Source organism: Copadichromis virginalis, linkage group LG5, assembly GCF_057382275.1.
Source record: "Copadichromis virginalis isolate Kocher_CV1m ecotype Utaka linkage group LG5, C_Virginalis_male_GT1.1, whole genome shotgun sequence".
Classification (NCBI taxonomy): Eukaryota; Metazoa; Chordata; class Actinopteri; order Cichliformes; family Cichlidae; genus Copadichromis; species Copadichromis virginalis.
This window is the reverse complement of record NC_140622.1, coordinates 39,545,113-39,786,325: the sequence shown is the minus strand read 5'-3', so window position 1 is coordinate 39,786,325 and position 241,213 is coordinate 39,545,113. Positions and strand designations below refer to the sequence as shown.

The window sequence follows — 241,213 nt, the reverse complement described above, 5'->3', positions numbered from 1 at the left end:
TACAGATTTAAAGACTGGATGTTTTTAACTGGATGGATTTAGGCCAGCCTTCTTCTTATTGGCTGCTCCTGTCAAACAGATGGGTTGAACAGCAGGTGGGCGGGGCTTCTGTTCTCACAGGACTGTGTGCTCGAGCAGTACTGAAAGGCACTTCGTGTGTCAGGGTTCAGTTTGATTGTCCTGGTAAAAACTAACTGCAGAGTTGGAGGACCGAGGAAGCAGCAGAGACAGACAGGAGCAACGACCAGCAGCTTGTACTGGACCAGCAGGAAAAGCCTGGTTTAAAGAGGGTTGTCGAGGATTCCTAGTCCTTTAAGTTTGGATCTCACTGAAGAGCGGAGCAGTGAGAAGCCGGGAGGGGAAAACAGAGGCCTGAAGATTTGGGGTAAGAGCCTCCCGATGGCTCTGGGTCAAAGAGAAGGACAATTGCTGGAAGCTGAGGCGAGAGCGGCCACCACAGCTGACCAGCCAACTTCAGGTGCTGTGGTTGAAGTTGAATCTGTATGATGGTTGGAGGAAAGCACCTCAGAGGATTTAATTCCCACACAAATGATCTCTAAAGGTGGTTGAAGCGTTGGAGGTGAATCCCGGTGAGGTTTAAGTCATTGCTGATGTGGAGGAATGAGCCCAACCTTTGGAGGGAACAGAAGGATTGCTGATGTGTGTCTATTGAAAACATCACTTTCCTGACAGCTTACAGGTGAGGATCATGTAGACCTCACACAGTTCATTAGAGTATAATTTAGATAATAACTTCCTCTACAGTCTTACTTTCATAGATCTTGAGATACTTCAGTAGTTAAAGGGCAGCAGAAACATCTGTAGGCACTTTTTCACTGTTCTCTGCCAACCACAGCAGCAGGTCATAAATCGAGTCACAGCAGCTGTTTCAGGCACAAACCAGAGCACGCTTTCTGCTCGGTGTTCAGGAGTGGACGAGTTAGGAATCCAGACGTGGTCGGGCACATGAAATAAAGCCTGCTGGCTGCAGACGCACAGAGTACACGCCCACCAAGCTCTTTATTTTCAAATCACATGACTAATCTTTTAAATTAATCTTTCTTTGTTTGAACATGCAGCGAGACTTTTAAAAAAAAGATTTTCCAAGTTCGAGTGATGCTAAACAATCACCTGTTGATGAGGGAGAGATGCTGTGGTTTCTGCAGAGCCGTGAGTCCAGACGAGCGTTTCTCCTCGGCTGTGTTACTTTCAGGTCTCTGTGGACAGCAGCGTGTTGAAGTGAGTTCTTATTCGTGGGGAAACGTCGCTCGCTGTCAGTCTCCTCTCTCCGTCCTGTTTCCTCCTCTTCTCAGTTTCATCTGTTCCTCCTTTTTTCCCGGCAGCGAGCTGACCCTGCCTGCGCCGACGCCTCCAGCATTCTGATTTGTTCTCTGAATGTTTTAAATCCTTTCATTCCGATCTTGAATGTGACATTGTGCATATATTGCCGGTGGGCTGTGGAACAAATAGTTGAATCATAAAGAGTCGAGCGTGGTCATCAGAGACAGAAAAACATGAAAGAGATGCAGGACTCAGGAAAACTGCTACAGCACTAGACGGTGAGGAATCCCATTCACAGGGCAGTTTTCTTTCAGTTAACGGATCATTTTTACTCCCACAGTATGTTTTGATAGTTTGTATAACCGGTGTGCCTTCTGTGGGAACATTATTATTCCTGCCAGACACACAGAGGTTGAGTGGAAACCATGGAGGGGGTGATATCAGGATATTTCATCTCCGAGTCTGAAAACTACAAATGTGAGCCTCTGTTTCTCTGGATTGGAAGAGCTGTCACGTCGTGAACACTTACGGGGACACATTAAGCTAATGGGTTCGTCTCGCTGGAGTCCACACGTGGAAATTAAATCTTCATTTTAAATATTTTTTGCATCCCATTCTCGTCCACAGGTGTAAAGTGTGGCAGCAAACAGAAATAATGTTGCCATGGATGCGCTGGGTTTAGTTGGGCTGCAACTTCTGTTTTTAACTTTTTATTGTTCATATTCTGTAAATATAAGTACGCTGAAAATACCGCCTACAGCTCTGCTTAGTTTGAGTCTGTGTGTACCACAAATTACTTTGAAACTGAAGAAAACCTTAAACGCTGATTCTCAGTGCAGCTTCTGAGTGCTTTAGTAGACGTCATCAGTCACTCTGTCCTCTGGTCATTTAAATTATCACCTCCTTTTAGCCACCAAGTTTACAAAAATTAGCCTAAATTTAATGCAAAATCCCCCAATTTGGAAACCTGAAGGTGTTGGTTAATACTGGCAGGTCCAGCTTGTTCTCTGTGAGCTTCAGACTGCATTATATCTGTAAGATACACCAAGACATAAAGATATTTATTGAAATCATAATATTTGACTAATTTTTTTCTAATCATGTGCTCTATTCAATTCGATTTAAATTTGGAAGTCGATTATCACAACAACAGTCGCCTCAAGGTGCTTTATATTGTGCAGTAGACCCTACAATAATAGATACAGAGAAAAACCCAACAATCATATGACCCCCTATGATCAAGCACTTTGGTGACAGTGGGAAGGAAAAACTCCCTTTTAACAGGAAGAAACCTCCGGCTCGGTGAGGGGAGGAAGACAAAAGACACGCTGTGGTAGAGAGGTAATTTTAAATGCAGAATTTCAACAAACATCAGCAAACACACAAACTGTTTGTGTGTTTGTCTCACAGTGTGTTGCAGCTAAAACTCCAGCTGCTTATTTCACCGGGAGAGAAAAGACAGAGAGCTAAGTTCACTCAGAGATGGAGAAAGATAAGAAAGACAGGAGAGGAGAGGAAGAAGAGAGCTTAGATTTAAAAGGAAGGGCTGCTCATTTAAAGCTCATATGTAAGTCCCCATGTTTTTAAATCTGTGCATGTGATATGTTTTTCATACTGTGAAACCTGCTGTAAATCAAAGTGAGGCAGTTTTTTAAAGGCTGCATGAGAATCTGCAGGATAAACAGCTTAGTTTGCTGCACTGTGATGGATTTGCAGTAAAGAACAGTGTGTGACTGGTGCACAGTGGCTGTGCTTCATGCTCACAGCTTATAGCAGAGATTCATATGAATGTTAGCTGATGATGCTGATATTCATTCACTGAATCTCACCTTCATACCAACTTTATAGTATCTAATGTAAAGACAGCATCAACAGTGTACTGTCAGTGCAGAGGATGGGCATCAGCCAGGACAACTCATAAAACATCTGCTCACATCTGGCTGAATTCAGGCATGTACACCCACAAAAGCAGCAGGTCAGCTGATCACAGCCTGTACACTAAGAACATCTACTGGAGCTCTCAGTAGAAGTTATTGTGAGTTATGATTGTTTTCCCCACACTGAGCCATTACAACCAGTTTAGTGTCCCCCCACCGGCTGCATCCACGTTAGCCCCTGACTGCTCACATTTTCCTGTTCAGAGGCAAAGTCACCCTCTACATTCTCTGCTCATGAGATTCAAGATGAGAATATTTATTAGAATTAAAGTTTAAACTGAAGTAAAGTTTGTATTGTCATCTGCTAATATTATTTAATTATTACAGTAATAAAGCACAAGGCTCAGTTAGCTTTGCATAAAATTAGCTGGTAGTAACGTCCTCCAAAGAACTACTTTTACTTTCTTACTTTGAGTACTTTTCAGAGGCGAAGTTGAATCAGTACTTCAACTTTGACTGTAGTATTTTTCAACACTAGTACTTCTTTTTAAGTACAGAATATCTGTACTTTGGCCACCTCTGATTGTTATGAGCAGTGCACTATATTACCCCCCCTCGTAGATGGGTCGTTGACTATGATGAAGACAAATAAAAAATATAAATATTTATTGTGAAAATCTGCTCATAAGAAAAGGAAAATTAAAATGCTTTAAGGTTTCTTTCTCAACGCTGTGTCATATCACCATATTTGTGACACAGCTGTCACAGCGCGTGCTGCTCTGAAGTGTCCACGCGGGGGCGCAGCACGCGCAACAAACGCGCGTGGAGCTGCTGAGCTGCAGACGGCTGTCATTAGCGGCTGTACACGCGTGTCAGTGACAGCACGACCGAGGCTGTGTCACGGTGCTGTAAAGTGATGTCACGGCCGGTGTGTGCGCGCGTGCGCGATACTGCACATGCTCAGAGTAATTCTAAGTGAGTTTATATATTATATATATATTTGCGTCTTTTATTCCCACTCGTGGTCTGAGGGGTCAGCCGCCGTAGGCTCCTGTGCGCGTGCAGGCTGTGCAGACCAAACGAGCCCCCCCCCCCCTCCTGACCACCTCAGCCGCGCTCCACCCTGATCCTCTTAAACTGACGGAGGCTTCCCCGCTGCTGCGCACGGCTCGCACGCAGACAGGACTGAGCTTTTTCTTCATCTGCTCACGACAAGTTCAGCAGCTGCGACGGAAGGAAGCGAGGTTCAGACGCATGGTTCAAAGACACAAGAGCACCAGAAGCTTCGCTCTGGAGGGATGCTCACTGAGTGAGGACAGGATTCCCGAGCCCGGACAGAACTTGACGGGAAACACGAGTGATCGTGGGATTTTCCTGAATGGGAAAGTCTCGCGCTCTAATGAAATCCTCATAAATCATAGTTCATCTGCTCCGGCCGCCTTTTTGCTTAACCAAATGCCACTCTAATGCCCACAGGTGGGGTTAAAAGCCCCCTGTTTGGCTTGAAATCGCCTTGACGCCCCTGTGGAGGATTTCTCTGGCGGTTCGTTCCCGAGGAGCGCAGCACAGCCGCTGAGATGGACCGACACACTGCGCCATGCGTCACCGCCAACCTGACAGGATACTAACCGTCATTTATTTAAGACAACTTTCACATTTTCAGAGTGGTTTAAGGTTGTTTTTTTCCCCCGTAGCCATTTTCAGTAAACTTTTGCTCCGCGGTCCTCCTCGTCTTTCTCGTCGTCACTCGGATTTCCATGAAGCGACCCATCGGGTGATTATAGCTACTTTCTTTAGAGGATTTTGCTGTGGGTGCAGCAGGACATCATGTGGACGCCGACAGAGGATGAGAAAATTGGAGTGGGTGAGTAAATCAGTGATGTTTGTCTGATGATGTCCTGGTACACAGCTTTGTTTTTTACGCAGAGGATGGTGCCAAACGCATCACCTCCAGAAACCGCAGTTAATGTTTGCGCACTTTATTTTCGTATAAAAGCATTACAGACATTCAGCTGCTCCTGCGCCTTCGATGTCTAAATCAGGTTGTAAAGTGAAAATCTGTAATCTGTGAAATGAAAGGGGTCATCTCACTGGAATCTGTTCCAAAGAAGCGCCTGTGGGTATGAGGAACTGTGCAGAGACTACAGGTTCTTATCTGCACACCATCTACAGTATTCCCTTTGAGATGTGTCTGCGGCACCTGAGGCGCTGGAGGCTGGAAATGGTGTTTTGTTTTATCTGTTCTGTCAAGTCCTGTCTCCGGTCTGCGCGCCTGGTCTGTGGTCCTTGTCGTCTGTTCTGGTGTGGTAGAACAGATCAGAGCCTTACAGCAGTCCTGTGTAAGTGTGACGGGTGCGGGATGAGAGAGGGGCTGTGTCGTCGCTTCTGGTGTGGGTTTATAGTGCGTGAATGTGGAAAGTGGGTGAAGTGAAACTGAAGCAAGGACAGGAACAGGATGCGGTGATAATGGGCAGTGCAGGTAACTGAGACTTGACAGCAGTGATTGATTACGCAGCGTGCTGTGGCAGCACGATGACGGTGAATGTTTTCAGATGAGAGCTGGTGCTTTGGGCCCGTTAGCCAAAGATCCACAGTCCAATTATTCTCACTCCCCATTTATCTCCCGTTTATCTGCTGCACGTCTTTCAGGCAGCCACACCTAAAGGCCTGTTTGGAAAAACACTGCTGACCCAAAATCGACTTTCTTACCTCCACCAAAGAGATCATGTGATCCAAAAAGTTATAGAGTTGCATCAATGGTGTGGCTATCTGGGAAGTGACGAACGTCTGGAGTCAGCAAGGATCCAGGAACGACTCTAAACATTGTGAGATATGGTTAAATCATGTTGCCACAAGTACACATGACATTAAAGAGAAACGCTGAGTGACATCATCTTGATGTTCTCATGAAAATATCACAAACTCATCAACGTCCTGGAAGGATATTTTAGTGTGTGTGGAGTATTGTTCTTGGTCTTGTGCTCCTGCTGTGTTGGTGCTTTTTAAATGTTTGTTGCGAATGTTGCTGGATCTCTAAAGATTTTTTTTTTGTGTGCAGTCTTGTCACTAAAACTTCAGCCATGAACTCTTTACTGTCATTTTCAGGCCTGCTTATACAATAAAATGATTGGTTATGGAGGACGGTCTCTGCCTATTCCCAGGCCTACTCTGTCCTACATGTCACGTTGATCAAGGAACAAAATCTTAATTTAATTTTATAAGAATTTTATTGACACTCTAATCAACGTATATTTATGAATGCAGCATAAAATCTCCTTAATAATAATTACTGCTCCCGGCTGCAGAAGTACCAATTATAACCTTTATTTTACTTTCTAATGGCACTGGCAGCATGCCTGTATCTAATGTGGATTGCTCAAATCTGATTGGTGCATGAGCATTTCCGGTACCAGTACCGCAGGTTGCACTGCCTCTTGGACCATCCTGCTTTATTTTACAGCTGTTCTTTACCTTCCCCTCAGCACTGCTATCTTTGTGGTACAGGTCATGTTCAAGGAGCTCTTCCTCTGATGGTTATACTAACTTTCAGTTTCTTGATTCTTTCATTGTGTCAATACCCTGAGAAGATTATTTTCATGCTTATTGTATACTTTAGTGAGATTTTGAGTATTTCATGACCCCCCCCCCCCCCCCCTCTCGTTGTCTCTCTCTCAAACGATTAAACATTTCCTCACTAATTGGCCCCGAGACCACCCATGCAGGTGGAACACTGTGTACTCAGTGATCTTAACTTGGACAGTTCAAGAAAATTAGCATAGGTATTTCACATGAGGTGCCAGACTTCCTGTCCCCGATGGGCAGAGGTATCGACTGACAGCTGCCAGGATCTTTCCGAGCGACCAATCCGGTGAAATGCCACACAATGTCTGCAGCGTGAGGGAGCTAGGCCTCTGCTGACAGGAAGTCAATTTGGGCAGTCATGACTCTGCCAATCTGTTAATTGGAAAGAGACATTAGCTGAATTTAAATGAGAGGCTGTGGGTGTTTTTCCTGCTTCCTGATACCTTCAGTAGACTCCAGCTGAGGATGCGTGCTGCGGCTGTTTGATTTACTCTGCTAGAAGCCTCTTAGCATCGAAATCAGAATTGTGCCACATCTTACAAGCCTTCACATCGCCCGCTGGTAGACTCCATAAAAGGAAAACGGCACCATAATCTGACAGTGCAGGAGTGTGGAAAGCAATCGTGAATATCACCCTTCAAAGACTCCATCACACAGAACATTAGGTGTTCGCTTAAAGTGCCACACATTTCACTCTGCAGGGTGGTGACACTGCTGGAAAAAGAGATCCACACGATAATGACATCGTAAGAGGAGCACAGGTGCAGTCGTCACCGCCCACATGTTCACAGTAAATCTGACAGCTTAGTTATCTTTTAGGAGAATCGTAAGAAAAGACATTCGGGAAATGGACTCTAAAGTTCTGTAAAAGTCCATCACGAAAACAACTTTGTTATTAAAATGATAATTGTCATAAATTTTCTATAAAGTTATGGAAAAGTCACCTGATTTGGATGTTACCCTCACACTGATTGATCATTATCAGTTATCTATCAGACCCCCACGAGCAGAACATGGCAACTGTGGGGAGGAAGAACTCCCTTTTAACAGAAAGAGATCTCTAACACCTGTTGTCAGAGACCTCTAGTGGCCATGTGAAAAAATGCTTGAGACATTTCCTGATGTGGTAAAATAAGAAAATGGAGCTTTGGGTTGGGAAAAAGATGATACTTACCAAGTACTAACGCAAACTAAACAGTGTAAAAAACTACATTGAATATTTTAATGAAAGCTCAGTCCAGAAATCCAGAGTCAAGTGGACCAAGCCTCCACTGCCGTCCTCTCTCTCTTCAGCAGTGTGGAGTCACCATCACGAGTGAGGTGATGGCTGCCGTGTAGAGGGTAGAGGAGGAAATAAGTATGGGACCGATAACATCTGATAACGGCCGTTTGGTGCGCTGACAATACGGAAACGTGGAAAAAATGATGTGTAACTGTGACTGACTGAGAGCTGAAAAAAGGAAAAGAAAGAGGAAATTCTTTATTTGCCACTGGATAGAGGGAAGAACGCAGAAATCCTAAAAACACCGTCCTTTGAAACTACAGAGTCGCGTATCCCTTCAATGTTTCCATGTAAGTATGCTTTGTGTGCCCTTTGTTAATCCAGCCATTTGTGTTTTTGCTGCATAATGCTTTGCATACCAAGGCAGGGAGAGTGGTAACTCATAGAGCCCTTCCAATGGAGTTGGGATGACTAGTGCCTGGTTGTAGAAAACAGCTATTCAGCTGCATGAATGCAGCTTTGTGGCACCCATAGAGGTTCCTGAATGCAGCTTCACCTCCCCCAGGGCTGCACAGCACAGCACTCAGTTCTCACACTCAGATAACACAGAACGCACACAGACAGACAGACAGGCAGAGAGGAAGACAGATGGACAAATGAACAGACGTTCCAGACAGCCTCCTTATGAAATGCACCTGCTGAAGATGAGAACTCTCTCTGTTAGCCACAGAAAAGTTTGCAAATCAGTCAGTGTGTGTTTAAAATTGCAAGAGCACTGAAGCTGTATGTGAAGGGTTTACATTCTGGGCCTTAGAAGTGATACTTATTCAGAAGTTTTTTCTAATGGCCAGCAGGGGGCGTTCCTCTGATTTCAAAGGTAATTCTGACGGTGTAGAAATCTACGAGGAAAAAGTTCCACAGTTCACCTGAGCTGTCCACACTTTGTTAGGGAGTTCATGAGCCCAGTCGCTAGTTTGAAGTCTTATTTAATATGAAGTTATGTTATGTTTGTAAATCGTGATTCCAATTAGAGCCAAAAAGACGGATAAAGGAAGGCACGATTTAGGGCGGAGCTATGTTTTTATTAAGTCACAATTCTATGAGCACTCTGTGTCCAGTCTCAAGACATCAAGACAGTGTGGGGCAAATACCCTGCTAACAGGAACGCACTGTTCAGTCTGAGACGTCGTGGTAGCTACGTCCATCTTTTATGTACAGTCTATAATTCCTAGCAAATTCAACTGTAAATCATCAGGTTTCCTGATATCCAAACATCCTCCTACATAAAACACACAGATGGTTCATTGTTGTTTAGACACACTGAAATCAGAAAGAACTGACACACACAACACACAGGTGGGCAGGTGACTTTAACACAGACATGTCGTACAGCATCACATTCGTCACACCTCCAGCAGGCGTGCAGCAGCGTACACGGCGCTAAAACGGTAACACTGTGAAGGTGACAGAGGTGTGAAGGAGCGCGGCACCTTGTTTGTCTCTCTTTGTCTTCACTCTGACTTATTTATTCTGGACCAGCTTTTCATTTTGCCGCCGTCGCCTGTGCTCATCTGTCACTGCTGTGAACCGGAGGGTGGGGGGCTGGAGAGGGCTTCTAGTGTCAGACTTTATAAACCAACTTTAATGAATTCTTATGTCATTTGTTTTCCTCGCCTTTGAGTCAGACTCGGCCTATTTGTCAGATGTCATAGCTTCATCGTAAAAAACGTATCTTGACAAGACTTTGAAGGATGATGCGTCACTGGGCTATATCCGGTGTGAATAAGCGGCTTGATGGCGGTCAGAACATTGGAGAACAAGCTTAAGGATGTGAGAAACTTTTATTATCGTCAGAGGACATTTTTTGTACTTCTGATAAGTTTTGGAGGAAATCACCTCTTTTTGTGGCTGTTGGAGGAACTTGGAGGATAAAAGTCATCACAATTATGCTTTCAGGATCTTTATTTTTTGGAACGTTGAGCCTATTTTCATTCTGGGTGGTCAATTAATGCCATTTCGTCAAAGCGCTGAGTGGCTCCTTGATGTACTAAGTGTCCTCTGGCAGTGAAGTTCTGTCATTAATGAAACAAGTCTGTCATTTTTCTTTACTGACTGCTTGTGTGGATACCGCCCACGTGGACTTTGTACAACTCTAAAACCTTACAGTGGTCAGTTCTGCTGCGGCTGGTGTGTCAAAGCCCTGAAACCAAAGTGAAGCTTTAGGCATAACAGGGCGAGGCCGACACCTTTTGGAAAAAGATGATGCTGCATCTGCACAGGCGAGTCACCAAGTCTGTTTCTTCTGAAAGAGCCTTTTAACTCTTATTTAAATACACTTTACACATTTCTGCCTTCAGAAAAATCCAACTCCCTAAAGATAAAATCTTCATGTTCTTTAGAAATATTTGATGCATTTTTCCATAAACTAAAAATGGTTTTTGTGATGTGAAAAATAAACTTTCCTACATTCACATTATAAATGAATCCTTCAGCAAGTCATTAATTTACTGCCTGAAAAATCTGCTTCTGTGAATGTGATAAAGTACAGTTCCATAAAAGAAAACATTATATCTGCTTTTATGTCCTTTTATGAGACGATACTTTTAATGTGGTTTGTGCCCAACAATGATTTGTACATCTGAAGTTTGTCTTTGAGGAAATACGTTCACTCTCTCTTCTGTCATGACTCTGCCACTCATGAACCATTAGGCGAGAAGAACTCAAGTTGGACACGATGAATTATCACCACTGCCTGTGGAAACTGATAGCAAGTCCGTCCATCCATTCATCCATCCAGGTCCATCACTCCTTCAGTCCGTCTTTTAATCCCACGTCAAAGCAACGAGTTAACAAAGACACAGATTGTCCTTATTAATATGGTCCTTTCTTAAAGGGCTTGTGTACTGTATCATAAGGTAAAGACAGTCCTTTTCTGTGTCTCTTGCTCTGACTTTTGGAAAGTTTTAGTAAGTTTCTCAGATACGATTCAAGCACGATTGTTACTGTGCTGAAGGGACCTTAGGAACACACCCCTGTTCAGCTGCTCAACGTACCCAGTCCATCTAATTTCTCCACTGCTTATCCTGTTTGCGTCTCACAGGGTTAAAGCCTCTCAGAGCATTGGTCAAGAGGTTTATCTCAAAGAATAAGATTATTTCTGCAGACCCTGTTTTATAAATGCAAGCTTAATCTGTATTAGGAGGCCATTTTTCTGATTGCTTTGACCTGAAAACCAGCCTGTTGTCTGTTAGTGTTTTGGTGCCGGTGCTGATGTTTTGACAAAGCTGTGAACATCTCAAAGATACGCCCAAACTATTCCTCACTGATGTGGACGAGGTGATGAATGACATCAGTGCAACAGTAGGATGGGTTGCTCAGTTCGTCACATTTATGCTCTTGTAAGGGAACCCTTGGTGACACATTCTGACACACTGTGTTTGTCCTGTTTTTCATAATTTTCCATTGTGAAGATGTGCATTTGAAGTCAAACGTGGCTAAAGTCAAAAAGATACAAAATCCCAAATGGGACACAGGTGAGAAACCCGCAGCTTCCATCAGAAAAACAATATTTCACACCCTAGAATGAGAACACGTGGAGAAACACCAACGCCTGCTACATGATCATCGAACTGTGCTGCTCGTGAGCTTTGGAAGCGTCAAACAGTTGCACACTTATCAGCATTCACATGTTTGTGACCCAGATTTATAGCTTTGGTCATATGGCTTCTATAACATAAGTCTCAGAGGACAGAAGCATCAAACTGGTAGGAAGTCTCACGTGGTTTGCAGGATACTGAAACGTAAGCAGGTCAGGCTTCTCCGGGGCTAACTGCTGACAGTTTTAAGAGCCTATAGATGATCTCAAAGGCTTTCTATGGAATACCAAGCTGCTGGTGCACATGAGACGTTCGCCAAACATCAGTAGGTCTCATGGCTTTCAATGTGCGTAGCTTGTTTACCTACAGCGCACTGATAACTGGTCACTATGCACGTGTACTTGATTAATAAAAGTACCTGCTCTCACCTGTTCACGTCATCTGGTGATGGGGCGGGACTTTGTGTAGATCACAGTGTTTACACTGAATAAAGCAGTTTGTGTTGTTTGTTCCTGATCTGTTCTCTGCATGAAAATGTTGCGCTGGGAAAAGATTATGCAGCACAGTGGTATAAATACACACAATAAATAAATGTATTCTATTGCAATCAGTTCAGCTTAATTAGTTAATGGCATCCCGTAGCAAACCCCAGCAGCACTTTGCAACTGCATAAAAGATAAGTAACTAATTACACCAAATGAATACCGACTAACTTCATGGGTTAGAAAGAGGCAGAGAAAGAGAACACAGGCAGAGGGGAGTCAGAGCGGAGATACGGTGAGGTAATCAGACTGAGAGGGAGACGCTGAGCTGGTAATGTTGTGTTGTTTCCAGCTGACAACTAGTCGGCTAAACAGAAGGTGAAGTCATCACCGCAGTCCCCGACTGGCACACACCCAGCGCTCAGCAAGGTGCTTATTACTGTGTGTGTGTGTAACAAGTAACACTCAAAGAACTAATACTTATAAAACAAAGGTCATTTGATTACAAAGTTCTTTGCAGTTCTTAAAAATGATTGCCAGCATCTAAAGTGCACATTACATCAGCCTTGTGTTCTGGTTTTGCATTGATTGTAACTGCGTCTTTAGTGGGTAACATTTTCATAAAAGGTGCAGCACAGACGCTTTTATTCAGTCCTGTCATTCTGCATATAAGCAGGTCATTAATTTGCTTTTATGTTTTTAATTTTAATCAGAACGACTACAACTATAATCAAGAGCAGATTCTTTTTTTCTTCCAAGGCCCATTAATGAAAACAGACACGACACCGGAGCAGCGTGAAGAGAACGCGTTGTTTTGGAGGTCGGTTGCTGGCTAAACCAACTAAGATTTATCAGATGGATAGGGTGTCATGGGATGTCAGCTGGCCTGAGATCAGCTGATCGTGGATGATCTAAACTAACAGAAATCAACAAAATACAAAAAGGAAGAAAGCCTTTGAGATCAATTTACTGGTTTTACAGGCTTTGATCTAACATGAGTGTTCAGGTTAAGCATGCCTAAACTGGTTAAATCAGTTACATTTGTTCACACGTACATTAAGAACAAAACACTGGTGTGTGTTTCATCAGGTAAAATGCTATCAGAGGACAAGTTTCCCTGGGAGGGGTGAAGTGAGCATGGCTGGATTCAATTGGCTGCTGCAGGGAGAGGCAGATGGCTTGATCTGCTAAGACACACTTCTCTGTGTAGGTGAAAATTGTGCTGGTCCAACCTTTTGTGAACTCTGGTGGGTGCTGTCCTTAGGCCTAAACATGACCAGTGCCAGTGTTAACACACAATACCGAGCGCTGCTCTGAGGTGGACTCAGTGCTGTTTCTGTTCTCAGCCTTCACACGCGATGTGAGGAGGCTGAAAGATTAAAGTATGATGAGGCTTGAGAGCAGCTGGCTGCTGTCCGTGGTGCTGAAACACACCCAGTCGAGCAGGGATGGGGGGTGGAGGAGATCCTCGCCTCCACCACGTACTTTCTCCCTCCTCTGGAGAAACAGAAAGTTAAGTCACGATAAAGAGGTTGCAGCGTTTTCGCACGTAGGCGGGGAAGTTCATCACACGCAGCAGTAAGCTCGTGTGTACGATATGAGTCGTGCTTCATACCCAAAATAAAAACCAAGGCGGCCCTTACAAACTTGAAAATGCATTTTGGTTTATACTGAACAGCAGTTGAAGAGAAGAAGCCAAAAGCAAAGAGCTCAGAGAGGGATTACTCAGAGCCCAGCAGCGTGTTTAACGTTTCCTGCGTCCCGGAGTCATTTTGAAATGATTTCTTCAAAATAAGGATATTTTACATCGCAGTGTGTGTTCGTGGATGCTTTGGGGATATGCTGATTTCTACTTATGTCCTCTGTGTATTTTATGTATTTGAACAAGTATGTATTTTTGTGTATTTCAGTGCAAGCGCACCTCTTTCCTTTTACAGTTTTACTTCCTGCTTAAAAGCCCAAACTCTCACACACACAGTGTTTAGTTCAGTCTGAGCCAAGATGGCGGATCTTCCAACGTAGTCCAGCAGAGGCGGTCTCTTCTGTCCTCATCCATGTCCATATGAACAAAACAAATGTTTTCCACTTTTAAAGGGTAAAAAGTGCATTTAGAGGCTGCAGGGTTGGAGGTGGTAATCCTTTACTAGTTATCATTAAAACTTGCTTAGTCAATAAAACTACTGTGTTAGGACTAGAAGACAATCCAGTGGTTTCTATTCTTGACAAAATACACCCATCAGACCCAAACAGAAATCCATAAGTTTCAGAGACAAACTTATAAAGAATTAGCATCAAAAACATGAATTCATAGACTGAGCTGAGGGCCTGTCGTCCGGCCTGAGTTTGATGGAAGCTTCCAGCCCTGCAGGCAGGCAGGTATCGCTCGTATGAAAGAAATCTGAAATTAAAATATAAACAAACAAATGAAAAAGAGGTGGACACACACCACACATTTTCATATTAAGGTTAACTTAAGAATTTGTGTTACACTTACTGACCTAAATTATCACGATTATGTTGCGTACAATAAAAAAGCATCCCTAGCTTTTCATGTGCTTCTGCTTTTCAGTCCAATAGATGTGTTAATGAAGCTCCCATTAAACATCCTCTGTATTCTAATGCCATCAGTGCGTGTTGATTCAGACTGAGCGTGTTGTGCCCACAGAAACACCCTGTGGATTTTTTTTAAACTCTCCTCTCAAATTCTCTTTAGACTTGAGACTTTAATCTCGGTGTCTGTCACCGTCATGCTGCCTCTCTGTATCTTTCCCCGTATCTCAGTCTGCTGCTTCCATCTGCAACCCCTCCTGTCTTTATTTGCTTTTATGTGAAAATTCACAATCTCCACATCTCTGTGTATCCCTTACACCCCCATACACACACGTCTATCTTCACTGGCCTCCACTCAAATCACAGTTGGAGCTGGAAACACGGGTGCACCGACTGCACCACAAAGTAAAATTAGAAGAAGGATTCTCAGTGTTGGTGGAGCGACTGTTACTGGAACACGTTAGCACACAATTTGTGACACACTTCTTGCCATCCTGAGATAACTGGAGCTGAGGAACGGCTTTGAAAGTTACCGGATAACGATCTCCCCCATCTCACCCCGCCCTTGTCTGCTCTGTACTCTTCTCCCCACTCTGCCTCACCCCCCGTGATTCTGGCTCTTGGGGAAGTGAGTTAGGTTGATGTCAAAGCACAGGCTTGTCGTCTAGTTTATATGCACAAAGAGGACAGCTCATCTTTTGAACTGGGATGGTAATTAAAAAAAAAAGAAAAGAAAAGTTTAAAAGAGAATAAAATCATAAAGTTTTAATTTGTGGTCCATGTGTCAGAAAACTCTGGATGTGGGCTGCATCTCCAGCTGGCAGTCAGGCAGTGTGTGTGTGTGTGTGTGTGTGTGTGTGTGTGTGTGTGTGTGTGTGTGTGTGTGTGTGTGTGTGTCTCAGGGGTTTTAAACACAGCAGCATTCTAGAGGAGAGTTCCGTTGTTGTTATGGTTACGTTCAGTTTCCGCGGACACCCTGGCAAGGCTGGTTTCTTATCGCCATAACAACGGTCCAACTTCCCAGCCTCCATCCAGAGAGGCGGACCACGAGCGGCTCCGATCACTGACAACATAAACATGTTGCTTCAGTAAAACCAGTTTCTCCGACACAGAAGCTCTGACAGTCACACACACTAACTTTTATCTAAAGTGCAAAGTTACGCAGCTACATCAGTGGGTCGTAGTTTTATCAGACTCTTTTGTCACTGATTGCTGGGTATGTTTACACGGTCACAAGCATCCCGGTGCACGTGTTGGCACATGTAAATATCATCTCCTGATTTAGAGAAAAGTTGCAGATGTTCATCTTTTCCAAAGCTGTAATGTTGCTGGTCAGAGAAAGGCCATAGACTTTATATACCAGATTTAGCTCCTGGGTCTTACAAACAGCATATGCTTGAAATCTGCACTTTATAAAACCAGCAGGATGTGAGTCCTCTGGCTGTAAAAAGAAGTTTATGTTTTATTAAAAGTTTGAGAAAATGTCCCTTGGCTTCCTTGATTCTTGCACTTTTCTGATGATTTTTATGAACTCAGTTCTTAGTTTAAATTCTTTTTTAAAAGGACTTATGTTCATTTTGGTCCCTATTAGAGTCAAAAAGTAGAATAAAGCCTGAGACATGGTTTTAAAAAACGAAGTGATCAGCTCGAGTCTACAAAAACAGGGCCTGCCAAACCAGCAGGTGATGTTATGCATCCCAAGCTCGGGGAGTCTTGGGCTGCTGTTCTTCATCATATCAGTTTCTATAACTTTCCTATCCTTTGACAGCCAAATTAAGCAGATCTCTAGACCTTGATTGTTCCATCTGCTATTCCCGTTTCCATTGGTGGAGTTCTGATTCCCACTCCGGAGCCAGTTCCATGCATTTCCATCATGACACCAGGTAACTAGACCGTGTCAAACTTTACAGATTTACTGTCATGAGCCGAATGCAGTTTATACATACGTACGGCCTCACTTACACAGTATTTCATAGTCGAGTCCTGCAGTGTAGCATATCTCCTCCTTTACAATCACTGTCATCTTAGTAGTTTAGGTAAAAAAGTGCAGCCTGCCCACGGTATCCACCTAAGGACCCAGGGTGATGAAGCTTTTCAGACGGTGGTTCCAGATGTGTGGACCTGAACTCACAAATCTGCTGAATTTTAGCGGTTCTGCTGGCACCAGGTCTGCGTGATGTTCTGTGTATCTGCTGTGCATTTGGTAATGCTTTGAATTTTTTGTATTTCTTTTGCTCTTAATTTTATTTTGGTTTGAATGTCATCATTGTGTGTGGGATTCCTTGCAACAACACATTGGCCAGCATGAGGAAAAGATTACAGCTTGGGTTAAAATGATTACTTTGCTAATATCAGGATATTTGATAAGTTTAAAGCACTTATGATGCTTAAAAACACTGCTGTTTGGAAATGGTCACATGATCTGTGGTTTACTGTGCTGACCCATCCATTCGACTCTAATAACATGACCTCAGTTACTACGCTGTCTGGAGTCACCTCCTGAGACTTTAAAAGGATGATTCTGTCATTCTTCTTGAGAATCACTGTCATCCATTTTGGGTGAAACATCCTTCAGTATTTTAGTATTTAGTATTTATTTATTTATTGTCATTGTCAAGAACAATGAAATTGCGTTTGGGGCTTCCATACAACCCAAAAAAAAAAAAAGAAGAAAATAATAAATACCCCTTAAAACCCAAGTGTACATATTTAACCCAGTGTGACTCCAATGCAATAAGACAATCCTTAGCAATAATGTTCGTAGAAATTCAGACAAAGACCTGAGAAACATGACAAAATACAACAATGCAACCCATTCAATATTATTGTACTGTGAGATATGATATCAGATATGATAGTTATCTATTTAAGAAAGAGGGGGGGGGGGGGGGGCAGGAGGGGGAAGAGAATAAAGATATGATGCACCAATGCAGACCAGTTCATTGCTATTAAGAAGTTGGATATGGTTATTGTCCGTGAGAGGGGGGCAGAGAGTTCAGGAGCCTCACAGCCTGTGGATACAGGCTGTTGGCCAGTCTGGATGTTCTGGCCTGTATAGACCTGTACCTTCTCCCTGAGGGCAGCAGATGGAAAAGGTGGCGCGCAGGGTGATGTTGGTCCCGCAGGATACTGTGCACCCTCCTCAGACAGCGAGTGGGGAAGATATTACTGATCTCTGGCAGACTTGTTCCAATAATTCTGCCAGCTTCTTTCACCACCCGCTGGAGTGCTTGCTGATCGGCCTTGGTGCAGCTGGGGAACCACACTAGAAATCCATACGTCAGAACGCTGCTGATGGCACAGTTGTAGAAGTTCAACATCAGAGATCTGGGAATGTGTGCGCTCCGCAGTCTCCTCAGGTAGTAGAGGCGCTGTTGGGCCTTCCGTGCAACTGAGGTGATATGGTTGCCCCAGGACAGGTCCTCGGTCACAGTTACCCCCAAGAATTTAAAACTGCTCACCCTCTCCACCGCCTCACTGCCAATGAAGAGAGGCAGATGGTTGTTATGAGCCCTCTTCCGGAAATCTACAATGATCTCCTTGGTCTTTTTGGTGTTTAAGACCAAGTTATTGTCGTGGCACCATGACTCTAGTTGTTGCACCTCTGTCCTATAGTTTGTCTCATCATTGTTGGATATAAGTCCGAGCACTGTAGTGTCATCTGCAAACTTAACAATGAGATTGGACGCGCAGGAGGAAATACAGTCATGGGTGAAGAGAGTGTATAGCAGAGGGCTCAGAACACACCCCTGAGGGGCACCGGTGTTGACCACAAGGGTGGAAGAGGTGTTCTTACCCACTCTGACACTCTGTCTACGGTTAGTGAGGAAGTCCACAATCCAGTTGCACAGAGAGGAGTTAAGTCCCAGTTGGTGGAGTTTGGGACGGAGTTTGTATGGCCGGATGGTATTAAAAGCCGAGCTGTAGTCTACAAAGAGGAGCCGTGCATAGGTGTTCCTGTGTTCCAAGTGCTTCAGTAATGTGTGCAGCACTGTGGCGATCGCATCCTCGGTTGACCGGGGATCCTTCAGGCTGGGCACATTCTTGTGATGCTGTTATTCTCTGTGCAGTCACATCTATCTCCTGTTCATCACTGAGGAGCTCCACTCAAGCAGTTTGTAAATGATTTGAGCGAGGGCTCCTGAGAGAGACAGAGAGGACTCTGTTTCTCTTTAGTTTCCATAGCTGGAATTTAAACTAGCAAACCTTCAGTGGATTTCCTCTGGCTCCTGGCTTTGGCTTCTTCTGCATGTCTCCCAAAAACCTGAAATTACAGAAGTTCTGTTTAACTATCTGTTCTCAATTTACCAACCAAATGAGTTATTCTGGTTTTCAAGGCTGTTTCATGGAATTTGTTTAAATGAAATTTTGTAAATAAGGGTCTTGAAGGTCCCATCCAGAAGCAGATGGCTGGACTTTCAGTGACACTTCAGAAAATCCTCAGATTTCTCTTGAGCTTCACAACTTATTGGTTTATTTTCAACCTTTCACTGTTTTTAGATTGATATACATTAATGGAGGACATTTTTAGAACCACTGTTTTAATAAAAGTTGCAAACAGCACGATGGAAACACTTCACTACACATAATTGTGTAGTGAAGTGTTATTGGCAAATTGTACATAAAATCAAAATAAACGTAATAATTCTTCAGAAAAATGTTCCACATAATTGTTTTTAGATTTTTATTACAGGTGTTGTAGGTTGATGTCTGACCTGAACATGTATTGCATCCTCATAGTTTGACTTTTAGAAGTTTCTTTCTTTCTTACTCTTTTCAGCCCTCCACACTTTCCCTTTCCCTTGATGTGAATAGAAAGAGGTTGTCAGCCATTCTGGACACAGTTTCTGGAAGTGCAACACCGGCCTGTCTGTCTCTGGATTTATTGATTAGTGCTTTTAAAAAAGGTCAATAGTTCTGCAGTCCTGCAGCTGGTCCAAAGTAAGTTCAACAGAGTTACACTTTTCACAATGTCAACAAATCCCTCCTCTTCAAGTTTATTGATTACATCTTAAGACTGGGCTGCTTGCAGAGTAGTTTTTATTTGACCTGTTGAGGCCAAGTCGATGAGTAATGAAAGAAAAATACAGCAGAACATGAAGTAAATGAGGGAATTTATTTTTAATCACACATCAGGGAGCAAGTGGGAAAAGCAGGCTTTTGTGTTGTTGTTTGGGTTTTCTAAAGCTTTTTAAACACGTATAAATAGTAGGAGTGCAACGATACTCGTATCGATATTGAACCGTTCGATACAGTGCTTTCGGTTCGGTACGCATATGTATCGAACAATACAACATTTTTAATTTATTTTATCAACTTTCCTTCTGACGATGCTGTCTGTGTTGAGCGCTCAGTGGATCTGTGCTCGACAGTGCAGCCTAGGCGGAGTAGTCGAACACAGATTTACTGAGCGCAGTGCAAGCTAGCAGACAGAAGCTAAGCTCCTTGCAACATGGCAAATTGGACCTCCCCCACCCTCATTCAGATCTGGCGTTTGGAACTATTTTGGTCTTCATGTGAAGTATGACCCTGAAGGTAAGCGCGTCATGGACTAAAGTAAAACAGGATGTCGGATGTGCCACGCAATGCTCAATTACATGGGTGGGAGCTAGTGCGTTAACGCAGTTAGCTCGTTAACGGAGATTTGCCGTGTTGTGGCGTTAACGTCATTTCAGATTAACGCTGACAGCACTAGTGGGAACACAACGAATATGACTGCACATTTACACCGACAGCATCCTAGTGCAAAGACAAGTGGAGGCAGAAAAAAAACAAGCAAGCATGCTACAAACTTTACCCGAGTCATTTAGACAGCCGTTAGCACAGGATTCTCCTTATGGGGACCTGATATGTTTAATATGCTGCTGAGAATATAGCCCAGAAGAAGCGGATAGTATAGCTTTTATTTTGGAAAGAGCCATTTCTCTGTAATAAACTCTCTTTTCCAAAGATGAGTGATTTCTCAATCAGATTTATTTATTATTTTATTACTTTGTTGTTTCAGCAACATTCAATTTAAAAACTGTACTTTTGAGTTAAAATATATATTTATAATTTTAATAAATGACAAATTAAAAAGGCATGAACATTTTTTTGTATCGAACAAATATCGAACCGTGAATTTTGTGTATCGTTGCACCCCTAATATATATATATCTTGTAGTTTTGATTGGATGATGGCTGCTTGTGTTGAACCTTCTTATTGTGTTTAACTTGTGGTCTGTGAGCTCCATGGATGAAACGAGAGAATCGAAATCAGAAGCTTCACTGAGCACAAAGTACATTTTTACAGCAAGTGAAAACATCACCACACAAAAAGCCTAAAAAGAAAGACAACAATTCAAAGTCAAAAAAGACAAATATAACTTTTATGAGTTTGCTTTTGATTTTATGAAAACTCCCTTTTGGACCCGGCTCCTACTGTACCACCCTGCATCCTCCGGCTTTCTGTGCAGTGATTCAGGCTCGACAGTGTCTCCACATACAAAGCCGGGGCTACTTTTTAATGAGGCCAGACCCCAAGGTGAGAAAAACAATTACTTATTCAGGCTACGAGGTGAAGAAAGTTTAACACCCCTCATTTATTCCATGTCCGTATTTACTCCTGAGTTGCTGAGGGAAGATTTCCTGTGTGTTTTGGTGATTTTCTGAGTGTGCTCTGCTCTGAGCGTCATTCCCCCTCTGCATGGAGAGGACACAAATGTTTGTGACACCACAGGCAGACGCCATGACCTAATTATCGGTTTCCTTTCAGTTTTCCAACATATTTTTTAGCTCTTCCAAAACGTCAGAGGTCTTACATCATTTCTTGCTCTCAGTCTCTGCAAACCTCTTATTTCTTCTAAACCTGTATTTTCCCCCCACCCCCTCCCTTCTATCCATCCATCTCCCACTTTGTCTAATGAATATTTCACATAGAAATGCTATTTTTAGATGTCATCGTTCCCGCGCTCCGTCCATCAGGCTCAGCTTTCTGATCTGCACAGTTTATTCAGCCGTTATCAGATTGGGGTTGAGTTTCATGTCACTTTCAATTAGCATCGATTCTTAGAACAAAGATGTTTTTTTTTCATTTCATTCATAAAGGATGGAAGGTTCACCCTAATTAATTTTAGTGTAGAGCGGCTTTTATTAGTGTTAAGAGGAAAAGTGCTTCTCCCAATTTTGACTGGATGTCCTTCATTTGGCTGCAGCTCTCACTGTAAGTAGGGTGACAGGTGGTCACACCTGAGAGGAAATTTGGTTTTTTTGTGTTGCTTTTATGGAAAAGCTGATCATAATTGGAGCCTTTAAATTGGAAGAATGAAATCACAGGTATGGCCTAATTTCATGTCAGTTAAGTTCCTAAAATTTTGTGCAGCTTGTCTTTTAATCGTCTCATATCTTAAAGTTATGAGACAGGCGTGATGTCATTGAGAGAAGATATCGCTGATGTGGTTACCTCAAGCCCGTCGCTGGGTGGAATGCCCAACAGATCCACACTTGTTTTATATTCAGACCAATCAGAAGAAAGTTGGCTTAAAGTGGGAGGAGCTAAGGGAGTGGATGAACTGAAGGGCTGCAGAGGCCAGGATAAGATGCATTTTAACAAATATGGCAACGAATCAAGCAGCGGTACTTTACTAGAGTTCAAGAATAAAGACATGGAGTTGAAAATAGAATAGAGTGAGTGAAGGCTCATAAATCATGCAAATACTGTAACTGGTTTTACATCCTAGTGTAGCTCGTGAGATTCCAGTACGCACAAGAAATAAAACATCCCCTTTATTATATTTAAAGAAAAATAAGATTGTTGTTGGATCTTGATGCAGTTTTACATTCTCGATTTTACAACAACTGTATCTTCCTCTATGCTTGCTTACTTTGTTCTCCCTGTGATACTAAAGATCTTTACTGTACGGCACATGTGTCAAAGTCAAGGCCCGCGGGCCACATCCGGCCCGGCGTACATTTATATCCGGCCCGCGAGATCATTTTATACAGATGTACTATTATTGTTATGCATGGCCAGCGCCAGTGGGTGACTGAATATATGTTTACAGACATGCTGGTAAAGCTGTGCATCTTATTAGTGGAGCTAATGTGGCTGTAATGAAGGAATTTAATATAAGACGGCACTACGAGACACAAAGTGAAGCTGTTGTGAAAGCAAGTTTTATTGTAGCAGAGGAGCCAAATGAGCCCGGTACCACTCTGAAGAGCTGCAGGATGAAGCTGTGCGACGTCTTGTGTCCAGACAAAACTTCATTGCATACTCTCTTGCTGTGGATGAAAGTACAGACATGATGGACATTGCACAGCTGACCATCTTCGTCTGTGGAGAGGAAATATTGGACATTAAATCGATGCACGGGACAACGACAGGAAAAGACATTTTTTAAAACGTATGTCAAAGTGTAACCGACATGAAACTGTCCTGGGACAAACTTGTTGGACTTACAACAGATGGAGCGCCGGAGTTGTGCGGTGAAAAAAGCGGACTAGTCCGCAGGATGCGAGTAAAGATGCAGGAGAACTGTACCGGTGAGTGAACAGCACATCACTGCATCACACACCAGGAAACGCTGTGTGGTGAAGTCCTAAAAATGGAGTGATCACTGTAAGGCAGACCGTACATTTTATCTGAGCTAAAAGTTTAAATCACCGTCAGTTTCAGTCTTTTATGTGGGAAATAGATTCAGAGTTTGTCGACATTCCTTCATGCAGAGCTCCGCTGGCTGAGTTGGGGAAAAGTTCTCAACAGAGTTTTTGAGCTCAGCAAGGAAACCTGTCAGTTCATGGACATGTATGATGCGGTGAAGGCGTTTCAAGTGAAGCTGTCACAAATGCACCAGTGCAGCCTGCCTCACTTCCCCTGCTGCCAAGTCATGTTGAACCAAGTCAGCTGAGCTGCACCTGTGCAGATTCAGATGGAGCTGCAGTGTAATGATGCACTCAGGGAAAGTACGACAGTGAATGGCCCGCACGGTTTATTAGCTCCACTCCTGCAGCAATGCACAGCTCCGTCTACATGCGGCTCCAACCTTGTGTTTGCTGTCATTTATTTTTTCTGGGGTTTTTGGCAGCATGTTCATATTTCTAACTTGCATAATTTTGACAGGATATATTTTTATCAGGAGCAAAATATTTAAAGTTAAAGTTTATTTTTTTAAGTTTATTTAATCTGGAATAATATTCCTGTCTGTTTTTATTCATATTTATGTTTAAAAAACATGTTTTAGTGTGTTCAATAAATATTTATCTTGTTTGGTCCTCGACCTAAAGTGTGCCTTGGGTTTTGGCCCCCTGTGCGATTGCGTTTGACACCCCTGCTGTACGGTATAAAGCACTTCTAGATGACAGTTGTTGTGAAGTGTTGCTATAAAATATTCACATCGCTGAGAAAAAAGGCAAAATAAAATGAATGGCTGACATGATGTTTTTGTATGAAGCGTTTCCTCCTCTGAAAGCTGTGAGCAGGAAATCTGAAAACCTCCCAGGCTTGGAGCTCTTTTCACTTTAACCCATTAAAGCTCATCCCCTCCCACCCCACTGCCTGCTCACTCAGTCACATGATTTGGATGCATGCTTGGCCATTCTTTGCTGTGTGAATTCGGGGTGAATGTGTTTGTGTTAGTGCGCAGACTGAGCATGCACGTAGCACGAGTGAGTGAGTGAGCATTTGCAGTGTTTGCCTCTGTGTTTGTTCAGCAGTAACAAAGACAGAATTGGACCTCAGAGACATCGCTGATGAAATCAAAAGAAACAGCAGCATATTTCAGCACATTTCTTATTGCACAGAACTGAAGACAAATATTGGCTTTGATTTGAGAAGGAAGCAGCACTGCAGTGGTTTCTTCACATCCTTCACAAACCTCTTTCTTCTTTCTAAAACTAACTCTTGTGATGTTTTTAAGGGTAATTATCCAGTATCACTGTCAAATACAAATGTTTGTATTATAAAATATGGTCTGGGTCCTTTTGTCACAACGTTACATTTTCTGTTGAATGAATTTCTCATCCATTGTGCATTTTTCAGCATCATAGAAGTCTGCAGGTCAAATGCTGGAGCGTGAAACAGAGATTGGCGTGACGTCAGCATGTTGGTCATTTCACCTACATTCCAGCCTCACATATGACCGGGAATTCTGGACAGCGTCCGAGTGAGGTTGAGGATACAGTGAGCTTGCTCCATAGGAAGACTGGGAGCTGATAAGTAATGTGTGAGGAGCACATCTGGAAAGATGTCTGTGCTCCTCTGCCGACTGCAGAGGCTGGGCATCTCATTTGGGCTGAGAACACTGGCATGGGTAAAAGGACGTCTGGGGAGCCCAACCCTCAGATAAGGGGAATAAAACGGCTGGATTCTAGTAATAAGCTTTGTTCTGTGCATATTGTGGAGAAATGGATTATTGTGAGAGTTCTGCTGCTCTGTGTTTGGTGCTCATTCGCAGGTTATTGGCTGTGCACATGTAGTCACACAGTGGTAGCAAAAAATGTGATTAGAAGCAAGTTGGCAAAGCAAAAGCAGGATCAAAACCAACTCATCAGATCATATCAAGGACAGGTTGGATCTTTTCCCTTTGAGAGAAGCTCAGTGGGTTTGGGTAAACTGTCCAAACCTGATTTGAATCTCCACCTTTTTTCCGATTTGGGAGTTTATTACAAAAAGAGTTCTGAAAGTGGGAATACGAGTCCAAATTTTCTGTCCTGCTAAACAATTGTCTTTACATCTGCTGCCCTTAGTCTAATTAATGTAAATATACCCCCACACTGCAGTCTCCATGCATGTGTAAACAGCCACAGCTGGAGGTTTGTGTTTGCCTTAATGTGCTTTTCTATGTGTGCCCTGCAGGCCACCACGCAGGCAGCATCCCATTGAATTACTATAATGGGCTGGTAATGGGCCTCACTGAGTGGTTGGGGGTGAGGAAAGGACTGGGAACAAGTCAGAGGTCAGGGTGCTGCTCTGGAGCCCACAGCTTTCACAGTGTGTGGGTTTAATGGGTTTATGTTAGATCGAGCCTGCTGGTGGACGGGCCGCTTAGAAACAAGATATTTTTATTAAACACATGGATGCAGCGAAAGTGACTTTTTGACCCAACAGCCAAAATAACCGTCACCCATCATCAACAGGCAAATAAGTCAAATTTCCTTTTGTGTGACATAAATTTGTCAAAGTACATTAAATTTGGATAATTATTACTTTGAATACAACCTTAAAAATGAGGAAATAAAACAGCGATCAGTGTTTAATCAGCTCAAACCGAAATACACCTCCACAAATGTTGGTATCAGAAATCAGCTGAACGTCTTTCAAACTAACTGCATGTGAAGATCAAACACTGAAGCAAATGTTAAAGGTTCTGTAAACCTGAGAAATGATTCATCATTTTTTCTTCCCCGTTTGATCTTCATAGTATTAAAACGACTTGTTTACAGTAAGCAGTAACCCTGCTTGTTGATAAATGATGAGGTGGGAGTGACCGATACCAGCTGACAGCCAGGCATCACAATAGACTGCATTATAGTCAGATGTTCACTTGGTTATACGTTTCTTAACTCGATTTCCCTCAGTGATGGGGTGAGGCACTACTTTAGGAGTGGTTCACAAAAAGGTCGTGGTTTGGATTAAAATATGACTCTTCTGGCCTGTATGCATAATCGTGCCGAGCGCCGTGTCCAAAAAGTAAAACACAGATGGGCAAACAGCAGCTGCTGGCTCTGTTTTATTGACTCGCAGTAATCTAACATCACCTCTCTGCTAATTGGCACTGAGATTATACATGCTGAACCAAGATGTGAGTGCATCTCCACGAGTAAAACTGGCATCCCAGAAATCAAAGCAGAATTATTTTCCCCCTCGTTCTGAACACGAGGCTAATGTGACGCTAATGCAGAGGGTCAGCAAACATGATTGATGGCGCCTCACTCGTCCCTCCAAAGTTGATGCACGTCTCACTCCTGAGTTGCAACAGATGGAGTTATCAGTGCAGAGCGTGTTGAGGAGAGCGTGAACGAGTGCGTAGGAGAGCAGCCTGCAAGACGGGGTCAGAATTAACATTAATTATCATAAATTATAGACCTCCATTTAAATGTTTTAACACTGTGTTCTTCAGCCTTTGCATAATTGCTTATTTCACTCTCACTCCATCTTAATTCTCCAGTCTGACCCACACTCCATCACTTTCTCTCCTGCTTTCTGACCCCATCACATTTTCCAACTCCCCCGTGTCCTCCTGCCCAATCCCCCCCCCCCCAGCCCCTCCCTAGCTGATGGACATTTACGTTGACCTGATTAGGCCGAGCACATCTGGCAGTGGTGTGTGTGTTTGTTTGTGTGGGGCTTACTGAGCGTTGTACTGAGAGTATGCGCACACACCCTCAGCATCTTTGTGTTGATGTGGGTGTGTTTGTGTTCTTATGCGTCTGATCACTGTCAGCTGCTTTTCTGGAGATTAACACACTTAAAGGCATCATTTGCTTTCCGCTGTGAGGCTCATCCTTTCCTCCACACTTTAAAACCCTTCTGCAAGATAACCTTTTTATTTTTAATGATACGTTTATTTTATGTTGGTATAACAGGATTAAAAAAGGCAAAAAAGCCAGGATTCATAAGAGAAATGCACTAATTAAGCTCAGGCAATATTGGTGACTCCTGCAGGCTGCAGAACTCTAACTTAATGTGTTTATCAAGACTTTTCCCCCCTGAAAAGATCTAAGGGCAGGTTCAGTGAACTGCAGTTTAATTTTAAAAATACTATGAACTGAGCTAAACATGCAGCAGCCTGGTGACTTTGTGCTTTTAGGCGTGCAGGATTCCAGCAGCGAGCAGGAAAAGTGACGTGCAGACACGACAGGATGAGTGCAAATCGCTTTGTAATGAAATGCAGCACAGCCATCATTTTCATCTCAATTATCTCGTTTCATAATTGTCTAAAGCTGAAATCATAATGAAAAATAACATTTCATCAACTTCTCATCTTTTATAACAAAAACATTCAGTTTATTATTATTGATTACGTTATTTAACCAGGAAATGAAACTCTTGATATTTCAACTCTCTTTGGCGAGTGTGTCTGCGTCACAGCGAATGCGTCCAGTGTGAACTCAGCTTCAGAGAGGTGGGTATTACAATACCGTGTCCACAGTATGAATGACATCACAGATTTAGCCACCCTGACATCACATGTTTAGCCACCCTGATGTTTTCCGATTGTGTGTTTTTAGTTCAGCTACTGTCATCATTATGCCTGTCTTTACTAGATGCTGTGAATATGTAGTACATGTGTGCCACATGTGTTATAGGCACAGTCTATGCTAGCATGAATAGATAATTCTTGCTAGTTTGAAAGTTGTGGTGGGTTGAGCTAACCCTCTAACCTGCGGTTAGGGCTGCCAAAAAACGATTATTTTGTTAGTCGACTAGTCACCGATCATTTTTGCGATTAGTCGACCAATCAGTACAGCTTATTGCACCAGCAGCATCTGCTCTTATATAACTATCATTATCTTACAGCTTTAAGTGTTTCAGGTCTGTGCTAACTAAAAATAAAGACAAGATGATAGTTTATTAAATTTTAATGAAATTTGCAGATTGTTTCGGTGAAGTTTAATAAACTCCTTGCTATCTAAAATATAACAGGACACCGGAGTAAATTCTGGAGCATCTCACACTTCTGATAATCAGCTGTCTGCTTGACGTTTATTCAGCTGTGTAAAAACTATAACTTTAATCTCAGACAAACCGATTTACTCAGGAACAAATGAAATACTAAAAAAAGACAAACAATAACATTGTTAAGTTATCTAAGTGACTCATATATCATGTTTAACCTGAGTAGCGAAAGACGGCGGTGGGTTTGAAAACGATTTGCGGGGAGTCCGGTGTTCTCACGGCTCTAGTGACCTAGCCCCCGGCTAGCTATCGAGCTAGTGGGTAACAGACGTCTCCGAAAACGTCGGAGCGCTTTTGAAAATATGTGGCGTCCTGATAAACTGAGCAGATATTTGAGGTTTACACAGCTACATTCTCGCCTGAAAATATGTTAAACGTTTATTTTGTGACCCAGAAAGAATAATAAGAGTAATATTAAAACTAACTAGCTGCCGCCATTGTTGGAAACTGAGCTGGGCCGCGCTATGAATTCTGGGACACAGCTTCTTCTTCTTCGGGGTTTAACGGCAGCTGGCATCCTTGTACATGCAGTGCTGCCATCTTCTGTTTCAGTCCGTTATTACACTCTTAAATCCTGCTACTTATTCCTGCGTCTTTTGGGATCTTACAAAGCTTCAAACGACGCGTCGACTATTAAATCAGTCGTCGACGATTTTGATAGTCTACGTAATCGTGACTAGTCGACCAATCGTGGCAGCCCTACCTGCGGTTTGTATTTGGTTGTAGGAGCTGAAGCGGGCAGGTCATTTACTTTGAGGCCTTTCTTTTTACCGACACAACGCAGGAACACAACGGTTACATAAACTCTTTAAAGTCTAATCACTGCTTTTATTTTGTTAATTAGTTTCATTTCCTGTCTTTGTCAGTTTCCCTCCTTGGCTGTCGTCTGTCCCGCCCTCATCACATTCTGCTCTTACTTAAGCTTTCCAACCATTCCACTGCAGTTAGGACTGTGCAGTGTAGACTGTGTACTTCATACTGTAAGACCAGCATTTCCTGTAAGTATTTTTTAAGTTTGCTTTGGGAGGGACCATGTTTCTATAAACGTGCCATTATTTTGTGGTGGCTGTAGCTCAGGAGGTAGAGCAGATCATCTTCTGATTGGAAGGTTAGCGGTTTGATCCTTGGACACGATACTAATCCCAAGTTGCTCCCCGATGTGGCGTGTGTGTGAATGTTAAAGCATGGAAAATGTATTTTTGTGTATGTGGCATGTTGTATAAAATGCTCCGTACTATTAGAAAAGCGCTATATATAAGAACCAGTCTATTAACCATATTCATTATATAATATAAAAATATGAATTCATGCTATAACAGAGTAAAAACACATTAAGTTTAACCTAGAAATCATTTTCAACACTGAAAGTCATTTAGTTCAGTGCTTCTCAAGCTCCAGTGTGGGTGCTGAAATAATTAGACATCATTAGAAAAGTAACTTGCATGATAAGCTGTGAGTGTTACCCAGCTGTTACTAATTGACTCCATATATCAGGCTTCCTTCCCTGCATGCTGGAAACACTGCGGTCAGATTAGCTGGAAAAGCTGCCAGTGCGGCGACAGAGGTGTTAAAAAAGCGTAGGATTATTTTCCAAATTCTCGTGTGAACAATTTGTACCTGCAGTAGTTAACATATTGTGTAAGCAGCACTGAAGATGAGATTTGACAGCATAGCCTATATTGCTGTAAATCCCTGAGATGATGATGCAGCTGCTCATTCTGAGAATTAAAATAGTTTTTTGTGTTTTGATAGCAGCGGTGACACGAGTCAAACTTTGCCTCAGTATCCATATCTGACTTCATCCCTGCTTCCTCTTGTTTCATGTTAACTGTTGATCTCGCCTATTAAAGAGGCAAAAGCTGAACAGAAACATTGACGGCACAGAGGAGGAAACTTTGATTTTCTTGTCAGTGTTTGCTTTGTGCCAGAACCCCAATGCTGGATTATTCGTCTCTGTTATCCCTATTCTGTATTTAGATCACACAACTGCACCTTGATCGTGCTGATGTGATGTTTCAGACGCACACAGCCACTGCTGCTCACAGATGTCCTCGCCGTCTCCATCGCGAGGTCGTCTAGGCTCGCGTGATGTTGGGAAGTGTGTCCACCTCTCCGTGCTCATTCAGAGGACAGCTGAGTCGCTCTGCGTCTGCTGCCTCGCTGCAGGCTGCGTGTTGCAGTACTCCGGCTTACTTTAATCTGAGCTACTGCATGTGTGTACAGAACATGCAATGTTATGTGCATGTTTGTCACGTCATGGGTTCATGTACGTAGATTGAAAACTGTGGGCCCGGTTCACTTTGTCCGTTGGGATCTTTTATTTTGAAAAATCATTCAATAATAATGTTAAAAAGTATGTTTACTGAAAGACGAAGCCCCGATCGTGGTCGTGCATCCGCTTTATGATTTGACTTTCTGCATTTATCATCAAGACTTCAGACACAAAATCTTTGTGTCCACCGGTTTGTGTTAAATCATCCTTTTGCCCAGTTACAACACCAAGGTTCTTCAGCTTGTGCAGGTATGTGAGTGCACGGCAGACACACAAAGATGATTCTGTAACTTCTTAAGAGGTGAACATCATCCCATCACAGTTTCTGGCTTTTTTCTTTAGCTCTGGTAGATTTTAATTTATTGAAAGGCAACTGCAGGAGCTATTTCCAAGCCGTCGCTGTGTTTGTATAGTTTTGGAAAATGTAACTCTCGGATTTAATTTCAGCACAATCTTTGAGGAATCAGTATTTCGCAGGCTTGTCCAAGAGCTTTCTCTGGGGAACTGCAGTTCCACAAAAGTATTTATTGGCGTCACTTTTCTGGCTCACTGGCCTTTCGAGCACTTTGAAATGTAATCAGACGAGTTACAAAACTTCCATATGGCAGCGATAAATTGAACTGCACTTTCCTTCAAACTTTACCAGCAGTTATGTTGCGAGTCACTTTGCCAGCGCGACGTAATTACAGCTGCGTCGGCCTCAGTTAGTGTGTGACATTCAAAACAACACAAGCAGTACAAGTTATCGAAAATAAGAACTTTCAGTGTTTATAGCATCATTTTCATTCTTTTAACTTAATGCTCCTCCAAAATCTTTATGGGCTGAAGGGGAAAAGGGCATTGTGAGTCAGATCCATTAAAGAGGAAAGCTCTTATCAAACAGCCTCGTGAAAGTCAGCTCGGTCTCTATTAAAGATAATGAAGGCGGTTACTGAGTCGATGTTTCGTGCTGCTGGTTTCAGACGTTCCCTAAAAATGTGGTTGATGAAATTACCTGTGAGTGTTTGCATTGTATCCTTTTCAGACGGCACTAAATGACTCCGTTTACATATCTGTGTGACTAAAGTCTGGAAAAAATATGCGTTTTCTTCCTTTTGGGCACAAAAAACCTGCAACAAGGAGGCATCCAAGACAGATGCCCAAACCACCTCATCTGAAAGGAGCAGTGGTCCTACGCTGAGCTCCTCTCACTGCCTCTTTCCTCTACATCTGTATTTTATTCCTCCCCACAGTTCAAGGGTGTTTGTGAGGGAACTAAATTGAATCGACAAGCAAACTGACAGCATCGCCTTCGGGCTCTTTTGTTTTTTTTAACCACTACAGACCTGCACAGCGTCTGTAGTGATGCACTCATCCACCTGTCAGTCACCCACCCCACCCTGGCCTCCACTCAACAAGACCTCGAGGTGATTGAACTTCTTCACCTGAACTCCACCTAACCCCTCGCATCCAAAAACACCCCTGTGGATACAGATTGAGACGGTCCTGGCATGTCTGAGCAAATCCATCGCAAACATAATCTGCTCGACAAAACAGCAGTGGCACGTGTTCTGTGACTGACAGCGACTATTATTAGCATGTTCTGATATTCCACGGATGTATGCAGTAACAAGCAGGGGATGCTTTACTGTACTGTGTTTGCTGAACATTCAAGCCCCCCTCTGCAGTCACAGTTTTTGGGCTGTAATGTATGTGTGAAACGGAAACGACCACAGATGTGGCGACTTCAGGGTGGAGCCAGTCAGACTTCATTCGGGATGAAAGAGGGACTGCTGCATGTTTTGACAGAAGCACTTTACCCTCAGTATTGATTCACAGGTCGCCATCCTTCTAAGATCAGGGACGCCAGTGTAAGAGGCTTCAGGTGAAAGGGCCGCTGTATTCATTAGACACAACCTAAAACACAGCTGTTAATAATTTATCACCGAGTGCTCCATGTCTTTTTAAAGCCTTAGCCTTTATTTTGAAGGGCCGTGCTCCTGGATGAGCGATGAGTCGCTGATCCAAACTGTTAGCTGACTCAACTGTGACCGCTAAGCTCACAATCAGTGAGATGTGCAACCTGACACCCATCCATTCCTGTAAGAGGCAGCGCGAGGCAACTGTGGCGCCAGGTGGAAACAAGGGCAAATGAAAGGTGACATCACTGATCTGAGCTGAGTAAGCTATTTTTTTCTTTCTAGGATGAGACGGTTTGGTAAGATGGCTCAAACCTGTAATATGCAACCGCCCGGCATGTGTAGATGAAGGACTTGACTTACGACCGAGGTCTCAGAGAGGCAAATGAACAGGGACAGCAGAGGAAAGTAGAGCAGGCTGACGCTCGCACGGGCTTTCAAAGATGAGTGCACACACACACGCAGAGGAAGAGCACTTATTTAAATACAACGTTGGATTCAGACAGTGCCTCACTGTGCTACTTCCTCCCTGGAGGATTTCACTATAGAAAATGGGAGAATAACAAGGAAGCTGTAGTTTTATAATGGTTTTTAAAATTAAAGTGTACCCATCTTATCCAGAGTATGCATCTGTAAGTGGGACTGCCATGAAATGAGTATGTCTTTATTGTAGCTGTATCAGATGGCATCCTCCTTACCTGACTGATGAACTGGGACTTTGTCTTTTTGATGGTGACACTGAGTCTAATTTACTCTCAACTTTTCCAAAACATGCGCTGAAAGAGGAAAGCAAAAATCTGTTCTCATGAGCACATTTTGTCTTCCTGATATCAGAAACACAACAAATTATGAAATTTTATGTGGTCGAATAACTACAGGAGAAACTATGAACTCATTCGTCCAATCACCAGGCGGCTCCTGGATTTTGAGCCTTCGGCGTTTCCTGACAAACTCGACGTTCACATGTGTTAAAAACAGTGACTGTGCTGCAAAAAGACAGGTTAGAGCTACACAGTGCCTCATTCAGGTCTGTGTTATCCACTGAATGAAGTGCCTTGCTCCCATTGGCTGCTTCTCACTGTCAGTCATACATCATCCTCTTCTTCTTTCAGCTCCCTTTAGGGTTCGCCACAGTGGATCATGTGACTTTGTCTTAACCTATCCTTGCTTCTTCCTTCACTACATCCATGAACCCCCCCTGAGGCCTTCATCTTTTCCTCCTCCTTGGCAGCTCCATCTTCATCCTCTATGCTCCTTCCTCTCCCTCCTCTGCACGTGTCCAAAACATCTCTGCCTTCCCTATCTAACTTTGTGCTGTCCCTCTGCTGTCCCCTAATCCTGTCCATCCTGCTCACTCACAGTGAAGATCTTAGCATCTCCAGCTTGGCCTCCTGTCGTTCTGTCGGTGTCACCGTCTCCAAACCGAGCATCACAGCAGGTCTCACTACCGTCTATGCTGCTGCTACAAATCCGCCCTGACACTTATCTCCACCCACTCCACCCTGCCCGCACTCTCTTCTTCACCTTTCTTGTCCACTGTCCGTGGCTTTGATGTTCACCTTTCCACCTGAGGTCTGATTTAAGGCTACAGAGACTGAAACAGACCACAAGTAACTGAACTCCAAACCAGGAATCATCGCCAGTCGTGATACAAAAATCCATCTTTCTGGTACTTTTTTATGAACATGCAAGACTAACAATAATGTGTTAAAGCTCCTATGATATAAGACAAGTCCGAGCTGACAATGTCCCACAGAGATGTTTGGTAATGACCTGTCATCATACTTCAGGCCACAGGATACCTCTTTAGTCGTTTTCTGATGTGCAGGCTCGTTTCAGTCGGTATTAGGAGACGGGAGAATCACAGGACTTTGACAGAGGACACAGGTCTCGTACAATGAAGTTGTAGACTTTCACCTTTTATTTCACGCTGGCTGATTGGGCAGATTTAGGCAGTGAAAATACTGACCGGTTTAAACGCGTCCTGTTTCAATGATAGCACGTGTTAAAGGGTGAAATTCCAACAGCGACAATAGCAGCAGGGAACATTTGGCTACAGCCTCACTCACTCTACAGGACATCTCTGCACACTGAAAATGTTGACACACTTTATTTTTGTACAGTTTTGGAAATTACTTCATGACAGAAACAGTAAAAAATGGTAAATCTATCCACTCACCCACAGCAGAGGCCCAGACCTCCCACTTCCCAACCAACTCCTCCAGTTCTTCCAGAGGGGACACCAAGGCATTCCCAGTAGTAGCTGAGAGACATAATCTCTCCAGCATGTCCGGGTCTGCTCTGCAGTTTCCTCCCAACTGAACGTGACCCAAACACCTCTGCTATGACACATCCCAGTCAGACACCCAAACTGGGCGCCTTTCAACATGGAGGAATAGCAGCTCTGCTCCAAGTCCCATGCAAATGACCGCCTGACCCTATCGCTAAAGATATCCGGGAGAGCCTAGACATCCTATAGAGGAAGCTCATTTCCACTCCCTGTATCCAGGATCTTATTGTTTTGGTCACTAGTTTGTGGCCAGAGGTGAGCGTATAAACCTAGATGGACATTTTCACATTCATGCATCAGACATTCATGTTTTCCAGGTTGCTCTATATGAAAATAATTTCTTACAGGCAGCTGAATCATTGCAACACAGGTGGAATTTCTGATCTTTGACTGTAAATAAATGCAGTAAGTCCAGTGCAACAAGCTGCAAGACCAGCGTTTATTTAGGGTCATGCTTCTGACCGCCGAGCGCTCACCCACACAAACAGCTGAGCGAGTACAATAGAAGCCCACGAGACAGCTGGGCACAGAAACAGGTGGTACACACTGAGTCATGGTTTGTGTGTAACCAGCAACGTGTTATTGCAGCTCTTTGTTCTGTGTGTGTGTCAGCAGATTACTGTGTACCCTGGGAAGTCTGAACTTGCTGTGTCAGGAAGATGATGAACGTTTGGATCTTATGCAGAAGCACTTGTGTTGCTCTCTGTCAAACTTTAAATTCCAGCTCACCTCATTTCAAAAATCACCATTTTTAGACTTTTTGCAGCCACGTTTCTCTACGGAAGACTCCGAAAAAAAGTGGGCACTGGCTTTTTGCCAGTAGAAATCCCAGCCAGTCAAACTAACAACAAATTTCTTATTTATATAAATCAGCAGCTAACTGCTGCAGCCGCCCACTACAGCACCACCCTCTCTTCGTGACAGGAAGTTATAAATGAGGACGCTGAAAAGTAAAAGGACGTCAGTCAATGCAGATCTGCAGTAATCTGATGTCAAAGTTCACCGCTGTGAGTAGGTGCGTCAGCGTAAAGTCATTTTCACCCAGGCTGCTCGTACTAGCGCCGCTAATGTTAGACGCACTTGGACAATCTGACGTCATGCGTGTGCACGATATCGTGTCACACAGTCAGCTTCAGTCTGAGCATCATTAGGGGTTTAAAAAGGCCTCTGAAATACATCTGCATGCGGATAAAGTTTAACCTCGTCCATTAGCGTGTGCTCAGTTTTAACCGTTTGAGTGTTTTTGCTGCTTTTAGATGCGTCGTTTTAATTTTCCTTCCATTTAATCGACTCGGAAATGAAATGCCAGGACGATTCCCAGTCACCAGTGATGTAAGGATACTGAACGAACAGAGTTATTGGGACTGGGATGGAGATGGTGGGCGGAGTCTTTTCATTTAAAGTGATCATGTCTTTGCTTGCCTGCCATCAACTTTAATGACCTTTTTAGAGCAGTTTCCTCTCCCGGCTTTCCTGATAAATAAGGACCTTTTTTGTGCTTTGCTACAAATGCATTGTGTGAGTCAGCGTGCAGGCCAGGCACCTGGGGTTTCCCAACACACACATTCAAACACACACACTCTCATTTAGTTGGATGGCAGATGAGGTTTGGCAGTGCCAGCAGCTCCTCGCTCTGCCAACAGTGCCCTCGGTGCAGAGCGGGTGTTTCCCCGCGGCAGCGCTCCTCCACTCTGACCTGCAGCTACGCTCATTAATGTGTTAATTGATGTGAGCTCTCGTAGACACGCTGCCAAGTCTGGATGGCTTCAGACGCTCGGTTAATAACTTAAAAACTTAAGTGCTGGGACTGAAGTCAACAGGGACGAGTCTTCCTTCGCTAAAGAGCTGCATTTAAATCGGCACAGCAGCAGTTTCCTGCTTCGCGATGACAGACTCAGCAAAGTAGTCCTGCCAGGAATTAAATATACTTCTGACTTTACAGGTTTCTCTCTAATCAAACATTGTTCATGGAAAAGTGGTGTCTGCCATTTAGCAGATTCGGAAGATGAAAAATTAATGAATGTAAGAAGCGATAAAGCAGTTTAAAGGTGGGTTCTTCCCTTTATGTACAACCATGTGTAAAGATGCTGCTGTTAATGCATTTATGCAGCAAAAATGCACGGCCTTGGTGCAGTAATAGTGTGTGGAAGCAGAGAGCAGTGCTAAGATTAGACACACACATGCATCCTGGTGGCTTCCTCTAAAAGCAGCAGTAATGCAGAGTGCTGTTGGGTGATTAGTGTGTTTTTAAGCCTGTATAATGGAAGCTTAGCCCAGTGCTCCACTTTCAGGGCAGAACAGCAAGCCCGGCCATCTGGACACTCGTCGACTCTGATGCTGGTACGAGGGCCGTACGAGGCCGCGGCACAGAACAAAGAGCCAGGCTAGAGCAGCAGCAGTGTCACTGTCGGAGAGAAAAGACGCGCTCGGTGGCTGTGGCACGCATTTCTTTACTGTCAGCGTGTTTGTTTGATTTTTCTCACCATCACACAGGCTTGAACAACAATACTCACTGTACATCGTACTTTAAGACTTTCAGGCAGCGGAGTTCTTTCACACAAGCATCGATGCTTTCTTATGCATGAGGGAACGTACAGTAGATGCACCTGGCCTAGGACACACACACACACACACACACACACACACACACACACACACACACACACACACACACTCCCCTCCCCCATGCCTCACGCTGTCTGATGATAATGTGGGGCAGGCAGATCAGCCAGATGTTTCTGGGTATAGTGTGTGTGTGTGTGTGTGTGTGTGTGAGTGCGTGTGTGTGTGTGCGCACACATGGAGATTTATTTCCTGACTTGAATTGCATCTCTTTTGGTTCCGGGTGCGATGTTCTCTGAACGATTCTTTCATTTTATTCAGTTTTCTAAAGTAAAGCTTAAGAGTTGCCACAGAACGGCACTAAATTTGTTGTTTTACCTTTTTTCTTCTCGCTGAGTGCTTTTCTGCTGTCTTGTGCCAACAGGGCGAGATCTGAAGTTGTGTCAGTTATATAAAGAAAATGATGTCATGGCCTTCCATGTAAGCCTCCGGGTGCAGCCCCGCAGATGCTCTGCTGTGAGAGGACACTCGGCTCCTTCAGCTTCACTGACAGTTGCTAAATCATAAGATGAGCACATGGTCTGCATACGTTCTACATCACACTCAGTTTCACATCTTCTTGTTCATCACTGCTGCATCTTTTCCTGACGTCAGGTCCTCTGTGTTCAAACTCGAGTATTCTTTCCCTTTATGATATCAGATCACTGTCATGCATTTACCTGATCTGATTGCTGCTCAGTGCCTCTCACACTGATGCCTGACACATTTAAAATATTCCACTAATGCATGTATTTTAAATAAAGTCACTGATAAAGTCCAGGCTTTACGAACAGTAACAATGATTGATTATTGACGGAGCTGAAGATGCTGCTGAGAGCTCGTTCAGTATTTTATTGGTCTGGATTGTTTTTGTCATTTCTCAGATAGGATGTGTGCGATCATAATGTCTGTACCATCTTGCTTTCCTTCCCTTGTTCCTTTTCAGGTAACCTATAGCATCATATAGCAGTGTAGACTCTATATGAAAGACGGATGGAGCCAGTGAGGAAGCTAAACTTCTTCTAACAACCACCACAGTTTATGATGCTAATCAAAGGAGCTTGCAAAGAAAAGCGTCTCATCACTACTTTTATGTCTTATTGAATTCAACATGATGCTTATTTTGCAAATTAAGGCCCCGCTGCAGCTGCATTTGTTTAATCACCTGCTCAAATTAACAGGGTCAAATTCATCCACTGCAGAAAGTGTGTTTGAAATCGTTTTGAGTATAAAAGATCTCCGTCTTCATGTGCGAACAGCCTTTTACCCGCCACAGCCTTCCAGCAGCACAGATAACCTTCACAGGAAGCAGCAGGAAACTCTGCTTGTTCTTCCCGCTGCTTGTTTCGGCCGTTGGCAGCTGTCGCGGATGCAACCCCGACCGTTCTCCCAGTTGCTCATTTCCACATAACGATGCCATTTGGACACACGAGCTAGTTTGCACAGTGGTAGCGACTGTCGAAGTTCCTCTCATGCATCTGGTTGTTTTATTCTTCCCGCTGAAACACACGCAGACACTCAGACATATGTTTTCTACCCACATTCTCTTTATTCGCCTTAACTCTGTGGTTTGAATGCATGCATAGTGCACAGTAGTTAGGTTGTTCAGTACAGATGCACTTTTGTACCTTTTCACTGGTTTGAATCAAAAAGGCTCCGTCTCTCTGGTTCAGTTACGACGATGAAGCATTTGGAAAAATAAACCTCACATGAAAAACATTTTCTGTCTTTGAATCTGAAGGATGTGAAGCAGCTGGTGTTGACTGACAGCAGCACTGATGTAAAGAGTGCTGGAGTAAAACACGACAGGTCCCACTGCAGTCCTGGAGAAGTCAAATAATATATTTAATGACCGTCTCCTCTCCCACGTCTCTCAGCTTTACGTATGGCGCGTTCCCTCTACACATGCCGGTCGTCTGTTACATTCACAGGAAAATTAAAAACACCATCACCAGTTTTCTGTCATATGGACATAATGTCATAACATCAGGATATCAGATCTGACCTCTTCTTCCATTCACTGGTGAAAATTCTTCTTCTTGTTCTTAGCGGGCGACCAGCGGCGGTGGTCTGCCGCGCAACCAGTACGCTGCTGTAGGTGCCGCAGGTTCTCTTGCTTGACCAACGATTATCTTCCACGCTTTTCGATCTAAGGCGATGGTTCTTGCCTGCTCGAGGTCAAGTCGAAGGGCCTTCAAATCATCCTGGATTTGTTTCATCCATGTCTTCTTTGGTGCATTTCGATGTACCCTCCAATCGGTGGGGCGGGTCAACCAGAGTAGGCCATGGGGGTAGCGGCTCGGGTCCATTCGACAAATGCGGCCAAACCAACGGAGTCGGCGGCGCTGGATTAGGTCGCCGATCGTCGGTTGGCTGCCGCAGCTGGTGAGGATGGTGTCATTCGAATGACGGTCGCGAAGGGAAACGCCGAGAATGCATCTAAGGCGACGCATTTGGAAAACTTCGAGCTTGCTCAGGTCGTGTTTGAGCATCGTCCACGTCTCTGCGCCGTAAAGTAGAATGGGCAGGATCAGGGTTCGGTAAAGGCGGATCTTTGTCGCCAATGAGATGTTGACTGGTGAAAATTAGAATCCAATAAAAAATTTACATTCGTCCGACAATCGGAACCTGCAGCTAAAGTCTAGGAAGGTATGTGTTGTTTTTAACCTGTATGTTGCGAACATCACAGGTGTTGATTTACCTTTATAACCAAGCTAAGCAGTGCTAGTGTTCACTCATAGCTACGACCTGCCCAACCCCCCCCCCCCCCCCCAAGCTTTTGAAGTTTTATTGTTAAACAAATTGGTGACATGCAAAGTTTTCAAGGGTTCAAAAGACTAGTCTGCAAGCCAGTTAGCGTCTCCGTGGCTACGCCCATCTTTTATATACAGTCAGTGTGTTTCATGTGTGGAGTGCCTACTGCAGCCAGCGTGGTTTGTGTGTCATTTACATGTCTGTGCACTGATGCATCAGGTTATGACATTAGAGAGGAATCTGTTTGCCCTAACTCGATCCTGGTATGAAGGGCGGTGCGTGTCTTTCCCTAAACTTCATCACGTATTTATTTCAAACCTGACCAGTGAGTGAAAGTGAAGATGAAAGGTGAGGGACCACCATCCCTGTCAGACCATGTTGTGTCAGAGCACAGAGTGTGCACGTGTGGGGAGACGCAGGAGGAAACGGGAAAAGTGGCATCAGATTACTCGGTCGCCGTGTCCACTGCTGCAAACCGACGTCACATTGCAAATAGCAGCAGGGAACCACCAGTGAATATACGCTACTGACATCTCCATCTCAATCTGTTCATCACACTGTGGACATAATTACAGCGACCTCAGTGTGAACAGCTTCACAGAGTTAGAATCACGACAAAGCATTTAAGGTTTCTCGCCTCGTGCGGTCGGTGAAAGTCTGCAGTGTTTTTCACAGTATATCTTTTCAGCATTTCCAGTATTATGGGTTGTCCTGCTGTTCATCACTCACAATCCTCCTTCCAGCCTGTAAGGGCTGCATCAGTTTGCAGTGTTGTTACCACTAAACTCCAGAGTTCCCTACTGATCTGTATCCATTTAAAATTCTTTGTACTTATGAGAGCACTCACTGATTTTATGCTGTGTTTGGTCCTGTGTGTTTTTAGCTCGGAGGCATATGCAACAGCTGTAACCCCTGCTGCTCGCTGCCTTTTTGGTGCCAATTACATTTCTCTGTAGCTTGGATGGGCTTGCTGGAAAACATGCTCTTCATCCCCTCGATGCTGCCTCATTTTCTGCATTGATTAATTTCACTCTGTTTCCGATTCCCTCGCTTTTATTTGTTTTCCTCGCTTTTCTTTTCCACGGACAGCGCACACAGTCACGCGTGCACATTTTCTCTGTGCCCCTGGTGCTCCAGATTTTATTATGAATTCACTTCAGCGATTTGTCTTGACAGCAGATTTGGTTAGGGGAGTCCCCTTGAGTTTACTACATTACCTCTGCATTAACAAGCCTGCGAGAGTGCGCCTGCGTGTGTGTTTGTTCGCGTGAGGGAGGGAGATGAAGAGCTAAAGCGACGCAGCGGTGCCCACACAGAGGAAGAAGGTGGGAGAGAAAATGAAGATGCATGAGCGCTGCATAAAGAAAATATCATCCTACTTCCCTCTCCTACATTAACTGATGTAATTTCTAATGGAGAGAAGTGCAGATACAAAAATGTCATGATTCAACCGGTTCACTTCTACTTTCTTTTAATTACTCATGTCTTCTGTTCCTCCCACTTCCATCTGCAGAAGCTAGAGCAATAAAAATCTGTTTGCCTATCTGAATGAATAACTATCTTACACTGAATCCAATATAGTTTAAAGGGAAGCAGCAGCTCGTCTTCTTCTGCTGTAGCTCTGTCATGGAGGAGCGTTCCCTCCAGCATCTTTTGTCCTGGGTTTGTATTTACATTTTGTTGGTCAGTAAGAAGCTGGAGGCTGCAGTTTGGTGTTTGCGCTAAACTGCATTGCATTAGAAGGAGAAGTGCTTCTGTTGGGGTGACAAAAAGAACAATAACCTGTCAGTTTGTAGGCCATGACTTGCTAAAGAGTGCAGAGGAACAGAGAGGTGCGCCATGCTTTCAGAACAGAGTTCTTATGTTAGAACGAGACCCTCGATCGTGATGTAGCTGAGGTCATTTTCACACACGCATGGAAGCTTTGAGTGCTTTTCAGGCTTAACAGATGCAGGCGCACGAGAGAATGCAAAATAAACCATCAGAGGGACGAGTTCACATCATGTCAGATTTTATAGAACGGCATATATAATGATGCAATCAAAGCCGGTAAGTGGGAGACACATGCTTCCCTTCAAGCCACGCCCCTCATCTACTCACCTGAAACCAAACTTCAGTTAAGCTGTGAAATGTAGAATGGAAGAGGCGGGTTAAAGAGGGAGCTGTGAGGTGTGGTCATGATATAACCTCTGGTGTTGCTCAGATTCCCAGAAATCTAAATGATGCACACGGAGCACGTTCATGTCTACAGTCTGCAGTCGGTCTTCACAGCAAAGCATGTTTTTAAAAAAAGATGCTCAGCACTATAATTACGTCCAGCTTTTCCTGGGTGGAGACGGTTTGGATGCACTCGCAGTGAGAGTGGATGACTTGCAGATTTTGTTATTCTTTCATTTAAATGTGAGTGCAGCAGAATCTGTTGGTGTATGATGGCACAGACGCTGCTGGATGCTTTTCATCATGGTGACGGCATGCGATGTAATCGTTCACCTAAAGATTTGTTCTGTCGTTAGAACTTGTACTACGGACAAAGGCGAGTGCTGCAACGCTACAGTGATACAACAGGTCTGCACGCCGAGAGGAGTGAGCAGCCAGAATGACTGGGATCATCCAGTTCTCTGGAATTTAACTGGAAGAGTGAACACAGTCCTTCCAAAAAAGATATTTAGTCATCTCAGGCAGTGCAGATGTGCCATCGATGGTCAGCTGGGGTGAGATCAGGTGATTGTGAAGGCCACAGAGTAAAATCCACATCATCTTCACTCTGATTAAACCACAGAGCGAGCCCTCGTGCCCTGTGGATGGCACCATGTTCATCCTGTCCGCTCCAACCAGGATACAACGCTTTCATCGCTCACAACAACTTTGTATTATTTGCATATTAACCCCTGGTAGAACCTGGGACCATTTATGGTCCCGAGGTTCACGAAAGGATGGGATTTTGAGGTTCTACCAGGGGTTAAGGCATTGCATGTTTCATTTGCTGACCATCTGTAAAGGAAGAGCAGGCAGGGAGGGAGAGACCAGTGAACGCTGCCTAACACACCTCTTTCCTCTTCTTTCAGTTGAACCATAATCATTTTGCAGCTCTCAGGTTGTCTGTGTCCTTGCATGATTTTGCCATAAGTTATTGACAGTTTGGAGAGAAACATTAATACCGCATCTCTTCTGATGGGTAGATTAATACAGGCGTATTATCAGAGGGAAACTTCCCTCAAAAACTCCAGTTTAGTTCCCACGTAAGATCCATGTTTAGAGGATGTGCAAAAATTGACCTTCAGTCAGCTTCTGCAGAGGAAAACGAGGCGTGCAGCACCTGCAACATCAGATATGTGCACCGTTTTTTACCCCTTCTCTCCGTTGTCCCTCCTAACTAACAAGCTTCTGTGGGCACTGCACATTTTTATAAAAGATTATAATTTTAGAGATTTTCATGGCATGTTTTGCTTGTTTTCCACATTGAAAAACAAAATCAGCTGATCTGTCTGCTTTGCTCATGAGGATGTTTTCAGTTTATACACAAGAAACATCTTCACACTGTCATGAACGACTTTTTTGGCTTCAGACTCGAGTGACCATTAGAGGAGCTGCACTTTTTGCCAGTTCTGTACTGGTGTCAGTTTTTCAAACCCAGAGTTCGTCATCCATCCTTTTCTTTTATGATCAGATCAAATCTTCTTATCTGTGGTTACGTTCTCTCTTCTGTAACTAACAGTTTGGGAATTAAAGGCGAGCTTTAAATATTGAATTACTAGATGTTTTCCCCGTGTTGCAGCCTCCCGCTTTTTCCAGAGCACGCACTGGAACAACGGCACAGTCACACGTGCACTAAACTCTGTCGTGCACTCGAGGGGCGGCGTATAATGTGAGTAGCTGTGTGTTCCAGTCAAGCAGAGTTTATCCAGGTCAGTAAGTTGATCTGATTAAGTCAGTTTAACAGTCGCCTGAGGGTCTCTCCCTGCTGCACGCTCCTTTTCCCTCGCTTCTCACCTCAAAGTGCTTTTCCCTCTTTCCCCCTTCATTGTGGGACTTTTGCAGTCTGTCCCACTCTCTCTTTCCCCCCCATCATTTAAAATCTCTGCTCATGTCTTTCTGTCTCTGTACGCCTGAGATCTGGCGGTGTGCTGCTAATTCCAGTTATTTAATTCCAGTAATGGTGGAGGGGGATGAATGTCACTGTGAGATCAGGGCTGAGATTGGTGCACATTTAAGGCTCAGTCTGGTATTGTAGCGTCGTCCCTTTAAAACCACTTTTGTCCTTTAACCTTTATTTCAGAAATCCTTAACTTTGCTTCAGGCCCTCTCATTTCTTTCCCTTCTTGATGGTTTATCTGCCTCTGCCATGTTTTTCCTTTTTTCGATTGTTTTTATTCTTTAATTCCTCTGGAATAACTGCTTTTTGTCGTCCCTCTCTCCCATGTTATTCTTCCATCTTTTTCTTCGTATTTCCTTGTTTTTCTAGCGCATTGCTTCTCCTGATTTTCCCTTTTTCTTTGGCATCCATCATCAGTTGTTGTAAAAATTAGAACTGAGGACCATTTATTCCAACAAGCTTCATTATCTGGATGAATTATTTCAGTTTAAATGAAGAGAGCATCGTAAGAAAGCTTTCTCAGAATTAAGGATGGAAAATAATTCCTACCCGGGTTTCTGAGATGGTCGAGTCGATAAAAGTAAAACTGGTGGTTTGGTTTGACTCCCAGGCTGATTAAGATGTTTAATAAAGAGCTACTCACTAATTGATTTCAAACAAAGATGAAGATGAAGGTTTATAGATGTTAGAAGAAGAAATAAGGTCGAGTGTTTTTCTGCAGTTTTTCATTGTTTTGCACAAAGAACTGAAGAAATTGTCAGTAAATCGTTTTTTTCCTTGTTTGATTCTTTTCAGCTCCGTGAGCTTCGTGCCATCTCACTGTGGCTGCAGATTTGTTTCAAGAAGGCTGAACTTCGACCAGATTGTGTTTTTATTGTGTTGTTACAGACTGAAATGTTGCAACAGAAGTCGGGTTTGTTGGCCAGAATGACTCAACATTTGGACGGCGAGATGGGGTGGAGCACCGGTCCCTCTGAGTCGCTTACGCACGACTTTCTGAGCACAGAAACACAGCTGATCGGTGACAGGACCGCACACAGAGCCATAAACACAGCCCTCTCAGCTGTGGGCTCCACCTGCTAGTTAGCACCAGTGCAGTGTTATTTTAATCAGGAGGGCGGAGCGGCGAGCCTGCGTAGAGGCATTTTTTTTCTTTTGCCTCCCGTCCATCAGAATTTCTTCTCGTTAATCCCGATTAATCCCGACTAATGCTTCTTTTGTCCAAAGACACGTCACCAGCAGGCCTCCTCCTTTTTCTGCCCGACTTCAAACAAATCAATTACTGCAGGACGAGATGGCTCTGTGCCGCCGGTGGAGCGTTTTTGCTGCTGTTAACAGCCACGGACGGATTAGGAAATCATAATTAATCCTGAAATGCTGAAGCACATATTTCATGTCGAGGTGTTTATATATACAGCACACGCGTGCATAGCGAGTGGTCTAGCTGAAATCCCGTGGCTTGCTTGGAGGACGTTGGGCTGCTGTCACCGACGTCTGCGTCCCGTCTCGGCCCATATGTACTCGCATCAGGCTGCATTTGATGTATAATTGTGCATCATTTCCCCAAAGTCAATTAGCGACGCTTCTGAGCCCCTTAGAGTGAGATTTATCAGAGCCCACTCCACCCAGAGCAACAAGATGACATCTGTCTGTAGCTCACTCCCCTCACCCACCCCCTCCCTCTAAATCTGTACTGGAAGGACTGGTAATTCTGGACCTGTTCAGCTGTTGTACCATTTGTTAATGAGAAATAATTAATAAGCAGAGCTGGTGTTGTCGTTCTTGTTGGACCATCTGCTTTCAGTGTCACCACACAAACTTCATCCTGGTCACCGCTTTGTGCCGATGAGCCAGATTCAAGCTGCAGAATTATTGTTTTCATTTTTCTTTGCTGCTACACTGCTGATCAACCTCATATTGATTGAAGCGCAGTTTGCACCGCCTGTTCTGGAGGTGAACACAAAAACATGAGACTTCATCATTCGACAGCTACGCCCACCTCAATAGTTTGATAGCACACTAGTGATGAAAGACTCATTGGGAGTTGTGTTGTTTTATACAGAATAATTTATACCACCCACTGAAATCCACCAAGGAGGCTAGCTAGCAGAAGGCCAGAGTTTCAGCTTACGCTTTAAGTTGTTGCCAATCCATTTTTAGCTGGTACAGCATCTGAAAGTGTGCAAAAGAGCTTCAGTGAGACGAGTGAAAATATCACTTCACTTCAAATCAAATCAAATCACTTTTATTGTCACATCACATGTGCAGGTACATTGGTACAGCACATGTGAGTGAAATTCTTGTGTGCGAGCTTCACAAGCAACAGAGTTGTGCAAAATACAATAATGTAAACAAGCAAAATACAAGAATGGCTACATCTGAAACTAATAAATATATGTACAATATATAATAGTATATGCATTTCTGGATGTGTATACTAAATATTTTCCTACGTGTGTGTGTGTGTGTGTGTGTGTGTACACACATATTTTACAAATTAAATAGAGTAAACAATAAATAAAATATCTAAAAATATACAGAGTTGAATATGTGCAAAACAGTGGCATTTATATACAGTATGGAGTGCATAATGTTAAAGTTCCAGTAGTGAAGCTGAGGTGTCTATGACGTGTTCAGCAGTCTGATGGCCTGATGGAAGAAGCTGTCTCTCAGTCTGCTGGTACGGGACTTCTACAATAACTGAAATATTTATTATGTATGATTTGATCCATCCAACATGTGCTGTTTATTCGGGTTCAGGTCGTGGGGCAGAGACACCTCAGACCTCCCGCTCATGTAGTTTCTCCAGTGTGACCTGCGTCTGCCTCGGGTGGGATACCCTCAGAGTATGCCGTTATTTTTGTGCCACTATTCTGAGCACATGTAAAAAAAGTTTGCAGGTGCAAGTGTGGTTATTTGAGGAGAAATTTATTTTGAGCGAAGAAAAGCTGAATTTGAGTGAAGAAAATTCATTCCTGCGTGCAAAAAATGTATTTGTGTTTGCTATTATCCTGAAATGGATTCTGGGATATTGCATTTCGTCATTTGATTGGAGACCAGAACAGCCAATCAGATGTTTTTGCATCCAAGTCTGTGATTGGCTGGTTTTGTGGCACAAATATAACGGTGTACAGAAAGAGTTGAGCGCGCACGAGCAACACATTGCGAGCGAGCGCAAATGCAAAAACTGAGCGAGAGGGGCTGCTGTTGTGTGTGTGTGTGTGTGTGTGTTTGTGTGTGTGGATAATAGCAAACACTGAAATACATTTTTTGCACGCAGCAATGAATTTTCTTCGCTCAAAATAAATTTCTCCTCAAAATGCAACACTTGCACCTGCAAACTTTTTTTTACGTGCGCTCAGAATAGTGGCACAAAGATAACGGCATATCAGAGCAGCTGACCGAGGAGGCGTCCTGATCTCTTTCATCACAGCTGACAGCTTGTGGACTGGATATAAAAGATGGTCGTACCCACAGAGCTTTCACACACTGGTTTACAAACCTCAGGTTGACACTTTGTTAGCAACATTGCTGCCGCTATGCTGGCTTTTCAGAGATAACGTAGAAATCATTTAGCAAAGAGCTAAATTTAATGTTAGTTTAGTTGTGTGGCTTCTGATGGTCCTTTGTGTTTGTGTGTGATTGTGTCTCACTGTTAAGATTGTAAATATGAACATGTGTGCTGTTTAAGCAGTCCATTATGCTTGAAATGCTTAAAATGAGCAGTGGGATGAAAATAGCTGGTTTATGGTCACGTACATGTTTTCCTGCTGCTTCAGCTTTGGATACAAACAGTGTTGAGTAAACTGCTGGAAAATACTGATAATGATAGAGGGAAATGACAAAAAAGAGACAAAGTTGCAGAAGTTTTGCTTACTTGGTAATTAAAGATAATGAGATGCCCTCGTGGAGAGAGAGTGAAGCAGAACTTACTGTAATTACTCAGTTTGAAACTTCTGTCTCTGACTGATGTCGCAGCTTTAAAGGTTTGAAATGGAGAAAACTCGACATAAAGCGTCTCTTTTCACTGTGATTCAGTCAGCGTTACAATCCAACGTTTTTACATCTGCATGCATGCCGTTATTGTACTTATTTATTGAAAAATGTTAAGAAAATAATATCAGTATTATTATTATTAGCTGATGTGTCTTTGAATTGGTTGAAAGGTGATGTTTGGTAATGATAAGCTCCTCCATCAGCACGTTCCTGTTATACCTGCTCTAGCAGGGGAAAAGGCAGAAAATGCTCCGAGTCAGGCTTTTACCGACCACAATGCAACTTAATGTTTTCTGTGTGTCGTCCCAAGGCCTCAGTCGGCTAATGCACTTATGCAACCATAGGAGCTCGACTCATCCTGCAGCACATCCTTCTTTTCCCATTTTCTCCCCTCTGTCTTTATATGTATGGATACTTTAGATAAATAGATGGCAGGACTCAGAATGACCCGAGGAGGGTGGAGCTAAACAATAAATCTAACTGTATTGCTCTTCCTCCCACCGCGACGCCTCAGGTTGCTCTCCTGGTGTAGAATTAGCCGCTCAGGGCTGGGCTTATGCAAGCGAGAGCTTCACTCTGACCCAAATGGAAAAGACAAAGCCTACAGCCGCTCTGCCACGGGTTACTGTAGCTCACAGATTTAGAAGTTGATGAATGATTCAATATAACACCAGAGGCTAGCAGCTGATCTCAACAGTTAGGATGAGCGATGATGTTTAGTCTGAGAGTATTTTTAACTAAACCACATCAGAAATCCTTCAGAGTTTGGTGGGTTTATCAAAACATGTCAGCGTACCTCACCAGGGTTTAAACCTTTCATGCAATGCAGCTCTGGAATTTAATGAAGACCCTTTTTGCTGTAGCAAGTATTAAATAGAAGTACAGATTTGTTTTTTTTCTATTTACTTTAATATTTCTAACGATAGGAAAATTCTCCACTACATCTGACTGCCACAGTATAAAACATCCAAGCTGTATAGATGAGGAGGGTGGAAGCAGTGGGAGAACTGAGAGAAAATCCAGGTTTTGTTTAGTCTCAGGGCAACTCTTCGATTTTTAGATTAACGAGCTTCCATCCAAACAAAGTTTCACTAGTTGGACAATCCCGGGATGTTTGATAACGAGAAAAATCAGCAGCTTTCCAGGATTGATCCTGATTTCCAGGATTATTTTTGGCAGTGGGAGAAACAGATGACTACCCACAGCCAGCGGCAGCTGCACACGGGCCGAGCTCTCTGTGAAAATCTTTTTCCACTTGAAATAGAAGATTAATATCATTATGATGGGAACAGTTTATTATTGATGAATGAATGAGGTGTTATTTTTCAGCTGGAATCACCAGCTGATGTGGTGATGTTTTATTGTGGTCAGTTTTCACTTCAGTATTAAAATCCCGAGTTTAAAACACCTTGAATGTTATATTTTAGATCAGATTAGACTTTGGAACCAATCAGACTTTGATCAGGAGACTCGGCCGTCAGCAGTGAGTCGAACTTTTTATTTTTGATGTTTGAAAAAACTGAAACTGACAGCAGTCAGAGGCTTCTGAGTTCCTCTGTAGCTACACTGTGTCCATCTACAAAGTATGTAAAAGACAGACGTGGCCTTCATGGCGCCCCCTGCTGGGCTGTGAGGTCCTCGGGCTGAGCAGTTGGTTAATGTTTTAAATGCAGATATGATGAGCGATGTGAGGGATGCACTCATCACAAGTCATCTGCTTTAATTTAAAAAGTAAAAATGAATATTAGTGTTGAACCGGTCACTGGTGGAGATCATAAACCCACCAGGGAAGGGTTTTTATTCAGGTCACAGATCTGTGGAATCGGGCCCATTTTTCCCGCAGGTGTCTTTTGGCAGACTGAGGAGTTTCTGCACTGAAACCAAAGTTTAGCTGGAATTTTAAGCTCACTTGGTTCAGATGACTTATTTGGAAACATCTAGCTGTTATATTCTGTCATGAATAGTAATAGGTGATCATTACTATAGGTGACTACTTTTAACACTTTAAGCAGGTTTTGCATGTCGTACTCGTGTACTTTTACTTTAAAGCGTGCATCTGATCGTATCATGACCATCCAGTCTCATCCCATCACTGACACGACTCCTCCAAGTAAACCTAAAATAAAAAGAGGTCCTGGGTAGATCAGCCTATTTTCAAGCACTTGAGCAGTGAGGTGTGTTACCATGTGCCCCATTTTCACTCTTCTCAGTGGTGTCATTTATCCAGCATCCTTTATCTCAGAATCTTACTGAGCCGTCACCTGAATGAAAGCGCTCTCTAAGCCAAAGTATTTATAGCACCTCACAGAGTACAGCCATTACAGCAAAATGGATCCATGGATGCTGACTTTAACGATAATGTGACGCCTTATTGATCCACTATAGGAAGTTTGCCTTGACCTTTAATGTAAAAGTCCAGTGGTCAAACTGATGAATCAGAATTACAGATTACAGCAGTTATTTATCAGGGATAAATAGATCCTGGATGGTTAAACTATACCGTAAACACAAATCCCTGAGGTGGCAGGACGCTCAGTTCAAAAGCAAAGAAAGCAGAAATGCTGCTGAGGGGAAGGTCTCCTCCTGCTCCCTCAGCAGCCTCGCTCTTCCATCCGAAGGACAGTAGATGAATCTGTAATGAGGAATTCTCCCTCTGACTCGTCAGTCATGAATCAGTGCAGAAATAAATTGCTTCATGACACAGATTATATACACGGCCCTTTCCCTTCTGGGCTAATTTAGAAACCAGCTGTCGGTGCAGATGTGATCTCCAGCGGCTCGTGTGGTCCGAGCGCGCCCTGTCACTCGTAACGTCAGTCGGGGAGGTGGCAGGGACTAAACACGATCACAGACTTTAGAGGGAAAACCAGCACACCGCAGACCACGGCCTCTCTGTGTGAGGATCTAAACGTATTCTACGCTAGATTCGACACGGCGAACACCATGAGACCGGACAGTGTGCGCACCGCGGATGACGTCAGTGCGCACACTGTGTCTGAGGAGGATGTGCGGAAGTGCTTCAGGAAGGTGAACGCACGCAAAGCTACTGGTCCGGACGGGATTCCCGGCCGCGTCCTCAGGTCATGCGCGGCTCAGCTGGCTGGAGTGTTCACGCACATCTTCAACCTTTCCCTCTCTCTGTCTGTAGTCCCAGCCTGCTTCAAAATGGCCACCATCGTCCCTGTACCCAAATCCTCCACCATCTCCTCATTGAACGACTGGCGACCTGTAGCCCTGACCCCCATCGTGAGCAAATGCTTCGAGAAGCTGGTCAGGGACTTCATCTGCTCTGCACTACCCGACTCACTGGACCCTCTACAGTTTGCATACCGCCACAACAGGTCCACTGATGATGCCATAGCCCTGACACTACACACTGCCCTGTCACACCTGGAGAAGAGAGACACGTATGTGAGGATGCTGTTTGTAGATTACAGCTCAGCATTCAATACCATCGTTCCCTCGAAGCTGGACAGGAAACGGCAGGATCTAGGACTGAGCAGCTCCCTCTGCAGCTGGATCCTGAGCTTCCTGTCTGACAGACGCCAAGTGGTCAGACTGGGCAGCATCACCTCATCCCCCATCACACTGAACACTGGTGCTCCACAGGGGTGTGTACTGAGCCCTCTCCTGTACTCACTCTACACCTACGACTGCACAGCCACTAACAACTCCAACATCATTGTGAAGTTTGCGGACGACACTACAGTGGTGGGTCTTATCACCAACGGTGATGAGACGGCTTACAGGGAGGAGGTCAGCGCCCTGACCCACTGGTGTCAAGACAACCATCTCACCCTCAACGTCGCAAAGACAAAGGAGCTGATAGTGGACTTCCGGAGGTGCAGAGAAGTACACACCCCCATCACCATCAACGGCGCTGCTGTGGAGAGAGTGAGCAGCTTCCGGTTCCTTGGCGTACACCTGGCTGAGGATCTTACGTGGTCAGTACACACAAACAAAACAGTGAAGAAGGCCCAGCAGCGCCTCTTCTTTCTCAGGAGACTGAAAAGATTCGGCATGAGCCCCCGCATCCTCAGGACCTTCTATCACTGTGCCATTGAGAGCATCCTCACTGGATGCATCACCACCTGGTATGGCAACAGCACCGCCTACAACTGCAAAGCTCTCCAGCGAGTAGTGCGGTGCGCTGAACGGATAATTGGAGGTGAGCTTCCCTCCCTCCAAGACATCTACAGGAAGCGCTGCCTGAGGAAAGCGGGGAGGATCATCAAGGACTCCAGTCACCCCAGCCATAAACTGTTCAGACTGCTTCCATCAGGAAGGAGGTTCTGCAGCATCCGGTCCCGTACCAGCAGACTGAGAGACAGCTTCTTCCACCAGGCCATCAGACTGCTGAACACGTCATAGACACCTCAGCTTCACTACTGGAACTTCAACATTATGCACTCCACACTGTATATAAATGCCACTTGTTTTGCACATATTCAACTCTGTATATTTTATATATTTTATTATTATTATTATTATTATTATTTTATTTTATTTTTTTACTATTTAATTTGTAAAAATGTGTATACACACACACACACACACACACACACACACACACACACACGTAGGAAAATATTTAGTATACACATCCAGAAATGCATACACTATTATATATTGTACATATATTTATTAGTTTCAGGTTGGCCATTCTTGTATTTTGCTCGTTTGTGTTGTTGTGTTTGCACATCTCTGTTGCTTGTGGGGCTCGCACACAAGAATTTCACTCGCATGTGCTGTGCCAGTGTGCCTGCACATGTGATGTGACAATAAAAAGTGATTTGATTTGATTTGATTTGATGGGATGATTAGCTTCCAGTCAAAACAGCACAGAAACCAATAAGTTGAGTTTAATACGAGCTGTCAGTGGTGCACACTCTGTATTACCTGGAACCCGATTCTATGAATATTTCAACCCCGTGCTTTGATGAATCTGGTGGAAAAAAGTCAAATATGAGCAGGTAGAAATGGAGACCACGCGATAAAGAAATATGAAGCAATTTTGAGGAGCGAGAGGTTGCGTGAAGTACTCATCCGTGTCACCGCGATCTTCAGAGGCTCCTCCAATCCCCACCCCACATGTTTTATTCACAGTGCTGAGTCAGCCGTCCAGTAGGGAAACACGGCCGTCACTGGTCCAAAGGTCTTTGCATTGAAGCAGCGTGCGCTCCAATAACATACTCCAGTATTCTGTATCGTGTAGAAAGAGCCTGCAGAGTCACTCAATATGAGACATTTGGAATATTAGATTATTATTAAATTAGCTGAAGTTTCCCGTTTTGTCAAGAGCTCACATTATATCCTCACAGATTCAGATTCTACTCGTGGCAGAGGCGACATGTATGTGCAATGAAAGAAATGAATTATTCGATTTACTTATGTGGTTTTCCTCTGCAAATATGCCCAGCTTTGATAAATAAATAAGAGCAGCATAATCAGCTGATTCTCCAGTGAGCGACTTTAACGGCACCGAGTGTAACTCATAAAACCTGTGGCTTGGTGTTGAGGTTATTTCATTAATGATAAGGTCTTGGATTTGTGAGGGTGAAAAGCTGGGAAAGAGGACAAAAATCACTAATATGAGGGGGAAAAATCATTTTCACACATCTGGAGAGGACAAAACAACAAGGAAGAGAGAGGGATGAATATTCAGGGTCACGATGCTCCGAAATTTGATCCTGGATTTCTGGATATCCAGTTTTGCTATCCCGGATCAGGCACTACAACTCAAACAGCCAGTTTTTCTTTTTTATCCTGGTGTTCAACAAAAACAAGAATGTTTAAGGTTCCTTTTGAATGTTCGGCAAAACCAGCTTGTTTTGTGAGGCAGTTTTGGGTTTGCTGTGTGTGGATACAGCTGATCTGTTCCTCTCTTAGACAAACATGTGTTTGCTTTTGTAAGAAACTGTTTGACTGGTTCTGAAGTGAAAAAAAGCCCGTTAGAAATAAGCAGATTTCTAAAAACACTGACAGCAGTTATTTTCACCTTATTGGATTTAAAGGTTGGCTGATATCTCTCATTGTACTTTATGTAATGACACAAGTCAAGTGGAAAATATAAATGTTGCTTTACAGCATAATGCAAGACTTTATGGGGTTTTGACCCATTTTCTTTGTTTATACGATTGATTCAGGCAATATTTCAGAATAAAAGTCATAATTTTTTTAATCACAGAAGAAAAAGAACAACCATTAAGATTTGATCAAATGTGATGAACTGAAATCTGAAAGACAAAAGATTTAAGCCCCAACAGCCAGAGAGAGGTCAGCCGATGGTTCACTCATGCTTGGATGAGGGAACCAGAGAACCTGCTGTTAGAGAGAGGTCCCTTTCAACAGGAACATACCTGTAGTACATCTAACAGGTTAATTGACATGACAGGACAGATGGTGGTTACAACCTGAATTCCCTTCATCACTCAGTGCATTTCCAGAGCAGAAGCAGCACTTCCATCACCAGCTGCAAGACTGGAGACCACCAGCACATCAGCCCAGTCAACGAACCGGCCGGATCCAGGTCTAACTGGTTAGCAGTGACTAAACCTTCAAAACAAAAGCAACATGGTTCACCAATAGTAAATCAATGGTAAATAATACATTTGACCTGCCCAAGTAAACTCTGAAGTAGGAATCTTAAACATGTGACATCAGTGCTTATAGTCGATTCTGTTCATCTGGACGTCGCGTTTTCAGTGGATCGAGACTTTATAGTTGTACGTTAAACCTGATTTTTCAGACTGATGTGAGCAGGGTTGGTTAGTTGAAGTTTAAAAAAGTATTCTTGTTGACTGTTAATTGGAGATCTGAATAAAAAAAGACTATTACAGTCTCTGTGTGGAACAGTAATTATTGTAAATTACAGGTTTTATGTTGAAAAAGATGTTCTGTGGTTGCACAAAAAGCTTCCACACCTCTGGAGATCGGAGCGAGAATAATAATGTTATTGGTAACTTCAAGGAAAAAGCTCTGGTTAAATCTCACCTATAATGATCGTGCAAACAGGAGATAATAGAAGTGTTTCATAACTGCTCAGTTACAGCCCAGGTACTTAATAACATGTTGCATAAATGCTTTGGTGATTATTTTCCCCATTTAATTACCTATAAATGTAATTAGAGGCTTATAGGGAGTTAAGCATGACAGGATGGGAGGACAAACCCTCAGAGCTCTTAGATAAGCAGTACAGATACAGGTAGCAATTATCTTTATTATCTGCTTCATTTTATACAAATATTATTTTTAACACTAGATATATAGATGATGGATTTAAATGATTAAATCATTAGTTGTGAGTCAAATAGTTGACATGATGAAAAGTGGGCTTTTTTATGTTTAATTCATCAATTAAGAATAAAATTACAGTTTTCTTTTTTTTTTTTAATTTTCTAATTTTTATTTTTAGGTGAACCTAAAATGAATGAATGCACATCGTTACGTCAGGTTAATCCTCCCGTGTAAGAGTGTAAGAGGGCAGAGAGTCTGTGGTAAGCTGGCCTTAAAAAGCCATCTGAACGTGTGAACCCGACACACTGTGTCAGTCTGTGGAAGCTGGTTCCACCAAAGAGAAAGGAAATGCCTGATAATATCGAGTACATGCTGTAATTAAATGCAGGTGCATAAATGCTAAAACCTGAGCTGACTGCTACGCTTCCACAAAGTACTTATTCATGTGAACAGATGATGGCACAGCAACAGTGCAGGCTGCTCCTGATGCAAATAAAAGTGTTTATTGAGACATTTCAATGGCATAAAGTTGTAAATGAAATGTCTCTGATCATTTTTAGACTGCATAAACTGACCTCAACACGTCTCCTGAGCAGAAATGATCCAACAGGCTGTTTTTCATCCGTAGTCCCTGGACAGATGTTACAGAGTTACCTTAAAGACAGCAAAACACACGATGTCAAGCATGCAGAACATCCATCCATTCTCTCCTGCTTATCATTTTCAGGGTCGCAGGAGCTGTCCCAGCTGTCTTAGGCCATGAGGCAGGCTACGGCCTGGACAGGCTGCCAGTCTAACACATAGAGACAGACAACCAGTCACAATTTAGAACGACCAATTAACCCCACTAACCCCACCAACTACCCCACGGACTGTGGGAGGAAGGGAGTACGCGGAAAGAACCCACACAAACACGGGAAGAACATGCAAACTCCACACACAAAGAGCCTGATGTGGAATTGACCTCAGGACCCTCTTGCTGTGAGGCAGCAGTGCTAACCACTGTGCCACTGCATGCAAATTTGAACTAAATAATCAAATATTTATTAGCAGTAGTGTAAATAAAACAAACAGAAATCAATGATATAAATAAAAGTAGGAAGTGAAAAAGTAGAAAAGTTGAAAATGCAAACATGTATTGGATTCAGAACACGTGACGATAAAGTTTTCTGTAGAATTTCTCCTGCTTTCCTCATCACTGACATTCATGTACAGGCTGATGCTTGTATCCATGGTAGTGGGCACTGGGTGTTTCCTGGTGGGTCACTGGTGCACACAGACGAACAGACTGGTTCTTTTAATTTTGTCTGTTCGGCTGACCTTAATGAAAATGGACATTAAAAATAAGGTCAGAGTTTCTGAACTACTTTCTCACTAAACGTTTGCCGGGATAATAGTCTGAGAAACCCTGCAAATACAATAGAAATATATTTGTAGTTAGCAGTACTCCCCCAGACTCATCTTTTTACTTTGTCTTTCCTGCTGTGACCCACAGCTCCCACTGTGCTGGGTTCAGGGAATACTCAGGGAAAGGGCTTTTCCTTCTGAAGGTGTATCCTAACCTTGATAACACGGATAAATTATGATATGACCGGTGGTGTATACTGCATATTACAGTCAGCCACAGCAACAACAAAAAGCATTGAGCCGCAGTAGTAATGACAGCTGTGAGCTAAAGTACAGCAAATCTAAGCTCTGAGGGGTCGGGGTTCAAACCCCAACAGGCCCCTTCTGCATGCAGCTTGCATGAGAAGTCTCAAGAGTTTCACTTTTTGGCAAATAAAGGTTTCAGGGAAAAATCTGTGATTGATCGTAGTTGTTGGTAGTAGTGTTTTTGCTTGCATCTGCGTGTGTGTGTGTGTGTGTCACTGTCTGTAAACATGGAAGCTCGAAAACTTTTGGATGAGTTGTGGTAAAACTTTGTAGGGGTGTAAGTGGGGTCATATTAACAATCCAATAACATTTGGCGTACATCCAGCGAGGTCTTCAAGGTCAGGCTAATGATTGGTCGAAATCTGACAGAGTCTAATAACGTGTGGTGGTGTGTGCAGAAAAGTACCATATAAAGGTTTAACATGTCTGACCTCTGACCTCTCCTTCAGGGTCAGTAGACTGGTCTGCAGAATAAAATAATAATAATGCTACATAGTAGCACTATGTAGCATTATGCTACATAGTGCTACTCTACTAACCCGGTAGAGTAGTTTGTAGTACATCTACATATTTACTTGGATAAAGGCTGGAAAACGTGAACGTGGTCACATAGAAACTGCTCAGGGTGATTAGAACTGTTGTCTCACAGAAAGAAGGTTTTGTGTTTGAATCCACCGTCTGGTCGGGACTGTGGAGCGTTTGCGTGTTCTCCCTGCGTCTGCGTGATTTCTCTTCTCTCTGGCTTCACATGCAGTGAAACTGCACAGTTAGTGGGGTGATTCTAGTCTTGGTTGTCTCGGCCTTGGGGCCGACTGGCCACCTATGCCGGGTGTATCCCACCTCAGCTGAAACAGGCTGCAGTCCCTCTGTGACTGTGAATTCAATAAGCGGAAGAGGATGGATGGAGAAGTAAAGAACAAGTGTTCATTTAGATCTACAGTCTTGTGTCTTTAACCAGTCTCAGTTTGGGAGGGCGTTGGTTTCCCTGACCATTAACTGGAGAACCAACAGCTGGGCGGTAGCGTTGGTTCTGTGTGGGCTGCTGAGTAGCTAATAGTCCTCTTTGCAGCCACTGGACCGAACACTTTAACTGAAAAACTGCTGTTTCATGTCAGGATGCCAGATGGCTCAGTGAGCTGACTGGAGGTCTGGATCCAGGCGAGCTGAATCTGAGAGCAAGTTCACTTCAGGTACTCCACCATGAAAAGCTTAAACTTAGACTTCAGCAGGTCTAAGAGTCCTGTGACAGATTTGACGTTAATGCCATGCGAGGTTGAACAGGGAGGGCGGCACATGCTAGTCCTGACATTTATTATGTCGATGAAATCCTTTTTCATCTCGTTTCAGTCACTTTGTTCTTCACTTTGCTCTCTCAGCTTCTTTGTACAGTTTCCTCCTCCCTCATTTACTTAATTTAGCCTCTTTTTCTCTTTCTTCCCTTCTTCATTTCTTTCCGTGGCTGCAGGTTTTATCAGTTCTCTCTGGCTTAAATTCATTTGATCTCATGTAGTTTCTCTCTCTTCCTTTCCATCCATCTCTCATGGGGTGAAAGGGCTGGAGCGGAGTTAAAAAATTCAATCCTCCGACTTTTATTTCCCAAAGTGGTCTTTGTGTAACGATATTGGCCCCGCTGTTCTTCCTCTCTTGTTTTCAGCCGGCCAAATTTCATTAGACCGGTTGTTGCCAACAAAGTGTGTGTGAATTGGGATTGACCCTGTGCTCTCCTGTCTTTGTCTGGCAGGGAGATTATGAAGCCATTTCATATTTCAACTTCACCCATCAAATCCCCAACGCTCAGCTGGATGAAGCTTTGCCTCTCGCTGATAGATGCGCTCTCATGCACACAGCACAGACACACAAAATCACCGAAGCTCCGACCTGCACAAATCTGCGGGGTTGTGGCCACAGTTTAGGGCTCACTCTATCACAGCACGCAGATCTCAGATCAGAACAGCCTACAGTCCCTCCTGGCATCAAATCAGCTGCATAGTATTTAATTTAAGGACTCGATGTACATGCGGTGGTCATTCAATGTTTGCTTCAGATTTGATGAAAGCTGCGGCAAACATGTAGCTTAGCATGCTTTCTCTGTCCAATAGGCCCAAATACATGAGCATACAATATTTAATCAAATGGCTAACAATAGGAAGAATATAAAAACATTGAAATTGTTATTGGGCACAGCTCATGCTTGCACTCCATGTCTGCAAATAGCTGTTAATGCTGGGAGGAGAAAGGAGGCAGTGAGGCATTGGAGAGGAGGCCAGTTCATTACCGTTGTGTGTTTGTCTATTCAGGTATGTTTTTACTGCACTGGCAGTGTGTTTGGATCATTGTCATGCTGAAAAATAAAACAGTTGCCAATCAGATGCTTTCCAAGATGGTATTTCATGGATGGATGAAAATCTGATGATACTCTGCGTTCATAATTTCATCAATTTTGACAAAGTTTCCAAAACCACTGGCTGAAGTACAGCCATTTTATTCCTGTCAAACTGTTCTCTTTGTCAGTTTTCATCAGTGTAAGTAAATAAAAGTGTCAAAAGTTAATGGACTCTCTGGGAGAGCTTGTGTTCATGCTGCCTCTGCTCCCAGAAGCAGCCAATAAACAGCCAGCAACAGGAAACTGACCAGGAACCTGGTTTAGCATTGATGCAAGCACAGTATCTGATCATCAATAATATCAGTTTTGACTGTTATTCTGTTAAAATGTGTTCATGTTCACAGTGACCGCTGAAATTGATGTCACGGTTCACTTCCCAGTCATTTAAACGAGTGGGAAGTGAGGCGTAAATGGGAATCGAATGGAGAAAATAACTCCCCAGACAGACGCTTGGAGAGTTTCTAAGGTGGCTGTGGAAGTTGTAAATCTTGCTTCTAAGAGCTTTTCTTAAATTTAACTACAACTGACACTTTAAGTGGACAAAGACAAATCAAACACTTCCGTCCGTGTTGCTGCAGCATATCTGTCTGTGGACATGGTTCCACTGTCAGACGTGTTGTCCTGGAAGATTTTTTGGCTACAGTCCTGAGGTGCAGTGATTATTTCCCCAAGTATTGAAGTTTCTGCTCTCACCGACTTTTCTGGACATCTGATATGAAATAAATCCTCTCAGCTCGCCCAGCTTGCCAGCAGTGTTCGAAGAAAGTTATCGATTACTTAATGCTCCTACTTTTTTTAGCCTATATCTCATACATTTAATCCCAGACGATGCCATTATTTATTTGTCCTTCTGCCGTTCTTGACCATGATTTATTTACTCTTACTCTCACTGTCTTTTTTAATATGCTGGTTTTAGAGGAGTAATCTAGCCCACATGTCCCACTGTGTAGTGAAATCTTCTTAGTGTCATTGTTAAAGGGGGGTAAAGGGGGTCGGGGTAGCACAAAGCCCTCCCTCAGTCCGGTCTGTGAAGGCCAGCCTGTGTTATGCTGGTAATGTGAATGTATAACAGACTGACAGGGCGCAGAGGGCTTACAGCACACAGCCTGATGTCCTCTAACCTACTTTTACACGCACTCACAGATTAACATGTTTCTGAGCTTTAGAAATAATGGCTCCTGTTATGGAAGAGAGGGAGGGGGGAGCTGTGGGAAAATTCAATTACAGCTGTAGAAATATCACCAGGACGAAGAATGGAAATAGACAGATTTACATTACAGCAGTCCTCCCACTGCGCCTCTTTCCTGTTTTATATGCGTGGATGTTATTTTATTACAGCAGACTGAGACATACAGACAAGCCTTGAACATAAAGATATTCATAGTACAGAACTGTTTGAAGCAAGGCTCAAATATGCAGGCACATTTTTATTACAAATCACAAAGGAAATAGACACAATGTGTGTATTCTGTTGTAATTGGAGCTAAAAATGTGCATTTGTCCATGAAAACAGACACAAATGTGACAGAAACATTGTCTGTCTCTCCCATCATGCAGACGGGTCACTGCAGCTACAACTGCTAAATATAACATACAGTAGTTTTTCCATACTGTTGTAGCTTGAGACGAACTGTAAACTGAGCTCGAGCCTCTGAACTTTTCTTCCCTTTGCTTTGTAAATGCTGACGGAAAGAAAGGAGACGGTGTCGTTTCCTGTAATTCATCACATTAGCTAAAGAAAGGCGCAGCATTGACCGGCGCGCAGCCTCCGTCTATGGAGATGTTGCTACAGGGAGCACCATACATCACAGACACAACTGATCGATAAAATCCGTTGCCAACTGTTGCTACGATCAATTTTAATTGATTAGTTGCTGCAACCCTATTCTGTTTGCTTGTCTCCTCTTCGTGCACACAGAAACTCTCTTGCAGCCCTGCATGCAGGAGTGAACACGTATGTGCTTAAATCCACACGTGGATGTGCAGATGCTGCCCGGTGTCACGCCACATTGTTTGTATACATGGACTCTGTTTATCCTGTGTTCACCCATCCACTCACCAAGTTTGGAGTTTCATGGACTTTATTTGATATTTTTGTCTTTATTTCATTGTTAAATTAGATTTCATGCATTTGTTTATTTCTGTTTGAGTTCTTATTAGAGTTTATTTAGTGGCTTATGGGTTTTTTTTCTAGCTTTCTCCCCATGTGTCGTTGTGTTTATGGTCATCTAGGTTGTGAGATCCTGTTTTGTAATGTGTGCTTTCTTCTGTCTCTTGTTCCTAGGTTTACTGTCCCTTTCTTGTTACCCTTAATTGGTTTTACCCATTTCTTCTTGCTTCTGTTAGACCTCAGTGTCTTCGTATTAATAGCTGTAGCTTTTCTTTAATCCTTTGTCGTATCATACTGTTTCCCTGCTGTCAGTTTCCACTGCGTTCCTCTGTATTCCCGAGATTTTTGTTACTTTGTGTCTTGGGCATAGTTTAGTTTTTTCTTTGGACTTTTTTCATCTGAAATAAGCAGCTCACTTTTTGTTTTTGGACTCTGTCTCCACAATCACAAATGAAAAGGCAGTTTAATGTAAAAGTAATCCCAGAGTTTACTGAGTTATTCCAGCAAAACATTCTCTTGTTTAAACATCAGTTCTGCAAACATAGCTATATGAGACAGATTTTACTTGAGGGATCTTTGAGGCTGACAGATGTTTTATTTACTTATTTTTTGGTCTTTAACTGTAAAAGAAACATAAATAAACAAGCTACATTTTGTGAGGCTTAGTGGACAGATAATCCGAGTTATTGATGGAAATATGCTGTTTTGTATCATTTTCCATTAAACTGATATGAGGTGAAGCCCCAGAGTCATCAGTTATTGATGAGGAAAGAAAAATGATGTGATGCTTCCAATATGTTTGACTCAGTGGATTCTTCACACCTACACCTATATTGCTCCTCTTTATCAAGTTTACCCCTCCCCTCATCATCGGCCCCTTCAGTGACCGTTTGAACCTTTAGCCTGAGACGTGTTTGCCAAACCCAGCTTCACTCGTATTTAATCACAGCCTAATCCCAACGATGTGACATACAGAATTTATTCCACACTGAGTGTTTTTCAATTTATTTTTTAAGCGCCTCTACAAACTTAAATAAAAGCTACTGATCGTTGTTCCACTCATAATCCATTTCTAAGCCGTCCCCTCCACTGACCCCACACATGACCCCAAACTCGTAACTTTTCATTAATCCCACGTCTTTCAGACTTTATGCAGATGAGGCTACAAAACAACACAAATTCAGATTTCTAGTGAGGCTGTGAAATAGCGTGAGTCACAGCCTCTATTGTTAGGCAGTGGAAAATGCAACAAGAATAAGCCTCACAGGCCTGGAGGAACATTTGAATGTTGTTTTATGGAAGTGAACAAGTTCATTAACAAGATCTGGCAGAGTTGGTGCTGGAAAGCAACACAATGACTCGTCATTATAGAGCCTCTAATGCAAGGCCACGTTGTCACAGCTCACTGACTGATGGTATGAGGTCGTTGTTGTGCTTAGCACTCGTCTCCCAGCAGGAACTGTGTCACTGTATGAATAGCAATTTTCGAGGTACTGAAAAGCAGCCTCCATCCGTCCGTCCGTCCATCCATCCTTCCATCCATCTGTCCATCCGTCCATCCATCCATCCACCTGTCCATCCATCCATCCATCTGTCCATCCATCCATCCTTCCATCCATCTGTCCATCCGTCCGTCCGTCCATCCATCCTTCCACCTGTCCATCCTTCCATCCATCTGTCCATCCGTCCGTCCGTCCATCCATCCTTCCATCCGTACATCCATCCATCCGTCCATCCATCCATCCATACATCCATCCATCCGTACATCCGTCCATCCATACTTCCTCAGGAGGCTGAGGTCTTTTAACATCTGCAGGAAGCTCCTGAGGATGTTTTACCAGTCAGTGGTTGCTGGAGTACTTTTCTATGCTGTGGTGTGCTGGGGGAGCAGCACAGCAAAGAAGGACTCATCCAGGCTGGAGAAACTGATCAGGAGGGCTAGCTCTGTGGTCGGCATGAAGCTGGACACTCTGGTGACAGTGGCAGAGAAAAGGACATTAAAGAAACTGATGGACATTATGGACAATGCTGGGCATCCTCTGCACACGGCCATAAACAACCAGAAGAGTCTGTTCAGTGACAGGTTGCTTCTCCCCAAGACAAGAACTAACAGACTTAAAAACTCCTTTGTCCCACACGCCATCAGACTGTTTAACTCCTCTCTGGAGGGGAGAGGGAGGGGAGACAGGAGGACAAAGGAGGGGGGAACAACTAAGCTGTAGTGCCTCTTCACCTCACTGTGCAATACCTTTTGTGCAATACTTTTGTAAATAGTCAACAGTGCAATAGACTCAATACTTGAAATGTGCAATTCACTTGTATTTTTATTTTTATTCCTATTTATTCTATTTATCCCCTTCGTATATTTTATTTATATTGTCTCTGTATTTATATATGTGTGTGTGTGTGTGTATATTATATATATATATATATATATATATATATATATATATATATATATATATATATATATATATATATATATATATATATAATATTCTGTAACTCTGTAACTTCTGTCGGTGCTGTGCTTTTTTGGAAATCGAATTTCCCAGAGGAACCCACCCGAGGGATTAATAAAGTTCTATCTAATCTAATCTAATCTAATCTAATCCATCCGTACGTCCATCCATCCATCCATCCATCCGTCCGTCCGTCCATCCATACATCCGTCCATCCATCCGTACGTCCATCCATCCGTACGTCCATCCATCCGTACATCCATCCATACATCCGTCCATCCATCCGTACGTCCATCCATCCGTACGTCCATCCATCCGTCCATCCATCCATACATCCATCCATCCGTACATCCATCCGTCCCTCCATCCATACATCCATCCATCCATCTATATACCTTTTGTTTATGTGAATGCTGACTGTGGATTTCACAGGTAACTCATTTACTCTGTTAAATGTTATTCTTTTGTTATTCTTCTGTCACATATTAGCTGGATGTCACAAGTTGGGGAGAAAGTCCCAGATTAAGCTCCTTTTCCTTAAAATCTACTTTATTCGTCCTTTTGAAGTTCTTCATTTTAACACTCGGGGATGTCCAAGGGCGAGAAAGATTATACCACCCTCTCGTCTCAGGGGTCTTTGACCTCAGCTGCATGCAGTCAGGTCTGACTTCTCTTGAAACGTCCAATTTGGTGTGTGTGAGATGACCGTTAGACAGGCTGCACAGTGACTCGTGAGGGAAAAATATCACTAGGATGATGTTTCTGAGGCCTGGAGCTCAGGCCATTTCAGCTATTGTTCTAACAAGTGGGAATATTTTCACCCCTGGGTGAGGCTTGGCATTTTAGTGGGAAGCTCTTTTGGCTGCCTGTTTACAGCTGAGAGGATTATCATATGGGCCATTTTGCCCGGTGGTGGCTGCTGAGAGGAGGGGGGGGCGTATAACAGCAGGGGGCAGCCTCAGTTGTCTGTTGTACTTTTTGTTCGTTGGCCACTGGTTTGGAACTGTACTGGGACTCTTTGTTTTAAGTGGCTGCCTGTTAACCTGTCGAGTATTAAAGAATATATTGTTTATTGAAAAAAACAATAAACAATATACCTCTCATGTGTACTATTGCAGTGGTGGAAGTTGATATTAAAAATACACCATCTGCCACCTCATAGCTATGTTTCTGTGGTTCCTAAAAACTTCCACTTTGCACTCTTACAGCTTACATTTAATCATGGACGACCAACAGTAGCATCCAATCACATCCTTTCAGTAATGTTGGTGAATGCAGACTGCATGGCTGGTGCTTGGTTTTATGTGTGACAATCAGACAGAAAAACACCTGAAACCAAAGAGTAAGAGCTTTAGTCCAATACTTTTATCTATGTAATGTATGAAGATGAGGGCCTGCATGAAGAACGATGGAGACAGGATTACAGAACCAAATGTGGGATTAAACAAAGCAAGAATCCAGCGAAGCATGAGGACAGACTGACAGACTGACAGGAGGGCTACAGTTTGAAAAATATCAAAAGACATCTCGAACTAAGACAGATCCACATAGGAGACATAAAAAAGGTGAAAATGAAGAAATGCAAACTCAAGGAAGGATATTAATTAAACAAGAGGAACCAAGAACCACCCACTCGTCTGTTCTTGGCTCTGTATGGTATAATAGAGAGAGTGTGCATCTATATAGACATCTCCAGCACACAGCTCTGGCTATGGCCACCGAAGCCCCACCCACTTGTTTTTAAACCTTCTATTTGTGAGCGGCAGCCATTCAGAAGGAAGGTGGCTTAAAGGGCTGGGGTCAGTTCACCCAGACTGTGTGGAACTGATAGCCAAGCATTTGTTGAAAAAGGTCAAACATGAAGTCCAAAAAGGTAAAAACCAATTAAACGCACTCTACGGCAAGGAGAGCAGAAACTGTGAGGACTATTGAGGACTAATGGGAGGACAGCAGTATATACACACAGAGAAGCAATCCAGGAAGTGGAACCAGCCGGGCGAACAAGACACAGCTAAACTAAATCGCAGAGAACAAGACAAGAGAAGCAAAAATAAAACGTAAAGCACAATAAACAAAAAGCTGGAAGTGAGATAAGTAAATATGGATCATCAGACACATGAATGAACCAAATGTAGTAGGACTGACACAAGAGGATGGGACACTGAGGGAGGCATAAACTCTAAAGCAGCAGAGACTAAACACACAGAGACAGAAGAATACATGAAGTAAATGTGAACATTAAACAAACCATCCATCCTGTTGACATGACTTGGGCAGGGTACACCTAGGACAGGTCACCAGTGTGTCTCAGGACTAACACAGAAAGATAAACAACCACCCACACTCACAGTTTAGAATCACAGTGAAACCTAACCCCACTAACTGCATGTCTTTGGACTGTGGGAGGAAGCCCACAGACATGGCGAACAGGAAAAGTCCACACAGAAAGGCCTCGGCCTGATGGTGGATTTGCACCGTGCTGCCCACTGTTATGATAACATATTATTATAATACTGGGCAAAACTTTGAAGTTTCAAAATCCACAAACACTGAGTCAAAGCACCAGCCACCGTGGCACGTGTTCAGGTAGTGGATGACCTGCAGGGCTGCACCACCACACATGATCAGATAAACAGGGATTATTTTGAACTGTGAATCAGCCCTCGCTTGTTTTCATGGGTTTGTTTAGCCTCACTTTCTTTTCTCCATCTGCTCTCTCTGCTTCCAGCCCTCCATCAGCGACCTTTCAGTTTGATTTTTTTAATCTTATACTCCCTCTGTGCTCTTCCACACACAGCCATGACATATAAGACCTTCAATTCTGATCTCTGGGACCTTCAATTAGTTCAATTATTTCAGCCAAAATTCACCCGTCTGCTCGCCTCCCCTCTTTGCTTGCCTCTTCGTGGCGTATCTCTCTCCTCTCTCCCTGCATCACTCGCTGAGCCGAAACGTTGGTGCCCGACAGCGGCTGTATTCTGCATCCTGAGTGACTTCTGCCAGAGAGCGCGGGGACGAGTGATGCGGTGCTCTCGGTGAGCAGAGATAAAAGCGTGGCTGCTGACCTTGTACAAGATAGGCGGAGGATAAATTTCTGAGATGAAAGCAGCAGCAGAGGGAACAGAAGTGTTCACAGCAGAATACTTCACTGCTTGCATCTCCTTTGGTCTCTTTTATCTTGTTATTTTCTTACCTGCCTTCTGACCAAATATAATTAAAGTAATCTTGGTTTTGATGCAGACTTTTAGTGTCCGAAGCTTTACCCTCCACGCTTTCCTTCTGTGTTTGTTGTCTCTTTATTTGTTGAGTCATTCCTTCAATGAGCATCCCTCCTCTGGTTTTCTTCCTTCTCCCCTTTAATTTCCCTCTCCTCTGATGACGCATTTTTCCTGATATATTCTCTCTTCCATCTTCTTCCTCTGCTCGCCATTGCTCACTCTCTCATCCCGATGGCATCTAATTCCCCGGCGTTATTGTCACTGTATATCAAGTTTCATGGGCTCGTTGCCCAGGCCTACACACACGTTTTATCCTAAAGTCTCCCATTAATTCATCACTCAGTCCTTGAATCCTGTATTTTCTTTTTTTTCACTGCCTGAAAATCTAAATCCTCAGTAGTTCGTCATGTTTTATAAAGTCCAGCCAAGGAAACATGACATTTCTCTCTTTAATCCAAAAGTCTCCTTTGTTTCCTCGCACACTGTTTCCTCTGCTGTGCACTACGAAAGGTGTGTTTAGACCAAATGCAAAAAAAAAAAGTGTGTGTTATTGTGTTTCAGTATTTTTGAACCAGTTCTCGTGCAACAAGATGTGAACAAACAATTGCTTAACAAGAAATCTGGCAGCTAGAATCCAGTAGGACAAATAAATGCTACGATTTCTTTTCTGTTTCTCTGAAACCTCTCAGGTTTTGCTCTCCATTTAACAGCACAGTTGAACTGTACAACTGTGGAGGGCGTGATTAGAATCCTCAGCCGAAGGCTTTTGTGACACAGCGTGAAGCTTTATTTTTGCCAAAGTTGAAACGATTCCAACGTATGAACACGTAATCCAGCCCGTCTCGTAAAAACATGCAAACTAGTCCAGAAAAAGCCAGTATTTGTTCATGGACACCAATTATTATGATTTTTGTGACAGTCACATGACTTCTTCACATCACAAGTTCACATCTGCAGCATGTAGTTCATCCAAACAAAGTGGTGATGTCAAAAAGGGAGCTTTAAAAGAAGTAGCAGCAGTTTTATTTTAAGACTAACCAAGTCGTGTTTTTACTTAATTGCCTATTAAAAATAACAGAAGTGTGAAAATCTGTGACTTGTGTGAGTCACTCCAGCACCACCCTCCCAATGTGGACTTTTTTGCCCTTTAACAAGGAGAATATTAAGTATGAGTCAGTTCATATAAAACTGCTGGAAAAACATATTGAGAAACAAAATCGAGTCAGTGGACGTCTGACTTTCATGGAGCTGCATTGTGTTCATGTTTAATCACGTTACCCACCATGCCCTGCTGTGCATTAACATCTAATCACAGACTTTGCTTTTAATTGTGAAACATAGAAACTTTGCTTCATGTTTGGTCTGAACATCGTCGTGTTTTTTCCAACTCGGTTTTTATCGCTTGTTTTTGGGTCTCGTCCGGTGTCACGTTGTACCAAGAAGCTGTTCCTTTGTAAATCCACGTTTTCTGTGAGTCACTGTATATTTAAGAAGAGTTAGTTTTCCTAAAGACACATCAGATCTCCCAGCGTGCTCTGTCCACGTCTCTCCTCCTGCGTTACACATTTCTGATCCATCTGCTGTTTGCTATCAGAAGTTTTATTTTTGTTCTTGGACGAGAGACAAACAAACTACAAGACTGTTTTGAATCAATCAGAAAATCTGTCTATCAAAACCCGATGTTGTTGTTTATATTCATGAATAATGGAGCTTGACGACCCCTCAGGACTGAAAAATAGTTCTTAAAATAAATTTGTGTCTCATTGTTTTTTCCCTTTTTTCATGGCGACTTATGACTTTGAGGAAAATGACCGCTGCGTGTGTGTGCGTGTGCGTGTGTGTGTGCGTGCGTGTGTGCGTGTGTGTGTGCGTGTGTGTGTGTGTGTGTGTGCGTGTGTGTGTGCGTGTGTGTGTGTGTGTGTGTGTGTGTGTGTGTGTGTGTGTGTGTGAGTGTGTGTGTGTGTTTTCAGTGCACACAGATTCAGGAAAAAGCAAAAATCGGATGCAGATACACAAAGACAGTTGCAAAACAAACAGACTGCAAAAAAAATTAATAAAATTATACATGAAGAAATTGAAAAGATATGCATGGACACACACACACACACACACACACACACACACACACACACACACACACACAGACACACACACACACACACAGTTGCTTTTTTATACAGAGTCAGAGGGCGGGAAAATAAAATACCCTGTGCAAATCTCTTGGACTGAACATTGAAGGCCTTTCCTCTGATGGCCACTTGAGGCAGTCTCCACACTCACAGTGTGAGGAAGCACAGCCTGGTGCAGTTGGGTTACGACTGTGGCTGCTGTTAATTGACAGCTGGATGCCAGCAGACAGCAGAGGCGGCTGTAGCTGCCATCTGTCTGCTATGCTTCATATCTCCTAATTGGAGTCCCTGAACTGGACCTCTCAACTCATTTGTGGTGATTGCAGCATTTGGACCATTTTAAATGGATTTATGTGGCAAACATGACTTTCTGTGCAGCTAAAGATCATCTAAGAAGGCTGTACTTCAGTTTTGTGAGAAAAATTCCACTGCCTTATTAGTCTGTGACTAACTGATGAAATGCTAGTTAGCAGGTCCACTGCATGGACGGGGAGCCCTACACATTACACCTGCTGAGCCACAGAAACTCCTCCCAGGAGGTTTCCAGTGACTTTTGGAAGTCTGCAGATAATGAGTCAGCAGAGTGTTGGTGACGCTCTGAAAGTTTATGTGGTCTGTGCTTCTTAAAACTCTCCCACTTTGCAATAAACACATTTATATTTCATGAGCACACTTGTTGCAACAGTGACATCCTATTACAGTGCTCGAAATCGGTGAGCGCTTTAGAGTGAGGCTGCATGACTGTGTTCGATTTTGCACACCTGTGGCAATCAGCTTGATAGTAAAAGCTTTCTGCCATTAACTGGTAACTGGCCACTTTGAGTTCCAAAAACCCAACATGCTGCCACAAATGTGCTAAATCTACAAAGCAGTGGACGACTTCAAAGTGGCTATGTCTACCTTTTATATACAGTGTGTGATAAATATGGACAGACATGCAGAGCGAGCGAAAATGAGCACAGAAACTAACAAAGGGAGAAGAGACAGTTTGTTCCTGTGTGTTTCGTCTGTCGGCACTGAGACATGCTATATTAATACTTACGTACATAGTCACAGCAGAAAACGCTGCTGCAGTCTTTGGGTGCAGTGATCCCAACGCTGAGCCTGCGATGACGTGTTACCGGGACTCGGCCTCCCTTTGGGCACGAAAAACAAAGCCGTAGGATGAATCATTAGATTTTAGGCTGAAGGCTTTGGGTTAGGGTTAGACAAGCTGTGATTATAGTAAGGGTAAACCTCCAGGAGATGAATGCGAGCCTGATGTCCTCTGAAATGATGAAACACAACTGTACTCGTGTGTTGCTTCATCAGTGTCATTCCCCGAAGCTCAGCAGCAGCCGCAGTGTCAGCGTGGGAGTGAGCAGTGTGTGTGTGTCTCTGCACAAATTAGTTGTATATAATAAAAACTGATGGGTATAATGATCATTTACATGTGAGCTGAGGCCTGGGGAGCTTCAATTTTCTGTTGTAAATTTTTAGAAACGAAACTCTAATGATGCACTCGTATCTAATTGTTTCATATTGCGATGCTGGAGTAGTTCGGCTCAATAAAGGTGCTGCATCTTTATACTGTGAACAAATTTTATGGGATTCATGTCGTATTTTCCACACTAAAATCCTTAAAATCCTTTAATTTTCACAGAAATCAACAGTGTGCCATATGTATGAACTCTGGTTGTGCTTATTGACCTCGAACCGATTTTATGTGCTACACAGCGCTCAAAAATCTGTCAAAAATGTAGTATGTAGTACGACTTTGCTAAGCTACGAAGCCGCACCGCTTGATGGATTGTTGGAGCGTTACAGCTACTGTAGTCAGGAGCCTCGCGGAGGAATCTGGGTCCTAAATTCCGTCATCTTCAGGTCCCAAAGTCAAACGGACACTGCGACATCACTGAGAGTTAAAAACTGTCTAAATTCTTTCATCTTTAATAAAATGATCAGCGTTGCTGCTTTACCAGGTGCGCCTTATGGTCCGAAATATATGGTACATAAAATCCTTTATGATACAATCCCATCTACATGCTTCTAGAAAACAAACGTGATTGTTTCTACTTGTAAACATCAGAGTTACGACCTGCACCAAACAGTGAAACTTTTGAGATTATGATTTAAACTGAAACATTTAGAGTAATTATCTTTTTTAGGAGGACTTGGATTTATATTTATTTATATCATTTTCTGATGTCTGAAGTGTGAATGTGGTAAAATATAACTGAATATAATCAGTTCTGATGCATAAAGATTGAATGAGAGACCAGTTTTAAGTAGCGACGTGCCCTCTGCACTGATTTAGAAACAAATACAAGCTTCTGTTTTTCAAATTGAAGAATTGTTTCTTGTGTGTGTGGGCTGAAGTGCTCTGCTGACTGTCAATCACCCTACAGACAAACACAAAGAGAGATAATTTTAGTTATCAGTTATAAGAGAATAGATGCAAACATGAGACCTCTTCCAAATACTGCAAACATCTGGGAGGGCTGAGGACAGGAAGTGTGCTCTTCTTCCTGGGCCGATTTTCCACATGAACCCGCACCGAGTGCAGCAGTGAGTGTGTGTGCTGCTGTTTTTGTTCGTGTGCTCTTTTTGTAGTGCTGCAGTCTGCTGTGAATTAGTGAAAGTGGCTGGGAGGATATCAGCACCTGTCTCTTGCAGCTAATTACTCGAAGTACAGACGAGATGGTGTGTACAGTAAAGGACTTCAAGAATACTACAGAGTCTGTTAATTATTCAGAGATGTCTGACCCACATCTACAGTCGTAAACTATCCCGAGCTTCTCCACAGATGTTAACATTTTTTAGCCACACTTAAGAAGAACTCCACCTTGCAATGACATCGTGCCTCAAACAGATGGCCTTTGCAAAAGTGATGGTTCGTCATAATTCAATCACACGCTGACAGTGTGGAGGAACATCCAGTGATGCTCATCGCCCATGTTTGACTGCACATGCTGTGGTATCTGCACCAACCTCAATATTAAATGCAAGGCAAAGATAGTCCTGATATAAACAAAACAAATTGTCAGAGTCAGAGTGGAGGTTAATGTTAGAAGATCCCAACATTTTCCAAAAATTCCCAGTTTAGGTTCCTTGTTCTTAAGTTAAAGTTAAAAATCCAACTCTATCTTGAAGTATACAAGGACAGCAGCCAGAAACTGACCAGTCTTTGAAGTGTAGTTCTACTGTGGGAGCCTGTTTCCGCCACTGCAAAAAAAAAAAGTATCCATAACTCTTTCTTGAAATTTAGACTTATTTTCTCACAATTTTGAGTTATTAATTTGAAATTCTGATTTATTAACTCAAACTCTTGAGAAAAGTAACTCAAAAATTCTAGTTAGCCCCGCCAATCAGTAATCTGCGTGGAATGTGCACTCAAAACCGGATCGCAACAAATTGGCGCTTTCTAGAGTACGTTTGCTGATAGTAACGCCATTCAGCGAGTAACACGAGGATTTCATCATTTGTGAAGCCACACTGAAAATAATCAGAAATTTGTGCATTTATGACTAGCTGTAATACTGGTAGCTTAGCTATAGCATTTGTAGCTGAGGGCTTCAGCTTCTGGGTAACAAGGAAATGACATCATTCACATAGATTACTGATTGGCAGCACAAACTCGAAATTTCGAGTTAGTAAGCCAAAATTTAGAGAAAGTGACTCGAAATTTCGAGTTATGGATACAGTGGAACCCCGATTTACAAAAAATTCAAGTTACGAAGGCGCTGAACGGCAATATTTTTGCCCGTGTTACGGCAAAAAGCTCAAGTAACGAAATCCGCTGGCTCTGATTGGCTGAGCCTACAATGCCCACAATGCCTTCCGAATCATGTGACAACCCCTTGGCTTCTGTACTTGCGCTTCGCTGTTCCACTCGAACGACGTATTGTTGTTCTAGTTAGCAATTAGCCTATATCCTATCGTTCAGCATCGCCTCAGTCAAAACGCGCGATGGGTGCTTCGACTTACGAAAATTTTCAACTTACGAAAGACCCTCGGGAACAAATTAATTTCGTAAGTCGGGGTTCCACTGTACTTTTTTTTTTTTTTTTGTTAGTGGCGGAAACTGCCTTCCATATTTCTACAGATCTGCCTGTGCTGCAAGCGCCCAACCTGGTAGACAAAGCCACTGCAGAAGTGTAAAGAAGTGCAGTTCCTCTCATGGCCACTTGGCTGCTTACAAAACCGAGTGCCCGTGTAAAAATGTACAACGTGGATCAAACATGTTTACAGTTTGCAAAAGGAAAAAAAAAGTCTACCAGAACTCTCTGTTTGCGACAACAAGACAAGGACCTCTTTCCTTGTCTCACCTCAGTGCCTGCATTCAGTCACTTCTTGCAGTGATCTTGTTTTAAACGGTGGTTTAAAAGAAGTCAAAAAAAGACATTTATCTAAGTTTAATAAATAAGTAAGAATGTGTAAACAATCCAACGCTCTTGGAGTGAACTTTAATGATCCCAGCTGTTCCGGTCAATAAGTCTCCCAGCTATTCCAGATTTAATTATCTGGCCCAGGAGGACACAGATGGATGGATGCAAATCAACCTTCAGACTACATCTTTCCTCATCACAAGAACAGCACAGCATATTACTGATATGTTATCATTGTGGCCAAATGGCAGAGGACAAGTTTTTGAGACGTTTAAAGAGGACTTGTCGGCGTGCCGTTTAACATTTAGGCAGGAATTGGTTTCTAAATGACTGATGGTTTGATATTTGCCTCTATAATCCCACCCTATCCTGGAATAACCTTCAGCCCAATAGCCATTATTATTATTATTATCACCACAATAATAGCCTGCTTTTGTTGTGTTGATTTCGCTGTGGGATGGAGTGAGCATGTCTCGGCTTCACACTGGACTAATAGCGGTCACATTCTCCTGGCATCGCCTCGGTGTATAAATAAACTCCTGGTATTTCTGTGAATTGACGCCGGCATTGTGGAGATAAGCGTGTCTGCTTGTGGCTTCATCGGTACGGAGCCTGACCTCAAAGGACATTAAGCCTTCGCCGGCTTTTTACAGAACGGAGCTCTGCAGTAACCCCGGGGGGAAGAAGAGGGGACGTGAACAGAAGGTCGAAGGTTTAGCAGTTTTGTCGCTGCTGGAGAAAAGCAGGGCAGGAAAATTAAAAGTAATGCTCCATCATCTGCTCCAGCAGAGCTACTCACAGTCATTATCTGAAGCCTTAGTCCTGGTACGGCTCCTCAATCTGGTGTTAATTTATATCCCAAATCTGGCTCCACTAATTAGCCAAAAACTTTAAAAGCAGGAGAAATGTATGGACCACCCGCCTGGACACTGCTGCACACTCATCTTCAGCAGGATAATGAGCTCACCCATATCTAGAAAACTGCTTAAAAACTCAAGAAATATGTTAAACTCACACAGGACAAATCATCATGTGACCCACAGGAACCCAGAGGACCTGCCAAACACCGCAGGAAACCCCGAGTGACCTTTTCCAGAGCTGTTTTGGTGGCATCAAGATCACCTCTGGTGGTTTACATGTTTCAGCTGATGGGTGCAAACTCTTCTCACATAACAGTGAGGCTTTAAACAAAAAATGAGCCTTTATTATGGCTGATTGACATGAACAAAAAACTAGAGCAAAGGCAAAACGGGAGCGACCACTAAACTGAAACCTAGACTGGGAAAACTAACAAACTATGAAAACTGAGACAAGAATGTGGAACTGTGAATCAACCGTGACGAGAGGAAAACAGACGACCTGACAATGAACAAAGGAAGACAAAGGACTTAAATACACAAAGGAGTTGATCTGGGGACATGGAAACACACGGGGAAAAAGCTGACACAAATGAACCTAAACACAGTGACAAAGACACACCAGAGTCGTTCAAATTGAACCAGGAAAGACTGAGAAAATACAACAATCAAAGAATAAAACTAGAATACACAAAACACTGCGTCACAGACCCAGTACAGTGACAGGTAGGCTGTAAAAACTGAGCAGTGTGGGAACATTTTCAAAGCACAGGACAAAAACCTGGACTTTCAGACAGCTGTACAGCATTTCTGGTCTGATTTTCAGGATTTAGAAGTGTGGCTCAAAAGACTTTGTAAATACTTGTTAGCAGCCAGAGTACTTTAACTTTTTCCTCCTTGTTTCGGCTGTGGGTGCATCATAACTTAATCAAGGTGATCTCCGCCTAGACGAGCTTAGATGTCTGCACTTGGAAAAACCCGGAACCTGTTCAAATGGTCATCAAACCACAACTTTACTCAGATGTCAAAACTTCAACCTTATGGGCAAATATATGGGAGGCCATCAGAGCACCATGAGGCCACTGTTGTTGTTACTTGGTGCTATATAAATAAAGTTAGTTGAATTGGATGTTATCTTTATGCGGGAAGAACCATTAAAAGTATCATAAGCTTTGTAGTTACTTCCTGGTTCTGCCATAATCTGTAGTTTTTCTCTTCCTGGTTTCATTTTTCTCTGAATAGTTTGTCCTTCTTTCAGTTCACTTCCTGTTTTATTTTGGAGCTTAGCTCCTTGAGCTTTGTGTGTGTGTGTGTGTGTGTGTGTGTGTGTGTGTGTGTGTGTGTGTGTGTGTGTTCGGTTGCAATCACATCAACTCCCTCTTATTTTGAAGCTTGTTTGATTTTTGATATAATAATAGGTTTCAGTTTAATGAGAGACGATAAATAAACTTGATTTTGAAGATTTTTAATTGTATTTATTTATTCTTATATATTTATTTATTTATTATTTTTGCTGTTCTGTAGATAATCAAGAAATCATCTGCAGGGAGAAAGAAAATGAAAGTAATTAGCTCTGTGTCTGGAATGAACCTCGGGGTTATATGGGACATCATTAAGTAGATGCACGCCGTTTTCCATTTCAGACGTGGTATAAAAGCAGGCTCTGATTATATCATATGTACATACCTAAGTGTCTAAAGAGGTCGTTAAAAGGTCCCGTGATGTTCCCCCGGTGTGTGTGGGACATTTGATTTCAGCACTTAGACTGTACTCTACTTCTCTAATCGCGTACACCAAAATTTGAAAGCCCCGATAACGACGTCCTTCCACTATCGCCAGACTTCGCTCCCCGAAGGCTCTTAATGGCTTGATTAAAGGCTGTTTCCTATAAGCCATTACCTCGATTAAACTTTCATCATGAGTGCGATAATGACTTCTGTTAGAAGATAAATGTGTGTAGGTGTTTGAGCTCTGCCTGCGGCTTCATCCAGTTAACCCTTTGCCTTTATCTTCAGAGGAATAATTGCAGTGACACGCTGACATTTTACATTTTAAATGTCCCTCCTTCTCTTCAGCTGGCCATTTTTCCAAACAGTGTAAATAACTAATGGGCGCCCTTAATGCATAAACACTGAATCTTTTTAATTCTCGAGTCAAAAACCTTCCACTTAATAAACGTTCTAGAAAATTGGCTGTAGGTTTGTGCAGTCATCATTTTTCTTGGCTTACTGTGTCCATCACAGAGTGTCCCAGCTGCATGGGGCTGCCAAAATAACAAATGACTCTTTTAATACTTCCAACAACTCTGAATGGGCTAAACGGTGAAGACAATGCCTTAAAAGTCAAGCTAGTTGTTATTTGATTCATTTGACTGGCATCCAGAAACCAGACCGCCGCCTCGGGAGCATCGAGAGGCAGCAGCTTTTTCAGTCAAGGACACTTTTCTCACTTCCTTACAAAAGATGAGTTTGTGAGATCATCACAAAGCCTTGAAAATGTGAGTAACCAGAGAGAATCTCATCTTGTGTCACTTTTAGAAATACTCAGTTTATTGGAAGATGCTAATAAACTGCGCAAAAGACACAAAATCCACTTTGTGTAAATTCTGTAAACTGGCACAGACGGTCATCACGTCCCTTTCATCGCGCCTCAGCTCTCTTCTCTTTCCTCTCACACACACCTGGTTGCAGTTATGCTGAAGGTTTCTTCCTGTTTAAAGGAAGGACTTTTGGCCATCGAACCGTTGGTTATAGAGACGTCTGTAGTAGATCGGTCGGGGAGAGCTGAGGGTAAAGTGCATCTGAGTAGTTTTCCTGTTTAGCCTATTAATAGCAGAGAACAGATCTCCAGGCTCAACAAGACATACTGAGATCCGTGTGCCATCTGTGCAGTACAGTTTAGCTCAGCTGTATGTGGGTTGGTGTGTACTGTCGCACTCACTACTGTCGGCCTAGTTCTGTTTGCTGCCACTGCTGTTGCTGAGAAAGACTTTTCTGTGCTCCGGTTTTACTCAAGCTGTTTCCTACATCACCCCCTAACACTTTGTTCGCTGCTTCTGTCTTACATTTCAGCTTGCTTTAGGTTGCAAAGCATGCATGCATGCAGACGCACAGTCACTGCACATGCAAATAATACAGGAACACATGCAACAAACCAGCACGATTCTCTGTCATCTCTATATTAGGCTCTTAGTGTCTTTACATTTATTCCAGCATCGTCAACCATACAGAGACCAGCACACACACACACACACACACACACACACACACACACACACACACACACACACACACACACATATAACCATATAAAATAATATTGCAATGTAAAAATATTCGTCTCGTTTCTTTCCACATGGAAACTTCTTGGCAGCAACATCTTTAGACATTTGACTATCTGCCCCTTTACTTTAAAATTGCCCTCTCTCTGGAGATCCCTTTCCCCCTCTTTCTCTTTTGCTTGCACACACAGTCTCCCTGTGGTTCGGTTCACACTTCAGACTATTCTGTCATGTGTTGTGTGCAGCAGGAGAGGAGGACCCAATGTGCAGACTCCAGGAGGTGAAAAGTACATTCCAACAACAGCTTTATTGCTGAGACCCAGCCTAACTAAACTGACTGGCAGGCTGGCACACAGTGTAACGTTGAGGACACACAGACCGAAGGAAACACAGGGCTTAAATCCACAGAGGGAGGAATCGGGGAATGGGAAACAGGAGGGAAACACAGCTGGGACAAATCAGGGCTAACGAGACAAGGGAAGCAAAACTGTGGAACAACTCTAACATAAACCACACGGAGAACCTAAACTTAGAACAATCCTATAACCCATTAGACAAAATGTTAGAATATAATGAAATAAACAAATTCAAAGAACCAAAAACACAAAACACTGTGTCGACGAACCGGGCGCTCAACATGTTCACATTGTTTATCTTTCATATCTGTGAACTGAAAGCACAGATGTGTAAATGTGTGATGCGTTCGTGGAGGATCGAGATGCAGAATACAACATTATTTGCATTCGACCGTTTACAGTGAAAGGAAAGTCCACTGGGACGCATATTGTTATTAATGTGGTTTAATCCCAGTATATGTGCCCACTTGGGGCCTGTGTCGGGCTGCAGACAGCACCCACTGCAGGGACCCCAAAGGTTCCCTCTCAAAATTCAAATTCAAATTTTATTTGTCACGTACACAGTCATACACAGTACGATATGTAGTGAAATGCTTGGACAACTGCTCGTGACCTAAAGAGAACAAAAAAGGAAAAGGCTATGAATAAGATAGGAAATAAATATGAAAAATTAAAAAGGGTAAATTTAACTAGGAAGGAATAAAATATAAATTAAGGTTAAAAATGAAATAACTGTACAACACAAATTAGAATGAAGGGTAAATTTAACTGGGAAGAATAAGATAAAATATATAAATTAAAGTTGAAAATAAAATAACTGTACAACAAAATACACAATATAGAACTATATAAGAATGTATGAAGAAATATAAATAAATATATACACAATAACAGCAGCGTGATTTAAGTGATGAAGTGAAACAAAGTCCAGAAAGTCCAGTGTGTGTGTAAGAACCATATGTGTGGGTCAGTACTGTGTGGTGGTGTGATTGTGATTGAGAGACCGTATCGCCTGCAGGAAGAAGCTCCTCCTCAGTCTCTCTGTGTTGGTCTTCAGGGAGCGGAATCGCTTTCCTGACCTCAGCAGAGAGAACAGTCTGTTGTTGGGATGGCTGAGGTCCTTCACGATCTTCCTGGCCTTGGTCCAGCACCGCCTGCTGTAGATTGAGTGCAGGTCAGGGAGCTCGGAGCGGATGGTGCGCTCAGCTGACCGCACAACGGTGTTGATGTGACAGGACCATGACAGGTCCTGCGTGATGTGAACTCCGAGGTATTTGAAGCTGTCCACTCTCTCCACTGGGCACTCGTTGATGACGGGGGTCTGGTAGTTCCTCTCCTGCTTAGTGCTGAAGTCCACTATCAGCTCCTTTGTCTTACTGATGTTTAGAAGGAGGTTGTTCCTCTGGCACCAGTTCTCCAGATTCCTAATCTCCTTCACGTAGGCCGTCTCGTTGTTATCAGAGATCAGGCCCACCACGACGGTGTCGTCAGCAAACTTGATGATGGTGGTGGAGCTGGTAGTGGCCACACAGTCATATGTGTACAAAGAGTACAGCAGGGGGCTCAGAACACACCCCTGGGGGGCTCCCTCTCAGTGGCTCAAAAGGGCAAAGATGTCTACGGGCCCACACGAGGCCCTCCTGGGTTTACTGAAACCTGTACACAGGCTCCAAAGGGCAAAACAGCTGTGGTCCCTGTATGGGAACATCTACTCAGGGCCAACGTGGGAAGTGTGAGTTTGCCCAGCTCACTTAGTTCACCCACAACTACCCACTGTGGGGCCGTGTGGGCACGTTTTCTGGGTAGTTCCACAGATAAAATGTGCATCTTTGAATTTCCAAGTTACAGAAGCTCTTACAGGCCTCAGCCTCGCTGCAGTTTCACCTTTAGGCTTTGATCTTTCTGAAAAGTTTCAACAAGATCCTGCAGCTTGGTTTTCTTTTTATATTTTAAACTCAGCAGGTGTCAACAGCTGTTAAAATACAGATCAGTTAATGAGAGGATCCCACTTTAAACTTTGTCATCAAACACTGCTCTAAGCTCATCTTTTAAAATCTTAGGAAAATGACTCCAAACAAGGCGAGTTTTTAAAGTTATGCCTTCTTTTTACATTCATTCAGAGCTTTCTCCAAATGATTTCATTAAACAGAATTCTATTTTTGCCATGTTGATCTTTAATCCTTCTACTTCTTGTCTATTGATGTAATACATGTACTTTGTATACATATTGTAAACTGAGGAAAGCGTCTTTCAGCTGTTACCTTCGTCTCAAGCTGTTTACATGTTTCTGTGCCAAACGCCTGGACTAACACCACCCCCGAGGAGTTTGTTTCTCCTCCTTGAGAGGAGTTTATCGGGCAAATTTATAACCAGCTACTCTGTGGAGCCACTATCTTTCTGAACTGAAGGAGAAATGGCTAAAAAGAAAAGCAAGCGCTCCTAAAAATGTCTGGAGGTCATCACAACACCTGTGTGATAAGATCATTTAAAAGCAGAGCTGCTTTGGTGAATGTTTAAAAGGTGGCAAAGAAACACTTCCTTGAAAAATGTGTTTTTCACACCAATTTCCAATTTTCCAGGCATATTGGCAGACGTGTGACCGGCCTCTGAGGGAATAACTGACTCGAAGGAGAAAACTGGAGTCGAGAAATGTGAATATAATAATGAATTCTGTGTAAGCAATGTGTTGTGAAAGTGATCCATGTCCTAATTAAGCAATCAGGGTCTCGTATAAAAAACTATTAAAAGGAAAAAAAGGAAATGATCACCTGAGGGGTGAACTTTTTATAATACCTGTGCGCCCTCCATGCAGTTGATTGGCTCAGCTGTTAGTGCTGTTAGCTCACAGGGATCAGAGGACCTTTATGTGATGAGTTTGCATAATCTTTGCACCAGTTTTCTTAAGTTTCTCCCACCATCCACAGACGCGCTCAGTTAATGTTGACCGTCTTCTCACTAAACAGATATTAAATCTCAAGAGTTTCACTTCCTTATATTAAAAAACTTTGTGCTGTATGTAATTAGCAAAACAATGAAACTGCAAAATAATTGCAGTGCTAAGCAAAGGCAGAATCGTCTCAACGCTGAACAGCACGACTTCACAGACCAGAGGCTGAATCAAATCCTATATGTTCGTCTTTTATCTACAGTCTATATGTTCTATGTGCGCAGTTTCAAATACAGCAGCAGTTTGAAACGGTGCTTTTTGTGGAGCTTATTGGAGAAACTGCAACTTAGTTGGATTTACTGTACTGCACACCGTTTCATCCAACTTTCATCTGATGGCCCAAAACATTTAAACATCAGGTGTGTGGAGCTCACACAGACGAGGTTTGTAGCACTACAAACCGAGACCAGAACAAAACTCCAGACACATGTAGACGATAAAAAAGGACTTTATCACTCCTGTGCTCCTGAGGTCCACAATTTTAAGGGAATACTTGTTCACACACGGACCCCCATGTGGCCACTGTAGCAGTAGAGATGACAGAAAAACCTCTGGGTGAGGCTTCTTCCTGTTAAAAGGGAGTTAAAAGTGCTTGTTGACATTGAGTCATATGATTGTTGGGTTTTCTCTGTATTATTGTCTTTACCTTACAATATAAAGCACCTTGAGACGACGGTTGTTGTTGTGGTGTTATATATAAACAAAATAGAATAGAATTGAATTATATACCAGCTGTAATCATTGCTGCTCTCTGCTTTAAAATCTCAAAGAGGGGGTGGCAAAGAGAAGATACCCCTAATTGAGACCCTACGGATTAGCTTTAATTGCTAAAAAACCCTCTCATGTCCTATATGTGCAAGTTTTTAAAAACAAATGTAATCTTTCTTGTATATTTCTACTTGTGGATGTTGAAATTCAAGTGTTTCAAAGTGTTTTCTCTGCATTTGGATCTGAAAACACGCAACGATGCTGCACTTAATAAAAGATGATAGGAGATGCGTTTGAACAAGTTTGCAGCATTTTCCAGCGCGAGCACTGAAGTGCAGTTTGTTGATTTCTTTTATCCTGTTCGAACTCTTTTTGTAGTTACTCATGAATCTTCAGTGTGGCACACGGCGCTCTGAGGTCCTTTACTTAAAAGCTTGTGCCAAATATGTTTTCTTCAAATGTACAACCTTTGTTCCACTGATGAGAAGAAAGTTCCTTCTTTAAATTATTCAGCGGTGAAATTTGTGTCATGTGTCTGGATCAGTTTGGATTTTGGTGGAATTCTTGAGCAGCAATTAAATATTGAAACAGAGCTTCCGCAGTCACACTCCAAATTGAATTATTCTGTTCACTAAACCATCTGAGAAGTGGCGTGTGCACAAACACACAGTTTCCTGCACGCACAGCTTTGTTTCCATCATTTGTTTTTTGGGACTTCCTTCATCCTCACAATCTCATTCATACACAAACACGCACAGACGTGGAAAGGCCACAGGCTAAGTGGTGTGACTGGCTTAACAGATGTGAGTCATTTGTCAGACTATTGACCCAATCCGCTGGATAATCTAAATGCCAATACGAGCCAGATAGAGCAATGCTAATCCCCGTGAGTGTTCGGTGTGTGTGCCTCTCCTCATCGTCTCTGCTCTGCCTCTTGTCTTCTCTGGAGAGCTCTTAGCTTTGTGGCAGCTTCCCCAGAGGCACAGAAAGGAAAAAACCCAAACGGACGTCTCACCAACAGGATGAACCAGCAGCTCCAAGAGTTTCAGTTCCACCTTTATTTGGGGATATTTGTCCCTAACTTACTGTTTTTCAGAATTTTTTAATTTACATAAAGTTTGTTTAATGAAAACATTGCTGTTCCTGTTTGAGTGGTGCCGTGGTCGAGTGGTTAACACGTTCACGCCCTGTGGTGTCTAAAGAATAGATGCATGGAACCACTGAAGACCATCTGAGTTTTCATTAGTAGGAATATTTAAAGTAAAGTCTTTCAGGGATTATTGGATGTTCCAGATCAACCTTCGGTCTGACTGGATAAAATAAACTTAATGTGTATATGAAGCACTTTCATTAATACTGACTCCCTGGGTCTCATCCATCATAATTTCCATCCACAGTCTTTTCCATCAGATTTCTATTTCTGATTCCAGGTTATGCAGAGTTCTGTGAATACAAGATGTATTGTGCATGACATCCACTGTTTGCAGTGTAAACTGAGGTCATCATGTGTTTCCTGCCAAGTTTTATGTTGTCTACAAGCCCCACCCAGAAAATGTTGTGACGCTATATAAACTGAAAAATAACTATGGTCTGCAAAGATTTGCAAACCCCATAAACTGACAGTTTCTCCACACAGAAACGCTGAAAACACGCGTTTAAATTGAGACATTTTACTATGCTATGAAAAATATGAGCTCATTTCAAATTTAAGGGTTGCCACATGTCTCAAGAAAGTTGCGATGGGGGCAACAACACGGACGTCTTCAGCACTAAAGAAGACGTCGACCATCAGGCTTATTATCAGCTAGAATGGGACAGCGTTCTTCTCCCAAAAGTCCGGCAGCTGCTCTGCTCGGGTCCCAGACGTTGATGAAGGCCTGTCTAACGTTTCTGACACATGTTGCTGCCATCAAACTCAAAATAAGCCTTTTTTCTTAAACCTGTACATTTTCTCATTTAATGTGTAGATTTGTAGATGATTCCATTCTATGTTTTTAGTTACATTTCAAACAGCTTGCAAACATTTTCAGTGTTGCGTCCGAGTCTTATCCTGATAAATAAGATGAGTGATTATTAAACATCTTTCCAGAAAGTTTCATCTTTCTTAAATTATTATAATCAGCACTAAATTTGCATGCTTTACTAAAAGGGTAATGAAATGATTAACTGATGTTAATTTCAAACTTCTGTGATGATCTGTGAGTTACAGCTCTCCTGTGTACATTACAGTAAGTGAGACGCATGCTGTTCTCTTTGGTGAGCCAGTTCTTATAATCTGCAGTCGTGAGCCAGAACAAAAGTCCTCTGATCACGATTACATACGTTTGGATAACAGGTGGGAGGAGGAGGAGGATGGAGTCACGCTCGAGCAGCGTTCAGAGAAGATGAGGTCAAGAACAGGGTCCATCAAAGCTAACAAGCTATTTACAAAGAGAGCGTGTAGCATGGGAACAATGGCAGCCGTCTGTGTCGAGAGAGACCGAACACTGGTCGCTGCTTCGGCCTCGGAGGGCTACAGCTCCGTCTCCTGGCGCGCTCTTCACTGTGCTTCAGTGTTTTTTCTTGTTGTTGTTTTAACACAGTCAAACTCCAGTTCTACTTGGAACATGACAACTAGAGGTTTGTGGGACATAAAAGGTAATTGAGCAGTGGTTGGTTGCATTTTACACTTGGTCAGGGCAAGACCGTGAGAGCATGACAGGGTCTCTGATGATGCCAGGGACTATGATGGACTGACGTTGAAAGTCACAGCCAACAAAGAGAGACACACGGGGATGAAGGGCTCGAGGGAGTTGAGATTGTCAGTGACACAATCCAAAATAGTGGAGACAGAGAGCATTACAGTGACACAGAGAGTGACAGCGACGGCAGAGAGCGAGAGTGACGCTGATGATACGGAGACAGATGGTGACAGCAACACAGAGACAAAGCCAGGCAGAGACAGATGCAACAGTCCCGTCGGTGTGAGCTGTGTGTCCTCGCTGCCACAGTACCAGACTGCAGTCGGCAGCTCAAACTACAGTTTGCTGTGTGCACAGTAGCTGATTTTTTAAGCATTTCCTTCAGATTACAATCTTCTAAAATGGTTATGTCGTCCAATGTCATCTTTGAACTGCAGCTGGTAATAGTCGTCCGTCTGTCCTGTTGGTCCACTGCTAGCTGGAGAGCCTCTCACACAGAACCTAGGACAGGCGGAGAGCTCGTTCATGAGCCGCTACGAGTGAGGCTGCAGAGTGGTGGCAACTTTTTTGCGAGCATCTGATTCATCAGCTGTTTGTCTCAAAGTATGGCAAAGAACAATAAACAATAAAAGGTGAATCAAATGGACCATTATGGCAAGGCTGGGATGGTCAATTTGGTAAAGTAAATCCGTTGGGCATCTTTCTTTGCCTTTAGACAATAATTCTGATGGCAAAAGAGCCAAACGGGACAGGCAAAAAAAAAAAAAAAAAAAAAAAAAAAAAAAGTATGGCAAAGAAGAAAAGCCTTTAAAATTTCCATATCTCCACCTAACAACAATACAAGGTACTGTGTTGTCTTTGGGAAACACAACAGTGATTATTGGACACATGAACAATAACCACATGACTGTACCCGCCACTAACACATGACCCTACGCTGTGTCACTGCAACATTTCATGTCTGGCACTGATCACCACCTGCACTCATGTATATATCTTTCTACGTAGCACTCATAATTCTTATTCTCATGTATATATCTCATGTATATCTCATGCACATATCTTTCTTTCTACATAGCACTTTAATTCTTATTGTCTGCACTGAAGCACCGCAGCAATTTCCTAATGTTGTAAACCTCAACATCTGGCAATAAACCCATTCTGATTCTGATTCTGATTCTGATTAGAAACCGACCTCCTGCCTGCACCCAGGTTTGACTAGAACAGCGTTACTTCAAAGTGAAAGGATTTGTGGGCATTAGCAGAAATGACTAATGCCTTGGACTCCTCTCTCGTCGTCTTTTTACAGGTGGCATCTAGTTTTCTTGAGACCTTTTTAAAGATTTGCTGAAATTTGAATTGCAGATGTGGCGCTGTGTTAATTCAGCTGTGTGTAAAAATTCAGTTTTCACTGTCTTTTTTTATGTGTTTGCTCCGAGGCAGCAACAGCTCTCAACCCTGCTGTGACATGAATAAGTTGGCAACATTATTACCATATCTGCAGCTTTTGACAGCTTTTTCATGCTTTCCATCATTTTGATATCTTGTGATTCTTTTTCTTAAAAAGTCCTAATTTAACAACATCAGGAACAAAATGACATGTGCAGCTAAGTGCGACGCCTGAGCCCTGCAGAGGAAAACAGCACTGACAGCGAGACCTGCAAACGGCATGCACAGATGACACGTTGCGTAAACACCCAGGGACTAAATTTGGAGACTAAGAGTGGGATTGGTGACAGAAAGCATGATTGTCCAGCGTGAGCACGACTTGGTCTTAAAGCTGTCTTTGTCTTCAAGGTCAGTTCACCACAGACTCAATGGGAAAGATGTACAGTCTTTAAAAACAAAGAGCCTTTATCAAAGCAGACAGTTAAACAGACAAAGACAGTTTTAAGATCTCGTCTTGTTCTGCGTTCAGACACACCTGTGGCCTCCTGTCTGAACACCTACACAGACGAGAGGACAGTATTGAGTCGCCTCGTGGTCGACGCTATCGCTCTTAGAGATGCATTGAAATTGATTTGAACTGTACCCATTTTTACCTCGTGACCTGGAGACTGTGCTCGCATCTTTTAGCATTACAGCTGCATTTGTGCCTTAACAATAGTTATATTCATAATAATGTCCGCTGCCCTCTTAGCCAGTTTACTCATGATTAAGACACCAGTGAGACTTTAACCTGCACGGTTAGATTTCCTGATGATCAATTTAACATTGCAGTCCTGTAACAGAACCGCTTGCACTGACTGCATCAGCAGGATGAGCTGTGAGGCCCGTTGTTTACTGGGTGTACTGGAGCAGTCATGAGGAATATGAACATCAACAGTGCCTGGTACAGCACGGTCTGGATGTGCTCAGTCAAGCTCTAATGTCTAACGTCACCCTGTTGTCATGGGACAGACACGCAGTGATGAAAGCAGACGAGGGCATTACTTTGTATTTATGTGCTTTGATAACATCCTTTGATCAGTGATGAAAATAAGCTGTTGCCGTCCAAAAGTTCAGACGCCGATCTTTCATGCCGTAACCTTTTTCTTGTATTGCGTGCATGTTCGACAAATGTCAGCGCGTCTGCAGCTGTTATCATTTTCTCTGTCTTCCTAGGATCTCATCTTTTCCCATCTCTCTCATTCTCTCCACAGTCATCTGCAACTTCCGAGGCTCAGTGACTCAGGGTTTGGCTCTGGAGGTGGGGGAGACTGTTCAGATCCTGGAGAAATGTGAAGGTAAGGCTTCTACCTGATTGATAGCTTCATGAGATGCTGCGGGGGCGGAAGTTTGATGCAGCGGTAATGTCATTGATCATCGTTACGACTGTAAGCATCAGTAAACATGGTAAATATCCCCCAGAGCGAGCATTTTCTTTGCATCTCGCTCTTCTGTTCAAAGGCGTTTGCATGCATATAGAATAGAAACGGTGAGAAGAGAAACAGTGCGTCTCCCGGCAGCACAGCAGCCAGCGCAGGAAGTCATAACTCTAATTTACAGTTATTTTCTGCAAAGATAAAACATGTATGTCATCGCTCAGGTAGATATTACATAATAAGTTATCAATTTATGTCCTGTTCCCTGCAACAAAGTTGTACAATCTCATTTCATACACGACTGGTTTGACTGCTGTAACCTGTAGTAACGCTAAACGTACCTTTCCAGGTCCTTATGAAACACTCTGGCTCCAGCCGTCCACTCCACTCCAGTCCTCACCGTAACCATAACCCTGTCACGCTTTCCACAGTGATTCAGGATCAGAACATAAAACACATTTACATGTATAGATTCATCCCAACCGGCTTTCAAGCCTCAAAACGCGTAACACAGATGATTCATCAGTATGTTGTAGGGGTGGGGGAAAAAATCGATACTGTGTAGCATCGTGATATTTTGTTTGCTAATAATGTATCGATACAGGGACAGCAGAAATCGATATTTTGTTACAAAAAAGGTTTTTGTGCTCTGACTTCAGAGCATGTTGATCCTTTTTCTGAGCAAGAATCCTGACATTCCTTCACTGTCCAAATGTGTTTAACTTTTTTTTTTGGCAGCAATAAACATGACAGTTTACTTATTTTAATTTAAGACATTTTATATTTTAATTAAGTTTAAAACTTTTTTATTTAATGTAAAATTATATTTTGTTTTAATTTACTTTCAAATTCTTCAGTTGCTGAATGGGCTGCATAGTTTTCATAAATTGCATAGTTCAGAATAGCTATAATTGTACCAGATGGTTGCATTCAGTTAAGTTGGACTAGACTGTAATACAAACCGTTCAGTTTGTCAACAATAAAACTGACTGAAATGAGAGAAAGACTGAGTGCGAGACTTTGATATTAGATAAAATGAATATTGATAAAGTTTACCTTCATGTACAGAATCTGAATATCGCAAAAATATTTTTAAAAATTGCGATAATATCGTATCATGCGTTAAGTATTGTGATAATATCGTATCGTGGGATGTATGGTGATTCCCACCTCTAGTATGTTGCTCGTTGCATGAGTCCATGCTGTTATAGTAATCAGTGTTATATGAACATAGCTACTAACAAGTGAATCATGCAAAAAACAAACTATTTAAAATCTTCTGGTTATGACAGCCAGTTCAATTTGACTCGTTTTGTTTCTACTTCCAGCCAATAAAGATAACACATGAAATCATCTTCTACTAGATTATTGTGCAAAAGCGACAGTGTTTTATTTATTACCTAAAAAATGAAATAAAGAGGAAGAAAAGGTCAGATGTATGTGTGATGTGGACAAAGTTATTCTTAGACAGATTTTTAGGGTTCTTATCAGGTAGCCAACTACGCCAAATTTCCAAGGCAAAGCCCGACATACGACATACAGACCTAGAAAAGCTCATTGATGCTCTCATTACTTCGAGATTGGACTATTGCAATTCTCTTTATCTAGGCCTCCAACTTTCCCTCATCCAACGCCTCCAACCAGTCCAAAATGCCGCAGCACGTCTTTTAAGCGGCACCAGAAGAATAGAATAGAATAGAATAGAATAGAATTCAACTTTATTGTCATTGCACATGCACATGCACAAGACATGATCATATCACACCTGTCTTAGCCAACCTTCACTGGCTCCCCGTCAAATCCTGTATCGTTTTAAAAATCCTTTTGTACACTTATAATTTTAAATAACTTGTCGCTCAGCTACTTAATCGACCTCCTTGACCTTTATATCCTCAAGAGAGCATTTAGATCCTCCAATCAATGGCTCTTAGTGCAACCAGTGTCCCGACGGAAGACTAGGGGGCATCGGGACGCGATTGCTGCACATAAACTTTGGAATAGCCTGCCGGTTGATATCCGTGTGTCGGAATCCATTCAATCCTTCAAATCATGTTTAAACCCACCTGTTTAAGCTATCCTTCAAAACAAATTTGATTTTAACTTCTACCCGGTCCGCGCTTCTTACCTGTAACTATTCTGTATTTTCTTTGTTCTTCTATTGTTGTAATCCTGCAATGCGGCACTCGTGTGACGCACTTTGGTGTACCTTGGTCTTTTAAATGTGCTATAGAAATAAAACTGAAACTGTAGGTTGTTCAAAGCATTTCAAGCAGCTCACCACCGTTAAAGTTTTGAGAACAACTCCAAGTCTGTTCCAGTTATTGTCTTTATACCGAAGCATATCGATCATTCACTGCAACTGAACATCTTTAACAGTGTAAATAACCTTCGTGGGTGTTTGTGTTTAAGCTACTGTTTTCACTGGTACTTAACTAGAGAATGTAACCTAATTTGTAGGATTCAGAGCCCCCTCTCTCCATCTTATTTCCCTAAATTTTGTAAAAAACCACTGAAAGGAGTCCACGCCCTTCTAAATATTCTTCACGCGGCCCTCCTTTTAGTCCCTGTTATCTGAAAAGAGAACACTCTTGTCATTTTTCCCACTAGTTTTTGGTTAAAAAAGCAGCATTCAGAGCTGCAGTGGTGCAGTCTGCTGTTTGCTTCAGTGAATCACAGTCGGTCCATTTCCCTCCAGATTTTTATGAGGCCACCACACAGAAAAGCTTTCACGTTAATGCTGCGGCAGCGGTGGCTGTGTCGCCACAAATGTGCACAGTAAAAACAAAGTGGCACTCATTGCTGCATTCATAGTTCCCTCAAATAATGAGTGTAAATAGCCTGTAATAGCCTCGTGCGGGCCTGGATGGGAGCCCAAGTTATTAGCTGCTGTTTCTCCCATTGTTATTTCTAGTTTGACTCACAGAAATTAACAACTCAAGCCAGGATGTGTGTGAAGCCAGAAAATGTTGTCTTTTGCAGATAATGAGTGAGTATGTGCTCCATTAGCCACAGCTGGGGAGGACGCTAGCATCGATCTAATGCCAGGGGCTGATTAGGCTTCTCTTTACCCCGAGGGGAAGATGTCCAGAGGAGGAGAGAGGAATAGACAGAGAAGGAAATATTCTGTTGATGGGTTCACTTTGTGCCTTCCTCACCCGCCTTGTTGTGAGGAACTACAATCTGCACTTGCCTTCATTTTCCTCCCGCTTCCTCTGAATTCCAGCATCCTTCCTTTACACTCCTCTGGTTTCTCTTACATACACTTCTCGTCTCTTGTCATCTATGCATATTGACCAGGCAGTCTCATATTCAAGGCTGAGCTAATTCCTTGGCATCCAATCGGCGTCTAATTTGATCGGGTTATGAAATGCAATCCTGCTGGCGAGGGACACGACTTATTATCCGAGCCCTTGTGGGAGAGACTGGCATCGCAGCTTCCCCTGTAGCACGCAGCGATTATCAGGGCAAACCAGGGCTAACTGTTGTCCAAGATCCCCGAGGAAATTTCAAGAACTCGCTCTGCAGCTTTGGTCATTAACTGAACGTGTAAATAGATTTGTAGAAAATACCCTCTAAACAAAGGGCTGCTACAGCAGGACCTACATTTATTAGAAGATGCACTAGTCTAACGTTTAGAGCGACAAACACAAAAGAACTGTTATTTATTATTTATCAGTTAATATTTTCATTTTTTATTGAGGTCAAAGTCCAGAAGTGATCCATCATTGCTAATTCTGCTGCTGCAGGAGGACTCGAGGTCTCGGTTAAAATTGGCTTCATCACAGTAGCCCCCCCCCCCAGACAGAAACTCAGGGGATATATTGACAAAGCCATGAAAGTGGCAGCCGAACTGTTGGAGTCCAATCCTCAGAGTCCACTCCACAGATTACAGTCACAGCACTTAAGAAAGCATTAGAGTTCGATTAGAGGGCCAGCAGCCATTTCAGGTATGTGATTTTATTCTCAATACTGTCAGCGCTGCTGAAGCGCCCATAGTCAGCTGAGTGCTAATTATGTTGGAGAGGCTCTTCAGCTGTAAGATTTCTCTTTTTTTGAAGCAAACTTCTGGCACTGTGCAGAGAGCAGCTGTCAGCAAATAGCAGCTAAGTATGAAGATAACCTGATGTTATAATGTGACACTCGTTTGAAGACGAGTCATTCTGTGTGTAAAATGTGGTGGTTAAAAAGTCCAAATCTAGCAAAGTAGGGTTTTACCAGATTTGATTAGCTGGAGGGAAGCTCAGCTTTGATTGGTTATTATGCCATTGGTTGTATCTGACCTCGCCTATCAGAGCAGTTAGAGGCAGACTAAACGTTAGGAAACACAGTCAATGAACAAAAAGTCATTCGCCATGAGAAAATATCCACATTGTGATTCATACATCAAAATATGGCAGTTTTATTCTCTCTCTCAATGTCACTGCTGTGAGGCTGCAGTAAATCCCTTCAGGCTGAACACTCAGGTTTAGTCTCAACACTCCACTGAGGTGGCAGGAAAACCATCAAAGGAACCCAAATACGAAAAGACAGAGTAAACAACAACAGACAGCGCGAGGAAGATCGAGGAAGAAAAACCCAAACTAAACCCAAACACCGGTGAGAGCGAACTCAACCAAGGTAAGTAGGGCAAGGAAAGGAAAAAAGGCAGCAGTTTGCCACATTTGAAACGAACCTTCAAAATAAAAGAGGATGTAAAGATGGTGAAAGCATAAACTCGCAGAGACACACAGCGAGACACAGATAGACGTGGCATCAGGATGTAACAGGGGACAGGCGGGCAGGCTGTGGGGCGACCCTAAGCGACCTGGTTTAAAGAGCTGGAGCAGCCTAAGACAAAGACAGGGCTCAACACAAGGGAAATGAAGAATTTTCCAGAAAACCATCTTGTTTTCTGAACACTTTGGAGAAAATCCAGAACACACTGAGGGGGGGCTTCTTTCACTTCTCTAAAGGCCAACACCACAGCCTTAGAAAGCCCCCTCCAGAGTGACCACTGGTGTCATTGTAAATACACTGAGGTGGTGACAGTCTGCATCAGTGAGCCAGGCAAGCATTAATAGATGTATATTTAAAAAAACAAAACACGTTTTTTGTAGGCTACTTTAAAAATGACCTGATTTCCACTGGTTATGCAGCACCTATCAGATGGTTGAGCATTTAAATGGAAAAATGGAAGGGTGTGTAAATGTAGACAAAGTTTTTTGTTGCCAATAAGTCAAACACAAAGTATTAAAACAGCCTTACAAAGACACGGCTCTTCCTGTTAAAAGGGAGTTCTTCCTTCCCACTGTCACCAAAGTGCTGCTCATAGGGGCTCATATGATTGTTGGGTTTTCTCTGTATGTATTATTCTAGGGTCTACCTTACAGCTTAAAGCACCTTGAGGTGATGGTTGTTGTGATTTGGCGCTGTGTAAATAAAACTGAATCAAAAATTGAATGTTAGAAGCACAGAAGAGCAGCCGTGCTGCTGCAGAAGCTCGAATCACCTCTAACGTTTGGATGCTGTTTTCAGAGCTTTTTCGAAATGCGGACTCATGACAGGGATGCTGTGGATCCTTTAAAAGTCCAAAATAAATGATCCTACATAAGGATCCAGACAGCAACTACTGTCCCCGGCTACAGAAAAGACAGTGGAGTTGGAGTAGAGATGAACAACCGTCACAGCAACGAGTGACTTTAGACATAAATGTTCATAGAAAAGGTGAAAAGTGACTTTTTTAAAGACCTTTAAAAATATGAGTACTGTAACTGTAACCATATATAACAAAAATATTAAGATGGGCAGGGTGATGGGTGACCACAGACACAACCACACAAATAATGAAACAAGCTCCGAGTCGTTTGATTTGATTCAGAATTTCAAGTTTTACTCTTTTTACTACTTGATTTTGCTCGTACCAAATTGCTTTCATAAAATTTACTGCAACTAAAGTCTAAATCGTGGACGTTCACCGTGGTCTTTCCTTGGAGCCTGCTGTCGAGGCTAAAACCATCCCAGAATCAACAAGTGCCACGATTAGTAGCAGAACTACAGGTGGAGCTGATAAGATTTGATCTGCAAGGCTATTAAGGTTACTTTTTATCAGGGTTAGCAGGAAAGACACCTGTAAGATTTAGAGGTAGTACGTACTGGGCGAGTCACCTTATCTCAAATCAAATCAAATCACTTTTATTGTCACATCACATGTGCAGGCACACTGGCACAGCACATGCGAGTGAATCGGCTCCAGAACTGTGCATTATCTATGGATCAGGGATTAGGACTTCTTTTTATCAGAGAACTGAAATCAACTTCCTGGTTTTGTGGGCCTACCAATCGACACCATCCATTGCAATGGAAGATCATTCTCCTATGGATTTACAGAAGGTTTGTGGAAACCTGAATTTCTCTGTGGACTCTGATCTCCAACTCAAAAAGCCTGATTGGTGCAAAGAACTGCGTAATCACAGAACAGCTTCAGGTCTCCAGATCTAGTGGCTAACAGAACAGACATCACGTTTCAGCCACTTCTCTGCTTCTTTTCAGTGAGTTTTTCCTGGGTGGGATAGCGCCAGTGTTGTATAAACTGAGGAGGCTGTGTTCCCATGGAGTGGATTGGTGGCTCAGCTGCAGCTCGCACTTCTATTGGATCCCTGTCAAAATTACAAAGAAAAACAGCCTCATGGGTGCTATTACTGCATCAACAAGCAACTTCTTTTTCATTAACTACCTTGAGGTGTGCTCTACAGGGTTACAGCAGCACTCAACACTCATATTTGACTGATTTTGTAGCTTGACGGAAACCTGCATCCACCGCGTAATGCAGTTTTGATAATGAGCGCAGACTGAACATGCATTAACTCGACAAAAGTGTTTTGCAGGGAATTTTATTGGTAATTATTTTGGTAACGGTGCAAAATGATTATTCTAATGACCACTTTGTGAGCTGTTTAGATGCAGGAGGCGAGACGATTGCTCTTCTTCAGAGTATGCTGTAATTTCAAATTACTGTATATGCACCTGCGTGTGCACCCATGTGCCACAGATAAACACCGGCTCTGTAGACGCTGTTTCCACCGCTATAATTCATCCAAATGTTTCCCCTTGTCACTCAAACCTCTTTCTTATCCCCTACAGATGTGGTAAATTTACTCTCTGTCTGTCACACACACACACACACACACACACACACACGCACACACACACACACACACACACACACACACACACGCACACACACGCACACACGCACACACTACGTCAGGTCTTACGAATGGGCCGAGGCGCTGCTGGCCCAGCCCATGACTGATTACCATATAGATGAGAGGTTGGGGAGTAAACACAGCCGTCATAATGAGGGTGATAAATGAATCTTGATTGGTTATTAATTACTCAGCCAATTAAGCCCTCCTCCATATTCAGATCAGATGATGGGAAGCTGCAGAGAAATGGATCTCATGATTTTACAAGGAGATGTGATGAAAGTTAAAGGGTCTGATGTGCTGGACAGCACTGGAACATTTCCGAGTATTTAGTAAATGCGTGCTGATGTTTCACTGCGAGGGTTTCATGATGAGTTCTGTTATTTCGTAGTCTTACAGGAAATTTCTCCTTTATTTTCTGAACTGTTGTTGAAAGTGTTTGTCTCGGAGACATGCTGGCGATTCAGGTGACGTCTGCTCTGATAAATGTACAAGGAATTGCCTTCCTAGCTGTGTGCATTTGGTAGTCTAAGAAGGTCAAAGTAATGATTTGCATCATTTTGATGTAAATAAATGCTTCTTTTGGTTCACTCTGTCACTGACAGACAGTCGCCACCCAACCCTCACATTTCCAACGGCCAGAGGCACAATCATTTTTATTTCCACTTGGCTGGAGACAAATGATGTCCCCACTGACTAAGAGGATGTCTGGGTGCTTCTCCTGCACATATTTAGTCCCTGGATACCAGCAATTTTAAGCTGTCAAGATTTTACTCCAAGTCGAGTCAACTTTCATGGCAGCTTTCTGCTCCGCAGAAGCATCTGATGAATGTCCATCCATGTGGAAAGAACGGCGGTGTGCTCTGAGCCCTGAAGAAGAAAGGGGTCCATCACTGTCACGCACGCGGGCATGTACTGTCCTGTAGGTCATACAGTGGTAAGAGAAGAAGTGTTGAACCGGTCTCTGAACCAGATCACGGACAGATATAGACCGAACTCTCTACTTCAAACACCTGAGCGAGCACCAGCCTCCCGTGCAGAAAAAACATGGTCACATAATGCTGGCTTCAAAAGTGAGACAGTCCCAGGACACTCGTGTTAAAATTTCATGATTGAAGTACTTGAAAAAAGGTTTTTAAAAACGTCCTCAAAACATTTTCAGTTTGAGAAACGCTTCGTCACTCATCCAGGTGACTTTGCATTATGACTCAAACTAGCACCGCTGAAGGTAAATGGCTGGGAGGTCAGCTACTTGATCATGAACGTTTCTCCCACTGAAAACGCTGCGTCCAGATGAACAGAATCAACTTTTGTGGATTTACTTACCTGGATTATTGAGCGTGCATCAAGACCTTTTACAAAAGTTGTTTTTAAATAATGCGGAGCCTACAATTAAATGCTGTCCTGCACACGTTCTCAGTCCCAAAGCGTAACATTTTACACTAGGTGACAAATCATCAACACATTACGTTTCCGGCTACCCACCACGTTCCTAAATGACGACCTCGGAAAAATGAGGAAATATGAGAACCGTCCGGACTCAATCTACACATGTTCACTCTTTTCCTTCAAATCGCTTCGAAACACGCTATTTAACGTCATTAAAGTCCTGGTTAAGGTCAGGAATAAGGTTAGGTTTAGGGCTACAATACAGGGCTGGAACGTCTATTACCGCGGGAGCGTCATTCCACTGGATTTCATTCATAACTCGGCGCGTACCATAACAACGCGGAAGGTCTCCTTCCGTGCTCCTCAGGAACGCCGCGGGACGTGACAAAACGTCACCCTGTTACGCCTCGGGAGTGAGAACGGGCTGATATAACATGAGATCTCATCCTGTACCAAATCTCCCCTTGTGGGACAATTAAAGGATTATTCTATTCTATTCTATTCTATTCTGTACATGAGATCTCATCCTGTACTTGGGATCTCGATTCTCCACATTAGATTTCCATCCAGTACAGCAGCGAAAGCCTTTTGCACCAAATCGCTCGGCCAGCATTTGCATTTTGCAGACAAAAAGGCTGAAATGACAGAGATACTGTATGGTTCTGATGTTATCATAGGGGTGCATCACTTTGCAGTGGAATTTTTATTTTAGAAGTTATGATCCGAGCACATTCACACCGGCTTAAGTTCATGGACGACATCAACAGTTAGCACGAATGACTCGAGGCCTTCAGGGGTAAAACTCGTTCAGTGTGAACAGGTTTTGTGTGTATAATAGATTCAGCAGATATTCGACTTTATTGTCAGAACTTTCAAGTTCTCATAAAAGTCCTTTCAAAGACTCAGCATACACATCCACACACACACACAGCTGAGCGCAGTGAACCACATCTGTCCTTCACAGCAGTCTGTCTGTCAGAGTCTCTGACTGACTGTCAGGAACCTTCAGAAGCATCAGCTGACGTCTGGACACATCAGCTGAAGACCTTCAGTCTGCACATTTGTGTCCGTGGCTACTGTTCTTTTTAAAGCAACCTGTCACTAAATCAAAATGTTCTGAACAGAAATCTGTGGAAAGATTTTTTCCCCCAAAAAGCCAATCATGTTGTTACGTTTGTAGTACAGAGGTTTAAATGTGCTGCAGGTAGACCTGTATTCTCTATGTGCTGCATGGCCTTTCCTCTTGATGATCATACTTACACTCTGTACTGAACCATGAATGAAGCCATCGGACAGAATAACATCGGGTACGGGAGGGTTGGGGGATTTTTTTGTGGTAAAGTTTTTCACGTATTTCTCAGTTATTTTGTAACTGGTTATGCTGGCCATGCAGTTAATGCCCCAGTAACAGTAAAGTTAATGTTATGGCTCTCTATGTGATGATGGCCCACAGGTACTGCCAAGATGGCAGCTGAATAACAAACCTGACTTTTGACTGAATGAGGACTTGAGATTTGCACGATCATTTTCCATCCATACTAAACCTGCAGAATCAAACTACAAGTTTGATTCTTGCTTTTCTTAAAATGTGCATTAACTGGAGGCCAATCTCTTTTATTGTTTTTGTGTGAAACGTTTGGATGTGTATGGGCGAATAGACCCACGTTATGGGCAATAACTACATATTACTACTATGTAATAAGTTCGTATCAAACCATGTGTGTTATGCTGTAGTGCTGAGAACCATAAACTGTTAATGGTGGAATTTCAAGTTTTACCATTACCTTCATTTTTTAGTTAGCTGTATATTTCCATTAAAACAGCTCCTGTAAGACAGAATTTCTTGAACAAAGATCTCTGTGTTGGAAAATGCTGAAGTCAAAGTCACTGCACGTTTCCTCCGGCTGCTGAGTCATGGCCACTTTTCACTCTTCACGATCTCCGTGTTTGTTCATCAGTCTTAGTCACTGCTGTTTGTGTTTTCTTTCAGGATGGTACCGAGGGTTCTCGACGAGGAAGCCAAATGTCAAGGTGAGCCAGGCTGACAGCTTTGGTTGTTCAAAGCTTTTCTCTCAGACCAACTTTTGCTCCTGATTTATTCATTTCTATTTATTTGATCAATGCTGAGAAAATTGCTGTTTATTTAGCTGCTGTCTGTAACTGCATGTGACGCAAACTTATGCAAATAAATACCAGATACATTTTTTCTGTTCATTTCTCCTTTTCAACATTTACTTTTCAGAATTTAAACTTCACTCTGGTAGATCGTGTTAGACACTCTGAAGATATATACTGATGAAGCTAATGTAACAAAATGCATAATTGATGAGAGTAGAGAGGTGAAATTATGGGAAACAAAGAGGTAAAAGTCGTGAGATGCTTTTATGGTTGGCACAGCTGCTGGTAATGTATTGAACTCACGTCTCACTCTCACCAGAACTCATATAGTGTAACGTGGAGATGAAGCCAGCCGCAGTGGTGTGCAGCTGGATAGCGAATGAGCGACTTCTAACTTTCCACAAGTACTCATTTATTTTAAATATCAAAAAAATAAAAGTGCCAGCTCTACTACACGTTACTTGAGAGCACACAGTCTGCGTACATAGGGAAGAATCCATTACAGAGACGCTACACAGTGAAGAAGAACAAAAAGGGCGTGACCTGCCAGTCACGAGTCAAGAGACGCCACCATGTGGTGCTACACTGCATTGCAACAGCAACTGTTATAAGTTTTTAAATATCTGATTAAATACACTTGGCTACTCATTTCTTTTCTTAAACATTAAACTATGGAGCCAGAAGCACAAAGCCATCTGTAGTAGATCTGCTAGTAGACTGAACCGTCTCTTACTTTGAAATTTCCGACAGTGCTAACTCCGCCTCTCCAGAAATCTGAGGCATGTTCTTATTCTACCAAGAACTTTTGTTTGCTGATCGCCATGGCATCAATCTCTGCTTCTGTCAGGCTTTCCATACAAACCTAATCTAACAACAAACATCTGTTTCACAAAGCAGGCAAGAAGAGTAACTTTGAGCAGCACTTACTATTAGACATGTTTTTCTTTTGAAACACATTTGATTGAAGGATTGTGTCTCATCCTTGGCTGCTGTACTCAGATGTTTAATCTCTAACCTTTGCTCTGACAGAGTGCTACTCTGGCTCTACTTTAAATTATCCTGCTAAAGGTCGCTAATATAACAGCTAGCTGCTGGTTGGACAGACCTTTGCTCATCTGTAGTACCTTCCTGCACTGAGAATATAAAGCCAACATGGCTACGGGACATTTTTTTTAGCTGAAACTTGTAACACCTGGTAGTTGGTTCAGACTGGGGTTGGATCACATTCACACCATAAATGAAGCGCCTCCTCCAAAGGGTCCCGGTGCAGTCCTTTGGGTCTCCCTCGATTACTGTGTTCATATCTGCACACATCAACCACACCGAGGGGGAAAATGGACCAGAGTTCAATTTAAACGGACTAAACACTGCAGGTGGGAAAACACCCGTAGTACTACTTAGTTTAAGTTTCTTTGTGGTAACTTTTAGGTTTCTTCAAATTTTTTGAAAACAAAAATCTAAACTGCTGGCAGGCATTCTTTGAAACTAGGACAAAGATTGTGTGTCAATATTTTGTCCTATCAATACAAAGTGTTTCTTTCTGATCCAGCATCACATTACAGGAATGTGTTCGTTGCAGCCAGACTCCACAGAGACAGCGTTTTATCAGAACATGTATGAAGACCATGACAGCATGCTGTACGGGGAATTTCACCGCATGTCTGCAGAGAAAGTGATTCAGTGTTTTCACCCATTCATCTCACAAATATCTGACAGAGCAAACTCACCTAATTGACCCTGCTGCCCACACAAGAAGCCTTACAGCTTAAGCTTTATTTGTGCCATTCACTGGTATATACAACTCAAAGCATGCTGTTCCACTTTAAGTCTGTTTACTCGCCTCTCGAGCACTTCTGTAACACAACTGACCTGCAGCCATGTTCGAAACTCTGAGGAACACCAGAGCTGCTGCTGCTGCTCCAGCTAAAGGCTGTGTTAAGACTCAAGGCAACCACAGACAGATAAACCACACCTGAAAAGCTCTCCTCCTAACAGGTTTGTTTGTCAGAGAGAAGAAGTCACAAACAACTAAGGATCTGGCTGAGATTAAGAAAAACATTTACCCGCATAGATCATTGGGAAAAAGATGTCAGTTTCCAAGTGAGAATAAAGATTTGGCTCTGGAGCGATGGATAAAGGTCAGGAGGTCTGAGTCCAGACTGACCCTGTAGCTGCATCAGCCAAGAAGAGAAGTAGATGAAGTGATGCACCCATCATGCCCAGTTAGTGCCCGTTGTACAAGCCTGTGTGAGTGTTATGATGTGAGGTTGCTTCAGTTGGTCAAGTCCAGGTTCAGGATATCAGCCGACCACCTAAATGCAGCATTTTCTGCTGAACCCCTGAGAATCTGTGGATGTGTTAGTGAAGACTTTTCATCGCGGTCAAACTGTCACATCTGTAAAATTTAACAAAGTTCTGGACAGAAACGAATGTTATGACCTTCTATGAGCTTGTTACATTATTACATTTATGCCAAATGCTCAATGTCATCAAAGCTAAAGGCAGTCCAGTGAAGCGCGTGTGTGTGTGTGTGTGTGTGTGTGTGTGTGTCTTTGCTGTTTTTCATGGCTGGCTTTTTACTGCAACGTGACATTTTGAAGAGCAAGAATTGTTTTCTACCAGAACAAAACATGATTTTGTTCTGATAGAGCCACAGATTTATTTTATCTTCCAGAAAAACGTCATCAGTTTCTGTAACATTCAGTCAGTGCTTGTTGCTGGCTCATGTTGAACGAGCAGCTTTCAATATAATGCTGCGTTCATGCTGTTACCTGAGAGCTTTGTGAGGTCATTTCTCTGCAAAATGAACGTGAGTCCGTAGAGATTATGTTTCATATGTATCTTTTTGAGGATATCTATTTAAAAATAAAAACAGAATGCAAAGATTTGCAAATCTCCTAAACCTTTAATTTATTCACACAGCACACAGTGGTGGAGTTCTGGGAGATCGATGCTGTCCCAAAATGATCTGCTCCACACTCCGGTTTGTCCCAGTCACACAAAAAGAAATTGGGAGACAGTTTTTTTTGTTTTTTTTACAAAGGTAAAACTCATATGTCAGCTTTTTATTATATTTTGTGGAATGAATTAAGCAGAGTGTTGACTGTTTAATCTAACAGATTTTACTGGAGCTGCTTCCCTGAGCCTGTGATTCACACCAAGAGCTTTGTTTCCATCGCTCTCCCTTTTTAAAATCACCATGTCTGGCTCACATGCTAACAGGCTTGTAGCTTTTTTAGCCGGTTGTGTGTTTGGTCCTGGTCTGTCCATTTCCCCTCCTGTTTCATTCTCGGTCCATAAGAGGCTTTACTGTTTATCTGCTGCCTGCTCTGTGCTGCAGATAGGTGGCATGAAAGAGATCAGCTATTGCTTTGTTCTTTATTTTGTCTTAATGATGAGGCGGTGCCAGAAATAAAACAAGCCGACCTTCAGTTTGGATTTCAGGTGGATTTGAATGTCTCAGGAGGGAACTGTGAAAAACAAATCCCACATTTAGTGTCTGCTCTCTGTGTCGTTCAGTAATTTATTGATACGACCTTATTTCTTGTAATATCTCTGGCTGTGTTGTAATGCAGTAATGCACTGAGCAGCGATTTGTCACTTCTAAAATGTAAAGGTGATTTTCACTGAATATCTCATCATGGGGAGTTTGACTTCTGCTACTTGAACCAATACTAATGAACTTAAAATCAGTTTAGATTCATTTAAATATTAAAAAATAGTCTGATTTTTTAAAAACATATTCATTTCACTTTATTTGACTTTCCCATCTCTGTCACAGTTTCCTCTTCTGTACTCGAGTTTCTCTTGCAGAAGAAAAGTTGATCTCTGTGATTTAATAACTGGTTAAACTGCACACAGATTTTTTCCTGCATTCCTCTTTTTATCTCTTCAGGTGCGCCGGAGTTAATCGAGCTGCTGTTTGTGTGAGAGGATGGGAAACTGAAATAAAGTACACTCTCTACCAGCATCACAGCTTTCATATACACCAGGATGCAATTGTTCTCAGCCAAGGTTGAAATGCGATGAGCTGCATTTTCCAACAAATATGAGTCACCGAGGCTCGCTGTTTTCATAACTGCAATTCAGTCAGACAACTCATGTTTGAAATGACTTATTACTGTAGCAGAGTACGTTTGCTTTGGCATCTATAAGCTCTCAGCCTATCACATCCTACAAACACGTCGTATAGAAAGTCGGGAGTGATGAGTAAATTATCCTGTACAGGTGGATGTTGGGATGGTGGAGGGAATGAAACGGCAGCAGCAGCACTCAATTGGGGGGGGAGAGAGAGAGAGAGCAGCAGTGCAGCTCGAGCTGACTGCAGTCTGTAGCTCCTGAGTTTTGCTTCATTTCAATAACATCCATTTCTTTTTCTTGTGTGACTCACTGGTGACATGAAGCTTGCTAAATAGTGGTAAATGTGATGTTTTAGATATTGGGAAAATATCTTCAAAGTATTTTACAGAGAAACTTCACTGAACTCATCAGAATGAACATTTTAGGAGCATTGATGCTAATGAGTCATTTCACTCATTCTTACTATTGATAAGCAGAGATAAGTGAGATTTCCATGAGAGCGTGTCATAAGTTAACAGTTATGTTATATCTATATAATCCTTCCTTACGGCAGACCAGTCTAGAGTGGGCTGTTGTGTGGTGCTTGATATACGACCGGGCACTGCGCTGTATTTCTGTGATGTCAGTCCCATGATGATCCCCAGCAGCTGATAAATGAAGCAGAAGGACCGTTCTTCTCTCTGCTGCAGATCTGGCTGTTAAACCACAGAGTGAGGTTTTAAAATCTCAGGTTTTCTTCACAGTGACTGTGTCGCAGTGCTCCGAGGATCCTATCGGTTTGTGGTTCCCCTTAAATAAGTCATACGTAGGGTAAGTTTTAAAAAGCTGTTCTTTAAAAAGCACCTCAGGTGCACATTAAATGTTATGGTTGAATCTGTGAAATAAGCCAGAGTGCCAGTAAAAATCAGGTCTTGTTGAGAGGTCGCATCTCCAGGGAAGCTTTGCCTTGACTTGCCGAGGACCAGTTTGGCTGTGGGCGATGCACCACCATTCAAATCTGTGGGTTGCAGCAAGGGCAATAGGATTCAGCACAGCAGGCATAATAAGAAAGAAAAAGTTGAAGCTCAGGCTTCCTCATGCAAATGTCAGTGATCTAGGGAGGCCTGCAGTAGAGCGCTGCTTATCAAAGACAGCTCGTCTCCAACCTGCATCTTTACACCGACTCTTAGTTTGGCTGCCACTGAAGCCAGGAAGAGCAAAATGGAATAAAACAGACGTGTCAGGATCCAGAACCCTGTTCTTTTAAATATTTGTTCATGTTTTTACTCAAACTCTGATGAATCGGAAGCTCCTGTAAAAGTATTTGATTTGACCCGTCATTCATAGCTAATCTGCAGACATGGTAGGTTAGCTGAACGGCTAACAGATTAGGTGCTTTGCAGCCCACCTCCACCACAGCTCCTTCCTTTCTTGCTGGGCGTAGTCGTAGCTGATGGCTGCTCCATCCTGCACGGAGCCCATGCTGCTGCTTTCCCACAACAGAACCAAACTAGCAGATGTTTCTGTTAACTGACGTGTGAATGCACTGCTAATGTTAAACAGCAGACATACTGCAGATGCATACGTTTGCATGTATGCATGTTTTTCAGTTATCAGACATCCAAAATGCTGCAGCAGACCACTCACAGCCTTACGCACATATTTGTTTATTACTTGCAATTAAACTGAGTGAAACGTAATATTCAGCGGCGCTGCCTTTAGCATGTTTGCAGCTTTTGTAGTGTACAGACTCCTTCAGTCAGTCAGAGTAGAAATGGGTGTCATGCTTAGTTAAACCTGAACCTCTGGCCTCTGGTTATGTCATCCTTGTGGTAGAAGAGTAGGTAGCTGGAGAAGAAGAAGTGATGGCACATTTGAGCAAACACTAGAAGTGAGAGAAAACATCCAGAGACAGCCTGTGGGCAGTCTAAGCAAGAAAGTTGGATTTTATATAACCTCAGTGTGGACAACTCCACACACATAAGTTAAAGATGATGGCTGTGCTGCGATTTAAGAGTAATTCGCTTTTTCTTACTTTTCTCTCTCACACACTGCTTCTGTCTGAGTGCAGCAGCTCAGACAGAAGCAGTGAAGAGCAAGGCCTCCCACTGTGATGCAGTAGTGTCCAGAGATTGTTCTGGGTGCTGGAAACAAATAAAAAGTTATTAAATGTGAGGAAGTTGCTACAATGGCAACATTAGATGAACTGAAGCCTGATGGTCACTGCTGTGAGTCTGAGCGATGTCAGACACAGTGATTGTATCAAAACAATAAAACCCATCAACTACGAAGTATTTGAATATTTCTGTACGCGTCTACTGAGAAACAGAAGCAGTTACAACGTTGCAGTCGTTGCCATCTGAGGTGCCGATTAGTCTGACTAAAAAACTGTCCGATGCACCTGAACAAGCCCCGCCCTTCAACCCAAAGCATCCACTCCCACCATCCCACTGCCAGACACTACAGATGGGTTTACACATTTTTGGGTGACACAATAGTGACTTACACTGGAATTTGGTTGATAGTTTGTCTGCTTTGATTGTAGTTAAACGCTACCAGTAGTAAAAGCTTTGGTTGTGTTAACAGTGTATGGAAAGTGTGTGGAAATTCATTATGTGTGAGTTTAGTGCAAATCTGTGTGACACGAGCTCAAAGAGCCAACGTGTGATTGAGCCCACTCGCGTGCATTCCCACCTTTGCGTGCCTTGTTGTGCTGTGTGATGGTTTCTGTGTGTGTGCACCGTCTCGTGTGTTTTCGCTCTCTCTCTCCCAGCAGAGAGGCATCAGCCCAATCCTGTTAGTTCCACTCTAATCACCTGGTTTCTCCACAATGGGCTTGCTGGTTGAAACGAATCGCTGTGTCTCCCGGAGGAAATGCCTTCCTGCTCAGAGTCTGCTCTAATTCAGCTGCACTGTAAAAACTTCACACGCTGAGGTTCATCAGCGTTCAGATTACCGCAGCCGTCGGGGCCACAGAGAGGGCAGCTCGCACTCAGTGAAAGCAGCGTTTCTCAAAGCTCTGATCTGAGAGCTGCTGTGGATCGCTCTTTGTAAAAAATGTCTGATTTTCTTTTATTTGTTGGCAACAGAGAAGGGCAGTAACGTGTTACTTGTAACGCATTACTGTAATCTGATTACTTTTTAAAAGTAACAAGTAAAGTAAGGGATTACTATTGCAAAAACGGTATTTAGATTACCGTTACTTTCACGTAGGAACGCTGCGTTACTGCGTTACTAAAACCATGATTTTTTTTGCGAGAATGTCTCATGACAGTGACGTAAGCGAGTGCGACGTTCGTGACAACAGCTGTGTGCAGATCAACAAAGGATAATATATGGAGTGCGGGAGAGAGTGTGAGCGTGCAGCGTTTAAAGCGTGGAAGTACTGACCTTACTTTGAGTTTGATTCCATAAAAAGTCACAAAAACATTAGTGTCCGCTGTGCGTGGGAAGAAAACTTCTTTTTACAGCGAAAAAAACCCCTAAACTTCCAACAAGCACCGAGTAGCTACGACGTAATGGGAAACTCACAGAGAAACTCGCGGATTCTTCCACTGACCGCGGCACACCTGCACCAGGGTAAACCTCCGCCTACCCCACTCCTGCTTTACAGGTGAAAATAGAGCAACAGGACCGCTGAGTCTTTGACTTTATTTATTTTCTGCTGTGTTTTACTTGCATCTATTTGAAAGATTGAGTGTAAACACACAAAATATTTTATTTTATGTGCTGGAATGTGCAGAAAATAGGTTTAAATGTTAAACTAATTTCTTCCAGTCAGAGAATGTTGCATATAATTAAATCTTTGCTTGATGCATAAAGTTAAAAGATTAAAACTAATAAAACAAGTTAAAAAAAAGAGACTTTTCCATTTGATTACATTTTGTATGATGGATTATGTAGAAAAAGTAGAATTGGGCTGAAAGATCTATCGCTTTATCACCTCTTCAGGTTGTAAATCGTGTTTTTAAAAAGTAACTAAGTAACTAAGTAATTAATTACTTTTGAAAATAAGTAATCAGTAAAGTAACGAGATTACTTTTTGGGGGAATTAATTAGTAATTAGTTACTGATTACTTTTTTCAAGTAACTTGACCAACACTGGTTGGCAATATGTTTAAATCTGCAGTATTTTAATCTAACAGAGATGTTGTTGGAAATCTAGTCTTTCTGTTGCTAAATTATTACAGTTTGGTGTATATGTTTTTGGACAATGACACTTTTCTTCCTCACTTTGCCTCTGAACACCACTGCAGGGGATTTCAGTCCAAATTCAGTCCCAACTTTCAGCTTTAATTCAAGGAGGGTTACAAAAGTACTGAATTCACCATTTAGGAATTACTGTACACCTGAGTCCCTCACACTCAGGACTCATTGATATGTGTCTGTGTGTGAGGGTGTATTCAGGGACCAATAATTGGAAGTTTACTGTACTTGTGGGGACCAAAACCCGTCCCCATGAGTTTGAAGCCATTTTTGAGACTCAAAATGTGGTTTTAGTGTCAGGGTTACAGTTAGGTTATGGTTAGGTTTAGGGTCAGGGGCTGGAGAAAGCATTCTGTCAATAAGATGTTGATATGAAACGATATGATGATATGAAAACACAGCGAGTGTGTGTGTGTCCGGTCACCCTTCACAGCAGAGATTAAACCAATCAAGATAGAGTTTCAGGGAAAAAAGAACCCAAACACACACTGACAGTGGGAGAGGCTTCTGGGCCTGCGCTCGCTGTGCATCAGTCTGGTCATGAATTTAAAAACAGCTCAGTTTGACTCTCTGCTCTCATGTTCTGCCCTCTGCTGCTCTCTGCAACAATCCAAAACGTGTCAATGAGGACAGTCGCGGTCATTGTACACTCTCATCTTCAAAATGTTGGTGAGCTTTGGAGCTTGTTTGGTTCGTCAGCATCCACTTCAAAGAGTGACAGCACTCTGTGTGCCAGACAAACATTTTAAATAAATCATATACAAATATATTTATAATATTCTTTAAGAAGTCTGAGCTGTGCTTGATATCTCCGATGCTTCTATACTCTGCTTTCAAGGCACACAGTTTAAAATAAATACATTTATGCATTTTTAATGCTGACAGCATTTTGACTTCTTTGGTTTTACACAGATTATCTCTTCAGTATGTGCAAGATTAAATATGATTCATAATTTGGAGATTTTTCAGTCAGCCAGTAGTTATTAGCATCAGTGCTCATCACAGTAAAAGTCACGGAAAGTGAAAAAGGATCCATAATATTAAAAACAAGAACTTCTGTAAATGTAATTCAGCCACACTTCAGTTCAGATACGATTCAAACATCAAGCAAAAGGAACAGAAAATCTAAACAGACTGCTCAGTCCATCAGAGGCATGATGGGAAACAGAGGCCGTCACTGCAGCCTGCACTTATTACACTACAGGACTGCTGAGTGAACCTGATGCAGTGTGTAACGTCTCACATGTCACGTGATCTTTTTGTCATACCAAACATGTAAAATATCACGGGAAGTTCTGTCAGTGTGGAAAAATGCAGTGACACCGCTGTCTTTAATATTTCTGTGATCTTTACACCACAGTGTTTTACACTGTATGCAGCAGGTGGGAACTCTGTGGGCCTCTGTGGATTTAGCTGACCTTTAATCTTCAGAGCATTAGGCCAGAGTTACTGAGCAGCTGCAGGATAAAAAACAGAGAGAAGAGGGAGATGCAGAGCTCCTCGCTGCAGCCGAAATCAGCAGACATAGAAGGATTCTCAGTGCGGGGAGATTACACCTGGCACAGTCCAAATATATATGCTCCTTCACTGTCTGGAGCTGCTGCTGGTCTCTGCTTGTGTTAGAGAGAAACAGTCAGAGTCATCTTTCAAGTGAAGTCAGAAAAACAACGAGAAACTGTGTCTGTGAACTCAGGACACATCTTTGTCCAGATGTTGACATTTGACCTGGTTTAAAAACCAAAGAATCTCAGGCTGGTGCTCACATTCATATTCAGTCACTCCTTTCAGCTTAATAAATTATTAAATTGACCTAAATTAAACCGTTTTTAAGGTCATCAAACTTTCCCTATTGGAAAAGTTTCATTGTGATGCTTTTAAATCGAGGGAAGAAGATTAAACATTAAATATCAGTAAAACACGTTGCACATCTTGCTCTCTCGTTCCTGCCACATGCATGATCATTTTCTGTCCTTTGTATCTCTGATAACTCTGAGCAAAGATGATGGCAGATGTTTTGGACTCAGTCACTCGTCATGATTGTTTCTCTCTGAGAGAGCGAAGTCGTTGCACACAGCGAGTCCTGAAAGTTTAAGGGTTCGGCTTTGTTGAAGCTTCATTGTCACGTGTTAAGTTCAAGAGTGCAGCGCACTGAAGACTGAACACACAGGCTGGCCCAGCACATCGTCCTCAACTACATCAGTTAGCATGGTTCAGCGGGAGACGCAGGAACAAGGAAGTGAACAGTCTTCATTTTTTTTTATTAAATAGAAGTTGAAGCCAAAAATCCAGAAAAAAAAAGCTATTAAATGCATTTTTTAAAAACAGCACCACAGCATGATGTGGACTCCAAAACAGTTGGGACAGGCGCAGAGATGCAGCACCGACAACAGCTCAGCCAGCAGGAAAACGCTGCTTTGGGAATTTATGCGCCTCGGAGCTGATCCCAGAGGCAGAGGGTGCCAGCTTTATTCGGCTTGTACGATTGGTACAAAATTAAGTCATAAATGTTGATGGAGCTGTTTTTATGACTGCACCAGTGCGAGCTGTTTCTGCTTTAATTCCTCTGTATCTCACTTCATACCGTAAAATGTGACATGGCAGCATTCGCCCTTATGAGAACAAACATAAAATTCCACTTTTCCTAAAATGAAATTTGCAAAGGAGGCAATGACACACAGGATTATCCGCCGTAAAAGCCCATCGTTTCACTAGCTGGGATCACATCCACGGTAACGATGGGCGATGAGGGACGAGGAAGTGTGAAATGGTGCTGCGGTTTGGGGGAAGCTCCCAGGCCGGCAGATCCTCATGTACTAACGAGAAATGAATGAAGGAAAGGAAAAGAGGAGAAGAGAAGAGAGGGGAAATGATCGGGAAGGGTGGGGCATGAAAATGAGAACAGGGGGGCTTTTATAGCTTGAGGCCGGCGGGGGCGTGAAGGAGGAGTGGTCCGCTCCTGAAATTCAGATGATATCTCCACACAGTGACGTCTGCCGGTGTGTGATTTCATAAAGGTTAAATGCAGTAAATGACTGTGCCAACGTGGCAAACTGCTCCTTACAACATATAGTCATATTTAGATTTAGCTGCAAAGATCTAATGAAGTGAGAGAAAAATATAAAGCAGCTGCTGTATACTGATGCAGTTTAAATCCTGCCTGCTGTGAAGGGATTCACTTAAAATGCATTATTTACTTTTTAGTTTAGCAGGTTGACTCGCCCGCGTAGTCTCAGATGGATTTTTCCACCAAAATACCAACAGCTTTGTGCCTCTTCATTTGAACCAACCTTGCACCTGTTTGGACTTCTCCTCCCAGCGCTGCACCCTGCCCTTCGTGCTGGGCACCAAAATACCACGCAGATGCTTAAGGCGGATTTCAAGGTCAGGAAAATATCAAACGGTCAGAGCTGTCTTTGCCGGCTCGCTGCACTGCAACAAAAACGGGCCCTGAAGCTGCAGCACCAACAACACTCCACACTCTCTGTGGAAGCCTGTGTTTACACCGGTACCTGTGAACGTGTAATCATCCAGTCGACGAACGTAAGACGAACCTGGTGTTATCCAATGACGATATCACAGGAGAGATGTAGAGTGTGAATAAATGAGCGCTCGGGCTGAGGGCGAGGCGAGCTGTTCCTCTTTCGTTACAGATGTGATGTTTTCTAATCAGCTTTGGTTTGTAGTTGATTGATCACACTGGGCCAGTTAATGTAATTTGCCCAGTGAATAGAAACAATCCTTGAAGAGCTCGTCTGAGTCAGAGTGGGCTGAGAGAAACATTGCCTGGAGACGTTTCAGTCAAAACGCAGCGACTCCAACTGAAATGTGATGAAAAGCAGCAGGAAGGTGGAAAACTGATGTGTTTGTTTATTGTCACTCAGACCTTGTGCTTCTTTTGGACTTTGCTGTCAGGTGACATAACCGCCAAGTAAAACTAGATGCGACCGTCTTCCTAAAATATCAACCGCGAGTCGGAATTTGAATCCAATCAGGACGACCTGCACGGTTTAAACAGTCTTACATAAAGAGAGAGAGAGCGAGAAACCTTTGTCTGCTCTCACCTTCCTGAAGCTCGTCGCACCGACTCGCTGCAGTGGAAATCTCTCCTCCTCAGAATATTTAGAAAGACATTCATTGTTCAAGAATCAAGTAACAACAATGGCGGTAGATGTACAGTTCTGCAATTGTGATGTAATCACTGTTATTTTATCATCCGAGCCTATCAGAGCTGCTGTGTGAAATTATAGACCAGCGTGCTTTATGATGCTGCACGGAGCTCAGTGTGGGAATTGCACCATCCTCCTTTTTTTCTCTTTTCCTCTTGGGATCTTGAAAAGGGGCCTGATGCAACACAGGGGCTCATAATAGGACTGAATATATGGGTGTGTTAGGGTTAAGTTTAGAAGATAAACTCGCTCAGGACAATAGAGGAGGCAGGAGAGTGAATCACAGCTGCAGAGTCTTTTCTAGCTTTCAGATTGTTGCAGAAATGATTGGAAGACAATGAAACGCGGATTATCCGAAGCTCATCGGCAGGTGTGATAAGAATGAAACAAAAGAGACTGTAATTGGTGTACAGCAGCAGAGCAGTGAGCTGGAAACAAAAGACAGAGAGTGTGTCCTGTATGATGGCACGAAAAGAACGAGGAAGAGAAAAATGTCCAAGAGAGCAAAGGACCGGCTGAGATGAAACAAAAAGAAGGATCTTAAAAAGTATTTTAACCGTGTAAAAACATTTCCTGTGCAACTGATGATCCAGGAGCATCGTCTCACCCACTGATGCTAAGAGGCCGTGTTGAGATGAGTGTGCTAAATGAGCTAAAAAGTTGAAACCGGTACATTAAGAATGCTACAGTGCTAATGTTTTCAGCTCCGACATGAACTTTTGCAGCGCTTCGTAGCGGCGCGCTCGGCTGACTGCGGTGCAAGTTCACAGGTGCTTCAAACTCAATATGTCGACTTTTAAAGTGTTTTATTAATATATGTTCACCACCCACTGCTCAGTTTGCACGGAGCAGTAAGGACTTTCTTTCGCTTCATGCTGCACTCATTCCTTTCACACTGAGTGCTTCAACCGCTGAACTACGAGTGTCTTCACGAGTGTCTCTCACATGTAGCTCTGACTTGTAGAAGCTCTTTCAGTGGGTGTTGTGTGCAGACTCTCAGATATCTGAGCTCATTTCAGGCTCTGTGGCTTCTTAAACCCATCAACACTGAGAGTAAATGTAACCTGATTAATGTGGAATATTTCAGCCTTCCTTTTAGTTACACTGAGTGAAGTTAATATATTTTGGAAATATTTTAATTTAGTATCAAGAGCTTTTTGACACGGAGAGCTAAAGCTTGGCATGTTTGTAAGAAAGAATATATATAAATATAACCTTAATAACCCAAACTGCATCGCCTTATATTATCATGTTGTTCTTATATGTCTCTGTGCTTGGACACAAACAGGGTCTGCAGTTTTCTTTGGTAGATATTTTGGGACCTTTGGTCTAACCGATGAAGCGCATTTTAATCACATTACAGTTACGTACAAATTGATGACGACATCATAATCAGACAGACCTACAGAAAGTCTGAAAAAATAAAAAACTGAAAAAAGAAACCTCATAAAAACAGTTTGCTGGTAAAAACACCTGAAACTGTAAATGTCAAACAGCTGTGAAGGCTGAAGTTTAGCTTCAGATAAACTTCAGCTGAGCCGGGCTGCTGCGTCATCATCAGGTGACGAGGAAGAGGCCCGACATGTCTGCCACCTCAGGATCAACCCTGAAAACAACGGTCAAAATTAAACTGTAACAATTTAACAGTCAGTAAAGTTTGTTCTCCGTGGTGTCGTAAAGTTACAATTTTGAAATGTCGGGAAGGACGAGCTTTACTTGTTTATGTCACGGCGGGAAACACAGATGTATTTATGGAACAGACCCAAACGCAGAGACAGGAGAAACCAACGAAGGTTTAACAATAAGTGAACCTTTATTGTGGCCGATACAAAAAACTGAAGAACAAGGTGAAGTGAAACAAGGGCGAAACTAAACTGAAACCTAAACTGGATAAAACTCTGACTATGAAGACAAGACCCTGTACGACCACAACAGACGACCCGACCAGGAACAGACGGACACAGAGGACTCAAATACACAGGAGGGGAAGGAGGGAAGTGGAAACACCTGGAGACACAAATGAACGTGAAGCCACAGGAGCGATGGAGACGCGAGCTGTGCGATTCTAATCTCACATAAAATGTTAGAGACTGTGTGAGAGTCAGAGTTATGATGACACAACAGACTGACCATGACTAAGATTACAACTACAATACAGAAAGTCTGTGATAGTCAGTACATTACAAGTTAATTAATTATCAGGATAATTAATTAATTATCTTTTATTTATACAAATATCTGATTAAAACATACAGAAAAAAGCCGAGAACAGCTCTCCATGCTATCCTCTATTTTCCTCCTACAGGTTTTACTTGTGTGTGATTTAACACTTACACCCCCGGAGAGCAGTCATTTCGGGGTAGTACCTTAGACCCCCGCGGAGTCATCATTTTGCGTTTCTACCTTTAAAAGCCGGAGAGCAGTCAAATGCTGGAAGTGGAAGCTAAATTGGCTAGTCATTCATATGTATATTGGGTCGTTACCTAGGAATTCTGGAGGGAGGGGATTGGGGGAGAAATCAACACACATGAGTCTAGGTCCTTTGTTGCTGACATTTATTGATAAAAACAGTAGTTTCATTTCATGTTATTTCCTTTTTCATTTCAAGCAAGGAAGTGGATGTAGTTAGTAAGTAAGATATTTCAGACATTATTCTGACACAGAGGAGGAGATACTGGAATTATAATTAGTATCTATGCATGCATTTGTGATTTTGTTTGACCTTCCCATTGCTCACAATTTGAATTTGTTCACACTGCAGATGAGTGTCTCAGTCCCCAAACAAGCTCTCTTTTTCGGTGGAGAAGCAGTCTCCTCATCCGCAGTGAGTGTGGAGAAATCAACACACATGAGTCTAGGTCCTTTGTTGCTGACATTTATTGATAAAAACAGTAGTTTCATTTCATGTTATTTCCTTTTTCATTTCAAGCAAGGAAGTGGATGTAGTTAGTAAGTAAGATATTTCAGACATTATTCTGACACAGAGGAGGAGATACTGGAATTATAATTAGTATCTATGCATGCATTTGTGATTTTGTTTGACCTTCCCATTGCTTACAGTACAAAAAACCAACCATTTGTACACATATGTACTAATAATAATAAAAAGTGAGTGCAACACTGCAACCCGTCACCCCGTCGTTCAGTGGTCGTTGATCAGTGGTCCATTGTGGCACCATTCAGAGCACTGGTACAATAGTACCAGCAAGATATGGGAAGACATTGCAAATGTACTTGGATTTTAGGTTGCAAGCCACCCAAAACTTGATCCCAAACTTGTCAGGTTTACTTGCAAACACTTGGAGTGTTTCAGTATGCCATCTTAGGGAGAACTCAACACACATGTAGGTCCTTTGTTGCTGACATTTATTGATGAAAATAGAAAAAAAACCAACCGTTTGTACACATGTTTACAAATAATAACAAAAATTGAGTGAGTACATTACAACATTTTCAGCAATCACTCACAATCCTGGCACTGCCACGGTATCTGTCGCCTGCATTTACCACATGTGTACCTGTAGCAGTGAACACATCGCACAGTGGCCTGATTTTTTTTGCATCTGTGTTTGACCTGACACGTGGCCCTTTTTCCAGGGCTCGGTGTGGAGGGTTGTGTCCGAAGCAACTGTTCTTTTCTTTCCTTCTTCGCAGCTACATGAGAGTGAGCCAATTCGGTTGCAAGGGCTACCAGGAAGTCCACCCGTCTTTCCTTCGTCCCGGTGCATTCTTGATACAGCACATGTGCATTCAGTGCTGCCATGTCAATCATGTTATAAAACACGGCAACTGGCCAGCGCCGTGTTCCTTTGCGGACAGTGTACTCCCGAACCATCTGGTCCATCACATCCACGCCACACTTTGTCTTGTTGTAAAGGGTGACAGTGTTTGGCTTCCTTTTGGTAGTGTTTTCGGTCTGAACCACGCTGTGCATGCTGCTAAGAATATATACTGTCTTCTTCCGTTTGGCCGCATACGCCGTCAGCGTGGCAGCAGAGGTTGAAAACACCTAAGAAATAAGATAAATTGTTAATTCCATAGCCCTTTTACACACAATGAAACACATAAACATAGAACCACAAAAGACCTGCAACATACCTGAGTGGTGAATTCATTGCGATCTGTCTGTCTAGTGGATTGAGGAATTTCCCTGCGAATCTTGTTGACTGTGCCGAGGATGGTGGTTTTCCGTCTAAGAAGTTTTTGCGCAAGTGAAAGCGATGTGAAAAAATTGTCAGTGGTAACATTTCTGCCCTTGTCCAGGAATGGTTCCATCAGCCTCATAACTACATTTTCGGAAAGTCTCTCCCCAGTGGGACGATTGGGGTCCTTGCCAAGATATGGGAAGACATTGCAAATGTACTTGGATTTTAGGTCGCAAGCCACCCAAAACTTGATCCCAAACTTGTCCGGTTTACTGGCAATATACTGCAGGAAACTGCACCGAGTTTTTGATGGGAAAAGCTGTTCATCAACGGTGATATGTAGACCAGGGTTGTAGCACGTGATGCAGTTGGTGACAAATGATCCCCACACACTGGAAATTGCTGCGAACTTATCAGTCTTTGCTCGATCACAGCGGGTGGACTTGTCATCAAAGCGTAGGTGTTGCATGATGTCTTGGAAGCGGTTTCGTGCCATAGTTCCAATTATCTGTGGGTTTCCCAGGTTTGCTGACCAGCAGTCATTTACAGATGGAACCCTGTAAACCCCCCGCAAGATGACAATAGCAATAAATGCCATTAGTTCAGGGAGGTCCATGAACCAACAAACATGCTCCGTTTGCTGTGCATGTTGAATAGTCCATTCTTGAATGCTACGAAGCATGTCAAGAGTGATGAAACACAGGAAGCTCTGAAGGCGACTCAAGATACTTCTCCTGGCCTTAGCCGTTGGCTCTCCATCTGCAGCGTACGGTTCTATAGGGGTGAAAGGGAGACGGGTCCCCACATGTTCTTCACGCCACACTGTGCCATCTTTCGCTGTCTCAGTCCCCAAACAAGCTCTCTTTTTCGGTGGAGAAGCAGTCTCCTCATCTGCAGTGTGAACAAATTCAAATTGTGAGCAATGGGAAGGTCAAACAAAATCACAAATGCATGCATAGATACTAATTATAATTCCAGTATCTCCTCCTCTGTGTCAGAATAATGTCTGAAATATCTTACTTACTAACTACATCCACTTCCTTGCTTGAAATGAAAAAGGAAATAACATGAAATGAAACTAACCGGAAGACTGATCAGACAGCTCTGAGTCCGAATCCGGCTGAACTTCTAGGTCTTCTCCATCCGAGTCACAAGGGTCGACTTCCGCCAGGATCATTTCCAACGCCTGCTGGGTGGTGAGTCTTCTCTGCATTTTCTTTCCTTGGAGAGGAGGTCCGTACACCACAGGATTCTTCAGGGCAATGAAGGGTTAGGCTAAGTGCAGTGAGATTGTATCATATATATACCCTTGATCACAATTGATCAGTGGGGTCAGGTCACACTGATCAGCGGGGTCACACCCCCGTCGTTCAGTGGTCGTTGATCAGTGGTGCCACAATGGACCACAGAACGACGGGGTGACGGGTTTCCTGCAGTATATTGCAAGTAAACCTGACAAGTTTGGGATCAAGTTTTGGGTGGCTTGCAACCTAAAATCCAAGTACATTTGCAATGTCTTCCCATATCTTGCTGGTACTATTGTACCAGTGCTCTGAATGGTGCCACAATGGACCACTGATCAACGACGGGGGTGTGACCACATAACAATGCAACCCGTCACCCCGTCGTTCAGTGGTCGTTGATCAGTGGTGCCACAATGGACCACAGAACGACGGGGTGACGGGTTTCCTGCAGTATATTGCAAGTAAACCTGACAAGTTTGGGATCAAGTTTTGGGTGGCTTGCAACCTAAAATCCAAGTACATTTGCAATGTCTTCCCATATCTTGCTGGTACTATTGTACCAGTGCTCTGAATGGTGCCACAATGGACCACTGATCAACGACGGGGGTGTGACCACATAACAATGCAACCCGTCACCCCGTCGTTCAGTGGTCGTTGATCAGTGGTGCCACAATGGACCACAGAACGACGGGGTGACGGGTTTCCTGCAGTATATTGCAAGTAAACCTGACAAGTTTGGGATCAAGTTTTGGGTGGCTTGCAACCTAAAATCCAAGTACATTTGCAATGTCTTCCCATATCTTGCTGGTACTATTGTACCAGTGCTCTGAATGGTGCCACAATGGACCACTGATCAACGACGGGGGTGTGACCACATAACAATGCAACCCGTCACCCCGTCGTTCAGTGGTCGTTGATCAGTGGTGCCACAATGGACCACAGAACGACGGGGTGACGGGTTTCCTGCAGTATATTGCAAGTAAACCTGACAAGTTTGGGATCAAGTTTTGGGTGGCTTGCAACCTAAAATCCAAGTACATTTGCAATGTCTTCCCATATCTTGCTGGTACTATTGTACCAGTGCTCTGAATGGTGCCACAATGGACCACTGATCAACGACCACTGAACGACGGGGTGATGGGTTGCAGTGTTGCACTCACTTTTTATTATTATTAGTACATATGTGTACAAATGGTTGGTTTTTTGTACTGTAAGCAATGGGAAGGTCAAACAAAATCACAAATGCATGCATAGATACTAATTATAATTCCAGTATCTCCTCCTCTGTGTCAGAATAATGTCTGAAATATCTTACTTACTAACTACATCCACTTCCTTGCTTGAAATGAAAAAGGAAATAACATGAAATGAAACTACTGTTTTTATCAATAAATGTCAGCAACAAAGGACCTAGACTCATGTGTGTTGATTTCTCCCCCAATCCCCTCCCTCCAGAATTCCTAGGTAACGACCCAATATACATATGAATGACTAGCCAATTTAGCTTCCACTTCCAGCATTTGACTGCTCTCCGGCTTTTAAAGGTAGAAACGCAAAATGATGACTCCGCGGGGGTCTCAGGTAGAAGCCTTCTTGACTTGACTGCTCTCCGGCTTTTAAAGGTAGAACGGTAGAAGCTGGGAATTCCAGTGTTAAGAAGGACCAACATTAAGAGTGTTAAGGCAGCGACGTTAGTGAATGAAACTGGTGATTCATCACTTTCTAACAGCTTGGCTGGAGCGTAGACACCAATATAGTGTGTTTCCATACTGCTGCGTCTCCACCTTCAGAGGTGAGCTGACCCTGAATGATCTTCACCTCTGACAGCTCCTTTGGCACAAATTGAAATTCCATTTATAAAGTCTGATTGTAGTAAAGACGTGTTGAACAGTTCGTCTGTTCCTCAGGTTGTCTCAGGATATTTTCACTCAATTTTCCTTAATGCGGACGCCACAAAGTAATCTCATCTCAGGCAGAGATGATGCGTCAGCATCTTTTTTGGGTGGGAAGCGAGGAAGAGGAGAGGGAGCTGCCTGCTTCCACACCTGCAGAATTAAAACATTTATGACCCAGAGCGCTTTCACCGCTGGTCAGCAGCACAGTTACAAAGACCATCAATTATTTAGTCTGGAGGGATAATGTTAGGCCCAGACTGTTTTATTAAGAGCAAACATCAGCAGAGGTCACTGCTGGGTACGGTCTGGGAGTTTGTACCAGTCTGTGCATTTGCTCCAACTCTTTTCAGCCTATGGATGTGTTAGTTTTAGTTTGGTGTAAAGTTGCTCATCCTTTGAGAAGCAACCTTTGATTAAAAGTTTTACAAGTCTGCTGTTTGTTGTTAGAAGTTTGCACCCCGAGGAGAATGAATGAGACTTTTCTTTGTGTGCTCTTTAAAGTTTGCACAGAAATATGGAAACAGAGCAGAAGTTTCTGGCACAACCAAGAGAATAAGGTCAGAAACATCTTTCAGTCTTTGTTGTTTTCTTGTTTTGTCCTGGACAGGTTTCGAGCTTCCATGATCCCAACTGTCTTGCAACTCTTCTGCAGCTTTTCTGAAGGTCTTGCAAAGTTTTCTTTGGACGTTGGCTGTTTTTCACTCATTTCTTTGTACCTGATCATTTTCAGAGGGATGCTTGTTTGAGTTTGTTCAGCCTCATCACCGAACCGATGATGTGTCTACACATAACAGGCAGTTTTAAATTGTATCTTTAGGCACGTTGTTACCATCAGCCGGTCACAAAAACATCATTTGTTCTAATTTCTTTGTTTGAATCTGTTAAAAATACTAAAGATTACACAGTTTGACATAAAATAATGTTTTTGCACTAACCAGGTGATTCCCAAAGAGCTGTTAGTTAACTGGGCACATCTCTGCATGCTGTGCAGCGGCTGCTTAAAACAATCTGAGGAAACTGGACAAGTGGTGGCATGTCAGGCCTAAAAACAGGACCTGAGACATACATCTGGACCTTCAGCTGATCCCTCTGCTGTTCACTCAAAAGAAGTGGTCTCACTGGAAGCCAAGCTCGAGGGAGAGAAAGAGGCCTACCTTCAAATCGTTTAGATGTAGAGAGGATATTACTTTCTAGCTCCTCTAGTCCACACAGCGTTTCAGTCGCTCACTTTAAACACATACACGGCTTAACAAGAGCATCCGTCAGTGTTCTGAGCAGAGAGCACGAAGGAGGTCCAAACTGTTTTACAATGAAAGTCTGAGAAGTCAGGCTGTCCATTAGGAAACGAGGATCGAGTGTTGTAGATGGCGAGATGCTGAATAATTTACAGCAGCAGTAAAAAGAAAAACCCATATTAAACTTTAGAGACACGACTGACTTCTGGTTCCCGTCTCTCTGACTTTATTTAAGCTTGATGTCTGCAGTCTCTGCTGTTTCCGACCTCGTGCAGACCTCGTTTCAGTTCAGAAGCACACGAAGAAACATGGAACTATAAATGTTTTGTGCACCTTTTTCTCATTTGTAAGAAGCTTTAAACGTGCTTTTCTTTAGTGGAGTAAATTTGTGTTAGCAGAAAGTTACAGTTTTTCTTGCCAAGTTAAAAAAAGAAGGGCTAAATCACACTGCTGTGAACCAGCTAAACTTTATGACACGAACGCTCACATGAGCTCTTTTTAAATCGTCAGTGAGATGGAAGCACTTGAGCAAGGCTAAATCATATATAAGTAACAAACCATGAAATTAAATGTGTCACATCCAAGTTATTTTTCACGCAGAACGTCTTGAGCTGCCTCGTAAATAAGCCTCGTTGTACACGCTTGTATAAATGGGGATATAAGCCAACATTGTTTGCATAAACATGCACATTTACACACAATTGCACACACAAATATGGACAATAGAGCACCGTGGTGCTTGTGCTGTTTAGGATAATCAACCATTATTTGTATTTGCTCGGATTTGTCTCCTGGACATCGGTGGGAAGCACAGAATTGGCTCCTGTGTGGCTGAGCAGTAAATATCTGTGAAGGAAGGTGATCATGTCTGATGTCTGCGCAGCCGTCCGCTGTTTCCCTTTGCTTTCAATTTCTTATACCTGATGTTTCAGATTCCTCGTGTCCTATTGGCCTCTGGAAGGCACTCAGAGCACGGGTTAACGCGAGGTGACGTACAGTATTTGGGCCGGAGGCGTGCTGTTATTTTTGAGAGGATGACATTTTTCCTGCAGCCTCGCTCGCCGTCCTTGCGTTCCCCCTGTTGCTCGTCTCTGTGCCTCCGTTTCCTTATTATCCTCTCGTCTCCCTCACTGATCGTCTGTCTTTGCATTCTCTTATTTTTAACACTTCTCGTCTCGTCTGTCTCTTTTTCTTTCTGTCTCTGTAACAAGATGACCTTTTTAAGTGGACCGGTGCTTCAGCGCCATCAGCTAAATTAAGGACAACACTTTGACACACACACACACACACACACACACACACACACACACACACACACACACACACACACAGAAAACCTTGTTGCTGTCTCTGCCTAGTTAGCTGTGACAGTGAATGGCTGTTAACAGGTCAGTGCCTTCAGAACACCTCAGGTTCTCCTCTGATGATACCGAGCTCGAAGGCCTCGTGTGAGTCCGTGTGTGCACGTGTGCTTCATCCTTCTTGATGCATGTCTGGTGTTTCCATCCCGCTGGTTTACTGTCACATCAAAGTGGGGCACAAACAGAGGAGTTTTCGGTTTAGCATCATGAGCGTTGTGCACTGAAAAAAATATGTTGTTGGATTTACTTAATTCAATGGTGGACATTTGTTGCACACAGATGTTTTGCTTTGTCAGCAACTTAAACAATTGAATTACATTAACACAATTTATTCATGTTCAATAAACTTGTGCAATTTGTGTTGATAAAATGTGACTTAAACATGTTTTGATGAAGTAATTTGAGCTCTTGGAATATTTTAATCCTTCACAATTTTCTCACGTTATCCCAACACCATTCAATAACTTTTACCCAATACTACTTGGTCACTTAAATACTACATGTTATTATATTCTAGTATCAAATACACAATTTTCAAATGGAGGCCTTATAACAGATTGTATTGTTCTCTTCCAAGATGGTTGCTGGCATCCACCAGTAACCTTTCAAAACAACATGTCTAATTTCACTGCAGTAGGTAAAGAATTAAACTGACATTACTCCTCTACTGAATCTATATAAATCAACAGTTAAATAATGTCAGTTCTTCCGTGTTCTCTGGAATCAATCACAGCAAAGAAATTGGACTGTTTCTTTTGAAAAATGTTGGGAAAGAACAATACAAAACATTCTATTTAAGGCCTCTGACGTCAAGATTCAGTTAAACAACAATTATAACTAAACAATTTGAGGTAATGTTAGTTTCCATTAACATTAAATTAGGTTACTGAATTGGCAAACACCTTCCTATTAACATTACCCATTTTACCCCAATAACTAAAGAAATTAGCACTTGCAGGTCAAAACCTTTATTCAAGAGACGCAAAAATAACATTGATACAGTGACTGTCAAAAATTACAGCACTGATCATACTGTGACATCTTGGTTCAAAACAGCACACTTAGAAATATTCAACGTTCTTTACTTCAACTGAATGAAACTGAAAATACCATTTCACACGACCCATATGGGATATTTAGACTGCATAACTGTTCATGCTACATCTCTTCACTAGTAAAAGAAAGAAAAAATACAAAGAGAAATTTAAAAATGCTGCCAAACAGACAAACAGAACTTGTACAGAGCAAAAGGAAAAACAAACAAGAACAAAAAACGGCTCGTCCTCATGGCAGTTGCAGAGTATATAAAAATGAACCCTGCGATCCGTTCCTGGAATTGAGCTTCAAAAATGCAGCAGAACAAGTGTGAGATTTAAATGTCTTCTCACCTAGAGCTGGTCACCTCACATGCATAACAGTGAGCTTCGTTGCAGGAGCAGTTTTGTCTTAGTTGTGAGCTTTTCTTGAGAGCTGAGTTGCATCCAACTCCATTACCACCCATTGAATCACCTCAAAAGTGTAGCAGAGTTGTGATGGGTAGCTCATGTTGAAGGAATAAAAAAGGTCCAAACAGCATGGCTACTGCAAAGGTCACGTTATCCAGATCTTGAAGAACAACATCAGAAAAGTCATTGCCTGCCGCATCCTCTGGAGACAGATGTTCATTGTGGTTTTCTCAATCTGTGCAGTGGCCTCAGTCAAGTCCTGGTTAAACACAAAACATTTCTTTAAGATTCCTTTTTAAACTCATCTCTTTTGAATCTACCAGTTCTAATGTTAGAGTAATTTAAACCAATGCAAGCAACATAGTAAATAGCTATAGCCAAAGAGTGGCCTGCCATGCTGCCATTCATGGTCTAACAGAGTTTCTAAGAGAGGGTGAAAAACATAATAATTTCAAATGCTTTACATTAGTTTTTGTTAGAAAGACACCGGCCCATCAGAAATCCAGGTTATGTCACTCAGAAGATGTTAGAATTTAGACTTTCAGCCCCACAATTTGGTTAGCTGTTGGTCAGTTGGTCATTTTTTCAAACAAAAGCTAATATAAATATTGGTGGGATTTTCCTTTGTTCATTAGAATGACAAATTTAAAGTTTTTTCACACTGATGTGACCCCTAATACAGGGGTGGGGATGGGGCCTCAAGGGCCGGCGGCCGAGTTCACTACCAGGCCTCATGTGAACTTCAAATTATTAAAGAGGACTACTGGTCCTAACCAGTCCAATGAGGATCAAGTGGATAACTAAATGCATTTTTAAATGTTGCAAAGCCACAATCTACTCATAAAACACTCACCATGAACTCCTGCACCAAGATGTTGCAATTGTCTTTCACACAGATGCGGAGCACTTTGATGAGGGACTCCGAGCATTAATGTCATCCTTGACTATTATGACAAAGAAAACAGAGATTTGTGAACTTTTCAGTAGCACAGAAGAAAATGATCCCAGACAAAAACTCTTGACTTTTTAAACCAGTCAACATGCAACACCAGCATCTACAAAGCAATATCAAAAGTTCCTGTTTGACATCAACTTTATGGATATATAGTTTCCAGAACATTTATTTTTAAAAAAAGATAATTTTTTCTCAGTGGGCCAGTAAATGCATGACGAAAATTATGGCATCCTTTTAGTGGAATCATTACTCACAGGTAATAGTTGACTGTTTCAATGGATGTAGCATAAAAATTTTACTGACCTAATGCAATACATATACACTTTGTAGTTAAAGAATTTTAAAGTTCTTACTGTCATAATGGCAGCTACATCCTTTAGCTTTGTGCCCTGTTCCCCTGATCACTTTGCAAACACTTTCAGCAGACTGTCAGAGAGAAACTCAGCTCCGTCAGAAACCTTGACTGTAAAGGCATGGTTGGGATGCACTGGAATGCTGCATTTTATCTGAAATGACATAAAATTATTTTGAAATAACAGCAGGCACTGTGCTTGGTTAATCAGTAATGTTTTGTTGAATAAAAACTGTGTTTCCAGATCTTATGGGATTAAAAAAAATCCAAAGATGTTTGTTTCTGATTTGCAACCCAACAACCCACAAGTTACAACCTCATTTCAGTTCAAGTGTGCATTAATGCGAGTCCAGTAATCACCTTTCTGGCAATACATACAGGTATAAGTTAAACCTATGGCAGATTTTGGATCTCTCAGTTGTATTAATAGGGTGAGTATGCATGCACCTAATAATTATAAAAAACCTATTATAATTAAGTTACAGAAACGAAAATAGAATATACTTTCTTACCATAACACCTTGAACCCACAATCCATCAGCTGACTCCTGGTGAAATGCAGAATAGAGGTCATCTCTCAATGTGCAGCAAAAAAAACAAAAACAAAAACAAAAGGACAGCAGGTGAGGCCAGGAGGGGTAGGGATGTAAGCTAGCATAATGCCGCTGATGATATTAGCTAAAGCTGTTCAATGTCCAAAATCTCACTAACACCACGGTGCAGTAAATACACAATGTAACTGAAGAGTCAGTTGACAAATCTATTCACACAGAAAACCAAATTATGTTATGAGTGCCTCGTAATTAGGTTTAATGTGATATTACGGCTCTTGTGCCAAAGACAAATTCAAATGAAAAAGCGCCAATTCTTTGACAACAGATAAAACAGCAAATAAGCTAACGGCTCTTTTTTAGCATGTTACATGGCGACACTCTAGACGTTTAACTACATTTGGCTGAAATATGGTAAAAATGAATTCAAAAAATCAAGACATACCAAAAACGTAGAGTTGGCTGCTCGACTTGACTGAGATGGATGCCTTTTTTAAACCACGATCCAAAGCCCGCGAGATGAAATCAGGCGTGGTTTCACGAGATTTAACGTTGCTATCTTATTGACTTACTTCACCTGAACATGATATGAACAATTTAATACACCCTTTCTGCATATCATGTAGTTTTTACACTATATAGTTACATTTAACTTTAAAACATGAGGCAATTGTGTTAAATGCATGCAAGATGCTTACATAAATCCAAGAGATGGCCAGTCCCTTTTTTTCAGTGTGTGAAGGTGAGACAGCGAACAGAGAGCGAGCGCTGACCTCAGCACAGGTGATGAAATGCTGCTGACGCTGGCAGAGGTCCACATCTGAGCGGGTTCAGTCAGTCGCTGTCACATTTTCTCCTTTATTACAAAGGATTTATTACATCAGGTTTCACATATAAACACACAAAGCAAAGCTTGAAAACAGCACAAAGACACTTTAGAGCAACACAAACTGAAATCAGCTGACTTTACCGTCAAGACGCAGAAAGAAATAATTATTTTTCTTTCTATCCGCCCGGCATGGAGGTAACTGAAGAACCTCTGTAATGACATAATTGTAGCTGTAATCTGATTACTGCATTCAGTACAGTAACACAGTATATATGACAGGAAATAAGGAAAACCTGAGCAGGTCTACTGTAACTCATGTTCAAATACAGAATGTGCAATACTTGTGTAAATGTTATCCAAAGGTTAAAGCGATGAATCACCTTAAACAGCGCGGTGACAGCAGCTACCGAGTGCTGTGGCTTTTAAATGAGCAGCGGCGGAGCAGAGCTGTGAGGCGGTGCGACTGTGAAGAGCACATTTAGTGTTTATGGCCCTGGGCAGACAGGTAATTGAGCGAGTCCCGGGAGGCCGGACCAGCACCTCTGACCTGCTCCTGTCACATGCATGGCTGCCAACAGTTACTCTATTCGTCTACAGCCCTGTTATTCTCATTTCTTCCTGATTTTATAGGTTTCTCTCCCTCTCTCTCTGTAACACCGTCAGAAACATATTTAGACTTGAATCTGGTCCGCCGTGTTTTTCTATGTGATATTTGACCTAAAAGGTCTTTTGACAGCTGTAGCAGAATCCATCTCTGTTGAAAGAACAAGCAGCTAAAGTGCTAGCTAAGAGACAGCAGGGTTATTATGCATGATAGCAGAGGGCTGCTTTCTTTCCCGACTGCCGGAAGCCTCATTTTCCGAGTGCACATAAGGCACAGACCTGCACACACACAGGAGCTGACATCTTGGCTTCTACGCTAATACCTAACATAGATTTTCTGCATCAGCATGCAGGCTGGCGGACAAGGGAAGAAGTGCATAAACAGGATACAAACCCACATGCATATATACATGTACACCAGGATGCTTAAGAACAAAACAGCCAAACACAAACTGGCACGAACACTTCCATTCCTCAGATAGACTCTGCTCTTCTTCTTCTCTGCTCTTTCCCCATTAAAACATGTAGCTGAATATGAATGAAATCCCCACAGTGTGAAGCCTTCCCTCAGTAGACTGCTGCAGCTCCAGCCACACTTTGTAAATTAAACAGTTTTTTTACACACTTGCAATTTACATAAAAATGTTCCCCAGTCACTGGAGATATAAAGATTTTGTGACACAAAATACCTCATTACTTCCACATTTGCAGAAGAATAGGAGAATACTGTAAGCAGCATTTCGAGCTTGTAAAACTAAAATGGGGGAGCCTCGAGCGTCCACAGCAGCTACCTTTCAAAGAGACGGCACCGCCGCTGCAAAAAGTGAAGCTTACTTGTACACTTGAAAAATGAAGGCACCCGCAGACTAAAGCTGGAAATCGGCATCATATATGTTACCCTGCGACTGCGCTGCAGCATCGGCAGCGGGTTTGTCGTGGTCTTGATGAAGACAGAAGATGAATCTGAGGCTACTGAAGATGAAGAATGAGTTTTTATACAAATCAGATTCTGTATTCTGACAATGCAAAGCTGCAAGGTGCAAAGCGATGCACCAGATTTCCAACACTGGCTTCACACTGGTGCTGTAGCAAACCAGCCTGAAATACTAGAGGACAACAGTCCTTTATTGAAGAGGTTCTGTTTTGCTTTACTCACTCATTAGATTTACTGGAGGTGCCAAAAATACTTGGTCAGTCTAGGACGAAGCTGTGGTTCAGGTTGAAAAAGCAGAAATGTTGCTGGAGGATAGGCCTGTATATCTGTTATGCCTGTTTCATGCAACTGCGTCAGATTAAGCAACTATACAGATATAGTTTCTTTCCATACCTACGCAGCTACAGCAGCAACAATAACTCCATCACTGACAGTCAACTGAGTTAGTGATGGAACTGAACCAAGAACCAGCGTGCACGTCACTATGCTCCAGAACAGCATGGTTTCCATCCATTAGGCCAAGCTTCACACAATAAACTGATCAGCTGCCGTGCATGGCACTCGCCTTCTTTGTGGGCCCAGGAAAGATTGGGCCTTGCCTTGTGTAACCTGTCTTTATAATTGATGCCAGCGGTTTTAAATGATGATTCTCTCATAATTATGTCGAAGGCCTCAATATTTCACTTAGAAATGTGAATTCTTAGTGCTTTAACCACTTTGGGAAGCCAAGCATGCAGAAGCTTGTTTTCCTAGAAAATGTTGGGTTTTAGTTGCTATGGCCACAGATGCAGAAAAGGAAAGAGGGCACAACTTCTTGAAGATTGCTGAAAAACCTCCACAGAAAGGCTGAAGATGCTTCACCTGCCCTTGGTTCAACGGTGAAACAGTAGAGGTGCACACTGTGCACATCAGGGTTCGGTGAGGGGGTACAGCCGGCTCTGAGACGCAGAACTCTGAACAATATCAATCAAAAGCCAATAAATATGTCAAATAATTTAATGGTCTAACTTCTTATCTTCTCTTTTCTAATCTTAAAGCTACACCCTGAAAAGAAGGGAATAGGAATTTAATATGTGCTTCATATCAGTTCAGGGCCTCTAGTGACTCGATATGTCACATAGTGTGAAAAACAGCCCGAGAATTTAACCCCAGAGGTAGAGCACAAACCTGAAAACAAATAAAAGAAATATAAAACAAATAATAATAATTTAAAATTTAAAGACAATAAATTGAATATACTGAAATCTCTCGTGGGACACTTTCCTCACTGGTTGCCTTTCATGCCTGCTGGTTTTGTCTTATTCCAGCTAAAATGATCTCAGCCTGATTTGTTTGGATCAGAGGTTTTTTTTTGCTTTTTTTTCCTCCCTCTTTATTTCTAAAGTTTTGCACATGTAATTTGACATATCAGGCCCAATACAGCAAGTACCAACCGATATAAAGACATATATCAAAACAAATTAGGCCATTAAAATTCAGATGATAACAAAAAAACACGAAAAAAGAAAGAAAAAAAAAAGGAAGAGAAACAAAAAAAAAAACCCAACAACAGCCCACGCACAGAGAACAACAACAACAACAAAAAACCACAAAAAATAAAATAAATTTAAAAATCAACTCCCTCCCAAAACCATAACAAAATGATCAGAGTTTAAGCTGATTGGTCCAATCAGTGTTGCCCCGGGAACGTCACTGGATCAATGTAATCTCTTTGCAGTGTGATCTTTACTGGACTTTAACACAGTTGAAACAGCTGCAAGTCCAAGCAGTTCATTTTATGCCCATCACATCAGAACAGGTGGAGACAGCGGGACCCAATGTTTCCTGTATAAACCCCACCCTTCCTCAGACCCTGTAGAGTCCTTCTTCATTATATACTTTTATTGTACAGCCCTGACCAAAAGTTTATGATCACCTGAAAATCATATTTTGCATAGTTGGATCTTAACAAGGTTCCAAGTTGAGCTTCAACATGCAGAAAATTTCAACATGCAATTTATTGAAAACAACCTTAAACTGAAGCGGGCTGTTTTACAGCTGATCAAACGTTTAGGACCAAGGAAAGAAAAGCGTCTGGACTTATTTAAGTTGCTTGAAGACGTTTCACCTCTCATCTGAGAAGCTTCTTCAGTTCTAAGGTCAAATGGTGGAGAGTCCCAGATATAAACCTAGTGGGAGTTTCCCCCCAAAGAGGGACAAAGGACCCCCTGATGATCCTCTACCTAATCACATGAGCTGTCTTCAAGCTGTCTTCGCATGAGTCTTCCAGCAACTCAAACAAGTCCAGACGCTTTTCTTTGCAAGCTCCTTAGACTACGATGACCTGGATGACTGAGAACCTTCACAGACGTTTAGGACCACGTGCCTTTAAAAGGCCAAATCTGTGCAAAAATGTGATTTGCTGTCATTTTCTGTCAGGTCACAGTGTCATGACGTTCTGATGGCAAAGGCAGCATGTATTTCTCCTCACTGGAAGATCTCCAATCAAAGACAAGAAGCGACCTGCCTAGCCTGCCATCAGCCTCCGTTATAACTTATTATTGTACACGAATGATTGAGGAGCGTCTCGCTGCTGCACACAGAGGATAGTCTTTACTCTGCATGTCTTTATCGTGATCTGTCTCTCGGTGTTATTGGATGGGAAGTAGACGGTGATTAATTATCTTTCTTCTCTGTTATTTTTTCTGTCTGTGTCTCTCCAGGGAGTTTTTCCTGCCAGCTACGTTCACTTGAAGAAGGCCATCGTCACCAACAGAGGGTAAGTGTGTAAACCTGCGACACTACACTGAGCCTCTGTGAAACCTCAGGCTCGGTTAGACTCACGCTTTCGATGAATTTAACACCTTCACTGACTCCAGCATCATGTTTCAGTTTGAGGGCTGAAAGCAGTCGTGTTGAACATAAAAACAGCAAAAAGCATTTATTGTCCTCTGAGCCTTTCTTTCTCTCCTGTTACTCATTCAGTCATTAGTGTCTCTTTTCTGTCTGAAGAGGATTTTAACCAGAGCTTCACGGACAGAGCGTCGCTAACAGCCTCTGCTGAGAGTGACAATACGTTATACTGCCAAACGTATTCAGTCAGCCCTAGATTTGTTCCAGTCACTTCCACAGGCTTTTAAAATAAATGCAAAGTTTCCTTATTGTCTGACTCACTAATGAAAGCTGCACATGTGGCAGCTAATACCTGCAGGCCAAAACGATCGAGTCTGTTTTTTGTCATAAAGTAGAGAAAAAGTGTATTATTCGTACCACCTGCACATGTGGCGTGGTTTGCAGCACACACATGCACACGGTGAGCCACTGCAATCATCTGTGGGAAACCCAGTCTTGCTTTTAAGAGCACCAGCTCTGCACTTGTTTTCAAGGTACTAATGAGGTTAACATCTTGGAGAAGTTGCCACAGTTTTTCGGTGGATTCAGTCCGAGTCTTCTGCTTGTATGATCCTGGCCTGAGCCTGAGATGTTGATCTGGGCTCTTTGGCGCCCTGCTTCCTGCTGCAGGACTTGCTGCTCTGCTTTCAGCTGAAGAACAGTCTTTGTGAGTCTGGCTGCATGTTTAGATCGCTGTGAGTTTGAGGGCCGATCAGACTCCTTCCTGATGGTGTTGTGAGATAACAATCATCGAACATGCCAAAAGCCTTTTGCACCATGCTGTATGTCATCATCTTTTAGTCACTCCAGATCTGATCCGATTTGAGTCGCCCTCGTGTACCGAATGTGGGATGATGCCACAGTCGGGTATATTTTATATCCGCAGTGCTGGGAGGCATTTTTCTTCTTCTGCAGCTAAAACTGTTTAGGAGGTAATTTGATGAAATCTGCTTTTCTGTTGGGATCAGTTGTTTTGAGACTCATTCTTTCTAAATAAGGTATAAACCTCCTTTTTTCTCATTTCCTTCCAAGTTCAACTGTACATATTTTAATACATTAGCATAATTATTTGGAAAAGCTTTAAAAACAAAAAACAAAAAACAAAACCCTCCAAAATTCAGATTAATCAGCGTTACAGAGCGTGTCGCGATTTGCATAAGAGTTTTTTAATTAAAGGCAGAGAGTAAATTGGAATTAGTGAATCTTTTAGAGTTTCAAGTAGGCCCCCGGGGCAGAGACGGAGAGTTGGTGTATTTTACTGAAGGAAGATGGAGGCTGCTGCATGATGACAAACATAATTAAAGACTGTTGATCAAGTGGGTCTTAAAGCAGCAGAGCTTTCGATGTGCACGTGGGTGTGTGTGAGGGAATAAGAGAATTACACTGTGTGTGTCTTCACTGTACAAACAAATGAGCCATGTTCAGTATGAGTTACAGACACTCAAGGGGTGGTGTAGGTGGAGGCGTGTTGCTTCAGGTACCAATTAAAATCCGTACTGACAAACAGAATAAAGCTAGTACTTCATGTTTTACCTCAGGGATGATACGCTGGACCGTGCATGCACTTGATTGGTCAGCTCGGCATTACATCAGCTCGTGTTGAGCCAACTTCAACTCTAAGTTTTCTTGCTGGAGCTCCCTGAGCACCACCTGCTCCCTGCTGCACTTATTCTAACTCACTGATGTTTCTTCTCAGTTCACGAGCACTGTGGTAGTTCAGACTGTGTTGAACCTTTACTGTAATTACAACACGGAGAGAACGTTTGGAAGAATGGAACAAAATTTACTGTGAGAGAAAATCTATTTGGTGATTAGACCCCGATGACCCAACGTGTCATTACGGGATCCCAGCGGTGGCAGGATTTAGGACGGGACCCCCGGAATCAGGACGCTGGTGATTTAGATGGAGGCTTGGATGGAGCTCTGAGTGATTCGGGGGAGGCGGAGATGGGGAGGAGGCTGGTTGCACATATGAGAGCCTGAAAGAGAGAATGACAATGAGGACCGAGATATAATGTAATGATGTAAGTGTTGCGTTTGAGAGCGTGGGAAAGTGGAAGTGATGTAAAGAACAGACAACCAGGAAAAAAGACAGACATATAACTTAGGCGTAAGCTTCATATAATTATTGAATTATGTACATCAATGTTTTACATTACTGCATTAAAGAAAACGGGATGTGATCACAGTAACGTGGTACACCCACCAACAGGGCTCGATCGCTGTGATTGGTCTGCTGGGTAAAAGGTGACCAACAAAGAGTTGACCATCCAGCACTGCTCACAGCACCAAGGAGGATGTCTGCTCTGCATGAAGCAGGCAGCAGGACATCTGTACAGTAGATGCTTCTGAGCTTTAGTGAACCTTCTTTTCATAAAACTTCCACTTTTACTGTCCGGTGAGAATCAGCGTAGTCACTCTGCACCCTAGAAAATCTGACAGTGATCTTTAATGTCTCATGTGTTTGAGACGGCACGGAGAGATTTGAATATCCTTATGTAAAAACTGCAGCATGAGGTCAAATGAGTTTAGCGGATTTTAATTTGTTCCTGTGGAGTCGGCCTGCCTGCGTCCCTGTGTCGATCCACCAGTGTACAGCAGCCTGCAGGTTTGTGCCAGGAAGCTCTCAGAGCTGACATTTACAATTATCACAACCCTGCACTTCATTACTACACATGGAGAGAGAAACCTACTGTACAAGTGCACGCGACACATTTATAGTAACGGTACAAAAAGACTTGAACAGCAAAATGCACCAAAAAAACCTAACAAACAAAAAACACTTGCAGGCATAAAAGAATGAAATCAGGCTCATGTCTGAAGTTAAATGAACACTTTGTGTAGAGCCTGTGTGAGCTCCTCAGTGAGTCTGATCACCTGCTTACTGTTTGTTTGCAGCTCCAGTCAGACCCAGGACCTGACTCTCATCAGGTTTTCTGCACAGTGCATGTGAATCGATTATGAAGTGACAGATTTTTAACTCACCGGATCGTTTGGTCAGTTCTTTTCTGGCATTTTGGCTCCACCTGGACTGACGCGAGGTTTTGCTACATGGAAAAAAAAGTTTGTCCGAATGAATTAAAATGACTGTTCAATAGCAGAAGGTAGCAGCACAATGTTCCTGAGAAGCACTGAAGCATCTGAGGCTGGGAGTTTGTGTGGCTCCCTCTGCAAACAGTCAAACAGGCTGATGGGAGCAGCAGGTCAGTGAAATGCTCTACAGGCTCGTTTTTAATCCTTTATTCCAACAAGTTTAACAAGCAGAATAATTCAAACACTTCAGGCAAGTTCCACTTCCTTTCAAGTTTATGTAAAGAAACAACTGAGCTGACAACTCGGTCAAAACTACCAATAAACTGTCATTAAATACAATATACTCCCAACTGGGTTAGGGTTCTTATTTTTATTGGGTTGATAATTTAGATGAAGATGTCATTTTCTTCCCTACAGGTCCAGTATACCCAGACTTTCTCTCTAATATTGAACCTCATGATTAACAGCTGAAAGTAACAGTAGCAGGCTCCTGAAAAGCACCGAAGCCTCAAAAAGAAACACAGATGCTGTAAAACGTACATTTTTTGCACCATTTCTTCTACATTTGAAGGTTTAATACGAGGAGACGATCTGTGCTCCACCAAAAACAGAAATACATTTGTTTTACTAGTTTCTTATTACTTTTATGATTAAAAGAAAATAATTTCATACATTGCACAAGTTTTGTATTTGGCAGCAGCAGCATGGTGCTCCAGAGATCAGTGCTGCTATCTTTGAGTTTGAATCTTCCTGCTTGGAGGGTTTCTGCAGATTTCCTTCACACCTGCCTGTTAGCTGGACCTCATTGGTTGTAGGTGCATGTGGTCGCACGTGGACCCACTCTGCTCTGTGTGGACCCACTCTGCACTGTGTGGACCCACTCTGCACTGTGTGGACCCACTCTGCACTGTGTGGACCCACTCTGCTCTGTGTGGACACAGACTAAAGCTGCACAAATGACAAAACATGCTTATGAACTCATAAATAATGAGTCGGTTACAAAAGACAAATTTTAAAAATGTGCAGTGCATTGTGACGTTGTGAATAAATGGCAGTATGTGCAGTTCACATCTAAATGAATAGTTAATGTTACATGCAGTGCTGCGTGTAACCTCGGGGCGCCGTGAACAGTGTGGACGTATTTTTAGAAGCAGTGTTGCGCTGTTTGCACGGTGACCCTCAGCTCAGCGATCGGTGCGGTGAAATGACGGCCGCCCTGCATTTAACCCCAAGTTAATGTCAGCATACGGAGCTTGATGGTTTTCATCTTTGACGCCAGCTTCATGTTTGTGATCCACAGATGGAAAAGAGCACATGTGTTTAAAAAAGAGAGAAAAGTGCTCCGTGTCTGCACGTGTACGCTTTTATCATTTCTTATCAGAGCCAATCATTTCTTTTTCCTTTCCCACTCTTCTGTCATCCTGCCTCGGTCCATTTTCTAACTTTTTGATTTTGAAGCTGTTTCTTAACAATTCAAAGCACCAAATAAACGAAAATAAGACGCTAAAACCAAATCCCTCGTTCTAACTTTGTCTGAGCTGCTTAAGCACCAGGCTGGATTTACTGTAGCTTATCACGTATCATTTAAGGGACAATTTACTCATTATCCTAACTTAATAATGTCACATTTTCCCATGAATGCAGTCTTTTTGAAAATGCAAAGAAAAGCTTTTATACCAGTTTGGATTCGTGCTGCAAAGATTGTGGAGCATTAAATAAATTTTATGAAGCACAAAAGAACTTCTCATCTTTTCCGTGTTCGCATTTCAGGGTGACTTGAGCTAATGTAAAACCTAAGAGACCATCAACAGTGAGAGCGGTTTGTTGGGTTCAAAGTGTCATCATCTAATAACTGATTAAGCCATCAAGATTCAAATTAGTTTCATTTAAATACTGCCAGTTCACAAGAACAGCCACGAGGCTCTTTATATGTTTAGGTAATGAGCCTACAGGCTTATATGGAAAAACCCATTTGGTGATAGTGGGGGGGGAGAACTCCCTTTCTAGGTGAAAAAGCTTCCAGCAGAACCGAGCTCTGTGAGGGGAGAGGATAACACGAGAGACCACAAACAGCAAACGGGACAAATCACAAACTACGAGACAGAATCACACATTTGCTGGATCGTGTGAGCGCTTCAGTTCGCTGTCTGCTGGGAGTTCAGTAAATAGAGCTTAATACAGCTCAAGTACACAGACTGAGTCGGATGACGCACCAAATCAAAGCAGTTTAATGGCAGGAAGCATGACAACATCCCTGGAGACTAGAAGCTGGTAGTCATGGTGAAACACACCACAGATGGAGGCTCAGCTGAGGCATCCAGGTAAGGTGGAGATGTGGAGGAGGTGAGTTGCATGAATGAGAGTCTGAAATGCAGAATAACAGAATAGCAGTGAGATTTAAAGCACAGGGAACAGAGAGACTAACCGGCTCTCAGAAAACAGGCAAAAAGACTATTGGATCAAAGACGACAGAATTGAGTTTGACAGGGTGGGAAAGCGGAAATGACGAAAGAGCAGCAGCTCAAACACTCAGGGCTGCAGGCAGGTAGGAGAAAACAGAGCGGATGACGGAGGTTGGACAGCAGTGCTCTGGTCAGGATGTGCCAGCTATTCCGTTTTAATGGCCAGCAGGGGGCGCCTGCTCTGAGTACAGGAGTCATCCTGCTCCTTGGATCTTTGGCCTCAGTAAAAACTTGATCCTGATCAGTCCTGCTGCTCTCAGCCACGAGGCTTAATTCCTGCTGAATGTCCTTCATTTAGTGCAGTGTGACCCTAATAACCGCAGAGATAACGGCGGAGCGTGTCGACATGCTCGGGTTTGATTTCTGAGCTCAGAGCATCTGACTCACCTGACTTTTCTGTTTAACTAAAATTAAGAAAGACTCAGACTTTTGTGTCCATACTGTCACCTAGTGCACTGGTGTCCTTCCACTCTCACACATGATATCCATGAAACCAGAAGCTATAACTTAAGATGCACATTTAAGGAAACCAGTTAACAGTTAACAGAGTACTGCAAGAAAAACAATCCCAGTCTGACTTACATCGGCTCATCGCTCCAAAGTCATTGGGGTATTTGTCTCTATCAGCCGTTTGACCCTGGTGGTGTTAGTCTCTGCATCTCCTCCATCACTGGTCGGCCAATCACGACCTTTAAAAACTGATCATTTATGAATTACACGGCTCAGCAGGGTTTTTCAGCTGCTGTGACAGAAAACGTATATAAACACACGCCCGGTCCAAAGCCAAGTTCAGCTGTGGTCTGAGGTGGTGAGTGTTATGGACTACGGTAAGTGCTAAAAGTGCACTTAGTGGCTCTGTTGTTGAGGTCCGAGAGGTCAGGAGCAGAAAAAGCTCCATCGAACCTGTTTTTGCTGGACGCAGTTAGCAGGGTAAAAACATCAGGATGTGTTAGATTACAGGATGTGGTGGGGTTTGATGCACCAGCGATAGAAGGCGGGGGCCAGCAGCTCTTATGTGATGCTGTGTTTGCTGCCAGCAGGTGTAAACAGTAGGCTGGCTAAAGCCGTGTTTATTATCTACGTCCGAGCTGCCGGGAGCTGTCAAACTGCTTCATTGGAGGTGGATTCAGATGGGAGCAGTGTGCGCTCGATGTGCCAGTGACATTCAGCTGTCACAGACTGTAAGTGCACCACTGCGTAAAGTGAGAGATGGAGTGCTGCTGAAGTGCTGATACAGTCATTTATGCAGAGGGTGTTGAGAAATGGACTAAGGATACAACCACGAGGGGCTCCGGCATTGATGCTGCTACGCCTCTTCTGACAGCCTGCGATCTTTTAGTGAGACGCACTTTGCCATGCTAATGTGTCATGCAGTACACTGGAAGCATCATTGAAAATGTTTTCTGTAATGCACAAAAACTAAGAAATAAGAGGCTGGATTGGAGTCGTTTAAAGCAGCCCAGAGAATACAGAATATTAAATCGCTGTAAAGTTTTAAACACAGCTGTGGGGTATGAATATAACCAAAGGATGAAAGACAAAAAGAATTTCCCCCAAAAATCTCTTCTTCTCTCAAAAGTTTCAAAACAGAGGCAGCGAGTGTTTTTAAGAATGAACTGCATGGAGAATAACAGAGAATAATAATAAAGAGAGGCTGTTATGAGGCAGCAGATGAAAATATAAGTGGCTTGAGACTGACGGAGAAACACTGTGGCAGCTCGGGGCAGCGATGACTCGGGGCAGAGATAACCAGATGGAGACTAGTTGTGGGGCACGGTGAGAGAGGATATGGATAAAGATTTGCAAACAACAGAAACACAGACAGAGGTCAGGCTAGGAGACAGAAACCAAAGACTGTGGGGATGTGGGTGCAGAGGGAGACAGAGCACAAAGAGGGAAGAAATGCAGGAGAGAAAGCAGAAAAGGGGGAATAACAGGAAAGGCAATACAGAAGAGGAAGAGGAAGCTGTGAAGAGGAGGAAGAGTAGAATGTGCAAATGGATGATGGAGATGTGCCAGAAAAGAGAGGAGGAGGAACACGAGGCAGGGAAGCGGGAGGAGGGAGCGATTAGGCTGAGTGAAAAGTAGAACAGAGGCGAAGAGGAGGAGACGCGTCTGTGATACAAGTGTAACTAATGTGTGTGAAATCACCAGGCGGCCGCCAGCTACGGCTCAGCTGGGAGATCAGCTAATCTGGCACACTGGCTTTTATTAATTAATCAGTTACTGTATGCGACGGAGGGAAGGGGGGTACGTGAGCAGAGGGGTAAGAAGGAAAGAAGTGCTTCCCTGAGTGAGGGAGGGGCGAGCAGAAAGGTAGCGTGGGATGAGAAGAAGAACAAAAGTGTGTGTGTTGCTTTAATGCTCTTGACTGCAGGCTGGAGACGCAGCTTTCAGTTCTAGTGAAGAAATCCCTGATGCTCAAAACTATGTACAAGTGCTTAGGTGAAACGAGGTCTTTGTCTTCAGCTGCTTTTCTTTGTTCCACCTGAAGACGTGAGCAGGAGGTAGAGCAGGTCATCTACTGATGGAAGGTCGGTGGTTCGATCCCCGGCTGCTCCGGACTGCAAAGAGGCCAAACACTGAACCCGAGTTTCTCCTGAGTGAATGTCAGATAGAAAGACTGAGCTGTGCTGTATAAGGCGCTTGGCAAAAGTAAGACCCATTTTATCCAGGCCACATTTGGAAACAGTAATCCATGCTTCAAAATGCTGCTGCACTTTGCTGCTGGGAGGTGAGGTGAAGGCGCGTTGTCCTCCTATGCATGGGAGGACAATGCATAGGAGGATTGTCCTTTTCTGCTCCTCTTCAGTTTGGGGTCCCACAGGGCTCAATTTTAGGGCCTCTGCTTTTTTCATTATATTTACAGCCCGTGGGAACCATCCTTAGAAGGCATGTGATATCCTTCCACTGTTATGCTGACGACTGTCAGATTTATCAATGTGCATGATCTGTACACCTGTTTTTGATAATAAAGCTGGCTTTGACTTTGACAGTTTACCTTATTTCATATGTTAGCTCGTGCTTTGTGTTTCCACCTGTGCATGAAGTGTGCTTTGTTGGTACAGGCAGTATAAGTGGATTCTCTTATCTTATCTCTTATCAGAAATCCAAACACAAGATTAGTGTTTGGATTTCTGCTTCACTGAACTGTCAGTTCACTTTAATTCATTAGTGTAGAAACCTGACACACGTAACTCCACACAGTCGCCAAGTTCCTCTGGTGACAAAGCAGACCAAGCTTTTATTGTCTCTCTTACTTTTACGCGTGTTAACAATTTCACATTTAAAGGCTTTGTACTGTGGACGTGCTGCTCTGTGTGTCCTTAAATCTGCTTCAGTTATGGACATCTGATGCTTGTCCAAACCCAGCAGCTGTGAATTAAATGTGTGTGTGTCTGTTTTCTATTGCAGGCCACATGAGACTGTGGTGCCTCTTGAAGACCCCATTGTCACCGAGGTCACGTCAACACTGCAGGAATGGGCCTTACTGTGGAAGCAGCTCTATGTGGTAAGCAGCGCGGAGCATCCGTGTGCATCGTGCCGCTTTGTTGTCAGGAACAAAGGGAATGCAACAGACCGAGTCCCCCAAAGCCCGACATCTTTAGAAAGAATCCAGTCGCTGCTTAATCTCGGCAAACATCATTATTATCACATGTATTCTGAAGCTGTCCCAGAATCTGAAAGTGCTGCAGTTGTTTTTGTTTTCGTGAAGAACTATTCTTGGAGGTTAACTAAAACTAACCCAGCCTACGGTGTGGGGAGGCCTTCAGCAGCAATTGGTGCTTGATAAATCTCTGTTTTGAAGAAAGAAATACAAGTAGCTGATCAACCAATCAGAACGCTGCACAGCTGCAAATCTTAAAAACATCTGCTCTTCATTTTTCCCACACCTAGTACAGTTTTTCTTGTTTTGTGGGTTTATAACCAACTAAATAAATGAGAGACTCAGGTTAACTTTACTTTAGCTGGTTTTGTAACGTGGGTTCATCCCAGTTCACACAAAATCTCCAACTCAGATCTTTTCTCTGTGTAAATCGGTGAAAGTGAATATTTTCTGGATGAATTCAGTGGACCAGCTGTGAAAAAAGAAACTCCCGCTGCTGGGATCAATAGCAAAAATAATGCACAATAAAATAAATAAAACATGTTCATCTGAGGATAACAAATAATAATTACTACTTCTTATTGCACAGCTGTGTGAGAACAGAGAAATGGAGGATACTGATTTTGACCTGTATTAAAATAAAAATATTCTCAACCAATCAGATTTCTGAATTGCACCAAAGACCTCTGAATGGGAACACTGACTTGTGTCCAGCCTCGGCCTGTGCTGCCCACAGATTCATGTATTTTTAAGGTGCGATGTTCCTGAGATGTGCCTGGCTCTGAAAGCACAGTGAAGGCTTTCTGTACAAAAGTGCAAAGGCTGCAAGCAGTAACTGTGAGCTCGCTGTCACTCATATCTGCATCACTGTCAGCCAATCAGATTTTTCACTCACTCCACCCTCTCTGTCCAGCCATCAGTTCGTAGCCTTTTTTCGTACTTTTAGGCCATCTGTCTTCTCGCCACTTCCTGTCGCAATATGTGATCGGAAATCCATCTGTCCCTAAACGGACAGAGGGGAAAGTAATCCGTGCATTAGGCCTGGTTGTAATCTAAAACTGTCGCTGTGCTCCGTCTCCTGTCTCTGTTCCGATGGTTATTTTCATCACTCATCTTCCTCGTGTCCTGCCAGCCCCGTCGCTCTGTGCTTTTATTCTGGTTTAACAGACTTTTGTCTTTGCTCCCTGCCAGAGTTGAAGAGATGAAAGACAAAATTGTCATTGTCGGGTTCTGCGTGACAGATTTTCTATTTCCATCCTGACAGATCTGACATTAGCGAGTGTTTTGTCACTGACAAAGTGAATGTCCTCTTAAAGCAGATGAAAATCCAGCAACAAGGAATGCTCGTGCGTTGTGGACGGATGGAGAGATATAGGAGTAGATTAGAGAGAATGACTGTCTTTGTTGCAACACTGTCTGCTTATAGATAAGCACACATGCAGATAAGAAATAATAAGCCCGTAAACAGAAAAGGACGTGGAGAGGAGACAGAGAGAGGCATGCCGAGGTCTAAAACGATGAAGCTGGTGCTGAGCATCAGCGCACTGCGGAGCAATTCTCTGGTTTGTTAGAAGGGAAAGATTTTTGGTATTTCATGGGATAACAATCAAATTTTCCATACTTAAAAAATTGCCACCATAAGTTAAATTGAAATTACTATTATAATGTAAATGCCAAAAAACATGACTTGCAGAAAAGAGTGTGCTCTACATGCAGACAGCGGGCACAGTTGGGCCATAATCTGGGCGACTTTTGGCACCGTTCCCTCAGTTAGGGCACTGACGAGTGTTGTGTGGAACAGACGATCTGGACTTTAGATGGCTGCTCTGCAAACTCAGATGTGCCCTAAGTCAGCAGTCTCCAACCTTTTTTGCGCCACGGATTGGTTTATGTCCGACAATATTTTCACGGACCGGCCTTTAAGGTGTCGCGGATAAATATAACAAAATAAAACTAGTACCGGTACCGAAAAAAATAAGATTTATTCATAACACACGTGAAAAGACCCAGGAAAACCGAGTTAACAATAAAAACGATAACAAAATAACGCTGAAAACCGATAAAAACCCTGAAAACCAGACATTTCACACCTGAGCCTCAACTCTCGCGGCCCGGTACCAAACGACTCACGGACCGGTACCGGTCCGAGGCCCGGGGGTTGGGGACCGCTGCCCTAAAGGCCACAACACACCTAATATTTGGACGTGTGGCTGAGCTGAAGCATACACATTTGACTTGAGTCAAGGCAAAATGTGGTCCATGGAAACCAAATTACACCAAAACAATGATTTAGAGCTGGGTATAAGGAACAAGTATCCCCCTTACATGTTGGACCTTTGATGGACCTCAGATATGTTTTATTGCAGGACAAATGTTGAAAGAGGAAATAAAAAATTTGAAGATGCTGTAAAATCCTATTCATTATTAACTAGCAGCACTTTTCCTGTTAATGGTTATTGTTGTTATAACAGTGAGTTATCTCATGAACCAATGCAAAAACATGACGCAAAGACAACCATGACGTGAGGAAGTCTGTATCATCAGTAGTGAGGATGTGTGAGTGGATAAGTGCTGCGCTCCAGAACATCGGAGCCGCAGTTTAATAGAGAAAAAACTAAACCAGGTGCTTCCCGTTGTCCTGATGGTGTGCATCACCCACCTTCTGCAGTAGAGAGGAATAAAGAGAAGTAAGAAGAGCAACCAGACCATCACAGTGGAAAAAAATCCAAGTGCAAAACACAAACGGGCTGCGATCCAGGGTCTCCTGTCTGCTAAGCTCCCTCCTACCTCCTAAAGCAGACTGTGCAGCTCTGCAAAGCTGTTATCTCTCAGCAGCCAGAATCGCTGCGGACGCACCGACACCGATAGACACCTTGCACTTAACGGTGAAACACAGGTGGCGTCTGCCAGAACGGCGTTATGTGACGCCCGGGGAATGTGCAAATTTGCCAAAATGCTGCCTGGAAGCAAAATGCTGACACACTGATGTCAGAGCCCACTTTAAGCATTTTCATATTAATTTAACGTTTTTCTAGAGCTTGTACAAAAATATAATAATTGGCAGTGAGTCATAGAAACCTGTGTGACTCCCAGTTCACATATTTGTGTGTATACTTGTTTTTTTCCCTCTCTCACATCCACACACACACACATAAAGATGCTCAGACGTGGCTGTCATCACTGCACGCATGAATAAATGCAGAAACATCGACATGCTGAAGTCTCAGTAAGTGGACATTTGGTGGGTCTGCAGTCTGTAGAGGTGACAAATGCAGCAGAGCAGGGAGGCCAAGACACACACACACACACACACACACACACACACACACACACACACACACACACACACACACACACACCCCTCTGTGAACACACACCATCTCCTGTGCCCTCTCTCTCTCTCTAGTGTATCTCTCCAATTGCCCTTTGCACACAGCCACAGGCAGTTTACACATTGGTGGCGAAAGTGTGTGTGTGAAAGACGAACCCTAAGACAGTGTGTTAGAGACTGAATAAATAAAAAATATGAGAAAGAAAGCGAGGGCTCGGAGGGGAGAAGGGAAAAGGAGAAAGCATGTGAGACTGAATAAGAGATAACAACTGACAAAGGAGAAATGGAAGATTGCAGCAGAGTGAAGAGAAATACTGGGTTGGCTTCAGTGCTGTGTGGTACTAAATGCATATCAGAGTGGCAGATTATTGGATGCTCTGAGAATCAAGAAACATGGAAACACAATAACCAGTAATTAAACAAGCAAAAAGTGTCAGTGTTTACATGAGGAAAGAAGTTACGGTGCTACAGGGTCACACAAAGTCACATTTAAATTCTTTGCCCTGATGTGATCTTTGGCTGCTTTCTTTATTTTGAGTGTCAGATTTCTGTGTGAATTGGATGTGGTTCAATTCAATTCAATTTTATTTATATAGCGCCAAATCACAACAAAAGTCGCCTCAAGGCGCTTCATAGATACAGAGAAAAACCCAACAATCACATGACCCCCTATGAGCAGCACTTTGGCGACAGTGGGAAGGAAAAACTCCCTTTTAACAGGAAGAAACCTCCGGCAGAACCAGGCTCAGGGAGGGGCGGGGCCATCTGCTGCTACCGGTTGGGGTGAGAGAAGGAAGACAGGATAAAAGACATTGTGTAAACTGGTACCGTGTCACTTCAGTGTTCCTCAGTTTCTCAGATCCATCTGTTATCGTCACATCTGGTTATCACTGCTTTCGTCGAGGCCCAAAGACCTCCAGGAGGTCTGGAGAACTGTTGCTCAAGATACTCTGGCTCCTCGGAAGCTAATTAGAAGTCAATGAAGTCAATGAGAGGTGACTCAAGACTTTTGCACAGTACGGTGGCTGCCTTACGTTAATCACTGGGACTAAACCCAAAGTACCCCCAAGTCACTCTTTGTTGCTGTTTCACAGCTCACTGAGCTCACTGCTCGAGACTGCCCTCTGCTGGTAGTTTTGTGCAGAACAGTAAAACATTGGTTTACAGTTTTTTCTGAATGCTTAAACACTAACTGTGATTCCTGTAGCACAATCTCTAAAACTATTCAGACTTATAGCAAAACCACTCACTGAGTTTGCAAAGCTAAAAGCACAAAAACTGCTTTGCACTCAGTTTGCAATTTTGTAACACACACTTTGCAAAACTTTAGGCACAATTCACTGCACAACACTCAATTACCAAATTTCCAACACACTCCTAGCAAAAGTATACACATGTATGGCTATCATTAACACTAATTTGCCAACTGTCTGGCACACTTTCACATGTGAAAACTTCTTTAGATAATTAGTTCACTTTGCAATCAGCCCAAGCACTATAATACAGGTAAGCTGTGTGTGCGGAGTACAATGGAGGGAGCAGGAAGAGTGAGAAGTAGAGGAGGCCGAGGAAGAGGACGTGGAGGTGAAGAAGTAGGATGAAGAGGACGACAAGGACAAGGAGGAGCAAGAGGAAGACGAGGAGGGGGGAGAGGAAGATGAGGAGGGGGGAGAGGAAGGGTAGGAAGAGTAAGAAATAGAATTGCTGATGACATCAGAGCTACAATAGTGGACCATGTAATCAACCGTGGAATGACCCTGAGGGTAGCTGGCCAACGGGTCCAGCCTAACTCGAGCCGCTACACTGTAGCAAGTACCATAAGGACATCTTGAAATGAGAATCGGTGAGTACAGTCACTTCGCACAAAGATTTGTAGCACTGCCATATGCCAATGAGAAACACACCAATACCATTGATGTAAAAATACTGAAATTGTTACTTTACAGAATTGCTAGATGACCAGATGCTGGGGCAGAGGAAGCATGTTCACTGCAGACCAAGTAACCCATATAGTCATTATGGCGATTGCAAATAATCCTATACTTGGAAATAAACACTTGTGTTTGTTTTGATGTGTTTGAATAAACACCAGTACTTGAAGTTTGGATCCCTCTATGCTTATGGATCTATGACAGAAGTATGAGCTCAAACTGACATAGCCTACCTTGTGCACAGAGAAAGCAAAAGCCAGATGTGTTTTGTATTCATACCATCAGTGTGCAGTTGGCGCATTGTGTGCTTAGTAGATGATGGCTTGTGTGTACTGTTTGATACGGAAACACCATTTTTACAAAGGTGTGAAGAGTTAATCTAGCTGTGTTTGCTTTTGCAAGAGAACTACAATGTTTTGATGATTGGGTGACAGGTTTTCTTATTTGTGTGAAGAGTTTTGCAAAATTAGCCAATAGTTACAAAAAATGTGCTTAAGCAATCAGAAAAAACTGTAATAGATAAAGGAGCACGTGGTCACTCTTTTTGATGATATTAGAAGTCACACCAATCGGATTCTAAATATCCTGGTATCCTCTAATGCAACAGATACTTTGCATACAGTTGCATAATGTTTTTTACTTAATTATTATATAATTGGAGATTAGATTAGATTAAACTTTATTAGTCCCTCAGGTGAGTTCCTCCAGGAAATTCTTTTTCCAGTAGCACAGCACCGACAGAAGTTGCAAAACAATGTAAGCAGAAATAGAAATATATCATATATACACATATATTAATACAGAGTGTATAATAGCGATAAATAGGATAATAGGAATAACCAGGGAATTGCACATTTCAACTATTTTGAGTCTATTGCGCCGATGAATATAGAAAAATATTGCACAGTGAAAAGGGCACTACAGCTTAGTTGTTCCCCCCTCCTTTGTCCTCCTGTTTCCCCTCCCTCTCCCCTCCAGAGAGGAGTTAAACAGTCTGATGGTGTGTGGGACAAAGGAGTTTTTAAGTCTGTTAGTTCTTGACTTTGGGAGAAGCAACCTGAACAGACTCCTCTGGTTTTTATGGCCGTGTGCAGAGGATGCCCAGCATTGTCCATAATGTCCAGCAGTTTCTTTAGTGTCCTTTTCTCTGCCACTGTCACCAGAGTGTCCAGCTTCATGCCGACCACAGAGCTAGCCATCCTGATCAGTTTCTCCAGCCTGGATGAGTCCTTCTTTGCTGTGCTGCTCCCCCAGCACACCACAGCATAGAAAAGTACTCCAGCAACCACTGACTGGTAAAACATCCTCAGGAGCTTCCTGCAGATGTTAAATACAGTCTGCTTCGGGCTTTTTTTATACAGATGCTGCTGTTGCATGACCAGTCCAATTTAAAGTTAATTTATTTTTGCTGGAAGAGGACAGAGAAGATGTGGAGGATGAGTGGACTTCTCCCTTCTTGTTGTCTCCTACATCCTGATGTAGGATTGAAATTTGTATCTGTGTGTGTGTGCGTGTGTGTGTGTGTGTGGGCAGAATTGATTTGTGAACAAGGAGGAGAGGGAGTGGTGACAACCAAACAATGATGGAAGGATGTGAAAACAGGGATAAACACAGAGGGACACATTTCTTTGCTGTGAAATGTGTAGACGTGTGTGTGTGTGTGCGTGTGTGTGTGTGTGTGTGTGTGAGGAACAAGAAAAAACCAGAAGAAGCGACAGGACTGGCAGGCAGTGGGTGGGGAATCTGTCCTTGTCCACTTCTTTCTGCTTTGCATTGAAATGAAATTTTTGTTTCTGCAACAGAAGAAAGTCAAAAGAAGACAGACGCACACTGAGTGTTCATAGCTGCAAGGCGCAGCGTGCATTCATCATGACGAGAAGAAAATTCATTCAAGTTCATCATCCAGTTTGTGAAGTTTACTGGCTGTCAAGTGGTTTAACGTTTTTATATCAACATGCAGACGTGACTCAGCCTTTGGCGAGATCGCCTGAGCTTAAAATGTCGCAATTTTACACTCGCAGATGTTATATTTTATGTCTGAGTGGAGAAACTAGTTCTTTCATTTTTTAATAAAAGAAAGTGACAGCATACAAAAAGAAACATCAACAACAACCCAGAGAAGAAGTGCTGCAGTCCCACCCACAGCTCTACCACACAAGCTCAATCAGAGGGTCACCTGACAGTAAAAGATGATCACCTCGCTGTGAAACAAACTCGAGGTTGCAGCACACTCACAGACTCGTTTACCTTTTATGAAGCCCTGTCATGAAGAGATGTTGTAGATTTTTAAAAATCAAGAATAAACATGTTACAAATCTGCACAAAACCTTTTAGAGCTCAGCTAAACACACATTTAACCTTAATCATGGAATAACATGGACATGTCTGCGTATGCTTAAATTTGCCCCCTGGGCAGGGGTGGGATGTGATGATCCTCAAGTGGCCTGGTTGATGGTTCTGCGTAGTATCTGGACTTTGCTATAGTGGACAGAGACCCGATGTTGTGCCTGGAATCTGCCAGAGCAACTTTCCCAGTTTCAGGGTTAAAGATCTGGACTTTACCTTCCACATCTGCTCCAGTTGTTCCTTCAGCATCCAATACCTCTCTGTTTTCTTGCACTCCTTCCTGATGTTGCTCTCTGCTGGGATTGGCACATCTGTCATATCTTCTGTTCCAACTAAGGTTGGTTAGCCAGCAGCTGCTTGACTGTCTGGAATTCGAGGTCCTGCAGGACTTTAGCCCTGTTGTTCTCAAAGAGCTTTGGTACTGGTTGTCCCATCAGGACTTTATATCCTGTCCCAGCTTTAATCTTACATCCTGCTACTACCCATGTGTTGGATAGTCTCCAGGGTATGTATGCACAGTCTGCAACTTGGGATCTGTCCGCTGTGGATCTGGTGCTTGGTGCCATGGCTCCAGGGTTGTCTTCCACAGTTGTGTTTAAAAGTCCCACTGAGTTCCTGATCCTTATTAATGGCAAGTGCCAAGCACTCCAGTGTCCATGTGTAGAGCACTGAGTCATAGGCTTTCTTGTAGTCAATCCAGGCGGTCAAAAAGATGAAGTTAGCTGTGTATTTATTCCTCCATTTGTAAAATGTTTTTGTTGATGTGCTGGTTCTTTCACATTATAGCTCATGAGCACGCATCCAGATAATAAAAATCTACAGGCCTACCTTTGTAGGAGGAAAATTGAATTGCCAAGAGTGGCTGAAAGTAGTTTCTATACTGCACATAGTTACTGTATAAAGTCTGAGGCTTTGTAAAAATTGAGTTTCCTTCATGTATCTTGAGAGATTTTTAGAAAAAATAAATCCTATAAAATAATTTCATCAGATTATGAAAGGCATAGGTGGCGAAGAGAAACAAATATCCTGAGGAAAATGGGAGAAAGATGCAGCGCATGAAGGCAGTAACGGACACGTGATTTAACTTAGAGGAAAAATAATTTAAGAGAGTCGTGGAGAAAGACTAACTGAATCTCATCTCTTCTGTCGAAGCCTTTAAACAATATCGTCACAGAATGAGAAACCGGAGAAACCGAACACAAAGAGAAAGAAAGACCAAAAGTTTAATTGGTGGCTGTAAGACTGCAGAGGAGGAATGACTGAAACAAGAAAAGAATTGAGATCCTTCAGCGCTTCACAGCTCCCATTAAAAAACATGAGTGAAAATCAATCAAAAGAAAATAGATAGTTTTCTATGCTCTTTGCCATGTGCTGTTCAAAGGAGGGAAATACACTACGCCTTAAACCCACACTCAGATACTGATGATTAAAAGAAATGAAAGATGCTCTTTGTTGATTGCTTATTCTGTGCTTTAATGGGGACTGCCTTCGCTGTGATGCTGGGAGATAATTGGTGTAGTGGAAAAAGCTGTTTAAGGATAAAGCTTTGTAGTGTGACACAAAATGATGGTAACTTCTGTGTGTGTGTGTTTGGCTGTGATGATTGTTACTGGGTAGACACTGAGTGAATATTTAAGCCTATACTGGCAGCTGGGAGCACCAGAGGAGTCCATATTGGTGTTTGGTTACACTGCAAAGCTAAGATCTTAAGGTCTTAAATGATGACTCTAAGGTGTTTTTACATTTCATCTCAATATTTTTATCTTTGGACTCTCCTGGAGTAGCTTTGTTCACTTACTGTTCAAAATATGCTGTATTCGTCTTATACTGGGCTTTTTTACAGCCTCTGGCATCGTTCATGTCTGAAAATAACTTTTAGCTTCTTTCCTTTGAAGAACACCTCATTTATAAGCCAGCCTTCTTCTGATTGGCTGCCCCTCATGGGGCTTCTGTACGCCTACGATGATCTTACTGGGTGTATCTGCTCCCATTGACATAAAGCAGAGCCAAGTGGTGAAAAAGCTGTCTGCACTCGAGTGCTTAGAGCAGCGTTCAGCCTGTACCTGCACTGCTACTGACCTCATTTTTGGAGGCTTTGGTCATGTTAAACATACGTGATATGAGAACAGTGCATGTATGATCAAGTGTAATAGGTCTCCTTTAATGTCAGCTCAGGTTATTAGTTCATATTTACATTGTTATTTAAATGTGTGTGTTGGCTTTTATTGAGAATAGCAGTTGGTATACACACATGTATTCATATCTTGTAGGAACATAAAACACATCCACACATGTGCAGCAGCAGTGACACTAAGCTGCTCTTTTTCTGACAATGTTGTATTTTACTCAGTTGTACATAGTATTTGTATTCTATTTTTATTTTACTGTATATAGTATTTTATTTTGGGCAGCACGGTGGCACGGTGGTCAGCACTGTTGCCGCACAGCAAGAAGGTCCTGAGTTCAATTCCACCATCAGGAGTCTGCATGTTCTCCCCATGTTTGCGTGGGTTCCCTCCGGGTACTCTGGCTTCCTCCCACCGCCCAAAGACATGCAGCTTGTGGGGATAGGTTAATTGGATAATCCAAATTGCCACTAGGTGTGAATGGTTGTTTGTCCCTGTGTGTTAGCCCTGCGACAGACTGGCGACCTGTCCAGGGTGTACCCCGCCTCTCGCCCTATGACAGCTGGGATAGGCTCCAGCGCCCCCCGCGACCCTGAAAAGGATAAGCGGAAGCGAATGGATGGATGGATGGATAGTATTTTATTTTATTCTATTGTGTACAGTTGTGTATAGTATCTTATTCTTATCCTATTCCAGGGTTTTTCTAATTTCTGCTATGTAACTTTGCACGTCCACTTTCTGCTGTAACAAAACTAATTTCCTACGTGTGGGACTAATAAAGGCGAACCCAGCAAAAATGAATGCCTAACCCTAACCCTAACCACAACCATAACCCAACTGTAACTCTGACACTAAAACCACATTTTAAGTCTCAAAAATTCCTTCAAACTTGTGGGGACGAGGATTTTGGTCCCCATAAGTATGGTAAACTTCAAGTTTCTGGTCCCCACAAAGATATTACCACACACACACACACACACACACACACACACACACACACACACACACACACACACACACACACACACACACACACATTGTGTAGGTAACAAAGTCTCCAGCCTTTGTGGGCGACTTCTCCACCTTTCTTCTCCTCTCCTTCCTCTTCTGAAACACTTTTTTCTTGGCCTTGCTAAACATAATTTATAATGCTGCTGTGCTGACAAACTGCTCCATGAGACACTTGCTGAAAAGCAAATTGTTATAAATTGTTGGCATCAACAATCACTGGCATTTTCCATAAATGACAGAGAGCAAGGTCAAGAAGTACTAGCAGTATATTTCACAATATAACTTCTGTCCCACAGATTAATAATAGCTGGAGAAAATAAAAACAAAAAACATGAATTATTTGAAAAAATGTGTATTATTTTATTTAATAAGCATTTGCAACTAAAACATGGCTTATTCACATATTCAGTGCATAAGGAAACTGTATATTTCAGAGCTTTGGTTCACAGGACAGCACCAAACCTTAAACACTTAGAATCTGTCCCACTTTACTTTATCAGAGCAAACATGCTGTGAGCCGAGCTTCTCGTACCTTTGGGACCTGCAGTCAACAGGTAGTCCTTTACTCCTATAACAATCCCACAGTGATGAGTACTCTTCACTACAAGTGATGACATAGAATCAGTATAATTAGAGTGATTCTGAGCACAGCTGTAGTGTGCTTTGTGGATCAGTTGCTGTGGTTCTTAAATGCTTCCACTTTGCAATAACATCATTTACAACTGATCATCAAACAGTTGTGGCGTCTTATTACAGGACTCTGCTCTTCAGATTAACCTGTTCTTTCCCTAAATTATTGTAAGGACGCTGTAATCGTGGCTCAAGAGTTGGGAGTTTGCCTTGTAATCGGAAGGTTGCCAGTTCGAGCCCCGGCTTGGACACCCTTGGTCGTTGTGTCCTTGGGCAAGACACTTCACCCGTTGCCTACTGGTGGTGGTGGTCAGAGGGCCCGGTGGCGCCAGTGTCCGGCAGCCTCGCCTCTGTCAGTGCGCCCCAGGGTGGCTGTGGCTACAGTTTAGCTGCCATCACCAGTGTGTGAATGGGTGAATGACTGGATATGTAAAGAGCTTTGGGGTCCTTAGGAACTAGTAAAGCGCTATATAAATACAGGCCATTTACCATGACATGGTGCTGGATGCTGTGTACCTGTGGAAATGGGTCTGAAACTGACTGAAAGCACTGGAATTCAAAGATTAAGGAACATTTTTTACCTTCATGTAAAAGTGTAAATTTTCCTTTCGTACAGAATCATGACACCAAACTCAGTTAACACTTTATAAAAATAAATATAAATAAGAATGAAATAAATATTAGACGTGCTGTATGAAAAAGTCCAAATGAGCCTATCAGTGAAGTAAACGTATTCAAAGACTGCAGTGAAGACAGAGCTTTTCACAAAAAGGCTGCTCATTCAATTTTCACTGGATCTGAAAAGTGACAAAGGAGATGTAAGAGATTTAGTGAAATAGCATGTCATTTATTAAAACTACACAGACCCAAAGGATCAGCCTAATGGATAAATTTACATCAAGATTTTAATACCAGCCAAACTTTGAACTGCTTATCCTTTGAAATCAGTGAGATCTACATTCAAGAGTTTTTCAGAGGGTTCTTTAACGCTGCAGCGATGCACAAAACGGCCCAGTTCTTGTCACATGTAAACAAATATATATATAAAAGTAAGAAACATTGGGAGACTTCATGTTGATGTTTTTAAGGAAGTATTTCATTAACCCAGATATCTGTCTGCATCCATGGGTTATATTCATGCATGGATGCAGACTTGGTGAAGGTGCGAACACAAACGGAGGTTCGTCCTCGGTGGATACAGAGCCAAGTTAAGCTAGAAGCACCTCAAAATAAAACGTCACGCTTTGATGTTCAGTTAAATCGTTGAGACACGGTCAGAGTTCAGGCTGTGGCTTGGGTTTAATATTCCCTTCACAAAATTAACCCTGCACACTGAAGTGTGTACTTACTCAGTGTGTGTGCATGTGATGCCACATGGACTTTTACAAGTGTCCATATGTGACTAGCTGGCAGTAACAGACTTGCCTCATTTAGCCAAAACGTGGTGCGTCAGAGCCGCGATGCCAAAGGACACCTCGAGTGTATCTGTGAGACGTCTGTGGCTTTGATACGCTGGGAAGGGGCCGGGTTGGTTTTCTTAAGAATACCACAACATTAGTATCTGTCCTAGTTGTTTTAATACACAGTTACTCTGTAAGTTCAGTCTTGCATGAAGAGATGGTGGCTTTAGTGCTTTAGTGGATTTGTAATGGGCACAGATTTAGTCGGGGCACTTGATGTGCCGTGTACGACGATGTCCCGTCTGATCTGTCGTCTCCCCTGCAGACAGCCGAGCACGTGGCTCATCAAACTGTCAGTTGTTGTGGAGTAGTTAATGACAGCGGGCACGTTGTCATTGTGCTGCAGGTAACAACAGATTAAAGAAGAAAGCGTCAGTGAGGGTGAACCACAGTTATGCTGCCAGAGCAGAAACGTCTACTTTATTAATCTTTACGTAACAATAGGAACGTTTTGTTGCTAACAAGCATTTAGTTAACCTGAGATAATCAGGCCCCATCTTATCTGAAAAACCACATATTACCTTTATCATAGAGCACTTCGCTCTCGCTCTGCAGGCCTACTTGTTGTTCCTACAGTATTTAAAAGTAGAATGGGAGGCAGAGCCTTCAGTTTTCAGGCCCCTCTTCTGTGGAAACAGCTCCAAGTTTGGGTTCAGGAGACAGACACTATCTCTACTTTCAAGATTAGGCTTCAAACTTTCCTTTTTCATAAAGCATATAGTTAGGGCTGGACCAGGTGACCCTGAATCCTCCCTCAGTTATGCTGCTTTACACTCGGGCTGCTGGAGGAGTTCCTGTGATGCACTGAGCAGTTCTTTTCCACTCACCTCTTTTTGCTCCCAGTGGGCAGTGGGTACATGTACCACTGTTGTGTCTCTCCTTTTCTTTTCTCTTTCCCTGCCTGACTTTGCTTCTGCTGTTTAAAGGGAGTTTTTCCTTTTCCACTCAGTGCTGCCTCACAGGGGCCAGCTGATTGTTTGGGTTTCCCTCTGCTACTGTAGGGTCTTTACCTTGTTTCTCACCTGCAAATTATCAGATTTTGACCTGCTTTTAAATTTTCATAATAATAATAAACTTTATAGCACACTTAAAACCAAGGTGCTTAACAGGTAAAATAGAGAATAAAAGGAAGATGATAGAAATAGGACCAAAGCAGAGAGGAGAAGCAGCAGATACAGAACAAACAGTTAAATGAGCATAAAAGTGCATAATGTAAAATCACAAGTGAAATGTTAACTAGAAGCATGATTGAATAAGTGGGTCTTTAGTCATGATTTAAACAGTATGCAATACCGCATGCAGGACCTTTCCTTGCTCCACTGCCAGACTTGAACTTTGACTGGGAACAGTAACAATTATCCAAGTGAAAACAAGGTGAAACATGGTGGTATTTCTTTGCCCAGAGGCAGGAGATGACATACAGTGCTTCAACTCTGTATCTGTCCCACTCTCTGTCAGTCATTTTCTCTGTCTGCCCTTCTTATTTCTGACTGTCAGACGCACACAAATATCACACCGCACTTCAAGGCTCTCTGTGGGCAACAGCCTCAGGATATAAGCTCTGCTGTCAAATGTCTTTATCATCAAGTGTGCTGTATATCGCTGTTTTTAGAGTACACACCTAGCTCTATATATTTTTCTCTTTCTGTGCTCTCTCTTGCAAAAGTGGAGAAGAGCTGAGTGCTGCAGACCGGCCTGTGGGTGAGTGGGTGGCAGAGAGGGAGGGGGGGGTGAGATGAGAAAGATGGAGACGGGGAGCAGGTCAGAGGAGGAGAGAGAGGAAGAATAAGGTGCAAACACAGACGTATAAACAGCCAGAGAAAGAGAGAGAGGAGAGGGAGAGAGGTAGTGTTGCTACAGTAATGTTGTGAGTGGTTTGACAGGTTGTGATTTTCCTCTGCCGGTTTGGATCGCTGTTTAGTTTAGCTGCTCGCCAGCGGTAGAGTCAGAGAAACAGACTGAGGAAGGAGAAGAAAACAAGTGGATCCATCATCCCGTGTGACCCGTGAGTAGCCACAGTCATGTCCGACATTTGTGCGTCTGCTTGGAAAACCGGCTCCTGCCATTCCAGTGTGTGTGCGTGTGTGTGCGTGTGTGTGCGTGTGTGTGCGTGTGTGTGCGTGTGTGTGCGTGTGACGGGGAGACGGAGTTGTCCGCAGAGACACAAGTGTCCGTGTGCGTTTGTGTTGTATGTAGTCGCGCACTCTGTCTGTGTGGGATCTATAGGCTTCGATAAGTGCAGTGTCATATGTTTGCAATGGTGAGTCACCCATCGTTGCCATAGCGACGAGGCGATTGTTGGCACACTGTCTGTGTTTTTATTATTATCATTATTGCATCAATGGAAAGTGCATTTATATGCCCGAGCTTCTCATTCTTTGATAACATTTGATAGTAACTGTTGTTATAAACATTTGGAGGACAAACAGTTTAACTTTGAAGATGAATAATGTTATCATTTATGTTTATTATCGCTTTGCATAATTAAAAAACTAGATTTATTTATGAATTATGTTATCCACCATCCACTCTGGGGAATATTTACTCATCACTCCTCAATTTCTGTGTGTCGTGTTTGCATATTTGAGGTGATGAGCTCGGAGCGTAGACGCTAAACTGCTCTGGAATAGTGTTATTTAGGGTATAAAAGCTAATAAGCAGTGTTTTGTAATGAAGGTTTCTTTAGTGATCAGTGAATCGTTTCTCATTTCCACAGCAAATAATCCTGCAATACAAACGATAATTAGAGATACACACAAACTGTTCTCGTGTCAGTGTTGCTGCAGACGGTGGAAGTCGTGTGATTTACGCCTCCTCACCTGCTCGCTGATGCTCTCACCGCTGTTCCCCAACAAATGTGTTGGCTCTAGCTTTGAAAATGGTGTTCTGAATTTGTAGCAATCGGGGGAACAAAACGTTTTATTCGATTGATTTTTTTTATACAGTAAAAAAAACAAAGTTTTCGAATTAATGTGCACCAATAATACTTACTGCAAAGTGCTAGCTTTTATTAAGAAGTTCAACATAGCAGCGAGGGTGTGTGTGTTTATTACAGCTCGCCTGATGAGGTGTTGGTGGATGTGTGTATTGAAACAACTGCTTTCAAGAGTTCTGTTCTTGTTGTGTTAGATGTGCTGTGACATCTGCTCTCCATACAATAGTTTTGGTCTTTTTATTGGGTTTTTTAACTAACATTGAAACTAATAAAAACTAAACTTAAACTACACTGAAATAAAAACAAAAGCTCAAATGAAATCAAATAAAAACTAATTAGAAAATATACGACTAGAATAGCTCTGCTACAGGCTACTGCTTCCTGGGGTGCACTCAGTTTTTCACGGGGCTACTTTTCTTTTTCACATCATTGCACGTACGGTAATTAAGTACTTCAACTGTAGTATAAAAACTAGCAGGTCATTGGAGAGCAGGAGGAGCACTTCTATATAATATTACAGACAATGTGTTTGTGTGTTTTGTTGTGACTTGAAGGACTTTGGTGAAATGGACTGTGTCAGCAGCGTTTTGTGGATTTGGCCTATTAGCTGCTTAAATAAGGATTGTTCAGCGATTGGCTCGTGACGCTGACTTCGTCCGTGTATTTTTAACTTTGTCCTGTGCAGAAATTTGTCTTCGCAGGCTTCCTTGGCTGCTAGCACTCCAATATCAGGAAGCATTTCATAATTTGCATCGTGGACTTGCTGACCTTTGACCTACCTCTAAAAATGTTGTGAGGGAAGCTTGTGCTTCCAAAGTGTGTATAGTGTGTAGACACTGGCCTTCTATAATGTGTCTTCCTTTACTAAATTTAGGCTCTGTGATTTTTATTTATCCGTCTCTCTCTCTACTTTTTAGCCATTTCTGCAAAACGATTGATCTGTGTATGAGTAAACTCACGATAGACACTGTGAGCAGAACTAAAAGTGCAACTCTGAGGATAAAATCCAGTCACCTTAAGAAGCGTTTCTCTTTCTTTTATATGTAAATAAATCTGTTTGTTAAATATTCCGAGCTCACCGAGGTGGGAATGAAGAATGGTTTTCCACTCGTTGTTATGGCAAATGCAGATGGACCTGGGGAGCCGAACACACGGAGGCAGAGTTGCGGTGAAGACAGTTTATTTACAGTGAGGGGGGGTATTTACAAGGACAAAGTATATACAACAGTGTATGAATGGGGACGCGGAGCCAGGACGTGCAGGTGACGGAAACACACACAGGTAGTGCACTCGATCTAAAAAAGGAGAGGGACGAGAATTAGGAGGGTCTTGCCCGATAACCGAGAAAAGCTTAAAGTAAACTTTACAGAGAGTTGGAGCGCTTACTTGGTACAGTTTAATGCAAAAACCTCCAGACGGAAAACAAACCAGTCGAGGCAAAATCCTGGGGAGGAAACAAAACTCCGTACAGTCACCAGAAATAATCCAACGGCTCCAGCAGGCAGGGGCAGAATTTCAGACTCTCCAAAAACGCCAATACTCCGACACTAGTCTTCTGTCAGGTAGCTCCTAAAGAAGACTTCTGAAGAATGCAGCTGATGAGTAACAGGTGTGCCAGGTTCAGAACCCAGCTCCTAACACTCGTTGGTGGACAGTTATATAAACTGCATCGTGAATTTTCCTTTTATTTGTCATATGGAGTGTAGAAATCTCCAGCACTGGAAGACCTCGGTGAGCGTGTAAGGAGAGGGTCTGTTGGAGATGACAGGTGTCCTCGTGTCGCATGTTCTGTGGATCCAAACAGACTGGAAAACACATCATCCCACAGCTTCCATCACCTGTGGCACTGCACTCACAGAGGAAACTGTCCTTCCTGCATCCACCTCTTCAAGTACACGCAGCGTGAGGCGTGGCAGGCTGGCACCCCTGCTATCACATCCTGCTCCTGGCATCACTGCGTGTGTGTGTATGTCTCCAGGCAGGGTTGATACAAGGTCATAAGCAGATTTGAGATGGACTTTGCACCAGGCTAGCAAGACACACACACACATATTGCATGCTGCATGGCGCCAGACTTCCTGCTGAAGAGGGATGGCTTTCCCAAACTCTCTGACAGCTTGGGCTCGCTGGTGTCTTAGCTCAGAGTCGCCGAGTTTTGGGCTTGAGCGGTGACCACTTGGCCACGCTCCCATGCACTGTGGCATTAAAAAGGCACGAGACATTAATTAAAAAGCAAAGTGGTGTGACAGTCCTCATGGAGTCGTACAAACCCAGTGCGTTAATGTTGGAAATCCCACTGCTGTTATATTCATAAAAAATGAATATAAATAATTGTATATCTTTCGATGCTTTTTGCATGCAAACATAAAATATTATTATCTTACAGGTAAACTCACAGTGTGCGCTGAGAAGTTTTTAACTTTGTAATGAACTCTCACAACTGTAAATTCATATCAGATGACACTAAAGAAATTACAGCATTGTATCGTCTATATTTTCACACTGCGGACTGATCATGAAAGTCTTTAATGCAATCTTTTCAGTCCCTCCTGAGTACATATTTATAAAAGTTGTTCACATTCAGAATGGAAAACTTTTCCTAAAGAATCTCTTACATAACACTAAAAAATATCTGATACCAGTGAGTCCATCAGTGCTTTTCAGTCCCTTTGTGTCCCAGGAGTTGGATGTTCGAGTCACTTTTCTGTCGCAGCTTTGTGCTCCAGACTAAAATGATGCATTTTACATAAAAATCTTTCCTCCTTCAGATTCATCCTCAGGAAGCAGCATGTTAGCATAAGAGCTGAGCAGAGGAGACCAAAACGAATTCAGAGGCTCTTTGTTTGCGCTCCCCGGTGATTTGTCTGAGCGCTTTTGTTTTCAGGAGCGCAGCAGCCGCGCTGACAGGCATGAAAATGAAGCAGGACATTTGCTAATGCATCAGAGGTGTTGCGAGCGTCCCCTCTGATTGCAGACGTGCCAGGCTGACTCACGCCCGATTAGGGGGCCTCAAAATAGTAACTTCCCAAAGTAATCAGTTACAGATTACAGTTTACCCGATTAAATCTGCAGTCAAGCTTGTCACAGTTACTGCACGTTACGAGGCACCAAACACAAACCTGCGGCGCAGCTGGAGAGACAGTTTAAGACATGCAGGAGCTCTAACTGAAATCATACTTTCTCCACTATTTACTGAGTTATCTGTAAATATCAGCTGCTGTTCATCATGTTTGGTGACTGTAGAATATTTCGAGGCCTTTTAAAGGAAACAGGGTGAGTTGAAAATTTGCACTTTTAATTCGATTTTTTCGTCCAGTAATTTGGAGCCCTCATAACTTCTGTTTTCAGTGCAGGTAAAAGTATTTAAACTATGTTATGAGATGCAACCAAATCAATGTTACAACCACCTATGATAGCATCACTATCATAGGATATATCATAGTTTCAGTAAACTGCACCAATTTAATGTGTAAGACATGGAGGAACGGAAACAAGCACCAGGCTGTTGTTCCATCTAGTTCCTGATAACTCACTGAACCGAACACACAAAAATCAAGTCCCTGCTTTCACTTTGACACTCTGCTGCTCTCAGGCTGAAGCATCTTTGCAGGATGGATGTGAATAAACCTGGAAACAAAGTTCTTGACAGCTGTGGGACCCTTCTGTATTTGCCCCTGTATTTAGCAAAATGATTGCAGGAGGGGCTAACATGTCTTTTGTCCGGCATGTGGACTTCCTGGAACCTTCTTTTTAAGCACCGTGTTTACTGGACACATCTTTGGCCAGATGCATCGGTGCTGTGTTGGTGTGCATTTGTGAGGCTGGTGGATACGCTGCTGCTCTGCAGAGACTCACTGTTATGGGAGGTGTTGATGGAAGCATTGCACTGTTTGTCTTGGCCTCCATCAGACTGCAGTTTGTGGTGTTTTTCCAGGTGGTTAAAGAAGTTAGTTGTGTTGCATTACTGTGCCAAAACTGTACCAGACTCTTTGAATATGACGACCCTCCTGACCTCTCGTCTTCTGATGTGCCTGATTTTAGTGTATATATGTCTTTTGATGTAGTTTTACTTTTCCAGAGTACATTCAGGAAACTATAAGCTGCATGTCGGGTTAGGCAGCTGTGATTGGTGTGTGCAGGCACATGGTCAGACGCTGATTTAGGGAGCGCTTGATTTGCTTTTGCTTTGCTCCCTGCTGGTGAAGCACACATTTAAATGTTGCCTGATCATGTTCTTTTAACTCTGGGATGCCAAAAGATAAAAATGTGATTAATGATGCAGGTGTAGTTTATGACATAATAGGACAATTTGCATTGCTTTGTTAAATACTTTAAAGTTACTGTACAAAAAATGAGATGAAGTCCATTTATATGCATTTCCAACAAAAGTTCAAAAAGCTCCCTGTGAAACCGAGGGAAACATTAAAATGTGGCTTTTGCTCTTTCTCATTTATCAGGCGTGAAAATGGAGGAAAACTCTGATGGAACAGAGGGGCTGCAAATGTACCATTAGACAGTAGAGCTGTCAGGCTGAATAAAGCCCTATTATATATTCATGCCAAACGGTGACAGACTCTCGCCCTCTGGAGACCCACCTTTGGTCCCTGGCCCACTGCTTGGAAACCCACTCATGTAGTTTAATGTTCTGGTAGAAAATGTGGAGGTGTTTGTTAATGGAGGGTGACATTATGGTGCCTTCCTAGTTTGTGGGCTGTCAGAGTGATTAAGATGTTATTATGTCCCTCTAAGTCTGAAAAGCAAAAGGCCAATGCAGCAAATAAAGAGAGATGTAAACGTTTGATTTGGTTGACGGCAGCGAGCGCGGCTGCTCTGCTGCATTTTAACCACGATCGGATCTTCCCTTCCTCGCGCGGCTCAGCGTCTCACTGAGTGGCCCGAAAGTAGCTTTACAGGTGATAGTGCTTTGTTATTTCTGATATCACAATGGTTCCAAACAGCATCATTATCTCAGATTAGCTCGGCTGTTTTTTTACAGTGCCGATGTGTTAAACCGCTTTAAGGTGAGTGTTTGTGCCTCCGTTCCTGCAGGATGTGAAGGTGCGATTACTCACAGCGGCTGGGGAAAGAGGCAGAGGAGGCAGTTAGAGGAGGGAGGAAGAGTAAATCTACAAATAGCCGGCCCAAAAGAGATTTCCACTCCGCAGCTGAAAAAAACATTAGTGCTCAGCTGTACCGGTGAGATTCTATATTTTCCCAGATTGGGTAGTTTCATTTCAAAGCAGCACACATCAGTGTTTGTGGTGTGGGTGTGCATATTTTGAGTGCTAGCAAAAAGTGGATAGGAGACTTGGTTTCTCCCCGATGTGCCAGCTGGTGCACCTGTTCCAAGTCTGGTTTACTGACTCAGAAAAAGGTCAAGTTCACAGCGGATCTACCCACTGACTTGGACAGATGTCCTGATTATAGCTACAGCCCAGGTTTTGAAGGTGGTTTTATTTGTGTGGAGTTTTCTCTGTTTGAGTAAAGTGCAGAAGATGCATGTCTGCGGTGACTCGGCGCAGATCTCATTTTTATTTTTCCATCGACCTCTATCCAGTCTGGCTAGCTGCATGTTTAAGTTACCTCCACACTGGCTTCACCCTTCAGTCCAAAAGGCAACCTCCATCTTCAGTATAGAGTTTACAGGTAACTTAAATTCCAGTACTTCTTGTATATGCCTAAAAGTGCACACGCAGCAGCATCCTGGCTTCTTTTTGGGTACTCGTGAAAGTGAATCCTTCCAAAAGCTGGCTGATAGCAGCTGGGACACGGTGACAACAATGAATGGCATAAAGTGTTGAAAGCGTGTCCCGAAAAGCATCGCTGGTGTGAATTGTTGGGTCTGGCAGACAGTAACGTTACCTGCCGCCGGCTCTGAGTTATCAGGGTAAACTGAGACAGAGGAAGTGAAGTGGGAGTCTTGCCGACTAAGTGAAAACTTATGGTTCTTTAATTCTAATCTTTTTATGTTGTCAGTCGTGTCTTTGTGTTTTCTTGTTGGTTGTTTTATGCAACATTTGAAATGCTCTGCTGTCTAAAGGTGCTCCACGACTCTTATTCTCAGACAGTTTCCTTAAATAAGGATATAAGCACCTCCTGTTAGTGCGGCAGGTTAATGAATATTCTCCCTTTGATACAAAAAATATATAATGTGGTCATAAATTCATCATAATGAAGGCAGGAGCTCTCCGTGCCCACTTTGCCTCATTAGTAATCTTGCTTTGTGAGGTTATGAATGGAGTATTAGTCTGCTGTGCCTCACATTGTGTTGACGTAGGGCTGCTGTTACCTTACCTGCTCTGCCACCTTTTACAGCAGTGTGCCTGCGCTCTAAAGCACTGAAGGAGAGGAACACAAGATTTCGCTCTTTATCTCAGCACGTTTTACCTCAGCGGCTCTGTGTGGCTCACAATAGGCACCGAGTGCTGGGCAGGTCTCTGGTGGAAATGTGTTTGTGAACCTTGGTCTTTGCATCGTCCTTTCTCAGTACTGTAAATAAGAGCAGTATGCTTTCGTGTCCTGCATGGCGCTGCTGTGTCTGCGGGGATCTGGGCCTTTATCGCTGACTCCTGTGCTGCTGTTTTCACTGAAGAGCACCCTCGGGAACAGGGCAACCATTTGTGCTGTAAATGCTTCTATATATAAGGTGTTATTTATGAACCCAGTGAATGAACCACCATTTGTGGGCTGTCTCTGGTTCAAGAGCCTTACTACACTTTGAAGGGCACGATACTGTTGGCCAGTAAATGTGCCTCGTGTTTATCACAGTGAGAGTTGGTGCAGTAAATAAATGGGAAAGACATCCTGAAATAAAATGAATACGATTAGTCATGATATGTAGTGTACACCCACCCAACTGGACCCTGTTCAATAAAAGCAAGTTTTAAATAATGTATATTATTCCTGCCTGAGGTTGACCAACGAGGTTGCAAGCTGAAAACTGATTATCTGAACATGTCAAATAAATTCATTATATTAGAGATTTGGGTTTTTTGCTTGCCGAATCATCCTGTTATATCAGTGTTTGCATCTTTATTTACTCTTTCTCAGATTGCTGGATTCCCAGAATAATAATGAAGAAAGGAAGCATTTTACCACAAACTTTCATTTTGACTGGTTGATCTGGACACTATGATGGGACCAGGATGCCCTCATGGAGGAATAAATATTCAGGATGTGCAGACAAACATAAAATATGAAATCATGTGCAAATAGAGCTTTAGTTTTTCTGGCTTCTTGTGTGGATGCTGAAGCCCTGAACCTCAAATTTACACTCTCAGGAAATAAAGTATGTTACTGTGTACCTTTAGGGCTACAGCAGCTTGTCCCTTAGCCCTCTTTGAGTCTCTACCCACTAAAGGCTTTATCCATCTTAGCTCTACAACCAGCTCAGGAACTCTGTTACCTCTACGTGCATGAAAACCCATCGATGTCAGGGAGAAACAAGGCCCAAGAGGAAGATACATAACCAACCCCTAACTGTTCACCAACATGTGTGACGGATACAGAACAAAAACTTATCAGAACACCTTAATGATGCCTTGGTAAAGCACAGCTGTGCAGGGATTAGTACTGTCAGCTCACAGCAACAAAGTCCTGGCTGAGGATCCACTGACCAGCTGGGGCCTGTTTGTGGAGTTTGGCTCTTCTCCCCATGCTGGATGGCTTCTCTCTGGATACTCCTCCTAATGTTCAAAGGATTGCATGATAGTTTAACAGGTGATCCCTAATTAGCTCAAGGTTTAAATGTGAGTGTCATTGGTTTTCTTTCTCTGGGTATAACAGATTGATCGACCTGTCCAGGGTGCATCAGCTGGGCTCTAGGCTCCAGCACTGCACAGTGCTGAAGCAGCAGACGATGGGTGGATGGATTTCTGTACGGCTCTAGTGGATTGTGGGTTTTAGACACAGACATTGTCCAACTAATTTTGACTGTGTGGGAACATCGGCCCTTGAAACGTACATGCACGTACCTTGAGGTCCAATAATTAGGCACGCCTTGGGTTAAATGTATGTAGATTGGACCAGCAGGTGAAGAAAGAAAACTGTACTGTGCATCTGTTTTCTTTCTACTTGTTTGTCTTGTTTTTTAATTTTTATGACATTTAAATTGATAAGGAAAAAAATCCAATGCACAAATTATTAATGAAGATAAATAATTTGTACTTTTCTCTGTTTTTAAGAATGACGTGTAAAAGGTTTTACTCTGGAAGATGTTTCTGCGTCTCTAACGGTTATATTAATATGAGCTCTCGTAAAGCGCATATCAAAGCGCGTTAGCTTCTATGTCCACTGGGTATCTCCTGAAAAACAAATGCTAAACAGATGCTGAGGGGAACTGTCGTGCGTGACTCCTGTTGTTGCTAAGCAACTACCGGTTGAAATTTGGCACTCTTTGGCTAAAAGTTGTAATATTTTGAACCTCAAGCACTAGCTGCGCTCAGCGCCAAAATCATGCTAATCTCTCAACTCTGACGGGACGGCGCAACAAGGTTCCCAGTTGGAGCTTCTGAGGAATGGATGCCAGTACCGTAAACACATCGCCTCAGAGTTGGATTATGATTTATAAACGTCTCTTACTACAGGGAACTAATCTTTTAAATGTATACCGTATTTTAAACATCGTCTTGTGCACTCGGGTCCAAACTGCAGGTAGAACACAGATGGATCCATTATTTTTACCCCTGAAGGGAGCATCAGTAGTTTCACTCCCTCACGCCAGTTTTTAATATGCAAGTATCACAGTTGGTAACTTGTATGGGATAACTGTATCCACATTTTGACTTATTACTACATTTTCAGAACCAGGTCATGTTAATCCCTCTCATTGAAGGTGTATAGCTTTGATTGGCCGTGGTATCATTTGTGTGCTGGGAGACGGAGGTGTGCTGGGAAATCACCTGCTAATATTAGCTTTGTCTTCTGGTCCTATTTAGCCTAACTAGCTTGCATCTGAACAGTGCAAGTTGCTGGTGGCTGTCCTGATTTATTTTAGTCAAAGAATGCATGGAAATGGGTGTTTCTGCTGGTGTCCACCACAAGTCTGATGCATTTACTCAGCTGTGAGGCGTAGAGCCCTTCATCTCCAGCCTTCTGAAGTTGTTATAATCAACCAACCAACTCACTGTATTTAGGGATGGTCAAAAGGACAGTTCGTGATCATGCTTCAAGGCAACGATAAGTCAAATAACCAAGGTAAGCATCTTTGATTGGACAATATACCAAACCTTGAATCCAGAAGACCCCACTGGGAGTCGCACCTGTCAGCAAAAACCAGGAAACTGATAAACAATTTTCATGGGCTCAACAAAAGAAGATTGTAAAAATGTTCCTCGGTGTGAGTCTCAAATTCTGCTGGAAGAAGTTGTTGTAAACAGCATGAATCCATCCTGCTGATGCTTTTAGATTAGATACTAACTTACGACAGTAAAGATGCTAACAGTGGCATGTTTCCTTCCTCTGACAAACCGTGACACAGCTGTTCTGCAGGCAGGTGCACAGCCCTCCCCTCACGAGCAGCTGAAGCCGTCGCAGTTCAAATCTTCTATGTTATAAAGAACTGAGGCAGTTCTCAACATCTTTCAGGGTTAACGAACTCAGATCGTTCATAAATGTGTGTTTCAGCACATTTACAGTGAAGCTGCGTTCACACATGTGTGCGTAGATTCAAATAAACTTAGAACTAACAGGGACAACCAAAGCACCGGATGCGTCCCGAGGCTGCACAGTGCCCATGTCTGCTCAGGGCTTCAGTTCATCTAAAAACGTTCTCTGCCAGCTCACATCAGCAGAACAGCAGAGAAACCTTGCGGGCAGGTTGCCAGTTGATAGCAGAGCTGCTTCAGCTGTGTTCACCTAACTCTGGTGTATTTCAAGTTAAGGTTCTCTAAAACAGCTCCACCTCCACTACGACCGGAGTTATATAATGGAGCTCATCTGTACATAAACCCAAGACTGATGGAGAAAGGCAGAGAGATTTTAGCCGGGCTCACTGCCCTCCTGCTGTCAGCATATGTTTGCAACTTGCTCATGCATGTATAAGCACCTACATGTGTATGTGTGCATATAATATACTTGGAAACCCAAATGAAATCTTCGTTATAACATGTAACCATTGTATACGCGTGTGTGTGTGTGTGTGTGTGTGTGTGTGTGTGTGTGTGTGTGTGTGTGCACGCGCCTCTGCACAGCCTAATTTCTGCCCATCTTGCTGTTCTGCCAACAGCTGAATAGATATTTAACCCTTCTCCCTGCTGCTGAAGCCCTGCAGGGCAAAATTAAAGTGCTAATAATAGCATGCTATGGGAGAAGCAGGTTCCAGTTGTCTTGTGTTAGACGCACATGAGCTTTTGTTTCGTCTTTGTTTTTCAGTTGATTTCTTCATACATGAATTTATTGATCCACTATATACAGTCTAATCTGTACAGTGGATCATAATAACATTATAACAAATAATTATTTTCTGTATCACTCATTTAATAAAGTTACATACTCTTAATGCCAGGCCCAAGCCTGTTGAAAAGATTTGGGCTAAATCAAACATAAACCATAAGAATAAGATTTCCATTCTGATCTGGTCGTGGCCCAGATTAACAACAGCTGCCTGCTGATGGCCACAGGGTGGAAACTGTGCATGTGATGCTAAAGACAAAGGACTGTGGGGTTAGGATGAGATGGAGGACGATGATCAGCTGTGGTGAAGCGGGCACATGTCTGAGGGCTGGATGTTTTCATGAAGCTGGGAATTAGCTAAAGAGACCAAAACTTTTAAATGTGCTTTTAATCCTGTAAAGTTGGACTTTCAAACTTGGGAGTCTCTGGGCATCAACTCATGTTTGGAGTGGATCACAAACTAGACCTGCTTTGCTGCCCCTTCCTCTAACTGCCCAGATCTTCCTGTGGTAGAAAGCATGCATAAAGTTTTCAGCCTGATTTGCCAACCAAGCTTCTTCTGTGTGTGCTAAACATTTGTGAGGCAAGTACATGCAACGCAGTAAATACGCATGTTCATAAAAATCTTTTTTCCGTGTTTCCGTTCTTCATGGCCAGCACGTGCTGACACATGTCTCTGCAACACTAAACACAAATTGTCTGCTAAGGCTTTGAACTCGCTCATCTCAGCTTTATTCCACTGTGAGTTGTTTGAGTGCCTTTAATAAACAGCACAGAAACGGCCTTGCGGTGCCCTGCCAGAGAAGTACGGCTGAATCAGCGTATTGACGAGCTGAAGATGAATTTTAAGTGGTGAACGAACGGTGAATGAATCCTCCCTGTTTCTCTCTCCGTCCTTCAGAAACACAAGGTGGATCTGTTCTACAAGGTTCGCCACGTGATGATGGAGCTGATAGACCTGAGAAGGCAGCTGCTGTCCGGTCACCTGACACAAGACCAGAGCAGAGACGTCAAGAGACACATCACCGTCAGACTCGACTGGGGCAACGAGTGAGAAACCACACAAATGTTGCATTAAGACACATTTGCACATTTCCCACACATACAAGTAATACACATAGTTTAAAGGGCAGCTCTTCTTTGTCTGACCCAGACGAGAGGTGCTTCATCCATTTCTGATGAAGCACCTCTCCAAACACGAGTATTCATTTACGTTTTTACGCTGTATCATGTGCATTGGTTGCTCATAGTCACGTAATGCTGCTTCAACCACCAGCTGACCAAGTGGGGTCATTTATGACCTGAGCCTTATACACTGTACTGCCAAACATATTCACTCGTCTGCATTCGCTCACATATGAACTTGAGTGACATCACGTTCCTAATCCACAGGGTTTCACGTGATGTCAGCCCACCCTTTGCAGCGATAGCAGCTCCAACTCTTCTGGGAAGGCCACAGGTTTAGGAGTGTTTATGGGAATTTTTGATCATTCTTCCAGAAGCACATTTGTGAGGTCAGACACGATGTTGGACGAGAACTCTCTGCTCTAATTCATCCCAAAGGTGTTGGGTTGGGTTCAGGTCAGGACTGTTCAGGCCAGTCAGGTTCTTCCACATCAAACTTGCTCATCCACGTCTTTATGGATGCAGCTGGTCACCATGGAAACCCATTCCATGAAGATCTCTGTGCACTGTCCTTGAGCCACATGAAGGTTGGAGGTCCACAGTGATTGAATCTGCAGAAAGTTGGTGACATCTGCCCGCAATGCGTCTCAGCATCCACTGGCCCCAACGTGGCTTACCACATCTTTCCCAATCACTTCCACTCTACTATAATCCCCCTAACAGCTGACTGTGGAATATTTCATAGTGAGGATATTTCATGACGGGACGTGCACAGCTGGCATCCTATCACGGTACCACGCTGGAATTCACTGAGCTCTTGAGAGCGAGCCGTTCTTCCACAAAGCAGAACTGAATGATTTCGATGGGTGAGTGAATACGTTTGGCAACATAGTGTGTTACGTGCACCGTTGTGACTTCTGGCGTGAGGAGAAAGCGCTTAAATGCAGACAGTGGAGGCCGAGTGAGGTGAACAAAAAACAAGCTTTTATTTTGACCGGGACAAACGCTACAAACAAAACAAAGGCAGAACGAGCAAAGCTAAAACAGCACATGCAGCACATGGTTAGTGGCTTTTTCTTTAGAAAGACCCTTTAGATGTTTGAAGTTTGAAGTCTGTTTGCTGAATAATAATTCACACATGCTGCACTTACATGCTGACGGCAGCTCAGCCTGCTCCCCTGACTCCTACACGGGGCAAACACAAGTGTGATTGGAGGCAGGTGGATGAAGCCGTGGTTGTTAAAGTCTCATGAGAGCACGATGAAAGGCTGATGGGAAACAGATGAAATGGAGAAAAAATGGCCGCTGCTTCAGGATTGAGTTATTAATACTGGGAGTGTTTCAGAGGTTATTTAAAGCTTCGTTCTGCTGTCAGAGGGGACGAGGCACACTGAGGTGATATGAAGGGGGATGGCGATAAGTGCTGCTTTTATTATAATTAATAGTAAAAGAATTATTCAGGTTACCGCGGGGTGTTTCAGGTCATGTGACTGCTTCCAGTCATTACTGATGCTGCTTTAATCGAGTTCACATTTAGATATAAGTAGGAACTACTTACCGACGATGTGATTTTAGCACATCAGTGTAAAGCAGAGTTATTCGTCCAGTCAGTGGCTTTGCTAAAGAGAGAAGCAGCTCAGTGAATCATTTTAGGCTGCAAAAGGGCCAAAAAGGAGCTAATGAGGTGCTACTTATCTTGTTGCTCTCTGCTAATTCAGTCTCCAGCTGGTAAAAAGAAGTGACGTGTCATGTAACAGAGCAGCAGACGTAATTCATAGCCCGAAAGCCAGTTCATGGTGAAAGGTTGCATTGCAGGAAAACAAGCTCGCTTTCATCATTTCAAATAATGGCTCCATTGTTCCTGATGCATCACGAGCATGGAAGTGTGTGCATGGAGAACACAACTTATCAATGAATCCATGAATGGCAAACATTTGTCGGGTCAAGTGTCTCCAGCATGAGGACATTTAGTGTGTCTGAGGAGCCTGAATGTGAGGTTTCAGGGTTACACGTTTGATGCGTGTACGCCGATAATACTGATGTGGTGCAAAGACGCACTTCCTTCTGCTGTTTCGGTTCATGCTACATCCTCGGTGAGAACAGCTGGAGGGCACAAACAAGCTTTTGCTGCCACACGTGAACTAGACTTGACCTCCATCTATGCTGCTTCGATGTGTTTTACTTTTCTCCTCAGTGCCAGTCTCCAAATGATCATTGCTCAGTACTACATTCCTCTCTGGGTCGTTGCAGGACTGATATTCTGAGTCATCCTGAACTTCACACAGTGTCAAACCTTTGCCTCAGGCTGTCTTTAGTCAGACGACCGTCACAGCAGCCAACTCTGAACCTCTGTGTGAGGTGAAGGACCCTCGTTTGGATCAGAGATATCTCATCATGCTCCTGCTGGTGCAGCCCAAAAATGTGCAGCGCCTGGCTTCAGAGCAGCGTCAGACATACTTGATTAGATATGTACAAAGATGAGTAATAAGCAGTTAATTATAGTGTCGTTAGAAACCTTTAACAACCCATTCAGCTTTACCCTCAAACCCCAGGCTGTAATTTTATTTTCTGTTTCCACTCAAGCCTTTACTTTCACTTGACATATACAAATACATAAACACCTGATTGCATTTTTGAAGCTGTGGTTGGCAGTGATGAAGAGTTTGGTTTTCAAACCAGATTTAACCCGATTTCAGCCTTGATGGATGCGCATGTTAACACATCAAAGATGGACGTTTAGTTTCTCATTCACAGTTTAAGAGGCCATCTTATTCATTCGGAAGAACATTGTGCACAGCGCCTTCGAGTGCGCGAGTCCACCGGCCTGTAACTGAAAGATGTGGTTGTTGAGATTGAACAGAAAATAATGCTGAGGAACAATATCCCCAGAGCCCCTCTGAAATTACTTTAATATACTCTGTGTGTGTGTGTGTAGGCGGTGCACGCTTGTGTGTGCAGAGGTGGCTGGAAAGGTTTGTGTACCTGTGTTGGAAATGCTTTTTGTGAAGGTTAAATGAAAGACGCTCTGCTGCTCTCCGTCTTTGTTTCTGTGTTTCAGACACCTCGGTCTGGACCTGGTGCCGAGAAAGGAGTTTGAGATGGTTGATGAAGACCAGATCAGCGTGTCAGACCTTTATAAGATGGTAAGTCAAGTCACACCTGCTCACACACTGGATTCATGACGGCTGTAGTGCACACAGTGATCCCACATCCTGGATACGTTGTGTAAAATAAGACAAAAATATCCTGCTGCTCATCTCATTTGTAGGTTGTAGCTTTTAATCAGGCATCCTCTAAAATCTGCATATTATTTGCAATTCTTTTAATTTTCGTTATCCGCAGATGATGAGAAGGATGTTAAATAACCAGCAGCAGGAGATTGAATTTGATGAGCAGGTTGTGCTGCAAACTGAGCAGTTTTCTCATTTTTCACAAAATTAAATCATTTCAAGTATTAGCACATAAAAGTAACATGAAGTGAATTTTGTGCACATGAATATCAGTGACTGACTGTTTGCATTTGCAGGTCTCAGCTTGTCACCGTACTGATAAATTAATAAAGTCGTGTTACTGTGAAACTGTGAGAAAGCTTTTTGATTCAGAAACAAACGAGTGAACAGCTCTGACGTGGAATTATCGGAGATTAATGTTTTATTTGCTTTTCTCCCTGAGAGAGCACATTTTATTCCATTTTCTGGGTCTAACACAGACCTGCTGGCTGCACCTTGATGATTACAGGCTGGATTCATTTCACAGTTGGAGGGAAGCTTTAGTTTCCAATCAGAGAGCAGGCTGGACCCCGAGGTTTAAACAGCAACAAGCCTCAACAGTTGGCAAAGTAATCGTGTGGCGACTGGTGAAGATCAGCAGATATCTCACTGAACCGTTCATTTTAGACTAAAATCTTTTGTCTATACGAGGATGAATCAGGAAGTTGTAACGTGAGTAATAACTATGAGCCGTTTGTTGTCTCTGTGGCTGCAGTGAATCAGAGTTTTGATGCTCGAAACGCGTTTCGATTCCGCGTCATGCTGCTCGTCCTTTTCCCTTTTCATCTTTTCTCTGGCCTCGAGCGGCGCCTGTTACCAGAAACAGGTTTCTCGCTCACGTGACCTTCGTCTCATGCACACGACGTTTGAAACTTTGAACACCAGCAGGAAATCTGACGTCGCTCTGCTGGTGGCTTCATCCGGATACCTTAAAACTGCTAATCTGATGATCTGAACCACCGACTATAAAATTACCGTCCCGCCTCTGTTAACTTGTTCACAAAAGCATAAATTTGAATAGTTTCTCCTGTTATTGGAGCTATTGTGTTGTATTTGAGTGCTACTTTAAATATCATAAATGAATGGAGTGAATGACAGTCGTAGCCTGCAGACAGCATGAGAAATAAGAGCAGAGTCATGGTCCTGAATAATCACAATTTCAAACCGTCATCATCTATGAGAAAACTCATAAATCACTATAAGTACAGTAAATATTTATAAATCAGAGTGAATATGTGTTGAATAATTAATACTGCACATGAAGATGTGAGATTTAAGCACATCAAAGTTAAACATTATAATCAATCTTCTGTTTTTTCAGAAAACATATTTTATAGCTTGTTTTGTATTTTTTTAAGTTAAGCTTTTAAATCCTTAGTGATAGTTTGTTCCCTGTGACTGAACAAAATGAGCACTTAGAACGTGTAACAGCAAAAGAAAAACCTCTTAGATATGAAAGAGTAAAGCTGTGATGGATCTGAACAGAAATGTCAAAGATATTTTCAGTTTCTTTCATCTGCTTTCCTTTCATCGTGACATTTGTCACATGTCAGAGAGCTTTGTGACAGGCACCGACATCATCGACTAATTTCACATTTTTGACCAATATTCAAATGTAAATATGTAAAAGGAACAATATCTTCCAGCAAGTTTTAATTCTGGACACTCGGGCAAAGAGAGGAGCTGAGCTGTCATCTGATCACCGGTGGTGAGTTGGATCGGGTGGCGTGGAAGGATGCTGGACAGACTCTGGTCCAGGAGATCTCCAACTGCTCCCTAAAGCAGATGTTTCACCTTCATTGCTGAGATGCTGCAAGGAGCTGGAGCCGGTTGGTGCCTGTTGTCATGGTGACAAACCAAATAGTGGACCCCGGAGGTGAAGGGAGCTTCTTCATCAAGCTGAAGAAGGCATGCTATCGGGCTTGGTTAGTGGGACTTCAGATCCAGCTGCTGGGTACCAGCAGGGCAAGCAGAGCGCCACTCGGTCGGTAGATGAAGCTAAAACTCGGGTGTGGGAGGAGTTTGGTGAGGCCACATGGAACAAGACTTTCAGACTCCTTGAGGCGAACGTTCCTCAGAGACTTGGGTCCATGTTGACGTGACAGCCTCACACAGCTGCTGATTTGTCAGCTGCATCCATGACATGAATCTCGTGTTCCAGCACATCCCAGAGGTGATCTGTTAGGCTAAGATCTGTTGTGGAGGCCATTAGAATACGGTCAAGTCATTGTTGTGGTTAAGAAATGAGATGATCTGAGCTTTGTGATGCTGTTGCCTTCCTGTTAGCTCAAATCACTCAGCCACAATCTCCTCTGACCCCTGAATTGTGTTTCTGTGTAAACCTTAGAGGTGGCTGTGCGGGGAAATCCCTGCAGATTTGAACCTTCTGAATGACTCAGCTCAGCCCGTCTGGCATCAACAACCACGCACGTGAACCGAAATCACCTTTCTTTATTCTGATGCTAATTTTACATTTCAGCAGATTTTCTCAACCATGTCAGACTTCCTAAATGCACTGAGTTGCTGTGATGTGATTGGTCGATCAGACAACAGGTGTAAAGCAAACTAATTAACAAAGATGAAGACAATGCCGCAGACAAAATCCTGTCAAGATTTTTTAACCTGTAATTTGCAGCACTCAGGACAATTAGATTGTGTAGGCTATAATAAGCAATAGAAGCGAACCAAAAACTAAACACTGAAACAAAACATGCTCACAAACGTATTTCATGAAGGTTAAACTTGTTGCTGGAAATACTAAAAATGAAGTGTTTATCTTTGTTATACTGGAGTCTGTGGATAACTTATAACCTGCGTCACATTTCCAAGGCTGCTTTAAAAAATATGTAACTATTAAATAACTCTAGCCTATTAATGGTAGTGTGCAGTGCTGCAGCATGAGACGCATTCTTTGTTGTTCATGGTCTGTCGGTAATACTTGATGTTCCCTTTCTTACATCAGTCCTGCTTTAAATAGCTTCACCAGCCAAACACCGTAGTCCTGGTGATTCCCCTTTGTTCTGTTGCTTGGAGACCGATCTGGAGATGGGACGTGAGAAAGGGGGAGAAACAGGAAGGGAGTGAGAAAAAGGTTAAGTTATAGATGGTTGGATCGAAGATGAGGAAGAGTGAGCATGAGAGAGAACCGCGAGTTCTTTCTGGTAACAAACAGACAAAGAAGGGCAGAGAAAGAAAGTTACAAAGTTACTGCTGATTGATTTGTTTTTGAGTCGTGGAAATGAATGTTTTTAAATGTGACATTTGAAAAGGTCGAGATGAAGAAGGAAAACAGAAGATGTGATGAGATTCATCTTTAATGATCTCAGTGATGAATTTGCATTAGTGCAGCAGCAGGAGAGTGCGAGATTCATCACGGGCGGAAAACAATCACGCAACGAGAACACAATGTGAGCGAGAGGAAACTTTCCAACAGTCGCATGCAAATGCACATCTGACATTAGCAGTTAATCGGCTGTTACACACACACCGCCAAACTTCTGAAATAGACACATGACTGTAATGGAGATTATTTAACAGTCAGCATCGTGCACCCAAAACATCTTGGGTTTGGATCCTGTGTGTGTGGACTGCATGTCCTCTCCAGGTACACCGGCTTCCTCCCACAGCCCAAAGAGGTGCAGTTAGCGGGGTCAGGTGTGAATGATTAGCCCTACAGCAGACTGGCAACCTGTCCAGGTGTACCCACCTCTCACATCAAGCTCAGATTAGCTCAAACAGGCTCCCCCTCCACCCTGAACTGGATAAAGTGGAAGAAAATGGACGGATGGATTATTTGAGAGTTAACTTACAGCCTTGATATGCAGGTTAAAAGCAGACTTTGAAATCCTACTATGACAACATATTAAAATGTTGAAATTTAAAGAGATAAGTGTTGAAATATATTCGCATGTTTAAAGAAATGTGGAAAAATTGCATAATGCTTAAAACACACACAGGAAACAGGTAACAGTAATAACATGATTGGCTCTGTCAGTCTGTGTGCGTGTGAGAGTTTAGCAATTCGAATTAGTTGGTAGCTGCTCTGTGTTTATATTCTTGGACTGCTGGTGGAGCTTTGCATCATTCACAGCTGAAAATAAATCATTACTCGTCTTATACCGAGCGTTGATGCATCACCTCGGGTTCATCCTGAAGTTTCAGCTCCTCGCCCTCTGAGGCCGCGCTCACTTTTAGCCAAACAGCAGGCTGCATGCAAAGACAGTCTGAGGCCTGAGCTTCTGCACACACTGACCTGATTATTTAAAGCAAGACAGCGTCTCTGTAGGCGCGTCTGCAATCCAGAAATGTCACCCACTGAAAACATTTGGCTCATTATGAGCCTGGAAACATGACAGAAAAGCAGCTATAAAAGCGTTTATCACAGAAGAGAGGAAAAATGTTCAGCGTTCAGAATCACAGTAACCAGTCTCAGTGCCTCAAAAGGAAATCCTGCCCCGTCCCAGCGAGTCTGCAATATGTTGCTGTCTTTATCCAAAAAGCAATAAAGCTGAGTTTAACTTTGATATTTTGTCTTTGTACAATCTAAAGTCAATCCAGTGAGGATTGTTGTAGAGGTAAAGCAGGGCAGCTAGTGACTTGCAGGTTGCTGGTGCAATTCCTGGCTCTCCCAGTCTGCACACCAACGTATCCTTGAAGAAGGAGAACTCCGAGTCGCACACACACCCCAAGATGTGTGTGACTGACACGTGTTGTGTAAAGAGCTTTGTGTGCTCGAGTAGCGCTAAGAAACAATTTGTTTAAATTATTGCATGACCTTATTTTAATCGACTGTCCCAACCTTTTTAATAGCAGGTTTTAAAAATTCAATATAAAGAAGATGAGGAGATACGGCTGCCATCGTTTAATTCCCTCCTCAGGTTGTAATATTTGCAGATAGCTTTCAGCTGACAGTCATTACCCGGATTCATCAAACAGGTTTTTACTTCCTGCTGCTTCTCGTCTCACACAGACACTCGAGAGATTTAGGGAGACAACTCGGAGTAATGAGTCTCTGGGGCATTTTTATCTTCTGACAATGAGGGGAAGGGAATGGACCACGATAAAGTAGATAAGAGAGGAGAGGAGACGAGGAGACAACACAAGAAGGAGATGAGAAGAGGAAACGAGAAGAGAAAATGAAATCAGACAAGAAAGCAGATGAATATAGAAAAGGAGAGGAAACAAGGACAGAGTATAGTGAAGGAGAGGATATACAGTAAGCAGAGGACAGATAAATGAGAGTGGATAGGAAAGCAAGATAGGATAGAAAAGGAAACAAGAAGAGAATAGAAAAAATAACAAAGGAGATTAGACAATGAAGGAGAAAAACAAGCCGATAGAGAAGGAAAGGAAGCAAGGAAATGGTGAAAAAAGGAGTAAACTGACAAGGAGATAAAAGAAGGAAACAAAATGATAAGAGGTTAATAAATGAAAGGAAACAAAGAGAAAATAGGAAAGAAGGAGATGCTAAAGGAGAAGAAGCAAGGACTGAGTGTTGAAGGAAATGAAAAAAGGAGGGCCGACCAATGACAGTCATTGGGGCAGACAGTGAAGAAGAGGAAACAATAAATGAGAAATGAAGCAAGGACAGAGGATAGTAAAGGAGGCTAGAGACCTGAAAAGGCGAAGTGATAATAGGAAGCAAAAGGAGGAGAGGGAAAGGAGGAGAGGAAACAGCGAATGATGATGAACCAAGGAGGGAAAAAGGAAACAATAAGAGGAGAGAGATGATCGACCCCTCAGCTAATAGTTTGTGTGTCTCTCTTTCGCAGCATCTTTCTAGCAGACACAGCGTACAGCAGAGCACCACACAGGTACGTGGACGTACTGCAGTAATGTGTCTCATTTACTTCTCATTTCAGAGGCCCAAACAGATTTATGGGACACAATTAAGATACTTCCAGCAGAAAAAACTGCTACAAAGTAGTAGTAGTAGTAGTAGTAGTAGTAGTAGTAGTAAGAGTAGGAGTACATTTTACAGAGTAAAGAGCCTGAACTGGGTCACAAAGAGAATCCTTGAAAATATTTCCATATATCATTCATGTCACCAAGAAACTTTTCTCGTGCCTTTTATCATTAAGATAAATGGAGATATGAATTCAAAGCATTTAAACAGTTATGTTCTACAGTATTTACAAGCTTAGACCCACAGCTGTGCTCTGCAGCACTCTATCCTACTAATGCTGATACTTTCATCACAGAGTGTGAGTGTGACTCTTAGGCATCACGCTGAGACGGTGTGCAGATTTAAACTGCAGCAGCATCACTTTGATGCTAAAGGACCAGAAATTTGATGCATGTTTTTGAGCAGTAATATGTGTAAAAACCTTTTTATGTACTTACACATCAAGTTAAAGTTAAATAAAAACGGTATATTTTAAGAAGATTTCATAGTTTACAGATGTTTCTGTTCAGCCAGGAGGCTTTGGTGTATATGTTTACTAAGACTGTCACACAATGTCTTTGTATTCTAATATGTGTATTTATATATTTTGTTTGTTTGGCTGCTTTTTTTGTGTGTTTTAGGGCGACAACGCCCGGCAGCGACATGGGGAACCTTGTAGAGTTCCAGTACCTCATCACCTGCTGGTCAACCTGAAGAGCTTCACCTACAACAGCATAGGCGAGGACACGGACATATTCTTCTCCCTGTACGACCTGAGAGAGGGAAAGACCCTCAGGTAGGTGGCAGCTGAACAGTCGAGCACAGAGGTGCAGATTTCCAAAAAGTGTGGGTGACACTCTTTACTCGTTTGATGTTTCGCAGCACCGGCTCCGTGATGATTAGTCTTTTCATATTTGTGCTGTAAAGCTTGTTGCTGTTCGGTCAAGTCAAACTGCATAGAAACATTTTCCACAACAGTTTGTTTTTCACTATAATAATTATTATTTTTTAATTTAACATTAATAGTCTCTCACAATAAATAAATATCCTACCAATCAGCATTCATTGCCATTTTATTCTTTTATAACTTCAATATTGATTTGTGGACAACAGCCAGAATTTTCAGTCCCATGTTTGGTTTCTTGACATTGTGACACGACGCCATCACAGGAGAAACACCCTGATTATCAGCAGCAGGTAAAGCTGAATGTCAGCAGCACAGCAGGAGGAGCAATTATCCTTCAAATGAGCAAAGAGGAAACAGATGCAAGGAGACGCTTACAGAGACAAAAAGTCTGTAACTACGCTAAGCTAGGATGCTAACCTGAAGGAGACGACCTCAGCTCTATGTGACCCTGAAAAAGTGACCCTGTGTCCCAATAATGACATTCATATGTTACTGAATTGCTTTCTGTGGAGCCCCTCTGGTGACATGAGTGGGGGAAATTGTTAAGTTAATGATGCTTTGAAGTGAGACAGTAATAAATAAGTTATAGGACTGTAATAAATACACTGTGGCCATGTTTTGGTTAGAAATCAGTGTGTTGATCACACCGAGTGAGCACGGAGGCTGTTATCACCCAACAAGTAAGAGGAAATGATATTTAAACTTTATTGAAATTTTAATATGAATTCCTGTGATTTTCTTCATTGATGTTGTCAGGTGGGGCTTTAATGTTTTAGCCTGGCCCAAATTCTTCAACGTCATCTCAAGTCAACCGTTAGCTGAAACTTGGACACAGCTGAGTTTTCCAGCAGGACGATGATCCCACTCTCTGTTTAGGGAGAGATAACCTGGCTAATATTAACCTTAACCAAACATTGCTGTAGGTGTATGTATATATTAGACTTATATACTTTTGATCCAGTGTGGATCAGAGAAAATCCAAATTAAACTTGTTCAACCAATAGTTGCTTTTTAAAGCCGTAAATAGAAAATGTCATGAGAATATTCATTTATTTTTCCGAGTATTCGCTGTTTTTTTGTTCTGGGCCTACTCAGTGCTATAAAAAGTTCTGAATACAGGCTGACATATGAAAAAGTTTCACTGCGTATTTTGGGAATTTGATCTTTTGAATCTGTTGATGAGTGAATCACTGATGATTGCATGTGTGAGTCACAGCGATCCGGGATAGAAACCTTTAAATAAACCAAACGCTAACACACATTCAGTAATACAGCTTCCTTTTGAGGGAAAACCAGCACACCGCAGACCACGGCCTCTCTGTGTGAGGATCTAAACGTATTCTACGCTAGATTCGACACAGCGAACACCATGAGACCGGACAGTGTGCGCACCGCGGATGACGTCAGTGCGCACACTGTGTCTGAGGAGGATGTGCGGAAGTGCTTCAGGAAGGTGAACGCACGCAAAGCTACTGGTCCGGACGGGATTCCCGGCCGCGTCCTCAGGTCATGCGCGGCTCAGCTGGCTGGAGTGTTCACGCACATCTTCAACCTTTCCCTCTCTCTGTCTGTAGTCCCAGCCTGCTTCAAAATGGCCACCATCGTCCCTGTACCCAAATCCTCCACCATCTCCTCATTCAACGACAGGCGACCTGTAGCCCTGACCCCCATCGTAAGCAAATGCTTCGAGAAGCTGGTCAGGGACTTCATCTGCTCTGCACTACCCGACTCACTGGACCCTCTACAGTTTGCATACCGCCACAACAGGTCCACTGATGATGCCATAGCCCTGACACTACACACTGCCCTGTCACACCTGGAGAAGAGAGACACGTATGTGAGGATGCTGTTTGTAGATTACAGCTCAGCATTCAATACCATCGTTCCCTCGAAGCTGGACAGGAAACTGCAGGATCTAGGACTGAGCAGCTCCCTCTGCAGCTGGATCCTTAGCTTCCTGTCTGACAGGACATCCCCCATCACACTGAACACTGGTGCTCCACAGGGGTGTGTACTGAGCCCTCTCCTGTACTCACTCTACACCTACGACTGCACAGCCACTAACAGCTCCAACATCATTGTGAAGTTTGCGGACGACACTACAGTGGTGGGTCTTATCACCAACGGTGATGAGACGGCTTACAGGGAGGAGGTCAGCGCCCTGACCCACTGGTGTCAAGACAACCATCTCACCCTCAACGTCGCAAAGACAAAGGAGTTGATAGTGGACTTCCGGAGGTGCAGAGAAGTACACACCCCCATCACCATCAGCGGTGCTGCTGTGGAGAGAGTGAGCAGCTTCCGGTTCCTTGGAGTACATCTGGCTGAGGATCTTACGTGGTCAGTACACACAAACAAAACAGTGAAGAAGGCGCAGCAGCGCCTCTTCTTTCTCAGGAGACTGAAAAGATTCGGCATGAGCCCCCGCATCCTCAGGACCTTCTATCACTGTGCCATTGAGAGCATCCTCACTGGATGCATCACCACCTGGTACGGCAACAGCACCGCCTACAACTGCAAAGCTCTCCAGCGAGTAGTGCGGTGCTCTGAACGGATAATTGGAGGTGAGCTTCCCTCCCTCCAAGACATCTACAGGAAGCGGTGCCTGAGGAAAGCGGGGAGGATCATCAAGGACTCCAGTCACCCCAGCCATAAACTGTTCAGACTACTTCCATCAGGAAGGAGGTTCTGCAGCATCCGGTCCCGTACCAGCAGACTGAGAGACAGCTTCTTCCACCAGGCCATCAGACTGCTGAACACGTCATAGACACCTCAGCTTCACTACTGGAACTTCAACATTATGCACTCCATACTGTACAGTAATGCCACTGTTTTGCACATATTCAACTCTGTATATTTTATATATTTTATTATTATTATTATTTTTTTATTTTTTTATTTTTTTTTACTATTTAATTTGTAAAAATGTGTATACACACACACACACACACACACGTAGGAAAATATTTAGTATACACATCCAGAAATGCATACACTATTATATATTGTACATATATTTATTAGTTTCAGGTTGGCCATTCTTGTATTTTGCTCGTTTGTGTTGTTGTGTTTGCACATCTCTGTTGCTTGTGGGGCTCGCACACAAGAATTTCACTCGCATGTGCTGTGCCAGTGTGCCTGCACATGTGATGTGACAATAAAAGTGATTTGATTTGATTTCATTTTGTTTGAAAACACATAACTAAATAATAAATAACAATTTGATGATGTTGACATTTAGTTTCTGTTGTGTATCTGAGGCCAGAGGAAGTTTTTAATCGGCTTTAATGGAAGAGTATGTGAACGGTCTGCCAGGATCATGAGGCTGAAGCTGGGAATCGCAGGACTGATGTTGAATGTTAATAATGACCCACAAGCTGGGTGTGAGTCAGAACAGTGAGAAGAGTTCTGGATTAAGTTGGATGAAGAGGGAGGAAGATAGGGCGGAGGAAGGTGCACACAGGTGGAAGGTATCTTAGGTAGAAGAAACAATCTAAGAGACTGCAAGGTGGTGTCGGGGAGAAGGCGGGTGTTCGGCATTGGATGGTAGACTGTAGGATGACTTTAGACACCAAGGAGAGGAAGCGAGGAGCCGAGGATTAATGTGGTGGAAGATGAAGACAGAAGGATGCTGTGAAGAGTTCAGGAAGGACTTGAGACAGACTCTGGGTGGGAGGGAAGAGTTACCAGGTGAAGATCAGCAAGCAGCAGTTTGGCTTCGTGCTGAGACGACAGATGTTTGTTTCGAGTGTTTTACGGCGTCTTTGTGGATCTAGAGAGTTACGGGGCATTATGGGGTGCCTAACTCAGCAGTGAGTTAATTAACCGAACCCCACGCTTGGCTTTGGACTGTTGGAGGTGGGAGTAGCCAGACACACCGTGACAGGCAGAGCAAAGTCCACAGACAAAGTCTTCAGGCTGGATTCAAACCCAGGACCTTTACAGCACCACGCCACAGTGTGCTGCTGTAAATATTACATGACCCCCCCCACACCACCGCCTGACGAATACCCATCAATTATGCATTCGTGCAGAGATCTCAGTGCCAACATGAAGAAGCAGTAATGTCAATAAGGAGGCTGATAAAGGCCACGTTTATGAGTGTTTGGGGGAAATAAATGTAGAGCTGAGTCTGTGAGGATGTTGATGTTTAGCAGACAGGACGTTTTTGGCTCTGTGTGATGTCTGAGCGAGGCGAACGTGTTCCCTCCAGGGAAAGAAAGAAGCTCGGTGAGCAGCCCCTTTTCCCCATTCTGGTTCTCTCTGTATCATCATTACAAACTAGCTAATAGGCTCCGTCCTCCCATCACACCAACAGTCCAGAAATAAGTTGACCTTGGCAGCTTGTTTTCACAGCCAAGTCTGACTCAGCGTTAGAGTCTAATGACCAGAGCTGCTCCTCTGAGATGCTCAGATGACAGAGGAGAGGAGACCTTCAGCAAACTTTATTGGTTTCATTTTTCATCTACAAACATAACCAAAGAGACAGTTTAACATATGTACAGTCACAGCTCCCCGATCCTACACACAGGAACTAAATAAACGCCTCAGTGCCTGACTTTCAAAACATTCAAATCTGTTTACCTCCAGCTCATCTCTCTACTCAGTACTTACTTTTAAAAGTTTTGCTTTAACTGTCCACCATTTTTTCCCAGAAATTTCTTCAACCTTAGATTTGCAATGAATCCTGGGCCACGAGGGATACACCCGACCCGTCCTTCAAATCCAGGGAACAGGAGCACGCATTTGTAGACTGCATTTGGAGGAATTTGGACAGCCTTCATCGCTTAGCTGTGATGTAATCAGCCTTGAATTTGGACGTAGCCGTGTTCTGCCACTGTCGCACATTGATGACGTATTTGGAAAACAATCCGGCTGGCAGGAAGCTTCTCTCTGAGGCACTTTTATCTGAGACTGTGTGATCTGATGCTGAGACTTTTTAGCCTGATGCCGTTAAGTCAGAAGTGTGACGGGGTTTCAGTGAAACGTGATGCTTTTTTGGCTACGGTCTCATGTCTGAAGCTGTTGATAGAAGTCTGACGATGTTTTCCGGAGACCTGAGGATGTTGCAGTTATGCTCTGATTTACGGCTTCAGCTCTCGTTCCTCCTGCCTGTCCACTACCTTCATTTCCTCCACTTCTCTTGCCAGACTTTAAGCATTTCACCTCATTGTTCTCAGCACTTTTCCTTCATTTTGCATCTTGCATCAGTTTTTGGGGAATGCCACCTCGTCCGTATCAGGTTGAGCTATTTCCAGGTTACCGTCAGCAGCGCGATGTCGGTGTGTGACGAAGGAGTGCTGACACGGAGGCAGGTGGAGGTTTAAACTAAGTGAGCCCTTTTATAGAGCTGATGAAAACACAGGCACCCCCAAAAATACACAAGGGGAACTAACAGGAACCTAAACTGGGAAGGAGCTCTGGGAAACAGGAACATGGAAACTGGGAGATACATGAGGAAGTCTGATGTGTTTGAACAAGTCTGTTACTTCTCTCTCCAACGATTCATTCAGGCTGAAGCGACACGACAACCAAGCAATTAACCAAAGCCCCATTTTTCCAATAAGCACCGTGTATAAAAAAGAAAATCCAAAAGAAGAAGCGCAGTCCAAACGTCCCGAACTCTCTCCACAGCTCCACACGCTCACAACCACCTTCACACACTCACTCACACTCCCAGCATGCACTGCAGACAGAAAAGGAGACGGCGTCACAGCTGCCTGAAACGTTCTAAATAATGCTTCAGCTGCTGAGACTGTTTGCCCTGAGAGGAGCTCTGATCGGTGCAACTAAAGCACCAGCCTGTGTGGATCCCTCTGAGGTGGAGGCTGAGGTTTGTGATGTGGTTAGATCTCAGCAGGCGACGTCTCTTTTCTTTGGTTTTCATCCCAAAAGTCATCCCAGTGTCTCTCTGGGGATTTTTTGACTCGAAGCTGAAACCTTTCTTCCCTCCTCGCAGTCGCCACAGGCAAACTGAAGACTCCTACATGCTTTGGGCATCAGCAAACAGTGTTTTATTGTCAGGAAATCTAAAGTAATAACGTTTTTTTAAAAACAGTTCAGTTTTTAAAAGTTCAGGAAGCAGAAGACTCAAATTTCCTCCTTTTAAGCTTAAGCGCCTTTCATCAGATTGCTGCTTTGGGGTTTGCAGATTTCTCGTTTGAGTTCAGGTCGAAGTGTTTCATCAGGATTTTGCAAAACTGGTGTTTTAGCAATAAGCAGACTAAACAGTTTCATGCTGAGCTCTGTGTCTGTGAATCTTTTCTCTCACACTCCAAAGTTGTGTTTGTTTGGTTCATTTGCAATTAGAAATTTGCAGGTAGGTGAGAATCTGAGTGTGAATGGTTGTCCTTCTCTAGCATCTCTCCATCGTGCACTCTTCCTCTCCATCAGTGTCAGCTGGGACTGGCTCCAGCCCTCCTGTGACCCTCTACAGGATTAAGTGGGTATAAGTGGGTATAGCTAATGAAGGATGGAGTCATTTGGAGTAATTTCTTGTAAACACAAAGGCTAAAATGAGGCAGATGGTGTGAATTTCAATTAGTTCTTATTCTTAATGTAAAACCGAAAAGTACAGAGTTTGCCAAGAAAAACAAAGTGAGAACACGAAGCCGACGGCTCAAAGCAAAGATGAGAAGAAGCTCAAAGAGACTTCAAAGTGATCGCCATGGTGATTGTACTCTAAAAACACGAACAGGTAGAAACCATCCTGACTGCTCACCGCTGCCTTTCTTACTGCTGAGGTTCAGGCTCTGGCTGCTGGGCTCGGCAGACGGCTTTAACCACACTGGGCTCTTTGCTAGCCGGCTGTCTGTGCAGACACTTGGAAAGAGCCGCTGTTGTGTTGGTGGTTTGATGCAGTTGTGTCTGTCCTGGGCACAGTTTGCACTTAGTTTGTCCGAGTCTCCGCTCCTCAAGAGTTGCAGACAGCTCTGCTACTTTCCTCCTTATGTAAAAAACTTGACCTGCTGTCAGCATCAATGCTGGAATTTTACCCAGAAGACTGAGGTTCAAGTCGAATGCTGGACTTTGACTGTTTCACTCATTTCTAGACATGTAGTTTTTACTCACTGCTTTGAGGGATCCTCATCATGGACATCAGTGTTGATTGTTGGTGCCAGTGTTACACACTGTGTTTGTTCAGGCATCAACACCTTGACACGGTGGCTACAGTGGTGTGAAAAGTGTTTGTCCCCTTCCCTTTTGCATGTTTGTCACACTTAAATATTTCAGATCATCAAACAAATTTAAATATTAGAAAAAGATAACTCAAGTAATTTTATTGTTAAGGAAGAAAGAGCCAAACCTACACCTGTGTGAAAAGTGATTGCATGTTTTAGGCAGTGATGGAGGCACAAGTCAGATGCTGGAATTTCACTGTAAAGCCTGAGGTCCCCGTCCTGCGTCATTAAGGCTTCTGTTTAACATTCATTTGAGCGTATTTGTGTGGTTGGTTTGGGAAGAGATTATGATTCGAGGTAACTCGCTGCACTGGCTTCTGGTTACGTTTAAAATCAGTTTGAAATCTTGGATTTTACTGTTGTGGCATTACGAGGTGAGGCCTCACATATCGCGATCTTCTCCATCCTTATCTCCAAACTGGATCCGTATGTTTGCAGATAGAGGTCTTCTTGTGGCGCCACGTTCCCGTCTGAAAACTAAGATGGGCTGAACGTACAGCTGTCGCCTGTCACAGTGGGCTGTTCCACAAGCTTCTCTTTGCACTCGTTAATCGTGGGATCCTTCAGTAAACGTTTGTGTTTGCGTTGTTTTAATACCTCAGTGAAGCATTTTGTGACTGATTCTTGTGTAAAAAAAAAAAATTACTCACTTACTTACTAAAATATGTTTAGCATGTTTGTTTACTGGAAACATGTTTTTTGTCATATGTTACAAACAAGTACAACATAAAACAAAACTAGTTATGAAATGCAGTGTATTTGTATGGGAGGGGCTTATGTTAGGAGAGAGGGCTGACTAATAACCATCTGTGATTAAAATGAACTAATGCTGTGCGAGGCATGACCCAGGATCCTGTTCTCACTGAGACATAATCGCGTTTGTCTTCTTCACACCAAATCAAAGAAGCCCACCCCTCTTTTATCAGCAGCTCCTTTAATGTCAGGCTGTTGTTCCTCTGTTGAGTGTCTGTTCTGTGTAATGGGGCGATTGTGGCTCAAGAGTTGGGAGTTCGCCTTGTAATTGGAAGGTTGCCGGTTCGAGCCCCGGCTTGGACAGTCTCGGTCGTTGTGTCCTTGGGCAAGACACTTCACCCGTTGCCTACTGGTGGTGGTCAGAGGGCCCGGTGGCGCCAGTGTCCGGCAGCCTCGCCTCTGTCAGTGCGCCCCAGGGTGGCTGTGGCTACAATGTAGCTGCCATCACCAGTGTGTGAATGTGTGTGTGAATGGGTGGATGACTGGATATGTAAAGCGCTTTGGGGTCCTTAGGGACTAGTAAAGCGCTATATAAATACAGGCCATTTACCATTTACCATGATAGCAGTCATGGAAAATTGGCTGTTTCACTCTGAGTCACTTCGCTCGAGTCGATTGAATATCTAAAATAATACTGTAAATATATGCAAGGTGTAGTTAGAGGCCTGTGCAGAATCACTGGCTTAATGTGATGCAGTGAAATCAGCCGTTAAATTGAAATAGCTTCACTCTACTGAATTTGATGAAAGTAATAGAAGATAATTCAGCCGGGTCACGTGTTTGGATATTAATCCTTTGACTGGAAGGTTGTGAGTCGCTGCTTTTGCTTTTCTCTGTCCCAGATTGAGGAGCAGATACTGGGAACAGTGGGTGACCAGAGATTCCTCCTTTATGTGAAGTGAACTTTTCTGTTTTTAAGAGTGTGATAAGTTTCTTTTTTATTGTGCTTTTATTTTTTCTATTTATGATAGTTTTTACTCTTTTAATGTATTCCCCAGTTTATGTTTTTTCTGCAGTTTAAAGCAGTTTCATAAAAACCTATTACTGCATGGTTTATCATGTTTGATAATAATACAGACGATGCAACAATGATGAAGGAATATTAATTAATTGGATGTCTGTGTGACTTTGCAGAAAAAGAATAAAGGGTTGCATTAATGCTGTGAATCATACCACAGCACCAATACAGCAGAAACCTCGTTGCGACACAGAAAGATCGGTGGTTGCAGTGAATTATTTGTGCTTTCATGACAGATTGCAGTGACCAGCTGGTCGCCAGAGGAACGATCATTTCAATCTAACTTAGAAATGTAAAGATTGGCGACACGTTGGAAACAATCTGAGTCAGTCTGTGACAGTGAGCGCAACGCATGTCTTTGGGGAAAAGACAGAATTGTTTCCATCTCCGTGTACGTTGCTTATATTCCTCTATAAAAGGATTTTTGAGCATCCACATCAATTTACAGTTTTGCAGGAATTTACAGGAGTTTCTGTTCCATGTGTACGAGATGCAGTCTGGACTCTGAATTTAGTTTATTAGAGTTAATCACTGTATTAACACAAACAGAGTGCAGACTCACATATTTTCTCACTATCATATTGTATCGCTTTGAAGATGCAACTGGCTGCGAGTGGTCGCGGTAATTTCGGTGAATCCACCGTCTCCATCCAGTGTTTCCTCTTGTGTGATTACTGCATTAAATAAACTTGTTTCCAGATCTGACGAGTTCACCAAAAAAAGAAATCAGCTCCAGAAATGAGTCGGTGCCTGCAGACCCCTCAGATAAAATAGAAATATACAGAAAAATATGTAGACGCTGCTTTGCGTGACAGCTGGGACTACTCCAGCTGTCAGAGGATGTTTCTGTAGCTGATTTCTCTCATCGTAACATCTGTCCATCGCTGTCACTTCCACAGCTTGCTTCTGAAGCTTGGTAACATTTATAGGTAATGTAGGACTCCAGCCTCTGGTCCAAGACAGCGAGCGACTCACCAGACTTTAGAAACAGGAGTGCGCAAACATGGGACTGACGCGAGGTTATCTCCAACTTTTATACACCTGATTCATCTTTTCTCACATAAAAATAAATCTATAGACACAGTGGTTGATTCCTGTTAACGCTTTATGGACAGAAAGCTCATAACACAGTGATGGATCTAGTAAAAAAAAGACTAAACTAAAAGGTCTCAGTACATCAGGGGAAGGAGACTAAGCAGTAGGAGATAGAAGTAGAAAATTACTATATTGTCCTGTTCTTATCAGATATTGAGAAAATCCTCATGACTGACGCATTTCCAAGTCCCTGATGGAGGCAGGAAAGTGAAAGTAGGCAGTAAGAGTCCAGTTTGGATCTCCTGACAGGTGAAAAATCTGTTCTTTCCCTTCCTCATGAAGTGTGTCTGCGGTGCAGTGATGTGGTAGCGGCCTCAATATGTGATTTTTATTAACGTGTCTTTGGACAAATTTCCTTTGATAAGCAAAGGTCGTCCTGGCTGTGAGTGCTGTCTGTGCTTGAGCTGAGACTCTTGTACTGTACTCCTGTACAGTATGTTTATATTTAGACTGAATGTCAGTGGTGTGGAAATAGTAATGGATTTCCATAAAGTGCATATGTGTGTGTGTGTGTGGGTGTGTGTGGGTTACTGCAAGCCCACACGTGCATGCATGCGTACATAAATGTGCAGTACAGCAGCTTATGTCTGCATATGCATGCAAGTACCCACATCTGTGTGCTGGGAGGAGTTTGGATAGGTCAGGACGTCTTCTGATTGCATCTGCATTGTTTATCTTCCCTCTTTCATATTGATGCAGCGATAAAGTTAATAATTCAGCCGTGTGTGTGTGTTTCTCCTCCTCTTAGTGAACAGTCTTTGTCATATGTGTATGATTCATTCACTTGTTCCTGCTGCCACCCAAAGGGATAGTTACAAATAACTTTGGTGGATAAAAATTCCCCTCTTGCTGATGTGGGCGGTCTTTTATCCTTGAAGCTCGGGTCCTCTGCCTGAGGCTTGGAAGCTTGAGGGTTCTGTGCAGTGTCTTTGCTGTTCCTAGGACTCTGCTCTTCTGGACAGAGATCTTGGATGTTGTTCCTGGGATCTGCTGGAGCCACTTGCCTAGTTTGGTGAGTGCCTCTTCTTTGAACCCTTGGTACTTCTCCAGCTACTTGTGTTCCTTCTGACTGATGTTGCTATCATTCGGATCACTACATCTATTGCTACAATGCTATTTTGTCAGTCTGTATTTGGAACTCACACAGGATCTTAGCATTTTGACCTCGGGACTTCCAGATTATACTCGGCACAGATGTTCCTGTACACTATGCCGGCCACTTGGTTATGGCGTTCCATGTATGCCTTGCCTGCTAGCATCTTGCACCCTGCTGTTATACGGTGGATTGACTCTGGGGCATCTTTACACAGCCTGCACCTGGGGTCTTGCCTGGTGTGATAGACCCCAGCCTCTATGGATCTTGTGCTCAGAGCTTGTTCTTGTGCTGCCATGATTAGTGCCTCTGTGCTGTCTTTCAGTCCAGCTTTGTCCAGCCACTGGTAGGATTTCTGGATATCAGCCACTCTTCATGGTTCCCATTTGCCTGTGGGATCCCAGGTGCTTGTAGTTGTCCTCTATGTCTGCAATGTTGCCTTCTGGTAGTTCGAGCCCCTCAGTTCTGACTACCATCTCTCTCTTTGTTATCATCCGACTACACTTCTTCAGTCTGAATGACATTCTAATGCTTTTGCTGAACCAGCTGCTAATTGATGAGAGACACCCGGAATGGCTAACTGAAAGCTGGACACTCTTAATCCCCAAGGATCCCCGGAAGAGACCGGTCCCATCCAACTAGCAGCCAATAACCTGCCTCAGTACCACACACGCATAAATATGAGGGAAGAACACGCCGTCTTCTTCCTACATAACATATAAACAAATAAAATGTTCTTATTTTGTCGATTATATCATTGTTTTCTTCCTTGAATCAAACTCTGACTGAATGAAAAAACAACCAGCAACAATATTTAAAGAAACAAAAACAGGATTTAGAGCTGAATGTAAAACCCATATCTCAGTCTTTCTTTGTGCCTCCTCACCCCCACATCTTCCACTAAGTCACAGCGTCCCACTGTTTGAGGAGAAATACATATTTATTGTGTTTTGTTGTATTTGTTTGGCCCTCAGTGTCTCTGGGGGATTAGAATAAATTGTTCCATTTAAAGAGCCAGACGCAGTGTGTGTCTGTGTTGTAGGGATTTGTGGGTCCTCGTTGTTGTTTGCGTATTACCTTACACTATAACCTCAGAGTCTTATCATATGTGGCGGGGGGTAATCTGCTGAGCAATAAAGACTATATGAGGAACAATGTTCTATAATGAGATACTGTATTTAGTTGGGCCGTTTATGTTAATGAGGAAGTTCAGTTAGAGGATTTCTAACGATTGGTGTGTGAACACATCGTCAGCCAACAGCTCATGTTTGAGATGATTTATTACAGCAGCAGAAAATAGTTTTAGTTTGTCATCAAGGCTCTGAACTCCTCACTTCAAACTAATATGGCAGAAATTTGTGAGCGTTGAGTGAATCGAGCGTACAGGTGGATGCAGAGCACCGGCACTTCATTAGACCCGTGAGCTGGGAGGGCATGTTTGATGTGTGACGACGTAGCTCGACGTGTCATCCTGATCACTCTCAGGTTTCACTCCATGCACGCAAACATTTCAAAAGAAATAAGATCATGTAAAAACTAGAATTTGCATTTTTTGAGTTTATATTATGATTCATGTTGTTACAACAATCTGTCGCACAGGTGGCAGCATGTGCAATCTACTCTGTGATTGACCTCGTAATGTGATCACTTGTCTTCCCTGCACAGTCAGCTGATATCGGCAGCATTTCGAACCTCCACATAATCAGCATCTTCATTCCTTCATTCTGTTGTCTTTACCTGAGCTGAAAGCCAGGCGTGCCATTTCTGAGCATTGCTCACCTCAGTGTTTTGAAGCAGGTGCGTCAGAAGCCAAGCTCTTCAGCAGACCCTTATTATCACCGCTGCAGAGAAGTTTCCCGATGTAAAGGCCATCGTCTCTGCCACCTCACTACGTGTGCTGAACACTGACGCAGGACTGCAAATATTCTACTAGTGCAGCTCAGAGAGAGACTGACTCACTGAGAATCGCTGCTTTCATTCTTCTGTTGTCTAAAGAAAAGGAGCCAGGAATGGAGGCAACATATTAAACAGGGAAGGGATTTACTTAACAGTGCTAACGAAGTGATGGCTTCAGTTGAAAAACTAATAAAATGAGAGTAGATAATACTCTAATGCATTGTCTCATAAACCCTTTTGCCCAGGACTGACTGTCAGAGCGTTCGTCCTGATTTTTCTCAGCTCGGTCTTGTCCAGAAGAATGAAGAACACGTTCTCCATCGCTCTTCTACTTCTTACACTTATTAATTTGCAGGAAACTTTTGTCCTATGCATTGTAAAATTGAGGTACAAACCGAACTTGAGCAGATAAAGGAACAGACAGAGAAAATCAGGCCCTCGCTGCTCCGTCTTTCATGCCCATAAGTCTGTAGGCGCATGAAGCAAATGGGAAATACAGAGAAGTGCAGCGGATGGTGATGGAGAGATGAAGGGCTCATTAGGTGGGTAAGTGCTCTCAGAAGTGGCAGCTGCTCAAGCAGTTTTTGAAGGCAGAAAAAAAGGATTTCGCTGACTGAACCCAGTTCAGAAACTCCACCAGGAGAAGATCGTGGATTGAGATTTTCTGGCTGGCAGTCGAAGAGCCGGACCGTTTTGTTGGAGGCATCCCAACTCAGACTTCTCTGCTGTGCTGTAAAAATATCAGAAGCTAAAATATAACCTTGGTCACTCGTTTATCATTTTCCTAAACAGGCATGACTGTGGTAGGGATATGTTGACTCGTATCTAATTATCTAACATCCTTTTAAATGTAACTCAGTTCATTACAGACTCTGGGGCTGTTCATGAAGCTCATAAGATAAAACTGTTTCCTCGTTTCTGTCATAAAGACGTTCTTACGACTGTGGATCCTTCATTGATGAGGATCGCCGATGTACAAATAATCGCTGTGAGCCAAAAACTCAGACTTTAGTTTGTGCTTAACACTCAAATATATAAGGCTGAATATCCCTGTCAGCTAATATTTGTATATTGATATTGTTGATTGATGTCGAAATATCATTCCCGATCTGGATTCCCGTTTTGTGCCTCCGCATCTCGATTTTCTGGCATCTGGCCTGAGGCGACCTCGCGTGATGTAAGACCTGCCTGCTTTAAGACTGACGGGCATCAAGAAGAACACGACAGTAAGTCAGCGAGTATCAGTGGATTTATGTGCGGCTCGCTCCTGTCAGACGTACTTATGATTTGAGAAATCTTCTAATGTGTCTGAGGCACGACGTGGCTGAACAAAGGCCCGTCAGCTCCGTCGCGTTTCCCTGGATAAATATGGGTTAAAAGAACAGAGTCGCTGACACCAGCAGACAATACTTTGCTGTTCCCTGAAGCGAAAAAGGCTGAGACATGCTGCTTTAGAGTTTCCTCACTGCTGGTACTCGCGGGGAAAAGGCTTGAGCAGAAATCCAAAAGAATTTTTATCTCTTTCAGAAATCCCTCGAGGAGACGGAGAGAGGGCGCCGGGGGTAAATTGCCAGCGGTTAGAGCTTCTCAACCTCAGGCTTGAGCAGCGTGTGCAGTTGACATGTGGCTGATATGAGGAACATTTAAAGAAAAACAGAAGTTTTTTAAGTTTTATTCACAGACTCTGCCAGATAAAGCCATCTGGCAGAGTCTGTGAATAAAGAGAGAGAGAGACGCCACACACTGTTTCCCGTATCTCCTTTTCTCAGGTCAAATATCAGCGATAAAGCAGCACAGAGGCGGTGACGACCTGATCTCACTGAAAGAAATCGTTTTTACTAAAACTAACCAAAGTGGCCGTTGATTGTGTTGTTTCAGTGAGAAGTTCATGGTGAGACTGAACAAGAACGGAGGTCCAAAGAATCCAGAGAAGGTGGACCGGCTGTGTGCCCTCTTCACGGTAACAACACACACACACACACACACACACACACACACACACACACACACACACACACACGTTTAATGAAACTCGTGGTGCAGTGATGGTGTTTCGTGTAATTTAAGAAGGGAACAGTTGAAAAACTGAGGATCTAAAAGTGAGGAAGCATTGCCCCCTGTTGCTCTGCAGCAGAATCAGTCTGCAGATCGTTTGATGCATTTTTGCTGCACTAAAGCTCCCAACGTTCACTGATGCAGTTATTTGAATTCTTCAGTAATTACAAAAACTCAATTGAAGTCAGTATTATAAGGTGAATGCATGATTTACATGTAAGTCACAGGGGAGATGAAACCAGACGTGCTTAAATGATTAAGCTGGTTAAATCTGAGCGTTCTTGTTTCAACCCGAGCTGGAATCAGTCCATATATGTCTAAATTACACACATATTTATAAAAGTAATAAAACAATCCACTGATGCAGCAGTCTAAGCAGAGCTTCTTAGTCCTCCTGTCTCCCTGGGCCACCTCCTCCAGCTCTTCCAGGGCCTTCCCAAACCCAGCAAACCCAGGACAACTGGCTAATTTTCATGAAGCTCCTCAAACTAAATATCTCTGAAGCTGAGCCCAGTCAGAAGCTAATTTCCTCTGAAGCCTTATTCTTAGCTCGGGAGCCATAAGTGAGAAACATAGACCGACCGATAACAACTTCACCTACCCGCTCAGTGAGTGGTACAGCATCCACATCAGTCTGTCTGGCAGTCTCCTGCTCCAATCTTCCTCAACTCATGAACAAGATCCAGAGAAACTTGAGCTTCTTAACTTGGGGCAGGAAATCATTCCTCTCCCGGAGTGTTAGAAACCACGATTTTCCTGCTGAGAAGCAGCGCCTCAAGGTGGAAGTGTTAATTATCATTCCAACTGTGTTGCATTTGGCTGCAAAACCTCCCCAGCTGGAGCTGGAGATCACCTCTGACTGGACCAGCAGCACCATCATCTGCAAAAAACAGCAAAAGATGTGATCCAGGAGCTCCTGGCTCCACATCGGAGTTCTGTCCATAAACGTTACGAACAGAAACTCAGAGCACAAACCTTCTTTAATTGTAAGAAAAGCTGAAGCTGGTGGATGATGATGATGATGATGATGATGATACTTTTTTCTTTTTCTCACAGGATCTGAGTAACAAAGACATGAAGAGAGATCTCTATATTGTCTCACAAGTTATCAGGACAGGTAAGTTATGTTATGTAGGTGGAAACAATTCCTGCAGAAATGCCTGAAATAACAGAATAACTTTGTCAAGTTTATAATGTGCACCTTTATTAACCTGAAATACCATTCAGATTAAAATAGAAAGAAATGAATGCTGTCGTATGAATGGAACAGGAGCCTTTCTCATTATGTGACGCACACGCTTCTGGTTACAGGTCGAATGCTGCTGAATGACAGTAAGAAGGGTCCTCCGCACGTCCAGTACCGTCGACCGTATGGCTGTGCGGTCCTGGCCATGAGCGACGTGCTGCAGACCATCTCAGAGCTCAAAGAGGAGAAAGATTTTGTCCTTAAAGTGTACACGTAAGTGTCTGCACTCGCAGATAACGAGGCAAGAGAAAAATACTGAGGGTTCACCGCAAGTAATGGCCTGATTAGACTCACAGCACAGGACTCGAACCTGTGGTGAAGCAGTGACACAGATATGAGTCGCTGGTGTTGACATAAGCAGACATATGAATCCTAAATGAAGTGTACAGATCTCAGGTTTAGTTGCTGGCACTTCATTGGACAGATGGACAATGACCCAAGTAAAAAAATTGCAAATGCAACCCCGGGTTTAGGAAGGTAAAGAATCAGCTGATCTCAAACCTGCCAGCATTTCGTTTACAGAGGAGAAAACTAAAGGCAGGAAACACAGCTGCAGTCAGAAGCTGGCAGAGTTACAAAGGAGGAAACACTCACTCGTAATGAGTTTGGGCTGGAGAAGGTCGGTACCTGTAAGGGGTTCTTAATAAAATATTAAAAAGTAAACAAAATGTTTACTTTTTAAATATTTTGTTACGATTATGCTGATATGTCCGGGTACATGTGACCCTCGAAATAAGTGGACTGTTGTTTTTTTGGTAAAGTCCTGATATTAAAGCTAAAAGTCTTTGTTTTAAATCCATATTTATCATATTACTGTATGTTTGAGTGAACTAAAATAGCAAAAGTGCCCAAAAATATCAGCTTACAGCACAAACTCAACACACCCAGAGCTCAGAGATGATATTTTCTTTTTGGAAAATCATTTTGTCCTACTCCAAATATTTCTGGGCTGAGAGAAAAGGTCAGAGAGAGAAAGAGGAGAAGGTTAAAGATAAGCGAGCTGGAGAGACAGTAAAGAGTGGGGCATGCCATATATTTTTATTATAGCTTTACTTCTGTTCTTATCGCTCTGTCACCACCAGCCTCTTCTTTTTCTCTCCTTTCCTTATTTGTAAGAGAGACCGAGAGCGGCTGCACAGCCTCACTGTCAGTGCAGTTTGTGACGTCAGCAGCTGTTCTTTCACTCACACGCAAAGTCGATGCTCGGCATTAGGGACCACCCCTCAGCTGAACCTCTAAAAACGTGCCTGCAGGATCTGTGTGTGTGTGTGTGTGTGTGTGTGTGTGTGTGTGTGTGTGTGTGTGTGTTTGATGCCTCAGTCTTAGCTGAACTGCTCGGGTCGGTTCACGGGGGGTTAGACGTCTCCTTTTCAGGCTTGTGTTCCAGCATCGTGTGACGTTAACGGGACCGAAATCATCAGTTTGTTAGAATCAGCCGAGGAAAATGTAGATCCACACGTTCACTCTGAAGAAAGACGAGTAAATTAAGAGTGGAACGAGCGAGTTGTTTTATTGGATGGGGCTGTTTTATGTTAATACAAAAATCCAGCAGCTTGACACAGCGTGGCTCATCCACTGTATTATCTGCAAATAGGTCTGCTAGTTACTGCTCTTTTTCTCTTTCCTCCTGTTGTTTCCTTGATTAATCAGTCGATCTGTAAAACTGTGAAAATGCAATTTCCTGGCCTCTAAATGGCTCAAAGATGCCATTAACGGGTGTTTAATCTGACCTTTGGTCTAATCTAAAAACTGTTTTCCCTTTATGAAACAAAATAAATAAATAAAATGTATGATTTGGCCGAGAGCAGCACTCTCCTGTGCACAGAAGTGTGCAATACAAACAGAGATGTTACATTTTCCAACAAAACCACAGAACCAAAGATGCGTTTGCACAAAAATGCGGCAGGTCAGCACTCGAAATGGAGAGTGGGTTTGTCAAGATACCAGCGATGAAGCCCGGGTGAAGATGATCTGCACACAGACAAATGTTTTGTTGCATTTTTGGAGTAGCAGCAGGAGTGAAAGGGAAGCCTACAAGATGGGAGTGAACCTGCTGCCGTGTGTCGTTTGGAGATCAGAATCAGAATCAGAAACTTTATTGTCATTGTCATGAGAACAACGAAATTAAGAATGGTCCCCGATCATTGCATCATCCCTAGCAATATCAAAATATAAATAAAACAATAAAATTCAATAAATAAAATAGATAGAATACTTAAAATACTAATAAGATATAACAGTAAAACATTCACATACATTCCCACACACATGCTTCAGACCGTGCATAGATTAACACAAGAGTGGCGTGATGGACATTTTTTTGTAGTATTCAGATGTGTTATTGCAGTTGGATAACAGCTGTGTTTGAGTCTATTAGTCCTTGCTCTGATTGCCCTGTACCGTCTGCCTGAGGGCAACAGTTTGAACAGGGAGTGGCCAGGATGTGAGGTGTCTTTTATGATGTTTTGGGCCTTTTTAAAACAGTGGGCGTTGTGTAGAACTTCCAGTGTGGGGAGAGGGCAGCCAGTGATCTTTTGGGCGGTGTTAATGATCCCTTGGAGTGCTTTCCTCTGAGCCCCTGTGCAGCTAGTGTACCAGATGCATATGCAGTAAGTTAGAACACTCTCAATGGTGGCTCTGTAGAAGGACACCAGCAGTCTCTGTGTGATGTTATTCCTCCTGAGAATTCTCAGGAAGTACAGTCTCTGTTGGGCCTTTTTCAGCAGCTCGGAGGTGTTCACACTCCAGGAAAGGTTCTCCTCTATATTGACTCCCAGGAAGCGGAAGCTTGCCACCCTTTCTACACAGTCCCCATTTATGAATAGTGGTTGGATCTCTGCCTTTTTCCTTCTGAAGTCTATTATGAGTTCTTTGGTTTTTGAAGTGTTGAGGAGGAGGTTATTGGCCTTACACCATGACGTCAGCTGCTCCACCTCGTCTCTGTACGTAGACTCGTCTCCCTTGGAAATGAGCCCCACCACTGTGGTGTCATCTGCAAATTTCACAAAGATGTTGCTGTGGTGGCGAGGAGTGCAGTCGTGTGTGTAGAGAGAGTAGAGCAGTGGACTGAGCACACAGCCCTGGGGTGAGCCAGTGCTGAGACTCAGGGCTGAGGATGTGTGATGGCCAACTCTGACTCTCTGTCTACGGCCCGAGAGGAAGCTGTTGATCCACATGCAGGTGCTGTATGGAAGCCCCAGGTCTTGTAGCTTGGCCACCAGTTTGTGTGGAAGGATGGTGTTAAAAGCTGAGCAGTAATCCACGAAGAGCATCCGCACATAGCTACCATGCTCTTCCAGGTGAGTTAATGCAGCATGGAGTGCTGTGGCTACAGCGTCTTCCGTGGATCGGTTTGCTCTGTAGGCAAACTGGTGTGGATCCAGGCTGCGGGGCAGGGCTGCTGTGATGTGTCTGCGGACCAGCTTCTCAAAGCATTTCATTACCACTGGGGTGAGTGCCACCGGTCTGTAGTCATTCAGGCCGGTGATGTGGGGCTTCTTAGGCAAGGGGACTATGGTGGAGGACTTCAGGCAGAGTGGGACAGTCGCCTGTGCGAGGGATTTGTTGAAAATCCTGGTGAAGATCCCAGCCAGCTGTCCTGCACAATCCCTCAATATTCGACCTGGCACACCATCAGGACCCGCCGCCTTCCTCGGGTTAACAGATGATGACACCGACAAAGAGACAGGAGGCCCGGCTGAAGATATTAAGATCCACACTGGGAGTGAGCAGGATGGAAGGGATTTGAAATGAATATGATGAAGTTCGAGCTCCATGCAGAAGAAGAGAAGATTCAGAGGACAGATGTTTGGTGCGACAGGAGAACAGACAACAGAGAGGGAGAGATGGAGACAGCTGATCTGCTGTAGAGACCAACGAAGACATGGAAGAAAGACCTGCTCCAATTTATCCGTGTATTTAACTCCAAAATTTCCCCTCACTTCCTCTGACATGTCAGCGCTGCTGCTCTGCCTTGCTACCTGTCATTCACCTCACCACCCCAGCATCCACCCGTAGACCACGCCCCAATTTTATATTTTAATTGCAATGATTGATGGCACGTACGCCCCAGAGTAACTGCCAAAATAACTAGATTTCAAAAGTCCATTATATCCAACCGAACTTTTGTTGTATAAAAACACAAGTTACAAATATATTGTTATCCTTTATAGGACATGATTGTTTTTTGTTGCTCTCCAGGTGTAACAATGAGAATGAATGGTACCAGATCCATGAGAACATCATCCGCAAGTCCAGCACCAAATACACGGCACCCAGCACCAACTACGGTAGGAGAGACCACGTGTTTGTGTACCCTGAGTTTGGATGATCGGACCCCAACAAACTGAGTGTGGGATGAAGAGCACATCTCTGATTTATGCTAAATACAAATACTGAAGCTCATAGTTACATTTAAGAATAAATAACTTGTTAATATCTCAAAGATCTCCACTTTCTTTCATGCAAACTTTTCTGGGTCTGAATCCTGAACAAGCCCTGAAACGGGCTACAGGATGAGGGGAGTAACAGTAGAGCAGCGGTTCCCAACCTCCAGGCCACAGACTGGTACCAGTCCATGAGTCGTTTGGTACTGGGCTGCGAGAGTGGAGGCTCGGGGGTGAAGTGTATGGTTTTCTGGGTTTTTATTTTTAGCGTTAACTTGGTTTCCTTCGGACTTTCCCCGTGTAATGAATAAATCTTCTTTTTTTGGTATACTGGTTTTATTTTGTATTTATGACACCTTAATGGCTGGTCTGTGAAAATATTGTCAGGTATAAACCGGTCTGTGGGGACCGCTGGCCTACAGGATGAGGGGAGTAACAGTAGAGTATCCATGTGAAAGAAAAGGTGAAAAAGATTACAAACTCAATCCTGATTTTATTAAAAGCTCTAACTTCGCCTCTACGCCCTAAATAATCCAGAAATAAAAGAAAAGCATCAGCAAACAGATAATGTTGGGAGATTGGAAATAAAAATGAAGAATCTGCACCTCAACAACACAAAAGAAGAAAAACCCACTCTGCAAACAGGAGGTCACAGTTACTCACCGGGAGCTTGACATAATTAAAACACAACACACGGCTAAGGCTACTGTACGTCTGGCCCATAGAGAGACTGAGCTGCTCTCCTCCCCAGCTCTTACACTGTAGGCCTGGTTGATCGCTGAGTGCAGCCAGCTGTGCCCTCACTCCACTGGAAATGACGGGCAACCCAGCTATGGTAAGAGAGGAGGCATAAAGGTTAGCAATCAACACCCAAACAACACAGCAGGCTTGCTACACGTATATCGGAGCACAATTTATTGTCCTAAAAGTATATTTTTTTATTCTACTGGATTTTTTTGTCCAGGTGAATTATTTTGGCCACAAAACCCAGAAGCAGATGCGTTATCCTTGCAGGGTTACCCTGCAACATTAGCAGTGCGGTGGTGTTTTTGTGAACACAGCAGCCGAGGGTGGAGGCAATTTCTAGCACTCAGTTATTGCTCCAGCCCGCTCATGTTCTGTGTGGACCGTTTCTTCCAGTCACTTTATTACTTCTGTCAAAGCACAGAGGGCAGGAGCAGATTCTAGTCCTGCAGCACTTGTGACTCGTTTTATTTCATTGCTGATGAGTCAGCCGACATTTCAGGAACACTGAACAAAAAAGAGTTCCCAGGAGCAACTTATTTAGAGCGTCTGACTGACACATGCAAGTCATCACACTGACATCAGCGGGAAAATCATATTAATTGGTGTCACTGTAGAGGACTCGCCTCTGCCCCAGTGTTAAAGTCTGTGAACTCCATGACCCCGCACAGATATGTGTCTTTAAAAAAACATAATCCAGCAGCAAACTTTTGTTTTCAGGTGAAGAGATGAACCCAGACTAACAGGCTGAGAGTCTGCTGGAAAAGCAGTTTGGCAACGTTTAGCATGCATTGAAATGTTTGTTCTGATTCTGGGGAGATCAAATGAGCTCTGCAGCTTCAAAACTCTGTTTAGACTTTAAGTTTATCTGAATTTTATGTGTGGCCTAAAGGCTGTGCTTTTTAAATAGGACACTTTGTTCTGTCTTCTTCCTTTGCTTTTCATCCATCTCTCTACCCATCTTCTTTTTCTGTCAACCCACTCGTTCCCATTTCTTCCCCTTCACATCCTGCAGGGCTGATCATCTCCCTGCAGCTGCTGAGGGGCGACATGGAGCAGGTCCGCAGAGAAAACCCGCTCATTTTCAGCAGGGGGGTGGCCATCACACGCAAACTGGGATTCCCAGATGTCATCATGCCCGGTGAGTCACGTATCCAGCTTCATGCAGGCCTACCCATCGCAGCGCAGCGGGCTGTCCACCTCAACACTTCTATTCTTAGTTTACGTAAGCACACAGCAGAGATGGACTCCATGAATAACACGTAAAATAAATAAAAACAACAATTCAGGTTTGAATCATGTAAATGGGTCAGACAGGAATAGAAAAAGTGCTGAATGTCTGGGCGGGTTTTGTACATCTCTACCTTCTGCTTTTGAAGAAGGGAGCAAAAACACGTACCTGTTGAGCTGAAGCACAGAGAAAAGGTGCAGTGTTGCAGGTGTTCTTCTCGAGCAGGCATTTTGTAAACAGTTTTATTTCTTGCAGCTATAAAAATCTTCAAAAGCTTTGTTTGGCTTTCAAAGAGGCCTTTGGATCAATGTCCAAGTTCCAAACAAAGAAAGAGAATTTAGATTTGAGGTCCAGGATCCCTGAAAATAAACAAGTGACTTCAAGGCTGGACAGATGGACAGAACCACAGAAGCTGATCTGCGCTCCTGCCGGGCTGCTGCTTAATTTAGATTCCTACATGGGAGCAACAAAGGAGTGAATCTGGTTTTTCCAGCAGGAACGTCTCCAAAGCACTGGTCGAAGTAAACAGTTTCCCAGAATTGGACCCGCTTTGTGATATTCCTGTGTTAGCTTCCTCTTCTGAGAGCTATAAATCCATTACAGGGAGACCGAATGTGTCAGTTTGCATCTCTCCACTGACTTCATTTTAATTACAGTGGAGCTTCTCCTCCTGTAATATGTTAAAATGTTTGTGAAGACCTTCAAAGCTGTAAATGTGTTATTATTTAATAACCCAATAAACTGAGTTACAGGCTTGTAGATATTTAAGTCCACAGATGTATTTTTCACAAGTGTGGAAATCTCTTTCAGCAGTACTTAGCTTAAGTCACTTTGATGATTTAATGTGTCTTGTTGTACAGCTTCCCAGCTGTTTCTGTCGGTGTGTAAAAGATAATTTAATCTTCTCAACAAGTGCACTGCCTGCTGTCAGAGACATGTTAGGCATGCACGCTCATTTATTTATCAGTCTTAGCTCTTATCTGCCCCAGAGGAGTGACATCATTTAGTCCAGCCCCTCTGCAGGAGACTGGAGCTCAAACTATCTGGTCCTGGGTGAGGAACCAGACAAAGAGTGATTCAAATGATTTGCCATGGGAGACCCTGCCAGGGACAAATCCCCCCACCCCTGAAAAAAAAAAAATATATATAAAAATCTCCACCACAATAAGGTAGTGATCGTGGTAGTGAACATGGAAATGTCGAGTGTTAATCAGACCTTTAGAAATCATTGCTGTGGCGCTGTGAGCAGATGTACACACAGTGCAGCAGCTTCTGGAGGAAGTAAGAACCAGGGGGCAGAAAAATCTGGCAAAAGAAAATAAAAATGGCAAATGTTTGATAAATCTTAGAGAAAGCAAAACAAATGAAAATAAAAAATATATCGTGATGTCTCACTGTGAGGGACTCATAGACTTCTTTAGACCATGTTGGAGGTTTTCTTGGTGCACTGTGGAGTTTAAATATGTGAATTTGTTTCCAACTTCACTTTGAAAAGTAAAATATTATAGTTCCTTAAGTTTTCTCTCATAAATTTGCAGCTGACACAAAGATTTTACATTTTTATGTTTGAGAAAACTTTTATTTCCATATCTGGATTTTAGGTTTTATGCCTCGTTTTTCCAACTGGCTGCAGCCTGATAAAGAAACCACAAAGATTGACGAGTGTGTGTTTGTGTGTGAATGCTGCAGCAGGCTGATATCACATCCAGGCAGCAGCTGGATTTACATACAAAAAGCATCTCACTGTTTACTTTTTGTATCCACTACTTGCAGCTTCATTCAGTTAAAGAAACCTTACCTGTCCCACATTCATGCTTACTTTTTAGATTTAGCAGAAATACCAAACACTGATGCTGCTGAAGCTAAAGTGCTATGATCTCCACAGTCTCCTGTTAATTCATTTATGCAGCCTGTAAAATATGTGACCTCAGAAAATATTCAACATCCCGCATTTATGTGCTTGACAAGAGAGGCTTTCTTAGAGGCACAATTTCAGCCCCAAATATAATTTCTCCTCTGGTCTGTGGTGCTGCTTGTCCGGTGAGATAGTTATGATGCGAGCTGCCATGTTTTAGAGCTGCAGAAATGTCTGTTGCTCTTCAATAGACAGGGCTGAAAAATGAAGCTGAGGGCAAAAAACTGCAGTTCCTCTTAAAAGCAAGTCAGTCCCTTAGACTTCCTGTTAACTTTACAGCAGGAAATAAATATTCTTACAGCCTGCTACAGAAATTATTCAAAGCTTTTACCCCGTCGTGCCAGCTGTCAGGAGTTAATCTTTACATAATTACAAGAAGTGCTTTGAATACATCATCATTACCATAGATTCATCTGTACCACATCAGGTCCTTTTGTAGCAGCCCTGCAAGCCAATCGTTTGCTTTGTATTTAACTTTCGCCTTTAGAAATAAAGGACACGAGTCGAGCAGCTTCATAGTCCAGCTCATGAACCTGCTGTGCTGCTCTCATTGGTGAATACTCTTAATGATGATGAGCTTAACAGGTAAACAAATGAACGCTTACATTAAGCTTCCCTCTACAGCAAACAGGAAGAAAACAGCAGAGCTGCACATCCCACAGGCACCAGTGTCTTTCACACACATTAACCACTGCTCCCCTCAGGCAGTGATGGAGTGAGTGTTTAACTCCCATCTTTATACATTAAAGGTGACACCTCCTCTATGAGGACGAGCGGGGAGTGAGAGCGACACACCGCGCCTGCTTCGAGATTACGGACATGTTTGCATCTTTGTTGCATCTTTACAAATAAAACAACCATGTGCGCTGGTGTTTGACACATATTAGTCTGCATTAACATGTCTCTGCTGGTCCAGGTGACATCCGTAACGACCTGTACCTGACACTGGAGCGAGGAGATTTTGAGAGGGGAGGGAAAAGCGTTCAGAAGAACATCGAGGTGACCATATATGTGCTTTACGCCGACGGAGAAATCCTCAAGGTAGGGAAACGTTCCTGCTGTAAAAAGCCTTCTTTTGTCCAGTTAGTGGCACATAATATAAACAGACGTTCAGCATCTTTCTTCTTCTAACAAAAAAAACAAGTCTTTCATCAGTTTGAAGTTGTGCCTAATGTTAAACTTTAGGCTGGTTTATAGCAGTAAGTTTCTTTAAAGGCAGCAGAGAATTTGTAGCTCACAGCAAACATGTTTCTGGTGTTTTGATGGTTTAGTTCAAGTTTAGAGTAGAATTAGCAAACAATTAAAACACACTAAGTAACAGCTGCAGCAGATGAACCACTTCAATGTTTTTTGGAGATGAAATGACCTGTTTTATTGGACTGTAAGAGTAAAGTAGTGAAAATGTTGTAAGTTAGAATAAATGAGCAGTATAATCCACTATCAGCTCTTTTATGTGTGTGAAATCCACGTTGTTGACCGTGCACACTTCAGTACATGCTTTTAGTTTCTGTGCCGGTCTCATGATTTCTTGGGTACCTGCTGCCCCCTGTAGGTTCAAACCTCATATAAAGAAACTAAAACACTTTAAAGCAGTAAAACACCAGGGCAAACATCCGCCTGCTTTACAGGTGAAAATAGAGCAACAGGACCGCTGAGTCTTTGATTTTATTTATTTTCTGCTGTGTTTCACTTGCATCTATTTGAAAGACTGAGTGTAAACACAAAAAATATTTTATGAGCTGGAATGTGCAGAAAATAGGTTTAAATGTTAAACTAATTTATTCAAGTCAGAGAATGTTGCAGATAATTAAATGTTTGCTTGATGCATAAAGTTAAAAGATTAAAACTAATAAAACAAGTTTTAAAAAGAGACTTTTCCATTTGATTACATTTTGTATGATGGATTATGCAGAAAAAGTAGAATTGGGCTGAAAGATCTATCACTTTATCACCTCTTCAGGTTGTAAATCGTGTTTTTAGAAAGTAACTAAGTAACTAAGTGATTAATAACTTTTGAAAATAAGTAATCAGTAAAGTAACCGGATTACTTTTTGGGGAAGTAATCAGTAATTAGTTACTTGACCAACACTGCACACAAGTAGTCTCAGTGATAACAAACAATATTACTTACAGATGATTAACAGAGGTGAAACTGCCCAATGCCAGCATACGACTGTCTGTAATAACTGTGTATTTTCAATAGTGTCTATAACATCTTGCAGGCTACTGTCTGCTATAACAGCTTGTATGTGGATGGAGGTCAGACCCTCCACTGAGCATCGTATGAAGGATTACACCAACATGTCATCCGCCTTCACTGTGCTGCCCAATAATAATCCTAGAGAGAAGGAACCCCCCCCCCCCCCCCCCCCCCCCTTATTTTAGCGAACTTTAAGGTTTTATATCTAATTTGGAGCCTTTTACCTTGTCATATGTGTCTGACAACATTTTGTCCCATTGATTAAATTGTTTCTGGCTTATTTCTATTGGCACTGTTTGAAATAAATATAATAATTTGGGTAGTATATTCATTTTATTCCAATCTATTCTCAAATATAAACTTAGGTTAGATTAAATTCCATCTCGCTGTATCTTCCTCGATTTTCTTTTGTATTGGTGAATAATTTCTTTCTAATAGTTCTGTGAGATCCTTATGTATTATAACTCCCAAATATTTAAAATACTGTGAGGAAAGGGCACAAAAGAACCTGCGTAGACCACATGATGGATTCAAACCCAGGAACCTTCCTGCTGTGAGGCAACAGTGCTAACCACTGCTTGGTATTTTTTCTGGTGATTCCCAAAAAAATAGAATTTATGTTCTAAATAATTCCTGTACTAATCTTACGTCAAATATGAGTGCTGGCTCATGACTTTTGCACAGACTGAATGTAAGACAGTGGTTCACATCTCCATCAGTCCCTGCTGTCCAGCTCTACGTCTAACTTTATCTCTCCGTTGGATCCTATTTCCTTGGCACGTTCTGCTCCTGGCTTTTCTTGAGTTTTCAGATGTTTTAGTTTCCCTGCAGAAATGAAAGAACTGGTTCAACATTAGATGTTCTTCATCGTCACTTAAGAACATATGATGAGCTCAGTGCACTGATATGACCTGACAGTGTGAAACTAAAGCCTTTTTTAAAGTATGCAGGCAGGCTGAAAGGCCGTCTATTTGAATTAGATATAATCTTCCTAGCCTGCGACACGTTTCTTACATGTTACGATGAATCTGACTGAACTGATCACTACAGAAGAGTTGTGTCAGAAACAGCTGAGCCAACAAAGGCACAAGTGGAGTGTTGGACCCACTCTCAGTGACAGTAAATGCATTTCTCTGTGCTGACGATGAGATTTCAGAGATGTGTGATCAGGAACTGAGGTGAGCTTATTGAAAAGCTCATTAGCAGATGATCAATAGTCTGAACAGCCTGAGTCAAAAACAGAGAAAACTGCTGTTCTGCCAAAATTAAAAAAAAAAAAAAATTAAATTTGAATGCAGTTGATCAGAGTAATCGCATCACTAACCAGCCGACTTCTGAGTGATGTTTGTGTTTGTCTCGTTGGTGGCACCTTTGTCCGATGTTTCTCCACACTGGCTCAAACTTACAGGCTCTGCAGTTTGAGGTTCACGTTGGAATGAGTCTGTAGAAATAAACAAGTTCATGCTTCAGTGTTTTTCATAAATGTTATCATTTAACTTCCAACTTTTCCACCAAAAACAAGCCAGCCTATCACACCTTTCTTAAAGGTTCCCATTCAAATACGTTTCCACTCCTTGACTTCGCTTACCTGAAGGACCCCTTTCAGTTGACCTTTGAGTATCACTCAAATGTGTTGTGTGCACAGCTGGCCCAGGTGTTGGTGCGTCACGGCTGTTGGGGCCGCTCTGGTCCACAGTTTCTCCAAGTGTTACTGCAGTGTCACTGATCTCGTTGTTTGTCTGCTTCTGCACATGCTCCGTAGGACTGCATCAGTCTGGGTTCAGGTGAGCCCAACGTGCCAGAGCACCGCTCCTTTGTGCTCTACCATAACAACAGCCCGCGATGGAGCGAGGTGATCAAACTGCCGATTCCCATCGACCGTTTCAGAGGGTCCCACCTGCGCTTCGAGTTCAGACACTGCTCCAGTGAGTGTGTTACTTGTGTTAATACTGGGGCTGTCATGGCTAATGGGATGATCCGTGTGGAGAAAATAAATGAGGATCCAAGAACAGGCACTCGTGGAGGTGCGAAGGAGGCTTATTGTAAAAATAAAACCCAGAACCGTGTAATAAGATGACAGATGCATCTGCATTTCTTGGCATGCAGATACAGCAGCTGGCTGCTCACTATAATCCTCCCAGACTGATTAGGTGCTGCTTCAAGCAGGTGGTGACATTTATAGAAAATATATCTAAATATAACATTAAAAGCATAACCAAGTTACTCTTTGACCTTCTTATATGCAGGCTGTATCACTTTGTCTACAATAGTGAAGTAATGAACTGGTTTTCTGAATACATCTCTAATAATCTGAGAGACATTTAACCTCGGTGCTTTTTGACCGAACACTCGGTGCGTTTCTCCTCTCACATGTTCCTTCTTCGTCATTTTCTCTGCAGCAAAGGACAAAGGAGAGAAAAAGCTGTTTGGTTTTGCCTTCACGCCTCTAATGAGAGAGGATGGAACTACTCTCTCTGATGAGAGCCACGAGCTGTATGTCTACAAGGTCAGCTACACTAGAGCTTTTCTGTTTCCTGGCTGCTACTCATCAGCCTTCATCACACGTTACTCATTTATTCTGCAGAGGAGTCTTTCTGTTGGCTGATGATTGCAGCAGAAATGACAATATTTAGTTAGTATATATGTGAACTGTACTTCAGTAATCTCACAGTATAACTATAAAGTTCACTTTAAATGTTGTGTACACTTTGTACATGATATCCACAACACCTTTACTGTTGCTCACCAAAACTGTACAGCAGGTCCAACTCCAGGCCTCAGGGCCGTGTCCTGCAGGTTTTAGATCTCACCCTGGGTCAACACACCTGAATCAGACGATTAGTTCATTAAAAGGCCTCTGGAGAACTTCAAGACATGTTGAAGAGGTAATTTAACCATTTAAATCAGCTGTGCTGGATCAAGGACACATCTAAAACCTGCCGGCCCTCAAGGCCTGGAGTTGGACACTCCTGCTGTACAGTGTTCACACACAAGCTTCATGTTTGCAGCTTTTGACTCAGTTTTGCAGCTACACTTTGTCAATGAGGTGCACAGATCTATTGTAAGCGCTTTCCTTCCTTCCTTTCCTCCTTCTCGGTGTCTCGTGTCCTCAGTGTGATGAAAACACGACCTTCAGTAACCACGCCCTCTACCTGGGGCTGCCCTGCTGTAAGGAGGACTTCAACAGCTGTCCCAACATCCCCTCCAGCCTCATTTTCCAGCGCAGCATGAAAGAGACCTTCTGGATTTCCACACAGCTCTCCTCCACCAAGCTCACCCAGAACGGTACGCAGCTGATCTGCAGCCGGCGTTTGAGCCGCTCGTGGATAATGTGCTTAAATATGCACGATTACACGTGAGAATTTCAGACTGTTACACAGAAAAAGGTGTTTTTAATTCCACTGTCACCAAGTGTTTGCATATACGGGCTCGTATGATTGTTGGCGTTTCTTTCTGATATTGTAGTCGTAACCTGACATAAAGCAGCTTGAGGTGACAGCATTAAAGTGAGGAAAAACTGTCACCATCTATTATGGTTCTGGCATACAGACACCTGCTTTCAGCCGTTGTGCTGCGCTAACAGTGGCTTCCTCATTTATGACAGTTTTTACTCCGTTGTACATATTAAACGGCTGTTTTGCTGCTCACAGGCTGAAGTCTGAATATGAGCCTTTTTCCATTTTTCCTGGTGTTTGACATTCCTGTTGTCTTCCAGTGGACCTCTTGGCCCTGCTGAAGTGGAAGGCCCATCCCGACCGGGTCATGGACATCCTTGGACGGCTTCGGCATGTCAGCGGAGAAGAGATCGTCAAGGTGAGGTTTGAAGTCGAACAGGTGGGGAGATTGTTCTGTTTAATATGTGTAAACACTTGTATCGTGGATCATCATAATATTCTGTAGCTGTGCCAGATTTGCTGTGTAAGACATTTGCCATGTTGCTGGGCAGGACGTGTTTGTTGGTGATCTCTGAGGTGGTTTGAGGTGATTTTTTAAAGCATGTGTTAAAAGAGCTCTACAGGTGTTGTAATACTCCTGTGGTCCCATTAACATTAGCTTGTAGACAACCAGCAACTGGGAGGATACCATGAAAAGGTTTGATTCTTTAAAAATTGTCATGTGGTGTTCATAAATAACTAATAACGGAAAATTTCTTTCCGCCATTATGTAAGCCATTTTCCTCAGCAGGACTTTCAGCAGCTGTTTACTAAACTGAAGACATGTCATTGTGTGTGTGTGTGTGTGTGTGTGTGTGTGTGTGTGTGTGTGTGTGTGTGTGTGTGTGTGTGTGTGTGTGTGTGTCTCAGTTTCTTCAGGACATTCTGGACACCTTGTTCTCCATCTTGGATGACAACACAGACAAATATGGGCCGCTGGTTTTTCAGTCATTGGTGAGTGTGGCGTGGGCAGTGCACGAAGAAGGAGAAAATAAAGTAAACAAACAAAAGTAACAAATAATGAGTTTCATTAAATTTAATAATGAGGATTTAGAGACTTGCAGAAGAAACAATCTAATACAGATGAGGCTAACTGTCAGTTTCAGTCCCACTGATGTCATCCTCTGAGTTACTGGAAACAGGAGCTCTGACACACCCTAAACCCTGAAAGCTGAAAGACTTTTTATTCTGTCATTTTTTTTACTCTAATTTCAGTATGACTGTGCAACAGGAATAAGAGTTACAGTTAAATTTGGAAAATGTGGGTGGGTGATGAAAGAAGGTTACGCTGTAACAGGAAAATAAAATACTGTGGGGTCATGATCACATGATCACAAAGAAAGCACTAAAATATAAACAATAACCTGGTGCCTGCACATCTGTAAATACGAGCTGAACAACAACGTATGAAAAGCTCTGTCCAGTCAGAAGCTTCAGCAGGACAATGATCCCAAGCACAGCAGCAGACTGTCGATGACGATGAGAGAGATGAAGTCATTGCTGCATCGTGTGATAGACTTTCACACACTGCCTCTGCACTGTGGCTCAGTTTGTGTTTCATAAGTAATGACATGGTATAAAATGCTATGTGTTCAGGTTCCTCTGAGCTTCTATTTAACTGCTCCAAACATGAGGGCTAGTAGCACCATTTCCTTTTTAAATCTCTTTATAGCTAAACCCTTCGCTTTGAAAGAGGCCGTACTTTTTTCACTGCGACTGTAAATTATGATTCATTTTCTGTGCATTTAAGCGTCACTCAAGCATCACACTCACTGATCACAGTCTCTGTCTGTCTCACAGGTGTTCATTATAAACCTGCTCAGGGACAGTAAATACTACCACTTCAGGCCGGTGATGGACACTTACATCCAGAAGCACTTTGCTGGAGCATTAGCTTACAAGTGAGTGTTGCTCTCTAACTAACAGCCTGTGTGATTGTATATTCGTGTACACGTCGTTTGCCTTTATTGCAGTTTGACTTCTCCTGGATTTATTTCATCACGGTGGCTCAAGGGCATCAGAGATAAATACAGTATGGAAAACTGGCGTAGGATTGCATGCTTTTCATGCTCATTTAACTTTGACCTCATCCAGATATATTACATGAGAAGTTTTGCTTTTAGTAAGAGTCTGAAAATTAGTTTTGCACTGACTAAATATTTTATAGAGGATGAAACAAAGATCTCGATCTCGGGTCGACTGGCAGAAAATAAAAAAAGACACATATAGTTATTATAACTGCACAAATTTTAGTTTTTCAGGTCTTTGTGATGTATTTCCGTACATGTTTGGTCCTGCAGAGTGCTGCGACTATCACAACAAAAGGAAAATCTAAGCATTTATTTACAGAGCCATCCTGGGCTGAACGGGTCCTTTATTAAAGTAATGCTACGTTTGCACTCCTTCCAGTGCAGAGAATCAACCCTGTGTGGCTTTTTAAATGTGTTTCAGGGAGCTGATCCGCTGTCTGAAGTGGTACATGGATCGCTCTGCTGAGGTGGTGAGGCAGGACCACATACAGGAAGCCATGAGGGTAAGAGCTCAGTGCCACCTGGGTGGAGCACTGACCTGAACACTGAACTCCGAATAATCAAACACATGAAGGGCTGTTGGCATTTTTCATCTCTTCACTGAGTTTTATATAACAGTCTTCACCATAAAGGCTTTTTAAACAAAAAAACACCTTTTCAACTTTTTAATTCCTCCCACTGGACGTTCTTCTCAGGTAAAATATGACTGCATGCATTCAGAACTACATCAGTGACGTAGCAGAGCTGGGAATAGATGCACCATCCCACACAGATGTGCAGAACGTACCACATTTAGTAGACAAACGCTGCTCAGCACGTTAAAATATTTATCCGACTCAAGCATCCATCCCAAATGGGTCACACTGTCATGTAAAAAGTGGACGGCGTGAATTATTGAGGACAGCTTTGACACATGCTGCAGTCTCCAGATTTATCTTTTATAAACTGCGTCCAAGGAGTTTTAGCCTGTTTCTGTCTGCTTTATTCTTCCACTAACTTTCTTAACCATTGCTGTAAACAAGGAGCAGCCCAGATGCTGCAGATGTTTCTGTCCTGGTGCATCCTGGGATCTCTGTCCAGATACAAATAGGATCTTGTCTCCTGCAGATGTGATAAAGGCGTAAGCTCCAGATGAAAAGAACACTTTTAATTATCTGTAGCTGGTAGGTTTTGCAAAAAGAAAAGGAAAAAAAGAAAACAAAACTAGACTTAAAGCCAGCAAACATTTTGAGTAAGCAGTCTTCAGACTTCAGAATTTGATCTCACATCCTGATAACCACGCGTTTCACCAAACCAGCCTCAGTGGGGATTTCACAGTTTGTAACTCAGACATGCTTTTGACAGATTCCTGGCAGCGGACAGGCCAACTGCACTCAGGCCGTGGGTAAAACCAACACAGGATATCAGCACAAACAGCTCAGACAGAGGTGGAGCTGTGCATCAATGAGTCTCGCAAACCCACAAGAACAAGAGCACGAGCTAAATGAGCGGCCGAAGTTCCCCCACAACCATGTGACAGAGTGATGAGTTTACAGACAGTTTTATGTCTTCTGTGCATTTGCACAGAATGGCACAATGTGGAAGTATAAAAACGAGATTAATACACTGAACTAAACTAAAAACTAAAACTGGTTGTGAAGCAATAAAAAAAAGGAAACTAGAAAAACAAGCTAACTGAAAATAATGTCGTTAAATAAAATTTACAGGAAGTCTTTTTAAGTCTTTGTCAGTTTGGTCATATTTGTCACTAAAAGCATCGTTGGCGTTCATGTTATTAAAACCTGGACAAGCTACATGATTGTGAGTCAAAGTTTGTGTTTTAGTCTCTGTTCTGAACTCTGAGGAAACCCTCCTGTTCATTTAAAATAAGTAATCTGATGCTCGAACTAAGAGAAACTAAAGCTTAAAGTGGGAATATTTCATTTAACTTAAATTACCCATCCTTTAAAAAAAGTGTACACGGCTCCCTCGCTACATCGCGGTTCACTTTTCGTAGCCTCGATGTTTCGCCGATTTTTTTTAGTGCAATTTTCACGTTGTTTTTTGTTTTTGCAGCGCATTGCGTTCTGCGTCCTGATTGGCTGTAGACCATTTTCAATCAATCTCGTGCCGTGTCTCCTGTACTGCACAGAATGCGTTCAGCTTGTCAATTTACATAAATCTTTGCAAGACAACAAACACAACAGTGTCGACGTCAAAGGATTCTAAGGAGCATTAAGTGAAACAAAGTAGTCAGATAAGTCAAACTTCACCCAACTCATTCTTCTTGCTTCCTTTACGTCCGTACCATTGATCGATAAATGTTGAATTCTCTGGCAGCTGCTCTGTTCCCGTGTTCTGGACCTGAAAACAGGGTTTTATCTTTGGTTTCTTTAGCATAGCATCTTTATTTATAACGCACTTTACATCCAACAATGTTGACCAAAGTGCTACAAATATAAAACAGAGAGGAAACAGTTTAAATTACATATATATATATAATACTGGACGTATTCTTCTACGAAGGTTTGAACTTTAAGAGTTTAAACGAGAGAAATGTGTGAAAATGTTCATGCCTGTCTGAGAAAAGTGTATAAAGTGTGTAGTGAGGCGGTTTCACAGCCTTAAAACATCTATGATAGTTGTAAAAAACAAAACGTTCGCTACTTCGCAGATTTCACCTTTCGCAGGTTATCAACATCCGTGATAAACGAGGGAACACTGTACTCCTAAAACATTTGAGGTTTGTGTTTCTCCTAGAACAAAAAAAACCCCGAGTGAATATTTCATGCTTCTCTTTTCTTTGTTTGCACGTCCTCTCAGGCTTTGGAGTATCTGTTCAAGTTCATCATCCAGTCTCGGATCCTTTACTCTCGGGCCACGTGTGGCATGGAGGAGGAGCAGTTTCGCACCAGCGTCCAAGAACTCTTTCAGTCGATCCGCTTCGTCCTCAGCCTGGACAGCCGCAACTCCGAGACGCTCATCTTCACTCAGGTGAGGAAACCTGCTGCAACAAAAACATTTTTCTTCCTTGTTTATGAAGCAGACAAAAATCGTTTATTGTTGTGATTTTGATGTTGAAACTGTTGTATCGTCATAGTTTACAGTAGACAGCTAACAGTAAAATGCACTTTAGTTTAGCTGCTTCCCATCTTCTTGTAGTTGCCTTAATCTGACTTTTATTTCACTTCTGTTCCTTTTTCCACTTGTACCTCGCATCTTTCCTTGTTTCCTTTCCTCATCTTCTCTTTCAATTTCCCCTAAATCTTTGCTCCTTCAATTGGGTCCCTATTATTCCTCCTGGGTCTCCTCCACACCCAAATACCACAGGGCCCCCAGCCTTGTCCGGGCCCAAATCAAGTCCCAGGTCCCGGCGCCGGGCTTCCCGCTCCCTTAGCACTAGCTCCTGCCCTGGGCCAACTGCAGTCCACTGTCCCAGGACAGGTTCCTGGCAGCGGACAGGCCAACTGCACTCAGGCCGTGAGCGCCAACGCTCTGCGGCCGACTCCGCTGTCAGTAAGTAAACGTCTGGAAGAAACCCACAGCACCCCTTTAACCCCGTGAAGCCCAGAGTCCCATTTCACCTCAGAGAGCTCTAACCACACACACACCTGTGGTCCTCCGCACACACGTCCCGGCTGATATAACACACAAGTACACGATGTCCTCTTGCACTCGCTGGTCACACACGTCCTCTGACTGAGAGCATGTTTGTTAATGACATCCATCCTGATAACTCTTCACTTCATTCGCTGTAGAGACAAAAATATTTCTTGGCTGTAAACGCGTCTCTGCTGTCCTTAGATCCAGGCTCACGTGGCCTTTACAGGTACTGCAGGATTTGGACTTTTTCAGCCTTGATTCACGCAATAAGAACAAACTCGTTGAAATAAATTAATCTCATGTACTTCTTCCTATTTTTCAATGAGGCCTCTAAACATTTTCCAAAATTCACAATTTTCACCAGAAGAACTCTTAAAGAAAACATTAAAAAGTGGAACTAAAACTGGACCTCATAGGCTTAGATTATCTTTATTTTTAGAAGAGGTGAAATATTGTTAGTAAAAATACAAAGAGTGGAGAAGAAGTTTTCATCCAGAGTTCAGCAGCTTTCAGTTTTGTGCCACTTTGAGTCCAGTTCACACCAGAATGAACCTGTTTGTCCAAAACGCCACGTCTGCTGCAGCTTCTTTGTGCTAAAATCCGTCTTTGTGTCCGTTCACTCTGTTTGAACCATGTTATTAATGATTGATACCCCTGACTTGCTAGTGTGTGTGCTTTGTCTTCCTTTTTTCAAACCTTTCACTTCCAGCTCTGGTTTGTTTTCTGCTGTGGAATAACTTCTGTGCCTCTTCGTACGAGCTGTTTTGTAAAAACTGTAATAGCTGGATCTGAACAGATGTCTACCTGCTGACCTGTGTGGATTTATGACTCCTCGTGTGGGTTGGCACCTCTCTCCTGTGAACACTCCAGTCACTGAAACCAGGATTGTTCCTTATAACCGACTCCTTCTCTCTCTCTTTCACTCGAACCTTTTTTTTTTGACTAACTCCCCCTGCTGCCCTCCTCCCTAAATGAACCTCTCCCCTCTTGTCATTAACACCTCTTCTGTCCCTAATTTCATTCTCAGGCTGCACTTTTGAACTCGTTCCCAGCCATCTTTGATGAGCTGCTGCAGATGTTTACGGTGCAAGAGGTGGCCGAGTTTGTGCGTGGCACCCTGGGCAGCATGCCGTCCACGGTGCACATAGGACAGTCCATGGATGTGGTCAAGCTGCAGTCCATAGCTCGGACCGTGGACAGCCGGCTCTTCTCTTTCCCAGGTAAATGTTTGGATTCATTCATGCGTTAATGTAATGCGCTGTGATTTTTGCCACAGGACTATTAAAATCAAAATAAAGGTTGTGAATGACTTTAAAAACAAACAAAAGCGAGTCAAACATGCAGCAACCCAAATACATCATCAACTAGAGGTCCATCAGTTCATTCTCTTAACAGCTGATAGTTTGGGGTCCCAGCAGTCACAGAGGGTCACAGGGCTGACACAGAGTGACAACAAACTCTCACATCCACCTGTGGCCAAAATCACCCGTCTACATAACCAACATGTTGTGAAACTGCTGTATGGTTCAGACATGCGTATTTTTACATAAAGTAACGTTACCTTTCCTTTTTTCAATAAGGCTCATTTACATAGTGGAGATTCCTTACTGTCACCACAGCTCTGTGTGACGTGCTGCACGTTTACCATCTCTGAACAGGGAACGCTAATCTAAAGAGGTTATGTCCCCAAATTGAAGAGACAGTTACAACCTGACATTTTCAATTTTGGGTTTCGCTCTAAATCGTGAACCCACACAAATGCAAAAGAGTCTCTCTATATGACTCAGAACTGAATGCGTTAATGTGAAGGTGAGACAAAATTAATGCCTGACAGTTTCAGTACCACCAGCTGATGCTGAATAGTCTCAAACTGACACATCAAAATTCTTTCTGGTGAAACTTTGTTCGAACCCTCCTGGGGGAGGACCTCCGCACGGCACGTCTGCTAACGTTGCTAAACAACATTTCTGCTGTGTAATCGGCCACGAAGCCGCTCAAATGCAGATAATAAGTGACTTTGTTATGTCGGCGTTGTCTCTGGTGTTTGTGTGTAGTTAACCTGTCATTGCCTCCCTGTTTTTTTTCTCCCCACTGACATTAAATGTTTCTAAAATCTGTTTCATGGCACTAACTTGACAGTAACCTTTAACTTGTAGCTACAAAAGCTTGAAGAGCTGCACAGTTTTCAGATGGATTTGTTTCAGGACATGAACCAGACCAGAGGAGCAGGAGGCCGACTCCCTCTGAGCAGCATCGCTGCTGTTCCAGTGAACAGCAGCGATGTTGTTGGGTTACGATCCACAGACACCCTAACTGCCATAATGTAACGTGTGCGTGGTCCTTCTCAAATAAACCTGAACTGAAGTAAACTTGTGTGTCTGTTTTGTGTTCCCTCAGAGTCTCGGAGGATCCTACTTCCTGTGGTCCTCCATCACATCCACCTGCACTTGAGGCAACAGAAAGAGCTTCTCATCTGCTCTGGAATACTCAGCTCTATATTCTCTATCATCAAGACCAGCTCGCTGGTAACACGCACACACACACATGCACACACACACACACTCACACACTCGAAACACCGCTGCATTCAAATCTGAGTGTCATTGTGGGGTTTGAAAGGAAACTTATCCCAGAAGCTAGAAGAAAGAAGTCATTCCCAGCTGAGGCCAGTCCTGGCTTTGCAGTTTTGTAGAAGGTGAACCAGATGGGTCCTTTGTTTTCCCATGAGCCTCTGCTCCACCAAATGTCCGTGCCTTTGCAAGAAAAGTAAATCCATGGTTACAGCTGCATATTCAAAAAATCAATAAGCACCTTCTTTGTGTTTTCATGATCACTTTTCATTGACCTGAATAAGAAACATCGTGAGGCTAAGGAAGGATTTGAAGGAGAAATCATACAGAGACAAACATGATGTTCAGACTGTGGCTGCAGTTGTGTGATGGTGGTCTTTGTTGATGTGGCGCTGCTGTGGTTAGAACATGAACAGGAAGCCCACCGTAAATACTTCAGACTTGCTGTTTCATGTGAACTGAACGAACAGAACTTCAATACTTAGAGTTTTATTGTCATTGTGCAGTTTCTTGCACAGCGAAGTTGGGTAGCTGGAGCACAAATGTGCAAAAGTAAAGAAGAGAAAACAATATACATGTGAGTGAACTACATACATGCTGTATGCAGAGAAACACTGAAACAGAAACATTGTGTGGCTGTATACAAGGGCAGTTATATAATATAATACATAAATAAGGGTGGAGGGGCTATGGTCATTTAGGGTGGAGATGATAATTCCACTGAGACCTAAATATTACACATGCGCCAAAGAAATGTTGCACAGAACATGGAAAGACTGAGATATTGCACATGGATGATCAACAGCAGCGTCAGGGTGGATGTGTTGGAGACGTCTGTGCACACTCTTAGTTTGCATTAAGAGTTCTGACAGCTCACAGGAAGAAGCTGATCTTTAGTCTGTTTGTTTTGCACCTGATGGATCTGAACCTTTTTCCAGAGGGCAGGATGTTGAAGGGTGGTGGTTAGGGTGGAGGTGGTGCTTTATAACTGCTCTGGCTCTGGGGAGATATCTTGAGCTGTTGCAGGGGTGCGTGGGGGTGCAGTCACCAAAGATGATGCTTAAGAAAATATTGAATGTAGTTCATCTTTCAGAAGTTTTATCAGGTAAAGTTGCTCACGCTGCCGTGTCCCTGTGCTGCGACGATGATTTACTTTAACTCCTAATTATCATCTGTGGCTGAAGTATAATTAATAAAAGATCATCAGAAAGAAAATGCAGAACAAATGCAGTAATGGAGACGTAACCAAGTAAGTTGGAATAAAACCAGCACTTCATTTATTAAATGTTTACATGGTAAAACGTTTCACAGGAGGACAAAAACTGCCAACTCTAACAGGAACTTTGTTATCAAAGTAGTGAAACGTTCAAAGTTCCCCTGCAGGCCAAACAAACCGCTGTCAGGTTAAAACATATTAACGGCTCCTGAAACGAGTGATGTTCAGTGATGACGCTCTTCTCTTCTGAGGCGTTGCTTTTGGTGCTGAAGTCTCTGAAGTATTTGGACACTTTCATCTGATCTGAACTGAAACTGAAATTCGTGAGCACCAGTGAGAAACCAGTGTTTATTTCCATTACGTACTGTGAATGTTTAGTGTTGCAGTGAGCCTTCAGTCAGGTTTGTCCTCTCAGGAGCAGGAATGTGTGAGACACAGCTGCAGCAAAGCTCCTAAAACCTTCAAAATTCATTATTGGACACTAACCTATATAAAAGTACACGAAACGCACAGAGAGCAGCTGTCCTTATTTCTCTGCTCTGATTTCCTTTTCTTTATGTCTCCTTTCCTTCGTCTCTTCTTCCAGGACACGTCGGTGCAGGAGGAGGTGGAGATGATGGTGGAGTCCCTGTTGGACGTCCTCCTGCAAACCCTGCTGTCAATCATGAGCAAGAGCCAATCGCAGGAGGCGGTAAGGGGTCAACGCTGTCCGCAGTGCACCGCTGAGATCGCTGTTAGTAACTAACAATACGACTACTACTACGTCACCTCCCGGCCCCTCATCCACCCTGCATCCGTCTGACTGTCTGTCTGCTGTAGGGCAGGGCAATATTATATTCATGTTATAGCTTTGTTGTCCCTTTATACTGTCGTACAGTTACATGATGGCAACAAAATAAGAGACGGGAGATTTGAGAGAAGCAAAAAGTGTTAAAATAAAAATGAAAACTGTTGGTTTTGTCAATATTGCCCTCTCCTACTCCACCATCATCATCACTGACCCATCCTGCTGTTACGTCTCTTTGTGCATGCGTTAAAGAACTTCCATCTTTATTTGTATTACTGTGCAGAACGATATCTTAGTTAAATCACAGATGTGTGAATCTGAGTCGTCTGGGTTCATTTGTATTTTGTAAATTTGATGCATTTTTGTTGACTGTTCACCTTCATTTACATTCATTTCATCTTTGGCTCAGTCTCAGTCTGCTCATCTGCTGCCCTCCTGTTTAACCAGGAAGCAAGAATAAATAAAGCAATGAATAAAAATAAGAACAAAAGAGTCCAAAGAAGTGTTTACAAACTGTTTTTGTTAATATTCTATTTATGTCATTATAAACGATAAATTGATAGTTAAAGTTTAGTAGATAGGTATTTAAAACTTTTATAGAAATTATAATTCATCATGTTAAAAACGTTCTTGCAACTTTATCGTTTATGTCATGCTTTGGTGTAATGCAGTTCATTTTATGCCTTATTGGTGTCGACGCCACACAGAAAGATTTTGTGAGTTTTTATTTTGGATCAGCTGCTTCGTTCTCCTTCGTCGTTCCTCCTCTCAGATGGAGGCGCCGGGTTTCCTGCAGGGTCTCACTTCACACTTATCATATTTTAATACAGACTACAATCTTTCTTTAGGTGGTGACAAAAACTAGATTCAAACACGAATCCATCCTCTGAACTTCAGCATTTTAATGCAGTAGATCAACACAGAGGTTTGATGAAGTTTGCGTGAGTGAGAATTATTTAGCGCCCTTTAGAAAAAAGTGGAGTGAACTCGTATTTCCTCGTGTCTTGTGTGTGGCGCTGCAGATTTATCTTTACATGAAGGCTGGAAAAAGTTACTGAAACATAAAGTGGTGCCAGCAGAGAGGCTGATAAAGAGGGGTCAGTTTGGGAAAGAGCCCGACTCATCCTGGTGCATCACCTCACTGTTGACTCCTTTGTGTTTCCATGCACTTACATGACTGTGCCCTGCTTCCTGTTGGCAGGGAGAGTACGTGTCCTGCCTCCTGTCGCTTCTCCGTCAGATGACAGATATCCACTTCCAGCACCTGATGGAAAACTTTCAGAGCAAAGATGAGCTGAAGGTACGGAAGTCCTGACTCACTGTGAAACATGACAACAGGGAGAGGTTTCATCTTTAATCCACGCTCTCGTCTCTTTCCCTCTGCTCAGGAGTTTCTGCTGAAGATCATGTGTGTGTTTAGAAATCTGATGAAGCTCAGCATTTTCCCCCGAGACTGGAACATCATGAGACTCCTCACCAGCAAGTAAGACACCAACTTACCCGACAGGCTGGAAATACACGAGTGTTGACTGAGTCCGATCGCTGCTGGATCATTGGAGTAAATATCAAAGCGATGCATGTGTGTGTTTGTGCAGCATCATCCTGACCACAGTGCAGTACCTCTCTCCTGCTCTGCACAAGAACTTCACAGAAGCCGACTTTGACTTTAAGGTAACTCCTACTTTATCATTTACCTTTAACTCTCAGTTTAGTCTTTATTTCTTAGTTAAATTCTTAATTTATTGTTTACATCTGTTAGACCCTTTTTTATTTAACTGCAAATTTTTTACTGTAAATTTTATAAATCTTGTCAGTTTCTGTAGTTTAGTTTAATGGTCGGGCACAACATGTCGTACGGTGTATGATTATGTGTGTAACAAATAAAATTTTAATTTTGAGTTTGAACTTAACGTCACCCTGTCAGGTGCGCACAAACCACAGTGACTGATAACAGTGGAAACGACCACGTGTAACAAAAAGCGTCTGACAAAGCTGCCGTCCTCCCCTCTCTGAGTCTCCTCACTACTAACACTAATGTTGTTTTTCTAAATCATGAATATTATTCAGATTATTTCTTTTATATCGTCACTATTTTGTGGTTTCATGAAACAAAGCTGAAACACTGTTAGACTGAACTGAAGCTGCTGATTTACTGAAACAGACGTGAGGCTGAAGTTTTGTAAAATGTCAACTTCATAACTTCATTATGTGAAAACTGACGAGTGCAAAGAGTGAGAGTGAGGGCTGCATCACTGTGCAAGCTGCGACCAAAGGGCCGTTTGCAAAGAAAGAAAACGTGTCGTTAGCTGTGTGTGTGTGTGTGTGTGTGTGTGTGTGTGTGTGTGTGTGTGTGTGTGTGTGTGTGTGTGCGTGCAGGTGTGGAATTCCTACTTCAGCCTGGCGGTGCTCTACATCAACCAGCCCAGTTTACAGTTGGAAAATTTGAGTCCTGCTAAGAGGAAGAAGGTCTTAGACAAGTAAGGGGACACACACACTCACACTCACTCACTCTCTCACACACACACACACGCTCACACACACACAAAGAGAAGAAAAACATGGATAAGAAAAAAAATAAAACAGTAACAGCTGCTCCATCAGACAGGATGTAATGACAAATCTGACCTTTGACTGAAGGGTAAAAGATATTTTCTTGTTTTTTTTATGTTCTTTTGCTTTTGTAAGAAAACAAAATTCTTTCAGTTCATTCATTCAGTTTTTGTGTTTATGTCAGTGAACCAAAATAAATATAAATACCCAGTTTTCCTTTTTTAAATTCACTGTAATAACTGTAAACTTGACACTTCCTGCTATGTTCCCATTAATTAAAGATTGACAGATTAAAGGAAAAAACAGTAGTGCCTGCTGTGTTGGTTTGGGTCCACATCGCCGTGTTTCACATTGATGAGTATGTGAGGGTTAGATCACTGTCATCAGTGGGTGGCTGCATGGACAGACACTACACTGCAAAGGTAAGAGCTGCACATGCAGGCTTGAAGGAGACTAAGTTGGTCATTTGCTGGGTTTTTGTGGACGATTGAAGTGAAACATCAGATGAAGCTGAGCTGTGGCAGCAGACGCTTGTTTGTTATCATGACCAAACCAGCGAGGACCTCTAATTTCAATTCAGTTCAATTTTATTTATATAGCACACAATCACAACAACAGCTGCCCCACGGTGCTGTTTGTTTCACTGATGTCATTGTCATTAAAATGCACCACACCGTGGATGTTCTTCTATTAGGTCCACAGTGTGGCTTACAGTCAGGTGTTGTAGGCGACTTTAAAGGGAAGGTGATTATAAATCGTTCTTTTCATCACTTTTATCTTATGGTGAAACATTTCCTGATGTTAGCAGAGCAGGATGGTAATACCATAATCCACAGTGCCTGAAGTCTGACAACAATCTGAACGATGTGCTACGATGAGATTTTCCTCTGTTGGAGATTTTGCACTGTCCTCCAAACATCTTTTCTATTCTGTACGTGGCAACACACACATTCATATAGATGTTGGATGTTAACTGCTGGGAAAATGCTGAGAGCCAGTTTTCTTCTTTGAAGCATCCAAACATGCCAACTTACTTTATCAGTCCTGCAGAAAAACATTTAATCCAGGAAGAGCTTATTTCCCTTCTCCATTAGCTCTTTCCACAAAATATTTCCAGGAACCGCAGCGTCTCCTCGGGCTCTGGAAGTTCCTCCACTTTTCATTTTCACTTTCCAAGAATTGTCAGAATTAGAGCAAAACTAGGCTGATGCATATTAAGAAATGAGGGAGTCGAGATTAAAATTTTACTCTGTTTCTTTTTAAATGTGTATTTTTGCTGTTAAATTGTCTCAGTGTGGTCAGAAAGTGAACAGCTTGAGTCATCGGAAAACTAATTTAAACGATAAAATTAGATTTACCACTTCAAACAAATATAACAGCTGTTACTGAGTCAGAGTCAGTAATACAGAGACTGTTTGATCCAATAAGTAAAGTGACTGAAGATCTGATCTGTTTGCAGATACGGTGACATGAGAGTGATGATGACCTACGAGCTTTTCAGCATGTGGCAGAATCTGGGTACGATCCTCTCGTCGGGTTTAAACTGTTGTGTCCGACTTAAGTTTGACTGTTTAAATGGTTTTGGATCCATGTTTGAAACGTGTTTCAGGTGAGAATAAGATCCACTTCATTCCCGGGATGATTGGTCCGTTCCTGGGAGTGACGCTGGTCCCGCAGGTGGAGGTGCGAAACATCATGATCCCGATTTTCCACGACATGATGGACTGGGAGCAGCGCAAGAACGGGAACTTCAAACAGGTACAGGAGCACACGCTCAGCTGTACAGAGACTGTTCAGGTCGTTCATAGAAAACCAGAGGAAGTCAGAGCGTTTGTGTACGTGTGTGCAGGTGGAGGCTGAGCTGATTGACAAGCTGGACAGTTTGGTGTCGGAGGGGAAAGGAGACGAGAACTACAGGGAGCTCTTCGGTTTGCTGTGAGGAACGCAGACTTTGACTTCCCCGTGTTTCTGTTTTTAACCTGGAGCGAATCCCTCTGCCCTGCTGCTCTTTTCTCTCTTTGATAACAGAAATTAACTCTCAGTTTTCTGCTCTAACACTCTCTTTGTGTGTTTGCTTTGTCTGCTGCGGGACTAGAACCCAGCTGTTTGGGCCTTACCCCAGGTATGACACTCCCTGCACATGGGCAGATATACGCTGCTAACATTGACTGTTCTTATCTGCTAACCTGACATTGTTGTGAGTCTGTCGGACCTTCAGTGAAGCCTTTGTTAACTCCCTGATGGAGAAGTCATGGCTCACAACACAGGACAAAAACGTTACACTAAAACACGAAACATCAGATTTGGCTTCATTTATTGCTCTTGTTGAACTTTTTGACGTCTTTTTTAAAGTAGAACATTGTCGACACACTTTCACATGTGCTTACACACAGTATGTCCAGAGGCACGTGGTGGGTTTGTCCCCACAGTTTAAACTGTTTCCAGTGTGTAATTTGTTGCATGCTTCTTGCAGCCTGCTGGAGAAGATCGAGCAGGAGACGTGGAGAGAGACGGGCATCTCCTTCGTTACCTCCGTCACACGACTGATGGAGCGGCTGCTCGACTACCGGTACAGTAAAGCCTTTGTATTCATAGGACATAAATGATTCTGTGGTACTTTATGCTCCATAAGTCATAGAAAGTTTGGTTTTGTTGTTGTGCTTTTGAAATGTCTTTAAACTGAGCAAAGAAACTTTAAACACTGTGAGACCCAGGTCATATACGGGGCCATCATATAAAAGTCTTTGTCTGTAGAATACCAGCACTTAGTCACGTTCCCTGCAGTAACCCTCCTTTACCTGCAGTATCTATATTTATATCCGTCTTCAAAAACAGTCTTCTTGTTGTTTGCAAACTTGTTGGGCATCTCGTGACGTCTATCATAGGAAAAAGTGTCTTGGAGCTTGGGCTAAATGAGAACACCCACCCAAGTTAATAAAAGCGGAGGTTCATAAGTAAGTGTGGAAGGTTTAAGTTTGAAGTTTTATAAACTTGGTTTCATTTTTTCAGGGACTGTATGAAGGGAGATGAAACCGAAAACAAGAAGATTGGCTGCACAGTTAACCTCCTGGTAAGACTTTAAATCAGCGACATCACTAAAATACTGAGTTCAGAAAGTGTTCACATTTATTGTCTGTGAAGCTTCTCAGTCATCCAGGTCATCGTAGTCTAAGGAGCTTGGAAAGAAAAGCGTCTGGACTTCTTTGAGTTGCTTGAAGACGTTTCATTCGAGAAGCTTCTTCAGTTCTAAGAGCAACTTGTCGAGACCTAGATTTAAGGCCTATGGGAGTGACCCCCCAAGAGGGTCATGGACCCCCTATTGATCCTCTACACGAGGATCACTCCTCTTTCAAACCATCTGTCCTCTCTGTCCAGAATGTGAACATTGGCATCCTCGAGAGAGTGACCTTTGACCTTTATGTGCAGATGGACAGCTCTCCTATTTGTGCCAGGATCAGACCTCTGCATTGGAAACAGTCACTTCATAAACATGGCTGCCATTGACCCTCTTGGAGACGCCCCCATGGGCTGAAATCTGGGACTCTGCACCAGCTGTTCTTAGAACTGAAGAAGCTTCTTGAATGAAGGTGAAACGTCTTCAAGAAAACTTAAACAAGTCCAGACACTTTTCTTTCCAAGCTGCTTCACATTTATTAAACCGTCCAGTTCTAAATAAACAGCCTTCAAGAATAATTCTCATGTTTTCCACATTCAGTTGGTCTACACTTGATCCTTTACAAACAAACAAACTAACATATAGGTTTGGTACAGTATGCCATAAATAGGTCCATGAAAATGATGAAGATGATTCAGACCTTGGCCTTGAGTTAAGTTCTGCCCTTCTTTAAGAAATTTCCACACCTATCGAGTGGGTATTTGCAGCGTTTGGCATCCCAGGTTTAAATCAGTGCATAAACACAGGAAGTGCATTAATTGTCTGTTTTGTTTCTTCTCAGAACTTCTACAAGTCAGAGATCAACAAGGAGGAGATGTACATCCGCTACATCCACAAACTGTGTGACATGCATCTGCAGGCGGAGAACTACACAGGTACAGCAGAATCAGTCACTCGTGGACACGAGCAGAACGTGTGACAAACACCAGGCTGACGCTCTCTGGGCTGTTTGTCTGCAGAGGCCGCGTTCACCCTGCTGTTATACTGGGAGCTGCTGCACTGGGACGAGCGTCCTCTGAAGGAGTTCCTGCATTATCCTTCTCAGACCGAGTGGCACCGCAAGGAGGGACTCTGCAGGAAAGTCATCCACTACTTCAACAAGGGGAAGGTGAGGGCGTGACACGGTCAGCGTGGGCTTTAGAGGTCACGAGCTGCTTCATTAATGGAGAAGCTCGCGGCTCTCCAACGGGAGATTGAGAGACCAGTGTCGGACTGTTAGAACAGCTTTGAAATTCATATGAGTTGTTCGCAGTAAAGTAAAAAGCACCATCACTTCATGCGGATCCCCTCTCGGCACCAGCTGCGGTCTCGAGGCTGGAGCTGAACAACAACACCCTGATAACGACTGTGTTTAGTCTGTTCTTCCCATTCTATGCAAGGCCACCTGGGTTGGCTGGAAGACTGTTTGCTTAGCCTGGCAGGGCGAAGGACACTGTCTCAGCTGAACTCTGGACACACACACAGACATATACACACATGCAGATACACACTCATCCCCCTCCAAACGCCTTCGACGCTTATTCCCCGCCGATGCTGACGCTGGATCAAGGAGACCAGCGCACGCAGGCCCGGCTGTGCTGTCTACACTGGCTGTCTCTCACCCTTTACCCGCCCCTGTTGTTCGTCGTGTGTTTCTTTGGTGTATTAAGAGTTTTTTCATGTGCTATGTGCACATTTTTTTTTCTCCTTATCTTTCCTCATGTGGTGCATTTTCCATTGTTATACCTCTCTGACCTGTCTTCCCCATGTGATGTTTGTGTAATGTATGTATGGTCGCAGGGTAAGATGGCGCCGCCATTGCGTGCAATAGGTCAGCAGCCTTATGAAATTTCCCCTTGTGGGACTAATAAAGGTATGTTCTCTTATCTAACACCGGGGTGCCAGTCTTGGTTTTACAAGGTGCCAGCAGCAACTACTTTCATATTAGACACTTGCTGCGTCTTCTCTGTTAAGCACGGGGTCAGTATGTAAAGTGTTATCTGGTAACCAATCAGCTCGCTGCAGTTAAAGGCAGTTTGTTAGTTGTTGTGGTTTTGCTTCAAACATCAGCGCCTCCATGGTTTTGTGTGTTTGTGTGTCCTCAGTGTTGGGAGTACGGCATTCCTCTGTGCAGGGAGCTGGCCTTCCAGTACGAATCCCTGTATGACTACCAAAGTCTCAGCTGGATACGGGTGAGCCCCAACAACACTCACATCAAGAATCTTTTAGATCTTTAATATGATAAGGACATATTAATTATTAGATCTCACAATCTTCCCCCCGCGACCTTTACCTGCAGAAAATGGAGGCGGCCTATTACGACAACATCATGGAGCAGCAGCGCCTGGAGCCCGAGTTCTTCAGGGTCGGCTTCTACGGCAGGAAGTTCCCTTTCTTCCTCAGAGTGAGTGATGTCACTGTGCAGCATTTACACATGCACGTTAACTCTATTTGAAGTTGAGTAATTTTCCATCAGAAAAGAAAATGAAAGCTCTAATGGTTTCACTTCTCACAGAAGAAGACGTACGCCTTCCAGGAAAAAAGCTTTTTAAAACCTTATTTTGGGGCAAAGTGAACAAACTCTCTGAGGATATTTCGATGGCTGCAGGGTGGATGGACTTGTTTCTAGAAGGACTTTGGTCAAGCTAATAATTGAGCTGCCACATCTGAATTCAGTGACCCAGTAAACAGCTGTTATGAAGCGAGAAGTAAACATGTTCACGGCTGCTGTAGAGCATTTTGGGATCCAGCCTCAAGTGGTCATTACAGGAACTGCAGGTTTTGTTACTTAAGAGGTGGCTTCAAGATTTCTGCTTTAAAAAATGAACATCTTAATCTTTTCTGTTCGTTTTTGATTCGTTCCCTCTAGAACAAAGAGTTTGTCTGCCGTGGTCATGACTACGAAAGGTTAGAAGCCTTCCAGCAAAGGATGCTGGGAGAATTCCCGCAAGCCATTGCAATGCAGCACCCCAATCAACCAGACGAGGCCATCCTGCAGTGTGATGCACAGTGTATCCTTCAGCAGCAGAGCTGATGTTCATCCAAAGACCGCTCGATTTAAATATTAATCCACGCCTGACGTCCATGGAAGCGTTTTGTTTGCTGTGTTATCGGCTCTCAGTTATATCTTTGACCTCCCTCCTCTCAGACCTCCAGATCTACGCAGTAACGCCGGTGCCGGACAGCGTGACCGTCCTTCAGATGGACCGAGTACCGGACCGCATTAAGAGCTTCTATCGAGTGAACAACGTTCGCCGCTTCCGTTACGACCGGCCCTTCCACAAAGGCCCCAAAGATCGAGACAATGAGTTCAAAGTGAGACAGGAAGTGCTTTTTTCCTCTTATTCTTTTATTAGATACTCAGTGAATCAGCTCAACACACTTACTTACTGCAACCCAGCTGAACCTGCCTTTGTTTATATTCTTATGAATGACACGATTTACAGCATTTATATCCAGTGACTCATTACAAAAACCTTTTTTGCCTTGTTTATCCAAGTTTTACATTTCTTTAAGTTCCTTCCTGTGAAATTTATCTGACATCTTCCTCGTCTGTCTTTGCTTTCTGTCATTTCCATCCCTGACAGTAGAGACATCGTTTCTCCTTCAACCTTCCTCGTGATTCAGCAGCTTACAGCATCAAACACTCTGCGACTCCCTCACATCGTTGTGGAGGGTTTTAATCCACCTCTTTTTTACAGCGTTGCTTCAGTTCATTAAGATCTGCCGGGTTTTTTCTGAAGCTCTCTGAAAATTCAGCCAGCATGGCTCATTTTGACTGAAGTTTAGATGATTAATAAACCGGATTCTCAACATTAATTAGATATTTCAGGAGATTTCGATGGCTGCTGATGTTACATCAAACCTCCTGAAGTCTGGACTGTTTGTCTCCCTGCTTGTCGTGTTTTTCAGAGTCTGTGGATAGAAAGGACGACTCTGATCCTCACCCACCCTCTGCCCGGGATTTCCCGCTGGTTTGAGGTGGAGAAGAGAGAGCTGGTGAGCACATGAAAGAGATCTGTAAAGATAAACAGGATCCATAAACTCACAACAATCTGTTACGATATATTCTACGAAGTAATCTGAGCGTCTCTCACTTTGGCTCCTCGTCGCTCTGCGTCTCTCTCTCAGGTGGAGGTGAGCCCGTTAGAAAACGCCATCTCTGTGGTGGAGAATAAGAACCAGGAGCTGCGCACTTTGATCAGCCAGTACCAACACAAGCAGCTGCACGGCAACATCAACCTGCTCAGCATGACGCTGAACGGGGTCATCGACGCTGCTGTTAACGGAGGCATCGCCAGATACCAAGAGGTCAGACAGACAGGGAATTTCATGTCATCGGCCCCCGTGAGGCTGAGTCACAGCAGTAAAATCTTACAGCGCATCACAGTGGGCAGTTTTATAGGCAGGTGAAGGAGGGGCCACAATATGATTAAACCACTGTTATTTTATCCACTCATAAAACACAAACGGTCCAGAATGCACTAACCTCAGTGATATGTTAGAGTTTCCTTTTATAAACAAAAGTACAGAACATGTATTTTATTACAAAGCACAGCAGTTTGTCATCCGTGCGCATAATCTCTGAATCTGTGCGAACAAATTATGTATAAAATGGACTAAAAATGTTCATTTCTATAAGGTTTGGTGTTTTGGGATGATGTAATGCCACAGTACTGCTCCATAAATTTGACTTTGCTTTTTTCCTTCGTTTGCAGGCTTTCTTTGATAAGGAGTACATCACGAGCCACCCTGAAGACACTGAGAAGATCACACAGCTTAAAGACCTGATGCAGGAGCAGGTGAGGTGTCGTTTGCTGACGTTCCTGCAGAGCTTTAATAACACAGCTCTGCCTTTTTGTCCTGAGATGCCAAATAGACCAAGTTGGCTCCATATACTCAAATTAAAGCTCTATATGTGCTTCAGTGGAAACACATATAGAGCTGTAAGTGTGTTCAGATAGAACCATGTGGAGAATTTGACCTTTAGCGTGAGACAAATGTCACGATTGAAGAAAAACCTCAGAATCCTGTAATAGTTGAATCTATAGTTTTTGTTTTCATATATCTGCATGCAGACGTTATCATTCATGCTTTCACTGAACTGAAGGAAAGAAAATGACCATTAACAACAAGTCTTTGTTTTTTATAGTGTATCTGTTAACAAAATAACAATGTTTAAGTTTAATCAGGATATTTCATGGATACAAAACAAGAAAGAAATGAGTGATTAGCCCCGTGGCCATTAATAGTCACCGGGCTGTCAGGCTGTGATGTGCCGCTCTTTTTGAAAACAAACATTCACATGTTAATATTTTTGGCAACCCTACTTTTAACTATATTTGATATAAAGACTAAAAATGTATTTTATATTACAAAATGTCCCAAAAGCTACAGGTTTGGTGAATCTTTGATTATATCAAGTTTCATCAATGCTGCAAAAATTGGGAAGAAGTTTAGCAAAATGCTCCATAATTCCTGGGGGGCTAATACTTTCAGCCCCAGCTGCTGATAGGAGGAGATGCCCCCCCTAACCTCGCCCCCTCTCCCATGTCAGATTATTTCGATCCAGTAGAAAAACATTTGTTGACATGAAGCAGGCAAAAGTAAAGCAGGTGAAACACGTGCATTAAGTTTTCCAAAGGAAGGATTTGTCTGTAGACCAACGTGAGCAACAACCTCGTCTTCATTCTTGCTCATACTAACAGGGTTCTTCATCTCATCCGCTGATGTTTTTAAAAACTGGTTTTCACACAGGTTCACATCCTGGGAGTCGGTCTGGCTGTGCACGAGAAGCTGGTGCACCCAGAAATGCGTCCCCTGCACAAGAAGCTGATAGATCAGTTCCAGATGATGAGGAGCAGCCTCTGCCATGTGAGCACACAAAATAATATAATATTACAACCTCAGGAGGTACAAATACGTACGCGGAGCTGTTGTTAGATGTAGCTCATGAACCAAAATGAACGAGTGTAGAAGAAGATTCATTACGGTGTAAACATGCTGGAAGGATGGATGGATTCGTTTCTTCTTCAAAGAGCATGTTAGTGTGCACCAAGCTTAGAGACTACGTCACTGCAAAGAATCTCGTTGAACATTTCACCTCTGTTCATAATTTTACCTTTACCGTTCCAACCAGTGATTCTTCTGTCTGTGTGGACACCCGAGGGCAGTGTGAATATTCAGAGCAGTGCTTCTATGTGTCTCTGCAGGGTCTGCCTGGTTTAGACAAGTCCGGTTCAGGGCCCAACACACCCAGAGGAATCCTGGCCACTCACGGCCCCATGAGCCCCGAGAGCTTCAAACTGATGCACCGACACAGGTCAGCAACACGCAGAGACTTTTTTAAAGTGCCCGTTAGACTCTCCTGCTTTAATCTTATTCAGCTACACTCCTCAGTCTGCACCACCATGTCATCAAAACCTCATTCATGGTATCTAAACATGTTGAAAAGGTTTTAAAAAATCCTCAAAGTCAGTTTCCTCTAAGTCTGCATAGAGGGTCGGGTCAAAGGGGCACGGATCAAGAGAGACAAAGCAGCCTCCACCCTTCCCTCTAAAGCTGTCACTGCCCTTCTAAATACAGGAAAGAAAGGATATCAAATCATATTCACCGAGTTTAGCTCCACACCTCAGATTGGGTCTGCGGCCCAACCAGGCAAAGCTCCGGTTCTGGGCTCCACTCCTCTGAGTGGTGGCCTCAGAGGAGCCTCACTGGAGTAAGAGATCACCGACGGGTAGTTTGGGAGCGCTTCATGTCCCCATAAAGAGGCGTGTGAGGTGGCTGGGTCGAGTGAGGTCTGGGTATCACTCCAGGTTCTGTCCTGGTTGTCTCCACATCTTCTGCTGTGCTTCGTTGCATTTGATAGTTGGAAGTGTTACTGTAAATATATAAAGCAGAAAAGAATCCATTAAATCACTAATAATCCTCATTAATTACTTTTATCTTATTCTTAATTGAAACTGTTAAATGTGGTGAACACGGCAGAAACCATCCTTCACAGTCAGCACACGTCTTCTCACTGGCTTCACCTCCATCTGTGATTCACCTGCTGTGTCTCATTAGTGATCTTTGAGAAGTTCCTCGCAGCATCTCTGCTGTCCTCTGCTCACATCGCACTTTCTGAAAATCTGCCATTTTCTCTTTCTCTCCTTCATCCTTCACCGACACCACCCTGATCGTGCTTCCTGCATGGTGCTTCCTGCATGGTGCTTCCTGCATGCTCATGGCTGACCATCGCTCTCATTCTCACCGCATCACCTCATGCATGCTGGCTGTTTGGTTTTCGCTTCTTCTTTTTTGGTTTGCTTGGCCCTTCCCCTTCCTGCCTTCCTTCCTTTCTTCCTGCCTTCCTTCCTTCCTTTTCTTCTACCTGGAATTTCCCTCTTCTCCCCCCGCCCTCTTTCTCTTTACCCTCCCTGTTTCCTCTCCTCTTTTTTCCTCCTTTCGTTCCCTCCTCCCAGTCCCGTAGCTGTTCTGACTCCTGTGCGCAACTCCTCCTCCTCTCTCTCCTCTCACAACTCCAGTGAGATGGGAAACGTTGGCAATCTGCTGATCCTGGCTGACGGCATGGTAGTGGAACACCCCGAGGACTTCTACCGCATGCAGGTCAGTGAAAAACGCGATTCGCAGAGAGGAAACGCACGTGTTGCAAGAAACAAGAAACACTCCATATATCACACATGAATATAAAACTCTGTAATATTATCATGTCCAGCTTTTTCTGCACAGCTGAGCATCACTGCTCAAATACCTCACATTATTGTAATCTATATGTACAATACTGCGTTCGAATTTCTTGGAACTGCAGGCGAGCCTGTCCTCCTCCAGTCTTAGCTCCACCCACTCTGCGCCTTCTCAGATGATAAACTCCGCCCCCTCAACCATCAGAGGTTAGCGGCCCATGGAAGATTTTTAAAGCTATATTTAGCTTTCTGATATTTTGTATTTCACACATGTCTCACTTCTGTAATCTGTCCGTCTGCAGTCGGCTCTCCGTCTCTGCCTGACAAATACAGACACAACAGAGAGATGCTGATGCTGCTGCCGCCGCACAGAGAGAGGCCGAGCAGCGCGATGTACACCAACATCACAGACAATGGACAGGTAAAGCAGTGGAGGGGGGATCCTGAACAACAGCAGTGACAGTTGTCTGACGAATTTGATTTATTAGAAGTTGCATGTACGTCACATGCAGAGGGTAAAGTGGGATTTGACAGGAGAGGAAACTGGAAGCTCTTGTTTTGTGCACAAAGATGAGTTTTCTTTGTGCTGCACTGTGATCAGCTGACCTGTGATGCTGCAGGTGCTTTTCATGGATTCAACCTACCTTCAGATATTCTTCTAAATATTTTCGAATGCAATCATGTTCAGTTCTTTACTGAGCTGAAGACGGATTAAAGTCTGATTCAGGTGATCGCTGTGGTCCTCTCTAACGAGCTCATGGTCTCCTCCTCAGCCACCAAACTTCCAGCGAGCTTTGTTCCACCAGGTGATCGGTCCATGCAAACCCTGCAGCGACCCAAACCTCTCTGTGGCTGAGAAAGGTCGGCAAACTCACTCACACACACAATACAGAATATTTCTGTAAAACTCATCTATTTTTTTTCTCCACTCCACCCGTCTTCACTCTCTGCCCTCCAGTCCTGACCACTCCCAGCAGTTGGAGTTTGGACAGCGGTACCAGAGAAGCCCTCCCTTTCCTTTCCTCCCACGTTGGCAGTGTCATGGCACCACCTGTTCCACCACGCAACCTGCCTCAAGGTATGAAACTACTGTGTGTGTGTGTGTGTGCGTTTGTGTGTGTGTGTGTGTATTGTGCACTGATTTCCCACCAAGCATAAATCAAACTTTGCCAGATGCTGAAGCGTTAAATCTTTTTATGTCATTCTTTTACATCTAAAACCGTCTGAAACATGAAAGGACTTCCTCTTTAGTGGATTTGAACCTTCGTACTGTGAAACAATAATCCTAAAAACAGCTGCACGAGTGTGTCAGTGAGATGCAACCCAGGGAGAACCACACATGCAGGATGATCATGACCACCAAGAGAATGTACCGTTTGTCCCCCTCACACACAGCTCACAGCTACAGACAAACACTTCAGTGTTAGACTTACAGAATTAACGTCTAATGTAGACAATGTTTACTAGATATTTACTGAACTCCACTTTTTAACCAAGTTTGGACATGAAGCCATGCAACTGAACGCCTTTAGCCCAGAAAGTGTCATCCGTGGACGCCTGCTGGGTTTTTGTTGTGCGAGAGCGAAGCGTTGATTCTTGTGCATCGTTGCGTGTGTCGGTTTTTGTGTGTGGGGAATCCCCACAGGTTCCCCTGCAGTGTGTTTGTGCGGGGGACTCTGTAACGTTTTCCTGGCTGTGGAACTGAATCTGTTTTTTAAGCACCGGGTCAGAAGACATGACTCTGTTTTCTGAGCAGGATTCAGAGGAGATTCATCTCCTCTGTCATGTTCATTAGTACCTCCGTTAGATTAGCTCCGCATGATTCATGATCCCCGTGTATCTAATGGTGGGTCTCGGTGCAGCCTCTCAGTTTGTCTTCTGTCTGAAAACAGCTGTTTTAGCTTTTTTCCCCCTTTATGCAAGCTGTGCTTTGATTGGCTGAGAAAGTATTAACAGAATAGCGCTGGGCCTCTCCTCTCCGTGACCTCTATGATCGGGGATTCAAAGCAGCTCTGCTTTTCATTCAGGAGTATTTGTGACGACGCAGACTCGTATTAGTCCCTCACAGAAACCTTTCAAAACCACCGAACACTCATTCTCGGTTTTGTAAATCGCGTTATTCAAACCTTTGAGTCCCAAGAGTGAAAGTTCAGGTACATGAAGTGTTTATGAAGCGTTTGGTGGTTCCTGCAACCTCAGAGGAGACGTCTGCAGGGCTCGAAGCACAGAGAGAAAGAAAGGAAGCGTTCTCTGAGAGTGAACTTTGGTTAATTTGATCTCGTTTTCACTACAGACACACACAGACACACACTTTATACCACTGCAATCAAACAACTTAAATGCTATCAGAGCTGAACACCTCCCCTCCTCCACACACTGCTCCAACTCCCCCCTTTTCCTGTTTTAACCCCCCCCACCTGCCTCTACCTTCTTGTTCTCCACTCTCTGACCTTTGTTCCCCCTTGCCCCTCCTCCCACCTCCTCCTCCTCTCTGGTCTGAAATGTGTGTGAGTGTGTGCGAGTTTCTCTCAGTCAGTCCTGCTGTGTCTCCCCCTGTAGGGCAACACCTGTCGATGCACTTTGACGCTTTCCACCACCAGGTCAGCGACCTCCCTCCAGCTCTCCCCGCGCGCTCTTTAAGAAAGGTACCCTTCTCCTCCTCCTCCTCCTCCTCATGCCTGCTGTCTGTCTGGATGAAGTTCGTCTGTCAGTCCATTAGTGTGTGTGTGTGTGTATGCACTCACAAATCAGTGCACATTACTGTCTGTGTGTTTTTCTTTGTGTCCATGATTTTGTTCTTTTAAATGAAGCATCAGTGTTCACAGCTGAGTCTGCAACACCAGCTGGAAATAACTTTACAGTTTATCCACCAACAGTTACGACAAAGACAAAATATTTTCTGTTCAGTTGTAAACCTTCGTGTCCTGTTCCTAAGCTCATCAGCAATATTTGATTTATTGGCTTCATGTTTCCTTTTTCCTCTTTTTTAACAAACACTCCAGAATCCTGCTTTCTGTGTTACTTGGTATATTTATAGTTTAAACTATGCCTGTTAATGTGCACTGTCATTGTTTTGCTTCTACACTTCAATCAGATGTGATTCTAGTTAAAGACATTCATTGTAAATAAGTTGTGATCTTCATGTTTATGCAGGAGAAAAGAATGTGATCGACCTGCTTTGTTAAATATTAACAGACTTTAAACATATTTAATAAAACCGCAGCTGTTAATCACAGACTCTGTGTTAGAGATTGTTTGTGTGACTCTCCCTCGCCTCTCTCTCCAGTCTCCCCTGCATCCTATACCTGCCTCGCCCACCAGTCCACAGTCCATCCTGGATGGCAGTAACTCCAACCTGTCAGGCAGTGCCAGCTCCGGAGTCTCCTCCCTCAGTGAGAGCAACTTTGGTGGCCCCGCCTCCTCCTCTGACCCCACCGCCAGCCGCACAGACACCCTGGAGTCCGTCCCCAGCAGCCAGGCTTGGACCACCGACCAGGAGGACCTCGACTCACCTTACCAGCCCGTCAGGTACAGCATCTCCGAACCTGAAGTCCTGGATGGAGTCAAGCCCCCGCCCTGCCGCAGCCACTCTGCCCCGGGAGGCGTCACCCCGGCTCAGGTGGGGTCCCAAATCCAACCCCAGGCTCCGGGTTCGGCCTCCATCGGAGTTCAACAAATGCAGCAGCAGGATGTGCTGCCACACCCACAACACCCCCACTACTACCACCAACTCCACCATCACTTCCACCCACACTACATCCCCCACCACCCGCCTCTCTACCACTTCCATGAGCCTCCGGCGCTGCCCCCTAAACCCTACCTCCGAGAGGGCTGCATCCCTGAAGAGGACTCCCTGATCAGCCAGTCTGCAGCGCCTCCACCTCCCGCACCGCGGCCCATGCCACGCAAGATCTCCCAGCCCATAATCGCAGCCACCAAGGATGAGCAGGCTAAAGTGGCGTGGGAGCACGGCATCGGCGAGGAGTAGGACGCCCCCTCATGGTTTATAGGGACAGACAAGAAACTCTTCTCAAAAGAGAGAAAGAAAAGACGTGAGAGCGAGAGCCAAACTAAAAACTGGGTCATGAAGTTGAGGGTAGCTCTGAATCGCCCCCAGCTGTCCTCCAGTTACCGCTAAAGGTTTCAGTCTGCTCTCGCACGCTCCATCTGGCTAACGAGTCCTTGACCTCTGAGACGTGTTTCCTTCAACCAAACAGTCCTCACGTCACTGCATCCTGATTCTTTACTTCTTATATGTGCAGACGGGGGTTTAAGCTGAGAAAATGCTGCTCAGCTTTTTCACTAAATTCATGATTACACCTGAAACTGAACCCGTGATTTTACGAAGGGATTTCTAGTCAAATAAAAAAAAGCCTCGCTCTGAAGATTTAAAGGCAAACGGCACTTTAAAAACATTTTTATTTATGTACAAATAAAACCTATAGACACAGAACGGTCAAAGCAGGGATGTTATACTGAAGGATATTTAGATCAGTGATTCCTAAAGTGTGGGCCGCTGCCCCTTAGTGGGCTGTGAAGGTACTGCAGGGTGTCCTCCAGAGGCAGGGTGGCCAGATTCCATGAACCTCAATGATACAACATTTTACAACAGCTGGAGTTTATTTGTGTGGGAATCTTCACATATCCTAAAAAACTATAAAAGGACAAACTGCAGGTTTGTGAAGGACTTTCCCTCCTGCCTCGCTGAGCAGACGCAATAAGCACAATAAGAAGTTTCATGTTATTGTCCGTGATATATTCTTTTTACTATATTTACTTTTGCTGTCCCGATAATTGACCTGTCACTTAATGTCATGTTTTCCTTTCTGCATCACTGCTGATTAACTAAGAAAGGAAAATCATTTCCTTTGTTTTGACTTCACCCAGTTAAGTAGTCTCCCTGTATTTCAGTTTTTTTAAAGCCACTGGATAAAAGCCAGACTTTAGGAAAGTGCCTGTCCTGCAGTGAACAAAATGTGGGACACTGTCTCGATGTGGGACGAGGGGACCAAAGGTCAGTCTCGTGTGGACTCCAGTTTAGCAGCTTTGAGTTTGGGAATCACTGATTTAGATGATTTAAAAAGATGAAAACAAAAGACCAAAATGAAAGCAAATAACTAATGATGATTATTTCTGTCACGTAAACAGCGGCTATAAAGGCATCGGGTAGAGGTACTTTTTGTAACGATGTAAATAAAACGTTCACCACCAGGGGGCAGCGTTTGAACAAAAAGGTAATACACCAAAGTACGGCCGGGACCTCATTTGACTACGGTTGACATCGTAACAGAAAACACAGATAGTTTAGGACATAAAGTCAAGCTGGTATTTATATTCTGTTAATTTTTGTTAATCTTAGAAAACAGGAAGTTACAAAAAGTACCTTTAAGTGATGCTTTATGCAAACAGAGCGACGGCTTTCGAAGATTTTCAGTCACTTTTTCCTGAAATGTTGAAGATAAACGATGAGAAGTGTTTATATTTAAGTAAGAGAGAATGTAGATACATTTAATACACTATAAAGAAGTATATACATATAATTTATATTCAGTCGTTATACTTTTGATTGAAGAAATGTGCAAATGGCTTTCTGAGCCGACAGTAGCCGCTACATCAGACGCGATGTGCACTTCACAACAGCTGAAGGTTTTATTGCAGCTCCTGAAAACAGGAGCGAGGGACAGTTTGCTCTGAGGGTTTTTTAAAGCTGACGATGCGTTCAGCGGAGGAACCTGTAAATATGTGCGAGGCGTCCGACTGCTGGTATTTTTAGGGATGTTAGCTGAAGTACATATACACCTTTTTTGGCATTTTTTCTATGAAAGTAATGACTGTACATTTTTTAATCAGGGTACTGTTTTGTATGCATGTTCATTCACTGAACAGAGACTGTGAGGTGAAGCACTGGAAGCACTGGAGAAATACTGTACTGTGCACTGATGTCTTTGTAGTCTAGGAAACCACTTTGAACACCAAGGATGTTGAATCAGCAGGATTTAGTAGTAGACGTGTAAAAGTACTGCAAAGGGTCATACTTTTGTATTTTAGTGTTTTGTTTTAAATATTCTTTTTACATTTAGCACTCAGATTGCGAGCAGACTGTCATCCTGATCACTTCGCCCCCTTTTTTAGGTTGAACAGCCGTTAGCTCACATGGCTATTTGAAATCCTCGTTGTGCTCTGCCTGGTGTCTGATCATCTTCTCACATTTTGCATGGTGAAGCTGATCGTTGTGTTTGAGCTTTGTCCTGTTTTGGTTCCTCCTAAAGGTGCAGAAAACTCAGAATCCTGATTCAGTGTCATATTGTGTTGGTGACGATGGCTGGTGGCTCTGTAGTTTGTAGTTTCGAACTTAAGCCCAGCTACATTTAGATAAATCCAACACAGAACTGTTCCCCTGTGAGGCTAAATAATAATAACACGATGTCTTTGCAAAGTGCTTTGACAGAAAGGCAAAAATAGAAAAATACATTTCAACAGGAAGCTGGACATCGAAGAGCGAGATGGGACGAATTAAAAGTTAAGACAGAGAACAACGACGAAATAAATCAAATCAACATTGTCTACATAAAGGGCTGAAAGCAGAAACAATAAAATAGGGGATACATGCATAAGTAAATACAGGCATCACATAAAAATATGTCGATGACAAACTGAGTCAGGTTGAGACATTTTAGATTTAAGGATTAGCGACCTGAGTGCGCACTCTGCCTTTCGCTGCTTTAGAGAAGCTGAAGGTTTGTTTTCAGTGAAACGACGAGACTGTGTGTGAGTGCGTCTGCACGTTTAGAACCATCACAGACTTTACTTCATCCATTAAATCATTTTCAGGAGTTACTAAAGTCGACCAGTTCTGGATTTTCTGACTCTGTCACACCAGGATTGATGTGCGCAGTAAACACAACCATAGTTTTGTTTACAAAGAGCAGCCAGTCTAAAGAGACGGGCACTGAAGCAGCTTGTTTCAGACACTTTGCAGTGTTATTTTTAACTATGAGTCATACAAAGCTCCTCTGGTAGAGTCCAAACATCAAAATATAGAGCTCGAAATGAGCAGAGCGGGTCCACTTTAAATATTCAGCTCCTGTAATGTCAGAAGAAAGAAGAAAGAAAGTGTGCTTTATTGGTCCCCGTGGGGAAAATCCCTCTCTGCATTTAACCCATTCACTCAGTGAACGTGTGTGCTGCATTCACTGACCCAGTAAGCTACATGGAACAACAGCCATCATTCAGACAGTTGTTGCACATGTGCATTTCCTGCCGCGACGCATGGCGTGAGCTGTGTGAGCAGTGATACGGGCCCGCTGCTTGAATTCTCCACCATAAACATACGAGTGAAGCAGTGATGGTTAAAGATGTTCAGTGGAAGTTCAGAGCTGGACTTTCAGTGGTGCTCTGTGTCCGGTGAGCGTTTCCAGTCTCTTTATTCCCCACTTATAAAAGTTAAAGCCATGAAACTGTCCTGCGGCTCACACAGAGGCTGCACCACAGCCCGGACAGTTTGCAGAAAACTGCTGAATTCATGAAGTCGGGTGTTTGGTGGACTGACTGATGATGTTACAGGTGAATTATGCAGCACGGCTCGAGTTACCTCCTTCAACCTGTCTGTTTTTAGATCTTTAGCTTCTCTCTTCTTCTACTTTTAGTTATAAATTTCATTTAAAATCATTTTAGTTCATTTATTCCCTAAATGATCAACTCTTTCATCCTTGTGCGAAGAGTTCGAGTTGATTGTTGTCCTGTTGAAACTGAAACCCATATTAACACTCAGTGCAGCTGATGGTGGATTCATGTGCTGTGTGTATTCACAGCGATATAAACAGTTGTTACAGACTCGCACTGACGCCTTTGTGTTTATGCCAACAACATATGATGTTACCTCTGTTTTAAACAGCTTTGAGTGCTCTCAAAGGTTTTCTCACAGCACATCTGTTATGCTTGTTGCCTTTGCAAAACATGAAGATTGATATTAATATGTATACGTTTATACAAAGCCAGATTTAGAAATCACCTTATTGCTTTTTCTTCCTGCAACCTTTACCTCCAGTTCACATAACGCACTGGAAGGTTTAATTTTTTATCACTTTTCTGTCATTCTGTGTGTTTGTTTATCTGTAAAGCTCCGTGTGCAGTTGTGCTGAGCCGTTTATGTTTGATCCTTCTGAGCCTACAAAGCGCTGTGAGCGGGGATGCTGTAAATACATGACGCAGGCAGGTTAGAGAAGCTTTTCAGCAACGAGAAACTGCAACAATGAAGGTGTGCGCTGTTACGGCAGTTTGTGAGAGAGTGTGTGTTATATCAGGATCGAATTACACCAGAGGGAGAGAGAAGTCACACAACAGTTTACTAAAGAAAAGTTCACAGCAGAATTAAATGTACTTTATTTTCTCCTGATTTTTAGTTCTGTTCATCCTTTTAGAACATTTTGACATCTGCTGTCTTTTAAATATATCTGAGCTAAACTGAGAATCTGAGATCATTGATCAGCTACTGAGAAGTAAAGAAGAAGCAACAACCTATTGAAGATGTTTCATGTGGGAACTATTTTCTTCTCCCTGAACTAAACCTACTTTACATGCATATGCTGCAATCACACGTGCATAGATTTTCTTTTGCCTTTTGTGTCGTTGCTCTTTTGTGCTTGTTGCGTTACAGTTTTATTCTGGTGCTTTTGTTTCTTATCCCGGTAACAGTCTGTTTCGTCCTGTGATTGGACACTGGGATTGGGCCTGTATATAAAGGATGGCTGTAGCTTCCACGTCTGAAAATTAAAACAAAGCTGGAAGTTGCGTTCTTTCCAGTGGCCACTAGGGGGCAACTGTTTGTCCTGCAAAAAAAGTCTGAGAAAACAACCCCCGCAGCTTGAACTATGACCTCAGTAAATATTTACCTGATGAGTCTCACTAGTGTCAGGACTTTAATTTTATCAGCTGTCGTTCTATTGGAGGCAAACAAGTGGATAAACCAGGGTGTAATTGACAAGTTGCTGCTATATGAATGTGCAGCATCCTTCATATCCAACGGGACGACCTCGCTGGTGGGTACGGCATCTTTTATGTAAAGTGACGGCCTGCTTTGACCAGCTTATATTAATTATTTGCTCAGTAAAGAGAGACCTGGCTGCATTTTCCTTTGGCTGGCGGATGTAGACAGTAAAAAGAAAGAAGGCAGAAATCTCTGCACCTAATATCTCCAAAACTGGGTCATTCCCACCAAAACAAAAGAGATGTGTAAACGGTTACTACGGTTACCACAGTTAAAATGACATCTTTGATTTTGCTGTGAACTCTTGCTTTAAACAAACGGTCCTGCATACTCGGTCTGCAGCGATGAAGTGTTCAGATTTCAGTGAATCAAACTCGAAGCAGGTGAAGATGAACTATGCAAATCAGAGGTTTGTTTGTAGGACGTTCGGTTCATTCTTTTGTTCTTTGGCTTGAACGTGTCGGATGGCAGGAAAATTAAAAGTAGTTTGGTGCTTTTTTAAAAGAAAGTAAGTTTTGTGTGAGACTAAAACCACTGACCCCACCCAGTCTGTGTTTCCTTTAGAAGGAGGAGCGTGGAGGGAAATCCGACGGAGCTCACGGAGGAGACGCGTTGATTTCTTTGTACATAAACGAGGAGAGGGCGTATTTATCGCGGGCATGAAGGGCAAACCTCGTATACACGTAGACTCTGATCGTCTCGCCTTGTGTTTTCTGATGTAAACCAGTTTTTAAACCCGGTCCACAGCGATCCAAGTTCATTCTGTCGAATTATCGCGATCACTTCAGGGCAGCTGAGGAGACGTTTATTATGATTTTGTGTATTTTGCATCAATGACAAATCTAGATAGTTCCAACGATGGCACTCCTTTGTATGACGACGCTAATGGTATTTCTTGTATATAAAAGTCTTTGTTGTGTTAGCATGGGTATAAACTGTGACGTGTATGATGGTAGATGTAAATACTCACGTTTTTCCTACTCACTAAACAAACTGCTGTGTTGTGGATTCATGATTAATGACAAACATTAAACGATAAACTTTTATTGACTCGACTGGATTCAGCCTGTCGTTATTTCACGTTTGCTGCTATAAAGTGACCCGATTCAGGTCAGCATCTGGAATAGCCCAAGTCTGAGGTCAGCAAACCAAATGAACAAATAAACATCCACACGAGCAAACACGTGAAAGACATATTTATATTTGTACCACGTCCTATAAATAATTCAATAACATATAGACTTAAACCTTAACCAAACTCTTAAGCAGGTGATTGAGCTGCTTTTACTCTTTTGCTCCACATCCTGAATAGGAAGCAACCAGGAAAGGTGAGTACTGTTAACACACTTCTCTATTACATGTACAAAGAATTTAGGTTCCAAACAAATTACACTGATAAAATGTGAACTCAGGTTCTTTTTCCTGACCCAGGCAGGATGGCCAGTCCCCCTGTCTCTTCACCTTCCACAAGCAGTCACTTAAATATTAGCTAATGAACCTAATGAAGAATCACTAACCCACAAATGCGTGTCTCTTTTTCTATTTTTAAATATAGGTTTTGGCTCATTTAGCAACTAAAACATAACACAACTTACCTTTAAACAAGCTTTAAAAAAAATGAACATTAGTATTTATTATATTTGCATTAAGACAGACTGCTAAAGTCTGATTTTCCCACACAAACATCTCCAGGATTCACAGGAAAAGGTCCAAAAATCCAGAGTGACTGTTTCCTGAGGTCAGAGGAGAACGGGCAGACTGCTTCAAACTGATAAGAAGGCAACGGGAACTCAAATAAGTGCTCAGTGCTCCAGTCAACAAAGCACCTTGTTCAGACTTTGCAACAAAGAATTAAGGCAGAAAAGCATCACATTACAACCAGTCCATGTAAAATGATGTTCATGATGCTCATTAAATAAACATCAGCAGAACATTTACACTACTTACTGATAGAGCAGTAAGTAGTGTAAATGTTTGCATAAAATAAACAGCAGGGGGAGCCATTGCTCTACTCAGTGTTATATTAAAAAAGGAAGAAGAGTCCACCATGAATCCAGTCAGTGGTTCCTGTATTAGGGAGCCTATCCTTTATGTATATAAGTTTAGATTCGTTATTTATAGTTGGTTTACACAGCTTTGTGTATGTATGTGTAATGTGTATATATAGACACGTGTGTGTGTGTGTGTGTGATTTACATTGCTGTGCTTGAGAGCCACCATCTACCGGAACCAAATTCCCTGTATGTGTCTGCACATATACTTGGCCAATAAACACGATTCTGATTCTGATTCTGATCCGATCGTTCAGTCTGACGTCACTAGCCGTGTCTGGGCCTAAACTCCGCTGCAGGTCCATATATCAAACATCACTATGGCATTACTGAGAGTTGAAAAACTGTCTAAAGTCTTTCATCTTTAATAAAATGATCAGCCTTCTCCTCTACCAGGTGTAACAATTGAGTTTAATATCCAGGCATCCATGAAAACGGAATTTATGACATTTAACGGAGTTAGAAGTTAGCAGGGACTTAGCTCGCTAGCTTCTATCTAAATACAATATAGCATGTCCTGACTGCAGGGTTTTGGAAACAAATTAAAACGTACAGCTCTGCTATCACTTCCAACATAAATGAAAACAGAAAACTAAGCAGCAGTGACGTTTGTAGGGTTACTGAAGTTGGGCTAGCTGGTATATAATGATGTGCTACGTGACCGCTAGCGACACAGCTATGTTAGCATAATATAAACAAGCTAACTTTTTTTCCACTGGATAAAAGTTACCGTGAGTGTTCTCGGTGGTCAGGAACAAATGTAATCGCATGGCAGGATGCTGTAAAAGGACCAAACTTCAGCCAGGAGAACAACTGAGATAATCCATCCACAATACGAGGTTAGTCATTCATATACTGCTGCATGGGCTGGGCTGTAGTTACATCCTAAGGTTTTAAAAACTGAGCTTAAATAAATGATTAGCAGTAATAAAAGCCGAGGGAGGTCAACAGTGATCACTGACTGTTTCAGGAGCTTTTTGAGATCAAATAGAAGAAAATACAAAACATTAAACATGTTAACAA

The 241,213-nt window shown here is 43.0% G+C and overlaps 1 protein-coding gene and 2 long non-coding RNA genes across 4 annotated transcripts; 1 reads left to right on the top strand and 2 right to left on the bottom strand.

Moving 5' to 3' along the window:
• Positions 1–4,359: 4,359 nt before the first annotated feature.
• Positions 4,360–239,194, top strand: LOC146710377 (dedicator of cytokinesis protein 3-like). The gene is made up of 55 exons (XM_085457761.1): positions 4,360–5,022; positions 87,181–87,264; positions 97,906–97,946; positions 128,716–128,771; positions 137,794–137,890; positions 165,050–165,198; positions 168,332–168,416; positions 174,314–174,355; positions 175,068–175,222; positions 190,248–190,329; positions 191,481–191,541; positions 191,736–191,883; positions 195,871–195,959; positions 197,815–197,940; positions 200,862–200,986; positions 203,908–204,070; positions 204,545–204,651; positions 205,259–205,430; positions 205,861–205,958; positions 206,450–206,533; positions 207,380–207,480; positions 208,031–208,112; positions 210,412–210,582; positions 210,919–211,104; positions 212,219–212,411; positions 213,589–213,716; positions 215,564–215,710; positions 216,966–217,064; positions 217,153–217,247; positions 217,360–217,435; positions 218,141–218,241; positions 219,774–219,832; positions 219,924–220,072; positions 220,164–220,249; positions 220,410–220,436; positions 220,788–220,883; positions 221,324–221,384; positions 222,271–222,364; positions 222,449–222,597; positions 223,574–223,660; positions 223,768–223,872; positions 224,338–224,479; positions 224,617–224,783; positions 225,381–225,467; positions 225,600–225,779; positions 226,187–226,270; positions 227,226–227,342; positions 227,660–227,790; positions 228,932–229,076; positions 229,279–229,360; positions 229,456–229,574; positions 229,927–230,014; positions 230,112–230,231; positions 231,713–231,798; positions 232,440–239,194. Exons 1-55 carry the CDS (start codon positions 4,986–4,988, stop codon positions 233,139–233,141), a joined length of 6,543 nt encoding a protein of 2,180 aa, XP_085313887.1. The 5' UTR covers positions 4,360–4,985; the 3' UTR covers positions 233,142–239,194.
• Positions 121,297–124,160, bottom strand: LOC146710379 (uncharacterized). Of its 2 annotated transcripts, XR_014920598.1 has the most exons (5): positions 124,093–124,150; positions 123,609–123,672; positions 123,098–123,250; positions 122,643–122,733; positions 121,297–122,048 (listed from the first exon to the last, which is right to left on the bottom strand). It is a non-coding gene; the product is annotated as an uncharacterized LOC146710379 (long non-coding RNA). The 2 variants fall into 2 exon arrangements; XR_014920597.1 differs by having other exon boundaries at positions 123,609–124,160.
• On the bottom strand, positions 202,316–203,833 carry LOC146710378 (uncharacterized). Its single transcript, XR_014920600.1, has 3 exons — positions 203,734–203,833; positions 203,470–203,586; positions 202,316–202,970 (listed from the first exon to the last, which is right to left on the bottom strand). It is a non-coding gene; the product is annotated as an uncharacterized LOC146710378 (long non-coding RNA).
• Positions 239,195–241,213: the final 2,019 nt, after the last annotated feature.

Excerpts from the sequence above, each read along its gene's own strand:
- LOC146710377 (XM_085457761.1), top strand. The coding sequence starts at position 4,986 with ATGTGGACGCCGACAGAGGATGAGAAAATTGGAGTGG. Across the intron at positions 5,023-87,180 it reads GGATGAGAAAATTGGAGTGG|TCATCTGCAACTTCCGAGGC; the intron begins GTGAGTAAATCA and ends TTCTCTCCACAG. Across the intron at positions 227,343-227,659 it reads TGAGGAGCAGCCTCTGCCAT|TGCTTCTATGTGTCTCTGCA; the intron begins GTGAGCACACAA and ends TATTCAGAGCAG.